Source organism: Xiphophorus maculatus, chromosome 12, assembly GCF_002775205.1.
Source record: "Xiphophorus maculatus strain JP 163 A chromosome 12, X_maculatus-5.0-male, whole genome shotgun sequence".
Taxonomy (NCBI): Eukaryota; Metazoa; Chordata; class Actinopteri; order Cyprinodontiformes; family Poeciliidae; genus Xiphophorus; species Xiphophorus maculatus.
The window spans coordinates 2,424,514-2,697,633 of NC_036454.1; the positions used below are offsets into that span (position 1 = coordinate 2,424,514).

Consider the following 273,120-nt stretch of genomic DNA (forward strand, 5'->3'; position numbering starts at 1 on the left):
TTTTCTCTCTGTTTCTTCTCTGTTTTCCGTCTCCCCGGCGACCGCATGGAGAGAAATTATGATTTGAACTAAAAATGATGATGAAGACGGAGAAAAAAAAGGTAATCCAACAGAAAACAGATTACCATGTTTATATCTGAAGAGCAAGCTTTAACATTTTTTTTAAAAATCACTTTACACTTTAATAAAACACTTAAATAAAACCAGAAAAGTATTTATAACATTTACAGCCAGATGTGTTTCTGTTCACAATGAAATTAAACAGTGTGGTTATTAAAAGATGAATACTTTCCATTGTGTCAAACATTTGAACTTGATTGAAATAATTTTGCCCAAATTAAAAACTGAACGTCTCCATCAACTATGTGTGCTGGGAGGCCACATAAAATCAGGCCAGCGGCCACATTCGGCCCCTGAGCCACATGTTGGACACCCCTGGGGTGGAGGGAAATTCAGTTTCAGTCAGTCAGACTTCAGAGAAACTTTTATCGGTCAAATTAAACCAAACGTCAGACAGCTGAATGATGGCGCCTCTAGACTCAGCAAACATGGAGTTAAAATTATTCACCAAAGTTTCTCATTCAGAAAACTCCAATCTCAGAAAAGTTTGGGAAGTTCATCATTTTCCATCACAGAACGGTTCCTGAGAATTTAAGTTCATCTGGGATTCATGAAAATGATTCTGTTTGAATGTTGATCCATTAGAGGCTCAAATTTTACTGCTTCATGTTTTATGATATAAACCGAGACAAATTAACTACAACCTGGTTTCAAAGTGGAAGGAAAACTATTTCCCATCTGAATAGTGTGGCATGCTTTTCTATTCCACCCTCCTAAACTCTGCTACCCCCAAAGAAAGATGCGAAATTTAAAACTGGAGAATATGAGATGTGTAATGAGACACTCAAGAAATAAGTTTTTACCAGACTTGGGAATCTTTCCTTCTGTTTTTTAATTCGTCCCAGGTTCAGGAAAGATGGTTTTTAGTTGTTCTGGTCCAGCTGGGATCGTTTAGCAGCAAATATCATTTCATTCTCTTTGCTCAGCACTTGAATGACAGTGAGATCTGGGTCTGTCCATTACTGTAGGCCAAGTTTTTATTATTTTTAGTTATTACTATTTTTGTTTTCTCATTAGTAATTTCTGTACGTTTGTAACATAAACATTTCAATAAATATATTAAACACTAAAGAAATATGAATCCCTGTTTTTTATGACTATTTTTTAAGCATTGCATTAGAAAAGGTTGGAAATGGCAAAATTGAAAATAACTTTCCTAAAATAAATTATTGATTCATTTAAATACTAGGACACGGTGGGGATTATGCCGTCAGCTGGTGGTTTTATTCATGTCGATTGAGTTATTTTGTGTCAAACTTCTTTAAGTGAGACGACACAAATGTGACTGAAGCTATTTTAGCACTAAGCTAATGAGGAATGCATTTCTTTTTCAGATTATGAGTCCATATGGGTGTTTTGTGACTTTTCTCTGGATCATTCAGAGATGATGTTTGGAGCTGAGAGTCTGAGAGGTGAAATGAAATAAAAACAGTTGATGAGGAGCAGCCAGAAGTGGGATTTGAACTTCCAACCCGTCGCAGCGGCGCATTCCTCTGAGCTGAAAAAGTGTCTTTAAACCGACAGGAGTTCATTTTCAGACGCTGATGTTTGTGTTTTTGTTCTTTATCAATCCTGCAGAGGACTCTGGGATGACGAATGGGGCCTGTCAGGCCAATGCCAGTCATAACAATACACACACACACGCACACACACACACACACACACAGCTGATGTTATTATCCATAGAAACTTACAATAGCTGATGGACACACATACACACATGTATCCAACCGTTGGGAGTGTGTGTGTAGGACGACGGGTGGGAAAATTCAGGCTGTTGGATAACAAGTCAGACCCTAAACACAATGAGCTGGGCTGTAATCCGTCTTATCTACACACACACACACACACACGCACACACACACACAGGCCAAGTGAAAGTGCCTGGATCTCGGTGAGGTGAGACCACAACAGGACGGCCACCAACCACAGGAGGCGATAGCGAATGTTGTAACAGCGATAATCTCCATTTTAACAGAGAGCAGATCCTGCAGAGAGCAGCAGGAGAAAAACCAGCAGAGGAGCAAAAACCAGAAACCTTAGAAAGAATCGGGCAGGAGAGGAGTTCCTCAGCTGAACTGGTTCACAGTGAACTGGTTCAGAATCAACTGGTTCACAATGAACTGAATCCTGTCTGATCACAGTGGGAAGTCTAGCTGATGAACAAGTTCTTCCTCCACTGGATGGATGGAGGAGTTACTCCACCCACCCACCCACCCATCCATCCATCCACCCACCCACCCACCCATCCATCCATCCATCCATCCATCCATCCATCCATCCATCCATCCATCCATCCATCCATCCATCCATCCATCCATCCATCCACCCTCTCCACCCTGATAGTCTCCAAAGGTCAGAACTCCTCAGTTGTTCTTTAGGATGTTATTTTCTTTGTCTTCAATCTGCCCATAAATCTCCTCATTCAGTCAGAATCTACAGTTTTACTGAAGATTCATCAGTGAATTCATGTTTGTCTCAGTTTGACTTTGACACTTTGGAAAAATTGCAATGGTGAGTTTCTTCTTGATCAAACTTGAGATGGAGGCAGTGACGTCATTGAGTCATCCCCTGTTGGTCGCTAGTGGTACTGCATAATGAGTCTCGTTATTTCTCATTTTAATTCCTGAAGACTGAACATGAACAGCAAAGAAAAACAATCAGTTTTCCTGGTTTTGGTAAATATTGTGTGAAAAGTGGCCAATAGCGCCACCTACTGGTGGTGCAGTCCGAGGTTAATGCGCGTTTTCTGTTTAGAAGTTTCAGATATTTTTTTCTACATAATGAAAATTTCAGGATCAGTTCGGAACATCTGGAATCCAGAGAACAAAACTGGACAAAACTTTTGAGACAAACTTTGATGTTTGGATGAAAAAGGTGAAAAACATTTAAGATGACATATTACATATCTATTACTGCTGATGCAGAGAGAGTTGGAGTCCAGCCGGTTCCGACCCAATTATCTGTTTACGTCGAAGACTCTTTGAATGAACTGACATGAAGAAAAGCAAAAAAAAAAAAGGGGGGGGGGGAGATGAGGAAGTCAAGCTGTGGGAGTTTTTGGGAAAATGTGGATGGAGAAAAAGAGGACTGAGAAAAATGTGAGAATTATGATTTTTTTTTTTGTTTTTTTTAAAGGAGGCTTAGAGAAACAACATGTGTGTTTTATCGTGAGAGCGAGAGGAAGAGAGAGAGGGAGAGAGAGGAGGAGAGAGAGAGAGGAAGATAGAGAGAGAGAGAGAGAGAGAGAGGAGGAGCGGGTCGAGCAGTTTTGGCTGCGGAGACGCGCTGGACGCAGCGGACTGTCCCGGCTGGTTCTCTGCAGCCTGGAGGTGGAGAGAAGCTCCCCGCTGACTGGACATCAGCACCCGGTCGGTTCGGAACCGATCCGAGCTTTTTAAACAACTTCCGCTTTAAAAACAAAACCGGAATAAACCAGGAAGATCAGCGGAGACTCCCCGCGTCTTCACCCCGCCGACAGCTGCCTCTGCCGGGACGCGCTCGGAGCGGCGCACCGCTGGTCTCCGCTGGACCCAAACGGATCTTCAGTTCATTTGTTCAGATGAAACGTTCTCCAGCAGGCTGCTGAACCACTTCAGACAGAGCAGGTGAGTCTTTACTGGTTTTGGTTTTGTGCGTTTTTGCGCGTAAAATAAAACAACAAAATTGCAGCGGAAACCAAGATTTACTGTTTAAGAGTTAAATTAATTAAACTTCAACAGGCTAAAGATTTTATTCAAAGAATCACCAAATTATATCTAGAAAAGAAAATTATTGGGTCAAAACTGCAAGTCTTTAGAAACGTTTAAAAGCTGCGCAACAGGACAGTTTTCATTATTATTTCTTCTGTTTTAAATAATTTGATTATTTTAATTTGCTAATAAGCAGAGCAGAGATTGAATGGATTTCCTGACACTTTTCACCAATAGGAAATCAATCTTTAAAGCTAATGTCCTTTGAATTGCTCTGTTTCCTTTAAATAAAAGCGCACAGTGCGCAAGAGGTAATGATCCAATTTACAGTTGAAGCAAATCAAAAACAACAAAAGAAAACTTGAACCAAAACTAAACAGAATCTCCAGAAAACCTGGTAATTATATGGATAAATGGTTTTAAGTTTCTAAGCATAAAGGAAGTGATTGTTGGTGGAAATTATTATGTTTTATTTAGAAAAACTTAAATGTTTTTCTACATTCATCCTATAAACTAAATCACTGATTCATCTACATTTATATAAATGTATACAGCTGTCATAACGTTATTTTTTATAATAATCACTGATCAGACATCAGTAGAGAAAATAAATCTCAGTTCAAAGTGAACTCTTTTCTGACTGAAGTCGGAGTGACTGTAGAGAACCGGTTCTTTTTGTTTTTCCTGGACTCTGGATGAATCGGGTTGGTTTTGTGACCTCTCTGTGTTTAATGTCGCCCTCTGACCCCCGCAGTGCCGCCATGCTGAAGCCGGGTGACCCCAGCGGTTCGGCCTTCCTCAAGGTGGACCCGTCCTACCTGCAGCACTGGCAGCAGCTCTTCCCGCAGGCCCAGCTCAAGGCTCCGCTGGCCCCGCCACCGCCTCCACCTGCGCCTCCACCAGACCGCCTCTCCATCGCCGTGGATGCCCTGCGCCCGTCCCGCCTTCACGCGCACCTCCTGGCCTGCACATCCTCTTCCTCATCTTCCTCCACCTCCTCCTCCTCCGCAGCTCCTTCCTCCTCCTCCTCCATCTCCGCCCCCGCAGGCCTCGCTCAGCTGCCCGTCCCGCAGCAGATCGCGCTCTTCGGGCAGGCGCTGGCCCCGGCGCCGGGGGCCGCGGCGGACCTGGTGGTGGTGGTCCCCCCGGACAACCAGCAGGGCCACAACCCGGCGGCGGAGCTCCTCCAGCAGGCCAAGGAGCAGCGGTGCGCGGCGGTCGGGGTGGTGTCGTCCAGCGTGAAGAGCGGCGGCGGCGGCGTGGAGGAGAGCGGGAAGGCTGCGGGGGGGCGATGCAAGCTGACCTCCGAGGAGCTGGACTACTACCTGTACGGCCAGCAGAGGATGGAGATCATCCCGCTGAGCAACCACACCGGGGAGCTCAACAACCGTACGTCACACACACTCACACACACACACACACACACACTCACACACACACTCACACACACACAGAGATGTTTCCGCGCTCTGCAGACATCCACCCATCAGTCTGTGACCTTTAACCTCTCCGGGTTTAGATCTTCTTTGATCTGTTATCTCGACATGAAAACATCCAGCATAAAAAGCTCCTAACAGTTTTTCTACATTGAAATCATTTTGCATATTTATATTGAGTTGATTTAATCATTTAAAAATATGAAACATAATGTTTCAACCAGCAGCGTGGCAGTTCAAAGTGCTTTACATCATTTTATAGTTTTTCATTTAAAGCTTTATTCTATTTTTTCTGTCATATTTCTAAACAAAATCTGAAATTTCACATTTTCTTTGACTAAAACCAGAATCAGGTGAAAAATAAACGGAAACCTTGAATTTGAAATGATTTCTCAGGCAGAGGCTGTTGGACAGTAGCTGCAGGAGGAGGAAGAGGAGGAGGAGGAGGAAGGTTGTTGGGGTGTGGAGGGTCAGAGGTCAAAGGCCAGCAGCCCAGCAGGCTCTGAACATGCAGATTGTCTTTTAAATTACATTTTTTCTCCTGCCGGTTTTCCATTTCTGATTATAATTTGTCGAAATCAAATAAATAAGTTAAATTATTTTTGCTCATCTGAAGAGAAAAAAAACACCAACCAATATCTATTGTTCTAATTTTCCCATCTTATCATAATTTATTAAAAAATAATCCTTGAGTTTTATCTTTTCTTCAAGCTTCAATCTTTACCTCCTGTGGATGCGCGCGCTCGTGCGCGTGCACCGACATTGACAGCTTCCCTTCATGCGTAAAAACCACTCACACTTCCACGCGCACGCGGCCTGAGTCTCTCAGCTCTCGCCGCGGCGTGGGGCGTTCAGCTCGCGCGCTCTTCCGTCACAACGCGCGCCAAGCGGCCCTTTGAAGCGACGCACGTGCGGGATCAATTTAAAGGCGCGTGTCACAGCCCCCCCGTGGGATCAGTTCATTTCTCGTGAATTGTTCTGTTTCCACAAAACTTCATAATTTATATTTTATGATTTTCCTGAAATGAAAAACGGAAGTTCCTGTTAGAGCGCGCAGATAAATAAAGAAGAAGAAGAAGAAGAAAGGTCACTGAGGATGTAGATAATAAATAATAAAAGTTTAAAATATTATACATATAAGTTCCAATATTGCAAATAACTGTGTAAATGTAGATACTTGCTATTTTTCTGCATAAACGTAAGTTTCTGTTAGAATAAATACATTTTAATATTCAGTTAAATGTTTGTTTTTTACGTTTTCAATTATTTTGCAAATATTTCAAATTAATTTGTGTCTCAGTCCCGGTTTAATTAGATTTAATCAGTTCATTTATGCAATATTCAGCGATATGCTGATTCATATTTCTGTGGATGTAATAACTTATCAAGGCCTGTGGCAGGACAATATATATGATCAAATATTTTTAATTAAATATTATTATTAAGGAAGTAATAATTAATCGAAGCGTCATCGATTCTCGTTAACTGCTCCTTGCTGATGGGGTCTCTAAGCAGTAAAATAATTAATAAACATTTTAATAACGAGTTTAATCTGTTAAACTTTTAACCAGTTGGTTTTAGTTTCCGACTCGGCGCTCGGTTAAAGGGCGACTTCAATGTTTTTATCTGTACGGATTTTACTGAATAATAATAATAATAATAATAATAATAATAATAATAATAATAATAATAATAATAATAATAATAAATGATCTACTGAGATCGGAGAAATTTCTCTTTTATGGTTTTCATAAATGTTTTTCAAACTCATCATTTAGTGAATAAAAAAGTCTCACTTAAAGCCTTTAACGGACTTTATTAGTCGTTTCTTTGACCAGTTTAACTTTAGTTTTCGGTGTGAAAAGTGAAGCATTTTCTGCTCCTTTTTGCCACATTAGCGGCTTTATGAGCCTGGAAGGTTTATTCTGATCCGGAGAGAAAACCTTCCGGAAGGACCGGAAGCCGGAAGCGCTGATCTCCTGGATCAAAAACCTCCAACATCTTCAGATCATCTCCGCGCCGCTGCCGCATCACCCTCCTCCTCCTCCTCCTCCTCCTCCTCCTCCTCCTCCTCCTCCTCCTCCTCCTCCTCCTCCTCCTCCTCCTCCTCCTCCTCCTCCTCCTCCTCCTCCTCCTCCTCCTCCTCCCGGCTGTCTGCGGGCCTAAAAGCCCCGCCGCCCCTCGCTGTTCATCCCGCGGTGATAAAACGGACCATCAGCAGTAATCTGAGTCAATACGCTCCGGCAGCCCGATGAGGGATGGAGGGACAAGCAGGAATTAATTGCTGTATATAGTTTTGTGTTTGTGGAGGAGAGAGGGGGAGGAAGAGGAGGAGGAAGAGGAGGAGAGGGGGAGGAAGATCGATCCACCGGCCTGCCGGCCCGCTATTTATCATCCCAACACGGCCGTATGCGGGTCTCTGGGGTGAGTGTGTGTGTGTGTGTGCGTGTGTGTGTGTGTGTGTGTGTGTGTGTGTGTGTGTGTGTGTGTGTGTGTGTGTGTGTGTGTGTGTGTGTGTGTGTGTGGACGGGGGGAGGTATAGATAAAGTCACACACTCATGTCACTGTCTGACCTCCAATAATAATAATAATAATAATAATTCCGGTCACTTTTAGTCTTTAAATGAATCATTTCTGTTTACGTTTGCAGTGATTAGTATCAATATTCATGTATTTGAATTAATAAAACAATCAGATTAAAAGATTTAAAGTGTTTCAGTTTTGTTTCACTGAGAATAAATATGAAATAATTATAAAGATAATTCCTGAAGCATGCAGCAGGATATCAGTTTAAAATAGTTTAAAAATTCAGTTACATTTTCATCTTAAAATTTTTTAGACATTTTGGAATTTTTCTTTATTTTTTCTTGAATATTCATAATTTTCACAGGATTTATTGAAAAGCTAAGAAATTAATACATTTCAGCAGAAGAACTTTGTTCTAAAATAAAGTGAGTTCAGTTTTTCCTCTGAATCCTTTAAAGTTGCTCATTAGTTCAGTAAATCTCTGAGTTTTAATGAAGAGAAAAATGCTTCAGGGGAAAAAATACTTTTTAAGTTTAATGAAAACATTAAAGGGTTGATCACAAATTTTACTGCAGCATGGCTTCATATGAGGACAAACTGAACTCCAACGGCGACATTTACATTTAAATTTATACTTAAAACGGAACATTTTCCAGTGGCTTGGAAACTTTTAATAAAATCAGATTTATTACAAACACACAAGGCCTAAAGAGCCAACTGAAGTAAATGCAACACAAAGACGCCAAACTGTAAATTTCAACAGAAACACATAAATGCTACACCTTAGTGTTTGGGAAGGTATATAAAATAATAATGATAATGAAAAGAAAAGAGTACAATAAAGTTAGAAAGTAAATTAATTTGGAACTTTTTATCCTTTTCCTATTTTCTAACTCAGAATCCGTAAATGTAAGAGTTTCCTGTAAAAGGTCAGAAAGAAAAGGAGTAAAAGCAGAAAAACAGGCAGAATTTGGACTTTTTGTTTGGTAGATTAAACCTGAAACATCTTCAGTGATTTTCTAAGTGAGGTCAGTTTGGTCAGATCCAGTCAGACCAGGGATGAGGAGAAACAGGACGATGAAGAGCAGGAAGCACCTTCAGCTCTTCACACCTCGTTAGCGGCTGAAGCGTTTCGGAGGAAACGCAGCGGGTCTGTCTGCTGCAGGAACCTCATGGGTTCTGTCGGTTCTGTCGGTTCTACAGACGGTCTGTTTGGGTTCATCTTCTTTTGTTCAGTTTCTTCATCTTTCTTTTTCTCACATTCAGAGTTTCAAACCTAAAAAAGCAAAATTAATATTTAATATTAATATTCATAGTTCATTAATGATGAAAGTTGTTTGAAGACAACCTCCAGTATTTTAATTGTTCTTATTACTTATTGCAATAAACTAGTTAAATTCATGGTAGTTTTACTTTAAGCAAAAATTAATTAACTGAGCAAAAGTTCAGCTTCCAAAAGGAAATAATTTCTGATTTGTTGGCAGCGTTTTGTCTTTTCCAGGGACTTAATGTCATTTTATAGCACAATGAAGTAACTATGTCACCTTCAGTTTCTATAAAATGCTGTATATAAAATATGATTTAAAACAAAATTTACTTCCTGATTTAATGTTTTGAAATTGGGCCGCCGTCTCTTTAAAAACTCCTGCTCTTTCTGAAGCTCCGCCTTCAGGACGTCGTCTCAACATGGCTCCTCTATCAGCCCTTTAACAATGTTTCTATCAGCCTTTCACTGAGAAGCAGCTCCTATATTGAGCTCAGTATATGTGCAGATCCACCAGGTGTTTGCTAATTCCTGCTGGCTAGTCTGAAGGAGCTGAGTGGGGGGGTCACGGTGGAGGGCTGCTTTGTGAGGTGGAAACTCGTTAGCTTGGAAACTGCAGGTCAGAGGAGGAGCTGCACCTCCAAGGCAGGGCTAGGTCCACCCAGGTGTTTTGCAGCTTAATGGTTGCCATGGAGATTAAATGAGTTCTAATACATGCATGAAAGGCAACACACCAGGTGTGTTTCTGATGAGGGAACAACATCATAACATGATGTAAAGCTAAAAAAAAATCAATGTAATATAATACTGCAACTTTGACTTTACCAATGATTGGAAAGTGTGCAGTGGCGCCCTCCAGAGGTGGCCACGGGGGGCCATGGGCCCCCTGGTAAAAGGCTGGAATGCTTCAAACGGCCACTAGAGGGGGCTTCATCAGGTCCTGGCAGAAGCCGCTGACAGTCAGGCAGCATTTGGTGAAGTTTTATGGAGGTCAGACAGAGGTTAACAGCTGGAAATTTGCTGCTGATGTCACATCCTGCATCCTGCACCTTCTAGTGAAGTGGTTACTCCTCGAGAACACTGCACTTCAGAATGGGGGAATAATGACACCTGAAATACAAACAAGAAGCAGAAAACCTAGAATTTAAAGAATATGCTCTTAAGTTTTGCTTTAACTTTATTTTGAAAAATCAAATAGGAAATTATTATTTACATAATGCAGCGTCTGTAGCAGCACAGCGAAGCAGGACAAACCTTCCTGCTTTTCATTCTTGAGCATTTCACTGAAATGTTGCTGAAACTTTACTGAAAATGACTGAAGGATTATTCCCACCTGTTTAATTTGCTTTAATCCAACTGTGTAGAAAGTCCAGTTCTCTTGGGGAAGTGTGAATGTGTAATCAAACTCTGATTCAGACCAAGTGAACTCTGGTCCACCTACAAACCTCAGTACCGGTTCTGTTGAAGTGAACTCTGGTTCGGTTTGAATGCATATGTAAACGCTAAGCGGACCAACTGAACGGTCCACCGGGCTACCAGGTGTGAAAACACCATAAATCTGATGTGAAAATTGTCCAATCAGTGACTGGAATGTCATGAGGACCTCTGTGATCCTGCACATCAGATTTTTACTCAAATCTTAAGTTTAGTTTCTGCTGCTTTACCGGTTCTGACAGGTTCTGTACTCGGTATTAACTGTGTTATTGCATAGATGCGTAATTTATTTCTCTAAAGAGTCAATTTTAACTGAGTTGGGGATTTTTAGCTGTTTTTCAAGCATTTTTCTCTGTGGGCTTAAACTGCTTCTGTCTCACCTTTAACCAATAAAGACTTTTATTTGTTCAACCTGACTCCTGCTGCCTTTAGCGAGGAGCCCAGAAAGTGTCATCCAGGAGAGTCCGGATCAGATAAATATGTTTGGGCTTAGTGTGTGGCCGCTCTTCATCTAAACTGCAAACAAACACAGATATCATCCATAATCATCATCAGATGATTGGACTGAGGGAGAGTCCAGGGGTTTGTTACTGAACCTCTGGTTTTAATGCTTTAGCTGGCAGCAGGTCAGGAAATGATGCAAAATCTTAACATGGGAGCCACAGAGCGTGTTGTGAAACCGGCTAATTCTCATTACCACGGTGTAAAATGTTTCAATTAGAGCAACCATTAAAAATCTCTCCTGTAAATTAGAAAGTTCCCTCAGATTCCTCTGAGAGTTCTGGGAACAGAGCGACTCAGTCCGTCTGCTGGAGGCGGACCGGAGAACCGAGCCTGAATCACAGATGAACGACCCGTTTCAGCTCTAACCGGGCTCAGCAGAACACCGCACCGTTCAGGACATAAGCTGTGGATGTAATCCTGAGACGGCGTCCGGGACGCAGTGAGGAGGTTTATCTTTAGAAAGAACAGAATAAAATAGCAGCTGAACGTCTTCGTAGCTGCTAGCATGTCTTCCAGGTCGGGTTGGACGTTTATCATATGGTTTATCATTTATCCTGAAAAATGTCTTATCATGGTGGGGTTGTGATGTGATGCATTTCACTCACTCAGACTGCTTTCATAAGTTCGTAATTATAATTTTCAGCCATTGTTTACATCCTGATTTATCACTTCTGGCTTCTTCTGGTGCAGAATTAGGATTCATGTCTCACAACAATGACGTAAAAGTCAGACTACATGCGAAACGACTGTTCAGGCTGCAGACGCTTCGAAAACAATCACATACGTATTTGATTTAGTTCCTCATTTGGAAGTGGCACATATTGGATATCAGTACTGGGTCACTGCTGTGAAAAAGTCTGATTTGGGTCCCAGTCAAATCTGTGACTCTGTGTTTTGTTGTTTTTATGAGTCATTTCTTGTCCTGAATTATTTTTTTAGTTTTTTTTGTTTCAAATCTAACTGGTCACTGTGGTCCTGATTTTCTTCTGCAGTCCATCCTTTTACTTCCTGGAGAATCTGAAACCCGTTCTTGAGGGTTCTGTGTATCTTGAACTTTCTGATGATCCATAAATCTATTTTTTCAGCTGAAACACTTTTAGCAGCAGCTTTCTGTCATTTTGATGTCATGATGGTTGCATGATTCTTTGCTAGCATAAGAGGAAAATGGTTTAGAACAGGTTTTGGAGCAACCAGGCTGATAATTGTACCAGTGGATGGATTTCATCTGCACTCCTTTATAGATTTTTACAGTTTTTTCATAGCACTATGAAACCTTTTTGTAATGAACTTACTAAAACAGAAAGTATTTAAAACACAACTACCATATCCCTGCAAAGCTTCTGGCCATTAAATGATTTTGTTAGTTTTCTTCCACTCATATGGAAACATTTCGAGTACTCACGCAAATGTCTCCACTTTAGGTGAATCCCAGATTTCTGTCCTTAAAATCAAAACAATAACAAACAAAAAAACCGTCATTAAAAGAAACACATGGAGAATTTTTCCCATTTACTCAGCCATGAACCAGAGCTGCACTTTGCGGTTAATAAATGACTTTAATATGATTTAATTAACTTCCATTCATCATGGTGTAAAAGCAGCTGCCAGTCTATCAAATGGAAAATGTTTTCATTTTGGGAAAGTCAGAAAAAACAACATTCACATCCTGTTTCTCTCAGCCTTTGTGGGAGTTTTCTGTCCAGATAATCATCTCTCATTATGTTGCTACAGTCAATTAGCATCCATTACTGTCAGACTGCATCTGTAAGTAAATGTTGACACTCACTAACTCCAGGCAATAAGCTGCGCGCTACATTAGCGTAGAAAAACACCACAGAGGACTTTTTCCCCTCATTTGGACTTTATTGTGGAAACAGGATCCTTTTTTCATCAGTTTCAGTTTTTCACACAGTCAGGAACAAAATAATTCCCGTGGAGCGTTTTAAAAAAAGGTTTTAAAGTAGACTGGGCCAAGCTGTAGACTTGCCTGTAGATTATTATAAGGCCTGGAGACTGAAAACTGAAGAAAATCAGGTTTTTAAAGAAGGTGAGTGAAAAACACACAAGGAAAATCTAATACTGAACAAAATATCAAACAATGCTAACTTAAAAAAAGAAAAGAAAAAAAAAACTACCAAACACATTATTAAATGAAAAGCCAGGCTAATACATAACTGAAATATGTTAACAAGCAAAAAAAAAAGCCAAAGCAAATAATCTTTTTTCTTTTGAGTTCTCTCGCAATAATGTACTGATCAGTTCATGTGGCATACATGAATACTGAAAGTCATTCTTACAGTGGCCACAGTACTTTCTGCTATAATATAAGGCTTTGTAAGGTTTATCCATGTTTGTGAGATATCTGAAGTTTTATTTCTTCTTTTGGATAGAAATGCAAAACAGGCCAAACATGGGCTTTCCATTTCTTTCCATCTCTCCTAAGATGTAAACAAACTTTCTGTAAGAAGAAAAGAAAGAAAATGTATATCCAAACTATCTGAACTATTTCTGCGTTATTTTCACGGGGTACTAAAGTCATTTCTGACCGTTTTGAATGTTTTCTTTGTGTTGACAGTCTGAATGGTTAATAAAGGACCGTTTGTGCAGTTCCATCTCAACCTCACACGAACAAACATAAACATGCAGTAAATAAATTGATTTTCAATCAGATTTTGCACCAAAGAGTTAAGAATTTGTAAGTTTTGCGAGGGAACGCAAAATATTTTTTCCCCATGTCCCATAGAGGCCTCCGTACTCACCTTCTGTTTCAGTTGGTTTCTGACAAAAGCAGACGCTGGTAAGTTATTTAGAGATGTTGTAAATTGTTTATGTTGTTTTATTTATTTATTTTTGCTTTAGTGTTTCTGACCGTGCGAGGTTTTTGAGGGATAAGAATAAACTTTGAAGGATTTGCTTCCATGTATAGTTGAGCTTGCTAGCGTTAGCAGCTCTAAGCTAACGGTTTCTTCCAGAAATTTCTGGAGTTATCTTCAGGCGTAGCATAACACAACATTTCACAAAACCTTTATAAGGAACAAATACATCTAAATAAAACTGGAAATAGTTTGAAATAGTAATAATCTGTCGACTCTGAAAATGATCAGCATTCTGGAGCTGAGCTTTAAAATTTTGAGCACTAAATTAGCAACAAGTGTCTGGCTGTATCTGGTGAACAGGAAGTTAGCAGGTGTCAGTTTTTAACTGAACAGGACATTTTAAAGCAATTTTTAAATAGTTGATGAACAAGTTTATATCTGACTTAGATGCTGGAGAAGATCAGATCTGCTGTAAATACTGCATAATTGAGTAATGTGTTGGTGACTAATCACAGTTGTGTAATTCAAACTAAATAAATCAAGTGTCACTCGGAAACGAGAGCGCACAGTTCAACTTGGTAAAATCCTCCCGTTTCTCTGCAGGTTGCGACATGTGTGCAGACAACAGGAACGGTGAGTGTCCGATGCACGGCCCTCTTCACTCGCTGCGCCGTCTGGTGGGCACCAGCAGCACTGCAGCGCCTGTTCCTCTGCCGGACGTCCCTGATTGGCTGAGGGATCTGCCCAGAGAGGTGACGTCTACATACCTGTCTGTCGTCTGAAATGTGAATGTGAAATATTTATGTTTGTTTGGATGAAGTCTTGAGGCTCAAACATAAAGACAAATTTAATATTTTCAGGTTACAAATTTAGTGTCTTGCTAAGCCTGTAATCTACTGATCAAATTAAATTTTTACTGTTCTTTATGAGTTCTTTAACATACACAAATGTAAATAATCAGATAACATCTGAATTGGACCTGTCACAATAAATCATATATTAATGATAAATTAAAATGAGCTCAATAAATTTCCATAATTAATTGTAATTCTCTTCCTACCAAAAACCGGATAACAAAGTCTTCAATCTGCTCTGTTTTGAAGGACAATTTTATTTACAGAGACTTTATAATTAATTTTATTTGTTGCTTTGTTCATTTATCTTGGATATTTAAAATGTCTTCCAGTTCCAGTGTTAAATGTTTGTCAGAATTTAAAGTTTATTGATCTGTGAGAATGTGTTCTGGCATTATTAGGTGATTACCATTATGTTATTGAAAATGGTCTCTAAACAATAATATTATCGTTTATCGCAGTAAATTCTGGGAGGATTTATCATCCAGAAAAAAATTGTTATTGTGACAAACCTAATCTGAGAACAAAATAAAACCAAAATAACAAGAAGATGAATAAAGTTAAGAATAAAAATAAAGCATGATTATATGATGAAACATAAACATTTCTCAGTGAAACTCAGTTTATCTCCATCATCCTTTCTGCTGCATTATTTTTAAGCTGTGGATCAAAGAACCAGACTGCAGAGTTTTAATTAGCTGCTCCTCGTTAACTGCAGGTGTGTCTCTGCACCAGTACGGTTCCCGGTCTGGGTTATGGGATCTGTGCCGCCCAGAGGATCCCTCAGGGAACCTGGATCGGGCCGTTCCAGGGCGTCCCCCTCCTGGTGGACAGACTGCACTCCGGGGCCGTCAGGAACACCAGACACCTGTGGGAGGTGAGTTCATCCCAACGCCTCAGAGTGACGACAGAAACTCTGGATCAGGTCAAACTGAGATGATGCTGAAGAAAATCTGCACTGTTCTAAAGATCGATGCCAGAGGTGGACAGAGAACCCAAAAACTGCAGTCATGTTAGAGTGGCACAACCTAGACTTGATTTTACTCAGGGAAAAGTAAAAAGTATCTGTCTAGAAAATAACCCAAGTAAGAGTAGAATATATTTTGATAAAAAGTCTACTGAAGTACTGAATAACTGATCAAATTATCAATCATTTCATTTTTAAAAATGACATCATCAGATGGACTAAAGTATAAAGTTCGGTGGAAATTTTTGGTATTTTAAGGTTGAAAATTGCAATAATTCATACAAGTAACAAAAAATAACAAAATCAGGCAAAATAAATTTTTTCCAAAGCAGTTTCTTTCAATTTCAGTTTCTTTCATAATTAAATTAATAAAAATACTCTAATAAGTATATTTTTTCAAAAAAGTCACTCAAGTAAATGTAATGGAGTAAATGTAACTAGTTACTACCCAGTTCTGTTGGCTGTAATACATATTTACATGTATTCTGAGCAAAGCTTACTTGACCTCAAACATCCATCATTAAACTTTTTGATCTCAACTATTTTGCCTCATCATAGAGCTGATAAATGTAATCATTTAATAGATTTTTAAAGTTCAGACTGGATGTGAGGGGTGCATGTCTGTGTTAGCAGTGAGGTGTCATGGCCGCCGTCATGTCACCTCTCAGAGCATTGATCAGAGCAGATTGTATTTACATACAGTGGCAGGAGAAAGTCAATGTGGCCGTTAGAAACAGCTGCATTAGCAAGAGACAGCAGGGCGGCACTGAGGCATGCTGGGAGACGGACACAGAGACAGATGAGTCCCCGGTGACTGAGCCGCTAAAGGTCAGCCAGGCGCTGCCGACCGGACATCAGTCTCTCTGCTGCTGAACGGTGGAGGGGATCCTGCAGGAGGTCAGAGGTCAGCGGAACCAAGGGGACACAATGGCCGAGTCTAGCAGCAGAAAACAGAACCTAAACATCGAGGAGTAAAAGGTTTATTAATGATATTTTTAATCTAATGAGGAGCTGTCGGTCGCAAACAGGATTTATTTCCATTTCTTTAGTTGAAATTATGAAAAATCTGAAAGATAAAGAGCAGATTTTAGCTCAAAGAACTGTTGGCTGAAAACTGGCATCAGAAACCAGCTGAGTAATCTGATCCTTCCTGATGTTCTTCCTTTTCTTAAAGACTCGACTTTCAGATCCGTTCATCTTCTGAAGATCGATTTTTAGGCCTGAAGTCGTCTAGGCAGAAAATGGATTTTGTCTGGAAAAGTATGGAAGTTTGGAAATGTGCAGTGACCGTTTCCCTGGACTGAAATGTTGAGTGACTGAAGTCCTGTATGGAAACATTTTAAAGAACAAAATGATGCCACTTATTATCTAATAAATTCTGTCAGTAATTTTTTTTTGCCACAGTTTATTTGGACCCAGAGCGTTTATTTTGGATCCTGTTTGGCCCTCAAACCAGCCTTTGGATCTCGTCGGCCCTGGAGAAACGCTGATCCGATAATCTGCCTCTAACCGTTGCCACGGTATCGGCTGCCAGGCTGCAACCGGTCATTAGGTCTATCGATGAAGAAACGGTGCACACAGATCTCATTAAAACCAGCGGCTGCTAAACGCTCTTATTGACGCCCCCCAAAACAGGAAGTGATGTCTGTCCTATAGCCAATCAGGGAGCTCGTGTCATGTTGTCTATGGCATTCAGGAAGGGCCAGCTTTAATTGAGATACTTGCCGTTACGTTTGGATGCAGGAGTACAGGATTTTCTGGTGCTGCAGTATTTTACGACGAGATAAATTGATCTCCTTCCAGGAAGAGTTACGGAGGAATAATCCTGCGTCGCTCTGACCCGAGGCGCTGTGACCAGCGCTCCGTTTTACTCCGGCGATTACACTTCAACTCTGAGTAAGCAGACAAATGAGATTCTGATTCTGATTCACAATGTATCAGTGGGATTCACTGAAACAAACTGCAGAGACTGTCGGGTCACTGCTGGAAGTCCACATTTCCATGAGGGAAAGTAAATGACTGAGTTACAGTTAAATTATTATTTTTTATTTCTGCAGCCTTGTCTGAGTTCCTGTCAGATAAAAGTCCAAACATCTAAAAACTCACACAGATAAGAAAACTTTTCTGAAAAAATGAGACGTTTGTTCTCTGCTACAGTTGATGTGATAAAGGATCGGGTGTGTATCAGAGAGAGTGAAGCTTTCAGACGGACGGTTTGTGCTGATTGGCCGGGCCGGGCCGGGCCGGGCCAGGCCTCACGGCGGGATCGTTCAGGCCGGTTCTGATTGAAAAGAATGTGCAGTAAAAACAGGAGAAACGCTTGGATGCTCGCGGCTCTGACCTCCCCGCTGGCTTTTACACACTTTTTCTTTTGGAGACATCAGAGGCCCAACTGTTGGAGCAGAGTTAGAAAAAACAAGAGACCAACATCTAAACTTCAGAACAGCTTCAGGCAAAATTTTTGGCCAGTGTGGGACGCTGGTGGGACACTGGAGGACGGAGAAAAATCCAAAACGCCGGTTGGCAGGTTGGCTTTATTCTTCATGGTAAAGTATTTCCTTTGTGTGTGTGTGTTTGTCAGTCCGTCCATCATGGTGTTGCTGCAGATTTCCCCCTGACTCCGTTTGCAGCGGTTTGTGGTTCCAGCGTTCGCCTCGGCGCTGCTATGCTTTCTGACTGATGTCATCATTTTATGTTTGTTCTCTGGGTTTTATTAAAGGCTCCCATCGCCTTTGACATCATCGCTCTGTTTACAGAATCATAAATGGTTTCTGTCAAACATTAGATGGTTTTCTACATGCTTAGATTTCAGTGAGGCAAACGTGTTTTTATCACAATGATGATATGAGGAATCTGCAGCTATTAATGTTCCTCTGCTTATTGTTCTTTGATGGGAACTTGTGTTTCCTGCAGAAGTTCAGACGTTTTCTGGTGAAGTTTCCAGAAACTCAACCACTATTTTCCTCCTTTTCTATTCTTCCTGTGAAAAGCTGCATCTGTTTGTGCTGCATCATGCTTTCACACTTACGCTGATAGTATTGAGTTTAAATAATGGAGCCCAGATATTAAAGTACATGACAGAGAGAGGATGGAGTGTTTTTCATGGCTGATTATGTCATTGCATTCTTGAACTGTAATTTCACAGCCGTGTTTTTCTAACACCGTCTGTTTCTGCTTGTGTATGATTTTTTTTAACTGATGTTTCTCAATCTGTGGTTCTAGTAACATCCAGTGGATGTCTTGGTGCTCTACCTCTGGACCTCTGTTGTAGTTATCAGTAGTTACACTAGAATAAGGATTTTCCTTAAAAATCATCTTTAAATCTCAGTCAGACTCGGAGCAGCTGGGCTGCCGTGTCCAATCAAACGGTTTTTGTTTGATTTACAGCTGGTGCTTTACTGTTCACTCAAAAACATTTGAGCCGCATTTAGTTGTTTATTTTCTTCGACTCTTTCAGTCTCAGAAATCTTACATTTTTTTAACATTTTGAACTTAAATGTGTGAATTTTTGTGTTATAAACTTATAGCAATAAGCTGCATTTACTTTTTATTAATTTTGTCTCCAAGAGTTGAATAATGAGGGTTTTTAAGTTGGCACCCAAAAAACTTCAAGAAGGAAAAGGAGTGGGAATTATTTCCCAGGATGCTTAGCGGCAGGTTTTTGTGTCCTGTGTTGCTTTGACTTTCCTCCTGCGTGTTATGGTCAGTTTCTCATGGTTGAGGACAACGTCTGCTCACGCTGCTGAAGCTCTGTTCAGAATAAGTATCTGAGCAAAAATTCATTGTAATTATTATTATTATCAGGTTTTTTGTTTATGATGTTCAATTTGGATAAAGAATTCAAATTTGGGAAAATCAAGATAAATAAATTAACTCGATAAGTTTAAAATGTGAGCTTGTTCAACTAGATGAAAGCAGTTTTTTGCATAATGTGAAATAATAATTTGGTTTAAAATACAGCATTAAGTTATAACATAAGCTATATGAGCTATATATAGTTATAAACAATGTTTAACTCATTGTTTTGTTGTTAAATCAACTTAATGTTTTTCATTTCTGAGTTTAAACCAAGACAATTTTCTAGTTGACTTTAATTTTTTTCAAGTTAAACTATCTTCAAATGTTTTACAGTGCAGGTGTCTACTTGTATCAAATCTTTTCCTGCTTATTTTGGTTTTGTCATTTTGTCAGCCAATACATAATTCTCTCTATCATAGTGAGTTTATGGTCATTTTTCCTTTTTTCCATTTCAGAGACTGAAAGACACAGAAAATAAAAACAGTGAATATAATTAAAATAAAAATATTATAAATGAAAAAACTGACATTCCCTTTGAAAATTGTGCATATAATAGTTTTTAGCTTTTAAGGTGTCTAGTAACAAATTATGGATCATAAAATAATAATTGTATGATGTTTTATTGTATGTTAAGTGAAGCCTGGTGTGACCCAGCACTAATTTAACAGCGTGTGGCTGTTTGTTGGTCCTTCGGTGTCTGAAAGAAGAGTTTGTAATTTGAGCTGCTGAGAACTGTAAAAAATGTCTGAATAACCAGAAGCTGAGAAAAAGTGAACTTGTGAAAACATTGTGATAGATGGCCCCCAGCTTGAACAACTCCTCCACTTCTCTCTCTTCAGGGAAAAAGTGTCTTGATATCCTCTGAATTTCTGTTGAAAGCTTCAGTTTGTGGTTGAGATGAGTCACATGATAATTTCCCTTTTTGAACTGTGTACAAAACATTGGCAAGAAACGTGGAATCACTGCTGTGGGAGATGTTCAGAAGTTCAATGTTAAAAAAAAAAAAAAAGTTATTACTAATATGACACCAAACTGTTTGGTGCTGTTTCCTATTTCTGAAATTTGTTTTTCTTTTCCTTTGTTGTACATTTTTTTGTTTTCTAGATAATTGCTTTTAGTTTTCCATCTTGATGTTTTGTTTGGTGTAACAGTTTCTCTTTATGTTTGACGCTGTAAGCTTTAGACACGTCTGACTGAGAACAGCTGACATGTTTGTCTGCGCTGGTTTACCTCCTGTAATCCTCTCCATTGTTTCTGCTCTCTGCTTGCAGCCGTGTTTCCTGTTAGAGCTGAAACCAATGTGCTCTGAGCCGACTGGACATGTAATGTAATGAGCAAAGCAGTCGGATTCCTGTAGACGAGATGTTCAAATCGTAGATTTAAAACAAAAAAGGTTTGCCAGATAAAGCAAAACAACAAACTATACCTTAAATTTTCCATCTTCTGATTTATTTATTTTGTCTTTTTAGTAACAAGAACAGAACATGGATCAGTCCAGCTTCATTTTGACCAGTTTATTAACCTAAAATTCCCAGGTTGCATTTTAGTTAAATCACTGGATGTTTTTTTAGTGTTAATAGAAATTAAAGTCAAAGCAGAAACCTGGATGAATACTTTGTGTTGCACCATCAGTGAAAACTTCACCCCAACATGGTTTTTAAATCTCCATCAACCGCCTGGCCTGTGATCAAGGGCCGCTCAGAGTTGTTTCAAAGTCCACAAATGGGCCCCGGACCGCACTTTGGACAGCCCTCCTCTGCTGTTTAGTTTTAGGTTTTAACTTTAGCTCTCTGGTTTAATTTTTTTGCACCGTCCATCTCGTTTTGTATTTTTCTATCATAAAACGGCGAGGCGGTCCCAGGAGAGGCGGTGACCTTTGGGTCGCCTGCGGCTGCAGTGAAACCGCCGTTCGGCTCGGCGCTGTTTGGTTAAACCCTCCCTGTGAGTCGGATCGAAGCCGCTCTCATTCCTCGCTCTGTGTGACTTCGCTCTGTAGGCCCGATAACCGCAGGGCGCTGCAGAACAAAGCCCGGGGTTTTCCACCAGGACCGGTGTGTCAGAGTAACATGTATGTGTTCATGTGTGCCGTCTCTTCATTAGCCGCTGAATGTTTGATCTGCATGTTTTCCTCAAACTTTCTGCTGTTTCTGCAGCAGCTTCACCTGCTGTGATGAGCGTCAGTAACAACTGTTTTCTTTAAGTCTGAAAATTTGAAAGTTTTATGATGTTTAGTCTGTAAATAAGAGACAAGGTGTAAAAAATTCATTTTTTAAAAAGTTGGTGACATTCTGGGAGGTTTTTAAAATACATTTTGGAAACAGGAAAGCAAACCATCCCACATGTCTGAAGCAGATTTGTAGCTCACATGTGTTGCTTTGTTTGGCTCTGAAGGATCTCGTCTCTGCATAAAACTGCTTCAATGGTTCGCAGACAAAAACGATGTAAAATCTCTTGTTAAAGCAGTTTTCAGCGGTCAGTGCAACACGTCGTCTGCAGCTTCATGATGAGAGATGTTCAGTCAGACAGCTGGTGAAGGGAGCGATGAGGCCAAACGTTATTTATCCAGAACTTCTCCAAACAGCAGATCTGTGAAAGGAGAAGAAAGGAAACCGTAGGAAAGCAAACATCAGAGAGGAGGGAATGGTGCTGAACACCAGGAGGAAAAACTGGAGCTGGAGTCACTGCAGAGCCATGAATGTTCACAACCTCAGCACAGATTTTACAGCTGAGACTAACTGTGATACCTGGATCAGCACAGAAATGCTGCTGTGTGTGTTTTACAACAACTATTGAGAAAGCTACAGAGAAGTTTTACAAAAACATTATGAAAAAATGTTTTTCTTTTCTTTTTCCAAAAGTGATATATTGACATTATTTTATCTTTTAGGAGATGCTAAAAGATAAATTTATCAGAAACAATCTTCTTCTTGGTGGAAAGAATTTTTAATTTAATAATATTAAATCTGAAAGGAGTATGAACACTGTCAGGCGTTAACTGTACAAGGATGTTCAGAGGATAATGCAACACCAGTGCAATACCATTAGGTCACAAAGGGATGTTTGTCAGTTTCTGTTTGAATATCACTGAGAACCGTCTGGACTGCAGGTTAATTGTTTAAAAACCAGCAGTCCAGGTTCTGTGTCTGAAATTTATCTAGTGACACTTGTTTCATGTGAAGCTTACAGAGACAGCAGCTGATTAGTTAATGGTTTGAGCCGTTTGGACAGATGGATACAACACTGTGGGTGGTGTTAGTGGGTGGTGGTACCCTGTTCTGTGGGTGGTGTTAGTGGGTGGTGGTACCCTGTTCTGTGGGTGGTGTTAGTGGGTGGTGGTACCCTGTTCTGGGTGGTGTTAGTGGGTGGTGGTACCCTGTTCTGTGGGTGGTGTTAGTGGGTGGTGGTACCCTGTTCTGGGTGGTGTTAGTGGGTGGTGGTACCCTGTTCTGGGTGGTGTTGTTGCTTCACTCTCTGCTGTCTCCAGATGGAAACCGCTTGGTGTTGACGCTGAGCTGCATCAGAGTCGGTTATCCAAATATTATCGACGATTATTGCCGTCCTGATTTATGACCGGCCCGGCGGGCCGCTGGAAGCCCGGTCAGACGCTGAAGTGGCTCTGGCTTCACGCGGAGCCCCGACTGTTGCTCTTGGGCACGGCGGCAGTGGCGGTGATGGCAGCAGAGTTTATAAGGCTTGCAGCTGAATAATGAACACCTCAGTGACACGCTGCGTTTGAAGGAGGGAGCAGCAGGAAGAATGAGCAGCTTTGTGGCTTTGTTTTGGTTTGGCCAACATTGATTTTATTGCAGCAGAGTTAGCATGGGAACAGACTGCTCTGATACCTCACACGGAGTTGAGGACTTTGTAAAGAAGAAGATTAAAAAATATTAAAATAAGGTTTTAGATCTCACAGGAAGAACCTGGAAGGTTTTTTATTTAATGGAAAGACAGGAGTTGTTGAGAGGTGGATGGGAAATGTGATGGAAAAGCAGAAATCTGTTCAAAGAAGCAGCTTTAAGCTCTTAGTTATAGAGAAAATGCAGATTGCAGAGCTTAGAGGTAATGATTTGAAGATGGAGAGACTGAATAAAATAAATGACCACAGGGACATGAAAAATCCCAAGTTCAAAAAAAAATCTTTCTGTGACTCAAACATCAAGCATTTGGACTTTCTTGTGTTTAGTTTAAGTCATTGCCAATTTAATCATATGTTCAAGAATTTAAACTTTTCACTGTTTTATGGAAACATCAGTGAAAAATGTTTCTGCTGTTTGCAACAGAAAAGTGATGGATGTTAGACCCACTAAACAACAAACAAAAACTAATAAAAACTTTTCCTCTTCATAGGTTTTACCAAACTCAAATCAATCTGTTTAGTTTCTTTTCTGCTTTTATGCCGTCCAGAAAAACGTTTGCCATGTTTATTTTCTCTTGATAGGCGGAAAATGAAAATGTGATTTTTTATTTTGCTCCTTTTCCATATTTTGTTCTCTGGCTTTGATACAAAGATTCTCTTTTTCTTTCCGTTCTGATTCTGGTTCCACATCAACAGATATTTAGCTAAACAGAAAGTTTCTCTGTGCATTTCTTTTTCACATTAAAAGGTTTTTTTTTTATTGAGGATAAATATATAATTTTAAAAAGTTGTGTTTACTGGATATCTAGAGATAAGTAAAGACAATTACAGAGATCTGATGAACACTTTCTATTAAACTCAGCAATCCATCTGGTTTCTTTGTGTTTTCGTTCTTTCTGATTGACGGATTAAATCCAGATATGAGCTGAGGAGGTTGGGAACTTGTGTCTGTTTGGATAAACGGCTACAAACATGGATGGATTTGTTTGTGCTGTTATTGTCACAAGTACGTTAGATAAAAGCTGAATAAATCAGAGTGGAAGTTTGATCATTGTCTCCTGTCATGAGGTGACGGGAGCAGCAGAAGGTGGAGGAGGGATGGTGGGATAAGCAGGAGGAAGATGAAGAGAACAGATAACAGTAGAATTAGTGAGAGTTCATTGATTAGCTGTAGAACAGAAGCCCGTGATCATTGATTGGCTCTCAGGGGCAGTTTTACACAATCTGGAGTAAAAAAAAGAAAAATGGAAAAGAAAGAGACACCGATGTGTTCAGCACACCGCTGCTTCCTCTGAGATTTATCTCCTGAATACTTACTAAGACCCTGATGAGCTGAGGGCAGAGGATTACCTGGCTTTGGTTTGTTGTGAAGGTTATCCTGCAATAGTCAGCCCCGCCCACTCCTCACTACTACCCAGGGCTGCCTACTGACCAGTTCTCTGTCTAACAGGTCCGGAAAATCTCTGAGACATGGGTATTACCCTAAAAGTACTCTATAAGAGATAATCTATTTAAACTGGTGGCGAAAGTGATTCGTCTAGCTCTAACTACCTCCAATCCAGAAGTTATGACCCTTTACAGTTAAGAAACAATCAGCTGAGTAGCCCTCACAGCTGCATAATTCCAATAACCACTTCTGTTAACGGTAGCCCACTTTCTAAATCATAACTTGCACTTGGAACCGGCTAGATTATGTTTAGTGACTTAGATGTAAGTCCCAGGGTCATTATTTATTCTCACCAAAGGAAATTATGAAGCCTCCTATTTACTGGAATCATGTACATTAGTTTTACCTTAATTAAAAGAACTGAACGAAGATTAAATGACTCTATTAATTCCAATGTCCACCAACCTCTTTAGAATTTTATAGTATAAATTTATTAAGCAAGCTTAAGCAGGGATATGCGACATACAAATCAATAATCAATCGTAAATAATTCAAAAACAGTGTAATAAAATTTACATGTACAATCATACTACCCTGTCCTCTTTTCCCTGACTAAAGTCGCAAGTTCTGAGATGGAATTTCAATGAGCAGATTCAACTCATACCCAGACGATGGTGGATCTTTGGCAACAGGAATTTCTAGCATCCTTGGTTGAGGTCTTTGCCTTGTGTGGAAAAAACCCTCTTTAGAAAAGAAACAAAGCAGAACGGGTCCGAATCCTTTTGCAAAACCCAGTTCCTCATCCCTGAGGGAGCTTTGTCCTTCCTCCAAGTCTTGTTGCAGAGTTTGTAATTGCTGGGCTGAGACGAGACCGACGATCGAATGAAGAACCAGGGATGGGGCGATGGAACCCAGTCCTTTCTTGGCGGTGTGAAGTCCGAGCTCCCCCGTGGTTCTGAAGTGCGGTCCGTGGCTCAATCTGCTTCAGCAAGTTGTCTCTCCTTCTGCGCCGTCGGACTGGGAACGGCTGGTTCCTCTTTTCAGCCCCTTTTTATGCATCTCTCCACCATGTGTGTGTATGGGGAGGTTTGGCCTACGTGACTTTCTCCACATCTGCTGTATCTCATGAAAAAGTCCTCACATTGCCCAATCTATTTCTGCTGACCATAGTGGAAAGTCCCGTACTTCCCCTTTCTCCGTTGCTTCAGCCAAACTCAACACTCCAACCATCCTGTGCGCTCTGACCATCTGTTCAGAACTGCTTGCGACATTTCCTGTTTCAGGACTGTGCTGTATTCCTCTCTTTTTCTATAACCCACTATTATGTATTATAGCTCATTAAACACATTAAATCTGTTGTTAAACCTGTTTGAATTAATTTCAAATGATTACAACTTCACATCATCACAAGTTTGATCCTTAGTTAACACTCAATCTCATCTCTTACTTATTATAATTCATCAACCATAATCTTTCCACAGTTAATTCATTACAGAAATCATTACAGATAATACATTTCAGAAGGTTATTATGTGATTACTTGTATTCATTTTACTATTCCTTCATATTCAATTTAATTAGCTTTTAATCAAACTACAAGATTACTTATTTTCTCTCAGGCCTCTATGCACCTTTTCTGCATGCACCCGGAAAGATCTCACACCCTATGCCAGTTTTCTTGACACCCCCTCCATGAGATCGGACGGTGCTTCGCAGAAAACACAGAGTCCAAAGTCAAAAGAGATCAAGTCCATCATCACAAGTGATAGTGAGGATGTCCCGCTCATAGCAGGTAACCGGAGACAATGAAGGTGTCCAGGAATCCACAACCGCATACTCCGACAGATTGGATGGCGGAGAAAGCCAGCGTTCTGCGCCCAAATCGTTGTCAAGTGTAGAGTCACCTGAGACGGAAAGGGTGGAACGTTCCAGCGGAGGCGGCAGAGGCGAAGGCAAGTCCATGCCGAAGTCTGGCAGCGTTGATGGATTGTTGCAGTAGCCGTCCAACTCTGCCAGCAGATCCTGGAAATCCATATCACTTGGTGATGGAGATGAAGGGGAAAGGATGTCCTCAGTCTGGCATGCTTGGGGAGATGAACTGAGGTTCTCAGTTTGGGTACCTCTCTCGTTAGTCGCACTGCTGGCTTGGCATCCGACGTCGATAAACAAATCCGGAGACACGGGACGTGTAGGCGGAAGATAGTCGCCCACCGCCACAACTCGGCCATCCAACAGATGTAAAGTTGGGAGGCATTGCCGAGTAAGTTGGTGTTCCCACAACTTATGAATTACGGGCAGCCGTAGCCCCGTATACAATGGAGATGCTGGGAAGTCGTCGTCGGCTAGGCCAAATGCAGAGGTCCACACGATTTTGTGCACCCGTTCCAGGGATCTAGATGTGGAATCCGCTATGTAGGGCAAATCCTCCAGCCCTGTGGCGCAGAGAATTGCCGTTACATCATTAAAATGGCTGCTCACGCATTTGTGACACCAGCGGGCGGACGATGCCACCCAAATGAATCCATAGGATTCTGCGGTGATCCCACATCCCACACAGCAGGTTGATGCCTGAGGAGAAACAGTAACCCAGGTAACTTCATGATTAGTGGTTATTGATTAACTACATGTACTTACAATGACGAAAATGCTAAAGCGAAAGCTGAGAGAGTAGGCTGGTTTTAAGCCCGTGTGCCAGCTTGTTTTGCGAGCCAAGGTGAATTAATCACAGGAGCCGAAATGTCATGATCTGGTGCTGGTTCACCTCGATCATAGACATGAGCTGAATCATGGAATATTGCCGCGTAGGTCATCAGCCAGACAACAATGGCGAGGTCCGAGGTCTCATGAAGCCAGTAGAGGACCACCAGGATCCCCCAAACCGTTGCCCAAAGAGCCAGAAATACCCACTTTTGCATCCAAATTCGCCGTCCTCGACCCTTGATAGCCAAGGCCTGGCGCGCTAAGTAGATGAGGATAGATACTGCGAAAAGCCCTTCTAGAATGGCTGTGAGAATCTTAAATGGGGCGGTTCGTGTAGCTTGTGCGCCCCCCAGGACCAATTCCAGTATCAGGGCTGCGGTATCGGTGATGAGCCACAGGCAGACCACAACGCCCCTGCGCCAATTGATGCGAGTACGGCCCATCAGGTAACAGGCGAAGAGGGACGAAGCCAACCCCCATCTGTGGAGAATGATTGGACGGAGGATAAGCTTGGCATATCCTTGTAGCGCGACGAAGATCCTCATAGGATGTCCCTTGGGCCAAGGACCGGTGTGGCAGAAGACTACCCAGGCCAGGGTAATCCCTAAGTGCTCAATGGTACTCACTTGAATCGGTGCAAAAAGTGAGTTGGGATTTGATGAGTTGGTCGAAGAGTTGTTTTCCATGATGTGAGATGATGGTCGCTCCGGATCAGGTCCTGTCGGCAGCTGCGATGAAGGTTGAATGGCTCGCAGGCACACGGCAGCTCTCTCTTATGCAGAAGTAGGCTCCTCCTTAGGGGGGAGGGGCTGGTAGTTCCTCTTTTTGCAACGACAAAGTGCTTTCAGCCACGCCTCCAAGACGATTTTGCCGATGAGTATTGCTACGGCGACGCCCAGGAGTCCTAAGAGATATGGCCATAGCACGCTCAAAGCGTCTAGCAGCCACTGTTCAACAATGTTGAGGCCTTCTTCCACCACATGAGCAATTTCTTCCACAACCTCGGTGGCGACGGCCACCAAAGTTGCTCCCATAGTCTCATACCAGAAACAATCATGTTTATTAGAGCCTTCTCCACATTGCTGCCAATGCTCCATAGTGGTGGAGCAGGTGAGATTGGAATACAACAGGTTGGGTCCTACCCAGTCAAACCCTGGGTCGATGTTCCCTTCACACAGACTTTTCCGAAAAGCATGTCCTTCGGCGATGGCTATAAGGGGATTTGGAATGAACGGAACGGGTAGTCCAAGAATGCTCTTGCGCTTCTGGAGATGATATCCTAGGATTGCATCGGTGCATGTCCGTCCACTCACTATGGCCCTCCGCCATGTGCCATTGATTTTCCGCCAAGTAACCTCAGAAGAGTGAGTGTCATACTCATCTGCATAATGTTCCTTGCAGTAGCTTTCCCAACCTCGGACGGTTTGGCAGGGTCTTCTAGCCAAACTGATTGTGCATTCGAGGACCCGTCTTGTTGTGTTTCTACAGGTCATGCGCCAAGGTCTCGGGTTGACATAACTGTCAGGTCTCCAAAAAACTCCAGGCCAAATCATGCGGTCTTTTGAATAAGTCGTGGCGATGTACTGGTACTTGACCCAGTAGTTTGTTGATTCCGTGAGGCATGGTGTTACCCAAGCTTCAAACTCATCTTGTTGGAGTCCCCACCACTCGTAGTCCCAATTTCGAGTGTAATCCTCGTACCAGGCTCGCAAAGCCCATTTGGCAGTAGGTGCTTTTTCAGGATCAGGGCAGTTGTACCTCCAGGTGGAGTGAATAGCGTTCCCAGTTTGCCAGAGGTCACAACGTGGCGATGAGTGGGTTTTCCTCCAGCAGGTGTCATTAAGGCTCTCAAAAATTCTTTTGGCGACACATTTGTCAATTTTTGCAAAGTCCGTTTTAGGAGCGCTCAGAAGGTCATCAGGAGTTGGAAGGGGTTGTGTACGCAAATTGGCAATGTGTAGCTCCTCCAACCCAGTATGAGAGCGAACCGTTCCCTCCGGGAAGTCTCCCATAAAGAACGTCTGGTCTTTGGCTATGTATGTCCATGGGAATGAGTTGTTCAGCCAGGTTTCAACCTCTGTACGGATTGTGCGTGTAGAGTGCCACAAATCAGTCCAGTATTCTTCTATGGCTGTAACTATATAATTCCGTCCTGCACATTGCACAAACTTATTCCAGAGGCAAGGATTCAACCAACTAAAGTGGTGTCTATAACAGTGCTTTTGCTCCTCATCATACATAAACCGTCTAGGTCCTTGTCTGATCAGGAAAGCCGTCATGTTGGTCAAATTGGCTGATGTAGGCAGCATCGTTGTATTGACTGGAAGATTACCTCGGGAGGCATTTCGATAGGTCCAGTTGCCCGTTGGTGCTGTTGGGATGATGTCATCCTTTCTGCAGTTCAGGTGGATGTCTCCCCAAAACTCCCCTCGTGGAAGCCAGGCCCGACAGCCTGAGGACCTGTGTGGGGCTGGGTATACTACTTCGGTATCCCAGTACCCTTGACTTGGCATCAATAGCAGCGATCGACAAGCCATGTTGCAATGCCATTCTGGCATACCTCGGTCCGGGTGAATCCAGTTGCATCTGACGGTCCGTCGTTCTTTGTTTTGCAGAACCCGTATCCAGCAGAGCACTCCAGTTTCGAGGAAGTCATAGTTGTAGATCTCCCAGGTGCGATTCAGAAGGTCGTCCAGAGTGGAGTCGTTCAATCCGAAGGCTCGGCGCTCCACGTACTTTTTCCTGTTGTCTTTGGCGAACAGCCCGGTTCGGTTCTGGACAGATGTTTCGTTGTTCCATGGTACAAAAATAGCCGTGGTGCTTGTATTCCAACAATTGAAGTTAGCGTACTTAGAATGTCCGTAGGTGACTCTTGTATGCGTAAGATACCACGGTCCAACTCCGATGAAGTAGAAGATAGTAGCAAGAACAGCAGCAGCAAACAGCAGGGCAAGAAGCGTTAGCAGCCCTTTCAGGCATAGGGTTTTTCTGGTTATCGTAGTCGTTTTCCGTAGCAAGGGTTCGTTAGAGATTTCCGAGTCGTCGTCGGTGTCAGTAGAGCTGTCTGATTCCGATGTAACATCCAGCAACTCCGGGTCTGTAGGTCGGCGCCTCATGCCGATAGCATCCATCCTGGCCAGATTAGTGCTTCTCTGGGATCCGCTGTATCAGGCGCTGTACAGATTTTTCTCAAAGAGTTGAGGTGGCCTTGGTTGGCAGGGTTCTTTCCAACCCGTCTGGTGGCCCTTCTCTGCTGCAGGGCTGTATATATGGGAGAGGGGTAGGGTAAATCAGGCTCCAACCCCCTCCACACCCACTTCCAGTGGAACACCCTCCAGTAGTCCGGCCTAGGGAATGGGCCTGGGGCGGTTCCATTTTTCAGCGCCTGGTCTTGCCAGGATTCGTGTTTGTACCCTATTGGGGCAGGTACTGAGATATAGGTGTACAATGATTGTCCATGCAGAGTTAGTCTAGTGCGGTACCCCCAGGTTGACGGAGTAAAAATCCTCTGGTGTGGTGGATTGGGGTAGACCCTGTCTATTTCCAATTTCAATGGAAGCCTGGTGTTATTAAATATATAACATTCTGGATTTATTTCCCTCTTTACTATAGTTCTCGCCATACTTCGTGAAGTGGTCCAAATGACCATGTCATTGAGTGAAATTTCACAATACAGTCCTTGCAGTGGTTCAAGATAATGGGGACCCCACCTAATCCGTAGCTCGATCCCCTGTAACCTGAAATACACTGTATTAAAAGTCCATGGTAGAGATCTTGGGCACATAGGGGAGATTGATGCAACATTAACCGTGTTGTCGGATCCTCTTCCTTTCCAAGCGGGCGGTGCGGTAGGGATAAATAAATGTGGCTTCATGGCAGGGGGCGTCGTGTATTCCTCACTTTCCCCCACCTCTTTTACGTTTTGGAAATTGGTGGGTCGGAGATATATGAGAAACTTGAGAAAATAGGCCTCGGTGAGCGGATTGGAAACAGTGAAATCTTCTCTTGGCATATCTAGTAGAATGGAGGTGGTAGGGAGTTTTAAAAACGGGCCTCTGTCTGACAGTCCCGATGAGGCTCCAACCCCCACTTTGAACAATCTAGTCACAAAACACTGTCTCCCCTTTCGCTTTTTGGTTTTTTGCTGACCTGCAGACTCGACGACTCGTTTTCCTCCTTCCGGTGCGTCCATCAGTCTTGGTTTGTCTTTCTCCATGGAAATGCTGAGGCGAGCTTCTGCCAGGCGTGAGTTTTGGGTTTCTTCTTGGGAGGCTCCGGCTCCGTACTGGACACGGTGGCGTGAGTCTGCTCGTCTGGTACCACTTTGATGGCTGCTCCGACTGAGTAGATCCCTTTATAGGGAACGGTGATCATGCGCACTGACAGCTGGACCCGACAGGAGGTGCTAGGATCAGAGGGCGTACTCGCCCTGTGAGCCACTCCTCCTGGGTGTTGCAAAACTCCATCCCGAAACTGGGATTCCGCTGTCACCCAGTACAGGCAAGACTTCTCCTTTGGTCTCACCGCATTGCTGCCCCATCCTTCCACCTCTGTGGTGTAGTAATACATATCCGAGCTGCGCACCCCATCTTCTCTTGGTACATCCGGCAGATCCACTATGGGTATCGTGCAGTCATTGATGACCTCCAAAATTAGATGTGCCCAGGTGGTTAGTTCCCAGGGGCCTGTCCACCCACCGTTAACGGCTTGCTCTCGGGCGTCATCTGGGAGTGCACTTAGCTCCTCAGCTGATGGTTGGTATGCGTGAGGCCGATGTACCCGGAAGACCACCGGAGAGTGGTTGGCATTCAATGGTGGACATGACAGGGATGCTCTAGCAGCGTCATATGGCCAGGCGGCTTGAACAGAATCCCACAGGACATCATGGGGCCCTTCTTCCCTCTTCCACACCCATGGGTCCAATTCCTCTGGAGTGTTCGGAGGGGCGGAAGGTCCTGGTAATATTATCGGTATGGAGCTCCCATAGTTCGGCTGCACTTGCCCATAGGTTCTGTAATATCGCAGCGAGCTGTAAAACCTTGTCACTTGCCACCCTTCAGCTTCGCCTGTCAGTGTTACCTCTCCACTCTTCAGCTGTTCCTCGCACACAGGGCAGTGGTGTAGCTCATCTCCGTCCCACGTGCAATAACAAGTTCTTGGTTTTTCCTGGAGCCACCCCCATTGGGTTTCCAACTTAAGCCGGGGCAGGTAACCCACTCGGCAGTTCCCACAGACTGTGTTGTTCAATACCGTGACTGGGGAGACGCGAAGGTGTTGTAGCATCTCTGCGGTAGCCTCCTGGTGTCTTGGCTTCTCACGGCCCGGTCCTTCCCAGATAATGGGAAGATGGTGGTCGGCTAAACAAACCGGGCAGCCGCTTTTAGCTTTCCTCCAAACCAGCATCTCTCTGTCCTCCGACAGGACTCCGTTTTTGGCCCAATCCAATTTCTTCAGGGCTCGTCCTGCCCAAATCCCTGAAGGGGTTCTTCTAATTACAACCACCCCTTTCACGGTGGCCAGTCCGAGATAGGGTGGAATGGTACATGATTCACTGGCCATTTCACCGGCTTCTGTTTCGCTTTAGTCAGGAACCGGCTTGAGCTGCTCGACTCCTTGGATCCCTTTTCTTTCCAGCAATACTGTGTTCCTATCCAGTACTCTCTTGACGATGTCAGTTGTCTCAAACTTGGGTTTTACTGCTGCATGTACAGGTTGTTCTCTTGCTTTGACCCACACGCGCTGTCCCTCTCGGAATGGCACTCTGGGCGTCAGCTTCTCCTTTTTGTCGCTGGAGCCCCGCCCCACTTCCTTCGTGGTGAACGGCCGTTGGTTGAGTTCCATCGCAGGGGCGGGTCTTTCGGCTCTGCTTCTGTCGTTCAGGGCCTGCCCTATTTCCACCGCTTGGGTGCTCCAACTGTTGGTGTTAGCATTTTTAGCTATCCAGCTCTTCACTAACCCTATGGCTCGTTCCACCACTCCGTTAGCTTGTGGGGTGTAGGGTGGCGAGTAAACTCGCATTACTCCATACTTCTGACACCACTGGTCAACCTGTGAATTACGGAAATGAGTCCCATTGTCCGTGCGCAGCTCTTTCGGGATTCCCAGGGCACTGCATACTTGTTCCAGCATGCCGACAACGCTATTGCCGTTTGCTTTCCTGGCTGCTTTTGTAGTTACAAACCCCGACATAGAATCCACCAGCACTAAGAGGTACTTCTCACCTCTCCTTCCTGTTATCCCCATGGGTCCTGCAACATCCATGCAGACTGAGCCCCAGGGGACCGTGCTTTTGATGGACAACCCATCCATCCGCTGCCCTCGGCGACCTGCGTTGTATTGACCACACACTTCACAGTCCCTTAGCACGCGTTGGACTTGTTTCACTGGGATCCAAAGGTCTTGCTCCTCCAGTTCCTTACGGGTAGGTCGCACGCCTGCATGTCCAAGGGCCTCATGCACGCTCCGCACGACCTCGACCACGTATTCTTCTGGGACCTCCCGTCCTTTGGGAGTTCTGTCCCACTTCTCGGTACCGACAAAGACGATCTTCCTTTGTTGGACATAACAGTCCACTTCATCATTCCCACGCCAATGAGCTCCCTCATGCGTGTGTGCTCTTTGGTGCTGCACTTCTATTTCCAACTGCAGCTTCAGCTCAGCAATCTTTTTCCACAAATCTTTGTGTGCCACTGGCTTGCCCTTTGCTGTCTCGAAACCATTTTCTTCCCAAATGGCCAAGTCCTCTCTGAGAGCCTGAGCGCAGTAGTAACTGTCGGTTACTAACCTGGCACTTTTGATTTTCCTTTTCACCAGCTCCAGCAATCCTTCCAGTACTGCCGTCACTTCTCCGGCTTGAGCACTACCCGGGGCCTTTCCTTTCTGGCGGCATTTCTCTTTGCCGTCCTGCTTCAGAATAAATCCCCAGTATGCCGACTGGTCGGACCCCTTTCTGGATCCATCGGTGTAGATTGTCCATTCCGGTTGTCCTGGCTTCTCAAGTGTTTCTTGTGGTTTTTTCTTACTGGTAGGTTGTGCTGGCCCAATTTCAAGCTCCGGGTCCAGCAAGATGTCCTCCCATCTTCCCCACCGAGTATTGGTTGCTTTAGTACTTTCCACAGTTCCTTTTCTTAGGTACTTGTGAACTTGGCTTTGTGTGATGACTTTGACTGGTTGTCCTTGTGCTAAATCTTTCAGCACACCCCAATAGCGGGCTAACACCGCTAGCTCTTTCTCTTCCTGCGGGTATTTCTTTTCAACAGAAGTTAGGGTGTAACTCCACAGGGTAACTAAGCCTCCATTTTCGTTACTCACTTTGATCATGGCATCGTCATTCTCGCAGCTGATCTCTGCCACCAGCCTTTCTGACAAACTCCTTGGCTCCAATCTCACAGCTGCTTGAATGGCCCTTCTCAGTTCCTCTAGGTTCTGTTGATTGGCTGCTGTCCAAACCCAGGGTCTTTTTCCGTCTTTCTCGTCGTCCTCACTTTTCCTCAGGCAGTGGTACAAAGGTTTGGCATATTTCTGGTAGTTGGGTACATGGTCTCTGACATAGTTGCACAGTCCCAATATTTTCTGCAAGTCATTTTCTGACTGTGGTGGTTGAATGCTCGTCAGCTTTTCTCTGTACCCATCCGAGAGTCCCAAGTCCGACGTGACTTGGAAACCCAGATAGTTCACTTGGAACTGTCCAAATTGACATTTCTTGAGGTTTAGCTTCAAACCTGCCTTGGTGAGATTTTCAACCACTTTTCGTAGCCTCTCTAGGTGTTCTTCTTCTGTGTCATCAGCAATAAAAACATCATCAATGTACACAGTTGCACCCACGTCCCCCAATACTTCCATCACTGCTGACTGGAACACGTTTGGGGAGTTCTTGTATCCCTGGGGTAACCTTTGCCACACATAGCTCTTGCCTTTGTGGGTGAATGCAGTTTTACCTTGCGACTGTCTGGCGAGGCGTAGAGAGAAAAATCCATTGGCTAGATCGATGCATGACTTGAACTTCTTGACTCGAAGAGTTTTCAACGCTCCTTGTGGATTAATTAAACTGGCTCGGTTTGCTATTGTTCTCCGATTCAGGGCCTTGAAGTTGATAACTGGCCTCCAACCCCCTCCAGCCGATTCAGGTTTCTTCACCGCCTGGATGGGGCTGTTGGTGATCGGGTTGAGCTCCTCTCTGATGATCTCTAGGGCGCCCAGCTCCTTCACGATCTTGTCCATCTCCTCGACTGCTCCTGGGTTCAACGGGTACTGCCGAACAGGTGGATGAACCCCACCTTCGATGTGATGAACAAACTTTGGGCCCAAATCTCCACAATCATTTTTGAACCGTGCTACCTGTGCTGTAGCGATGATTTCACGTAGCTTCTCTTTCCCAGCCGGGGAGAAGTCACTCTCTTCAAGTTTCTGTTCTGTCACCGTTGGTATGTCGACCGGTTTGTACCAGTCTTGCTTCTCTGATCCTGTTTGTGTTGGGCCGACTTTCACCAATCTTGCTTTCAAGCTCGTCAGCCTTCGCTCCAGTCGGCGATGTGTGCCTTTCTTTTTACTGAGTTCGTCTAAGTCTTTTACTGTGAGGAGATTGTAGGGACCTTTCACCCACACTACTCCTTTCCAGGTCCCATATGGCATTTCTTCTATTTTTCCATTGGCAAACTGAACCTTCAGGTGTCCTGCTGTTTTTAGGTCTTTGCGGGTCATCGACACCTCCGCTCCAGTGTCCACTAGGTAGGGCACTCCTTCCACTTTAGCATAGATTTCGTCCCCTTCCCAGTAGGCATTTTCTAAAACGACCCGCGACCTGGACGCCATTACTTTGGTGACCCTCCGGCCCCGGCTTTACGGGACTCACGGAGGGCCGTCCTCTCTTCTGGGCTCAATTTCCTATACTCCTCATCCGTCAGGAACTGACCTTTTCCTGGCTGGTTTGATGTAGCCGGAGGGCTGGTCGGTTTCCCTTGTGGTCCTGGTGGTTTCTGCTGGAACGGCCGGTTCCGGAAGTTGGATGGCGGTGCTCCTTGTTGAAACGGTCTGCTCTGGAAGTTGGATGGCGGTGCTCCTGGCTGGAACGGTCTACCCTGGAAGTTGGATGGTTGTCTGATGTTAACCCTTCCAGGTGGCTTTGCCGGTTGGCTAGCCTCCTTCTTCCTTTTGTCCTCGTAGTACTGTTGTTCCAGGTCGAATCCCTGCACTGCTACATCCATCTGAGCGACCGTCGTACTTCTCACTGGCAACTTCACGAACACGATCTCTCCCCTGCGTCCTTTTGTCACCTCACGCAGTACTTTCACATATCTCGCAGGGGAAACGGTCTGCTTAAGTGTGTGCCACAGCGGTTCCAACCGGCTTCCCTTGTCCAGCCGTCCTCTAGCTCTCTTCACCTGGGACTCTTCGTCATCCATGTCTTCCAACACCAGCCTTTCATAGTTGCTCTGTGCTGAATCTGTTCCAACCATCGGGTCCGAGGTCACGCTGGTCAGCCACAACTTTTTGGCTCCCTCGTGGTTGGTGGTAGACAACACAGTTGGCCAAACATCTTTTAGATACTCCTCATTGTTTTCGTCTGCGTTTTTACTCCTAATCACCAGCCTTAGATTCTTCAGCTCGGCGTAAGCGTCCTGTCCCGTATTAGCGGCAGGTAGCTGAGCCAACGCCCCTGGTGGTCTCACCGGGATCTGTGGTCCTGGCTCCGAAGACGTCGCCTGAGGTTCCTCTTCATCAGCCGACACTTCGTCCAGCTTCTGTCGAGCCTCCCTGGAGTATTTGAAGGCAGCTTTCTTCAGTCGTCGCAGCATCACATCATACATAATTCCAATGTATGCATTCCTGAAGTTGGTAGTCAGGGAATAGTGTGCTGTCAGAGTGGAGCAGGATGGCGTCATCAGGATGTTAGCCCATTCTCCGATTGTCGCTTCCACCTCGAGCTGCACCCGGTCTCCCAATCTGCTGGCCCATCCTGCCGGGATCTGGTACTCGGTCTGGCCGACCTCTGGTACATACGTACGCCGTCCGTCCTTAGCCTGCACGGGACCCCAGGTCACATCTCTTGCCAGTCTCTCAGAAGATCCTTCGATGTCAAAGGTTTCTATTTCTTTCTTCTTACCCCGGTGCTGTCCTGTTCGGAGTGTCCTGTGCTCGGCCGGTAGTTGCTTTGGGTCGGAGAAGACGCTGCCGTGATCGCTCTCCTCTTCTTCTTCTCCAGGATGTTCGATCTCCGGTTGCTCCTCTTCGTCCTCCGAGTCACTGATGTCCTCATACTGCTGTTGTCGAAGAGGTTCTCTCCTGGGGGAGTTCAGCGGTCGAATCTTGGCTGGTTTCATCGGTCCTTCTTCTTCCGGGACCGTCGGCTGCTCATTCTTGACTCTTCCCGCTTTGGGTTTTTTCAGTTCACTGCGGCTCTCTTCAAACGAGAACTCCTTAACGTACTTTGCTGCAGAGAACCCTGGTTCAACAGGTGCCTCCTTTATCTTTATCCTGGGTGGCTGCACGGCCTTGGCTTTTCCTATCTGGGTGGCGTTTAAAACCTCACTTTGGGGAATTTTTAAGGGATATTTCTTGATTTCTTGCGATGGATGGCTAGTGCGGCATTGCTCCTCCATCTCAGCTGCCAATTTCACCCCTTGCTCAGTGCGGAGTCGATGCAGACGGGGGTCAACCACCACCACCACTTCTTTGAACACAAAGAAATGACTGTTGGTCTTGGCTATATTCACCACTCCGTTCTCCGCTATTGATCTGGCGGTGTCCCTTGGCAGATCTGGCGATCTCAGTCCCTGTACACTCACTATCACTCTTCTCATGCATTCGTTGCTGGCCGCCGCTAAGCCCCGCTCGAGTCCATGCCACATCTTCTTCCGATATTCCTCCAAACTCTCTCCTTTTCGGTAGACGTCAATCGGGACTAGGATTACAGCACCATAAGGGAGACTATAGCCGTTCATCAAGACTACTTCTCCCCTTGTCTTTGGGCTACAGGTGGCTTCTAGCAATTTTGAATCCGCTTGGTAATATTGCCCTGCTTGGTCCTCAAGGCTGCGTCTGAACTTTCGATTGTGGATCTTGTATCTGTCATTGGTGAACACAATCAGTCCGTCACCCTCAAGATCCCATATTCTTCCAATAACCTGATAAATCCGGAGGCCGGTCTGCAGTCTAAAGTTGCTGGCCCCCGGTGGTATTTCGGCTAATTCTCGGGCCATCCTCCAGGTGTCCGATTTCTGAGTCTTCTTCTTAGGGCGACCGGGGTCCCGCTGCTCCTCGTCCGATTCCTCCCTGTCCTCGTCGGAACTGCTGGCCGCTGGGGTCTCCGTAGGTGGTAGTGGATGCCTCCTCTCCGTGCTGTGGGCTCGGGGATGAAACCCGGGCTCCAGACCTCGTCGCAGGGACCAGTCCCTGGCCGCTTGCTCCAACTGCTCCTCAGTGAGGCCGCCGACGAGCGCTTCCTCGGGGTCTTCCTTATTGGCTGGTGCAGGTGGGATGTCCTCGTTCCGCGATGGACCTGGTGGAGCTGAGGGACCTCCATCGCTGTCGTCGCTGCTGTCACCGCCGGCGTTGTCGTCGCTGCCGCCCGTCAGGTCTATCAGATACCTCGGAGGTTGCTTCGTCTGGCGAGTCGGTGTCGTGGTTCTGCTGGGCAGTCGGGACGGAGGCTCAGCCACCTCCGACCCTGCCTCTTCGAGGGCTCGCTCCTTTTCCTTGCCCTCTTTGTAGGTTGAAAGTCTCTGCATGGCCTCAGCGTAGTCTTTGTACTGGCTCACCCCCTTGGCGTTTGGGTCCACCAGGATTCCATCGATGCCCGCCGCCAAGGTAGCTGTTTTTACTACGCGGTCATACTTTTCGGAGGGGCTGTGGACAATTCGTAGCTCACCATCCGCCCATCCTTCAAGGAGGTCAGCGAACCATTCCAGCCATCCTCTAACCTCCGGCTTCTTAGCCACTTTCACTGGGCATCTGACGACCCCCAGTCGGTGGCCGTGTCTAAGCTGGGTGCAGTAGTATATCCGTTTTTGCACTATGATTTCCATTGGGCTCCGAGCCACGTCCTTGCTCATGGTGAAGTGAGAATCAAAGAACATCTTTTTATTTATCTCAGTCCAGGATTCCAATCCATCACCAAGTAATATCAACATTACAGGAAATTGCGATAATGTAGATTTGGAAAGATGGGATTGATGATTCTTCCCATCCCGGCTGATGTTGCTTGCCTCTTGTTCCATTGCTGGCTTTTGTAGGGGCTCCAGTTCCCCTCTTTCTTCTTCTTCACTCATAGTTAGGCCCGAGCAGCAAAGCGCTGCGAAGGCCTATTGTATCTGTACTGTTTATTATTATTAGGCCCGAGCAGCAAAGCGCTGCGAAGGCCTATTGTATCTGTACTGTTTATTATTATTATTAGGCCCGAGCAGCAAAGCGCTGCGAAGGCCTATTGTTTCTGTACTGTTTCTTATTATTATTATTATTATTACGATTCTGCCCCCCCAAAGAGGCGCCTTTTTGGGGGCTTTATCATATTCAAAAACTCACCAAACTTGGCGGTCGCGACTAGAAAATTTAAAAATTTTGAATTTTAAGGTTGTCGCAAAAATCGCAAAAAAAATTGCTGAACGGCGGCAACTAGCAATTTTCTGTTGACACAATGGTATGAACGTACTTCATCGTAGAGACATGAAATTTGGTACACTTGTAGAGCTCACCAAAAGACTCAGAACTTACATTTAATGTTATAAGCCAACTATCACAGAAAGTCGGCCATTTTGTATTGAACGTCCATTTTTTTCCTCGATTTTGCTGTTTACAGCCTTCGTATTTGATCGAACTCCTCCTAGGGATTTCGATTGATCGGCTTCAAACTCGGTCAGTCTGATCATAAGGCATGTTTGATTTAAAGTTATCAAATTGGTGAGTTTTGGAGCATGTTGAAGGGGGGTTAGCAGGGGTCAAAGTTCACCTACTCGCCATGAAACACGAAACTCTTATATTTCCTATAAAAAAACACATAGAGGGACCAAACTTTCAGTGATTGATCGTCATCGGGTGTCCTAAAATACCCTGTGGTGAAATGATGACATCACTTAGGCCACGCCCCCTGAGAACAGGAAGTGTCATGTTTTACTGTGAACGGTCGCTATCTTAGCCCTTTGACCTAATCAACATGAAACTGTGTCCAGACACAGAAGACATGTTGGTGTGTTGAGGATTCCAACCCTGACCGGCTTTGAGATAGCAGCTGGGCGTGGCGGCGTGGCGAAGTGACCTGTAACGCCGATGCCATACGTTTGCTTCTAGATTCCACATGTTTCGACCGAGCTGCACCAAACTTGGCTTGAGTGATGCTGGTGTGATACCTGAAAATTCTATGTCATCAGATTATGACGTCATCTAAGCCCCGCCCCCTCAGAACAGGAAGTGCTATTTTTTTCCTTGGAAACTTTCATCTATGGCTCTCTTGACCTAATCAAGGTGATTCTGTGTTGGATGACAGATAGGAAGTTGGTCTCGCTTGCTTTAAAGTGCCAAGAGTTTTCAATGGCGGCAACGCCGTTCGTATACGTTTGCCTCTACATTCCACATATTTTGACCGAGCTGCATCAAACTTGGCCTGAGTGATCCTGGAGGCTTGCCCGTCAATCCTACGTCATCACATTATGACGTCATCTAAGCCCCGCCCCCTCGGAACCGGAAGTGCCGTTTTTTTCCTTGGAAAGCTCTGTTTATGGCTCTCTTGACCTAATCAAGTTGATTCTGTGTTGGATGACAGATAGGAAGTTGATCTCACTTGCTTTAAAGTGCCAAGAGTGTTCAATGGCGGCAACGCCGTTCGTATACGTTTGCCTCTACATTCCACATATTTTGACCGAGCTGCATCAAACTTGGCCTGAGTGATCCTGGAGGCTTGCCCGTCAATCCTACGTCATCACATTATGACGTCATCTAAGCCCCGCCCCCTCGGAACCGGAAGTGCCGTTTTTTTCCTTGGAAAGCTCTGTTTATGGCTCTTTTGACCTAATCAAGATGATTCGGATGATAAACTCTGTCAATGCTTGCTGCTGGCTGAACCGTGTAGGCGTGGCCAAATGGCGAATATCAGTCCCTCGCCATATGCATACGTTTGGCTCTTATTCACGCATAGATCATCCGATTGGCGCCAAACTGGATATGTATGACCTTTGTTCACCTCTAAAGAGCCCAACGAGGTTGAAATGTAATTTGGCTCCACTGCGCCCCCTAAGTTAATACATCGGCCGTATCTCCTCGACGCATCGACCGATCTGCACCAGATTTTTCGACAGTCGTCGGGGAGCGCCGCCGAACGCATTCATGCCTGTCGCCCGGTGGACGGGCGTGGAAAATGCGCGACAGCTTCTGCGGCGGCTGGCGGGCGGCGGTGCTGGAAACTGCGGCGGAGCTTCCGCGGTGGGGAGCGGGCTGCGGCTCTGGAAACCGCGCGAGAGCTTCTGCGGTGGCTGGAACCCCCGCGGTGGCCAATAGGCCGGAGCGGCGCTTGCTGCGAGGGCCGCCCGAGGCTGCTTGCAGCTTTAATTAGGCCCGAGCAGCAAAGCGCTGCGAAGGCCTATTGTATCTGTACTGTTTCTTATTCTTCTTACGATTCTGCCCCCCTCTTCGTGCGCCTTTTTGGGGGCTTTATCATATTCAAAAACTCACCAAACTTGGCGGAAGCGACTAGGCGGTTTAAAAATTTTGAATTTTAAGGTCGCCGCAAAAATCGCAAAAAAAATTGCTCAACGGCAGCAACTAGCAATTTTCAACAGACCCATTGCTATTCACTTACTTCATCGTAGAGACTTGAAATTCGGTACAGTTGTAGAGCTCACTAAGACGCTCAGAATTTACAAGTAATGTCATAGTGCAACTATCACAGTAAGTCGGCCATTTTGTATTGAAGGTCCATTTTTTACCTCGATTTTGCCGTTTACAGCCTTCGTATTTGATCGAACTCCTCCTAGGGATTTCGATTGATCGGCTTCAAACTCGGTCAGTCTGATCATAAGGCATGTCTGATTTAAAGTTATCAAATTGGTGAGTTTTGGAGCATGTTGAAGGGAGGTTACCAGGGGTCAAAGTTCACCTACACGCCATGAAACAAAAACCTCTTATATTTCCTATACAAAAACACATAGAGGGACCAAACTTTCAGTGATTGATCGGCATCGGGTGTCCTATAATACCCTGCAGTGAAATTTTTTTTTTACGTAGGCCACGCCCCCTGAGAGCAGGAAGTGTAATGTTTTACTCTGAACGGTCGCTATCTTAGCCCTTTGACCTAATCAACATGAAACTGTGTCCAGAGACAGAAGACATGTTGGTGTGTTCTGGATTCCAACCCCGACCGGCTGCGATGAAGCAGGTGGGCGTGGCGGCGTTGCGAACGCCATCGAATTTCGTTTGGCTCTGAATTCCACAGTTTCGGGGTGAGCTGCTCCAAACTCACTAGGATGGATTCTTATCCATCCCCAAACAGGAATCCATAGCGAAATTTGGTGGGCGTGGCCTAATTTTTCTATAGCGACCCCTAGAGTATTTTAAATGAACAGCCCCAAGCCATGCTTAAACCTAGAATTACGAAACTTGGTACACATGTGTATCTTGTCGGGACGTACAAAAAAGTCTCTTAGAGCCATGCTCTAAACCCAACAGGAAGTCGGCCATTTTAGATTGAAGTTCATTTGACCTCGATTTTGACGTTTACAGCCTTTGCATTTGATCGAACTCCTCCTAGGGTTTTCGATTGATCGGCTTCAAACTCGGTCAGTCTGATCATAAGGCATGTCTGATTTAAAGTTATCAAATTGGTGACTGTGTGAGCTTGCTGAAGGGGGGTTACCAGGGGTCAAATTTCACCTACTCGCCATGAAACACGAAACTCTTATATATCCTGCACAGAAACTCACAGAGATACCAAACTTTAAATTATTGATCATCATTAGGTGTCCAAAAATAACCTGTGGTCAAATGATGACATCACTTAGGCCACGCCCCCTGAGAACAGGAAGTGTCATGTTTTACTGTGAACGGTCGCTATCTTAGCCCTTTGACATAATCAATATTAAACTGTGTCCAGAGACAGAAGACATGTTGGTGTGTTGTGGATTCAAGCCCTGACCGGCTGCGATGAAGCAGCTGGCTGTGGCGGCGTGGCGAAGTGACCTGTAACGCCGATGCCATACGTTTGCTTCTAGATTCCACATGTTTCGACCGAGCTGCACCAAACTTGGCCTGACTCATCCTGGTGTGATGACTGACAATGCTATGTCATCATATTATGACGTCATCTAAGCCCCGCCCCCTCAGAATGAATTAGAGAGATCTTCTGTGTAATTACATAATAAACAGTCCATGTTCTTTGTTTGTAGGGCAATGCTGCCCTCTGCTGCCCACTGAAATAGTTTCATTATTTCAGTAATTCGACACCAGAGGGCAGCATTGCCCTATGGAATGACAGTTCAATGTTGAATTAAAGAGGAAAAAATTAAATAATTTGTAATTCTAACTCAAAAACTGACAGAGACACCAAACCTGCAGTTATTGATCATTATCTTGTGTCCAATAATATCCAATGGTTAAATGATGACATCACTTAGGCCCCGCCCCCTCGGAACAGGAAGTGCTATTTTTTTACTTGGAAAGCTCTGTTTATGGCTCTCTTGACCTAATCAAGATGATTCGGATGATAAACTCTGTCAATGCTCGCTGCTGGCTGAACCGTGTGGGCGTGGCCAAATGGCGAATATCAGTCCCTCGCCATATACATACGTTTGGCTCTTATTCAGGCATAGATCATCCGATTGGCGCCAAACTGGATATGTATGACCTTTGTTCACCTCTAAAGAGCCCAACGGGTTTGAGATGTAATTTGGCTCCACTGCGCCCCCTAAGTTAATACATGGGCTGTATCTCCTCGACGCATAGACCGATCTGCGCCAGATTTTTCGACAGTCGTCGGGGAGCGCCGCCGAACGCATTCACGCCTGTCGCCCGGTGGACGGGTGGGGAAAATGCGCGACAGATTCTGCGGCGGCTAGCGGGCGGCGATGCTGGAAACTGCGGCAGAGCTTCCGCGGTGGGGAGCGGGCTGCGACTCTGGAAAACGCGCGAGAGCTTCTGCGGTGGCCGGAACCCCCGCGGTGGCCAATAGGCCGGAGCGGCGCTTGCTGCGAGGGCCGCCCGAGGCTGCTTGCAGCTTTAATTATTAGGCCCGAGCAGCAAAGCGCTGCGAAGGCCTATTGTATCTGTACTGTTTCTTATTTTTCTTCCCTACAAATGAATTGCCCTTTTGGGGGCTTTATCATATTCAAAAACTCACCAAACTTGGCAGATGCATACAGTGAGTTTCAAATTTACGTATTTTACGGTCGACGCAAAAATCGCAAAAGAAATGGCTCAACGGCGCCACCTAGCAATTTTCAAAAGACCCATTGCTATTCACTTACTTCATCGTAGACACTTGAAATTCGGTACAGTTGTAGAGCTCACTAAGACGCTCAGAATTTACAAGTAATGTCATAGTGCAAGTATCGCAGGAAGTCGGCCATGTTGGATTGAAGGTCCATTTTTGACCCTATTTTGGCCGTTTACAGCCTTCGTATTTGATCGAACTCCTCCTAGGGATTTCGATTGATCGGCTTCAAACTCGGTCAGTTTGATCATAAGGCATGGCCATTTAAAAGTTATCAAAATGGTGAGTTTTTGAGCATGTTGAAGGGGGGTTACCAGGGGTCAAAGTTCACCTACTCGCCATGAAACAAAAACCTCTTATATTTCCTATATAAAAACACATAGAGGGACCAAACTTTCAGTGATTGATCGTCATCGGGTGTCCTAAAATACCCTGTGGTGAAATTTTTTTTTACCTAGGCCACGCCCCCTGATAGCAGGAAGTGTAATGTTTTACTGTGAACGGTCGCTATCTTAGCCCTTTGACCTAATCAACATGAAACTGTGTCCAGAGACAGAAGACATGTTGGCGTGTTGTGGATTCCAACCCCGACCAGCTGCGATGTAGCAGGTGGGCGTGGCGGCGTTGCAAACGCCATCGAAATTTGTTTGGCTCTGAATTCCACAGTTTCGGGGTGAGTTGCTCCAAACTCACTAGGATGCATCCTTATGCATCCCCGAACAGGAATCCATAGCGAAATTTCGAGGGCGTGGCCTCATTTCTCTACAGCGCCCCCTAGAATATTTTAAAAAATCAGCCCCAAGCCATGCTTTAACTTAGAATTACGAAACTTGGTACACATGTGTATCTTGTCAGGACGTACAAAAAAGTCTCTTGGAGCCATGCTCTAAACCCAACAAGAAGTCGGCCATTTTGGATTGAAGTTCTAATTTTGACCCTGATTTTGATGTTTACAGCCTTTGCATTTGATCGAACTCCTCCTAGGGATTTCGATTGATCGGCTTCAAACTCGGTCAGTCTGATCATAAGGCATGTCCGATTCAAAGTTATCAAAATGGTGAGTTTTGACCATGTTGAAGGGGGGTTAGCAGGGCTCAAAGTTCCCCTGTGATCGACTGTGTAATATGTAATTACAAAGGGGATCCCTGTCATGTGTAGGGCAATGCTGCCCTCTGGTGTCGAATTACTGAAATAATGAAACGTTTTCAGTAATTCGACACCAGAGGGCAGCATTGCCCTACAAATGAAATAGTTCGATTTTGTAATGAAGAGGAAAAAATTAAAAATTTGTATTTCTAACACAAAAACTCACAGAGACACCAAACTTTCAGTTATTGATCATCATCAGGTGTCCAATAATATCCAATGGTCAAATGATGACAACACATAGGCCACGCCCCCTGACAACAGGAAGTCTCATATTTTACTGTGAACGGTCGATAGCTTCTGCACCAAACTTTGCATGAGTGATCCTGGTGGGATGCCTGACGATCCTATGTCATCATAGTATCGCGTCATCTAAGCCCCGCCCCACCAGAACAGGAAGTGCTATTTTTTTCCTTATAAAGTTCCATCTATGGCTCTCTTGACCTAATCAAGGTGATTCTGTGTTGGATGACAGATATGAAGTTGGTCTCACTTGCTTTAAAGTGCCAAAACTTTTCAATGGCGGCAACGCCGTTGGTATACGTTTGCCTCTAGATTCCACATATTTTGACCAAGCTGTATCAAACTTGGCATGAGTGATCCTGGTGGGATGCCCGATGATCCTATGTCATCATATTATGACGTTATCTATGCCCCGCCCCCTCACAACAGGAAGTGCCGTTTTTTCCATGGAAAGCTCCGTATTCTCTTGACCTAATCAAGATGATTCGGATGATGAGCTCTGTTAATGCTCGCTGCTGGCTGAACCGTGTGGGTGTGGCCAAATGGCGAAAATCAGTCCCTCGCCATATGCATACGTTTGGCTCTAATTCACAAATAGATCATCCGATTGGCGCCAAACTGGATATGTATGACCTTTGTTCACCTCTAAAGAGCCCAACGGGTTTGAAATGTAATTTGACTCCACTGCGCCCCCTAAGTTAATACATTGGCTGTATCTCCTCGATGCATCGACCGATCTGCACCAGATTTTTTGACAGTCGTCGGGGAGCGCTGCCGAACGCATTCACGCGTATCGCCCGGTGGACGGGTGGGGAAAATGCGTGACAGCTTCTGCGGTGGCTAGCGGGCGGCGGTGTTGGAAACTGCGGCAGAGCTTCTGCGGTGGGGAGCGGGCTGCGGCTCTGGAAACCATGCAAGAGCTTCTGCGGTGGCTGGAACCCCCGCGGTGGCCAATAGGCCGGAGCGGCGCTTGCTGCGAGGGCCGCCCGAGGCTGCTTGCAGCTTTAATTATTCTTATTTTTCTGCCCCCCCAAAGAGGCGCCTTTTTGGAGGCTTTAGCATATTCAAAAACTCACCAAACTTGGCGGATGCATACGGGCAGTTTAAAAATTTCGTATTTTAAGGTCGCCGCAAAAATCGCAAACAAATTGGCTCAACGGCGCCACCTAGCAATTTTCAAAAGACCCATTGCTATTCACTTACTTCATCGTAGAGACTTGAAATTCGGTACAGTTGTAGAGCGTACTAAGACGCTCAGAATTTACAAGTAATGTCATAGTGCAACTATCACAGGAAGTCGGCCATTTTGTATTGAAGGTCCATTTTTTACCTCGAGTTTGACGTTTACAGCCTTCGTATTTGATCGAACTCCTCCTAGGGATTTCGATTGATCGGCTTCAAACTCGGTCAGTCTGATCATAAGGCATGTCTGATTTAAAGTTATCAAATTGGTGAGTTTTGGAGCATGTTGAAGGGGGGTTAGCAGGGGTCAAAGTTCACCTACACGCCATGAAACAAAAACCTCTTATATTTCCTATACAAAAACACATAGAGGGACCAAACTTTCAGTGATTGATCGACATCAGGTGTCCTAAAACACCCTGCAGTGAAATTTTTTTTTTATGTAGGCCACGCCCCCTGAGAGCAGGAAGTGTAATGTTTTACTGTGAACGGTCGCTATCTTAGCCCTTTGACCTAATCAACATGAAACTGTGTCCAGAGACAGAAGACATGTTGGTGTGTTGTGGATTCCAACCCCGACCGGCTGCGATGAAGCAGGTGGGCGTGGCGGCGTTGCGAACGCCATCGAATTTCGTTTGGCTCTGAATTCCACAGTTTCGGGGTGAGCTGCTCCAAACTCACTAGGATGGATCCTTATCCATCCCTGAACAGGAATCCATAGCGATATTTGGTGGGCGTGGCCTAATTTTTCTATAGCGACCCCCAGAGTATTTTAAATGAACAGCCCCAAGCCATGCTTAAACCTAGAATTACGAAACTTGGTACACATGTGTATCTTGTCGAGACGTACAAAAAAGTCTCTTAGAGCCATGCTCTAAACCCAACAGGAAGTCGGCCATTTTAGATTGAAGTTCATTTGACCTCGATTTTGACTTTTACAGCCTTCGTATTTGATCGAACTCCTCCTAGGGATTTCGATTGATCGGCTTCAAACTCGGTCAGTCTGATCATAAGGCATGTCCGATTCAAAGTTATCAATATGGTGACATTTGAACAGGTGGAAGGGGAGTTAGCAAGGCTCAAAGTTCCCCTGTGATCGACTGTGTAATACAAAGGGCTTTGTCATGTGTAGGGCAATGCTGCCCTCTGGTGTCGAATTACTGAAATAATGAAACTATTTCAGTAATTTCAGTAATTCGACACCAGAGGGCAGCATTGCCCTACGGAATGACAGTTCAATGTTGAATTAAATAGGAAAAAATTAAATAATTTGTAATTCTAACACAAAAACTGACAGAGACACCAAACCTTCAGTTATTGATCATTATCTTGTGTCCAATAATATCCAATGGTTAAATGATGACATCACGTAGGCCACGCCCCCTGACAACAGGAAGTGTCTTTTTTTTCCTTGGAAAGCTCCGTTTATGGCTCTCTTGACCTAATCAAGGTAATTCGGATGATGAGCTCTGTCAATGCTCGCTTCTGGCTGAACCGTGTGGGCGTGGCCAAATGGCGAATATCAGTCCCTCGCCATATTCATACGTTTGGCTCTAATTCACACATAGATCATCCGATTGGCGCCAAACTGGATATGTATGACCTTTGTTCACCTCTAAAGAGCCCGACGAGGTTGAAATGTAATTTGACTCCACTGCGCCCCCTAAGTTAATACATCGGCCGTATCTCCTCGACGCATCGACCGATCTGCACCAGATTTTTTGACAGTCGTCGGGGAGCGCCGCCGAACGCATTCACGCGTGTCGCCCGGTGGACGGGCGGGGAAAATGCACGACAGCTTCTGCGGCGGCTAGCGGACGGCGGTGCTGGAAACTGCGGCAGAGCTTCTGCGGTGGGGAGCGGGCTGCGGCTCTGGAAAACGTGCGAGAGCTTCTGCGGTGGCCGGAACCCCCGCGGTGGCCAATAGGCCGGAGCGGCGCTTGCTGCGAGGGCCGCTCGAGGCTGCTTGCAGCTTTAATTAGGCCCGAGCAGCAAAGCGCTGCGAAGGCCTATTGTTTCTGTACTGTTTCTTATTATTAGGCCCGAGCAGCAAAGCGCTGCGAAGGCCTATTGTATCTGTACTGTTTTATTATTATTCTTCCACCCATTTCGTGGGCCCATTTGGGGGCTTTATCATATTCAAAAACTCACCAAACTTGGCGGAAGCGACTAGGCGGTTTAAAAATTTTGAATTTTAAGGTCGCCGCAAAAATCGCAAAAAAAATTGCTCAACGGCGGCAACTAGCAATTTTCAAAAGACCCATTGCTATTCACTTACTTCATCGTAGAGACTTGAAATTCGGTACAGTTGTAGAGCTCACTAAGACGCTCAGAATTTACAAGTAATGTCATAGTGCAAGTATCGCAGGAAGTCGGCCATTTTGTATTGAAGGTCCATTTTGGACCTCGATTTTGACGTTTACAGCCTTCGTATTTGATCGAACTCCTCCTAGGGATTTCGATTGATCGGCTTCAAACTCGGTCAGTCTGATCATAAGGCATGTCTGATTTAAAGTTATCAAATTGGTGAGTTTTGGAGCATGTTGAAGGGGGGTTAGCAGGGGTCAAAGTTCACCTACACGCCATGAAACAAAAACCTCTTATATTTCCTATACAAAAACACATAGAGGGACCAAACTTTCAGTGATTGATCGACATCAGGTGTCCTAAAATACCCTGCAGTGAAATTTTTTTTTTATGTAGGCCACGCCCCCTGAGAGCAGGAAGTGTAATGTTTTACTGTGAACGGTCGCTATCTTAGCCCTTTGACCTAATCAACATGAAACTGTGTCCAGAGACAGAAGACATGTTGGTGTGTTGTGGATTCCAACCCCGACCGGCTGCGATGAAGCAGGTGGGCGTGGCGGCGTTGCGAACGCCATCGAATTTCGTTTGGCTCTGAATTCCACAGTTTCGGGGTGAGCTGCTCCAAACTCACTAGGATGGATCCTTATCCATCCCCGAACAGGAATCCATAGCGATATTTGGTGGGCGTGGCCTAATTTTTCTATAGCGACCCCTAGAGTATTTTAAATGAACAGCCCCAAGCCATGCTTAAACCTAGAATTACGAAACTTGGTACACATGTGTATCTTGTCGGGACGTACAAAAAAGTCTCTTGGAGCCATGCTCTAAACCCAACAGGAAGTCGGCCATTTTAGATTGAAGTTCATTTGACCTCGATTTTGACGTTTACAGCCTTTGCATTTGATCGAACTCCTCCTAGGGTTTTCGATTGATCGGCTTCAAACTCGGTCAGTCTGATCATAAGGCATGTCTGATTTAAAGTTATCAAATTGGTGACTGTATGAGCTTGCTGAAGGGGGGTTACCAGGGGTCAAAGTTCACCTACTCGCCATGAAACACGAAACTCTTATATTTCCTATATAAAAACACATAGAGGGACCAAACTTTCTGTTATTGATCATCAATAGGTGTCCTAAAATACCCTGTGGTGAAATTATGACATCGCTTAGGCCACGCCCCCTGAGAACAGGAAGTGTCATGTTTTACTGTGAACGGTCGCTATCTTAGCCCTTTGACCTAATCAACATGAAACTGTGTCCAGAGACAGAAGACATGTTGGTGTGTTGTGGATCCAAGCCCTGACCGGCTGCGATGAAGCAGCTGGGTGTGGCGGCGTGGCGAAGTGACCTGTAACGCCGATGCCATACGTTTGCTTCTAGATTCCACATGTTTCGACCGAGCTGCACCAAACTTGGCCTGACTCATCCTGGTGTGATGCCTGACAATGCTTTGTCATCATATTATGACGTCATCTAAGCCCCGCCCCTCAGAATGAATTAGAGAGATCTTCTGTGTAATTACATAATAAACAGTCCATGTTCGTTGTTTGTAGGGCAATGCTGCCCTCTGCTGCCCACTGAAATAGTTTCATTATTTCAGTAATTCGACACCAGAGGGCAGCATTGCCCTACGGAATGACAGTTCAATGTTGAATTAAAGAGGAAAAAATTAAATAATTTGTAATTCTAACACAAAAACTGACAGAGACACCAAACCTTCAGTTATTGATCATTATCTTGTGTCCAATAATATCCAATGGTTAAATGATGACATCACGTAGGCCACGCCCCCTGACAACAGGAAGTCTTGTATTTTACTGTGAACGGTCGATAGCTTCTGCACCAAACTTTGCACGAGTGACCCTGGTGGGATCCCTGACGACCCTGTGTCATCATATTATGACGTCATCTAAGCCCCGCCCCCTCAGAACAGGAAGTGTCTTTTTTTTCCTTGGAAAGCTCCGTTTATGGCTCTCTTGACCTAATCAAGGTAATTCAGATGATGAGCTCTGTCAATGCTCGCTTCTGGCTGAACCGTGTGGGCGTGGCCAAAGGGCGAATATCAGTCCCTCGCCATATGCATACGTTTGGCTCTTATTCACGCATGGATCATCCGATTGGCGCCAAACTGGATATGTATGACCTTTGTTCACCTCTAAAGAGCCCGACGGATTTGAGATGTAATTTGACTCCACTGCGCCCCCTAAGTTGATACATCGGCCGTATCTCCTCGACGCATCGACCGATCTGCGCCAGATTTTTCGACAGTCGTCGGGGAGCGCCGCCGAACGCATTCACGCGTGTCGCCCGGTGGACGGGCGGGGAAAACGCGCGACAGCTCCTGCGGCGGCTGGCGTGCGGCGGTGCTGGAAACTGCGGCGGAGCTTCCGCGGTGGGGAGCGGGCTGCGGCTCTGGAAACCGAGCGAGAGCTTCTGCGGTGGCCGGAACCCCCGCGGTGGCCAATAGGCCGGAGCGGCGCTTGCTGCGAGGGCCGCCCGAGGCTGCTTGCAGCTTTAATTAGGCCCGAGCAGCAAAGCGCTGCGAAGGCCTATTGTATCTGTACTGTTTATTAGGCCCGAGCAGCAAAGCGCTGCGAAGGCCTATTGTATCTGTACTGTTTATTATTATTATTCTGCCCCCCTCTTCGTGCGCCTTTTTGGGGGCTTTATCATATTCAAAAACTCACCAAACTTGGCGGAAGCGACTAGGCGGTTTAAAAATTTTGAATTTTAAGGTCGCCGCAAAAATCGCAAAAAAAATTGCTCAACGGCGGCAACTAGCAATTTTCAACAGACCCATTGCTATTCACTTACTTCATCGTAGAGACTTGAAATTCGGTACAGTTGTAGAGCTCACTAAGACGCTCAGAATTTACAAGTAATGTCATAGTGCAAGTATCACAGGAAGTCGGCCATTTTGTATTGAAGGTCCATTTTTTACCTCGAGTTTGACGTTTACAGCCTTCGCATTTGATCGAACTCCTCCTAGGGATTTCGATTGATCGGCTTCAAACTCGGTCAGTCTGATCATAAGGCATGTCTGATTTAAAGTTATCAAATTGGTGAGTTTTGGAGCATGTTGAAGGGGGGTTACCAGGGGTCAAAGTTCACCTACACGCCATGAAACAAAAACCTCTTATATTTCATATACAAAAACACATAGAGGGACCAAACTTTCAGTGATTGATCGGCATCGGGTGTCCTAAAATACCCTGCAGTGAAATTTTTTTTTTACGTAGGCCACGCCCCCTGAGAGCCGGAAGTGTAATGTTTTACTGTGAACGGTCGCTATCTTAGCCCTTTGACCTAATCAACATGAAACTGTGTCCAGAGACAGAAGACATGTTGGTGTGTTGTGGATTCCAACCCCGACCGGCTGCGATGAAGCAGGTGGGCGTGGCGGCGTTGCGAACGCCATCGAATTTCGTTTGGCTCTGAATTCCACAGTTTCGGGGAGAGCTGCTCCAAACTCACTAGGATGGATCCTTATACACCCGCCAACAGGAATCCATAGCGAAATTTGGTGGGCGTGGCCTAATTTCTCTACATCTCCCCCTAGAATATTTTAAAAAATCAGCCCCAAGCCATGCTTTATCCTAGAATTACGAAACTTGGTACACATGTGTATCTTGTCAGGACGTACAAAAAAGTCTCTTGGAGCCATGCTCTAAACCCAACAGGAAGTCGGCCATTTTGGATTGAAGGTCCATTTTGGACCTCGAGTTTGACGTTTACAGCCTTTGCATTTGATCGAACTCCTCCTAGGGATTTCGATTGATCGGCTTCAAACTCGGTCAGTCTGATCATAAGGCATGTCTGATTTAAAGTTATCAAATTGGTGACTGTATGAGCTTGCTGAAGGGGGGTTACCAGGGGTCAAAGTTCAGCTACTCGCCATGAAACACGAAACTCTTATATTTCCTATATAAAAACACATAGAGGGACCAAACGTTCAGTCATTGATCGTCATCGGGTGTCCTAAAATACCCTGTGGTGAAATTATATTTTTAAGTAGGCCACGCCCCCTGAGAACAGGAAGTGTCATGTTTTACTGTGAACGGTCGCTATCTTAGCCCTTTGACCTAATCAACATGAAACTGTGTCCAGAGACAGAAGACATGTTGGTGTGTTGTGGATTCCAACCCCGACTGGCTGAGATGTAGCAGGTGGGCGTGGCGGCGTTGCGAACGCCATCGAATTTCGTTTGGCTCTGAATTCCACAGTTTCGGGGAGAGCTGCTCCAAACTCACTAGGATGGATCCTTATCCAGCCCCCGACAGGAATTCATAACAAAATTTGGTTGGGCGTGGCCTAATATTTCTACATTGCCCCATAGAATATTTTAAAAAATCAGCCCCAAGACATGCTTTGACTTAGAATTACGAAACTTGGTACACATGTGTATCTTGTCAGGACGTACAAAAAAGTCTCTTAGAGCCATGCTCTAAACCCAACAGGAAGTCGGCCATTTTAGATTGAAGTTCATTTGACCTCGATTTTGACGTTTACAGCCTTCGTATTTGATCGAACTCCTCCTAGGGATTTCGATTGATCGGCTTCAAACTCGGTCAGTCTGATCATAAGGCAGGTCCAATTCAAAGTTATCAATATGGTGACATTTGAACAGGTGGAAGGGGGGTTAGCAAGGCTCAAAGTTCCCCTGTGATCGACTGTGTAATACAAAGGGCTTTGTCATGTGTAGGGCAATGCTGCCCTCTGGTGTCGAATTACTGAAATAATGAAACTATTTCAGTAATTTCAGTAATTCGACACCAGAGGGCAGCATTGCCCTACGGAATGACAGTTCAATGTTGAATTAAATAGGAAAAAATTAAATAATTTGTAATTCTATAACAAAAACTCACAGAGACACCAAAGTTTGAGATATTGATCATCCTGGGGTGTAGAATAATATCCAATGGTCAAATGATGACATCACGTAGGCCACGCCCCCTGACAACAGGAAGTCTTGTATTTTACTGTGAACGGTCGATAGCTTCTGCACCAAACTTTGCACGAGTGACCCTGGTGGGATCCTTGACGACCCTATGTCATCATATTATGACGTCATCTAAGCCCCGCCCCCTCAGAACAGGAAGTGCCGTTTTTTTACTTGGAAAGCTCCGTTTATGGCTCTCTTGACCTAATCAAGATGATTCGGATGATAAACTCTGTCAATGCTCGCTGCTGGCTGAACCGTGTGGGCGTGGCCAAACGGCGAATATCAGTCCCTCGCCATATGCATACGTTTGGCTCTTATTTAGGCATAGATCATCCGATTGGCGCCAAACTGGATATGTATGACCTTTGTTCACCTCTAAAGAGCCCAACGGGTTTGAAATGTAATTTGGCTCCACTGCGCCCCCTAAGTTAATACATGGGTTGTATCTCCTCGACGCATCGACCGATCTGCGCCAGATTTTTCGACAGTCGTCGGGCAGCGCCGCCGAACGCATTCAGGCGTATCGCCCGGTGGACGGGCGGGGAAAATGCGCGACAGCTTCTGCGGCGGCTGGCGGGCGGCGGTGCTGGAAACTGCGGCGGAGCTTCCGCGGTGGGGAGCGGGCTGCGGCTCTGGAAAACGCGCGAGAGCTTCTGCGGTGGCCGGAACCCCCGCGGTGGCCAATAGGCCGGAGCGGCGCTTGCTGCGAGGGCCGCCCGAGGCTGCTTGCAGCTTTAATTATTATTATTATTATTCTGCCCCCCCAAAGAGGAGCCTTTTTGGGGGCTTTATCATATTCAAAAACTCACCAAACTTGGCGGAAGCGACTAGGCGGTTTAAAAATTTTGAATTTTAAGGTCGCCGCAAAAATCGCAAAAAAAATTGCTCAACGGCAGCAACTAGCAATTTTCAACAGACCCATTGCTATTCACTTACTTCATCGTAGAGACTTGAAATTCGGTACAGTTGTAGAGCTCACTAAGACGCTCAGAATTTACAAGTAATGTCATAGTGCAACTATCACAGAAAGTCGGCCATTTTGTATTGAACGTCCATTTTTTTCCTCGATTTTGACGTTTACAGCCTTCGTATTTGATCGAACTCCTCCTAGGGATTTCGATTGATCGGCTTCAAACTCGGTCAGTCTGATCATAAGGCATGTCTGATTTAAAGTTATCAAATTGGTGAGTTTTGGAGCATGTTGAAGGGGGGTTACCAGGGGTCAAAGTTCACCTACACGCCATGAAACAAAAACCTCTTATATTTCCTATACAAAAACACATAGAGGGACCAAACTTTCAGTGATTGATCGTCATCGGGTGTCCTAAAATACCCTGCAGTGAAATTTTTTTTTTACGTAGGCCACGCCCCCTGAGAGCAGGAAGTGTAATGTTTTACTGTGAACGGTCGCTATCTTAGCCCTTTGACCTAATCAACATGAAACTGTGTCCAGAGACAGAAGACATGTTGGTGTGTTGTGGATTCCAACCCCGACCGGCTGCGATGAAGCAGGTGGGCGTGGCGGCGTTGCGAACGCCATCGAATTTCGTTTGGCTCTGAATTCAACAGTTTCGGGGTGAGCTGCTCCAAACTCACTAGGATGGATCCTTATCCATCCCCGAACAGGAATCCATAGCGATATTTGGTGGGCGTGGCCTAATTTTTCTATAGCGACCCCTAGAGTATTTTAAATGAACAGCCCCAAGCCATGCTTAAACCTAGAATTACGAAACTTGGTACACATGTGTATCTTGTCGGGACGTACAAAAAAGTCTCTTAGAGCCATGCTCTAAACCCAACAGGAAGTCGGCCATTTTGTATTGAAGGTCCATTCTGGACCTCGAGTTTGACGTTTACAGCCTTTGCATTTGATCGAACTCCTCCTAGGGATTTCGATTGATCGGCTTCAAACTCGGTCAGTCTGATCATAAGGCATGTCTGATTTAAAGTTATCAAATTGGTGACTGTATGAGCTTGCTGAAGGGGGGTTACCAGGGGTCAAAGTTCACCTACTCGCCATGAAACACGAAACTCTTATATTTCCTATTAAAAAACACATAGAGGGACCAAACTTTCTGGGATTGATCGTTATGGGGTTACCTAAAATACCCTGTGGTGAAATTATTTTTTTACGTAGGCCACGCCCCCTGAGAACAGGAAGTGTCATGTTTTACTGTGAACGGTCGTTATCTTAGCCCTTTGACCTAATCAACATGAAACTGTGTCCAGAGACAGAAGACATGTTGGTGTGTTGTGGATTCCAACCCCGACCGGCTGCGATGAAGCAGGTGGGCGTGGCGGCGTTGCGAACGCCATCGAATTTCGTTTGGCTCTGAATTCCACAGTTTCGGGGTGAGCTGCTCCAAACTCACTAGGATGGATCCTTATCCATCCCCGAACAGGAATCCATAGCGAAATTTGGTGGGCGTGGCCTAATTTCTCTACATCTCCCCCTGGAATATTTTAAAAAATCAGCCCCAAGCCATGCTTTATCCTAGAATTACGAAACTTGGTACACATGTGTATCTTGTCAGGACGTACAAAAAAGTCTCTTGGAGCCATGCTCTAAACCCAACAGGAAGTCGGCCATTTTAGATTGAAGTTCATTTGACCTCGATTTTGACATTTAGAGCCTTCGTATTTGATCGAATTCCTGCTAGGGATTTCGATTGATCGGCTTCAAACTCGGTCAGTCTGATCATAAGGCATGTCTGATTTAAAGTTATCAATATGGTGAGTTTTGGAGCATGTTGAAGCGGGGTTAGCAGGGCTCAAAGTTCCCCTGTGATCGACTGTGTAATATGTAATTACAAAGGGGATCCTTTATCATTCCGTAGTGCAATGCTGCCCTCTGGTGTCGAATTACTGAAATTACTGAAATAGTTTCATTATTTCAGTAATTCGACACCAGAGGGCAGCATTGCCCTACGGAAAGACAGAGTTCAATTTTGTAATGTAGGAAAAAATTAAAAATTTGTAATTCTACTGTGAACGGTCGATAGCTTCTGCACCAAACTTTGCACGAGTGACCCTGGCGGGACCCTGACGACCCTATGTCATCATATTATGACGTCATCTAAGCCCCGCCCCCTCAGAACCGGAAGTGCCGTTTTTTTCCTTGGAAAGCTCCGTTTATGGCTCTCTTGACCTAATCAAGGTGATTCGGATGATAAACTCTGTCAATGCTCGCTGCTGGCTGAACCGTGTGGGCGTGGCCAAATGGCGAATATCAGTCCCTCGCCATATGCATACGTTTGGCTCTAATTCACGCATGGATCATCCGATTGGCACCAAACTGGATATGTATGATCTTTGTTCACCTCTAAAGAGCCCGACGGGTTTGAGATGTAATTTGACTCCACTGCGCCCCCTAAGGTAATACATCGGCCGTATCTCCTCGACGCATGGACCGATCTGCACCAGATTTTTTGACAGTCGTCGGGGAGCGCCGCCGAACGCATTCACGCGTGTCGCCCGGTGGACGGGCGGAGAAAATGCGCGACAGCTACTGCGGCGGCTAGCGGGCGGCGGTGCTAGAAACTGCGGCGGAGCTTCTGCGGTGGGGAGCGGGCTGCGGCTCTGGAAACCGAGCGAGAGCTTCTGCGGTGGCCGGAACCCCCGCGGTGGCCAATAGGCCGGAGCGGCGCTTGCTGCGAGGGCCGCCCGAGGCTGCTTGCAGCTTTAATTATTATTACGATTCTGCCCCCCCAAAGAGGCGCCTTTTTGGGGGCTTTATCATATTCAAAAACTCACCAAACTTGGCGGTGGCGACTAGAAAATTTAAAAATTTTGAATTTTAAGGTTGTCGCAAAAATCGCAAAAAAAATTGCTCAACGGCGGCAACTAGCAATTTTCTGTTGACACAATGGTATGAACGTACTTCATCGTAGAGACATGAAATTTGGTACACTTATAGAGCTCACCAAAAGACTCAGAACTTACATTTAATGTTATAAGCCAACTATCACAGGAAGTCGGCCATTTTGTATTGAACGTCCATTTTTTACCTCGATTTTGACGTTTACAGCCTTCGTATTTGATCGAACTCCTGCTAGGGATTTCGATTGATCGGCTTCAAACTCGGTCAGTCTGATCATAAGGCATGTTTGATTTAAAGTTATCAAATTGGTGAGTTTTGGAGGATGTTGAAGGGGGGTTAGCAGGGGTCAAAGTTCACCTACTCGCCATGAAACACGAAACTCTTATATTTCCTATACAAAAACACATAGAGGGACCAAACTTTCAGTGATTGATCGTCATCGGGTGGCCTACAATACCATATGGTCAAATGATGACATCACTTAGGCCACGCCCCCTGAGAACAGGAAGTGTCATGTTTTACTGTGAACGGTCGCTCTCTTAGCCCTTTGACCTAATCAACATGAAACTGTGTCCAGACACAGAAGACATGTTGGTGTGTTGAGGATTCAAGCCCTGACCGGCTTTGAGCTAGCAGCTGGGCGTGGCGGCGTGGCGAAGTGACCTGTAATGCCGATGCCATACGTTTGCTTCTAGATTCCACATGTTTCGACCGAGCTGCACCAAACTTGGCTTGAGTGATGCTGGTGTGATGCATGAAAATTCTATGTCATCAGATTATGACGTCATCTAAGCCCCGCCCCCTCAGAACAGGAAGTGCTATTTTTTTCCTTGGAAACTTTCATCTATGGCTCTCTTGACCTAATCAAGGTGATTCTGTGTTGGATGACAGATAGGAAGTTGATCTCGCTTGCTTTAAAGTGCCAATGGCGGCAACGCCGTTCGTATACGTTTGCCTCTACATTCCACATATTTTGACCGAGCTGCATCAAACTTGGCCTGAGTGATCCTGGAGGCTTGCCCGTCAATCCTACGTCATCACATTATGACGTCATCTAAGCCCCGCCCCTCGGAACCGGAAGTGCCGTTTTTTTCCTTGGAAAGCTCTGTTTATGGCTCTCTTGACCTAATCAAGTTGATTCTGTGTTGGATGACAGATAGGAAGTTGATCTCGCTTGCTTTAAAGTGCCAAGAGTTTTCAATGGCGGCAACGCCGTTCGTATACGTTTGCCTCTACATTCCACATATTTTGACCGAGCTGCATCAAACTTGGCCTGAGTGATCCTGGTGGGATTGCCGTCGATCCTACGTCATCATATTATGACGTCATCTAAGCCCCGCCCCCTCGGAACAGGAAGTGCCGTTTTTTTTCCTTGGATAGCTCTGTTTATGGCTCTCTTGACCTAATCAAGGTGATTCTGTGTTGGATGACAGATAGGAAGTTGGTCTCGCTTGCTTTAAAGTGCCAAGAGTTTTCAATGGCGGCCACGCCGTTCGTATACGTTTGCCTCTACATTCCACATATTTTGACCGAGCTGCATCAAACTTTGCCTGAGTAATCCTGGTGGTATGCCCGTCGATCCTACATCATCATATTATGACGTCATCTAAGCCCCGCCCCCTCACAACAGGAAGTGCAATTTTTTTCCTTGGAAAGCTCTGTTTATGGCTCTCTTGACCTAATCAAGATGATTCGGATGATAAACTCTGTCAATGCTCGCTGCTGGCTGAACCGTGTGGGCGTGGCCAAACGGCGAATATCAGTCCCTCACCATATACATACGTTTGGCTCTAATTCACACATGGATCATCCGATTGGCGCCAAACTGGATATGTATGACCTTTGTTCACCTCTAAAGAGCCCAACGGGTTTGAGATGTAATTTGACTCCACTGCGCCCCCTAAGTTAATACATCGGCCGTATCTCCTCGACGCATCGACCGATCTGCGCCAGATTTTTTGACAGTCGTCGGGCAGCGCCGCCGAACGCATTCACGCCTGTCGCCCGGTGGACGGGCGGGGAAAACGCGCGACAGCTTCTGCGGCGGCTGGCGGGCGGCGGTGCTGGAAACTGCGGCGGAGCTTCCGCGGTGGGGAGCGGGCTGCGGCTCTGGAAAACGCGCGAGAGCTTCTGCGGTGGCCGGAACCCCCGCGGTGGCCAATAGGCCGGAGCGGCGCTTGCTGCGAGGGCCGCCCGAGGCTGCTTGCAGCTTTAATTATTATTACGATTCTTCCCACCTCTTCGTGTGCCTTTTTGGGGGCTTTATCATATTCAAAAACTCACCAAACTTGGCGGTCGCGACTAGAAAATTTAAAAATTTTGAATTTTAAGGTTGTCGCAAAAATCGCAAAAAAAATTGCTGAACGGCGGCAACTAGCAATTTTCTGTTGACACAATGGTATGAACGTACTTCATCGTAGAGACATGAAATTTGGTACACTTGTAGAGCTCACCAAATGACTCAGAACTTACATTTAATGTTATAAGCCAACTATCACAGAAAGTCGGCCATTTTGTATTGAACGTCCATTTTTTTCCTCGATTTTGCTGTTTACAGCCTTCGTATTTGATCGAACTCCTCCTAGGGATTTCGATTGATCGGCTTCAAACTCGGTCAGTCTGATCATAAGGCATGTTTGATTTAAAGTTATCAAATTGGTGAGTTTTGGAGCATGTTGAAGGGGGGTTAGCAGGGGTCAAAGTTCACCTACTCGCCATGAAACACGAAACTCTTATATTTCCTATAAAAAAACACATAGAGGGACCAAACTTTCAGTGATTGATCGTCATCGGGTGTCCTAAAATACCCTGTGGTGAAATGATGACATCACTTAGGCCACGCCCCCTGAGAACAGGAAGTGTCATGTTTTACTGTGAACGGTCGCTATCTTAGCCCTTTGACCTAATCAACATGAAACTGTGTCCAGACACAGAAGACATGTTGGTGTGTTGAGGATTCCAACCCTGACCGGCTTTGAGATAGCAGCTGGGCGTGGCGGCGTGGCGAAGTGACCTGTAACGCCGATGCCATACGTTTGCTTCTAGATTCCACATGTTTCGACCGAGCTGCACCAAACTTGGCTTGAGTGATGCTGGTGTGATACCTGAAAATTCTATGTCATCAGATTATGACGTCATCTAAGCCCCGCCCCCTCAGAACAGGAAGTGCTATTTTTTTCCTTGGAAACTTTCATCTATGGCTCTCTTGACCTAATCAAGGTGATTCTGTGTTGGATGACAGATAGGAAGTTGGTCTCGCTTGCTTTAAAGTGCCAAGAGTTTTCAATGGCGGCAACGCCGTTCGTATACGTTTGCCTCTACATTCCACATATTTTGACCGAGCTGCATCAAACTTGGCCTGAGTGATCCTGGAGGCTTGCCCGTCAATCCTACGTCATCACATTATGACGTCATCTAAGCCCCGCCCCCTCGGAACCGGAAGTGCCGTTTTTTTCCTTGGAAAGCTCTGTTTATGGCTCTCTTGACCTAATCAAGTTGATTCTGTGTTGGATGACAGATAGGAAGTTGATCTCACTTGCTTTAAAGTGCCAAGAGTGTTCAATGGCGGCAACGCCGTTCGTATACGTTTGCCTCTACATTCCACATATTTTGACCGAGCTGCATCAAACTTGGCCTGAGTGATCCTGGAGGCTTGCCCGTCAATCCTACGTCATCACATTATGACGTCATCTAAGCCCCGCCCCCTCGGAACCGGAAGTGCCGTTTTTTTCCTTGGAAAGCTCTGTTTATGGCTCTTTTGACCTAATCAAGATGATTCGGATGATAAACTCTGTCAATGCTTGCTGCTGGCTGAACCGTGTAGGCGTGGCCAAATGGCGAATATCAGTCCCTCGCCATATGCATACGTTTGGCTCTTATTCACGCATAGATCATCCGATTGGCGCCAAACTGGATATGTATGACCTTTGTTCACCTCTAAAGAGCCCAACGAGGTTGAAATGTAATTTGGCTCCACTGCGCCCCCTAAGTTAATACATCGGCCGTATCTCCTCGACGCATCGACCGATCTGCACCAGATTTTTCGACAGTCGTCGGGGAGCGCCGCCGAACGCATTCATGCCTGTCGCCCGGTGGACGGGCGTGGAAAATGCGCGACAGCTTCTGCGGCGGCTGGCGGGCGGCGGTGCTGGAAACTGCGGCGGAGCTTCCGCGGTGGGGAGCGGGCTGCGGCTCTGGAAACCGCGCGAGAGCTTCTGCGGTGGCTGGAACCCCCGCGGTGGCCAATAGGCCGGAGCGGCGCTTGCTGCGAGGGCCGCCCGAGGCTGCTTGCAGCTTTAATTAGGCCCGAGCAGCAAAGCGCTGCGAAGGCCTATTGTATCTGTACTGTTTCTTATTATTATTACGATTCTGCCCCCCTAAAGAGGTGCCTTTTTGGGGGCTTTATCATATTCAAAAACTCACCAAACTTGGCGGTCGCAACTAGAAAATTTAAAAATTTTGAATTTTAAGGTTGTCGCAAAAATCGCAAAAAAAATTGCTGAACGGCGGCAACTAGCAATTTTATGTTGACACAATGGTATGAACGTACTTCATCGTAGAGACATGAAATTTGGTACACATGTAGAGCTCACCAAAAGACTCAGAACTTACATTTAATGTTATAAGCCAACTATCACAGAAAGTCGGCCATTTTGTATTGAACGTCCATTTTTTACCTCGAGTTTGACGTTTACAGCCTTCGTATTTGATCGAACTCCTCCTAGGGATTTCGATTGATCGACTTCAAACTTGGTCAGTCTGATCATAAGGCATGTTTGATTTAAAGTTATCAAATTGGTGAGTTTTGGAGCATGTTGAAGGGGGGTTAGCAGGGGTCAAAGTTCACCTACTCGCCATGAAACACGAAACTCTTATATTTTCTATACAAAAACACATAGAGGGACCAAACTTTCAGTGATTGATCGTCATCGGGTGCCCTACACTACCCTATGGTCAAATGATGACATCACTTAGGCCACGCCCCCTGAGAACAGGAAGTGTCATGTTTTACTGTGAACGGTCGCTATCTTAGCCCTTTGACCTAATCAACATGAAACTGTGTCCAGAGACAGAAGACATGTTGGTGTGTTGAGGATTCCAACCCTGACCGGTTTTGACATAGCAGGTGGGCGTGGCGGCGTGGCGAAGTGAACTGTAACGCCGTTGCCATACGTTTGGCTCTGAATTCCACAATTTCGGGCCCAGCTGCTCCAAACTCACTAGGATGGATCCTTATCCACCCACCGACAGGAATTCATAACAAAATTTGGTGGGCGTGGCCTAATTTATCTATAGCGCCCCCTAGAGTATTTTAAATGAACAGCCCCAAGCCATGCTTTAACCTAGAATTACGAAACTTGGTACATATGTGTATCTTGTCAGGACGTACAAAAAAGTCTATTAGAGCCATGGTCGAAACCCAACAGGAAGTCGGCCATTTTCTATTGAAGGTCCATTTTGGACCTCGAGTTTGACGTTTACAGCCTTCGTATTTGATCGAACTCCTCCTAGGGATTTCGATTGATCGGCTTCAAACTCGGTCAGTCTGATCATAAGGCATGTCTGATTTAAAGTTATCAAATTGGTGACTGTATGAGCTTGCTGAAGGGGGGTTACCAGGGGTCAAAGTTCACCTACTCGCCATGAAACACCAAACTCTTATATATCCTGCACAGAAACTCACAGAGACACCAAACTTTCAGTGATTGGCCGTCATCGGGTGTCCTAAAATACCCTGTGGTGAAATGATGACATCACTTAGGCCACGCCCCCTGAGAACAGGAAGTGTCATGTTTTACTGTGAACGGTCGCTATCTTAGCCCTTTGACCTAATCAACATGAAACTGTGTCCAGAGACAGAAGACATGTTGGTGTATTGTGGATCCAAGACCTGACCGGCTGCGATGAAGCAGCTGGGTGTGGCGGCGTGGCGAAGTGACCTGTAACGCCGATGCCATACGTTTGCTTCTAGATTCCACATGTTTCGACCGAGCTGCACCAAACTTGGCCTGACTCATCCTGGTGTGATACCTGACAATGCTATGTCATCATATTATGACGTCATCTAAGCCCCGCCCCCTCAGAATGAATTAGAGAGATCTTCTGTGTAATTACATAATAAACAGTCCATGTTCGTTGTTTGTAGGGCAATGCTGCCCTCTGCTGCCCACTGAAATAGTTTCATTATTTCAGTAATTCGACACCAGAGGGCAGCATTGCCCTACGGAATGACAGTTCACTGTTGTAATGGAGGAAAAAATTAAATAATTTGTAATTCTAACACAAAAACTCACAGAGACACCAAACGTTCAGTGATTGATCATAATCGAGTGTCCAATAATATCCAATGGTCAAATGATGACATCACTTAGGCCACGCCCCCTGAGAACAGGAAGTGTCATGTTTTACTGTGAACGGTCGCTATCTTAGCCCTTTGACATAATCAATATTAAACTGTGTCCAGAGACAGAAGACATGTTGGTGTGTTGAGGATTCAAGCCCTGACTGGCTGCGATGAAGGAGCTGGCTGTGGCGGCGTGGCGAAGTGACCTGTAAGGCCGATGCCATACGTTTGCTTCTAGATTCCACATATTTCGACCGAGCTGCACCAAACTTGGCCTGACTCATCCTGGTGTGATGCCTGACAATGCTATGTCATCATATTATGACGTCATATAAGCCCCGCCCCCTCAGAATGAATTAGAGAGATCTTCTGTGTAATTACATAATAAACAGTCCATGTTCGTTGTTTGTAGGGCAATGCTGCCCTCTGCTGCCCACTGAAATAGTTTCATTATTTCAGTAATTCGACACCAGAGGGCAGCATTGCCCTACGGAATGAAAGTTCAATGTTGTAATGGAGGAAAAAATTAAATAATTAGTAATTCTAACACAAAAACTCACAGAGACACCAAACGTTCAGTGATTGATCATAATCGAGTGTCCAATAATATCCAATGGTCAAATGATGACATCACTTAGGCCCCGCCCCCTCGGAACAGGAAGTGCTATTTTTTTACTTGGAAAGCTCTGTTTATGGCTCTCTTGACCTAATCAAGATGATTCGGATGATAAACTCTGTCAATGCTCGCTGCTGGCTGAACCGTGTGGGCGTGGCCAAATGGCGAATATCAGTCCCTCGCCATATACATACGTTTGGCTCTTATTCAGGCATAGATCATCCGATTGGCGCCAAACTGGATATGTATGACCTTTGTTCACCTCTAAAGAGCCCGACGGGTTTGAAATGTAATTTGGCTCCACTGCGCCCCCTAAGTTAATACATGGGCTGTATCTCCTCGACGCATCGACCGATCTGCGCCAGATTTTTTGACAGTCGTCGGGGAGCGCTGCCGAACGCATTCACGCGTGTCGCCTGGTGGATGGGTGTGGAAAATGCGCGACAGCTTCTGCGGTGGCTGGCGGGCGGCGGTGCTGGAAACTGCGGCGGAGCTTCTGCGGTGGGGAGTTGGCTGCGGCTCTGGAAATCGTGCGAGAGCTTCTGCGGTGGCTGGAACCCCCGCGGTGGCCAATAGGCCGGAGCGGCGCTTGCTGCGAGGGCCGCCCGAGGCTGCTTGCAGCTTTAATTATTATTAGGCCCGAGCAGCAAAGCGCTGCGAAGGCCTATTGTATCTGTACTGTTTCTTATTCTTCTTACGATTCTGCCCCCCTCTTCGTGCGCCTTTTTGGGGGCTTTATCATATTCAAAAACTCACCAAACTTGGCGGAAGCGACTAGGCGGTTTAAAAATTTTGAATTTTAAGGTCGTCGCAAAAATCGCAAAAAAAATTGCTCAACGGCAGCAACTAGCAATTTTCAAAAGACCCATTGCTATTCACTTACTTCATCGTAGAGACTTGAAATTCGGTACAGTTGTAGAGCTCACTAAGACGCTCAGAATTTACAAGTAATGTCATAGTGCAACTATCACAGAAAGTCGGCCATTTTGTATTGAACGTCCATTTTTTTCCTCGATTTTGACGTTTACAGCCTTCGTATTTGATCGAACTCCTCCTAGGGATTTCGATTGATCGGCTTCAAACTCGGTCAGTCTGATCATAAGGCATGTCTGATTTAAAGTTATCAAATTGGTGAGTTTTGGAGCATGTTGAAGGGGGGTTACCAGGGGTCAAAGTTCACCTACACGCCATGAAACAAAAACCTCTTATATTTCATATACAAAAGCACATAGAGGGACCAAACTTTCAGTGATTGATCGGCATCGGGTGTCCTATAATACCCTGCAGTGAAATTTTTTTTTTACGTAGGCCACGCCCCCTGAGAGCCGGAAGTGTAATGTTTTACTGTGAACGGTCGCTATCTTAGCCCTTTGACCTAATCAACATGAAACTGTGTCCAGAGACAGAAGACATGTTGGTGTGTTGTGGATTCCAACCCCGACCGGCTGCGATGAAGCAGGTGGGCGTGGCGGCGTTGCGAACGCCATCGAATTTCGTTTGGCTCTGAATTCCACAGTTTCGGGGTGAGCTGCTCCAAACTCACTAGGATGGATCCTTATCCATCCCCGAACAGGAATCCATAGCGATATTTGGTGGGCGTGGCCTAATTTTTCTATAGCGACCCCTAGAGTATTTTAAATGAACAGCCCCAAGCCATGCTTAAACCTAGAATTACGAAACTTGGTACACATGTGTATCTTGTCGGGACGTACAAAAAAGTCTCTTAGAGCCATGCTCTAAACCCAACAGGAAGTCGGCCATTTTAGATTGAAGTTCATTTGACCTCGATTTTGACGTTTACATCCTTTGCATTTGATCGAACTCCTCCTAGGGTTTTCGATTGATCGGCTTCAAACTCGGTCAGTCTGATCATAAGGCATGTCTAATTCAAAGTTATCAAAACGGTGACATTTGAACAGGTGGAAGGGGAGTTAGCAAGGCTCAAAGTTCCCCTGTGATCGACTGTGTAATACAAAGGGTATCCTTTGTCATGTGTAGGGCAATGCTGCCCTCTGGTGTCGAATTACTGAAATAATGAAACTATTTCAGTAATTTCAGTAATTCGACACCAGAGGGCAGCATTGCCCTACGGAATGAGAGTTCAATGTTGAATTGAACAGGAAAAAATTAAATAATTTGTAATTCTAACACAAAAACTCACAGAGACACCAAAGTTTGAGTTATTGATCATTATCTTGTGTCCAATAATATCCAATGGTCAAATGATGACATCACGTAGGCCACGCCCCCTGACAACAGGAAGTCTTGTATTTTACTGTGAACGGTCGATAGCTTCTGCACCAAATTTTGCACGAGTGACCCTGGTGGGATCCTTGACGACCCTATGTCATCATATTATGACGTCATCTAAGCCCCGCCCCCTCAGAACAGGAAGTGCCGTTTTTTTACTTGGAAAGCTCCGTTTATGGCTCTCTTGACCTAATCAAGATGATTCGGATGATAAACTCTGTCAATGCTCGCTGCTGGCTGAACCGTGTGGGCGTGGCCAAATGGCGAATATCAGTCCCTCGCCATATGCATACGTTTGGCTCTTATTCACGCATAGATCATCCGATTGGCGCCAAACTGGATATGTATGACCTTTGTTCACCTCTAAAGAGCCCAACGGGTTTGAAATGTAATTTGACTCCACTGCGCCCCCTAAGTTAATACATGGGCTGTATCTCCTCGACGCATCGACCGATCTGCGCCAGATTTTTCGACAGTCGTCGGGGAGCGCCGCCGAACGCATTCATGCGTGTCGCCCGGTGGACGGGCGGGGAAAATGCGCGACAGCTTCTGTGGCGGCTGGCGGGCGGCGGTGCTGGAAACTGCGGCGGAGCTTCCGCGGTGGGGAGCGGGCTGCGGCTCTGGAAAACGCGCGAGAGCTTCTGCGGTGGCCGGAACCCCCGCGGTGGCCAATAGGCCGGAGCGGCGCTTGCTGCGAGGGCCGCCCGAGGCTGCTTGCAGCTTTAATTATTCTTATTATTCTTCCACCCAAATGAATTGCCTTTTTGGGGGCTTTATCATATTCAAAAACTCACCAAACTTGGCGGTCGCATAAAACGAGTTTTAAATTTAAGTACTGTAAGGTCGTCGCAAAAATCGCAAAAAAAATTGCTCAACGGCAGCAACTAGCAATTTTCAAAAGACCCATTGCTATTCACTTACTTCATCGTAGAGACTTGAAATTCGGTACAGTTGTAGGGCTCACTAAGACGCTCAGAATTTACAAGTAATGTCATAGTGCAACTATCACAGAAAGTCGGCCATGTTGGATTGAAGGTCCATTTCGGACCCTATTTTGGCCGTTTACAGCCTTCGTATTTGATCGAACTCCTCCTAGGGATTTCGATTGATCGGCTTCAAACTCGGTCAGTCTGATCATAAGGCATGTCTGATTTAAAGTTATCAAATTGGTGAGTTTTGGAGCATGTTGAAGGGGGGTTAGCAGGGGTCAAAGTTCACCTACACGCCAGGAAACAAAAACCTCTTATATTTCCTATACAAAAACACATAGAGGGACCAAACTTTCAGTGATTGATCGTCATCGGGTGTCCTATAATACCCTGCAGTGAAATTTTTTTTTTACGTAGGCCACGCCCCCTGAGAGCAGGAAGTGTAATGTTTTACTGTGAACGGTCGCTATCTTAGCCCTTTGACCTAATCAACATGAAACTGTGTCCAGAGACAGAAGACATGTTGGTGTGTTGTGGATTCCAACCCCGACCGGCTGCGATGAAGCAGGTGGGCGTGGCGGCGTTGCGAACGCCATCGAATTTCGTTTGGCTCTGAATTCCACAGTTTCGGGGTGAGCTGCTCCAAACTCACTAGGATGGATCCTTATACACCCGCCAACAGGAATCCATAGCGAAATTTGGTGGGCGTGGCCTAATTTCTCTACATCTCCCCCTAGAATATTTAGAAAAATCAGCCCCAAGCCATGCTTAATCCTAGAATTACGAAACTTGGTACACATGTGTATCTTGTCAGGACGTACAAAAAAGTCTCTTGGAGCCATGCTCTAAACCCAACAGGAAGTCGGCCATTTTGGATTGAAGGTCCATTTTGGACCTCGAGTTTGACGTTTACAGCCTTTGCATTTGATCGAACTCCTCCTAGGGATTTCGATTGATCGGCTTCAAACTCGGTCAGTCTGATCATAAGGCATGTCTGATTTAAAGTTATCAAATTGGTGACTGTATGAGCTTGCTGAAGGGGGGTTACCAGGGGTCAAAGTTCAGCTACTCGCCATGAAACACGAAACTCTTATATTTCCTATACAAAAACACAGAGAGGGACCAAACTTTCATTGATTGATCGTCATCGGGTGTCCTAAAATACCCTGTGGTGAAATTATTTTTTTAAGTAGGCCACGCCCCCTGAGAACAGGAAGTGTCATGTTTTACTGTGAACGGTCGCTATCTTAGCCCTTTGACCTAATCAACATGAAACTGTGTCCAGAGACAGAAGACATGTTGGTGTGTTGTGGATCCAAGCCTTGACCAGCTGCGATGAAGCAGCTGGGTGTGGCGGCGTGGCGAAGTGACCTGTAACGCCGATGCCATACGTTTGCTTCTAGATTCCACATGTTTCGACCGAGCTGCACCAAACTTGGCCTGACTCATCCTGGTTTGATGCCTGACAATGCTATGTCATCATATTATGACGTCATCTAAGCCCCGCCCCCTCAGAACAGGAAGTGTCTTTTTTTTCCTTGGAAAGCTCCGTTTATGGCTCTCTTGACCTAATCAAGGTAATTCGGATGATGAGCTCTGTCAATGCTCGCTTCTGGCTGAACCGTGTGGGCGTGGCCAAATGGCGAATATCAGTCCCTCGCCATATTCATACGTTTGGCTCTAATTCACACATGGATCATCCGATTGGCGCCAAACTGGATATGTATGACCTTTGTTCACCTCTAAAGAGCCCGACGGGTTTGAAATGTAATTTGGCTCCACTGCGCCCCCTAAGTTAATACGTGGGTTGTATCTCCTCGACGCATCGACCGATCTGCGCCGGATTTTTCGACAGTCGTCGGGCACCGCCGCCGAACGCATTCACGCATGTCGCCCGGTGGACGGGCGGGGAAAATGCGCGACAGCTTCTGCGGCGGCTGGCGGGCGGCGGTGCTGGAAACTGCGGCGGATCTGCCGCGGTGGGGAGCGGGCTGCGGCTCTGGAAACCGAGCGAGAGCTTCTGCGGTGGCCGGAACCCCCGCGGTGGCCAATAGGCCGGAGCGGCGCTTGCTGCGAGGGCCGCCCGAGGCTGCTTGCAGCTTTAATTATTATTATTCTTCCCACCTCTTCGTGTGCCTTTTTGGGGGCTTTATCATATTCAAAAACTCACCAAACTTGGCGGAAGCGACTAGGCGGTTTAAAAATTTTGAATTTTAAGGTCGCCGCAAAAATCGCAAAAAAAATTGCTCAACGGCGGCAACTAGCAATTTTCAACAGACCCATTGCTATTCACTTACTTCATCGTAGAGACTTGAAATTCGGTACAGTTGTAGAGCTCACTAAGACGCTCAGAATTTACAAGTAATGTCATAGTGCAAGTATCACAGGAAGTCGGCCATTTTGTATTGAAGGTCCATTTTTTACCTCGAGTTTGACGTTTACAGCCTTCGCATTTGATCGAACTCCTCCTAGGGATTTCGATTGATCGGCTTCAAACTCGGTCAGTCTGATCATAAGGCATGTCTGATTTAAAGTTATCAAATTGGTGAGTTTTGGAGCATGTTGAAGGGGGGTTACCAGGGGTCAAAGTTCACCTACACGCCATGAAACAAAAACCTCTTATATTTCATATACAAAAACACATAGAGGGACCAAACTTTCAGTGATTGATCGACATCGAGTGTCCTAAAATACCCTGCAGTGAAATTTTTTTTTTATGTAGGCCACGCCCCCTGAGAGCAGGAAGTGTAATGTTTTACTGTGAACGGTCGCTATCTTAGCCCTTTGACCTAATCAACATGAAACTGTGTCCAGAGACAGAAGACATGTTGGTGTGTTGTGGATTCCAACCCCGACCGGCTGCGATGAAGCAGGTGGGCGTGGCGGCGTTGCGAACGCCATCGAATTTCGTTTGGCTCTGAATTCCACAGTTTCGGGGTGAGCTGCTCCAAACTCACTAGGATGGATCCTTGTCCATCCCCGAACAGGAATCCATAGCGATATTTGGTGGGCGTGGCCTAATTTCTCTACATCTCCCCCTGGAATATTTTAAAAAATCAGCCCCAAGCCATGCTTAAACCTAGAATTACGAAACTTGGTACACATGTGTATCTTGTCGGGACGTACAAAAAAGTCTCTTGGAGCCATGCTCTAAACCCAACAGGAAGTCGGCCATTTTGTATTGAAGGTCCATTCTGGACCTCGAGTTTGACGTTTACAGCCTTTGCATTTGATCGAACTCCTCCTAGGGATTTCGATTGATCGGCTTCAAACTCGGTCAGTCTGATCATAAGGCATGTCTGATTTAAAGTTATCAAATTGGTGACTGTATGAGCTTGCTGAAGGGGGGTTACCAGGGGTCAAAGTTCACCTACTCGCCATGAAACACGAAACTCTTATATTTCCTATACAAAAACACATAGAGGGACCAAACTTTCTGGGATTGATCGTTATGGGGTTACCTAAAATACCCTGTGGTGAAATTATTTTTTTACGTAGGCCACGCCCCCTGAGAACAGGAAGTGTCATGTTTTACTGTGAACGGTCGTTATCTTAGCCCTTTGACCTAATCAACATGAAACTGTGTCCAGAGACAGAAGACATGTTGGTGTGTTGTGGATTCCAACCCCGACCGGCTGCGATGAAGCAGGTGGGCGTGGCGGCGTTGCGAACGCCATCGAATTTTGTTTGGCTCTGAATTCCACAGTTTCGGGGTGAGCTGCTCCAAACTCACTAGGATGGATCCTTATCCATCCCCGAACAGGAATCCATAGCGAAATTTGGTGGGCGTGGCCTAATTTCTCTACATCTCCCCCTGGAATATTTTAAAAAATCAGCCCCAAGCCATGCTTTATCCTAGAATTACGAAACTTGGTACACATGTGTATCTTGTCAGGACGTACAAAAAAGTCTCTTGGAGCCATGGTCGAAACCCAACAGGAAGTCGGCCATTTTAGATTGAAGTTCATTTGACCTCAATTTTGACATTTAGAGCCTTCGTATTTGATCGAACTCCTCCTAGGGATTTCGATTGATCGGCTTCAAACTCGGTCAGTCTGATCATAAGGCATGTCTGATTTAAAGTTATCAATATGGTGAGTTTTGGAGCATGTTGAAGCGGGGTTAGCAGGGCTCAAAGTTCCCCTGTGATCGACTGTGTAATATGTAATTACAAAGGGGATCCTTTATCATTCCGTAGTGCAATGCTGCCCTCTGGTGTCGAATTACTGAAATTACTGAAATAGTTTCATTATTTCAGTAATTCGACACCAGAGGGCAGCATTGCCCTACGGAAAGACAGAGTTCAATTTTGTAATGTAGGAAAAAATTAAAAATTTGTAATTGTACTGTGAACGGTCGATAGCTTCTGCACCAAACTTTGCACGAGTGACCGTGGCGGGACCCTGACGACCCTATGTCATCATATTATGACGTCATCTAAGCCCCGCCCCCTCGGAACCGGAAGTGCCGTTTTTTTCCTTGGAAAGCTCTGTTTATGGCTCTCTTGACCTAATCAAGGTGATTCGGATGATAAACTCTGTCAATGCTCGCTGCTGGCTGAACCGTGTGGGCGTGGCCAAACGGCGAATATCAGTCCCTCGCCATATGCATACGTTTGGCTCTAATTCACGCATGGATCATCCGATTGGCACCAAACTGGATATGTATGACCTTTGTTCACCTCTAAAGAGCCCAACGGGTTTGAAATGTAATTTGACTCCACTGCGCCCCCTAAGGTAATACATCGGCCGTATCTCCTCGACGCATGGACCGATCTGCACCAGATTTTTCGACAGTCGTCGGGGAGCGCCGCCGAACGCATTCACGCGTGTCGCCCGGTGGACGGGCGGAGAAAATGCGCGACAGCTACTACGGCGTCTAGCGGGCGGCGGTGCTAGAAACTGCGGCGGAGCTTCCGCGGTGGGGAGCGGGCTGCGGCTCCGGAAAACGCGCGAGAGCTTCTGCGGTGGCCGGAACCCCCGCGGTGGCCAATAGGCCGGAGCGGCGCTTGCTGCGAGGGCCGCCCGAGGCTGCTTGCAGCTTTAATTATTCTTATTATTCTTCCACCCAAATGAATTGCCTTTTTGGGGGCTTTATCATATTCAAAAACTCACCAAACTTGGCGGTCGCATAAAACGAGTTTTAAATTTAAGTACTGTAAGGTCGTCGCAAAAATCGCAAAAAAAATTGCTCAACGGCAGCAACTAGCAATTTTCAAAAGACCCATTGCTATTCACTTACTTCATCGTAGAGACTTGAAATTCGGTACAGTTGTAGAGCTCACTAAGACGCTCAGAATTTACAAGTAATGTCATAGTGCAACTATCACAGGAAGTCGGCCATGTTGGATTGAAGGTCCATTTCGGACCCTGATTTGGCCGTTTACAGCCTTCGTATTTGATCGAACTCCTCCTAGGGATTTCGATTGATCGGCTTCAAACTCGGTCAGTCTGATCATAAGGCATGTCTGATTTAAAGTTATCAAATTGGTGAGTTTTGGAGCATGTTGAAGGGGGGTTACCAGGGGTCAAAGTTCACCTACACGCCATGAAACAGAAAACTCTTATATTTCCTATACAAAAACACATAGAGGGACCAAACTTTCAGTGATTGATCGTCATCGGGTGTCCTATAATACCCTGCAGTGAAATTTTTTTTTTACGTAGGCCACGCCCCCTGAGAGCAGGAAGTGTAATGTTTTACTGTGAACGGTCGCTATCTTAGCCCTTTGACCTAATCAACATGAAACTGTGTCCAGAGACAGAAGACATGTTGGTGTGTTGTGGATTCCAACCCCGACCGGCTGCGATGAAGCAGGTGGGCGTGGCGGCGTTGCGAACGCCATCGAATTTCGTTTGGCTCTGAATTCCACAGTTTCGGGGTGAGCTGCTCCAAACTCACTAGGATGGATCCTTATCGACCCGCCAACAGGAATCCATAGCGATATTTGGTGGGCGTGGCCTAATTTTTCTATAGCGACCCCTAGAGTATTTTAAATGAACAGCCCCAAGCCATGCTTAAACCTAGAATTACGAAACTTGGTACACATGTGTATCTTGTCAGGACGTACAAAAAAGTCTCTTAGAGCCATGCTCTAAACCCAACAGGAAGTCGGCCATTTTAGATTGAAGTTCATTTGACCTCGATTTTGACGTTTACAGCCTTTGCATTTGATCGAACTCCTCCTAGGGATTTCGATTGATCGGCTTCAAACTCGGTCAGTCTGATCATAAGGCATGTCTGATTTAAAGTTATCAAATTGGTGACTGTATGAGATTGCTGAAGGGGGGTTACCAGGGGTCAAAGTTCACCTACTCGCCATGAAACACGAAACTCTTATATATCCTGCACAGAAACTCACAGAGACACCAAACTTTTAGTTATTGATCATCAATAGGTGTCCTAAAATACCCTGTGGTGAAATTATGACATCGCTTAGGCCACGCCCCCTGAGAACAGGAAGTGTCATGTTTTACTGTGAACGGTCGCTATCTTAGCCCTTTGACCTAATCAACATGAAACTGTGTCCAGAGACAGAAGACATGTTGGTGTGTTGTGGATCCAAGCCCTGACCGGCTGCGATGAAGCAGCTGGGTGTGGCGGCGTGGCGAAGTGACCTGTAACGCCGATGCCATACGTTTGCTTCTAGATTCCACATGTTTCGACCGAGCTGCACCAAACTTGGCCTGACTCATCCTGGTCTGATGCCTGACAATGCTATGTCATCATATTATGACGTCATCTAAGCCCCGCCCCCTCAGAATGAATTAGAGAGATCTTCTGTGTAATTACATAATAAACAGTCCATGTTCGTTGTTTGTAGGGCAATGCTGCCCTCTGCTGCCCACTGAAATAGTTTCATTATTTCAGTAATTCGACACCAGAGGGCAGCATTGCCCTACGGAATGACAGTTCAATGTTGTAATGGAGGAAAAAATTAAATAATTAGTAATTCTAACACAAAAACTCACAGAGACACCAAACGTTCAGTGATTGATCATAATCGAGTGTCCAATAATATCCAATGGTCAAATGATGACATCACTTAGGCCCCGCCCCCTCGGAACAGGAAGTGCTATTTTTTTACTTGGAAAGCTCTGTTTATGGCTCTCTTGACCTAATCAAGATGATTCGGATGATAAACTCTGTCAATGCTCGCTGCTGGCTGAACCGTGTGGGCGTGGCTAAATGGCGAATATCAGTCCCTCGCCATATACATACGTTTGGCTCTTATTCAGGCATAGATCATCCGATTGGCGCCAAACTGGATATGTATGACCTTTGTTCACCTCTAAAGAGCCCGACGGGTTTGAAATGTAATTTGGCTCCACTGCGCCCCCTAAGTTAATACATGGGCTGTATCTCCTCGACGCATCGACCGATCTGCGCCAGATTTTTTGACAGTCGTCGGGGAGCGCTGCCGAACGCATTCACGCGTGTCGCCTGGTGGACGGGCGGGGAAAATGCGCGACAGCTTCTGCGGTGGCTGGCGGGCGGCGGTGCTGAAAACTGCGGCGGAGCTTCTGCGGTGGGGAGTTGGCTGCGGCTCTGGAAATTGTGCGAGACCTTCTGCGGTGGCTGGAACCCCCGCGGTGGCCAATAGGCCGGAGCGGCGCTTGCTGCGAGGGCCGCCCGAGGCTGCTTGCAGCTTTAATTGTCTTTGTCTTTCGAGTCGCCTATCCCCCAAAGCCTCTCTTTGCGCTTTCGAGTAGGGATGGGTCCAGGCTGTGTTGGCTACTGGCTTCACTGTCTGGATCTGGTCATTCTATCCTCAGTAGAAGCTTTCCCTCACCTGTATGCTATACAGTTACTGCGAGGGTTGTGACTGATGGCCTTGTCAGTCACCACTAACTCTCTTCCCTAAGAGTTAGAAACCCAAGTGAGCTATTCAGAGTCTCGCATCTGTTTTCACTGACTTGGTGTCTTTGGGGCCCGCCTACTCAGTTGTGCGCCGCCCCACGTTGGGCGCCATGAAGGTTATCCTGCAATAGTCAGCCCCGCCCACTCCTCACTACTACCCAGGGCTGCCTACTGACCAGTTCTCTGTCTAACAGGTCCGGAAAATCTCTGAGACATGGGTATTACCCTAAAAGTACTCTATAAGAGATAATCTATTTAAACTGGTGGCGAAAGTGATTCGTCTAGCTCTAACTACCTCCAATCCAGAAGTTATGACCCTTTACAGTTAAGAAACAATCAGCTGAGTAGCCCTCACAGCTGCATAATTCCAATAACCACTTCTGTTAACGGTAGCCCACTTTCTAAATCATAACTTGCACTTGGAACCGGCTAGATTATGTTTAGTGACTTAGATGTAAGTCCCAGGGTCATTATTTATTCTCACCAAAGGAAATTATGAAGCCTCCTATTTACTGGAATCATGTACATTAGTTTTACCTTAATTAAAAGAACTGAACGAAGATTAAATGACTCTATTAATTCCAATGTCCACCAACCTCTTTAGAATTTTATAGTATAAATTTATTAAGCAAGCTTAAGCAGGGATATGCGACATACAAATCAATAATCAATCGTAAATAATTCAAAAACAGTGTAATAAAATTTACATGTACAATCATACTACCCTGTCCTCTTTTCCCTGACTAAAGTCGCAAGTTCTGAGATGGAATTTCAATGAGCAGATTCAACTCATACCCAGACGATGGTGGATCTTTGGCAACAGGAATTTCTAGCATCCTTGGTTGAGGTCTTTGCCTTGTGTGGAAAAAACCCTCTTTAGAAAAGAAACAAAGCAGAACGGGTCCGAATCCTTTTGCAAAACCCAGTTCCTCATCCCTGAGGGAGCTTTGTCCTTCCTCCAAGTCTTGTTGCAGAGTTTGTAATTGCTGGGCTGAGACGAGACCGACGATCGAATGAAGAACCAGGGATGGGGCGATGGAACCCAGTCCTTTCTTGGCGGTGTGAAGTCCGAGCTCCCCCGTGGTTCTGAAGTGCGGTCCGTGGCTCAATCTGCTTCAGCAAGTTGTCTCTCCTTCTGCGCCGTCGGACTGGGAACGGCTGGTTCCTCTTTTCAGCCCCTTTTTATGCATCTCTCCACCATGTGTGTGTATGGGGAGGTTTGGCCTACGTGACTTTCTCCACATCTGCTGTATCTCATGAAAAAGTCCTCACATTGCCCAATCTATTTCTGCTGACCATAGTGGAAAGTCCCGTACTTCCCCTTTCTCCGTTGCTTCAGCCAAACTCAACACTCCAACCATCCTGTGCGCTCTGACCATCTGTTCAGAACTGCTTGCGACATTTCCTGTTTCAGGACTGTGCTGTATTCCTCTCTTTTTCTATAACCCACTATTATGTATTATAGCTCATTAAACACATTAAATCTGTTGTTAAACCTGTTTGAATTAATTTCAAATGATTACAACTTCACATCATCACAAGTTTGATCCTTAGTTAACACTCAATCTCATCTCTTACTTATTATAATTCATCAACCATAATCTTTCCACAGTTAATTCATTACAGAAATCATTACAGATAATACATTTCAGAAGGTTATTATGTGATTACTTGTATTCATTTTACTATTCCTTCATATTCAATTTAATTAGCTTTTAATCAAACTACAAGATTACTTATTTTCTCTCAGGCCTCTATGCACCTTTTCTGCATGCACCCGGAAAGATCTCACACCCTATGCCAGTTTTCTTGACAGTTGGGTATTTAAAACTATCGTCCAGACTGTTTCATCCTGTTGGTACTGTTTAGATAAAAAATCAGGATGAATAAACTGAGAATTTTACCTGTTTGGCAGAACTTCTCACTCTGCACTGAATTAAAGCAACTTCTTCAGTCTGGTAGCTGCACCAACAGCTGACCAAACTCTTCATCCTGTTGTATTTGACCAAGACTTTTCACAAGAGAAACATGGCTTCAGATGAGAGATGACTCCAAGTTATGGTGCAAAAATATTTCAGTTTAATTCAATTCAAAAATATTTTCAGAGTTGTAAATGCTGATGGCTGTAGGAAGGAAGGATCTCCTGTAACAGTCAGTAATACAACAGGTAGAAGAAGCCTCTGACTGAAGACATTGTTGTTTGCCAGTTTGATGAAGACCTGAGGTTTGTCTTCTTTATTTTATGAAGAATCCTTATGTGCACCATCTTTTACAGTGCCCAGCACTATATTGTTTTAAATTATGAAGTTGCTCTGGGATTTTCGGTTTTCTGTTATAAAGCTTGCAGCTGAAAAATGAACACATAGTAACTATTGATTAACAAATGACAAATCATTGATGATGTCACGTTTGAGGGATCTGGACGTTTCAAAATAAATGAATAAAATGAGGGCGAGAACAAAACATTTTATGCACAAGTTTGGGTTTTTCTGTCGCACAATTACAACTATTTTGAAATAATTTTCATCTGAAAACTTCCTAAAACTCCATCAAATGTTGTGAAAAGCAGCCTAAATTTTGACACTTTGCCCAAACCCATTTTTTCCAGCCCACCATGTTTAAAAGATGCCCAACTGGGCGCATACCTGTCCAACCTGGCAACACTGCTGTTCAGTGTTTTTGCTGTTCTCTGGCAGTGTTACAGCGCCACCGATTGGCCCGGCAGACCTACTGCACCATTTTCTGTGGTACCGCATCCTGTTTTGCGGACCCACCTTTTTTCTGAGTCATTTACAAAAATACATTTGGAGGTATCTGTGAGTTGCTGTATCTTTATGATGAAGAGACAATGGAGTTTCGTGATCATAAGACATCTTGAGTGAAACGAGTTCAGTGAAAACACACGACCTTAATGCGTCATGTGTTTTCAGACCCAGTCAGGGTTTCAGGATCGTTTAGCTTGTTCTGGAGCCTGATGGCGACCTCTGTGGCGAATCAGTAAAACTGCAGTTTAGTTTAATAACAATAAAGCGCTAGTCTCACCATGAGAGATCTATGTTGTTCTGATTCAAGTGTCTTTTCAAGCAATAGATTTGTAGGTTTTATGAACCATACTTTACTCCTGAGTGTAAACAGTTTTTACATTTCAAGTTGTTTTTTTTTACTTTGATTTACATTCCTAAAGAAATCCAAGATATTGTTTTAAGTAGAGAAATACATCTTAGAGCAACATTTTTCATAGCTTACTTTCTCAGCTTTTTAGTTTGAAACTGTTTACCAAACTTGATCTCATGGCCTCATCTGCTCAAATGTCATAAATCTTTGAGGCCTGGACACAAACAGCCAGAGGGACTGAGCTGAGCTGATGAAGAATTAGGTGTTAAAACCGCTTCAGATACATTGTCTTAACTTATGTGTGTGTGATCTGTGTGTGTTAGAGAGCTGGAACACCTTCAGACATGATAACTCACAGCTGCATTAGTGACTTAATGACATCCACTCTGTGATAAAAGCTCAGCCACTCGTCACACACACATCGTCCTCTGACGGCCAAGCAGCCATTTACATGCCAGCGGTGGAGCAGAGCTGCACTCAAGGGTTTTAACTGATAACTGAAGAACATTCCTCACACACACACGCACACGCACACACACACACACACACACACACACCTACACACACACACACACACACGCACACACACACACACACACACACACACACACACACCTACACACACACACACACACACACACACACACACACACACGCATACTATTCAGATGGGACAAACTGAAGATTTACTCTGTAATAATGTCAACAGGTCAAAACACTTCAGTAAACACCTGCTGTCAGTTGAAATTGTGCAGATCTCTCTCTGATAGTTTTCACTCAGGATGCATCAGCGCCTGAGTTTCTAATGGAAAACGTTTTTGGAATAAAACTGTGTTCATGCCATGCGTCATCTCTGTTTTATTTTGGAGTTTCCTGGCGGTGTGGCAGGTCTGGTTGCCTTATGGTGAGCAACATGAGGGAACCTGGACATTTTTCCGGTTGCCCAGTTGTTGCCCAGTTGTATTTATTAAATTAATGGAATGACAGGCAACATCTGAGATTTTCATTTTATGGAGAATCCAATATTTGTTTCCTGTTTTCTTTTATGTTTAAATCTAGTTTAGATTTGTGTTCTCTTATACTTATACTAATATTTTTTAGCATACTATAATTGAGAAAATTTAGAAGAAATATTTATTTAAGATATTTAAAAATATGGATGCAAATAATTGACTTATGATTAATTAAATTAATGGTTTATTAGAATAAATAATTGATTAACTGATAACATCCGCTTGGACCTCCCTTCAGTGTTGTAGTCTGGTGTCATCCAGAGGAGGGCGCTGCTGCTCATCCTTAAGCAGAACCAGTTGATAGTTCTAAGGGAAATAATCATGGCAGAGGCATCCCAGAACAGGGAAGTTAAATGGCCCAAATGCAGTCCGCTTCCTGTTTGGTTATATTTTATAAACATGTCAAAGTTAACAATGTGAGAAAACCACAATTTTCTGTTTATTCAGTGAGTATCTAATAAAACTGACACAATAAATGTTAAAATATAGTAGATGTACTTCTTTTTTAAATTCAGGAAATTATGAAAAAATATACATTCATGTTAGAGGAAGGCCGATAATCTTGATGCAAATCAAAACTCAGGATTTTTTAAAAAATGGCTGCTTTCTATTGATCGTTAGTCAATCCATAATAATGTCACTTTAATGTTAGTCTAAAGTTGACTGATCAACTTTAGACTAACATTATTCTCTGTTGTGTTTTTCAAGTATATTCCTGATACATATTGAGAATTATTTCCTAAAATTAAGTAGAATGCAGCTATGATCAATAAATCCATATTCTAATATTTAAGAAAATATTCAGACTGATCCTCTTTCTTTGTCCTGAACTGTTAAATAATGGGACATCAGACTGTTTGGAAAGAGAAATGTTAAAAATGTACCCGAGTATTTCCTTTACCTGTCTGATAATTGATCAGACAAGAGAGAAGATATTGAGATAATCAGCTGAACTGTGAAGATTGTGAGAAAAGGATCGACTCACCAGCAGCTGACGTGTGATCTCAGTGTGTGAAAATAAAGATTTGTGCTGCATCTGTTCAACACAAGATAAAGCTGAACTAGAATAATTTACGGAGTTTTAACAACAACAAAACAACAAAATCAACTTTTTGTGCTCGGACAGAAAAGTGACAGCTGGAGCTTTGAGCCTGGCAGCGTTTGCAACATTTTGCAGCCGTTGAACTAAACAATATGAAATCTTTGGTCGTTTATCTTTCAGATGGAATTTCTCAGCGATGGATTCGATAAACACAGGCGGCCAAAAAACCTGACAGAACAGCATGAAGCTAGAAACCAGCTGTTAGCTTCAGCAGCATTACTGTACAGGCAGCAGAAAGTTTCTCAGGCGATAAAAAGCGTCACAATACAGACCTTCTGAACGCTCTCACTGACTTGAAAAATACAGGATTAAAACACAAACTGACCTAAATACTAAAGAGTCATCAGAGTTTTGAAATGTCTGCAATATATGTGAACATGCATCAAGTCTATTTAAAATGTTCCCACATACTCTGGTGTTGTGGCGGTGAGGCATGGACTGACTGAAGTGGTCAGGACGGGATCAGGCATTAGAGAGTTTTATTACCGGCAGGAGATTCTTGTTCTTAATCTTCCTCCTCCTTTTTTCTTAATTTGAGTTTTATTCACAACATCCCCATTTAAATCACTAGTAACACAGTTAAGCACCAGCAGGGACTCCTGCATGAGGGGAATTTTCCTTTGGTTGCCAGAATATTTATAAGGCCAAACAGGAACATCATTCCAGAGTTCATCTTCATTTTAATTAGGCTGTTTACCCACCTTATGGGTATTTGGTTAGATTGGGGACCAAAATTGCTACATTTTCAGCTGCTGCGGTTTGCTTTCACACTGCACTGCCAAACCAACCAAACCAATTGAAAAACCTGTTCCCCTTCTCACTTGTGGAGGCGCTGCAACAAGAACCATTATGACACAAAAACCTCTGAAGACACTGAGCGCAGCTTCCTTCGCCAAATGTAAACACAAATCGGATTTTAGCGGTTGGAGGATTTATCTTTTTTGTCTTTGGTAAAAGACCTCATGTCATTTCTCCTGCTAGCGCTGAACTAACACGTTTGTTTTGGTTGTATTTACCCAGAATGCCCTGCGCTATAGTCCACTTCCTGCTTTTGGACCAACCTACTGTCTGCTTGGCGTTCACATGCATTTTGAAAGGCACAACAGTTAACTTCAACCAAACAGAGTTGAAGTGGACCAGAGTAGGAGTAGAATTAGCTTTTTTGGTCCACATCAGAGTTCGATTACACATTCACACTTCCCCAAACGAACCGGACCTTCTAGACAAATGGACTGAAGTTGGATTAAAGCGGAGCAAACATGTCTGGTGGGAATGCAGCCTTAAAGCGATGAATCTTCACCAAATCGACATCAGACCACAGACAGTCAGACAAACAGGACGAGCCGCCCCTCCCTCTGCCTCTACCAGAGCTCATTTATGTGAGCAAAACATTTAGGAATGGATGCACACCGTAAACTTTACAGCCAGTTAAAACGTGGACACAATAAACCTTCAGCCACCATCAAGGTTGATAAAAAAATAACTTTAGCTCATGATTAAGACCGACTTGTTACAGGGATGTTATCTGTGGATGACAGGCTTGGCCAGGTAACAGGTGTAATGAATTACATCACCGGACTGATAGATGCGACAGTTTGACTGGGTAGCTCAGTTCACCAGAACTGATTTCCCCCCTAAAGGTGGTTTACTTTATGTTTCTGAGGTTCACTCCTCATGTTCAGTGATGAATCTGTTGGGTTTTTACCAGATCAGATAACCACTGAGCTAAAACCTGAGAGTCTGCAGACAGACTGACAGTGACAGACGTTACAGTGCGACATACTGAGAATAATGAATGAGGCTGTTTCCTTTGATTCTCTCAGCCATTTACTGCATTGATTGTTTGCAGGCTGTATGGACAGAACAGAGGCTGGCTATTGGCTCAGGTCATCACCTTATAAACACACTCGACGCCTCCTCAATACAGTCACACTGCATCACCACGGATGGATGGAGGGATGGATTAATAATGAACACACACACACTAACACACACACACACACACACACACAGAGGCTGGGTGAGATCGAAACGCTTTAACTGCTTATGATCACTGTTAGCTGTGAAGTCCTCGGCTTCCTGTTGATGTACGAGTTTCATCATCATGTTGTTTTCCACCTAAAGTCGACATCAATGAGTCGTTTCTGTGCCGCTCAGAGCATCCAGGTCTGCAGATTAAATTATATTCTGAGCTTAAAGAATCCGTCCTGACAAAGCCAAATAAAAACAACAGACATTCAGAAAAATACTGGCCAACAGAACAAATAGAAATACATTTATTCATGTATTCATTCATAAACATGACTCTTAGGCTGGAAAATGTCAAATGCTCATGTTTTAGTGTTTTAGAGGAATTTTAGAGTTTTTCTTGTTTTTCTTTTGGTATAACTGTTGAATGTTTTTGTATCACTTCTTGGTGACTCTCTGTAATACCAGACCTGCTAACCTGGCTAAAGTAGGAACTGGTCCCATATAGGTACCAGTCTGGTACTTGTGGGGCCCACTTTGGACCAACAGTGGGTGATGGTGGAAACTCATTCTTGAAAAATAAGACACTGTATAATTTAAACTAGTAAAACTGTTTTTTACTAAATACAAACTAATTTAAATGCCAGTAACGTACACCATTGTTTCTGTGTCTGTGTGTTCTAGATCTATGATTCAGAGGGAACATTGCAGCACTTTATAGATGGAAACGATCCCAGTAAATCCAGTTGGATGAGGTACATCCGCTGTGCGAGGCACTGTGGGGAGCAGAACATGATGGTGGTCCAGTACAGGTAAGAACTTCTGATGTTCTCTGATGCAAAGTTGGTGTTTTTCCTAAACGTAGCTTTGGTTGTTTTGTTAAGTTGTCAAATATACTGTTTATTAGTGGTTAGTAGCAAAATGGGTATAAAGCAGAAAGCTTTGAATTTTACCTCCATGCCAGTAGCAAAGTTCTAACAAAATAGTTTATGGAGTTACCAGGGTTACGAAGATATGGGTCAGTTTCAGTCAGTTTCTGTTTTTGGATTGTCAAAATGTGTTGATGTTGAATTACAGTCAAGTATTCTGGTTGTTTTTTCTGTCATATCTTGTCTACTGAATTCCCAAATACAATGAGGAAAATAAGTATTTGAACATCCTGTGACTTTGCAAGTTCTCCTACTTAGGAATTATGGGGGCCGTTAAAATTTTCATCTTAGGTGCATGTCCACTGTGAGAGACATAATCTAAAAAGTTCAAAAATCACAACGTATGGTTTTTAAAAAATAATTTATTTGTACGTTACTGCTGCAAATAAGTATTTGAACATCTGCCAATCAGTCAAAAAGCTGGTCAATAACCTGAAGACAGCTGGCACCACTGTTTCTGTGGGTAATATAATAAGACGTCATGGTTTCCTTATTTTGTTTTGACATTTTCTCTTTATTCACACAGCAAAACACCCAGAAAACATGCAAGTTATTCAAGCACCAACATAATTTCATAGTTTTGTACATGAGGTGGAACGACCTCATCCATTACACTTCCTTCCTTTGTGTTGAGAATCAGCCCCATTAATAAATCCACCAGAATATGCTGTAAAATGTTTGTTACACAAACGTTGCATGTCGTAATCGGATCTGCCGGCTTTACCAGGAAATCCTTCTGACAAACCAGTCAAACTGGATGCTCAGTGTTTCAAGTCAAAGATTCTGAGAAAATCTACCTGTGTTGTTTCGAAGGAGTGAGAGCAAAAACACATTCAGTAACATGTTCTAACAAAGTCATAAACTTTCTTTACCTCTTTCAGCATGAACATTTATACAAAAGTCTTCTGTGATTGTTTGCAACCAATTTAACAAACAGTTAAAATTTCACCAATTGTACCGTTAGTCACATAATCTTCTGCATAACACACATTATTTTTTTATTCTTAGATCATCTCATATTGATACGTTGCAAACATGATTATACATGATATAAAATATCACTCATATTCAAATCTTCACAATATCCGTTAAAATCTACATTGAATATGTGTGATTAAGATCCCATAATCCTAACATTTTAATTTAAAGCTGTTATACATTTTGCATGTCAAGTGAAATGAAAGCATTTATGTATAAATGAGTAAAAAGCAACATTTTCCATGTCTTGAGGACGCAGTATTCTGGTTTTGCTCTCAGGGAGAAATAATCTCATGAAATGCTACAAATTCTTTTCTCTGCAGCCTTTTTCACTTGTTCCTGCATCCACTCGTTGATTTCCTCCTGATGGGTCTCCTTCAGCTCAGTTATTCTGTTTTGGATATATGTCTCACTGTGGAAACAAAGCGTTGATTTCAACTGGTTTATTTCTTCATCGTGTTTTCTCAACAGCTTGTCGAAACTTTTCTGGTGAGCTTTCTTTGTAGTCAGCTGCTTCATAATTTGTTCATTTTGTTTCTGTTCCTTCTGCTTCAAGTCTTTTATTTCTTTCTCAATTTTTTCCATCTCAGCCGAGACATCGCAGGCATACTTGTTCCTGAAATCATTGCATTGTTCTGCTTGTTTTCTAGCATCCTCATAACTTCTCCTCTCTAATTCCTCCATTTGCTTGCGAAACATTTCTCTTGCTTCTCTCCATTCGCTTTCCTCTTGTTCCCTCCGGATTTGTTCTTCTTCTGTCCTTTTTATTTCATAAATACGCTTTTCCTCTTCATATTCTTCTCTTAGCTTTTGGAGTCGTTTCTGCTCATCTTCTTGTCTCTGTATGTCCTCACGATGTCTGTTCTCCCACCATTCCCTCTTTTCTTGTTCCCAAGCTTCTCTTTCTTTTGTCATGTCTTCTCTGCTTTGTGCTAATATAGCCCTCTCTCCAAATACTTTGCTCAGTCGCTGTTTCTTCTGCAGGTTTTCATATTTTTGTTCAAACTCATGTTCTTGCATCTCATCTTCCTTTTTCTTCACCTCTTCTTCCTCTTCTCTTTTTCTTCTGTCCATCTTCATCTTCTTTTCCTCCCTCATAAAATTCTCCTCTGTCTCCTTGACTCTTTGGGCGCTCTCTTCTGATCCTTGTTCAGACTTCGCCAGTTGTTTTGCTTTTGTGACTCCCTTCTTTCTTTTCTTTTGAATGTTGTCTTCAATTTCTTTTTTTAAGTCTTCCTTCTTTTGCTGTAGCTCTGTGTCTTTTTCTGTCAGTATCTTCTTGGTTTCTTTTTGTATGGCTTCCTCTGCCTCTTTGAAAAGATGTGAACTGTAGTAGCTACCACCATTTTCCCTTAGCATTGCCTCCACTTTGTCTAGGAGCTCTGTGGCTTGAAGTTGATTCTCTTGGTCATTGTTGTTAAAGACTTGATATCTATCCCCACAATCAGTGATCAGCCTTTTGACAAATTCCTTGCTTTCGTTTAAGTAACTGTCAAATGTCTGATCTCTAAGTTCGTCTCCTCTGGTGAACACAACAATGATGAAGTTCACTGACTTCTCTCCGAAGAAATCCTTGAGCAGTTCCACAGTTTCTTTTTCTTCCTGCGTAAAGCGTCCGATCTGCAGGACGAGTAAGAAGACATGAGGTCCGGGGGCCGACAAGCTGATGCATTTTATCAGCTCTTGTTTAACTTGGTCATTAGACAGAGACGTGTCAAACAGTCCTGGTGTGTCCACCACTGCAATAGGACGACCATTGACCTCTCCTGTCTCTTTCTGACAATGTTTTGTCACTGATTTTTGAGAAACCTTTGATGAAAAGCATTTCCTGCCCAGGATGGTGTTTCCAGTGGCACTTTTACCACAACCGGTCTTCCCAATCATCACCATACGGAGAGGCTCTTTACTCTGCAGCGTGGATAGATTTTGGTTTATGGTTAGGTTCTGTATCATCCCTGATCCAGAGTCTTTTGGTAGAACCTGGACCCTGAATGGATGCTGCGTCCTCTGCACCTTCTGTGGATTCGGTCTGTGCTTGTTGAAATTGGTCCCAGAGTTGAATGTTGTTCTCCTTTGCACTACAGCAGGCTTGGGAAACATCTTTTTAGTAAAACTTCTTGTTCCTAATCTTGTCATTGTTTGGACACATAGCAGCACTTCAGAGATCTGATTCTTGGTGTAGAAGACTATATATCGTTCCCTACATTTCTGACAGAGATCTTGAATATCTTTATTTTCCCTCAGAAACCTCAGCGCTGCAGAATGTGTGTCAGTTGCCTCCATGGTAAAAAGAATCATGGTGAAATCATTGATTCCTAAACTGAAGATTTCCTGGATGGTTTCCAGCTCCTTCTTATCTTCCTCAGTCGAACAGTGCAATGGGAGGACCAAAATGAAGGCGTGGACGCCGTCAGGGTCACAAAGAGAAACACACTGGAAGCATTCTTTCTTCGCTGCTTCCTTTGGTCTTCCATACAGAGCAGGCAGCTCCATTATGGACACCGGATACCCACAGGCAGTTCCCTGATTTCTAATCATCTCTGAACCACCAGAATAATTTTCTCCCAGGATGGTGCGAGCTACTGAAGCTTTCTTGACTGCATGTCTTCCACATAAGACCAGATTCAGTTGGGGTTTTACAGATTGAGGACGATCCATAGGATCCATGTCTTCAGCAAAGGTTAAATGTCGCCTTTTGTTCTCTTTCACCAAATTCTCCATTTCGTTCATCAGTTCTTCAAGATTATCGGCAGAAAAATCAGTTTCATCCAAATTTAGATTATGAATCCTGTTTTCACATTCTCTCTGAAGTTGGTTCACAGAAAACCTCCATCGCTGATCATTTTCGGTTGTGATGACTATTGCATAATTAAAGACTTCTTTCCCAAAAAAGAACTGAAAACAAAAAAAAGTTGAATTAGATTTTTCTTTATCCTGATTCACTAACTAATATTTTTACTGTGACATGTTTAGTTTTATTATGCAAAAGTACAATTACTTTAAGTAACATGCTGTATTGCATCATTGCAAATATTGAGATAGCAAAATGTACAAACCAAATGTTATTTATATCCAAAGCTAATATGACATTTTTTGTTAGCAGTAGAGCTGGGCGATAAATCATTTTTTATCAATTGTTCCAATTTGCTGTCTTGGAAGATTTCATTTTTGAAAATCTGGATTTCTTTTTATTTATATATATATTTTTAAATGATTTATTGCTGGAGTTTCAGTCGTTTAAATGGGGCCTTTCATTTTGTATTTAGTTGGACTTTGAATTCAATTCCCAGAAGGGTTGATTAAAATAAAAGCAAGTTTTTGAAAATACTTTCTGTCATTTGTAATTTATTTTTAAGAAAGTAAGAAAAAAAATTAAAGTAAGAAATTGGATTTGGATCTTTTATTTGTAGTCATATTCCTAATTTATTCATCTCAATTTCCATAAAGTGAAATCTTTTGCTTGCTACTCGTTAAAACAAACCAGCCTCCAAGTTCCTCAGAAGGATAAAAATGTTTTTGTATTTTTGATTTAAATCTTACCTCCAGAAGAGCAAAAACTAAATTCTGTGCTGTCATTATTAACAACAAAGCTAAAATGAAAAACCTTTTTAAAGGACTCAGTATAACTCAGTTGATTCCACAGGATTTCAGAGAGAAAGAACAAACCAGAGGCTGTCGATAAAACTAACCTATGATCATATTAAAACACCAGGTTTTGCTCTTTACTGTTGTTTGCAGGTGAGCAGTCAGTGTAGAGTTTACTGAAGCTTTCTCTCCAAAGATGAAGCAAGTAAAACAGGAGTGTCTGATTTTCATGTTATGTAATTATTAATAGTTAAATAAAACTAACCTTGTGATTGTTACTAACAGTGTTGATCTAGTTAATCCACAGCTGTTTGTGGCAGGATTAATGATTTGCATTCATTGTTTTTAGTGCAATAACCTTTAGTGCTGCAGATGCATTCAGTTCCAAACTCACCTGGTGATGTTGCCATTTTTACCTGAGGGAAATTTCCACTCTGATACTGCTGGAAGGTAAAAGCTGCACCTGAAACCAGACAATGTTGATGTTAAGTAAGGAGTGTGGCTAAACCAGTTTAACCAATGGAAGCTACAGAGGTTGAATTATAATCATGATCAGGTGGAAAACATTTATGTTTTTTTAATGATTTAAAATCGTCAAACCTTATTAAAATCAAAGCAACACTATAATACTGACTGCTAAATGTTCATCCCACAATGAACACAATAAATAACATCAAATATGTAACATGTTGTACAACCTTTAATGGAATAAATTAACCAACAGATACAACAAAGCGGCTTAATTACTACTTAATAAATAACAGTGATAAGTAAATTTCCCTTTTGTATTCATACTTAGAAAAGTATTAATTTAAATTGCCTTTAACAAGGTCAATCAATCTAAAATGATCTTTGCTACTAAAACTTGGACTAGTTTTTAGTAACATTTTTGTCAAAGGTTCTGAACCTACCTGAGGTTTTTCTGTTTAGTTGTAATATCTAATCTGGTTGATATCTGAACTGATTTTAGCTGCTCTCCAGAGATCTGAATCTTTCCTATGTCATGAGCATAACAAAATATAAACATATTATTTATTAGGCTTACCATTTTTTCTCAGTCTGTCTTTGTTTCCAGATCTTCAGTTGCTGCTCCAATGCACAGATGTGATCTGATCTCTCCTGTTTATCTGACGCTTGTTCTCAGAGACAGAATGGATGCGTCACACTGAGGAGTTCCTGGTTGGCATTGACCCAAATATGCTGACAAGTATGACAGGAATGAAAACTTTTATGTGCTTTCAGCACATATCTAGATACCATAACTATTATTAGCATGGCAGTGCGGCTGTACCAACCCAAAGGTAATAAGTCTGAGTGTGGATTTTACCGTGAAGATGTACATTTAATCAACTTTACTTTGGGATTTTAACTTTTACCACCTCATAAAGCTATAGTTCATAAGATTTAATTAAGGACTAAAATATACGTAGAAGCAGCAGTTTTGATGCTTCTCTAATCTGGAGCAAGTTTCCATAAAACACCAAACAGTGTTAAAGTTACAGCTGAAACACAGAGATCCTTTAAAACTAAAAACCTTCCAGTTTAGAGCTGCCTCTGATTAATAACATCATTAAATATACTTTATTTTGCCACTGTGATGTTATGGTTTTTGTTTGTTTTATGTTTTCGTCTTTTATGGGACTGGACTAACTAAACACATTACCAGTATTAGTAATAAAGTTTACACCTCTTCACCACAGATGCCAGTAAATTTAACTGGTGCTGTTTAATCCCACTCAGTAAAAAATGTTGAACTGGCTTTGGTTTCCCTGCTGTGGTGAAGTGATGTAAACTCTGTGGCAGTGAGAGAGAATACCAGAATCTGTTGTGTTTTCTTGAATGAGTTTTAGTTCCTTATTTAGTAAAACTGGTTGAAGAGCAAAAATCCCTCCAGCGGCCGTCAATCCTCACCCTCCACCCCCCACAGAAAGTCAGCGTTAGGAGAAGATGATGTCAGACTGAACTAAATCAGGTTTTACTGCCTTTTGTTTCACTCACCACAGTTTCATACTAAAATGCTTCATGTGTGTCAGCATTTAGTTTAACCTGATTCATTTACATAATCACCAGCTGATATCTCTGAATCTTTATTTTATGTAATTCAGTAGGAAATTATCCTCATGCATTGAACTCATTTGAGTTTGTCTGGTCTCATTCCTCAGGTTTTATAAACTTCTTTAAACCTTTAGTTGGATAAGCAGGTAATGAAGTTTAGCTCAGTTTAGCCAGGTAACAGGTGAACCTGAAGAGTTTTATGCAACAGTGTAGTTTTAGATTTATTTGACTTCCTTTAGTTTTTATTTGTCTTAAAAGTTTTAATGCTCCTCCAATCTGGGACAAAACTTTCAGAAAACTTCAAAACAGTGAAGTCTTAAACCCGCCTGTTTAAAGTTGCCTTTGATTAATAATTACTGGGACATTGATCAATATATTTGATGATTTTGATGATGGTATTTGACAAAATGTATTGTTTGTTGCTGTTTATTATATTATGTTTTTATGGTGTAAAGGACTTTGAAAGTCCTTGTTGCTGAAATGTGCCACACAAATAAACTGGACGTAAAAAATGAATTAGTTTTCTGGCTTCAAGACACAATAAGGGAGCCGTTGTGGGACTTGAACCTGTGACCTCTCAGCTATAATCTGCTCTGGCTGCCACTCTGCCAGCAGGGAGAGAGGAAAACATGTGGGAAATGTTTTAAAATAGTTAGCGCTGGAAATAAAAGTGTGGTTTTGAATGTGGCTTTGCTCATGTTGTTAGAATGATGTTTTTGGGCGGAGGAAGTGTTATTCTAGTGGCGGTGTGACCCAGGAACCATCAGCTCTCTGGATACGTCAGCGAACAACATGCTGAAACGTAGCTGCTCTGTGAAAAGTGAGAGACACCAGATATTTCCCATAAATCATCTCGAGTTTGGTCTGATGTGAACTGAAGCTGTTATCAGATGGGAGTTTTTATCCGTCTCCCATCTTCTCCTGTTCAGAATAGTGGAGTCATTTGTTTTTGGTGGACCTGGGGTCTGGTCCGCCGCCTGCCTCATGATTTTACTCAGACTCACAAGTAAAGACACAAGTTATAAAATAAAAAGTCAGCTTTTCTGTGTTTGTCTTGCAGGTCGTGCATCTTCTACAGAGCCTGCATGGACATCCCCAGAGGAACGGAGCTGCTGGTTTGGTACAACGACTCCTACACGTCCTTCTTCGGCATCCCGCTGCAGTGCATCGCTCAGGACGAAAACCGTGAGGAGACATTTCCAACTTTACCTGTGTTTGTTGGTTGAAGACTCAGGAATTGACTCTTCTGGTCTCAGCCTTTAAATTTGCTGCTTCAGACACACAACTCACTGCAGTTCTTAGTTCAGATAGTAGCAAAATCAACAACTGGAAGAAATTAGAAGCACATTTTCCATGAACTCTAATTAGACAGGTTGACTATCTGTGGAATTATTAAGTCTATGTAACATTTTACAATACATATTTATACTTGGATCAACTCTAAACCACAGAAGAAGAAGAAATTAGGATGCAGAGAGAATAACAGAGGGCAGGAAGAACGACCAAATTTATTAGCAGAGCACCTCAAAAAACAAGCCCACAAAACCGACCAAAGTGCTTCGGATTAAGCATAATAAATAGTCAGCGTCTCACACGAATGTTAATATAACATGGACTGAATCCTTCACTTCCTCTGCTGCTGCTAAAACTACAAGCAGACTAAAATGCTAAAACAGAGCAGAAAATAAGCATCATTGTTCACGACTTCTCTTTCTGTTCGCTCATTGGCCCAGTCAAAAATCTATCAGAGGGAATCCAAGTTAATGGGAGAAATCCCAGATGGAGCAGTGAAGGGAAATGAGAATCTAGTCCAGTGGAATTGAGTAAAAAGGCAAAGGTTGGCTAACTAAAAACAGCTGCTGTCCAGATCTGAGGGAATGAGCAGATCAGACAGATAAAATGGAGCAGAATTAGTTTTATTACATTATTGTTTCTATCAAAAGTAGAAAGACGTTTTGCACCAGCTGTAGGCGAACAGTGTAACAAGAAGAAAAGCTATAATAGCGGTGGGAGGTAATAAAAGCATGAAATTCTGTCTCCAGTTTGATTTTGGAAAGCAAAAGCTTAATTTTTTATTTCTCCTGAACTGGAAAAGCTGGATTTTCTGCAGATTGTTGCTGCTTTTTAAGTTTTCTAAAGGAAAAGAGCAAATATATAAAACATTGAAGTCACATAAACACTAAGAACATCTGTAAGCTCCTCTGCTTCTTTCTCATCTTTTATAATAACTTCCTTTAGGTTTGTCTATAGAACAAGAAACATCACAAATTTTAGCTAAAACCTCCTCAGTCACATATTTCTGACTATCTTATATTAAATATATTTTTTCCCATTTGGTCACCTGTTTCTTCTTTTCTTCCATCCTGTTCTTTTTCCATTTCTCCTCCATCCGTCCTCTTCACCCTTCCTTCTCTTTTCTCTGTTTTTTGTTTACCTATCCCCCAGTTTTCTGCTCTGTCAGCTTGTTTATATTCACGTTTTCTTGTACATCTTGCAGAATAACTCCCTGCAGGCGGAAAACAAACATTGCCTTTTTTTCTACATAATTATTTAGAAAGAAAAACTCGAAGGGAAAAAGGAGCAGAAGAAGGTTTTAATCTGCGGAATCTAAACTGAAATAAATTGAATTAGGGACTCTCCTTTAACAGAGCCGTGTTGAAACGAGATCGTGCTGATTGCAAATTAGAGACGTTTGGCCACAAGCTGGTTTGCATTACAGACAAAACGAGTCTTTTACATGACATTGTTCATCATGACAGCGCTGTGGCGTCCTCTGTAAACATAATCACAGGCACACAAACAAACATCCGACATTCCACTGTGTTCTTTCTGCATTAGGACAAGAAGAAGAGCTGCTGCCATGAGTGAAACGCTCTGAAGGAGCGAATACTTCCTGTCTTTATTGTTTGTATCTCTTTAAAGCCACACATGGCTGCTCTTTTCATTAATGGCTTCCAGTAGTTTGGGTTATCTTGGTTCATTTCTATTTAATTTAAAAAATGACTAATGCCTTTTTAAATGTGTCTGAAATGGCCACTTTCTGCACAGCTCTCTGACCCGATTCAGGTTGAAGTCTGAACTTTGACTAGGCCATTACAACACCTCAATTGTTGTCATTTTCAGCCATTCTGCTGTAGATCTGCTGCTGTTGATGGGATCTGTGTGATGGTGACGACCCAGAAACTTTAGTTCAGTCTGTAATCAGTGACTGCAGGTTGAGGACACAACCCCAATCATCACTCCTCCACCTCCATGCCTGATACTGGTGGGAGGTGTACATTGTGCTGTTTTTATCTGGAAGAGTTTTTTTTTTTTACCTTCAGCCATTTAAAATGAGCCAATCAGGAAACAGTTGCATCTTTCTCTGCACATTGCTGATGCCTCTCCATCTTGGTGTTGTGTTAAAACTAGAAGTGGGACTCAATTAAAATGTGTAATTAAGTTAATTTTAATTGGTGTAATTAATTAATCGTAATTAATCAAAAACCACCGACAAAATAAATAACCTTTTCGTTTCAAAAAACATTTCTACTGCTAAATCACTGAATAAATGGACATATGAGGTCAAAAAATATATTTTTTAATTTGATATTCATGTTCTTTAAGCATGTTTAATCAAAAACTCCTCATTATTCATGGAGCTTCTTTGGAAATGTGGACACTAGCGTTAGCATCTGTGCTGCTGCTACATGTTTAGCATTGAGATGCTACTTTAGGCCTGAATAGCTTCAGGCTAACTCCTTTTAGCACAGCTTGAACACAACAGAGATCTTTTTCAGCGTCCCATCGGATCAGTTTAGAAGCAGAAATTAACCCATATTTACTAACTTAGCTTTTGTTCATTATTTTAATTATTATGTAATTTTATGAGTGCAGCTTTACCAACTCACCAGATGAAATCACTTTACTATTATGGGAGGATTTTGTTTCTTTTACTGCTTTCTACTGAGTTACTCAGTTGCTTTGATGCCTCTCGTTTGTTCTGTTTGTGTTAAAAATGGTCCATTTCCTGTCCTGTATAAAGAAATCAGCTTGTTTTCTTCTGGGTTTGAATCCAGAGTCATCTGCCTTTTGACACTGATGTCTGCTGTCAGAGTTTGAGACGTGGAAGACGTCAGCAAGTTAAAACAACTCAGAAACGCTGTCAACGATTCAGGCTGTAGGCTGATTTTAAATCATCTCTGTCCATCTGAAGACATTTAGTCCCTGAAAGTACAAAGTAAATCCTACACAAAGAGATGTTCAACACATTGATTCAGCCTGCAGTGAACAAAGGTTTGTTCACATCCCAATTAGCTTAAATCAGATTATATGTTTTGTACCAAATAGAAACCAGAACTCTGGTCTTAATTAAAGACACTTTGCTACTAACTGCATTTAGGCTGTGCATTGTTCTCGGGTTGGCATTGTTATCTGCTGATTGTGGCGTCCATGTTTAAATGTGACGCTGAAGGACAGCAGGGTTGTGTCCTCGGGTTAGGAGATGTTGAACTATTTGACCCGTATCGGTGCAGAGCGAGCCGACTGAACGCACTGAGACTGGCAGCTCCCATCCCTCATCAACCAGATAAATCCAAAACCTGCTGCATCAAGATCTAATTCACAACTGAAACCCGAATAAATTTGCTTCAGAAGTACTTTATTAACCCCAAAGTAGAGTTAATGACAGACTGTTGGTAACAAAAAGCTTAAAGATCCAATTAATTAGAGACTTTTCACCTCTTAGATACTAATTACACTTCATTCTTTGAGATCAGAAAATCTGTGAAGCACTTTAATGATGTTTTCACACTTTGGGATCCAAAAGTTGCAACACTGGTTTCTTTTCCAGCTGCTGTGGTTCTCTTTCTCACTGCAAAGTCAAACCAACTAAACCAGGGGAACCCAAAGTCGATCCTGGAGGGCCGGCATCCTGCATGTTTTAGTTCTCTCCCTGGTTTAACACACCTGGATCAAATTATGGCTCGTTAGAGGCCTAAGAAGAACATTGACCTGCTGAACAGGTTGTTGGTACCACCAGGGAGAGAACCAAAACGAGCAGGATGCCGGGCCTCAAGGACCGACTTTGGACTCCCCTGAACCTTTTGTAGAAACTTTTTCCCTCCTGGCCTGTGGGGGCGCTGCATCAAGAACCACTGAAAGAAACGACATGAAACCCTCTGAAGACACTGAGCGCAACTTCCCTCTTCACAAAATCTAAACATTTCTCCTTCTAGCGCCAGACTCGTGCCTTTGTTTTGGTTGTATTTACCCAGAATGCCTTGCGATGTAGTCCGCTTCCTTTCTTTTTTTGAGTGGTTCCCGGTCCCGAATAAAAATCTAATGTTCAATAGAAACGTGAAAATCCTGAAATTCATGTTGTGAAAACAATAAACTAGTAAACATGTTAGTATAGATTTAATTTTAACATCTTCCATCAACTGATCAAAACTCAACTTCACCTAAAAACACGACATGAATAAAATCCACCTTTATGTTTCCACCAGTCCACACTGTAACCCGGGAAAGAGAAACACGAAGAAAACACACACACACACACCCCAACACACACACACACCCTGTGGTTGTTTACTGAAAAACGTTCCCTCCAATCAGAGTTTGTCGGCCTGACACTCCACAGCCCAGCGGACCGCTAACAACAACAACATGTCCGCAGACACACACTTCATTTCCTCCTCTTCTCCTCTCCACTCATACTTTTCCACCTCGTCTTCCTCAGTGTTTATTATCGCTGTGAGGAAGGTTCTGATAGGAACGGTGGAGAAAAATCTGGAGAATGAGAAGAAATGTTGGTTAGACAAAGAGGCGTTACATTTATATTGACTTGCTTAAAGTAACCTCACATCTCTTCTTTATTAAAAATGAAATATTGTTATTACTGTTAGAATGGTCTGTATTGATTAGATGAGCATTTAAATGTTTAATGATCAATGGTAGGCCATTGATCATCAGGAAAGCTTCAGCAATAATCTGAACAGCAAATAAAAAACGGTTCAGATCCGTTTTCAGATCAATCAGTTGGTTTTAATCTCCTTTGGTCAGAAGTTTTAGTTACAGACGTCCAAACAGCTTCACTGGTAGAAACTCGATAAAAACGGTTTTTGATTTGAAAATGTGCTTATTTTGTTGATGTTTTTGAACTAGAACAACCCAGAATGCACCGTCCAGGTGGAGCGGGTCGGTCTGTGGTCCAGGTGGAGCGGGTCAGTCTGTGGCCCAGGTGGAGCTGGTCAGTCTCCGGCCCAGGTGGAGCGGGTCAGTCTGTGGCCCAGGTGGAGCTGGTCAGTCTCCGGCCCAGGTGGAGCGGGTCGGTCTGTGGTCCAGGTGGAGCGGGTCGGTCTGTGGCCCAGGTGGAGCGGGTCAGTCTGTGGCCCAGGTGGAGCTGGTCAGTCTCCGGCCCAGGTGGAGCGGGTCGGTCTGTGGCCCAGGTGGAGCGGGTCGGTCTGTGGCCCAGGTGGAGCTGGTCAGTCTGTGGCCCAGATGGAGCGGGTCGGTCTGTGGCCCAGATGGAGCGGGTCGGTCTCTGGCCCAGGTGGAGCGGGTCAGTCTGTGGCCCAGGTGGAGCTGGTCGGTCTCCGGCCCAGGTGGAGCGGGTCGGTCTGTGGCCCAGGTGGAGCGGGTCAGTCTGTGGCCCAGGTGGAGCTGGTCGGTCTCCGGCCCAGGTGGAGCGGGTCGGTCTGTGGCCCAGGTGGAGCGGGTCAGTCTGTGGCCCAGGTGGAGCTGGTCAGTCTCCGGCCCAGGTGGAGCGGGTCGGTCTGTGGCCCAGGTGGAGCGGGTCGGTCTGTGGCCCAGGTGGAGCGGGTCGGTCTGTGGCCCAGGTGGAGCGGGTCGGTCTGTGGCCCAGGTGGAGCGGGTCGGTCTGTGGCCCAGGTGGAGCGGGTCGGTCTGTGGCCCAGGTGGAGCGGGTCGGTCTGTGGCCCAGGTGGAGCGGTTCAGGTGTCTCGGTGTTTAGTTCCTGGTGACAGCAGGATGGAGGAAAGAGACTCGCTGTAACTTGTTTTACAGTAACAGGTCTGGTATGACGCTGTGCAGTAAAGAACATTTCCGTAAGGTGGTGAATTTACTGGCACGTCTTCATTCCATCCTGAACTTCTGGGAACGTTCAGTCGAAAGCAAAAATTTACATCCGCCATATAAAAAGACACACACACCTTTTTTCAGTTATTTTCTGTCAGTTAGAAACAGTTTCTGTGAAGTGAAACTGAAAGCTTTGGTCATTGTTAGAGAAAAAGTCTTTTTCTTGGCCCAGATAAATCTTAGAAAGGCCAAACAGGCTCTTAGTGTCTGAAGCTCCTTCAGGTCTGAATCCATGGAGATCAGCCGTACGCAGCGTTAGCCTTTAGCTGATGTCACCAACATGGCCGCCACTCCGTCACATTTCTCAGGGTCAGACTTGTCAGCAAGTTTCCCAACCTCTGTGAGATCCAGCATGAAGAAGGTCTTGCCTTTTTGAAAAGGAGTTAGAACTGATTAAATCCTCTAAAACTTGGAGACGTTTAGTCGTGTCCTTGTAGCTCTTTGCTGAGACGTGAGCAGGCAGAACGTTCAGCTGCAGGTTTCTCTGAACTCGACTCGTCACAACCTGCAGAAATCTGCAGTTTTCACTGTTCGGGTAGAACAGCTCAATTAAAAACAGCTGTTACCAGCTGCTCAGGGTAATTAGGATTCTTCATGGCAGGAAACCTGCAAGTTTCCCACAGATTTCACAAATTACCATATGAATAATATCAGACATTTTTTAACTTAAAATAAATCAAAGCAATTGTTTGTTTTTTGATTAAATCTCTGGCACATTGTAGAGTCATATTTTTTATAAGCATCTATATGATTTTCAGTTAAAATAAACATGATAAAGTTCAGAAGTTAAGGTTTGAAAAAATTTGGTTTTAGCTGTAAAGAAGCTGTTAAAGGTAAGAAACTATCTAATCATAAGTATTTGACATGTTTGTCTCTGAAAATGAATGTTTTAATTCTGTTATTCATAAAAACATTTGTTTTATAGAGTAATTATGTCCCCAAACTTTTATTGCTACAAATTGTTTCTTTGATGATTTAATTTAAAATATACCCCAGAGACCTGAGGTTAAAACTTTTTCTTGGAAGAGCGATAATCTGCTGTTGATGGATGTTTGAACCTAAGAGTGTAAAGGAAAGTCATGTTGACATAAAACAGGAGGATCTTCACATGATTTCATAACAAAGAGAGACGAAGGGTGTTGGTATGTGGCTGAATCTGATATGGGAGCAGAGGGTGGTGCTCCACCCATCTTCTGCTCTCCATCAGCTTGAAAAAGTTGCTTTTAAAACTTTTCTCTGATCCTGAAGAAAGGAGTCCGTTGGTATTCACGTCACACCCATCTGGAGGAGAACACACACACACACACACACACACACACACACACACACACACACACACACACCCACACACACACACACACACACACACACACACACACCCAGAAAGGAAGAAATCACAGACTCTGCAATGTTGCAAACTCCATCTGCATAATTCTCCCATTCTGATGATGCATTTCATTCACAGCCCAAAACATATCGACTCACATTTTTTGTAAATACGACGTTTGTAGGAAAATGAATTAAGAGAGGGCGAGCGGCGCGAAACGCGGCCGTCGATAGTGCCGTCGGCCGACTTACAAATGGTGTAATTATCTCCTCATAAGGTTATTAGAGGATCAATGAGGCCTGGTGGCCTGATGGCAGAGGTGAGCTGATGAAGGATGGAAAATGGTTATGATGCTCTGACTGAAGAGATACAACACTGAGAGGATGTTTATCTGCAAGCTTTTTTTGCTTTCCAGTTTTTATTTGTCCACTTTTTTCTCTTTTCTCTACAGAAAATGTAACTTATAGTTGAGGTGATTTATAGAATATATGATTAACTTTGAGCTACGGTAGACTGTAGATCTTTCCTTGGAAAGTAATTCTAAGATATTTATGGAAAATTCACCTATTCACAGATTTTCTATAGAGCATATCTAAGGCATTCCAAAGTAAATTCAGTGTGGAAAGCTGAAATTCCTCAGAGAAGTGCTACTTTGTAAATACTCTAATCCAGGATTGTTAGTCATTTTATTTACTACTGATTGGCTGAACACCAAAGAGCCGAGATAAAGATGACTATGGATAGTAGCTTCTGTGTATATGGCTTTCTTTGTGCAAATTAATGCATATTAAGGTAAATTTGAACTAATAAAATGGTAAATTTTAAGCGTTTTTAGAGGGGTATTTGTCAGGTATTCATGTCAACTCCTGTCCCTAACTTCTGCTATCACCAGGGATCCGCTGTAGTTTTTGTAAGATTATATTTATAAATTTATTTAAGAGTCAGTGAAGTGAATCGCATCCCAACCCTGCCGTTCTTGGTCCGACTCCACATCCAGACAGACTCTCTACAGAAGCTGCAGTCAACGCTCCACCCAGGCCGTTGCTTTCTTTGATTAACTTCCTTCGTCTTGTTCTGATTTGGTGACGATGCACCAAATGATGATGAAGACTTTAAAATCCATCTACAGACGGCGGCGGCCATTATTATCGCCGTAAACAGCGCTCTGCTGGGTGACGGCTACGTTCTACTTCTGCGCATGCGGGTCGCTTTGGGGTCGTAAACCGTTCACACAGATCGCATTTAATTAGTAGCATCACTGTGAACTTCAGCTTACCACTGTTTATGTCACCTTCCTTGGTTTGTCTTCACAACTGATACCAGGTTCACAAAATAAACAGCTTGTCCAGAGATTCCATAATAATCCACAACATTCAGTTTGAGCCTTCATAACCAATATCTGTTTAAGTTTAGAGAAGTAAAAGAAAACGTTGGTCAAGGTTTGGGATCATTGTCATCAAACTAATGATGAAGGGAAACAAAGTCTGTTTCTGGTGTCGGAGAACAGAGCCAGGCCACATGCCACGTTTTCACAAACAAGCCAGTTTTACAGAACCAAAACCATCCGCAGCGACTTAAAGCAAAAACAGACATCCTAATGTCAATTCAAACATGATGAAGGGTTATGGAGTCCAGATCTGTCAGTTGGTCAGACCTCACAACACAAAGCAGCTGACTTTTGGGTCGAGTGAGGACAGCTGGTTTACCCCAAATCTAATTTACACGCTTTCATATAATGTCTTCTTTCCTGTTTTATCATTTTACTCAACTGTTTGATTCACCAGCAACACTTTATTTTTAATCGGAGCTTCTTATCTGCCAAATTTATTTATCGTGCCGCATTTATGTTCAGATTTCTTTCTGTAAAGAAAAACAGAACCGGAAAAATAGAATTAGGTGGAGTGGATAAAACTTTAGAGCACAAAGGATGATTACACCAAACAGTGGAAATAAAGGTCAGGCTGAGTTCAGTGTAGTAACTCACACTGATTGCACTTGAATGTTTTGGTGCTGGATTTATTTGCAGCTACATTTCTCAGAGAGTAAAACGCCAACATGTAAATAAATCAAACATGTGCATTTTGTAAAGATTTGTTTAGTATTTTAAATTTGTAAGAGTATCCAGAAGCCCTTCAGTTTGAATCAGTTAAAAACTTGAGGGCCAGAATTTGAGCCTTTCATTGGTTATTGATTTAGCTGCTAGTTTTCTCCAGAACAAAGTCTAGAAGCTCACAAACTCTGACATGTGAAAAACTAAATATTTTTCTGGTGAGTGATGAAACGTCTACAAGAAACGGAAAGAAGGAAGTGCAGCCTCAGTTAAACGCTTCGGATTCCATTTCATTGTACTGTTTTAATTTAATGCTACAGTGGATCCCCGGTAAATGTCAAATTCACAAATACTCAGGCCTCCTCTAAAAACACTCCAAATGTATCCTAATAGTTCACACCAACCTTGTTTAGTCCACTTTAATCCAACTTGAATGTAGGGCATTCTGGGTAAATACAACCAAAACAAACGCAAGAGTCTAATGCTAGAGGTAGAAATGAAAAGACTGAAAGATTAAATCAGACACTACACTGTTATTGTTTGCCTTTCATGAAGAAGAAAGCTGAGCTAATTTACTTAGTTATTCTGCTTAATTCTTTGGTTGGAATATAAATGTACTTCTTTTTATTTTAGAATTCCCACTATGACTTAAAACTAATCAGCTAGAACATCGGCAGTCTGTGCAGGGTCCTAGCAACGTCTTCTACTAAGACTGAACTACAACCGCATCATATCCTCTGCTTACAGCGCGGTTTGGCTCGTTGCCAGGGCGATGGAGGAAGAAGTTGAAGACCCTCCCATGTTACTGATGACCTGATGAAATTACAGCTAGTCTGAAACTGACTGTGCTGGTGCAGAAACCTGCCATATATGGAATAGATGAGTTTGGGGGCGGGGCTAGGATGAGTTTGGGGGCGGGGCCAGGGCGAGTTGTTGTGGGAATACCCAGAGAGAGTTTCAGGGATGTGGAAAGAAACAAAAATAAAACCTGAAAGTGCAGCAGCTTTATGATTCCCTCCACTCTCAGCAAAGTTTTTACATTTTCTGCTTTAGCGTGAAGCAGTGACAGCCCCATTATTTAATGTTTGTCAGCCCACACTTACATCATATTGTTGTTTACACCATATTGCATCATGGGACGTTATTCTGACCTGGTGATGCGGCCTCAGCTGACCTCAGCTGACCTCCCTGCCTATCCTGTGTGTTTTTACAGTAAACGTTCCAGCTACAGTGGTGGAGGCCATGAGCAGACAGGAATCCCTCCAGTCCTTCAGCAAAAACAGCAAGCCATCCTCGTCTTCATCGTCCTCCTCCTCCCCTCCGGCCGCGCTGCTGCGCTCCATGGTCTTCCCCCACGCCCCCTGTTCCCGGAGCTTCTCGCTGCTGGACAAGGTTGGGGTCGGAGTTCAGTCGGACTCTGGCTTCGGCCAGCTGGGCTCGAAGAACCAGCGGGTTCTGGCGAGCCCGACCTCCACCAGCCAGCTGAGCAGCGAGTTCAGCGACTGGCATCTGTGGAAGTGCGGCCAGTGCTTCAAGACCTTCACCCAGAGGATCCTGCTGCAGATGCACGTCTGTCCGCAGAACCCCGACAGGTCAGAGTTCATCTGATCCCACTAACCCACTGTGATGAGGCTTAGTAACACTAATCTGAGATGTAGATTGATTCTTTTAGACGGGGAGTTCAAGATAGATAACATTAACTAGTTATAATGTAAAACATTCCATGTCTGAAACATTCATTTGTCATTTTTATGATTATTCTGAGATGGACAGTTTGTCTGTGTGTATCTTTGACTACGTTCACATTTTCGTGTTAAATTCAGATTTTATTTTCTGCGTTTGTTCATGCTGCTAATTAAACGCGACAGCAGTCAGACTTCTGCGTGAACGGTTTACGATCCCAAAGCGTCACAAAGCAGCGCTCCGTTTACGGCTGCAATAATGGCTGCCGACAACGACGGATGGATTTTAAACTCGTCACCAGATCGTCACCAGACGAATGAAGCTGATAAAAAGAAAGTCCCGCTAACAGAACGGCTGTTAGTGGAGCCTTGGCTCCAGAAGTCGGACTGGATGTGGAGTCGGACCTAGAGAGGTGGGGTCGGGATGTGATGCGTTCACTGACACAGACTGCTTTCATAATTTCATCATTGTTATTGTCTGCCATTGTTTACATCCAGATTCACCTTCTGGCTTCTTCTGCTGCAGAATTAGACGCTCGTCTCACAGCAGTGACATGAAGGTCGGATGAAATGTTCTGACTGCAGACTCTCTGAAAACTATCCAATTCAAATCCAATTTGGTTCCACATAGTGGAAGTGGAACCAGTCTGATTTTTGTTTTTGGAACTGGGTTGTTCAGGCTCTGCTGTGAGAAAAAGGCCTGAAGTCCAGAGGAGGAGCTCAAGCTGCAGTTTATAAAAACCCAAAATGATTGTTAGCCATAAAAGATTCAAAGTGACATGCTGATTATGGGCTTTGAGGGTTTATTACTACTTGATTGGTTATTTAATTACTGAGGCTGTTTGGTTAAATTGTCCTGTAGGCAACAGAAAGTTGTGGCACTGCAGTGGTAAACATCCTGGCTGAATCAATTTCTGATTTGAGTTTTCTGGGAACAACAGCAGCTTTTAGCTTCTGATTCAGGAAACATTTTTATCCGGATGTGTCTGATCTGTTTCTGGAGGATTTTCTGTTGTACGTAAATCGTGGTAATGTTGGGATCTGGTCTGTCTGCGGGACGAACAGTTGACTGGTCAAACTGAACAAGAAAGACAGAAGATCCCACATGGAAGGAGATTGTTTCTGCAGATTGACCAATGGCCAGAGTCTGTAGCTGCTTCAAGTCGGATCTGCAGCTCCAAAGCTCCAGCGGTGCCGGTTCTCTCCATGCTGGGCTGCTTTTACTGGGAGCACTGGGACGCAGATATTCTTCAGGGGTTCTGAAGAGGAGACAGGTCCGCCTGCCTTCGTCTTCTCTGATGTAAGAAACCATGATTGAGGTTTTGTTTGTTGCTTTCAGTGACTCATCAATTTTCCTTCCTTCACGTCAGAAACTCCCTGGACGATTCCACTGAAACCAGAAAACAGTCAAAGTGCAGAATATAAATAATGTTAGTTTCCAACTCCCAGCTGTTTGTCTGCTGGCCAGTGAACACGTGGTTCTGATTAGGACTTTGTCCTGCAATCATTTCTGTTTTTAATAAATGGTTCCTGCTGTGAGATTTGCTGAACAAAACCTTTTGTTTTTCATTCAAAAATACTAAAAAATTCAACATTTTAACTTCAGGAAGGAATCAGAACTCTATTTCTCAACTTGTTTCTCTTTTTGTAAACTTTGTTGACTCTTTTACATTTATTTCCTGACTATGAGAATTGAAGGCACCGTTTCTGGTTAATCATCTTGTTTTTATGCACGATTGTGGCTCAGAGAGAGAATAATAATAATTAAAGCTGCAAGCAGCCTCGGGCGGCCCTCGCAGCAAGCGCCGCTCCGGCCTATTGGCCACCGCGGGGGTTCCAGCCACCGCAGAAACTCTCGCACGTTTTCCAGAGCCGCAGCCCGCTCCCCACCGCAGAAGCTCCGCCGCAGTTTCCAGCACCGCCGCCCGCCAGCCGCCGCAGAAGCTGTCGCGCATTTTCCCCGCCCGTCCACCGGGCGACAGGTGTTAGTGCGTTCGGCGGCGCTCCCCGACGGCTGTCGAAAAATCTGGCGCAGATCGGTCGATGCGTCGAGGAGATACGGCCGATGTATTAACTTAGGGGGCGCAGTGGAGTCAAATTACATCTCAAACCCGTTGGGCTCTTTAGAGGTGAACAAAGGTCATACATATCCAGTTTGGCGCCAATCGGATGATCCATGCGTGAATTAGAGCCAAACGTATGCATATGGCGAGGGACTGATATTCGCCGTTTGGCCACGCCCACACGGTTCAGCCAGCAGCGAGCATTGACAGAGTTTATCATCCGAATCATCGTGATTAGGTCAAGAGAGCCATAAACAGAGCTTTCCAAGGAAAAAAATGGCACTTCCTGTTGTGAGGGGGCGGGGCTTAGATGACGTCATAATGTGATGACGTAGGATCGACGGGCATACCACCAGGATCACTCAGGCCAAGTTTGATGCAGCTCGGTCAAAATATGTGGAATGTAGAGGCAAACGTATACGAACGGCGTTGCCGCCATTGAAAACACTTGGCACTTTAAAGCAAGCGAGACCAACTTCCTATCTGTCATCCAACACAGAATCACCTTGATTAGGTCAAGAGAGCCATAAACAGAGCTTTCCAAGGAAAAAAACGGCACTTCCGGTTCCGAGGGGGCGGGGCTTAGATGACGTCATAATGTGATGACTTAGGATTGACGGGCAAGCCTCCAGGATCACTCAGGCCAAGTTTGATGCAGCTCGGTCAAAATATGTGGAATGTAGAGGCAAACGTATACGAACGGCGTTGCCGCCATTGAAAACTCTTGGCACTTTAAAGCAAGTGAGATCAACTTCCTATCTGTCATCCAACACAGAATCAACTTGATTAGGTCAAGAGAGCCATAAACAGAGCTTTCCAAGGAAAAAAACGGCACTTCCGGTTCCCAGGGGGCGGGGCTTAGATGACGTCATAATGTGATGACTTAGGATTGACGGGCAAGCCTCCAGGATCACTCAGGCCAAGTTTGATGCAGCTCGGTCGAAACATGTGGAATCTAGAAGCAAACGTATGGCATCGGCGTTACAGGTCACTTCGCCACGCCGCCACGCCCAGCTGCTATCTCAAAGCCGGTCGGGGTTGGAATCCTCAACACACCAACATGTCTTCTGTGTCTGGACACAGTTTCATGTTGATTAGGTCAAAGGGCTAAGAGAGCGACCGTTCACAGTAAAACATGACACTTCCTGTTCTCAGGGGGCGTGGCCTAAGTGATGTCATCATTTGACCATATGGTATTGTAGGGCACCCGATGCCGATCAATCACTGAAAGTTTGGTCCCTCTATGTGCTTTTGTATAGGAAATATAAGAGTTTCGTGTTTCATGGCGAGTAGGTGAACTTTGACCCCTGCTAACCCCCCTTCAACATGCTCCAAAACTCACCAATTTGATAACTTTAAATCAAACATGCCTTATGATCAGACTGACCAAGTTTGAAGTCGATCAATCGAAATCCCTAGGAGGAGTTCGATCAAATACGAAGGCTGTAAACGTCAAAATCGAGGTAAAAAATGGACGTTCAATACAAAATGGCCGACTTTCTGTGATAGTTGGCTTATAACATTAAATGTAAGTTCTGAGTCTTTTGGTGAGCTCTACAAGTGTACCAAATTTCATGTCTCTACGATGAAGTACGTTCATACCATTGTGTCAACAGAAAATTGCTAATTGCTGCCGTTCAGCAATTTTTTTTGCGATTTTTGCGACAACCTTAAAATTCAAAATTTTTAAATTTTCTAGTTGCGACCGCCAAGTTTGGTGAGTTTTTGAATATGATAAAGCCCCCAAAAAGGCACACGAAGAGGTGGGAAGAATCGTAATAATAATAATTAAAGCTGCAAGCAGCCTCGGGCGGCCCTCGCAGCAAGCGCCGCTCCGGCCTATTGGCCACCGCGGGGGTTCCAGCCACCGCAGAAGGTCTCGCACGATTTCCAGAGCCGCAGCCAACTCCCGACCGCAGAAGCTCCGCCGCAGTTTTCAGCACCGCCGCCCGCTAGCCACCGCAGAAGCTGTCGCGCATTTTCCCCGCCCGTCCACCAGGCGACACGCGTGAATGCGTTCGGCAGCGCTCCCCGACGACTGTCAAAAAATGTGGCGCAGATCGGTCGATGCGTCGAGGAGATACAACCCATGTATTAACTTAGGGGGCGCAGTGGAGCCAAATTACATTTCAAACCCGTTGGGCTCTTTAGAGGTGAACAAAGGTCATACATATCCAGTTTGGAGCCAATCGGATGATCCATGCTTGAATTAGAGCCAAACGTATGAATATGGCGAGGGACTGATATTCGCCGTTTGGCCACGCCCACACGGTTCAGCCAGCAGCGAGCAATGACAGAGCTCATCATCCGAATCATCTTGATTAGGTCAAGAGAGCCATAAACGGAGCTTTCCAAGGAAAAAAACGGCACTTCCGGTTCCGAGGGGGCGGGGCTTAGATGACGTCACAATGTGATGACGTAGGATCGACGGGCAAGCCTCCAGGATCACTCAGGCCAAGTTTGATGCAGCTCGGTCAAAATATGTGGAATGTAGAGGCAAACGTATACGAACGGCGTTGCCGCCATTGAAAACTCTTGGCACTTTAAAGCAAGCGAGACCAACTTCCTATCTGTCATCCAACACAGAATCACCTTGATTAGGTCAAGAGAGCCATAAACAGAGCTTTCCAAGGAAAAAAACGGCACTTCCGGTTCCGAGGGGGCGGGGCTTAGATGACGTCATAATGTGATGACGTAGGATTGACGGGCAAGCCTCCAGGATCACTCAGGCCAAGTTTGATGCAGCTCGGTCAAAATATGTGGAATGTAGAGGCAAACGTATACGAACGGCGTTGCCGCCATTGAAAACTCTTGGCACTTTAAAGCAAGCGAGACCAACTTCCTATCTGTCATCCAACACAGAATCACCTTGATTAGGTCAAGAGAGCCATAGATGAAAGTTTCCAAGGAAAAAAATAGCACTTCCTGTTCTGAGGGGGCGGGGCTTAGATGACGTCATAATCTGATGACATAGAATTTTCAGGTATCACACCAGCATCACTCAAGCCAAGTTTGGTGCAGCTCGGTCGAAACATGTGGAATCTAGAAGCAAACGTATGGCATCGGCGTTACAGGTCACTTCGCCACGCCGCCACGCCCAGCTGCTATCTCAAAGCCGGTCAGGGTTGGAATCCTCAACACACCAACATGTCTTCTGTGTGTGGACACAGTTTCATGTTGATTAGGTCAAAGGGCTAAGAGAGCGACCGCTCACAGTAAAACAAGACACTTCCTGTTCTCAGGGGGCGTGGCTTAAGTGATGTCATCATTTCACCACAGGGTATTTTAGGACATCCGATGCCGATCAATCACTGAAAGTTTGGTCCCTCTATGTGTTTTTTTATAGGAAATATAAGAGTTTCGTGTTTCATGGCGAGTAGGTGAACTTTGACCCCTGCTAACCCCCCTTCAACATACTCCAAAACTCACCAATTTGATAACTTTAAATCAAACATGCCTTATGATCAGACTGACCGAGTTTGAAGTCGATCAATCGAAATCCCTAGGAGGAGTTCGATCAAATACGAAGGCTGTAAACGTCAAAATCGAGGAAAAAAATGGACGTTCAAGACAAAATGGCCGACTTCCTGTGATAGTTGGCTAATAACATTAAATGTAAGTTCTGAGTCTTTTGGTGAGCTCTACAAGTGTACCAAATTTCATGTCTCTACGATGAAATACGTTCATACCATTGTGTCAACAGAAAATTGCTAGTTGCCGCCGTTGAGCAATTTTTTTTGCGATTTTTGCGACAACCTTAAAATTCAAAATTTTTAAATTTTCTAGTCGCGACCGCCAAGTTTGGTGAGTTTTTGAATATGATAAAGCCCCCAAAAAGGCGCCTCTTTGGGGGGGCAGAATCGTAATAATAATAATAATAATAAGAAACAGTACAGAAACAATAGGCCTTCGCAGCGCTTTGCTGCTCGGGCCTAATAATAATAAACAGTACAGATACAATAGGCCTTCGCAGCGCTTTGCTGCTCGGGCCTAATAATGAGTCAGCAAGCTGTAAGTGAAACCTGCTGGTTGTATTTGGACCTGAATTGTTGCCGTAGCTGTTCAGAGAAAGTCGGACTCTTCTGCTGTGACTTGCCATCTTTGTTGTCTCATCATCTCAACATTTATGTGTGGAAGTCTGTGGATTCGAGTGGAGAAAGCGTAAAGTGTTTGAGTTTGTATAACATCTGCCAAGTTAATTATGTGCAGCATGGATGGAGGAAGATGAGATCTATATGTGTGTGTTGGGGTCGGAGGATGTATTGGAAATTTTTTGCTTAGCTTTATTTTTTGTGGGGAGAGTCAGAGCGGCGTATAAATCACGGCGGCGCGTCAGTGAGAAATACCTCGCCTTACGGTGACGGGGCCAGGAAAACAGATGCCACTTATTCAATAAACTAATACTCATAGGGAAGAAAAATGTGGGCTGGATATGGAGGGGGGCGGAGGGGTCGATCGGGGGCTGCCTGTCAATAGGAAGGTTTTATGGGACAGAGGAGCAGATAAAATTCAGCTGAACAAGCCAAACAGAACAGAGTCCTGCAGCTCCAAGGCTGCATTATCCCTCATATTCATGCAGCCGCCAGGCACAGCAGCACCGCCGTCCCTGTTAGTCTGCAGAAAAGTTTGGCCTCCATGTTCACCTGTTCACTGAACAGGGTTTACGGTGCTAACACACTCCCAACCTGGTCATCTGGACGATTCGGATATCTGGAGTTTAGTTTAATCATCAAACTAAACCAAAGGAGCCAGAGATTACCGAGAAACGATCTGCTGACCCAAATCTGCTCCTGTCACCTTGATCAGCCCTCGCTGGTTCTGGATAGGGTCAAACTAAGAGATGTACTAGAATAAACTCATAATATTAGCAGAATAAAGACACAATATTACCAGAAGAAATTCGTAAAATTACTATAAAACGTTTTAATGAGTTAAAGCTCATCTAGTCCGTGATTGTTTCTTTTAAATTCACCTTCAGTCATTTCAAACTCCAGATAATAATGTGATGCTGATAATAATGTGTTCAGCCAGATGTGTGAAAAGATGAAATATTTCCTTATTGGTAAAACTGATACCACAGTAAACTTCACAAGATGCTCAACGTTCCTCGTTTCTCCTCAGAGCTTTAAATTAATTGAGCTGAAAAAAAGTGAGGACAAGGAAAATGTCTTCTCTTTCAATTCAAATTCAGAAATACTTCAGTGATCTCAAAGGGAAATTAAAAAGCAAATGACGTCGTTTTGTGGGTGAATAAGTGAAACTTGTTCTATGAAGTAAATTCTGTATTTTCTGGACTATAAATTCTATAAGTTATTTTTTCTTCTTCATGGCACATTTTTGAATTATGCAACTTATTTGCCTGAAAATACAATACATGTACAGAAACACACACAGTGTGACGTCGCCTCTGCGCCCTACATAGCTCTCAGCTTTGATTGGTGTTTGCTTATCTACTGATATTACAGTTTTTATCTGTTTTTATTCGCCTCTAAAGACGCAGCAGGAGCATTTTGTGTTTTTGGTGTAAAATAATCAGCATATTTAAATGAATTATTTCTATATTCCACCTTCAGGGCTGCTGCTGTTTTATCTGTCGATCTCTCATCCACCTCTGGATTTCTCCCTCTCTCCTCTGTTTCTTCATACATACTTATCGATGTTTGCTTGATGGGAACATCAGCAGCTGAAGACTGATGGCTCTTTACGTCAGTAAAAAAACAGCCCAGCTCCATCTCTTTCAGCTCTGTTTTTTCTGCTGACTGTTTCTTTTTCCCAACTTTTTCTTCTTTGTCATTTCCCTGCGTGTCATTTGACCAGAATCCATCAGGAGAGGAGCCGTTTGTTTCTGTCAGCGCTGCTTTTAAACCGCTGTCGGGATGCCGGACGCTGTTTAGCTTCTGCGATGATGATGAGTGATGAATCAGGGAGAAAAATGAGAAGACGAATGAACTGTGACTCCACTCTCCGTCTCTACATGTTGCAGAAACGGTGCAGCATCAAACCGCCGCGGCGAGCTGCGTTAATAACCGCGGCTGCTGTGATGGATGTGTTTACTGCGCTGCTGTTTAAAACAGTCATTAGAGCTTTTTAGGGAAAACGGGTTATTATTACCAAACGCTTTGATCGGCAGCCTGCACCTCTCATGCTGCTGGCGCTTGGTGTTTATGGATCAGGCTGCTATTTGCACATGAATATAATCAGAGGACAGAGAGTTTACAGCCGACTGGGAGAGGGCATCACCACAGCCGGCTGTTTACTGGGATTAACTGGTGCTTCTGTCATCGTTTTGGGCCGGACAACCGTGTTTCTGTGGTTTCTCGTCTGCAACCTTCAGCTTTTTTACCAATGCCCATAAAAAATGTGATTTCATTCTATTTTTATGAGCTGTTATTCTAACAATGCCCTCAGGGATTTTGCCCAGGCTGCCAGACTCTGGAAAACAGAAAAGAGTTCCTAAACTTTATTCCATGTCTATCTAAAAGATAAAAACCTAGTTTCAAAACGCCACGTCTCAACCTAATCTTTTTGTGAAAACAAATATCGATTGGTTTGGTTTACTGGGTCTCATAAAGTTAAATTTAGGTTTCTCCTCTACATCGTTATTTGCTTTAGGATCTAATGTTTGTTTAAAAGACTTAAAAAAGAATTTAGGCACAAATAGAAAACAATATAAACTAAAGTGAATTTTATAGGGCCACAATTTTAGAGTTACTGCGTGAGAGAAACCACAGGTAAACATCAGCGAGCCGAGTGGAGGTTTAAAACCGGCCTGCCTCCGAGTCCAACTGAAAACTTCTGCAAACAGGAACCAAAATTAGCTTTTCAGAGTCTGGAGTTCCTGTCATGTTGCTTCTTCTCTGCCGGATCAGAAGAAAAGGCGTCTTATGATTTATACAACATGAAGTTAAAACCAACTCAGTCAAATCTGTTTGACTTAAATTATTTAAATAAACTGTTTTAATCTTAGTTTGGGAAAGTTCTGAATTCAGAAATGAAACTCGTGATGAACCATGTGACCCGAACGTTTTCATCATGGCTGATGGCGCCGAAATTCAGTCAGATGTTACTATGAGGAATTTAGATTTACATTAATTAGCTTGATTAAGGACGCACCGATACACTGCTTTCATTTCCGATACGATATCTGAGGTTTAGTATCTGCCGATACAATTCGATGCAGAAAAACAGCTGAATGACTTAAAACTTTGTTTTTTTAGCATAAATGTACTGGATTACAAATTTATTTGATAATTCTGCACCAGTACAGCTCATTGAAATCCACCAACAGCTTCAGAAGCTGATCAAACATGAAAAACAACTTTAATCTGTTCAGTCACTAAAGTTAGCTCTTATGTACGTAGTTCTTATATAAGAAACTAAAAACTGACAGAAACAATGAGTAAAATTAAAAACGGAAACAATGAGTAAAATTAAAAACGGAAACAATGAGTAAAATTAAAAACGGAAACAATGAGTAAAATTAAAAACAATGAGTAAAATTAAAAACAGAAACAATGAGTAAAATTAAAAACAGAAACAATGAGTAAAATTAAAAACGGAAACAATGAGTAAAATTAAAAACAATGAGTAAAATTAAAAACAGAAACAATGAGTAAAATTAAAAACAGAAACAATGAGTAAAATTAAAAACAATGAGTAAAATTAAAAACAATGAGTAAAATTAAAAACAGAAACAATGAGTAAAATTAAAAACAGAAACAATGAGTAAAATTAAAAACGGAAACAATGAGTAAAATTAAAAACAATGAGTAAAATTAAAAACAGAAACAATGAGTAAAATTAAAAACGGAAACAATGAGTAAAATTAAAAACAATGAGTAAAATTAAAAACAGAAACAATGAGTAAAATTAAAAACAGAAACAATGAGTAAAATTAAAAACAATGAGTAAAATTAAAAACACAGAAACAGACTTTCTTTCAAATGGTTCAGAAAATGCAATTAGGAATTATAAATATGTAAAATAAATAATAGACCATGACGTCGCTCAGAATACAGAGCGTAGAATTAGACTGAATAGATCGGACAGATTTATTCAATTCTAGATCTGATACCAGATCTAGAATTGGGGCCGATACAGATATTAATACCAGATCGATTCATCTCTAATAATACTGTAAGAAGCAGGAAAACGTCATTTTATTTGTGAAAACAAAGAAAACATTTTTTTAATTCAGACCAACTTGAATTGATGAAACATGAAAATATCTAAATAATTTCTGAAAACAGTTCCTGATATGTGAAACCTTTACTCTGTTAAGTCACAAAATGTGATTAAATGTTTATTTTGAGGCGCTGGGACGACCAAACACCTGGTCCTGTTGAAAACTGCAGAGGTGAAACCTGGACTGAATTATTCTACACTGTAAAATTCAATCTGTTAGTTTGTGGGAGAAAAAGTTGTGATTTAGTTTCTTTCCCAGATACTCAGAATGTCTCATTCCCTCCTGACTGACCAAACTTTCTGTTGCATCCAGAAACTGACAGATGTGATTCAACAAGCAGATAAATTATATTTTACTTTCTCAAAATGAGCCTTTTAAAAGGTCCTGCTGGGCTCAGATGAGCCCATTTCATAAATGTGTTACTTTTACTGCATCTGTGGGATATTATGGGTAAGCAGCCACCGTAAATATTTAGTAAAAATGAAGGGGAAAATGATTGATTGACCGTAATCTTTAACATGCGACTCTTTCTTGTTTTCTTGTCGAGCTGAGAAAAGTCTCAGAGCAGAAATAACTCAAAGTGTTTGCATGTCCGACTGTTTCTCTGTGTTATTAAACTGTTGATGTTAAGCAGATTTATCACCTTACAGTGAGGATATATTTGTATTTAACACAAACACAGATGTGTGCCGCCATGCTGGATGCAGATGTTTACTACTTTAAAAAAATCATTTCTGTTCCATCTTCATGTTGCTGAATTTAAACGTTTCATGTTGCTGCTGCTGTTCACAAGGTTTGACTTGGTAGTTCAAAAGCAGAAATAAAACAAAAATATGTAAAAAAAGTAATGAAATACGTATTTAAATTGCTGTGTCCTTTCACACTACATTACCCATGATGCTCAGCCATATTTTGGCTTTTTGAAGAACATCTGAACTTTGTGCGTTAAAACACAAACAGACAGAAGGAGGTTTGATGAAACAAAAAGAGAAGCTTTTCCTGTTTCTCAGAAGTGATTTTGATCTTTTTGTGGATTTCAGCGAGTCGGTTTCTGTTCCTACAGAATATTCGTCTCATTGATTATGTATCGATGAGGTCAGAGCGGTGATTTATGGCCGCTGGTCTCCAGGGAGAAACGTCTTCATACGAGTCGGACACAGAAGACGTCCTCCGATAGAACTCCATATGGATTAGACAGCATCCATACGGATCCATGGACGCACATCACTCTGCATGACTGCACTGCAAACACACACCCCCACACCCACACACACACCCACACACACCCCTACACACAGACACACACACCCCTACACACACACCCACACCCACACACACCCCTACACACACACAGAGGCAATTAGTCCAGAATTAACACTGAAGCAGAGGAAATCAAGTCGTCACCTGCTGAAATGTTTTGAACACGTTTAAAGTTCAACCTGCAGAGGATTTAGAAAACATGAAACTGTTTTTATCTCAGAACATTAAAACTTCAACTGTTGATCAACACAAACAAAACAAACAACCGGGGGTGTCCAAAGTGTGGCACCGGGCCCATTTGTGGCCCTCAGAACAATTCAGAGCGGCCCTTGATTACAGTCCAGGCAGCGGATTTAAAAACAATGTTGAGGTGAAATTTTCACTGATGGTGCAACACAAAGTATTCATCCAGGTTTGTGTTTTGAATCGAATTTGTTTTTATAGTAAAAGGAGACAAATTAAAAATAAACATCTGGTGGCTTTTATTAAAAATCAACCTGGGAGTTTCAGGTTAATTAACTTGTCAAAATGAAGCGAGACTTGTTCTGTTCTTGTTGCAAGAAAAAGACAAAATGCCACAAAAATGAGAGCAAGAACTTCCTTATTAATGTCTTCAGAGTCAGAAGTTTACATACACGTCCTCAGCGTTTGGTCAAACGTTTGGGTTTCATTCATTAAGCTGGTGTATGTAAACTTTTGGTTTCAGCTGAAAGTGCAGAGCCAGGAGCTTCTGTAGAGGATGAACTGAGGAGGCTGATTATTTATCAATGTTTTCAGGGTTTTTAAATCTGAAAACTTTTAAAGTCTTTAAACTATTGAAAGCGTTTCATTATGGTTGACTAATGGACACATTCTCACTAAGCCTCTGCTGTCCCTGTCCTCTCCGTTGACCTCTGACCCTCTGTGCTGCGGCTGCGGCCATCTTGTTCCCACGCCGCCGCGCCGGCTCGGAGCTGGCAGCGGCGTTCGGCCTCACAGGCCTTCTGCCTCTTTCATCAGCTCATGTGTTGGAGGTGTGGGCCCAGTGAGACGTCGACACCGATCCTGTTGTTGTTACCACACGTTGTGTTGAAAGGCGTCGCAGAGTTTATTGTCCTGAGCCGCTTTTCACCCACGTTTTCCAGGTGATTAATTTGACGAATCTCCGTCACGTCAACGCGGAGTAAACTCTGCGGCGGGCGGTTCTCCTCTGATCGGCGCTCCACATGAAGAGCTGTTAGTTTGTGTAAGAGACACACAGAAGTGGCCGTCTGTGTTTGTGTTAGTGAGCAGCCGTGTTGACTCTGAGCGTATCAGGCTGTTTGTGCTGTCAGCGGCTCGTGACGCGGCCGCACTGATTAACTGCTGGATGTTAACGACCGCCGAGCGGTTCAGAGGAGCGCTGCAGACCGAGGTCAAAACAAACACAACAAGCCCGTCTGTCCGTCATTTCTCTTCATATATCTGCTGAGTGCAGCTCAGGGCTGAGAGGAAACGACTGGACTGAAGATCATCCATCGGTTTAAAACCTTTCTAAAAAATATTTCATGTTCCTTCGCAGTTAAACTCAATTCTCATCTCCCTCAGAGCTCTGTCTGGGATTCCTCCCATTGAGCTGGATTTCTCTGGTTGAATTTCAACAAATCCTTTTATGCATTTTCATCTAAACACACGAAAGAAAATGCAAAATAACACATTTTAGAGACATGATCATAATACTCCGATACAGTGATATTTTTATCTTAGGTTATTATTCCAGCCCATATCTGGTCAGGAGAAAATTACAGATCATCCTCTGCTGCTCTGAAAACCAAACGAGCTTCAGGTTTTAACAAAGCTTTGTTTTCATTAAATCACAGTAACAACTAAATAGCGAAAAGCAAACGGCTTCATGGCAGAATATTAACCTGAGTTACACACAGTTAACTCAGTTTGATTTTTACTGCATTCAAGGTTCATATCCTTGAAAATGCTGGAATTTCATTGAGCTGTTTTTAAGGTTTGGGAAGTTTTTTATTTCTGTGCTTGATATTCAAACTGTAAGTTTTGTAATAAAATGTAAGATTTGATTAAAAACCTGAATTTGGAAAATAAAACCAGATGTTTTCATACACTAGTAAAAAGACACAAACATTTTTCTGTCTAAAGTTAAATCAGATTAAACTTTTCTTGTTTTAGGTTGTTTCTGTTGGCTAATGCTATTTGTTTATATAATTGTGAATTGAAGCTTCTCTTTTTTAGTTAATTTGTGTTGTTTCTGCGGTGCTGGAACAGTTTGAAAACTTTCCCTGTAAACTTTTAAAAAGTTAAAATTTTTCATTTTGCTGAGGGAAAAGTGATCAGACTCTGACTTTGTTTGTTCTCGGCTGGAAGTCGACTGAATCTGTCCAGAATCATCTGATTCTCAGTTGTTTGCAGGTTTTCCTATTAACATGAACTAAGAACTTACCGTAGGAACTGTTTAAGTTTTTGAGTTGAGTTTTCTCAGATTAATCTGGATTAGGAAATCTGGGTTTCAGACTCAGAGAACGGCGGTTCTTTCTGCTCTGAAGCTTTTATTCGTTTTTGGTTTATTTCCACAGTTTATCTGTTAAATATCCGTTCTAAAGCTGTTCCAGGATTCATATGTGGTAATTCATGCATTCCAGAACATATTTGCATGTTCTTATGTGTGCAGATATTAACGTGAAGTGTGTGTGTGTGTGTGTGTGTGTGCGTGTGTGTGTGTGTGTGTGCTTCACCTCCTCCTCTTCCCACCGTAATAAACAATAACTGGGCATTAATCTCCCGGCCTGCCGCCTTAATAAATAATATCCACACATTCATCAACTTAAACTATTCACAATCAATGCGGCTCTTCATAGAAAACCCACCTAATAAATAGTGGAGCGGCCCGCTGAGGCGTGAACTTATAGACCGGCCGGCTGATAAATGAACCCTCCCCCACACAGAGACGCCTTTTATGTGGAAAACTGCAAGTGAGAATTTTTCGATTTTATATTACACTATTTTACTCTTATTACTGTTAGTGTGTGTGTTTGTCCTGCTGTAGGAGTTTGTGATTTATTAAGGCGGTGAAGATGTTGGTCTATTTGTTTTGTTCTAGTTCTGGGCTGTTTTCCTGCTGCTGAGCTTCTGATGGCGCTTCGCTCCGATTGGTCCCAGAGAATGAATCACTTTATTCTGAAGCGGAGGCGTCTCAACGCTTCGCTTCAGCAGAAGAAACTGTTTTCATAGGAAAAATGAAACGGATGGATGATCATCTATGGAACAAAAATGTTGCTCTGCATAATTATTCATCACAGATGTTCAACATTCACAAAATCTCCTCTGATCGCTTTATAAATGCACACAAATTATACACTTATTAAGAATTAAACACCTAACTCGATTAGAAGGATTTTAAAATCTAATTTCATCAACATATTTAACACTTAAAATTAAAAACATGAAAATCTGATCAACAGTTTCAAACTCGACTCGTTTTCCCAGATGGTTGATGGGAAAGTCGAGGCTGTTCAAAACAAAGGATTCAGTTTATGACTATCGACTGAATGACTTTATTTCTGTTACAAATGATATGAACTGTTTAAACTCTGAGTCAATTAGCTGGTGGGAAAATGTTCTTATGCCTCAATGAAACTAAAGTTTCAAGTAGAAGAAAGTCTGTCGGTGTTTGTTCTCATTGTGACCAGATGAGCTGCTTCTGGTTGAATATATTATTCTGTTTATTAGTGTGGTTATGATAATAATTGCTGTGATACAAGAACAATTAGGCCAGTTATTGATCAGACTGAGGATGATGGATTGAACCTCATTTCATTTCAGTTTCATCTGATTTACATAAACCATCCAGTCAGAGGGAGCTGATGGTTTCTGGGTAAAGAAGTGATTTTATCCTTCAGCGTCTCTGATATGAAAGTAAAGTGATGAGTTTCCTCATCAGCTGCTTAATGTGAGCGACTGCAGCTAATCGCCTCTCATCCAGGGATGGACTTCTGTCTGCTGACAGTCTTTACTGATCTTCATCTGTTTCTAAACTGGCTGAGGAAAACATCCTGCAGCTGCTGGAAAACTGGATTTTCTCCGTTTCCCGTCTCTGCAGGCTTCAGCTGTTTATCAGTCAAAAGATTTTCTCCTCTGACTCAGTTCCCATCTCCTGGTTTTCCCTCCAAAGGCTCAGACTCTGTGGTCCTAAGCTAAGCTAGGCTAGGCTAGGCTAGGCTAACATGTTCCTCAAGTGAAGGTTAAATAAGCTGAAGTTTGATGGTATCAGGATTTCATCCAAGGTTCTCCCAACAGGACGTCTTCACGTCCAGATTTCATTAAATACTGATCATCTACATCATGACTTACTGTAATACTTTGAGTTAGGGCTGAAACAATCATTTATTCAAATAATCGTTAAATAATTTAGTTAAATAATTATTTAAATAATTTGCTAAAAGAACAAAACGCCCCGGCAGCAAAGACACCAAAACTGTGCAAAATATAAACAATTTGCTTATCAGATGAAAAATCTTTTAGATATTTTCCACTCAGGACTGCTGAGGCGGCAGTTTCAGCTCCACCTGGTTCAAGTTCTGTAAAAAATGAATCTACTTATCATGTTTTTCATCCAATCATGTTGGTTAATTAAAAAATGAACCTGCAGATCAGCCCTACATCGTATTAATATTCAGTTTTCACATGTTGATGTTAGAAATATTTATTTAGCTGCAGATTCATCCTTTATACAAAACATTCACTAAAGAAATGCTGCTATTGCGTTTTAGGCAATATAATGTTTACTTTTAAGTAAATATGTTTATTTGCATATTTTAATGTATTTATAATATCATGTATAATAAACTGAAGCGGTTTAATGAAAGATCTGCAGAATATGGATTTTTTTTATCCAATTACTTCCTCAATCATCAGAATAATGGATTAAAATAATTATTATCCTGCTTGCCCCTCAGTTTAACCCTGTTTTAAGGCTCTAACTGTTTTATAAAGCTCACAGTTTCATTCTGTTCTGCACCTTCGTCCAACATTTTCTCATATTTTCTCTTTGTTTTTCTCAACGTGATGATTTGATTTTACTGTTTAATCTCGACTTTAACTGATCCAGATTATTAAACAGGTCCAGATTATTAAACTGGTCCAGATTATTAAACTGGTCCAGATTATTAAACTGGTCCAGAGTATTAAACTGGTCCAGATTATTAAACTGGTCCAGATTATTAAACTGGTCCAGAGTATTAAACTGGTCCAGAGTATTAAACTGGTCCAGATTATTAAACAGGTCCAGAGTATTAAACTGATCCAGATTATTAAACTGGTCCAGATTATTAAACTGGTCCATATTATTAAACTGATCCAGATTATTAAACTGGTCCAGATTATTAAACAGGTCCAGATTATTAAACTGATCTAGATTATTAAACTGGTCCAGATTATTAAACTGATCCAGATTATTAAACTGATCCAGATTATTAAACTGGTCCAGATTATTAAACAGGTCCAGATTATTAAACTGGTCCAGATTATTAAACAGGTCCAGAGTATTAAACTGGTCCAGATTATTAAACTGGTCCAGATTATTAAACTGATCTAGATTATTAAACTGGTCCAGATTATTAAACTGATCCAGATTATTAAACTGATCCAGATTATGAAACTATGAGAAAGAATCAGATTCATCTGTTTACAGGTTTAACAGCAGGACTCTATTAGGACTCATGTAGCCACTGTTTGGTGCTTTGGTTCAATCTGATTTAGTCCCATTTGGGCTGCACACACACACACACACACACACACACGCCTACGCGCACACACACAGACACACACACACACCCACACACACACAGTCATTTCTAAAGCTATCTCTTGTTCTGCTGTGGTTCCGTCTCTATCTGTGGCTCCTCTCTCTGTGATAAATGGTCTGGTCAGGATCCGGGCCTGCCAGGTGGATGAGGGTCACGCTGCCATGGCAACCGGAGCGGAGTCCGACTCCCCCTGCCCCATGTGTGTGGAGGCCATCTTTGTTTCTCAGTGTTGTTACGTCTTTGCTCTTTTGTCCTTTCTGTCTTCGTTATGTAGTTTTTACATCATTTCCTGGTTTTTTTGTTCTTCTTCTTCTGTTTGTTTTTTGCAGCGTATTCTATTGATCTGACTATTTTAATCAATACGTTGAAATGAAAATGAATGTTACAGGATCTGCACAAATGATTCATTCATAAAATACAACTAAAAATGATCAATAAGGAAACAGTGAACCATTAAAAATATGAAGCATGAAAATGAATTTATTTAAAGTTCACTATTTTTACTTTAAAAACAGATCAAAGTTTTCCTTGTTTTTATTTTAGGAAAACATTGAATTACTTGCTTTCAGAAACAAGTATTAGATGAGAAATTAGAGAAAAAAACCTGATTAATTTAAGCAAAACATTGAAAAACCTCAGAGACCAAAGAAGCCCAGATTGATTCCAGGAAGGTTCAGGTTCTTAAAGTTCTGCATTTGGTTCTGTTTAGCTTGTAAAAACCTTCATGATTGGTGATTGTTTTAAAATGATTAAAGTGTCTCCTCGCCCCTCCAGGCCGTACCAGTGTGGCCACTGCTCCCAGTCCTTCTCGCAGCCGTCGGAGCTGAGGAACCACGTGGTGACGCACTCCAGCGACCGGCCCTTCAAGTGCGGATACTGCGGCCGCGCCTTCGCCGGTGCCACCACCCTCAACAACCACATCCGGACGCACACCGGAGAGAAGCCGTTCAAGTAAGTAACAGTGAGTACCCTCCGCCCAAACCTCAGCTCCACGCCTCGCTCTCGGTTAAAGCCGTTTCCTACACTGTGCTCGGTGCGGCGCCCCCACAGGCCAGGAGGGGAACAGGTTGCTCAAAGGGTTTGGTTGGTTTGATTCAGAGCAGAGAGAAAGAACCACAGCAGCTGGAGGTGGAGCAGATGGTGAAGTTTTGGTTCCAGTAGAACCGAGCCTACCGGACCATCAGGAGGAAAAACATCCTGAATGTTTTATATCTGGAAATCACTGAGATCCAAACTGGAATGATGCTAAGAAAAGTGTTTCCATTGCGAAATACTCAAGTTTTGATACGGCTGAAAAACCACCTCACTCTAACTCATCACTGAAAAATGTGGGTTTTTAAAAGCTTGTCGTATTTCCTTTACACAAATTTATTTCTGAAATTCATATTGTGGAAACAGTAAATGCAGTGGCAGCTGTTGAAACGCATCGTATCTCCAGAGGCTGCAGTCGATGCTCCACTGAGGGCCGATACTTTTAGTTGTGTTTCCTTTTCTCAGCTTCCTCCGTCTGGTTCTGATCTGGTGGCGATGCTGTCGGCTCCGAACAACGTGAAAACCCATCCACAGGCGGCTGCGTCCATTGTTACTGCCGTACACAGAGCACATATTTATTTCATCACATTAAACCATATATGTTAAAAACAGAACATCTGATGTTTGTCTTTGGTTGGATCTTTATTAAAAGACAGAAAAAATTTAATTCAGGATTATCTCTCACAAAAACACTGAATGTCTGCAACTCTGAACATAAAAAGCATGAAAATGCATATTAAAGAAAACTAATTCTCCACAAGTACATTGGTATACATCGACACAGCAGCTGAGATTCACAGATTTGTTTTTGTTTTAGCCGTTGTTTCACCAGGGAATTAAAAACTCTAAGATCTGTTCCGTTTATTGCTGTGTGACGTCGCTTTGAGGTCGTTCATGCAGAAGTCTGATTGAGTCGCATTTAACTAGTAGGATGAACGTCCATGCAAAAAAAAAAAAAAAAATCAGATTTTAGAAAACAAAAGTCCGAACTGAGCAGGAAGACCTGCTGTGAACGCAGCTCAACCTCAGCAGTTAGCCACGTCGTAATAAATCTTTCCTTTCCTAATCTGCCTCATTTCCATATTTTCCTCTCACTAAAGATGGAAACGATTAGAAGGAGAAGCTCTCTGCTGTCGGCTGTCATCCAATCAGCCGAGGAAGACGACCAGGATTCCCCCGGTGGACAAAGAGGTCGACATGTAGGGAGAGCGAGAGCAAGAAGAGTTAAAGAGAACAGGATTAAAGACTGGAGCAGAGGGGAGATCTGTGGAAAACAATTAACATTCTTAAAAAGCAATTAGTGATGCCGTTCTGTCATTGACGTGAAGAGCATGAGGGCGACGGATGAAATGAATGTCGGAGGAAGTTCGAGGAGGAACAAAAGATCAGGGAGTGAAAAGTGGAGCGACTGAAAGCAAATCAGCGTTCCTAATGAGCCGAACCTGTTCATCAGCACTTCAGAGTCTCTGAAGGCGCGGCCGGGACAAAGACAATCACCGACGGTCGTCACAAATCCTTACTGGATCGATGGCCTGCGAGAGTTATCGCCTTTCAGACGGAGCAGCGGACAAATTAAAGCTGCCACTGTCACTTTGTCAGGAGGAAAACGCTCGACTTTATCTTCCTACGGAGGCAGACGGTCCGAGAAGACGCTTTCACATCCTGACTGCTGGTTTCTGACTTTCTGCTCCAGATTCACACTTTAAAATGATCTGCAGAACCTCAGACATCACTGAAGGAGACAAGGTTTCAACATAATGTTTCATTTCTTACAAACATTTCTTCCTCAGCCATCTTTTCCAGGATAAAATGGTTTCAGTAATGGCATCTGGGTTCCCAACCACATAATTTCACTTTCTGCAAAACACAACAACCAGAGACTTGGGATGTTTTCCTGTCTGATGGTCCAGTAGGATCAGTTCAGTTGGGACAAAGCCTTCCCAGCTGCTGTGGTTCTTTTTCACAAATAATACAAACCCTTTCAGCAACCTGTTCCCCTCCTGGCCTGTGGGGGCGCTGCACCAAGAACCACTGAAGGAAACAACACAAAAACCTCTGAAGACTCTGAGAGCAACTTCCTTCTTCACTAAATGTAAATAAGATTTTATTGTTGTAGGATTTCTCTTTAGTCTTTGGTAAAAAAAATACAACCTCCTGTTAGCGCTAAGCTAGCTCATTTGATTTGGTTGTATTTACCCAGAATGCACTGCCTGTAGTCCGGTTCCTGCGTTTGGAGTGGTCTCCAGTCTGTTTGGTGTTCACATATGAACCAGAGTTCATTTCAACAGAACCCAGACTGAGGTTTGGAGGCGGACCTGAGTCCGATTAACGTTCACACATCAACAAAAGAACTTATTGGACTAAAGCGAACTGAACAGGGCCGCAGCAGAACCTGGAGATATAAAAACGGGCAAAATGAGACGCTGGTTTCCATCTTTATCCCAGCATATGGTACAGGCTCTGTTTAAACTGAGACGCCACCAAAGCAACACATTGTTCAAAGACAGTGAAACAGTTTTATGTTCCAAAACATCTGTTTCATTTCCTCACATTTAAAGTTACATTAAACACATTTAATCAAACCAGCAGCTTACCTGGCAGGTTAGGAAACAGAACTGACTTCATCTGATTTACCACCAAAAGGAATAACTTGCTTTTCATTCATATTGTTAGTTAAATGGACCAGTTGGGTTTTGGTGGAGATCCAGGGAGTTTTATGGATAAAACCTGAATTCCTCCCTCTGTGCTGCTGAGGCTTCATTCTCTCCTGTCAGGCGGTCAGTTTCCATCAGGCTGTAAATGAACACAATCAGAAGCGGTTTGTCTCATTTTCTACCTGCTGCACAGCGCAGATGAAGATAAGAGGAGATCTTAAACTCCACTGATCCTTAAGGGAAACTGATTAAAGCCTCTGTCAGGCTGTCAGGACAAACGTCTCAACATTATTTTTCCTGCTGCTCAGCAGCAGCCGGTCGATAGGCTGCAGACGGAGCCGCCTGCTTTCGGACCCGCTTTGTTCTGCAGAACCGTCTTCATGTTCGTCCTGCTGGATCAAAGCAGCAGCGACAGACGGTGATAAAATCAGACAAATAACCGCAGCAACAAACACCGTAAGGCGAGTTCAGGTAGAGACCATTTTTCACTTTAGGTAAAAATGGTTAGAGTTCAGAACCAGGTGGCGTTTAAACCCTCAGTTCTACTTTATTTAATGTTCATTAACCAGTTCAGCTGTTTATAACCATCAACACAATATTCTCTGTAGTCGATACGTCCTGCACACTGCGCCAGAAACCACAGAACCTCGGTCCAAAAGAACCTCGGTCCAAAAGTTTAACCTGTCAGGCAGAGGAAGTGATAAACAGATGAACTGATTATTTTATGAAATATGTCTGAAAACAGTGGAAGTGAAAACCTGGATCCTTGACTCTTGTTCACACCAGAGTCTGGACCTTTTCTCCACTCCAGACCCATTTCTGAGCTGGTCTCGGTCCGGTTCTGGTGTGAACACAGACGAGCCTCAATCTGAAGCAACTACATGAAACCAGCGTCTGTTTGGACTTCACAGGCCACCGTAGCTGAGCAGCATGGTGGGGTGAGCCTTCAGTGTGCAAGCAGGACCTCCATGTTTGTTTCCTCCATCTTTGTTTCCTCCATGGTTCTGCGTTTGGACCCGCCCACATCAAAGCTTTTCTCCCACCTGACTTTGTTACAGTCCAATTGGGAAAAAATCCCATGTGAAGGAAAACAGCAACAAACAGAAGATAAAGTCCAGTTTTGTTCTGCGGACAGAAGGACAGACGGACAGAAGGACAGAAGGACAGACGGACAGAAGGACAGAAGGACAGACGGACAGAAGGACAGAAGGACAGACGGACAGAAGGACAGAAGGACAGACGGACAGAAGGACAGAAGGACAGACGGACAGAAGGACAGATGGACAGAAGGACAGAAGGACAGACGGACAGACGGACAGAAGGACAGAAGGACAGACGGACAGAAGGACAGACGGACAGAAGGACAGATGGACAGAAGGACAGACGGACAGAAGGACAGAAGGACAGACGGACAGAAGGACAGACGGACAGAAGGACAGACGGACAGAAGGACAGATGGACAGAAGGACAGACGGACAGAAGGACAGAAGGACAGACGGACAGAAGGACAGACGGACAGACGGACAGACGGACAGAAGGACAGACGGACAGAAGGACAGACGGACAGAAGGACAGATGGACAGAAGGACAGACGGACAGACGGACAGAAGGACAGAAGGACAGAAGGACAGAAGGACAGACGGACAGAAGGACAGATGGACAGAAGGACAGAAGGACAGACGGACAGACGGACAGATGGACAGAAGGACAGAAGGACAGACGGACAGAAGGACAGATGGACTTGCTGGTGTGAAAACACTCCAAGTCTCCTTCTGATGGATGATGTTTCTAGGAAGTAACTGAGACTGAAAACATGAATCAAACATTTGAGGATTTTTGGAGGATTTTCCCTGAAGCTGAGCTCTGCTCTTCATCTCCTCGTCTTCCTCCTGTCCATCTAACAGTATGTTAGTCCTGTTTCTGCCCTGTTAGGTCCAATATTTCTGCTCAGCGTTCTCTTTGAACCCCTCCACACACACACACACACACACACACACACACACACACACACACACACACACACACACACCTGGATATCCATTTAAATGCTCCCCCTCCAGCTCAGACTAAAAGCTCCTTCTGTTCTCTGCTGCTATTGAAAGTGACAGTGATGCTGCCTTATCAGGCCGGGATTTATCTGCAAGTGTGTGTGGGTGTGTGTGTGTGTGTGTGTCGGGGTGCGTTAAAGTGTGTGAGACGGGAATGCCCTCCACGGCCCACTAGATAGATTATTGACAGGTGGAGTGTGAGTGTAATTTGTCGGTCAGGTTGCGAAGATCAGGGCAACAATTACAGTTGCTGCTCCGCTGGCCCTCACACACACTTTGTTCTGTCGCTGGACATTACAGTTAACCTGGAGGGGTGTGTGTGTGTGTGTGTGTGTGTGTGTGTGTGTGTGTGTGTGTGTGTGTGTGTGTGTGTGTGTGTGTGTGTGTGTGTGTGTGTGTGTGTGTGTGTGTGTGTGTGTGTGTTGGGGTGTGTTTGCATGTGTTAGCAAAACTAAAGGTTGTATCTCTGCAGTTTAGCAGATCCTCCTAAAAAACAAACTTTTTAATGTTTCAGCCTTTTATTCAAACAAAGTTTCACATTTTCAGCTTTTTGCAGGTTTTAGTTTCCTAGAAAATCCTGTGATGACATCAGGTGTGACATCTGCCTGTCTGTTCTTCCATCACTCTGTGACCTTTAACCTTTTGGGTAATGTCATTAGTGTCTGCTGTTAGCATCTGCTGCTCTGAGAAAAATACAACTTTCTAACGTGGATGAAGCTAGCAGCAGTTAGCTCTGTCACACATCAGATGTTTGGATCTGATACAGCAGCTCTGTTGGTTCTGATTGGATCTTTTTGTTGACTTTAGTTCATGACCTTTTGATCTTTTGAGTTGAATCATCTCTGGTTCTGGATGCGGAGGAAGTTCAACCCGTTGCTTCATCCATGGGATCCCCTACTCCAGCATCTCTAACTGAACGGTCAGAGGAGACCAGCAGAACTTGGTGTCACGTTACTGTCGTCTCCACTGCCTGGATATCAAACTGTTAGCATGCTAACAGCCTTCAGTCAGAGGCCTCTTACTATTCGTTGTGATACAGACTGCTACAGGAGATTCTTCCATCCATAGCAACTCTTTGATCATGTTTGGATGATAGGAGTTACTTTTAAATTTTCTTTAGGATAAATAAAGTATTTTTAAATTGAGTTGAATATATTTGGTGTTTATCTCTGTTTACATGACAACCAATAATCCGGTTCTTATTTAGTATTTTGTAACCGACATTATTGTTGTTTTTTGATTCGATCTTTTTCCGTCGTTTTCAGACTTTCTGGACGTATTTTTAACATTTTCCTTCAGATTTTGTCAGATTTATTTTTAAATAGTTTTCTGACCAGATTTTTATTCTGACCTGTGAAGCAGGTCACTCTGATTGGCCTACAGTGAGTCTGGATCAGCAGACTGATTAATTCTGATGAATTAATTATAAACATTTAAAGCTTCTAATTGAGTTTCATGTTTATCTCGACTTTTTTTCTCCTGATATTAAAGCTGAATGTTTTTAACTGTAAGTTTTATTTCTGCTCTTCTAAATGATTTTATTCACTTGTTTAGTTTTATATCAGTGATTATTATTATTGCTGCTGTTTCCAATTTAAAATCTTCTTTAATAAGAAGTTTGAAAGTTAAAGTTTCGCTCTAGTTCCTGTCCTCTTTGTGTCTGTTGGTCCATCAGGTGTGAGCGTTGCGACCGCAGCTTCACGCAGGCGACGCAGCTCAGCCGCCACCAGCGACTCCCCAACGAGTGCAAACCGGTCAACGACAGCACCGAGTCCATCGAGGTGGATTAACCTCTGACCTCTGGCTGCCCGCCGCCTCACCGTCCATCCATCTGTCCACAGTAAGCCGACATGTCCACACCTCAGAGTCTGACACATCCAGATGTCTGCCCTCCTCGCTGCGGCGTTCCCGCTGCGGCGTTCCCGCTGCGGCGTTCCCGGACTCCACCGACGTTCATCCCGTTTACAGAAATCTAAAATCACGGCAGAAATCATCCGATCCTCTGGTCTGTTTCTGCTGTCGGACTCGTGCAGAAACAGATCCGGGTTCAGAGAAACGGAGTGAAAACCTCGACTCCACCAAACCAAAGATCCGACCGGTCGCAGCGTTCTGGACACGGATATTTACTGGAGACTTCTGGGAATACCAACATGCTTTGTTCCAAAGAAAACCTTCTGAAAAGCCAAATAAAGCGTCTGATTGTCTTCCTGCAGCTTTACCTCCAGGTGACGGACAGAGAGGCTCACCGACCCGTTTACGGTCCAAACCCACAGCAGCGACTGTAGAACCAGAAAAGAGAAAAACATAAATATTCTATTTATCTTCCTGCTCATATTGTGCTGCAAGCACTTTTTATTTTGAAACGTTAATATTTGCAGCTCTAATGTTGATACATGTACAGAGGGATTTCTTATAGAAATGATCCCAGAGTTAATATGAAGCATGACTTCAATCATCTTCACATTTCAGATGTTTCTACTTCCTGTTTCCTGTTTTCTAAATCTCCTCTGAAGGAAACTCGACTCTGAATGTTTTAAAAACTCACCTTCCTTCTTCTCTCAAAGAGTTTATTGATGCACCAAAAGCCTCAGACGTGTAAATAATGATGAAGATCCGTTTTGTGTTGAAGCTCTGAAGGTTAAAGGTCGTTGTGCCTGAGAGTTAAAAAGCTTTAAATCGGCTCCTATCCAAAGAAACACCGAAAATCAGCACAAAGGGATGTTTCACTGAGGACAGGAAACTGACTAACACGTTTAAATTTAATAATAAAAGGTTTGGACAACGTGACCACTAATCATCGATGTCACGGACAGATTCTGGACATTTCAGAATAAATGACTAGAATGAGGGAAAGACGCAGCATTTTATTAAAATGTTGGTTCTACCGGATCTCCCTCTTCAGAACCCGGCTGATTTAAATCGGTTTGTGTCACCGGGCCGGACTCTGAGCCCTGAGGAACTCCTCCCTCCTGAGTGAAGCATCTCTGTTTTCACGGCGCAGACTGAGCCGATGCTGGATGTGTACAGGTTTTATATGACTCCTCAGATCCACTTCCTGTTTGGATCCAGAGGATCTGAAGTCAGTTTGAAAAATCAAACAAATCTGTGATTTCTAAAACTTTCCATGTTTAATATGAACCAAAGATCCAGGTTGAGTTTAGGTTCTGCTTCCCGTTGATCTGATCTCTGCATGAGTTTCATCTTTTGGTTTGTTTTTTTAACAAACATCATAAATCAAAATAACTTTGATCTGTTGGAAATAAAACTGAGATCTGCTTTTGATTCTGATCTGCAACGTTCTCTGACTTTTTCCTTCAGTTTTATTTTATTTACAATATTTTCTCTATACAGAGTTTCTGATCCTGAATGACCAGAACCACAGAAAAAAGCAAAACTAAAACAAAAGGTTCCTGTTGGCATTTTAAATGTTCCCTTTTTAAAAACAGAAGTTAAAAACTAAATCCACCAAAATGTTTTATTCTAATTTCCATTTCAAATCTTTTCACTCGTCTCTTTTCTAGAGTAATGTTTGTTTGTTACATTTAATGCCAAATTTATTAACGTTTATTTATTTGAAGAAAACACAGAAAACAGCGAGGGATTTATTTAGTTTAATATTTACATTTATTTTATTTTGGACACAAAAATGTTTTAAAGTTTACAATAGAATTATTATTAAAATGAAGATGGAAATTCAGTGATTTTCATGACATGAAAACAGATTCATTTTTAAGCTGTATTTGAAATTAATGGTACAAAAAATGCAGAAAGGATTTTCAATTTTTAAATTTTTTTTATAAAAGTCTAAAAAAATCTAAACTTTCAAAAAAATTCTCAGCCAGGAATTCACATCAACGCAGCAAAAATTAGTTAAAAAATAAATAATAAAAAATGTAATATGCATAAAAAAAAGGAGATCTGAATTTTTAGACTTTTAAAACAAACGTTAACCATTATTGATTGTATTTCTGCGGTTTAAAGCTCATTTAATCCCGACCCTTCTGGGCCGAGCGGCGCCTCCCTCCATCCCTCCGTCTGCTTTTCTCCTCTTTTCCGTCTCAATCTGCAGATTATTCCTGCGAGGATTCCAGAAAAATCCCAGAACAAACACGGCCGGCGCGTCGGGACATCCATCATGGCCGCTTTTTCACTGTGAGAACCGGATCTGGAGCCGCAGCCCAAACAAACCGTCACACACCGACCCGTTTCAGGACGTTTTGCTCCAGGTTCTGACGAGCCAGATCGGGTTTCATGTAATGAGATTACAGCAGTGATCGTTTTAATTAGCAGCAGCTAGAAGGAAAACAAACCGAGGAGCTGCTGACGGACGAGGAAGACGGCAGAACTTCATTTGTTTGAACACAGGAAGAAAAAACAAAGGAAGAAAAAAGATGGAGTCACATGAAGGGGAGGATTTTTCTGCTGGATGCTGCAGGAGCCGCAGGTCTGCTCCAACTGCTCCATCTGCTCCAACTGCTCCATCTGCTCCATCTGCTCCATCTGCTCCATCTGCTCCATCTGCTCCAACTGCTCCATCTGCTCCATCTGCTCCATCTGCTCCAACTGCTCCAACTGCTCCAACTGCTCCATCTGCTCCATCTGCTCCATCTGCTCCATCTGCTCCATCTGCTCCATCTGCTCCAACTGCTCCATCTGCTCCATCTGCTCCATCTGCTCCAACTGCTCCAACTGCTCCAACTGCTCCATCTGCTCCAACTGCTCCATCTGCTCCATCTGCTCCAACTGCTCCATCTGCTCCATCTGCTCCATCTGCTCCAACTGCTCCAACTGCTCCATCTGCTCCAACTGCTCCATCTGCTCCATCTGCTCCAACTGCTCCATCTGCTCCAACTGCTCCAACTGCTCCAACTGCTCCATCTGCTCCAACTGCTCCATCTGCTCCATCTGCTCCAACTGCTCCATCTGCTCCAACTGCTCCAACTGCTCCAACTGCTCCATCTGCTCCAACTGCTCCATCTGCTCCATCTGCTCCAACTGCTCCATCTGCTCCATCTGCTCCATCTGCTCCAACTGCTCCATCTGCTCCATCTGCTCCAACTGCTCCATCTCTCATTAAAGGCTTTAAAATAACATCAATACTCAGATTTTACAATATTTAACATCAATCTGGGGGGAAAAACGACAAATTTAAACTACAAAAGTCATTAAAACTACAAACATTTACAAACATACACAAATTTACATTTCAAGAATAAAGTCAGAATATGAGAATAAAGTCAGAATATGAGAATAAAGTCAGAATATGAGAATAAAGTCAGAATATGAGAATAAAGTCAGAATATGAGAATAAAGTCAGCAAGTCTTTTATATTTCAACTTTATCCTGTTGATTTTATTTTTAACATTTTTTCTTAGTATGGACCTAAAAGTTAGTTTACTGTGATTGAATTTTTTAAATTTATTTTAGCTTTACCTGCTCATCAATAACATTTTTATAAAATCTTTAAATCATTAAATATCCACAATATAAAAAGCTGCAGGACGGGAATCGGCGGCCATGTTTGAGTTCACTGTAATTAAGTAATCACATTTTAATTTAAATTTTCAATTCAAAGGCCATTTTTGCTGCCAAGTTTTTAAACAAAAAACATTTTAGCTCAACAACAAAAATATTTACTGTTAATTTGTTATTTCGATTCTTCAACCTTCAGACTGGAGTAAAGTTCAGCTTCCCAGAGTTTCAGGAGCTTCTTTAAAAATGTGGCTGTAGACGCTGACATTAGCGTAGCGTCTGTGCTGCCGCTACATGGTTAGCATCAAGATGCTAGCTTCTCTGATAAGCTAACTGCTTTTAGCACAACTTGAACATACTGGTCCTTTCCAGCGTCTCCAGCAGAACGAACCCAAGAGAAGCAGCTTTTCATCGCTGATGATAGATTTATGAACGCATCAGAAATGTGTGGCTGTAAAACAAAAACCAATTCATTGCATTAAAATCTGTCATTAATTAAAATAAATTAAAGTTAATGCTCCACATAACTTGATTTTAAAAATATGAACTTGCTTTGATAGGATGAAAAAAATGTGCGTTGGACATGAAACCAAGAAGAGATTTGATTCGAAAATAAAAGTTTTAATTTCAGGCTGTAGATATTCAGTTAATTGTTGCGTTTTAAAATTGGCTTTTAATTAAATTTTATTCTCATAGGATATTTGTCATGTTTAAGGTGAAAAATTTGGAAACAATTTATCTGTTTACATCATGCCACACTTTTCAGATTTTTTAAAATCTAATTTTACTCAAGAAACGTTTGTTCAATGTGACAAAGCAAAAGTCCAGAATAATATTTGTCTGTTTTGCTCTATAAGCAGCAACAGTGAGAACAAACCCAGAAGAAACTGGAAACCAGGAGGTCGGCTGTTTAATGGTTTTAATGGTTTGCTGTAGGTGGAGCTTCCTGCTGGATGTTTAGCAGGCTGCTCACACGTTCAGATCCAATTAGTCATGAACTTAAGGAGAGTTTTTCTTCTCAGGTCTAATTGGAAACACATTGAAGGAAAAGCAAAGTGGGAAAGTTGAACTGTGAGAAAATCTGTCAAACCACAAATGAGTTTATTCTTTAGATTTACTGGTGTTGAATATGTATTTAAGAACGTTTACTGTATCTTCTGATCCATAAACGGCTCAGTCAGAACATCAAAACAACAAAACTTCACTTTATTGTAAGCTGGATGTTTGTATGAAACCTAGTGGTGGAAATGTGAACTACATGTGGAATGATTTGAAATTTAAAATCCGTTAATAATGAACCTTCAGCGAGGATTGTGCAAAAAATTTGATTCAGGCAGAAAAATGTCTTCTACACCTGATGTGTCAGGACAACCAGAGTTATTAAAATTATTTATAATTCTGGGTTTGATGCTTTTTAGCGACATTCAGCACCTAAGGAAAGAGAATGAGTAATACTCATGTTAGAGGCAACATTTATCATTAAGGTATAATTGTAGAAAAAGTAAATTACCTGCATGTATTTTGATTATGCAACTCTGAGGATTCAAAAACATATTTATGATCAGTTTCAAAGTCATACTTGATCAATACCAGTATTGATAAAATATTCAGACTAAGATTGAAAAGTTTTGTTCACCTGAATTTATTGGATCAATATCTGTTTTAGTTTAACGCAGGACGTTTCCATAGAAACTGAAGTTATTCTGCAGCTGCAACAAAAATGTTTTTTTTTCTGGAGTTTTAATTTAGCTCAGGCTAAAAAATGAAACCATTAACATTAAATACAAAATACATCAATTTAACCTTGTTGGTGGAATAAACCTGTGAAACTAATTATGAGAGACTCTGTGAAAAACATCATGCTGACATCTTTAATGCAAAAATAATTTATTCCAAACAAAAAGACAAAACAATAAATTAAATCATGAGGCTGCAGCGCCCCCTGCTGTCAGGCACCAACTCTTCCATCAGGGACAGAAAACTTCAACATTTCCTGACGACATCAATTATTTCAGTAAAAACGCTTCGAATGTCGAGTCTGATGTTTCTCCTTATCACAGTAACGTCACATGATCACTTTCATTTCTGAGAAATGTTACATTTTAAATTCGACCCAACGATCAAATTCAAGCTGCAGAAACATCTGAAGTTATAAAATAATGAAAGATTTTAATAGAAATGTTTGTGTAACAGAAGCAGCTGGTTAATTCACAACTTCAAACTTAAAACTAGTGAAAAAAACTGATTTTCTGACTCGTTTTGTTTTGATCCGTTAATAAAAACAGTTTGACTTTTTCTAGTGAACTGAAAGTTTCAGCATCTTAGAAATGATTTTTAGGCTTGAATGAAATCAGGAGGTTTTACTAAAATGCTGAAAATCGTTTTTCTGCATCTCAGCTCCTGAAAACATCAATAATCGGTTCAGCCGTATGAATACATATGAGCTGCTGCAGATCAGAGCTGAAAACGTTTTAATCAAGTTTTATTAACGTTTCTGTTTTCCTGATGAAGTTTTAACGTTTCTGCGCTCAGTTAGCTGATTCTACGGAAGCCCAGAAAGCCAAAATGAACAGTTTTTGTTGTTTGTTTTAGGAATCCATTTTCTAAGTCTGACCAAATGTTTTTCTTCTCTCCACTGTATAACATAAAGTAATAAAAAAAATTTTAAACGTATTTTCATTGCAGCTGAAACACAAAAACAAACGAGATGATAAATCTGTTACTCATCAGGATTTAAACTTACAACTTTATTACAATTAAGAAAAAAAGTCATTACAAGAATAAAATAATAGATAAAGGCAGAATAATGCGCCAATAGTCATAATAATAGTTGAACCATGTGACTTTATTCTCATAATTTGTTTCTTAGCGTTGCTCTAACACTGAATGTAAAAAAAGTTTTATTTTGCTGTGTTGGATAAGAAAATAAAAGATTTATAAAAATCTGAAAATATTTCACTTGTCTTTGGTTCTAAACAAAATTATCAAACTTATTTTCCACTTTGATGTTTCATTGAAAAGAGATTTTTTTCTTTAGTCAGAAAGGCTTTATAAAAATAATAAAAAATGATCAAATAAGTTTCACAGGGGAAAAATAATTTTTTAATAATTAAAACTATTTTAAATGATTAATTTAAAGTGGAGGCAGAACAAACACAGTCAGACTTAGAAAATGGGAATTAAGTTGAAGTTTTTTCCCCAAACCTTCCACCCTCACCTGCTGTTTGTTGACGAGAAACCAAACCTTCAGCATGAGAGCTCTGGTTCTGATCAGCTGAATATTGATCCCAGCTGATTAGTTATCGGCCAATCAGAAAGAGCAGAGCAGCTTCGGACGCTGTAAAAACTACAAATGTAAGTTTTATTTCTGTGTAACGTAAACTCAACGGAGCTGAATCAGGCTCAGTTCCTCTCCATGGGCCTCAAGTTAAACGTCCTCCTCTGATTGGCCGGTGTGGCGGCCGTCTCCCTCTGATTGGCCGTCAGAGCTTCCTGTCCCTCATGGCTTCCTGTATCTGCCTGCTGAGCTCAGCGATGATGCGGTCGTCGTGCGTGTAAACGCCGGTCCTCAGCAGCGTGTCTCTCTCCTCCAGCAGGCGGCTCAGGTGTTCCTCCGCGCTCTCGTTCAGGTTCAGGCTGGGGGCGGAGTCTGGCTCTGCGGGGGCGGGGCCTAACTTCTCCTCTTCCTGCTTCTTCAGCCTGTAGGGCAGGAGGTGGAAACATTCAGAGTAAAACGCGTCCTAAAACAAAACAGTTCACATCAGGTTGTTTTACTTTCAGCTCCGCTAAATAAAAAGTTTTTTTTTGGCTAACGCTAAAGCGCTAATCCTGCTAATGTTAAAGTGCTAATTATGCTAATGCTAAGGCGCTAATCCTGCTAACGCTAAAGCGCTGAAGCAACATAGTATTTATTTTATCTCCAGTGTTCCTGCAGGTGTAGGTCCTGACCTCCTGACCTTTGACCCTCCAGACTGAAACGTCTTCCTCACCTGTTGAGCTCGTTCCTGATGTCGTCCAGCTCCTGACGGTCCTGCCGCACCACCTCCTTCTCCTCTGTTGCTAGGTAACGGAGCCTCATGGCCTCCAGCTCCGCCTGCTGCTTCTTCAGCCGGGCCATGGCGTTCTCCTGCTCCCTCTGTGTGCACAAACACATTAGCATCGCCGTTAGCATCTGAACTCTTCAGATCTCGACTAAAATCATTAGCAAACAGACTTCTGACCTCTGACCTCAGCGCTGAGTTCAGCTGCCAGCTCTGTGTTTGTCCTTAATTAGAGTGCAGAGCGGCGCGATGATAAATTTGTCTGCTTGTACATTTTCATAAAGTCTCCCTGAGGAGCCGATCCACAGAGACCAACCGCATCGCCGTGAGAGAAACGCCATAAAAACGTCCCGAGTCGTATTTCTCTCCGCCGCCGGGACAGATTTACCAGAACAGCTGATCTGAGGTCAGGACGACCCATAAATCAGAGCAGCGCCAACACGTTTCAGAGCGGCTCGGCTCCTCCAGCGTCTAATTAGAAAAATAAAGGTTGAGATCCGATCCAATCAGGAAGGAAACAAACTGTTTGGGCTGAACGGGTCAGAACTGCAGCTGCAACATGCAGAAACGACATAAATCCGTTTCACTCCGATAAAAGGAAAACTTTCACCGCTCAGAAAGTCAAGTTTGAAATATGAGCTTTTATTTTGCGTTTTATACGTTTGCAGGTCCGACTCCAGACGGGTCAGAACCTTAAAGCTCAGAAACGTCCAGGAAGTCCTGAAACATTTTAATTTATTAAATTAAATTACAGTTTATTCAGCTTCAGGTCATTTCTCCTGCTGTCTTTGGTTAAAAGACGATTCCTTTCACACACAGTGTGACGTCGCCTCCACTCGCCACAGAAACACTCATAAAAAAAACACTTCCTGCCAAATATCAACTTCAAGCTGGTATTCACTCTAAGTGAGTTATACAGAAAATGATGAATATGTGATTCTTCAATGTTTTGAGTCAAAGTGAATAAAAAAGTTAAAGATCTACAACCATTAATAAATGCATCAGTCCCACAATCCAAGACGTGTTGTTGTTGTTTTAATTGTAATGAAAGAGTTGTGCTGATTCTGAGAATTTACTATTAGGAAGCAAAAAATAAATAAAAAGATAAAAAAGTTATGCTGATAATTTTAGTTCCAACAAGAAATCAAACCAGAAGGTCGGAAACGGAAGAAAAACTTTTATAAATCTATTTGTGAAGAACTAAGCAGCTCCAAAACTAAATAAAAAATGTTAAAACAACTTTGAGAAATGTAGTCATTTTTCCCTGACTGGAGGTAAGATACTGACTGCTTATTGATTCCTCACAGAACCCCATAAATGCCATTAAACTGTTTTCTTCTGAATTTAAAATAAGAGATAAAATGTCTGAATATTTGCCTCATCGTTCCTCGTTAAACCGCCAGCAGGAAGAAACGGCTTCCATTCTAGAAGTTTCCTTTTTTGGTTTCTCTGAGGCCCAATCCTCTATTGTTTTTACAATAAAAATATCTTTGTTTATGTTTCTGTTCATAAAAGCAGCTTTTAAAACGACCAGACCTCCCGCTCAGCCTTAAAAACACCAACTTTAGCTGCGAGCCTCACATCTTTCATCTGCCTGTCCCAATATTTTCCCTCAGAAAAGAACAACTCCGGGTCCGTCCCAATATTTTGACCCAACACCTCGGCGCTGTTTGGGCTTCGACTCGCGGCGCGGAAAGAACATCATTCCTCAGGAATTTTTATGATCCGCCGAGCGAAACGGGAGGCGAGAACAAATCGACGAGGAGAAAACCCAAACAGACGAGTTTAGAAGCGGTAAACCGTGTAAACAGAGACGCTGCGTCAGACTGATCTGCAGGAGGCGACGAAACCCTTAAAGACGCATAAATCACGGCGTGTTTTCTCTGCAACCACGACGAGAACGAAGGGAGGCGGAGGTAAAGGATGTGAGAAAATGGAGGCAGAGATGATGAAGAGGAGGAGGAAGATCTGGGTCGGGTTCTCCAGCTGCTTCCTGTCAGGAACAGTTATTGGTTCATCTGACGAGTTCAGAGCAGAACTGGACTCAAATCAGTCCAACTCTGCAAAATTTAAAAATTTAAAACATTTAATTATCGATGACAGAAAATATTTTCAAAAGTTTGTTTTTATCATTATGAGAAAATATTTCCTCATCTGTAAAACTGATACCAAAGTATCACTATCAACTTTTATAATTTAATAAAATTACCATTTCACCTTACTGATATTATGACTTTATTCCTGCAACAATAAAACTTTCTTGTTTAATTTAGATTTTTCTGTACGACTGAATTCTTCTAATGTTATAACTTTATTCTAGTCATAATAATAAATAAATCTTAATCTGATATTCCTCAGATGATCTCAAAGTCTGCTGCTTGTCAAACAAGATGGCCGCCCTGCGCGTGATGACATCACTGAACTACAGACACCCAAACCCTTTCCAATTCAGGTTAACCTTTGAGCAGAACCAGGCAGAACCTCCGACCCGGCCGGAGCGGTACCTGTTTGAACCGAGCCAGCTCCTTCAGCGCGCGGCCCCACTGCTGCTTGTAGTGCAGCTTGGACTTGGTGGTCGACTCCAACTTCCTCTCCAGTTCCACCTTCACAGAAACAAACCGTCAGAGCAGAACCGCAACAGAACCGCGGCAACAGAACCGCTGCTGCAGCAGCAGAACCACGGCAACAGAACCGCTGCTGCAGCAGCAGAACCACGGCAACAGAACCGCTGCTGCAGCAGCAGAACCGCAGCAACAGAACCGCTGCTGCAGCAGCAGAACCACGGCAACAGAACCGCTGCTGCAGCAGCAGAACCACGGCAACAGAACCGCTGCTGCAGCAGCAGAACCGCAGGTTCAAACATTTTCTCCAGTAAAATGAAAATCACTTTTTAAGGATTTCCAAGGTTCGTTTTCAAACTTTGGGAGATTAAAAACAATATAATTAAACTAAAAATACAGTTTATATTCACTATTATATATAATTTATTACTCTTATTATTAATGTATTATTCTACATTCTGCTTCAGGAACAAAGAAACTAAAACATAATAATGTTGATGAACGTCTCGCTCTAACACCCTGTGAGTCACAGACCTGAGAACTAAACGACCTGACAAAGAAACAATAATTTCACATAAAACAATCCCACATTTTCAACAACTTTCTGCAATGCATTAAAACAAACGATACATAAATCACCGAGGGACCAGGAATAATAATAATCATCACATTGAAACAATCCAGACAGATTGTGTTGAAGTAAATTCCTGCTCATATTAAAACTGAAACAATAAAGTAACAAAAAATGTTTTCTGTCATTTAGAAAATAATTTAGGTGATTCTGACCGACTTAAAATAGGAAAAGTTTTTAGTCTGATTTAACTTCAGACAGCGAGGAAAACAATATGTCTGTTTTTTATATGTCTGTATATAACCAGATGAAAACATCTGGTTATATTCATACACTAAATAATGTTTCATAAATTTAGTCTTTTAATCAAAAGTTAGTTTGATTTTCAATCTGCAGTTTTCCTGGGACTTTAAACAGAAATCAAGGACTTTCCAAACCTGGAAAAACACCTGAATGATTTTCCAGGATTTGCAGTCCTGGTATGAACCCAGAGGTCAGCGGGTCGGGTCGGGTCGGGTCGGGTCGGGTCGGGTCTCGGCTCACCTTCTCCAGCGCCAGCAGGTTGACTTCTGCCTGCAGTCTGAACTCGGGCCGCAGGTTCTGCTGCTCCCGGAAGAGCTGGAACTCCTTCTGCAGCTGCTGGTACCGGGCCTCTGCGTCCGCCATCTGGACCCAGAACCAGAACGTTAACGAGTTTAACCAGGCCGTTATGGACCCGGCAGAACCACCTCCTCTCTACCTGCTGCAGCAGCCGGCCGCGCTCCTCCTCCATCAGCCGGACCTTCTCCTTCTCTAGCGCCACCAGGTGGTCGCTCTCCCTCTGCAGCCGCCTGCTGGCCTCCTGCAGCTCCTTCTGGGTCAGGTCGTGTTCGGCTCTCAGCTCCCGCTGCAGACGCTGAGTCTGGAGAAAAACAGAACCAGGTCAGAGATTTAAAAAAATACTTCAACATGTTTTTACTCAAGTTACAGTCCAAGAAATTACTGAAGAGTTTTAGATTCTGACTGAATAAATCTGAATCTGGTTCTGATGAGACTCAGAACCTCTAAGCAGGTTTTCATCAGTTTCATTAAACCCTTTTTTTTTAAAATCTGATTTTAAATGTGTTTTTATTGGCTGGAAGCAGAAAATTAACAGAAATAAAGGCTGGAAAACATTAATACAAAACTGAACTTTTCAATAATATTCATTTTTCTGCACCAACATGAAGCTACGGCATCCCCTTTAATTATAAAATATTATAAAAAGTCTGAAATTATTGGTTTATTTTACCATTACTTCCAGATTTTTCACATGTTCATATAATATTAAGATTTATTTCTAATCACGGCTGAAAAATTGTAATATTTGATCAAATGTAAAAAGAAAAACCATTTCTGTGGTTTCCTCTGTATTGGCCTGTTTAGGCTCATTCTGTCCACTAGGTGGAGCTGCAGGCCTGAAGCGGCTCAGGAGAAACTGATCAGGTTATTGACAGGAAGTGGCATCAGAACATTTTAGTAAAGATCACTGAAGATGATCTAAAAATGATCGATCGTTTGTATTGATCAGGTTTGATCAGTCTGACCTGCAGCTCCGCCTCAGCCAGCTGCTTCTCCCTCTTCTCCAGGTCACACAGCGTCTTCTGCAGCTTCTCCTCCAGCAGGTTGAACTCCAGCTCCTGCAGAACCACCAGAACCGGTTCAGAATCGGTTCAGAGCCGGATCAGAACCGAATCAGATAAACTCTTCACCTTCTTCTTGACCAGCGCCTCCCTCTCTCCGTCTCTCTTCCTCCACTCATCCGCCAGCGCCTGCATGTGCCGCAGCTCCTTCTGCTTCAGCTGCAAACAGAACCGCCGCCATCTTTAAACCAGAACTCCTCACCGGGTCAGAACCACAGTCATTCCTGCTCCTGTTTACTGAGCTGCTTCTGCTCCATCCTCACACTGCAATTCTGACTTTATGTAAAAATAACAACTATAAACAGAAAAACTTAGAAAATGTGGAAAGTTCTGACAGTTTTACAGGAAACAGATAAACTTTATTCTTCTGTTGACAGATTTTAAGATATTTTTTATTCGGGTCGGAAATTTAACATTAATTTCAACTAAAGCTGCAGCTTGTAACTTTTTTAATAAAATGTTTTTTACTAATTTGTTAAAACTGTCACCATGTTGTTAATGTTTGTTATGAGACAAATAATCTGAAAAGATTGATCTCCTTCTGCTGTCTGACGAAATGAACAAAACAACCAAAGGCAGCCAGGAGGAGGAGGAGCTTAGCGCTGTCAATCAATATCATGTACGCGCTGCTAACTGCGCTAATGTCTGAGAAACATCGATTTGTACATTTGGCCTTGGAGGCTCGGGGATGAGCAGAGTGATTGACAACACTAAGACCCGCCTCCTGGCTCTGATTGGTTGTTTCTAGTTGGCACTAAAAGACAGAAGATTGGACAGACAGCTAGCTGGTGGCTAACAGAGCTAACGCTTCTGTTTGTACCTGATCGTCGAACAGATCCTCCTGCTCCTCCTTCCACATCTCCAGCTCCAGGGCCGCGCGGTACTCCAGGGTGTCCCTGGTAGCCTGGGGAGCTGGCGGGGCCCCGGGCCCCTGGGGGGCCGGCGGCAGCAGGGACGGTTTGGGCGCCGCTGGGTGAGAAGACTGAGGCACGGCGGGACATCCGTCCTAGAGACACGATGAGGAGAAATAAAGGAAAACGTACCGACTCAGAGGAACGGAAACTATAAAAAATAAAAAAACAGCTTTTTATTTTACATTCATATCATGTTTAATAAATTCAGTGGAATTTTGTTCCTCATTGATTAAAGATGTTTGTATTTATAATCTTCAGCTGATCAGGGATGAAAACATTAACCACGATTAATCAATCATTTAAATAAAAGTCAACTAATTTAGCAATCGATCAATTATTGATCGATTGCGATCTCAAAAGAAAGACATTTTTTTTAAATGGCCTCTTTTAGAAAATGGCATATTCTGAGCATATCCAGAATTTTCTGCAGTAATTAAAGCAGAACTGTACAATAAAACATTTTGCATTTATAATAAATGACATTTTGTCTGTAAAGAAGTGCAGAAGTCCTCTAGTGGCAGTTTTAGCTTCAGGTTCACCAGAGGAATGATGTCACTGCATTTTAGGCAATAAAATGTTTATTTCTTATGAATTTCTTTATTTTTTATAAAAGTTACATACTGCAGCTTTTCTAATGTTGTAAAAAGCTTAAATCTGTATGAGATTAACAATCACTAAAATAATCGTCAGCTGCAGTCTTAATGCTGACCCACTAAACCAGGTTCAGAACCATCTGGACCCACCTGGATCGAATCCGACACCAGAACCTCTTTAGCTTTAATGAAGCCCAGGTCCTCCAGCGTCGCCACGTAGCTCAGCTCCGCCACGCGCTCCGAGGGCCTGGAGGACCGACACACCGCCGTTAGCAACCGCCAGGCGACCCGCCTGTCTGTCGGAGGCGTCCCTACCGCTGCGGGTGGACCACGGGGATCCGGTCCTGGTGGGTCTGCCTCCAGCCCGGGTCCCCCGTCGGGCCCAGCTGGGTCTTCTCTGAGCTCAGCAGCTGGTGAAGCTGGATGGAGGCCGAGCCCAGCAGCTGGTCTCTGCTGGAGGAGCCGCGGTCCCACAGCTCCACGACCAGAGGAACCCTGGAAAAGTAACGCCAGGTATGTCTCCACGTTACCATGGCAACACGCAGCAACGCCAGGTAATGAGATTCTTTTACATGCAACCTGTAGTCGCGCTGCCGCGGTAGAACTATCCCGCTAACGAGATGAAACCTGGAGACGTTGGAATCAATAATCCGGTGTTGTGAGTCACAGCAAAGGGAAAATAACAGAAAAACTGTTGAACTCAAAACTATTATTTTTTCTCGTTTTCTGTGTCAGCTCCACATTTCCCACACAAAAACTGAACATTCAGTCCGTTACAGTTTTATGTTTTCAGGCTTGATGTTTATTTTGGTCACGGTAGTAGATTAGCTATTGCTGCTATTAGCTAAGCTAACAAGGCAGTGGTTGCTAATGTAAACATCTGCTCTGCTGATCCATCATCAGAGAACTGCAGGGTTTTTCTTCTAATGTCAGGCGTACATGTAAGGTTTAGTGCGTTATGTTGGCAGCTAAAACCAATGCTAGACATCATTAGCAGCTTTCTGCCTCCAGAAGGAAGAAGAGTTCAGGATCTTACCTGCATGACGTCACGATGCAACGTGTCAATGTGATTAAATAGTACTTTAAGAATTGTGATTGATGTATTTAAGGCCAAATTACTGGTTTAATTAATACAAGACATTTTAAGGACGGGCAGAAAGTCTGAACCTGCCGTGTGTCTCAGACAAGAAACTGGATGTGGACAGGTGTCCTACCTGAGGACAGGTGTCCTACCTGAGGAAGGTGTCCTACCTGAGGACAGGTGTCCTACCTGTGGACAGGTGTCCTACCTGTGGACAGGTGTCCTACCTGTGGACAGGTGTCCTACCTGAGGAAGGTGTCCTGCAGCTGCTGTGGCAACGCGGCGAAGTCGAAGGCGCAGTAGGACTGCGGCAGCGACGCCTCCATGTTTCTCTGCAGCTCCACTGGCGGACTGGTCATGATGGGAGCAGAGCTGCCAAAGAACTGGTACGAATACCTGCAGAGCGACCCAAACTGGTCAGACTGGGAGCAGGATCGACGGCGGTACTGGTCAGACTGGGAGCCCACCTGAGCATGGCGGCGATGGGGTATGGCGTGGCGAGCTTGGCCAGGCTGCGCAGGTCCAGAGAGAAGCAGTAGTGATGCGCGGAGGAGGGGATGGACACTTTGGGAGCGGAGACGCTGACGGAGGACGCTCCGCCTTCAGGGTGACGAAGAGGAGCATCACCTTCATCACCTGCCGCCAGCTTCCTGTCGAGCTCCAGCTCCTCCAGCAGACTCTCTGCCTCGCTCTCCGTACGGAACGAAGGAGGCGAAGCAGCAGGTTTCTGGGTCGGAGCGACAGCAGGAGGAAGAGGCGGAGCTCTGCTGGGATCCTTTCCCCCTGAAACCTGAAAAACACAAAATATTTAAAATATCCAGATAAAAACAAAACTCAACCTTTGAACTCTCACCTATTTCACCATAAATACTTTCAGCATCTTTATGAAGCTCAAACAACAGAGATAACAGTTTAAAACTGTTTCTCTGCCAAATTCAGCTTAACATTGACTCTGCTGCCCTCTGGTGGCCGTCAAGAGGAAGACAGGACTATAATAAACCAGAAACGATTCCAGGATTAAATTAAAAAACACTAATTAATCTGACAGGCTGCTAACGAGGTACACAGATAAATAAGGAGCTCCATAGAAAGTTTTCACCCCCTTGGATGTTTTTTTACTGTTTTATAAATAAATCATGAAAAAAATAGACATTTTTGACAAATAATTTTGAAAAAAAATTGAAAACTGGTTTCTAAAAAATGACAAAATTATTTAACCTTAAAATAAGTTATTGTATAAATATTCACACCTTTATAGTCCCAACAGGGAATCTGACTGGATCCATCATTTTTTCTTCATTTTCGCTGCTAAACTCTTCCAGCTTTATGTTAAATATTTTTATTAAACGATTATTTTGTAAAATAAGTTTTCACTTTGAAACGAAAGTTATTTTTTGAATTTTTTTTCCAATAAAAATAAAAGTTTTGTTGCTAATGTCTGATTTGTAAAAGCAATAAAAAGGGTAAAACATCCAGAGGGATTTTTAAATATAAAGTAAAACTATAGAGTAACGCAGCGGAACGTCCGGACCGGCCGCCGCCATGACGCTTCGGCGCCGGCTCACCTGTAGGCTGGACTGCAGTTTAAACTGACGTTTAAACTTCTAAATAATCAAAACTCTGAATTAATGTTTTATTTGTGTCTTGCTTTTTATAGCTGCTATTTTGCAGCACTATAAATCCTTTCTTGTACTTTCGTGTAAATGAATATCAGCTGTTGATATCGGTCCAGTTTTATTTATCGGGCCGGTACCGGTACATGGCATGCCTAATCACTGCAATTCAAACTCAAAAATCCTGTATTGATCCACAGGGAAATGAAATGTTGTTGTAACTCATTAATTCGGAGTTTCCAGAAGCGCTGTGGCGTTTTCCTACCCGAGGCGCTGGCTCCTCCCTCCTCAGGGTGACGGCCACGCCCACCGTCGGCTGCAGCTCCGCAGGAAGAGCCGGCAGCTTGCTGCGCGGCGGCGGCCGCAGGACGAATGCTCCCTCCACCGTGGCGCCCTTGGCCTCCAGATCGACGGCGGCAGCAGCGAGGGCGGAGAGCGAAACATCGCTGCTGCCCAAAGAGCGGTTCCCGCAGCAGAGGTGGACCTGCGGACGCAGCGGGACGTCAGGACCGGCCGCCGCCATGACGCTTCGGTCTGAGGCGCCGGCTCACCTGTAGGCCGGACTGCTGCATCAGGAAGGCCTGCAGCGCCTGCGTGTTGCTGCGGATGCGCACGGAGGCGCGCTCCGGCTCGAAGTCTGGACTCAGCAGGTTGTGGAACGGCTCGCTGGTGATGTCGTTCCCCAGCAGGGAGTAGTAGAAGAAGAAACTGGAGTCCTCCGCTGGCAGCTTCTTAGTGCTGGGAATCAGCTGCAGCAACGACAGAAAAAACAACCTGGGGTCAGTTTTAAGAAAAGATGGTAAGAAAAATAAAATCAAACTAATTTTATTAAGACATATGATCCAGCCCTGCTACAGCTTAAATTAAGATAAATTAAAAACTTTAAGACTTTTTTTAAAACCACTTGGAATCAAATTTAAGATCAGATTCAAATCAAAACAAAAACTTGTCAGTTAGCAACAATTTGAACATAAAACATGAGTTTTAGGTCGAGTGTAAAAGATTCAAGATTTGAAAAACATGTTTGTGTTTTTTCTTCTAGTGAAGCATCATAAAATAATGTGTGTGAAAACTAAAAGTACCTGCAGTTTGTTGGCAGACTGATCTTGAGGTTTTGTGTGTTTCATGTTTCACATGCAACAATCAACATTTTTAAAACTTCTGAAAGATTTTAACAACAATAAAGGTTTTATTTTTAGATTGATGAATTTAACACCTATTAAGACTTTTTAAGGTCCGTTCACCGAGACAGAAAAACACCAGACATGTTAATCCGCCAGGTTTCTAAATGCCCCGATACCTAAAACCCCAGAATTCATTTTCCCGATGACATCATATGAAATGTAACCAGTGAGCGGCTGGTCGGCGTGGAAGCTGACAGGTTTCTTCACCTGTTCCAGTTTGGTAGCGAAGGCGACGGTAACGGAGAGGATGAACATGTCGCCACAGCGATCCGCCGGACCGACCTGATGGTAGCCCTGATCCGGGACAAGCTCCGCCTCCAGCCTGGCGGGCAGCGCGTCGCTCACCGGACCAGAACCTGCAGAGACAATAAACGTCATGTTTTTATTCAGACAGGACCAGAAGTTTAACTTATGATCCAGAGGAATTTACTCCATCTTAGAAAATACTCAACAGAACCTGAATGATAAAAAGATGACAAAGTTTAGAAACGGCTCAACGTCTCTGGTTTCCTAATCAGTCATAAAAAAACAAAGGCTGAAAACCTCGAATTATTATCTAAATAACTAGAATTTTTAAAAACTGAATGTTAAAACACTAACATTTAATGTAAGAGCAGAAAATACTGTTTTGTTTTTTTTTACCCAAAATAAATCATTTCTGTTCATCCTGAGCCTGTAGAAAAGGTTTCATAAAATGTTTGTTTTAACTAGATTAGTCATGATTAATCAGAATAAATAATCATCAGTTTACTAATCAACTAATGTAGTATACAGACTCAGGCTATTTCCTGAAAGAACAACAAATTTTTGCATTTAAGATTAAAAAAAAAAAAAAAAAAACACCTTTGTAAAAATGTTCAGCCCAAAATTTCAGGCAATAAAATATTTTTCTTTGTTTAATTATTTTTAATTAATTCAAATTTTTTATTTATGTGCATCTTTTAATGTTTTTCTAATATTGTATATAAAAAAGCGTAAGTAGTTAGATAAAAATTCTGCAGAATGTGGGTCTATTTCTCCCCCGATCAATCGATTAATTGTCAGGATAATGGATTAGTAAAATAATCATGAGCTGCTCTCTGGTTCCAGAGCATCAGCAGGTAAATAAACAGCAAACCATCTGCAGGGTCCTAAACGCCCCATATCTAGCAGAGCGGGTCCAGACCAGCCGACCTTGTCGAGGCGCGGCCTTCTTGGCTCGGATCTTGTCAGGAGAAGCTGCTGCTGCCTTGGAGTCGTTCTCCAGCAGCGTGCCGACGAGCAGCGCCGCCTTCTGCTTGGTGTATTTACTGCTGAGCAGCGGGTACCAGCGGGGATCCTGGAACACAGCGCAGCCTCGTCACCACGGGGCAGAAACACGCTCACCTGGGCCTGCAGCGGCCGCTTTACCTGCCTGGCCTCCTGGACGGACCGCAGGTCCAGGACGATGTAGCCCACGCTCTCCTTCTTCTTACTGACGGAGTCCAGGGTGAAGCACTGCAGCTTGATGGGCGTCCGCTGCAGCCTGGAGGGACAGAGGGTCAACACTGAGGGACAGAGGGTCAACACTGAGGGACAGAGGGTCAACACTGAGGGACAGAGCGTCAACACTGAGGGACAGAGGGTCAACACTGAGGGACAGAGGGTCAACACTGAGGGACAGAGGGTCAACACTGAGGATCAGAGGGTCAACACTGAGGATCAGAGGGTCAACACTGAGGGACAGAGCGTCAACACTGAGGGACAGAGCGTCAACACTGAGGGACAGAGGGTCAACACTGAGGGACAGAGGGTCAACACTGAGGGACAGAGGGTCAACACTGAGGGACAGAGGGTCAACACTGAGGATCAGAGGGTCAACACTGAGGGACAGAGGGTCAACACTGAGGGACAGAGGGTCAACACTGAGGGACAGAGCGTCAACACTGAGGGACAGAGCGTCAACACTGAGGGACAGAGCGTCAACACTGAGGGACAGAGGGTCAACACTGAGGGACAGAGGGTCAACACTGAGGGACAGAGGGTCAACACTGAGGGACAGAGGGCAACACTGAGGGACAGAGGGTCAACACTGAGGGACAGACAGTCAACACTGAGGGACAGAGGGTCAACACTGAGGGACAGACAGTCAACACTGAGGGACAGAGGGTCAACACTGAGGGACAGAGGGTCAACACTGAGGGACAGAGCGTCAACACTGAGGGACAGAGCGTCAACACTGAGGGACAGAGGGTCAACACTGAGGGACAGAGCGTCAACACTGAGGGACAGAGCGTCAACACTGAGGGACAGAGCGTCAACACTGAGGGACAGAGGATCAACACTGAGGGACAGAGGGTCAACACTGAGGGACAGAGCGTCAACACTGAGGGACAGAGGGTCAACACTGAGGGACAGAGGGTCAACACTGAGGGACAGACAGTCAACACTGAGGGACAGAGGGTCAACACTGAGGGACAGACAGTCAACACTGAGGGACAGAGGGTCAACACTGAGGGACAGAGGGTCAACACTGAGGGACAGAGCGTCAACACTGAGGGACAGAGGGTCAACACTGAGGGACAGAGGGTCAACACTGAGGGACAGACAGTCAACACTGAGGGACAGAGGGTCAACACTGAGGGACAGAGGGTCAACACTGAGGGACAGAGGGTCAACACTGAGGGACAGAGCGTCAACACTGAGGGACAGAGGGTCAACACTGAGGGACAGAGGGTCAACACTGAGGGACAGACAGTCAACACTGAGGGACAGAGCGTCAACACTGAGGGACAGAGCGTCAACACTGAGGGACAGAGCGTCAACACTGAGGGACAGAGGGTCAACACTGAGGGACAGAGGGTCAACACTGAGGGACAGAGGGTCAACACTGAGGGACAGAGGGCAACACTGAGGGACAGAGGGTCAACACTGAGGGACAGACAGTCAACACTGAGGGACAGAGGGTCAACACTGAGGGACAGACAGTCAACACTGAGGGACAGAGGGTCAACACTGAGGGACAGAGCGTCAACACTGAGGGACAGAGGATCAACACTGAGGGACAGAGGGTCAACACTGAGGGACAGAGCGTCAACACTGAGGGACAGAGGGTCAACACTGAGGGACAGAGGGTCAACACTGAGGGACAGACAGTCAACACTGAGGGACAGAGGGTCAACACTGAGGGACAGACAGTCAACACTGAGGGACAGAGGGTCAACACTGAGGGACAGAGGGTCAACACTGAGGGACAGAGCGTCAACACTGAGGGACAGAGGGTCAACACTGAGGGACAGAGGGTCAACACTGAGGGACAGACAGTCAACACTGAGGGACAGAGGGTCAACACTGAGGGACAGAGGGTCAACACTGAGGGACAGAGGGTCAACACTGAGGGACAGAGCGTCAACACTGAGGGACAGAGGGTCAACACTGAGGGACAGAGGGTCAACACTGAGGGACAGACAGTCAACACTGAGGGACAGAGGGTCAACACTGAGGGACAGACAGTCAACACTGAGGGACAGAGGGTCAACACTGAGGGACAGAGGGTCAACACTGAGGGACAGAGGGTCAACCTGTGCTGATGCAGCGTCTTGCGGTCCAGTTCCCAGGCCAGCTCGGTGCTGAACTGCGGCTGCTCTCGATGCTCCACTGGATCCGTTTCCAGATGTTCGCCGTCGAAGCTCGCCTGGACCACCAGACTGAGGCGAGGGCTCTTCGGAAAATGCCGACCTGAATGACGACAGTTTGTTAAATTTAATTTAAGTATAAATCCATTTCTTCTTGATTCCCAGACTTCCCAGCATTCTGATGGACATTTCTTCAAGCTCCTGCTCCTTTTTCACTCATTTTCAGTTCAAAGTTCCAGTAATAAATCTGAATATCAAAGACGAACCAGTAATGACCAACAACGTCCAGCAGCAATTTTTTATTTGGATCTTTGTCACCAGCTGGCATAAACACAACTCAGTCACTTTTATTTCAGTCTTTCAACACCAAAGATTCAATTAAATTAAAAACCCTTCATTTGTCCCAAAAGGAAATTAAATGTTGTCATAACTAAATCATCCAGCTGTCTCCATAGACCCATTGTTAATGGTGAATTCCTGTAGCAGTCAGTCCTCCAACAAATCTGAATCTGCTGACCTGCTAGCAGCTCCGATATTTCCATTAACATGTCCTGGATGAACCCAAGCTCTGCTGATCCACCTCTTTGCTTTTGCTGCACCTCTTTATGTCTCTGTCTGGCCGTTTGGTTAAGATGGAGGAAAACAGCTTTTAGTTATTTATTTTGAATGAGTTTGCTGTACTAAAAATTATCTACCCAAATTAGTCGAGTTGCATTAACATTTTAGAATTTTTATTAACATAAACAACATTCAAATATTTGAAAAATTATTAAGTAACAGTTGATTTCTTTGAAAACCACATGGTGTTATTGGCTATGGACATATTATATCATGCCTATTAATGTACTGTAATTTGCATTATTAAAATAATTTTTCCTTTGTAGGTAGGGCCCCAAACCTGCTCCAGGGCCCCCATCTTTGTAAATCCGCCCCTGCTGCTGCATAAATATTTATGCAATCACCAGTTTTATGTAAAATATTTTTGTCATTTTGTAAAACTTGATTCTAATATAGACATAAAAATGTTTTAATTATTATTCGTTTGTCAAAAAGCAAAATTTTGTTTATCATGACTAATTTGTAAAAACAATCAGAGTAAAACATCCAATGGGCTGAAAACTTTCAGAGCCACTGCGTGTCTTTCCCAACGTCTCATCTTTCTGTGTCCATCTGTGATCTGCTGAAATATTGTGACTTTCCCAAATAAAAGCTTTATTCCAAGCTAAGTGAAACGTTTTAATTATGCCAGCCTGCAGCCATGAATGCTGGCTAACAGGAATGTTTATAAATTCCTGCCTAACAGAAACAGGAAAACTAGGCTGTTCATTTAGAACTGAAAAGGCTAAAAAGAAGCAACCGGTGAACTGTTCATCCCACCTTAACGAACTGTTCATCCCACCTTAACGAACTGTTCATCCCACCTTAACTGTTTATCCGAACCCAACAGTCAGAGTTAAGCTGCTACCGCAACACTTTATCTCCCAGAAAGATTTAAAATCACCGAAATAAACTCAAGACACCTGCAGTTTGAACTCTAACTGTCCCCGTTTATCCCATTAAACCCAGCTCACCTTCCAGCACGGACACAACGATGAGAAGTTGGTCAGACTTCGCAGCCATGTTGACATCAGCTCCGCTTCAAAGAAGGAAAAAAACCACGTCGAAGTGACAAACTCCGACTTCACGTCGTCGGTTTCATTTAGGGTTGAATTGTTGAGCTGTAACTGTTAACAGTTGGTGTTAAATTAAAAAGCAGAGCGTCACCGACCGTTACGACATCAAACAGCCGCTTTGTTGTCAAGCTTTGGCGCCACCCATCCTGTTTTAAAAGCGGAGAAAATGCAGGAGGCGCTCCACCGCGCCTCTGCCGGTTGGAGGCGGAACTGCAAACACTGAATCAGTAAAAATGTAACATGTAAAAAGGTTACTCAAATACAGTCACCGATTATAACTCCTGATTTAATATTTTACATCGAAAATACAATATCATATAAAGTTATTCTCAAAAGACTAAAATAAAAAAGAACAATTATAAAACAACAAATTCAGACAAAAGAAAAAAAAATCAAATATATATTTTTTCAAAATAAAACTTATTAAATTCATATTTACAGTAGGTGTTGCATATATTTATTTAACAGTTTAAAATACGTATTTACTATATCCTTTTCACCTCTAAATGGCACCAAAGGGTCAGCAAATAAAAAATAACATTAGTATAACAGAGCTTGTCTACAAACAAGAAGTCTCACTCTGACATAAATTCTAGGTTTGTGTCTGATGCATTTTTTGGTCACAATATGTTTGAAATGCAGAAATTTTACATAAGCAGGAGTGGAAAAATTCATAATAATATTACTCAAATAAAAGTAAAAATACGGTTCCCCAAAAATACTGCATATGTGTACTGCATATCTGTGGCATTACTGTATATTTTGTTGCATTGTGTTTTGTATTGTTTTTTTCTTATTAAATGTATAAAATATGTGTATTTAATACAACACTTAAGAAAAAACAAGTGAAATCATCTTCCTCTGAGATGAGTGTGTAACTCGTTCTGTAAATACTTAAATGTGAAGAAAATAAATACAAACCAGTTTATATATATAAACATCCTTTAATCATGATTGCCAACCATATGAATTAAGGCATATACAGTATAAAAAAGCAACAGCAGGACTTATGTTTATACAGTTTCTGAGCGTTATTTACTGGTTAAACCAGGCGGATGAACTGAACAGAACAAGCAGCCACTATGAGACAACAGTAGTGTCTCCACAAAGTAGATTGAAGTTTGTAAACAGAGTCCATCGCGCTAAGTTCAAGTAATAAAATGAGCACTGAAACTTTGAAGGTAAGGTGGAAGAGCCGCTGATAGAAATGCTTGTTCTCAGCCTTGTTCTGCTGTTTTTACGTTGTTTCTGTTTGTAAATGCATGAACTTAATTTTTTTAATATTAGTTTAAAACAACATTCGGTATGTCCCTCGAGTTTGGAGATCCGCAAGGATCAAAGTGCTGCAAAAACAGTGAGCTGTCAGCGAGCTAACGTTGTGTTTACAGTCGTCCAGCAGGAGTTTTAAACCAGCTACTGGCCAAATATTTAATAAAGAGTTTGATCCAGATGTTTTAAATGACAAGATTTATGATCATCCATGTTATTTAGGCTTCTTTTTTTAGCAAAATAATTGTGGACCAACTTGGTCAGATAAAATTATCTTGAAGGTTTGGCAGTGTTACAACACCAGAGGTAAAAGCTGATTGTGTTTTTCAGAGGCTCTGCTGGGAGCAGAAAATGGGCAAAACATCCACCACACTCATTAACAACACAAATGTGTACCATAGTTACTTTGTGCATCCATTTACCATCATCAGATATTAAGTTAGTTATTATGTTCTATAACATGCTAATTATCACTTAATAAGTAAAGAAAATCAAACATCTCCAGACCTGCTCAGGTTTAACTGCAACCAAGAAAAAAAATCAAAACAAGATGTTTTTAAAAACTCTTCTTCATGAGCTGGAAAAATACAGTCCTGCTGCATGTAAATGTTCTAACAAACAATTTACACATTTATAGGAACAAGATATCCAAGCATTAAACTCTGTCTTGTAACAAACAACAAAGTGACATTTTTGGTTTTTGGTCAAAATAATTCCTAGTTTACCTAAAGGAAAATGCCCTGATCTGTTTGTAAACATATCAGTTTAACACTGACTTTTATTTTATTTTTATAAACTTTATATTGAGGTTAAAACTTAATGTTTGGGCTACATTTTGTCCACATCAGTGATACTAAAAACACAGCATGCAATGTCAGGAAGAAATGATAACAACAAAAACTTACTTAGATCAAAAAGTTGCAAATTAAGACAAACTGGGATTTTATAGTTTACAAATTATAATGTTTTAATTGATAAAGGGAAATGTTCCTGTTGCCTGTCTTGTGAAGGACAATCTTGATCTATGTAATCTAATTTTATTATTATCATCATTTAACATTACTGATGTTGAAGAAAGTTTAATAATTAATAAAAAATGACAATCTGACTTTTTGGAACAGAATTGTTTGGAAACAAACATGAACAAAAGTGCAACTGAGATAAAAGTGATTAGATTTGAATTGGGCCTGTTGGTTTTTATATAAAGCACCATAAGACAATATTTATTGTGATTTGGCACTGTGTAAACTGAATCCAACTTAATTAATTACATTTAATCCTTTTTGTAATATTTATCACAAAACATTATATTTCTTAAAACACTGACCGCAAAATGGGAATGTTATTTTTTATTTAGTTGAAATAATGTTGTTTTGTTTAAATCAAAGAGAAATAATGTGTAACCGTAATTAGCACCTGATAATCTGTATTGTTATGGCTAATACACTGCATGTAGCATAACTAGCTTTAATTAACTGTTGATATTTTTCTTTCATGATTAGTTTTAGCTGCAGAAAATACCTAAATATCAAACTGTCAACCTCCTATAAAATTTAAATGTTCCTCTGAAAATATACGAGTAAAATAATCGTGTTAGCTAACACCTTTGGCTTGCAAGCTAATAGCTAGCCAAATCTAGTTACTCCCTTTGTTTTGTTCAGTGTTACTAACATAGAAACAAACATTTAAATAAATATGATAAATAAAATGTATAGTTTCTATTATTATTTTAACATATTTTAATGTTGTAGCCAAAAATCGTACAGCTATCATGCTACCAGCTATGCTAACAGGTGAGCTAATACAGGTCTGTCAGTGGGACCTGTAGATTTTCAAACAACCCACTAAAACTTCTCCTAAAAATATTGCTGATGTCATTTTAATTTAGATTACAACAAATATGTTGTTCCTCTAGCTTCCTGTTGAACTAACGTATTTATTTCAGCAAACATCATCACAGCCTGTCATATTAGCAAGAACAGCTAGCACTCAGGCTACAAGTCGAAACATTTTATGATGTTAGCTGAAATTTGGACTACTATGCATCAAAGCACAATTTAAAAAAAAACAACTTAAATTTGTTATCTGATGTTTTAATAATTCAGTACAAAATTTATTTTTCTTTTAGATTAAATGCTTTTTCATCTGAACTTAATTGTGAGTAAGTGTGTATAAACATGAGGTTTTGCTTGAAACAAAAGTTTTTGATAAAATATGTAACAGAAACTGAGCGGATGAGGGAAATAAACAGGCTAGTGGTTCTACTTCCTGTTGGGTGCGCCTGCTTTGCCCCCTGCATGGTGATCAACAGAGTGAGCATCTTAGTGCTCTGCTATAAATCTGTACAGAATATATTTACACCACTGGGGTTGGTAAATGGCACTGGGCAAGTCGAAGTGAAGGTTTTACTCCCACATAAAGACAATACAATCAACATGGTTACACTCAAGTACAGGTTAGTTATACAAATGTAGCGTCAGCACTATGAAGGAGGGAGGACCACTTCAATAATCAGAATGAGAACAATAATTATACACTTTAGCTTCCTAATGCTGTTTTTGTCCCAATGGGGCTTTAAAAAAAAGAACAGTGAGTTTGAGTTATTATCTTTACATTCAGTCATATCGTCATCATATTACACTACAATAAATGTGCATTTTATAAAGTTAAACACAACAGCAGAGGTAAAGCTGAGTGCACAGGGCTCTAATGTCATCTTATACACAGCATTTCAATTCGATGGCATCTCGCTTTTTACAAGAAGTCCCGCTTTTTAAAAAACGAAAAAAAAAGAAAGTCTCATTCCTGCGATCTGTCCCCCGCAGCTTCATCTGCTCCTCTGTTCTAAAACCAGTGGATGTCATCAGTACGAAATGAAAGAGGTTTCTCTGTTTGTTTGTTCCCTGCCTCTCAGCGAGGCGAAGCTTATTCCACACCAAGGAATTGATGTCTGATAAATCTGCCGTCCCTCATGTGAGACGCGGTCACATGGTTCTACTTCTTCCCTTCGCTGTCTGTGGAGGGAAAGAAAGAGACAAAATAAAGATGTTCAGGTGTTTGGAACATTCAGTTCTGCTTGACTTCAGAGAGAAACCAGTCAGAGTTACGTTCAGCGGGAAAAACCTTCTGGGAGTGAAGAAACGCGCTCAATGAAGCTGTGAGGATTTCTGCTCTTATTCATCCTGACTTTAGAGAGTCTCTTGATCTGACATGATGACACACCAAACAATTCTTTAAAAGAAAATACATATAACCCTTGAATCAAAGTGCAAAAACTAGTGGCGGGCAAATATCCAAAATAATTGATAGAAAGCATTTGAGTATTTGACTTTACATCCCAGGTCTGCAGGTCAGACGTCACTTTATTTATTTATTATTTTAACAGTGGATTTCCAGAAACTACACTTATTATAACTGGGTGAAAAAACAAAGATGGTTCCTAAAACACTTAAATAATGTATAATAAAAACAAATTCTGGTGAAGGACAAAACCATCCAAATTATTGTACATTTCTTCCTCATTTTCTCTGAAACTGCAGCAGCTGCTGTGGTAATTACTCTTCTGATTGCGTCTCCCAAGTGTTAGATTTATTTTAATACCAAGATTATTGAAATAGAGTTTGTAATGAAAGAGAGAAATAACATTATATTTGGCTGTTATTTTAAACACATACTTCAGAAAAGCTAGCTGAGCTTTTATTAATGGAGATAATTGTAGGGTCTGCAATTAATCGCGTTTTAATCTAAAATATTGACAAAATATACAACGCATATAGTGAAAATATTTTGTTTACAAGATTTTTTTATGTGATGATGCAACTTTGCAGCAAATGCATCCAACCTGGTGAGTTAGGATGTGGAGAAAACGAAGCTAATCTCTTCTATCTCCACCATTTCCAGGTAACTGCAGTCTTTGCTGGATTACATAATCGTCACATTGTGCTCTGAAAACGCCTGGCAGGTTCTCACTGCATTATTTTACACTTTCAAACAAAGCAGCAGAAAACACTGCAGACAGAAGATCATTTACTCAGAAGGTGATTTTCTCCAGAGAGGAAAGTTTAACAGTTAGATTGATTAAGACAGATCTCAACATCATTTACTCTCTGTTTGCATTTAAATAATGAAACTTCTGCTAATTTATTCTGGAAAAGCAGAGCAGTTTCATCCAGCAGAACATCTTAAAATAATCCATTCACATGTTTTATCTTATGGTTTAAACATGAAAATATAAAAATGTGTATTTTGCTTTCTTTAGTTTTGACACTGCAATGTTTTCTTTCTTTTTTTTTTTGTTTTTTTTGACACAGTGGTGAGTAGTTATGTGTGCTGTGTCATCAGTTTTACAGCCTTGTAAACATGGCATGTATTGAACGGAGACGTTTTTCTGGTTCAGTTTCCGTCTGACCTGCTGAGGAATGACCCGACACCTGCTGGCTGGACACCAGCGACCTGGAGCTCAGACCTGCAAAACAGAAAACAGAAAAAAACAAGAAAATCAGAGTTTGAACATCTACCACAAAATGCTTCAACATGAAACATCCTGAAATAAAACTTAGCAGTCCTGTCACAATAAACCATAATCAGTTCATCACATGATAAATTAAAATGAGCTCAGTCATTTCTACTTTCATGATTGTTTTTCTCTTTCTACCAAAAACTGGACGATGAAATCTTCAGTCCGATGCTTTGGTCTCAACTAGCCCTTTATTGAAAGGAAAATTTTGTTTACAAAAACTTTATTATTCATCTTATTTATTATTTATATTGTTTTGTTTATTTATTTGGGATTTTAAAACATCTTCTTGTTCTAGTGTTAAACTATAATTTACAGTTTATTGATCTTTGAGAATGATATCATTATAGTCTCAATACAGCAGTTTTATCGTTCATTGTAATAACTTCTGGGATAATTTATCACCCAGTAAAATTTGTTATTGTGACAAGAATAATTGTTTCCATGTTACTCTCACCATTGAGATTTATAATCTAATGGGAAACAGCTAAAATATAAATAACAGCCACAAAAACGACCTAAAAACGTTTTAACACATACATTCCACTTAATTGGTATGTGATTTTTTTTCATTTCTGTTGTAAGTTTTATAACTAAAACAGATCATGATATATATCGTTATCGCCACAGATCTCAATAGATATCAGGATATTAATTTGATTCCAAATCGCACATCTGATAGAGACTAGATGTTTTCACTGCAGAACATTTACAGGTTCTGAGTCTTAATTTCTGTAATGAAACAAAACTGAATTCAATAACAATATTACACAGCAACTTTTAAATGAAAAGACAAGCTTAGCTAAAGCTTCTTCATTGAACAGGGTTTGTTCACATTTACATTTTTATGCTTTTTTATTTTAGGAATTAGTAAAAAAAAAGAAAAAAAGAAGCAGAACTGTGTTTATTTCACTTGTGGATTAATAAAAGATCTTTTTGAATTAGAATTTAAGCTACGGCCTTTAAAACATGGGACCAGGTCTGAAGAAGCGGCAGCTCTGTACCTTGGTAGATATCAAATTGCCCGGACATCAGGTTGTAGCTCATACCCAGGTGTGTGTGATGGTGTGTGTGGAGGTGTCGAGCAAACGACAAGTGGTTCCTCTCCCGCTCGATGTCTCTGTCTTCCTCAGGCGAACCCTTCTCACCAGGCTGGGCAGAAAACAGACAAACACTCGACTCGTTCTGGGTTTTCTGACTCACATTGGGTCAAACGTTAAAGATTCTGAGCTCACAAACAACAATCAGAACCGGAACCGGTTCTAAACCTACAACGATTCGTTGAGTCATGCTGGTAAAGAATCATCATGTTAGGTTATAAATATACAATATTTAAAGCTGCAATATGTAACATTTAAAAATAAATGTTTTTGACATATTTGTTAAAGCTATCACCATTTTGTGACAGTTTGAAAGGAGGAAGATAATCTGTGAAAAAACGGAGCTGCTTTGATCCCAGCTCTGTCAGAAACAACCAATCAGAGCCAGGAGCAGGTCTGCACAGAGGAGAAGATGAAGAGAGGAAACGGCATTTCTGCGTAAACAGACACTTCAAAATAAGAGCATTAATACTAATGTTTGACTATTTGAAGAATTTCTAACAGTCGGTAACAAACGTTACAAACACATATGTAGAAATTAATTCAACTGAAAGTTTACAAAACAACCAAGTAATTTAGAATCTGCCCAGAAAAATTCATTTAGGGAAGCTAGCAAAGTTAGCAATAATGACAAAACAAACAGTTAGCTTTGCTATTAGCGCATTAGCCAAAGTGACCACCACTGTTAGCTTACAATCACTGCTTCTGTATTCCTGGTGATTTTCACTTTATGTAACATGTCAGATTGTCAATCCAGGGGTATATTTATATAATTTCTGATAAAAACCACAGAATTTTTAAAAAGTGAAATTAATCCAGAAATCTTAATATTAAGCGTGTTCAGAGAACTTTCTCCTGGACTTCAGCTGCCCTGGATATTTACAGAGGTACTTCATGGAAGAAGTGTTTATGTTTGAAACTAAAGATGCTTAGTGCCAGGCACATGTTTAATCATGCCTGGTGTTTATGCAGTAAATGTCAGCCTAATTGCTTGAAGTTAGAATTAACTTTTTCAAGAACAGATAAAACATCTGCTTCCTGTCGTGTTTGTCTTTCTTTTTATCCTTCGCTGTGGGGGGTTTCTGTCAGAGTAACCATCAGATCCAACATGTGAAGGAAAAACAAACATCAGAGGAGCGGCGCAGTGTGAGTGTGGCCGTGAAGGAAGCAAGCGTTTTCTCACAGCAGGGGATTTTCCATGGAAATGGTGGCTGGGCTGCTGCAGCAGCTCCACGGAGGAAGAGGAGGAGGAGGACGAAGAGTCACCGATCAGCTTGTTGCTGGCCGGTTCTCCTCTGCCGGGCGGAGTCACCTCCACCTCCTCCCTGCCTGCCGTCTTTCCATACAGAGGATAGTGGAAACCTGGAGAACGTAACACAAAGCAGGAGCAAATATTCCTGTCACAATAACAAATAACTGGACGATGAAAACTGTCCCAGAAGTTATTGCAATAAATGATAATATTGTTGTTTTGAAACCATAATGGTAATGGCATAATGATGCAACAATACAAGTAAACTTTAAATTCTAATGAACATTTAACACTGAACTGGATTAAATAAATAATAATAATAATTAAAGCTGCAAGCAGCCTCGGGCGGCCCTCGCAGCAAGCGCCGCTCCGGCCTATTGGCCACCGCGGGGGTTCCAGCCACCGCAGAAGCTCTCGCACGATTTCCAGAGCCGCAGCCAACTCCCCACCGCAGAAGCTCTGCCGCAGTTTCCAGCACCGCCGCCCGCTAGCCACCGCAGAAGCTGTCGCGCATTTTCCACACCCATCCACCAGGCGACACGCGTGAATGCGTTCGGCAGCGCTCCCCGACGACTGTCAAAAAATCTGGTGCAGATCGGTCGATGCGTCGAGGAGATACAGCCCATGTATTAACTTAGGGGGCGCAGTGGAGCCAAATTACATTTCAAACCCGTCGGGCTCTTTAGAGGTGAACAAAGGTCATACATATCCAGTTTGGCGCCAATCGGATGATCTATGCCTGAATAAGAGCCAAACGTATGTATATGGCGAGGGACTGATATTCGCCATTTGGCCACGCCCACACGGTTCAGCCAGCAGCGAGCATTGACAGAGTTTATCATCCGAATCATCTTGATTAGGTCAAGAGAGCCATAAACAGAGCTTTCCAAGTAAAAAAATAGCACTTCCTGTTCCGAGGGGGCGGGGCCTAAGTGATGTCATCATTTAACCATTGGATATTATTGGACACTCGATTATGATCAATCACTGAACGTTTGGTGTCTCTGTGAGTTTTTGTGTTAGAATTACTAATTATTTAATTTTTTCCTCCATTACAACATTGAACTTTCATTCCGTAGGGCAATGCTGCCCTCTGGTGTGGAATTACTGAAATAATGAAACTATTTCAGTGGGCAGCAGAGGGCAGCATTGCCCTACAAACAACGAACATGGACTGTTTATTATGTAATTACACAGAAGATCTCTCTAATTCATTCTGAGGGGGCGGGGCTTAGATGACGTCATAATATGATGACATAGCATTGTCAGGTATCACACCAGGATGAGTCAGGCAAAGTTTGGTGCAGCTCGGTCGAAATATATGGAATCTAGAAGCAAACGTATGGCATCGGCGTTACAGGTCACTTCGCCACGCCGCCACAGCCAGCTGCTTCATCGCAGCCGGTCAGGGCTTGAATCCACAACACACCAACATGTCTTCTGTCTCTGGACACAGTTTCATGTTGATTAGGTCAAAGGGGTAAGATAGCAACCGTTCATAGGAAAACATGACACTTCCTGTTCTCAGGGGGCGTGGCCTAAGCGATGTCATCATTTCACCACAGGGTATTTTAGGACACCTAATCATGATCAATTACTGAAAGTTTGGTCCCTCTATGTGTTTTTGTATAGGAAATATAAGAGTTTCGTGTTTCATGGCGAGTAGGTGAACTTTGACCCCTGGTAACCCCCCTTCAGCAAGCTCATACAGTCACCAATTTGATAACTTTAAATCAGACATGCCTTATGATCAGACTGACCGAGTTTGAAGCCGATCAATCGAAAACCCTAGGAGGAGTTCGATCAAATGCAAAGGCTGTAAACGTCAAAATCGAGGTCAAATGAACTTCAATCTAAAATGGCCGACTTCCTGTTGGGTTTAGAGCATGGCTCTAAGAGACTTTTTTGTACGTCCCGACAAGATACACATGTGTACCAAGTTTCGTAATTCTAGGTTTAAGCATGGCTTGGGGCTGTTCATTTAAAATACTCTAGGGGTCGCTATAGAAAAATTAGGCCACGCCCACCAAATTTCGCTATGGATTCCTGTTTGGGGATGGATAAGAATCCATCCTAGTGAGTTTGGAGCAGCTCACCCCGAAACTGTGGAATTCAGAGCCAAACGAAATTCGATGGCGTTCGCAACGCCGCCACGCCCACCTGCTTCATCGCAGCCGGTCGGGGTTGGAATCCAGAACACACCAACATGTCTTCTGTCTCTGGACACAGTTTCATGTTGATTAGGTCAAAGGGCTAAGATAGCGACCGTTCACAGTAAAACATTACACTTCCTGCTCTCAGGGGGCGTGGCCTACATAAAAAAAAATTTCACTGTAGGGTATTTTAGGACACCCGATGACGATCAATCACTGAAAGTTTGGTCCCTCTATGTGTTTTTGTATAGGAAATATAAGAGGTTTTTGTTTCATGGCGTGTAGGTGAACTTTGACCCCTGCTAACCCCCCTTCAACATGCTCCAAAACTCACCAATTTGATAACTTTAAATCAGACATGCCTTATGATCAGACTGACCGAGTTTGAAGCCGATCAATCGAAATCCCTAGGAGGAGTTCGATCAAATACGAAGGCTGTAAACGTCAAACTCGAGGTAAAAAATGGACCTTCAATACAAAATGGCCGACTTCCTGTGATACTTGCACTATGACATTACTTGTAAATTCTGAGCGTCTTAGTGAGCTCTACAACTGTACCGAATTTCAAGTCTCTACGATGAAGTAAGTGAATAGCAATGGGTCTGTTGAAAATTGCTAGTTGCCGCCGTTGAGCAATTTTTTTTGCGATTTTTGCGGCGACCTTAAAATTCAAAATTTTTAAACCGCCTAGTCGCTTCCGCCAAGTTTGGTGAGTTTTTGAATATGATAAAGCCCCCAAAAAGGCGCACGAAGAGGGGGGCAGAATCGTAAGAAGAATTAAAGCTGCAAGCAGCCTCGGGCGGCCCTCGCAGCAAGCGCCGCTCCGGCCTATTGGCCACCGCGGGGGTTCCGACCACCGCAAAAGCTCTCGCACGATTTCCAGAGCCGCAGCCAACTCCCCACCGCAGAAACTCCGCCGCAGTTTCCAGCACCGCCGCCCGCTAGCCACCGCAGAAGCTGTCGCGCATTTTCCACGCCCGTCCACCAGGCGACACGCGTGAATGCGTTCGGCAGCGCTCCCCGACGACTGTCAAAAAATCTGGTGCAGATCGGTCGATGCGTCGAGGAGATACAGCCCATGTATTAACTTAGGGGGCGCAGTGGAGTCAAATTACATCTCAAACCCGTTGGGCTCTTTAGAGCAGAACAAAGGTCATACATATCCAGTTTGGTGCCAATCGGATGATCCATGTGTGAATTAGAGCCAAACGTATGTATATGGCGAGGGACTGATATTCGCCATTTGGCCACGCCCACACGGTTCAGCCAGCAGCGAGCATTGACAGAGTTTATCATCCGAATCATCTTGATTAGGTCAAGAGAGCCATAAACAGAGCTTTCCAAGGAAAAAAACGGCACTTCCGGTTCTGAGGGGGCGGGGCTTAGATGACGTCATAATATGATGACATAGGGTCGTCAGGGATCCCGCCAGGGTCACTCGTGCAAAGTTTGGTGCAGAAGCTATCGACCGTTCACAGTAGAATTACAAATTTTTAATTTTTTCCTACATAACAAAATTGAACTCTTTCATTCCGTAGGGCAATGCTGCCCTCTGGTGTCGAATTACTGAAATAATGAAACTATTTCAGTAATGTCAGTAATTCGACACCAGAGGGCAGCATTGCCCTACACATGACAAAGCCCTTTGTATTACACAGTCGATCACAGGGGAACTTTGAGCCTTGCTAACCCCCCTTCAACATGCTCCAAAACTCACCAATTTGATAACTTTAAATCAGACATGCCTTATGATCAGACTGACCGAGTTTGAAGCCGATCAATCGAAATCCCTAGGAGGAGTTCGATCAAATACGAAGGCTGTAAACGTCAAAATCGAGGTCAAATGAACTTCAATCTAAAATGGCCGACTTCCTGTTGGGTTTAGAGCATGGCTCCAAGAGACTTTTTTGTACGTCCTGACAAGATACACATGTGTACCAAGTTTCGTAATTCTAAGTTAAAGCATCGCTTGGGGCTGATTTTTTAAAATATTCTAGGGGACCGTATAGAGAAATTAGGCCACGCCCACCAAATTTCGCTATGGATTCCTGTTGGCGGGTGGATAAGGATCCATCCTAGTGAGTTTGGAGCAGCTCACCCCGAAACTGTGGAATTCAGAGCCAAACGAAATTCGATGGCGTTCGCAACGCCGCCACGCCCACCTGCTTCATCGCAGCCGGTCGGGGTTGGAATCCACAACACACCAACATGTCTTCTGTCTCTGGACACAGTTTCATGTTGATTAGGTCAAAGGGCTAAGATAGCGACCGTTCACAGTAAAACATTACACTTCCTGCTCTCAGGGGGCGTGGCCTACATAAAAAAAAAATTTCACTGCAGGGTATTTTAGGACACCCGATGACGATCAATCACTGAAAGTTTGGTCCCTCTATGTGTTTTTGTATAGGAAATATAAGAGGTTTTTGTTTCATGGCGTGTAGGTGAACTTTGACCCCTGCTAACCCCCCTTCAACATGCTCCAAAACTCACCAATTTGATAACTTTAAATCAGACATGCCTTATGATCAGACTGACCGAGTTTGAAGCCGATCAATCGAAATCCCTAGGAGGAGTTCGATCAAATACGAAGGCTGTAAACGGCCAAATCAGGGTCCGAAATGGACCTTCAATCCAACATGGCCGACTTCCTGCGATATTTGCACTATGACATTACTTGTAAATTCTGAGCGTCTTAGTGAGCTCTACAACTGTACCGAATTTCAAGTCTCTACGATGAAGTAAGTGAATAGCAATGGGTCTTTTGAAAATTGCTAGTTGCCGCCGTTGAGCAATTTTTTTTGCAATTTTTGCGGCGACCTTAAAATTCAAAATTTTTAAACCGCCTAGTCGCTTCCGCCAAGTTTGGTGAGTTTTTGAATATGATAAAGCCCCCAAAAAGGCGCACGAAGAGGGGGTAAGAATAATAATAATAATAATAATAAACAGTACAGATACAATAGGCCTTCGCAGCGCTTTGCTGCTCGGGCCTAATAAGAAACAGTACAGATACAATAGGCCTTCGCAGCGCTTTGCTGCTCGGGCCTAATAATAATAACAATAATAATAATAATAAATAAACAAAACAAAAGTAACAACAAATAAAATAAATTGTGAAGTTCTTCACAAAAATGACTAGTTGAGACCAAAACACCAGACTGAAGACTTTTTGGTAGACAGAGAGAAAAACAATAAATCATGCAAATGGAAATTATTTATATTGTTTTAATTTATTATGTGAATAATTGATTTACTGATTTATTGCTTATTGCAACAGGCCTAGACACACAGAACTGTGGAAAAAGATCAGATCAGTGCTGCATTTTCTATTTGCTGTAGTGTTGAAAGCATCCAAACAAAACCTACAGAAAAATATGCAAAACCCTTTGATTTTGGTTGGTACAAAGATTATTTAAATTAATTTAAAAGATTAAAGTCAACAATACTAATGTTAAATAAATCTCGCTACATTAGTGACGTGTAACAGTTTGAATTGTGATTAAAATCAATTCTAATTTAGCCAAAATCTTTACTATTATTATTAAAACTGTTTTTTCCCCCCATTATTTTTAATAGAGGAGCCATGTTGTGCAGAGCTTCAGAAAGAGCAGGAGATTTTAAAGAGACAGAGCCCCAGTTTCGAGGTGGTAATTAAGGAAGTCAGTTTTACAGACTATAAAATGGCACAATATGCCTGGAAACACATAATACTGCCCCTTTAAGCTGTGCATTATTTTTCATCGTTGGCCATTACATAAAATGCAAGTATTTTTCCTTTGGCTTCATGTCGTAGGGAAGAGATGTTACTTTACGTTTCTGCGGTTATGAATATATATTTAGTCTAAATATGCAGGCAGCTGATGTCTGTCTGTTACCTGGGTAGTTGTGGACCAGCGTTGGGGACACTCCCCTGTAGGAGCCCCCGCTGCCCTCACACATCGCCAGGTAGGGAGAGTAGGAGGTGTGCTGGTACTGGATGTAGGGCTGCTGGGGGTTCATGGGAGGAGACACTGCCGCCCTGGTACTGTGAGACTCCTCTGACAGCCCTCCAGTGGGTTCCTGGTCCTGGTCCTCCAGGCCCTCCTGTCGGTCTGAATCCTCCGTGTCAGTGACGGGCGGGAAGTCCTGGAGCCCGTGAGCTCTGGGTTTTTTAGCATCTACACCACCTGAGGTCATCTTGGCCCCAGCAGGCTCCACGGTAGCGCCCCACTCCTTCCCACTGCCCGCTTCCCCCTCCTCGACATTCTCCCCGTGCTGACTCTGAAGCTCTGAATATTTGCTGAGCGCGAGGCGGTGCGCCCAGGCGGGGCCGTCTGGGGACTAGATTGATGGGGACAAGTGTTGGTGCTGGTTCAGTGTTTCCCCTATAATTCTTTGTTAACAGTGGTGGGTGGCAGCCATTTTTCGGGTCAGCTCGACTTCGGTCCACGTCTCGGTCCTGCTTACATTGCCAGGTGCGAGGGCTAAACTTAGATACCGTTCTATTTAAGCATCAGCAAATTGTCTCTTTAGTGCTTTTTAAGTACAAGCGAAGGGTAATTTATGACTTTCATCTGTTCATTTGACAATTTCTCTCAACGGTGGCCCACCGCTGCTGAATGACTATAGAGGAAACACTGTAGTTGAGTGAACAGAGCCATAGACAGACCATCTATCATTGGCTCTGGATGAGATGTTGATGAAGGATGACGACGTTTCAACAGCAGGCGGCCATTCAGCAGTGAGATGTGAGGCAGAGAGTGGCGTCTCACACATGATTAAGTGAAGAGTTTAGAGCAATTTGGAGGAAAAACGAGCAACCTCTTCAACACGGCTCGGTTAAAGGGATGACACTGGTACCAAAACTGCACAAGCTTTTTGTTCCTTTACAGCTAAAGTTGGAAAAAACACATTTCCTCCAATAAATCTCACTCTAAACGTTAAAAGACATTTGCATTGGAAACAACTGAAGTAGTATATCAGAGTAGAGCTATAGCAGCACAGAAGTCACATGGTCCTTGATATTAGCACCTATTGTACACAATGTGAGGTTAATCTCTTTGTGACACTCAACAGCAGTCAGTAAAGCACACCAACAACACCATCAGCGGCGGCGGCGGGTTATAAACAGAGGGAGAAACTTACACTGGAAAACGAAACATTTGAGTCCAGATCAGTCTGACTGTTTGGATTGTGGAGGGATGAAGAAGAGGAGGAAGAGGAGGGTGACTTGATGTCATCACAGTCTTTCATTGAGACCTGGTGCTGGTCCACTATGCCACTGTGCACCACCTTTACGCCCAGACTCTGCCCCCTTTCTCCCCTTTCACTCATCTCCACATAGGAAAGAACCGGTTTGGCACAGCAACCTTTAGCACCATCCGGGCCTTTACCTAGCAAGACCCCACTGGCTGAAACCCCAACCATATGTTTAACATCCTCAGTGTCCCTCAACCCTTGTCCCCTTTGCTTGGCAGTTAGGGTCTGGTCGCAGCATTTGGAAGCCAGTAAAAGTTTCTGGTCCATGTACAGACCTCTGGAGTACTGGCCATAGTACAGGGACTGGGCCAGAGCCGTCTGGGTCTGACTCATCGCCAGCTGGAGCTGAGACTGAGGAGGCCCGTCACCTTTCTTAGGATCTGAGAATTCGTGGGACGAATTTTTGTCATCGTCTTTAATGTCCTCTTTCCTGTCTTTCCCTTTGCTGTCGTGAGGAGAGTTTTTATGGAAAGCAACAGCCCCGCTGCTCTGCCTGTCGGGCTGCATGTACCCTTGCAGGTAGTAGGGATCGTAGCCATGGTAGTATGGGGACTGGGGCTCCTTCAAAGCTGTGGGAGGGGTTTTACTAGAGTTAGCATAGTTGCTATTGGAGCTCACCTCGGAGGAAGACGAGGAGCTGGACTTGGACCTGAGTCCATCTGAGCGACACTCAGAAGACCCTCCATCATCTCCGGCATCTGAGATATCGGAGTAGGCAGGGCTGTCGTTCTTACTGCCTCCGTCTGCTGCTAGACTTGAGTCGAGTCTCGACGAACCACCGATAGAAGGACTGGGGGCATTGTCTGTGAAAGTGTAGACCTTATCAGCCTCTGCACGGATGCTGGCCATCCTGCTCTCCTGGCTCTCTGAGAGTCCGTTCATTACATCCTGTTTGCTAAGGTGCTCCTTCAGAAGACTTCCGGATATTTCCTTAATGCCACCTTTAAGTCCAATTCCAACGTCTTCCACTTTGATCACAGTACTATCACCATTGGGAGTTCTGTTTGCTGGTTCTTTATTATGTTTGTCCTTTATCTTCCGTTTTTCCTTTTTCCTGGTCTCTTTGCACGTGACCATTGTGGCTTTGACAAGGTTTGGCTCCACTACGATGCTAAGCTTTGGTTTAATGGGTTTTAAGGAAAGGTTTTTACTAGTGAGGCCAATGGCAGCCACCGGGGACGACTGTTGTGGGGGGGCAACATCAGCTGTGCTGGTCGGATATGTTGTGTTGGGTATGGCAATCAGCTTCGGTGGAGCTGGAGCTGGAGCGATTGGACGGTTAGTCCTGGACTTGGACAGTTTTTCCACCTTCCCATTGGCTTTCTTACCTTTATCAGATGCTCCTCCCTTTTTATCAATCAGTCCTTCTGCTTCCAGTTTCGGCATCTCTACAGACGTGCTTCTGTCTGGGATCATGCAGTTCTCTAAAACCACAGTCATGTTGGAAATGATAGGCAGATTGCTGAGGTCATCAATCAGACCGTCTTTCAGGAGTGAGGTTCTTCTGGTTTTGGAGTTGGCGGAAGGACTGTGGTCCGTGCTGAGGAGTAACCGTCTGTTCTTAGGTGACCCCACCGTAGTCACCTTGTAGAGAGGAGTGGATTTCTTGGAGGAGCTGTGAGTGTTTGTGCTGTTCTCTGGGGGCTCATACGTCAAGTTGCCGATGTTGTCCTCACAGTCTGATAGTCGATCCTCACCGTCTCCGTCCTTTGAGTGTCCCAGCTCAGGCTTCCTCTGCTCCTCCGCCTCCAGGTGTGCGTGTGTCTGGTGGTAGCGCAGGCCGTTGATGTGCTTGTAGCGTTTAGTGCAGTTTGGATGTGGGCAGTCGATGAGAATGGGCGGGGGAGGAGAGGAAGCGCAGCCTCCTCCTGGATCCATGAAAGATGGGTCCGATTTGCCCAAAGGCGTCGAAGGGGCGCTCCGGGATTTCGCTCGGATCCTCTTCCCATTCCCGTTTTTAATGTCGTCCGAGGAAACAAGACTTAGGTCCAAGTCGGCTGGTGGTTTGTTCTTTCGCTTCCCGGCAGGAATAGAGGAGGTTACGTTGGTGGCTTTAACATCATCGACCGTGAAGAAGGAAGGAGGTGCTCTGCCGTTGCTGTTGATGAGGTTCAGGCTGCCCCTCCGTCCTTTGCTGTGGATGGATCCCGCTACGCCGCCTCCTCGGCTCCGGTGGTGTGGAAGACCTCTGACTTTAGTGGCATGGGACGGCTCTATGCAGGGCCGCTCAGACATGGCCATTCTCATTCTTTTCCCTCGTCCGCGGCTCCCGGGGAATTCTGGATCACTGCAAGGAGACTCACAAAACCTGGAGAGACAGAAAGAAAGCAGATAGGTTGATTAGATTAGACCCAACACAACAGCCATCCCCAGTGGCTACCGCAGGCCTCACTAGTAGAAACCTTTAAAGCACATTGAACCACAGCTTAGCATCATAGTTGAGCTGAACTTTGTCACACATATATGAACCTTGTTATATACAAGGTTCATATATGTGTGTGCAGCATTTCCCCTATGATTGTGTAGGGGGTAGCCGCCTCCTCCACCAACAAGAACCCCCAAATAACTAGAATCTCTCAAACGGAACATCATCAATGTCCAGTCATTGGTTAATCAAGTGTCACTATGTAGTGGTGTTGTAAAACAGAAATCCCAGAACAATATTGTGATTTAAATAATGCCACAAAAAACACAAGTCTTGTTATGTTCAAAGAGTCAAGTTTTTTGCAGTGGGATCTGCTTCTGGTCAGAATATTAGGAACGACAGCAAAAACACAGTGAAAAGTCTTAAAAAGCAGTCGATGGACATCATTTAATTTACACAATTATTGGAGTTGGGAGGGTTTTATATTGTGTTTGAACTGGAAACCCAAACACAACGTTGGCTGAACATTTTAAAATGATGAGCAATTGGGGTGGAAATGGAGGGCACTTCATATTTTAACCAAGAATGAGCTGAAATCAGATTCCAACTCAAAGTGAACCACTTCACCCTGACGTTAAGCACAAACATAGTTTTTTTCCTGCACAAAGCCTGTTTTTATTTGATAAACATGAAAGAATCAGTAAAATTCACCATTATCTCTGTCTTTGAGTCGTTTCGTATTCACACTGCGTTCCCCTTTTACCTTGAAGTCTTTTGATGCTGTTCGCTGCTGCGCTTCGCATCTTAACGCTGCTTTTCCACACTCCAATACGTGCTGTTATTTATATCAGGAATCTGTCTGCTGATGCTGCGGCTCTGCATCCATAATGACCCTTTAATGCAGTCTTCGCTGCACTTTTTCCCAGAACCGGATGGTGTTAAATAATCCAGAGCACATTCAGTTTAGATTTTTTAAGAAGAAGACATCTCAGGTTTCCTGTGATGTTTGTAAATGCTTTATTTGCACAGTTGCTGCTGAAATATGTGCCAAAACCTCCAGCTATTTATTTGACATTTTAACCATATTTCCTGCTTTCGTGCCTTTATTTAACAGAGTGACGGTGATTCAGAAGCACATTTTCTACAGAAGTTTGTCTGATTTTAGTTAATCTTTTTCACTTAATTCAGAAAATGAATCAACAAGAAAAAAAGGAGCTTTATTCCATTGAACTACGTTATGAAACTGCATTCGGTCTCCGCCGAGAGACGAGTCGAAATGAAAAAAGCAATTTAGTCCCCACTTTTGGAGATTAAGCTGTAATTGCCATGACAACTATCACTTACATACAGCAGCAATAATTGAAAGGTTTCAGGAGAGCGAGGGAGGCACCGTCACGTTTCCCACTCAGCAGCACTCAGTTTATAAAACGCTTTGGATGCAGAGCTGAGAGTGTTTTTATTAAAGCTCATCACCGAACAGCGGCTGAAACCCTCTGAGACAACTTACACCTTTAATCATCTTTGCAGCAATAAAGAAAAAACAAGTTTCTGTCCTGCGAACCGGAGCAGTGGTCTTCGGTTTAACACCCGGGATCAGGCTGAACTGACACAGTTTAAACTCTTTCGTTGTGTTTATCTCCACCAGGAGGATTTCATACGTGTAGAAACAGAGACAACAGGTTTCCGTCTGTCATTTCAGGACAGCATTCCTGCTTACATCTGCATCTGATGCAGCCAGGTGCTGCTAATCAAACGCATTCATTAACTGATTGTAATCAGCAGCCATGTTTCCATCCAATTGTTGTGTGAACTTTTAAAATGTCACAAAAAAGAACAAAAAGAGGAAATGCAAATCAGTCGTTTCCATAGTAGAAGACGAGGTGAATGTTTACCTCGGAGGAGCCCAGTCGTGTTTGGTGCAGTCCAGCAGAGTTCCCACGTAGGTTCTCTTCCTCCAGGTAACGTTCACCACCAGCACACCTGAATCGGACCACACAGAACCAGAACCTTCAGGTTAGAAATACTGCAATGTTAAAATTAATTTTAAAAAGGCTGATCCTGGACCAGATACTTTAACCTCTGGTTCCAAAACCAGATTACTAATCCCAAATTAGCTGCCTTACAGTCCATGACTGTTCTATTGAAGATCTCTCTGCAGAGGGAGAAACCAAACATCAGTGTGAATGCAAAATGAAATATTCCTCATTTATTTATAGGAACTGAAGAACAAACATTTGTCTCTCCTTTCTTATAAAATAATGTTCAGACGGCGTCCATTACATATTATTCTATTAAACTCACTAAAGTTCATTTGCTGTCTGACTCTTCCAGTTTCCTTCTGTAACTAAGGCAACCCTTCATGTATCATAGCACATTATTCCAGATGCAACTTTGATGTTTTTCCAGCGCTAAAGGAGGGACAGCAAACCAACAATCCTGACAGGAACAGACACCACATCAGATTAATACAGCTCTAAGTACCAGGAAGTACAGAAAAATAAAAAATACGCTGCGGTGCTTCACAGGATCCAGTGATGGATGTTATTCAGTCAGGCAGGTGTTCGGACAGATTATTCCACCGAATATCGAGAGGCAAGATCCTCGTTCTATGGCCTGCAGGATTTCTGTTCTTAGCTCTCGCTTGTTTCTGATGAAGAATGATGATGATGAGAGGAAGAAGGCCGGAAACAGAAACAACAAACCAACGGAGCTGAGAGGCGAGGAAGAGGAGATGAAATGGAGATGAAGAGAAGATGAAGAGGAAGCTGAGAGGATTTAAACCGGATGATGGTGAAGAGTAGAGCAGATTTCTGGTTCCTGGAAGGTTTCAACATGGAGATGGACGGACGGACGTCTGTCCGTCCGACCATCTGCCCGCTGTGTTCTCTGTGTGTTTACAAAGACATAATTGTGTTTATCTTCATGTTTATGACTTCTCTCTCACTCTCTGTTCTTCTTTCTCTCTCGGTTCTGATTCATAAATCTCAGTCGATGTCGAATTGGAGTGTGAGCCTCATCATTTGGTCTCTCGGTCAACAGCAACCAGAACTGCCCTGAAGATCCGATTTCCTGCTCATTAGCTCTTCCAGCAGTGAGACGGTGAAGTGGCAGTTTAACCGTCTGTCACACTGAAGACGCTCCTCAGTTAGAAATGTGGCTTCCCCAGAACAAAACACCTGGTGACTCTATGAAAAGTGTCTTCTACAGCTAAAAAGAAAATAAAAATAAATTGTGTGTTAGCATCTTTCAAGCCAGAGAAGGTTTCCCTCGTCGCTCTGACAAGCTGAAGCTTCATCAGGTCTGAAAGTGACACAGTTTCTATTTTTACTCTTTTACTGGGAAGAAACCAAAACACTGGATGTCAACATCAGGGCGTCCAAAGAGCAGATCCACAACTCTAAACACTTCATGGTCTGTTTCCTGTTTTTATTTCTTTACAGCCTTTATTATTTTGGAAGTAAAGATTCTAGAACCCCTTCAGTTATGAACGATGTGCAGCAGTAGTTCATTTATAACAAAACAATATTTAGGACATTTCTGAGCTCCGAAAGTCAAAAAGAGAAAAGAACATTTGAGATTAATCTCTTAAATTTTCAAGAAAAAACTTTAACATTTTTCAACAGTTTTAAACTAAATATTTCATAAGAAATCTAATGAAATATTCAAATATGTAGCTAGCTCTGCGCTATCTATATATGCAGCTAGCTGTGCGCTATCTATATATGCAGCTAGCTGTGCGCTATCTATATATGTAGCTAGCTGTGCGCTATCTATATATGCAGCTAGCTGTGCACTATCTATATATGTAGCTAGCTGTGCGCTATCTATATATGTAGCTAGCTGTGCGCTATCTATATATGTAGCTAGCCCAGAGCTAACTAAATATTTAGGTCAGAGCTAAAAGTTTTGTTTGTAAATTAAGTTTTGCCTCGAATTAAAAGCTTTGCTTCAATCTAAATATTTAGCATGTTAACTACACAGTTAGCTACCTAACCATATATTTTATTAGCAAGCTAAATACTTAATATTTAGCTAGCTCTGAGCTAACTAGCTTTGTAGCCAACCCAGAGTTAACTAAATATTTATCTGACTCAGAACTAATTGTTTAGTTTATAAACTAAGTTGTTAAAATTGTTACTTCAAGCCAAATATTTACCTTGCTAATGATTTTTCCGTTTATTTCTCGGAGGTCAAATCAGATTCTAGCTGACTGAGTCTCCAGCATCCAGACAGACAGTCTGAGGTTGAAGCCAATTCCTGTTTGATTAAAGATCCTCAGTCTGAACTCCTGCAGAGAGGAGGAAGAAGAGCAGCTCTTCATCTCCTTTCTGTCTGTCCAATTAGTATTCAGTTTAATTAACATGCAACCTGCATCCCCCCTCCCAGTCGTATCTATCCCTCCACCACCAAACAATTATCCTGGAGCTGCAGGCAGAGAATCTGTCCCTCCATCCAACAGCATGAATGAAAAAAAAAACTTTTCCTTCAGTTTTTTTATTTTAAATGATCCAACTTTCCTGCCATCTTTTATAAACACAATATATAAATACAAATATAAATACAATATATTGTATTTATTTGTTCAAACTGGTAGTGAGACTTGATTACATTTTTTTTGATCAACTTAACTGTGATTAATCATCACATTTTAAAATTATAATCATGTGTCCACCACATACAGTAAGCAACAGTTCAAAAATCATTTTTGCTGCTAAATTGTTGAATAAATAAACATGTTAGCTCAACAGTAAATATATTTATTGTTTATAATCTGATATTCAAACATTAGATTGGAGGGAAATGTTAGAAATTCAGCTTTCCGGTGTTTTAGAAACTTCTTTAGACATGTGGACACTAACATTAGCATTAGCATCTGTGCTGCTGCTACATGTTAGCACTGAGATGCTATTTTAGGTTTGAGTAACTTCACTGATTGGCTAACTTGGTTTAGCACAACTTGAACACTACAATAGTGTTTTCCAGCGTCCAATCAGATCCATTCAGAAGCAGAGATTCACCCCCTGCAGACCCTAAAGAAGCAGCTTGCTGTCTTACTGTCATCAGAGGCTATGCTAACTAGCCTTAGCATTTACAACAGGCTCTGCTAACTGTAGCATGGCATAGACGGAGCGTAAATAACAACATTAAGCCCCGCCCCCTGGCTCTGATTGGTTGTTTCAAGTTAAGGCAGAGTCATCAACTTTTTCACAGATATTGTGTCTCATATTCTGTCATGACATGGTGACAGTTTTCAACAAATACCTAGAACATATATTTTATAAAATACTGCAGCTCTAATATAATCTAAAACATTTTCCCTAAAAAACAGTTTATAATGAATAAAGTTAAATAAATGACTTGGATGATTAAAGAGTTTTTATTTCTCACCCAATGATTGCTTCTCACCATTTCTATTTGTCTGATTGATCCACATTTAGGAACTTCAGTTGTCATTTTTCTGTTTAAGAAATATTAGCTTCATTATTGATGCTTAATCTGAGTTAACTACCTAAATTTTGAGCCTTTTTTCACTCCATAAAACTTAATCTAAGAGCCTTTTTGACCCCGGTTGAAGACAGGAGACATATTTTCCCTTTTTATTTCTGTTTCTGTTTTGCCTCTTCCGCGTTAATTAACGCTGGGCTGGGATTCAAACGCTTCTCCCCACTAAAACCAGCAGCCAGCATCAGAGGCTCGGCGGCTGGCAGAGCGAGACGAGGCGGAGATTTATTCATTACGCCTCCGTGGAGAGGCGCGGCGTCCTCGTTAACGGGAAATCAAAGCGCCCGGCGCCCGGATCAGCCGGTGAATCATCTGCCCATCTGATCCGCAGCCCAGCAGTCCCACGGTACCGTTTTGCACTGTTGGACTGGATCTGGTTCTGCTTTTCTTCTCCATTTGAACCGAAAGGCCTCTCTGGAGGATTCCCGCTCCACACTGAGACAGATTTGGGTTATTTTTCCAGGTTTTTTTTAAAGTGCAAATAAACTGAAAAACCTGGAACAGAAACAGGCCTCATGTTTTCTTCTTGGAGCATTTTAAACCCCCACAAACACACTCTTCAATTCATTAATTCATTAATTAAGCGAGTCTCTGAAAGAGCAAAAATAATGTTTAAATATTCAGTTTTTAAAATGGTAAAGAAAAATCTGTCACTGATTATATTTTTTATTTTTTGATTGAGGAATCAAAATATTTTCTGATTTCCTGAGAAAATCACCAAAAATATAGAAAAATCAAAGAATCCAGATCAGAAAGGTTAAAAAAAGGAAAATGCTGAGTCAGCGGTTACCATGGAGATTCCCTCCATTATGGCAGTGTTGCCAGATTGGGCGGGTTTCTGCTTAGTAAAGTTTAGTAAAGTTTCCCAGACATCTCTGTTGCAAAATTAAATTAAAATCACAAATATTGACTTTTACTAAAGTCTGAATTGTTTGATTGACTTTGGTGCCGGATTCTGCAGGTTCTGCTTTCTGCTTTTGAAGACGTAGGACTGAATGAAAAGGTTTGGGCTGGTTGTTAAAATATTAATATACTTTGAAATATAGAATCTGTTGAACATGACATTATTTATGATTATTAATCGGTTAATCGCGTGTCCGTGTTGCTTCCAGCCATAGATGTAAAGTTTCCAGAACATTCCTGACCTTCTTCCGTCTCGTGCCAGACGATTCCCTCCAGGTTGACGCTGGTTCCGGGCTGACAGGGCCCCAAGGAGGCCGGGTCCCCGTCCGCCGGGCCCGGAGCGCCTCCGTCCTGCGTGTTGGTGCCGACGGACCGCGTCCGGACCGTTAGAGGCTTGGGGTTGGAAGTGGGCAAGGCCGGAGAAGAGAACGAGGGGACAGAGGGCAGGGAGGATCCGGGGGCCCCGGGGTGGCCTGGAGCCGGGGGGGCTGGGACTGTGAACATGGGGTCCATCTGAAATAAAAAAACGCTTTCATTAGATTCATAACGAAGGTTTCTGATCATTTAAATGGGATTTTTCTTCGGTTGTACAGTACGGAAGAGCATTAGGGCCACTGAAAAAAAAAAGAATTCTGACTTTTTTCTCAAAATTCTCAATTTAATTTCAGAATTTGACTTGTAACCTGAAATTACTGACTTTTTTCTTGAACTTCTGACTTTTTCCCAAAATTGTTGATTTAATTTCCAAATTCAGATTTTTTTTAAATTCTGACTTTAATTTCAAAATTTTCATTTTAATTTCAGAATTTGACATTTTTCTCAAACTTATGACTTTTTCCACACAATTCTGACTTTAATTTCATAATTCAGGCCTTTTTGCTTCTTTTTTTTTTTAAATTTTGACTTTAATCTTCTGAGAACAAAGTCAGATCTCTTTTAAAGTGTCCCTAATCCTTTTCCGTAGAACAGAACATATTTTAAAAGACACATTTTCATTAAATGTGGCATTAATTAAATCTTCCACATTTCTTCAGTTATTAACTTCATATTCCTGATCTTTTTCTCCTTTCTCTGTCAGTCATGAGTGGAGGAATCCTGACAAGGCAAACTTTTCTCTGGTCTCATGCAAACAGGAGGATTAAATTTATCTGAACATTTTAAAAGAAGTGACTTGAGTCACTGAGCAAAAATAATGAAGGTGAGAATAAAGTTCATCAGCTTTATTATAAAGAAAAAAGGAATAAGTTGCTGTTAACTCAAGGACACTGTTCTATAAACTGCAAAGTATTAAATGAATGAAAGATTTTTTATATCCTTTAATAAGAAAAATTATATATATAAATATATATATATATATATATATATATATATATATATATATATATACAAATTAGAAAGCCACTCTATTAATACAATTATTAAAGTTTGTTGTAACAGAAAGTTCCTCTCGAGTTTAAATCATAATATTTGGTGTTTTATTTTGAGATATTTCTATTTTTACAGACTGTCTAGTCGCGACTGAAGCTTAATAAAACCCCGAACAACGTTTTCAGCCTTTCAAACAGTCATAACTATCATTATCACCATGGCAACATGTAATGAAATCCTCGTCACCGGCGGCTTCCAGCGCTCAGGTCTTATCACCAGCACTTATTATGAGAACAATTACAACCGCTGCAGGGAATAAGTCTGCTGAGAGAGCAGCGGCGGCGTCTTCTCACCATCATCACGACTTAATAAAGATTACAAGCCTGACAGAAATCTCGCTGCATTTGTTCTTGAGTGATTTAAAGACCCATGAAGGAAGCCTTCGTCACAAATCAGGTCCGGCGCTCAGAGCTGCTCCGAGGTTTCCCAGAAAAAGAAGTCGAGTCTCTGTTGTCATTATGAGGATCAATCAGTGGCTCACATGTCTCCTTACATCTGACAAGAGGAAATCTCTCATTTCCTCAGCAGGAAAAACAAAAGACTTCAGATTACTTTTTGTTTCAACAGCAACAAAGATTTTCTTCATAATGATTTAACCATTAAAGTCCGTCATAATGATGCAACATTACATGGTTCTGTAACATATATTCATCTGAAAGGAAAAACTTTTCACCCAAAACTCTTCTGGATTCTCTGATAAACAGATTAAACATACATCTGTCTACTTTAATCGGATTAATCGATGATTAAAATAATCAACTCATTTAGTAATCAACTAATTACTAACTGGAGACGCAACACATTGAGAGCAATAAATAAACCAAAACTACACAATAAATATCACATTTTGATGTTAGAAGTTTATTTTACTACAAATGATCAACTAGAGGAATGTTATATTCTTCTTTTTAGACAATAAGGTGCTTATTTTCTGATTTAAAAAAGAATTTAATTATTTGTTTATTTGCGTCTTTTAATGTCTAATTTTGTACGAAAAGTCTTAAGCGACTACAACTGAGTACATTTTCAATATGTTTGAAGAAAAAACATATTTTTTACATTTTATTTTGCAGCCATAAAAATCATTTTCGCAATTTGCCAAAAAAAACAACATTAAATCTACATATACTTGAGTGTTTTTTTAATTTAAAATGTAAAACCAGAGGCAAAGCTGTGAAAACATCTCTGGTTTCCTGCAGCTTTATCAGCTAGTTTAATACAAGAAACAACTGATTTGGACTTTATCATTTTTCCTCAGTATCAGTGATGTTTACTTTTGGCTTAACTTTGAAAAATAATTGTTTTAGCTGCACGAATCAATGCTTCGAAAGCCATCATTAAGAGCTTTTAATCCAGGGATATTGAGAAGCTGCGTGCTGCTCTAAATTTATGTAAAATCCTTCCCAGGCTCTGCAAATTTACAATTCTAAACAGCAATAAAACAAAAGGTATTAATTCCTCTGTGATTCTTGAAACAACCTGTTCACTCCCACACAGCTGCTGACAAACACCTCCAAAGACGTCTTCCACAAATTCACAGAGCAAATTAACAACAAAAACAAAAAACTCTGGATCCCCGGCGGTTTTTGAAGCTTTGCTTTCTGCAAACATGCTGAACAAAACGGCAGGAGTGATCGGCTGAAACAGCCACACAGAAAACTGACGATAGAAACACGAAGCTGCTCCTGGGAGAGAAAAACAAAACGCCAAATTCAACAAGTTTCTCATTTTAAAGAGCAGAAATACTATAAAATAGGTGGTAATGTGCAACAAAGTGTGTTTCTTCATAATCACTACAAAATCAGTTATTATCCTTTTTCTCTACTAACGAATGTATGGAGCGCTGAAACTGCCAAAATTAAAGACTCTAAATGTACAAATGAATAATAAACAAAGGTAACCAGAGTAATTATTTTTTTTCACATTATGATTTTATTTGTTAAGGAAAAATAAGCTATTCAAACCAACCTGACCCTCTGGCCCTTGTTGGGCCCCGCTATGGTTTGATTGATTTTACTTAAATTGGACATTAACAAACGTACAATGTTGTCACAAATAAACCAGATTTAGCACAATTCTAATTTACATCCATAGTTCCATAAACAGACAAGACACAAACAGTCATAAATTTTACTAAATAAATATATACACCATTAATATATACAGTATACATACATTTATATATATATATATATATATATATATATATATATATATATATATATATATATATATATATATATAGTCAACAAAAACCTTTGTAAGAGGTTCATAACAAAACACTAATGCTTTTTACATGTTTACAAAACTATGTCTGCCATAAAAATAATAACTAACATATGAAATTCCTCAAAGGTTCAATGATCACAAGCCAAACATTAAGCTTCTCCTTAAAGTAGAGCTCCCTCTACTGGTAACAGGCAGAACTGAACTCCAGTCCGTTTGCCTACAAAGTCCAGTTCACTTGGGGAAGTGTGAATGTGAAATTGAACTGTGGTCCGTCTACAAACCTCAGTCTCGGTTTGGTTGAAGTGAACTGTGGCGCGGACAGCAGACCGCTCCGAAAGGCATTCTGGGTAAATACAACCAAAACTAACATGCTAGCCTAGCGCTAGCAAGAGAAATGGCTGATGGTCTTTTAGTCAAAGACAAAAGAGAAATCCTACAACCATTAAAATCCAGTTTTGTTTAGATTTGGTGAAGAAGGAAGTTGCGCTCAGTGTCGTTTCCTGTAGTGGTTCTTGGTGCAGCGCCCCCACAGGGGAGGAGGAGAACAGGTTGCTCAACTAGTTTGGAAACCAAGTCTACCAGACTAGGATGTTTTCACACCTGATAGTCTGGTGGACTTGGTTGGATTGGGGACCAAAATTGCAACATGTTTCACATTTTCAGCTGGTGCAGTTCACTTTCACGCCACACTGTGTCTAACAATCCAAATCCTTTGAAAAACCTGTTCCAATCCTCGCCTGTGGGGGCGCTGCACCAAGAACCACTGAAGGACACAACATGAAAACCTCAGAAGAGTCCACTTGGCATTCACATGTGAATTTGAACTGAACCAGAGTCAGCCGAACCATACTGAGGTTTGTAGGCTGACCTGGAAATTATAGCAACAGTTCTCTTCCTATCAACCTCGGCTGATATCTTTGTTTGTTTTTATGACAGCAGCGAAGGAGGCGGCAGCGTGATCTAAACTTCTGACTTCAAAGAAAAAAATATTGCTGTCATAATTCTGGATTTTAGCAAATGATAAGTGGATAATCTTCTTCTGATGAATCCATTAAATTCTACTCATGTTGACACCATCAGGTTGTTTGTGTTCTTCTCCAGGATTGTGCTGAAAGTGTGTGAAGGTTTATATCCCTGCTGATGCTTTCAGCTTTGCAGACATTGATTTATTTTTTCCCCTTTCATGACTTTCTAACATCTTGTGTTGTAAACTCGTTGGCATTTCTGCACAACAAAAAGACAAAGAGAAACCCAACTCCCAACTAAACCACGCAGGAGCGCCAGGTACACAAAGACCCAAACAAATATAAAAGATGCATGGACCCTGAAGCTGTGCACAAGCACACAGCCGTCTTCTTCATTTTGCCTGAAATCAATATCGACCCTCCTCTTCCTCACCGAATCCATTCAGACAGTAAAATGTGTTAATCTATAATGTTATAAGTGCTATTCTCCTCCAAAGCTCCCCTAAAGCTGAATTTGCTTTCATTTGTTTGATGAAAGCAAACAAATGGACAACATTTATTTTAAACCAGGGAAGTCAAAGTGTAGCCTGCTAGTGACATGTTCCCACACCGACCACAGGGTGGCGGTAATGTTCCACGTTTAACAGAGAACCTGCAAAACAATCCAAAAACAAACATTTTAACAAACCGCCTGTCTCAAACTGCCATCATAATTTCATTATTAAAGAATTTATTTTTATGGCCTTCCTGTAATAATAACAATATCACATTCATATGTTTATCAAAAGTGCCTGTGTGTGCCTCAGGGTTATTCCACCAGGCTTCTGCTAAACTTACTAACATGCTGAAAAGGTCATTCAAAGCTCTGATTTGTAGCATCGCTGCGATTTAATCGGCATTCAAATGCGACTCCAGAATTTGGTCACGACTCCCTCGCTTCCAGTAATGGTGAGAATCACCATGGCAACCACAGACTCAGCATTTTCTTTTTCTTGTGCCCTTACATGAGTTTTCTGTCTGTATTTTAAGGGATGATTCCCACCTGTTCAGTCCAGTTTGTTTGAGGAGGAATGCTAATCGTACCAACAAAGCTAACTCTGGTCCTCCTACCAGCCTCAGTCTCGGTTCGGTTCTGTTGAAGTGTTCTTCAAAGCTCTCCAAGAGAAGCTGTTTGAATGCACATGTGAACGCCAAACGGACCAGAGTCCGCTCCAAATACAGGAAGTGGACTACAGCGCAGGGCATTCTGGGTAAATACAACCAAAACAAAGGCGTTAGCGGGAGAAATGACTCCTTTAGCTGCTCTAATCTGAAAACAACAGGAAGTGGTCGTAGTTTCTGTGATTTATTTCCTTCACGGCTTGATCTATAAGTACAGTTTAAAGGGCATCAATTTTATAAAAAGGTGAATTCATCATCCTTTCATAAACTCATCTTCACCGTTTAAAGTGTGATTCTCCAGTTGAAGGCGGAGGTGGGAAAAATCTGCTGCAGTTGGAGCGAAGCGGCTCCTCTGGCGCTCCGTGTCGAGGTTGAATAACAAAGAGCCGTCCTAACGGGCGAGCGGAGCCGGTTCTACCCAAATTAATCAGGAGAGGGAGGCTGAGCGGCGGGCGTCAGGGGAGCCAGCTGAGTTTTCCATTAATTCTGCCTCTAAAATCTATAATTAAACAAAGACACACTGTTTCCACTCTGTTTTTCTGCCTTTTTATTTCGTCTTCAATCACATTTTTATGCACTAAAGATGACAGACGATTGTATTTGTGCTCAGAAATGCAGGCAGAGATTTATTCAGTCCAATGATGTAATTATTCATAAATCGTTCATTTTTCCCCTCACTACATTCATCATCTTAATCCAGCTGCACTAATGTTTTCTTTCCTTTGTTCTGCAGTCATTTTCTATGTTGACTGGATTTGTTGTACTCCGTTGTTTTTGTTCTTCCTTTTCATCATTTTTCAAACCTTCTTTTCCATTATTCTGATTCTTTGTTGTTTTACTTTGCTTCCATTAAACTTGTCTTCTTATCTTTTCCCATCATTTACTTTCATCATTTATTTCTAATTTTCAACTAAATTCAGACTCTCGTCATGTTTGAGTCCCTTTAGCCAAATCTGTCCCCTCATTTCCTTCTACTGTCCCTCCAGAAGGTATTCACACCCCTCCACTTCTTGTCACAATAATCGTTTATTCTAAGACAGATTTAAGTGCAGTAAATGTTGCAGTTTTGGTCCCAAATCCAAGTCCACACCAGACTATCAGGTGTCCGGTGGACCTTGTCAAGAAAATCCGAGCTCATCCCACTTCCCCATGCTGGAGATTTTAGTTTAACAGTAATAATAAATAAAGTTATCTTTAAAATGAATCACTCAAGTGACATCAAGGCCCAACAGTAGACTTAAGTGTCAATAAAGTTAGTTTAACAGTAATAATAAATAAAGTTATCTTTAAAATGAATCACTCAAGTGACATCTAGGCCCAACAGTAGACTTAAGTGTCAATAAAATAAATCTGGTTGTGTGTGTTGTTTTTGTCTCATGCAAACTTTGCTTTAATTCTACTTTTTTCTATCTAATCATAAGAAATCATAGTCAGTCAGAAAGAGTCATTAAACAAGAAAAGCAGGTTTCCTGGAAAAAGAGGAAGTAAGTTCCAGCCTGCAGATTTATAAAAAATAGCTGAGACTATTTCTTATTTTAAATCATGAAAGTTTTAAAGAATGAAATCTAAACATTTTGGTAATTTGATAAGGTTCAAAGTAAAATACTTATATTAATATTGGTTTACTTGTAATAATATTTACACGAACATTTGTGGGAACACTTACAAGAAAAACAAGTAACTGTAACTTTAGTATTAAATAATTAGAATCATGGATTATTCTTGGTTTCTTTTCAGAAAAACATCTGTAATAACTCACATTAAGATTATAATAAGTATAATTAATAAGTTATGGTTATAAAATCATAAATGAATGATAAATCAGAGAAGCTGAAGAAAATAAATGTGATATAAGTTATGGTTATAAAATTATAAATGAATGCTAAATCAGAGAAGCTAAAGAAAATAAATGTGATATAAATGTGATTTTGACATTGAACTTGAAATGGTGTAAAAGGTGTAACTGCAATTAAACATCACTGATATGTTGGAGGTAGAGAGTAGGTGAAAGGTGAAAGGCAAGGAACTAACAGGAGAGCAGAGATGATCAACGCCTTATTTAGAGAGTAGGTGAAAGGTTGTGCAGGCAATGGACAGGAGGTTGAGCAACTCTGAGACATTAGCACAGACATCAGGACATAATGTCTGTAAGACAGTGATGGATATGAGATCAGCAGTCAGCCAATGAAACAAGCCCAGCAACAGTGCTAGCCAAAGAAACCCTATAAAAGGTGAGTGCAAAAGAGGAACCGTTCGTTGGATCCTCCGGGCAGCTTCGAGCCAAGAGATGGACAAAGAACTCTGCAGCTGAAGAAGAGCCGGGGCCACGGAGCCGAAGACTGTCCGGCCATGGGGACCAACCCGTCAGCCCTACAACCTGTGGCTTCAAATCGCACTTCTCTCATCGGCTGGGTTCAGACCCCAAAGACAAAGATGAAGACAAAGGCAAAGACAAAGAAGAAGAACTGGTGCCTTCCTTCCTGCCAGCACCAAGTCCTGTGTGACCTCACCATCCATGCGGAGAAGAAGCTCATCAGACCTACAGAGATCCTGGCCTTCATCGATCAACATCTTCCTCCTGCTGCAACACCTTCTTCATCATCAGACCTGCGGAGATCCTGGCCTTCATCGATCGGCGTCTTCCTCCTGCTGCAGCACCTTCTTCGTCGTCGTGCCAGGTCTGGGGTTCGAGGCGCCAGGCTCCGTCCGTCTCTCTCAAAGGTTCCTTTTTTAGTTTTCAGTGTCAGCAGTAGGGAAAGATAGACTAGATGATTGATTTTACTTATTTGATTATTTCTGCTACTGAATTAAGCTATACTGACCCTTGCAAAAATGCCTTACTAATAAAATATTTAGCATAAAGAAAATCTAAAAGATGTTGTGGACATTCAGTTAATGAGTCACCTTAAAGTTCTTTGATGGTTGTAAAATAGCTGTGATGTTTGATTCTGGAGAGGAAGAAGTGGAAAATGTTTTATAGGTTGCTGGTAGCCCATATTTAAAACAACATCCTTGGGACTCGCCCGAGTCACTAAAACCTACCTGGTTCAATAACAAATGCAAGTTGTAAAATAGAGAACGAGCGACCGTTAACAGGTGTGCTCTGTGAAACTAGTTGGCTGTAGGCTGCTCAGTCTGGCTAATTCACAGGGGGAAGCAGGGTGGGACACCTGGATGTAGGCCGTTAAAAATCAGGCGAATCGTTTCTCGAAACCAGCTTAAACAGAGTTTACTTCAGTTCTGGACAGGGTAAATCCCGGCAGATTTAGGAAACTCAATTAACCCGTTAGATGGAGAGCTGGTAGCACATCTCCCCTCTCAGAAGAGGAAGCAGAGAGTGAGACAGTAGAGACAGAAAGGAGGGGGGGGGTGTTGCGCAACAACAAGTGGCGCCCAACGTGGGGCCCAGACTAACAGAGTAGGAGGGCCCTATGCCAAGTCAGTAAAAACAGATGTGAGGATCTGAATAGCTCACTTGGTTTGTTAACTCTTAGGGAATAGAGTTAATGGTGACTGATAAGGCCGTCAGTCACAACCCTTGCAGTAACTGTATGGCATACAGGTGAGGGAAAGCTTCTACTGAGGATAAATGACCGGATCCAGACAGTGAAGCTAGTAGCCAACATAGTCTAGACCCATCCCTGCTTGAAGGCTAAAGAGAGGCTTTGGGGGATAGACAACTCGAACCGACAGAGAGACGGAGTGATGGATGATCACTTCGAGGAGGAAAATCTGGGGAAGAAACCGGAGGAAGCCGGCCGCCCAGATCGTTTGGAAAATGAGGAGAACTCAACAGAACTGCATCAACTTTCTGCACAGCTACCCAGGGCACCCAGGACAGCGGATGGAAGGTTTGTTCATCAAGAGCACAGTCCCATGGGGTTCAGTCTGCATGGATGTAGCAGAGCCAATGGGGACAACAGGAAAGAGAGGTGAGAAGTACCTCTTGGTGCTGATGAACACAGTGACAACTGCTAGAAGAGCAGGTCTTCCCCTGCAGAGGAACTCCGTTCACGTCACAGAAAGCAGGGAGGCGAAGACACTTCTCCTTTTTGCTCAGAGAAGAAAAAGGGAAGTTGCAGCTCGAAGTGTCACTGAAAGCAGGGCAGAGAGTTTGGATTAAAGCTCAAGATCGGCCTGCAACTACGGTGATCAAGCTGAGATTCAACGCCCAAGATTTTGTAAAGCAAGTACTGAACTTCAACACAGTACTACTGATGAAGAAAGGGGTCCACGAGGAAGCAGTGCTTAAGCCAGTTCTTAGCTACAGCGAACCAGAACATTACGAGAAGATGGCCAGAGAATCAAGCACCATGCCATCCTACAGTAGACTGGCCACTATTACAGGAAGGTTGCCGTTCAAAGAACAACTTCAAGGCTTTGGACTGGGAGGGCCGTGAAGAAATTGGACTATGCTAAAGAAGAACTCCTGTCACAACCTGATGGATTAAAATGGAAAAGGATCATGATTACGTATAAAGCATCATGATGCTTATGCTTTTTGCTTTGCTCTGCTGAACAGCCAGAATTTTTTTTTTTGTTTGAGGCCTTCTGTCTCAGCCCATCTTCCCTAAAGAATCATCCCACATCCTGAAGAACTGACAGTTCATCCAGCGAAGGTTCCTGTAGAAGAATCAAAGCGATCCAAGTTTTCTTCGACATTCATCACCTCATGGGGGAAATCAAAACTCCAAGGAGGGGGTGTCAAGAGAAGTGGAGTTTTGATGACTACACTGAGCCCTCTGTGACAACTGAGGATGAAGAATCTGCATCTTCACATCCCAGACGAACATCTTCTCTTTCCAGGGGATGAGGACGGCGAACTGCAGGAGGGTGATGGACTCCCAGCATGTGAAAGGTCTGACCTCGTGGAGGGGGTGTCAAGAAAATCCGAGCTCATCCCACTTCCCCATGCTGGAGATTTTAGTTTAACAGTAATAATAAATAAAGTTATCTTTAAAATGAATCACTCAAGTGACATCAAGGCCCAACAGTAGACTTAAGTGTCAATAAAGTTAGTTTAACAGTAATAATAAATAAAGTTATCTTTAAAATGAATCACTCAAGTGATATCTAGGCCCAACAGTAGACTTAAGTGTCAATAAAATAAATCTGGTTGTGTGTGTTGTTTTTGTCTCATGCAAACTTTGCTTTAATTCTACTTTTTTCTATCTAATCATAAGAAATCATAGTCAGTCAGAAAGAGTCATTAAACAAGAAAAGCAGGTTTCCTGGAAAAAGAGGAAGTAAGTTCCAGCCTGCAGATTTATAAAAAATAGCTGAGACTATTCTTTATTTTAAATCATGAAAGTTTAAAGAATGAAATCTAAACATTTTGGTAATTTGATAAGATTCAAAGTAAAATACTTATATTAATATTGGTTTACTTGTAATAATATTTACACGAACATTTGTGGGAACACTTACAAGAAAAACAAGTAACTGTAACTTTAGTATTAAATAATTAGAATCATGGATTATTCTTGGTTTCTTTTCAGAAAAACATCTGTAATAACTCACATTAAGATTATAATAAGTATAATTAATAAGTTATGGTTATAAAATCATAAATGAATGATAAATCAGAGAAGCTGAAGAAAATAAATGTGATATAAGTTATGGTTATAAAATTATAAATGAATGCTAGATCAGAGAAGCTAAAGAAAATAAATGTGATATAAATGTGATTTTGACATTGAACTTGAAATGGTGTAAAAGGTGTAACTGCAATTAAACATCACTGATATGTTGGAGGTAGAGAGTAGGTGAAAGGTGAAAGGCAAGGAACTAACAGGAGAGCAGAGATGATCAACGCCTTATTTAGAGAGTAGGTGAAAGGTTGTGCAGGCAATGGACAGGAGGTTGAGCAACTCTGAGACATTAGCACAGACATCAGGACATAATGTCTGTAAGACAGTGATGGATATGAGATCAGCAGTCAGCCAATGAAACAAGCCCAGCAACAGTGCTAGCCAAAGAAACCCTATAAAAGGTGAGTGCAAAAGAGGAACCGTTCGTTGGATCCTCCGGGCAGCTTCGAGCCAAGAGATGGACAAAGAACTCTGCAGCTGAAGAAGAGCCGGGGCCACGGAGCCGAAGACTGTCCGGCCATGGGGACCAACCCGTCAGCCCTACAACCTGTGGCTTCAAATCGCACTTCTCTCATCGGCTGGGTTCAGACCCCAAAGACAAAGATGAAGACAAAGGCAAAGACAAAGAAGAAGAACTGGTGCCTTCCTTCCTGCCAGCACCAAGTCCTGTGTGACCTCACCATCCATGCGGAGAAGAAGCTCATCAGACCTACAGAGATCCTGGCCTTCATCGATCAACATCTTCCTCCTGCTGCAACACCTTCTTCATCATCAGACCTGCGGAGATCCTGGCCTTCATCGATCGGCGTCTTCCTCCTGCTGCAGCACCTTCTTCGTCGTCGTGCCAGGTCTGGGGTTCGAGGCGCCAGGCTCCGTCCGTCTCTCTCAAAGGTTCCTTTTTTAGTTTTCAGTGTCAGCAGTAGGGAAAGATAGACTAGATGACTGATTTTACTTATTTGATTATTTCTGCTACTGAATTAAGCTGTACTGACCCTTGCAAAAATGCCTTACTAATAAAATATTTAGCATAAAGAAAATCTAAAAGATGTTGTGGACATTCAGTTAATGAGTCACCTTAAAGTTCTTTGATGGTTGTAAAATAGCTGTGATGTTTGATTCTGGAGAGGAAAAAGTTTAAAATGTTTTTAGGTTGCTGGTAGCCCAAATTTAAAACAACATCCTTGGGACTCGCCCGAGTCACTAAAACCTACCTGGTTCAATAACAAATGCAAGTTGTAAAATAGAGAACGAGCGACCGTTAACAGGTGTGCTCTGTGAAACTAGTTGGCTGTAGGCTGCTCAGTCTGGCTAATTCACAGAGGGAAGAAGGGTGAGACACCTGGATGTAGGCCGTTAAAAATCAGGTGAATCGTTTCTCGAAACCAGCTTAAACAGAGTTTACTTCAGTTCTGGACAGGGTAAATCCCGGCAGATTTAGGAAACTCAATTAACCCGTTAGATGGAGAGCTGGTAGCACATCTCCCCTCTCAGAAGAGGAAGTACGAGAGTGAGAGAGTAGAGACAGAAAGGAGGGGGGGGGGTGTTGCGCAACAACAACCTGGTTGAACTCGGGGCAGAATTTGAAGCATTTGTTCCTTTTCCAGCTGCTGCGGTTTGATTCCCACTGCACTGTTTCAAACCATCCAAACTAGCTGAGAAGCCGTTTCCCCTCCTCGTCTGTGGGGGCGCTGCACCAGGAACCACTGAAGGAAACGAAACTTCCTTCTTCACGAAATGCAAACAAAATTGGAGAGGCGTCAGATTTTAATGGTTGGAGGATTTCTCTTTTGTTTAGATAAAAAAAAAAAACACGAGTCATTTCTACTGCTAGTGCTAGGCTAGCACGTTTGATTTGGTTGCATTTTCCCAGAATGCCCTGGACGTTAGGCGCATTCACTCCAGCTTTGTTTAGTCCACCTCAAATCAACTCCAGTCTGTTGGTCTAGAAAGTTGGGTTGGTTTGTGGAGGAGCGAATCAGACCAAAAAACAAACTCCGGTCCGTCTACAAACCTCGATCTCGGTTCGGTTGAAGTGAACTCTGTTGCAGTTTGAGAGCAAATGTGAATGCCAAGTGGACTGGAGATCGCTCCAAACGCAGGAAGTGGACTACAGCATGGGGCATTCTGGGTAAATGCCCAGAATGCATTTACCCAGAATATGCAACTAAAACAAACGCACTAGCCTAGCGCTAGCGAGAGAAATGGCTTGTGGTCTTTCACCGAGCGCTAAAGAGAAATCCTCCAACCGCTACAATCTCACGCCACTCGTTTGTTTACATCTGGTGAAGAAGGAAGTTGTGCTCAGTGTCTCTCAGAGGTTTATGTGTCATTTTTCAGGTGTTCTTGGTGCAGCGCCCCCACAGGCGAGGAGGGGAACAGGTTGCTCAAAGGGTTTGGTTGGTTTGACTCAGAGCAGAGAAAGAAGCACAGCAGCTGGAGGTGGAACAGATGTTGCAGTTTTGTCCCTAATTGAATTGAATCTTCTGGGCTGTCATGTGTGAAAACAGAAGTGGTCTTCGGTCTGCTGCCGTTCACCAGATTTCACTTCAACAGAAACGAAGCATAAGTTTGTAGGCAGACCAGAGTTCGCCGTTTGGGTTCAGTTAATCATTCTCACCTCCAAAACGAACCGAACTTTCTGAACAAACGGACTGGAGATTAAACCAGATTAACGGTGTGAATGCTTCCTAAATGTCTGTTTTTGTCTTGTCATTATACGTTCCGGTCTGTTTCTCTTTACTTCATCATTACCGTTTTCTTTTTCTTGCCCTTCATGTATCATTTCCTCTTCGTCCCTCTTTCCCCTCTTTGTGCCCATCCTCTTCCTCTTCCTCCTCCCCTCCCATTAAACCCCTGAGTGAGCAGCCACACTCCTGTTCTTTTTACCAGACAGAAATCATCCCTGTCTGTCTTGTCGGGCTTCAGAAAGAGGAAGTGTGTGTGTGCGTGTGCGTGTTTTGAATGAATAGATGACTTTTTTCTCCTCCAGGGTTTTTCCGGCAGCCTCCTTCATCTCTGATCTCATGTTTTTAGTTTCCCAGCATCACGCAGACGCGCGCGCGCATATACACACACACACACATACACACACACACACCTTTGAATTGAAATTGAATGACAGGCTCTAATGGCATTTACACCAAACCGAAGGAAAAAACATCGGACGTTCCTCGTCGCCCTGATCATGATGTCTGCAGGCTGCCGCTCCACAATCAGCCCTTAGAAACAATTAAAGCGGCTGTGTGTGCGGTAAAGCGGCTGTGTGTGCGGTAAAGCGGCTGTATGTGCGGTAAAGCGGCGGTGTGTGCGGTAAAGCGGCTGTATGTGCGGTAAAGCGGCGGTGTGTGCGGTAAAGCGGCTGTATGTGCGGTAAAGCGGCTGTATGTGCGGTAAAGCGGCGGTGTGTGCGGTAAAGCGGTTGTATGTGCGGTAAAGCGGCTGTATGTGCGGTAAAGCGGCGGTGTGTGCGGTAAAGCGCCGCGTTTCCATGAAGACCAAACATCCGAGCCGACAGGCGTCACAAGCTGTCGGTGCTTTAATCAGGTTTACTGGGAGGAAATCTCAACCGGACAGGCTGAGGAGCCGCTGCTTCCAGAATAGCAACAATAAATGTTCTTCACACATCGGCGAACGACTGGGAGCAATTATCCCATAAAAGCCGAGCCGGCCCAAGGCATATGCGAGTTAAGCGGCTGCTAAGGGCCTCCAGTGCACCACCAAGGTTCCCCAAAAATCTAGCATGATATCTTTACTGTATATATGTTAATTAACACTCAATATTACTAATAGTTAGTAACTATAAGCTATAACACATGGAGCATTTAGTTTACAAGCTAAAAATTTAACTTTCAAATTAAATATTTAGTTTTGAACTCGACATTTATAAATGGAGAAATGACATAGTGAAAATATGACATATTTTCCTCTATGATAGGCTAAATAAACCACATTATTCCTGTTAATTTTTTACTGTGTAACTTTACAAAGGAAATCCTTCCTGCCACATGCCATCTCACTGTACAATAAAAGCTAAATCATTGTTCTGCACTAATCAGTCCAATTTTGCACAACTGCACTGTGGCACACTTGCTGTACATATATTTACATATACATACTGTTTCTGCATTTATGAATCTTTGCTAGGTCTGCTCTAAGCTGCTTTTTATATTAACAGCATGTCATATTTTATTCTTATTTTATTTTGTCTACAATTGCTACCCAGTGGTGGTTGTTGTGTGTCTTGTCTCTATGCTGCTGTAACTGCGAAATAATTTCCCTGCTGGGATGAATAAAGTAATTCTATTCTATTCTTCCAAATAAAAGGTTTATAGTCCATATAAATTCAGATTAGTACTGTAGATTATTAAAAATATATTATTTGGAAATAATCTCCATTTCGTGTGAAGGATTCCTTCTCTGGAAGCCAGAAATTGCTGAAAAGATGCTAAGAACGGATGAAGAAGCTCTGGAAGCAGCTGATGCAGCAGCTTCAGGTCGTAACTGAGGCTTTATTTTAAACTCTGCAGGTTGGTTAACCAACATGGCGGTTGGTCACATTTAGAGGAACTGGATGTGTGAGGAGATTGTGTGTTTTCAGGTGGGAGTGGATGCGTAGCAGCGGAGGGTCTGGTGAATGAGTGTGTGGGCGTACGGAGCCTTTTCACGCTAACAGCTAATGGACTCTCAGCTGCTGCTCTGAAAACACTCTGAAGCCACGTCGCCATTTGCTCCTCTGCTTGTTTTCCATCCCGTCTTTCATGAACGCTGCTGAGGAACGAGGTCAAACGGAAAATCATGAAAGAGTCAAGCTGATTAGTCAATCTGGCTGCGGTGGAGTTTGTCTGAAACGATTTAATCTGATGCGATAATGGAGAAAACCTGCGGAGCATTTTATATCTGACTGGAGAATTACAGACAAGCTGGAACATTTTAGCATTTATGCTCAAAGCAATTATCGGTTTGTTTTTTAAATATTTTTCACACTCAAAGATAATACTTACAGGCAATTTGCTAATTTTTTCTGATATTTCCAGGTAAATGTGGCCTTTTTATAGTGTAACTAATCCAAAAATCAACTTCTATTTTCTGATAAACTCACTGCAAAAACAAAAAAAGTCTTACCAAGTATTTCTGGTCTAGTTTATTGTAAAAGTATTTTACACTTAAAATGAGACAAAACTAAGTCATAAGAAACGTTCAGCAAAATATCAAAGCTTATTTTAAGCAAATATTTCATTAATATTGATGAAAATACTAGTTCCATTGGTATATCTTTTCACTTATGAGACAAATGTCTTGTTATAAGTGAAATAATCTGTCAATGAATCAAGTACTAATTCATCAATATTAAGGAAATATTGACCAAAAATAAGCTTTCATATCTTATTTTAAGTTATAAAAATATCATGCAGTAATTACGTTTTTTCGTTGACCAACATCAAAATCACCATTTCACATGAAACACGTTGGTCAATGATAAATTCATGATGTTTCAAAAGCAACTTTAAACGTTGTAGGTAAAGGATCTCAGTGTTTCGGCTGTTTTGAAGTTTTCTGGAAGTTTGTTCCAGATTTGTGGTGCTTAGAAACTGAATGCTGGCTCAGTGCTGCCCTCTTTGGGTTGAACAGTGGTATTACAGTCGAATTTTCCTATTGGTTACAACGTTGCAATAGGAAAGCTGTACGCCCCCTAGTGGCGAGACAGGAGTTGGAATAATCCCAGATATTCGAGTGTGGCCAGCGTTGCTCGGCAACAAGAAACCTTTTCGTTATAACGAGATATGAAAAGTTTCTGCTGTGAACAAACGTTTTGTAGCTGTTTTGCTAAAGTTCAAGGATAACAGAGAAACCATCAAAAAGGGCAAAATCTGCAGCAGAGATATGGGAAACATTCACACCCTTACTGATAATCATGTCGTGTGTGTGTGTGTGTGTGTGCGTGGGTGTGTGTGTGTGTGTGTGTATGTGTGTGTGTTGCTTGTTCACCACACAGTCTAAATTTGTCTAAATTAGACCAAAATTTAGATCAAGAACATCACAGCTTTTTTGTGTTTCTGTCTTTGAGTTTGTCAACATGGATGTTGAAATGTCCCACAATTATTAAACAGCCATAATCAATGTGTAATAGATAACAGCTCATTAAAGTCAATATGGAAAAGAAATTTTCCATATATTGTGGGGTTTTGTTTTGTAGAGGCCCCTTGCTGTTTACATCCAGAAACTTCCTGAATTGGCACAACGATGGAGGGAAAAACACGATTCTCAGTAGAACCGTTAAATAAATGAAACCTGGAGATGAAGCTTTTATTCTTTCAGTCTAGTTCACCACAGCAAAGGGAATAATAATCCAGAAATAGTGCACTATTTTCACTCTCTGTGTCAGTTATGCTACACACAGACTTGTTGCCATAACAACCGTCGACAGCGCTACTTCATGTTTCAAGATTCAACACTAAAAAACAAACATTCAGTCTGTTACAGTTTTATGTTTTTAGGCTTAATGTTTAGTTTGTGATTATTGATAAGTGATTGCTGTGGTGGATTAGCTACCACGGCTACTTGCTAAGCTAGCACTGCAGCGGTTGATTAGATACTGCTGCTATTAGCAGAGGTCGTGGCTTATTAGCTAATTTAAGCATCTGCTCTGCTGATGATCTGTCAGAGTTGTGTCACTTTTTTGTTTTTGTAACTGAACCAAAATGCATCGAATTCTGCAGCACATCTACAAGTTAAGGTCGTCAAAGTCAAGCTAGCATAGCTGCACTAGTCGCTATTTGTTTTCTTAATTAAATCCTGTCAAATCGATCAAGTTTTCAAAAGTTTCTGACAAGACAAAGCCCAAAGGAACTGTTCATTAGTCCTGGAGGATTTTACCGCAAAAAACTAAAAATAAACATTTATCAAAGATGAGATTGTGGTGCAACATTTTATCTAGTAATATATTATGACAAACATCAGATTAATAAAGTCAAAATATATTCGCTCATAAAAATATTCCACCACAGAACTACTTGCCAAAAAAAATCAAAAAGTATGAAGTGCTGTTTCTGCTAAAGGAACGTAATAATTATAGAATAGTGAATAAAAGTAAGATTTTTTTTAAAGTCAACATTTCTTTATGTATTTTGTATTATCGTCTGAGGGTTTCTGAAGGAGATCACCAGTCAGAAGCTGTTTGGAGGTCATGGTATGGAAACGTTACGGTTAGATAAAGTCAAATCTGACAGGAAGAGTTTCTGTTTTACTGTTACAACATTTCTTACTTACAATTTTTAGTTTTAATTAGATATAAATCTCATTAGAACAAGCTTTTCATCTTCTTATAAAGATAAAGTTTTCTTATTTCCAAGCTCTGGCAGTTAAATGTTTCTGTAAAATTAAAATTTTTACTTTAAAAAATGAGCCGAATCTCTTTCTGTGTAGTAAGTGGTAAAAATATTCCACTCTATAGAAACAGCCATAACCTTTTGACCTGTTAGAGGATTGCCAGTTAGCCTGAGTTTATTGTAAGCTCTGGAAAAGCTCGGCCGTTCATCAAAGTCTCGTCCAGCTCGACGGATCTTGTTAAATTCCTGTTTTTCAGGCGTTTCCTCCCATTAGAAGAGAAACAATCTACATCAGAAAACAGCGGAGAGATCGATGTCTTCAGCAAAGTACAAGTGATTGTTTTTAAAAATAAAACCTCAATTCCTGAGCTTCCCCTGTTAAATCTGCTAGTGTTAAACCTGAAGAGCTAAATTATATTCACAGGAGAGGTGAAAAGAGTTATTCAAAGGAAAGGAGAAAATACATTCTTTCAAGGTCATTCGCTCATTTTGAAAAACATCTGAAGCTTCGGCTTTTCTCTGAAATCCACCAGGGAGCCTCCTGCTGCTCTCTGCCGGCCTGATTTCCATTTTTTGAAACCAATAACTTCCCGTCAATCACAGCCACAGAAAAACGCCTCGCAGTCGGACAGAAAGAACAATTAACGCCGAGGAATCAGGAAGTATAAATATTAACCAGGATCAGGAACTCTCAGGAATAAACAGCCTTCAGCGCAGCCGGCCCTTTCTGCTGCTCTCAGATTATTTTTATACAACAAACATCGTTTTTTTTATACTCACACAAACAAACAACTGAAAATGAATAATTATCTCGATTATGTGCAGAAATGAAAGAGTTTGAACACTTCTAGACGAATTTAAAGTACTTTTTGGAAAGCTTTAAAACACAAAACTTCGCTCAAAGGTTAGTTACTATCACAACTAAACTCAAAAAAGGTGAAATAAACACAGAGTTATTTCAAAATCTACACTAGAAAGATTATTGTAAAATGTCAGGAACATTCGCTAATTACAAGCTGGAGTTTATTATTGTTTTTTAAGAAACAATAAAACTTATAGTTTACTCAAAAAATATCTTCCACAGTTTACAGCATACGTTGCAAAAAGTTTCCCAGTGAGTTCAAGCACAACAATTTGTAATTTGAGAGGAAATGAAAGGGAAAGAAATCAGGAATTTATCCAGAAAACTCAAGAAAAGGATCTGAATTTGTTGTGCAGAGATTTTAAGATAAAACCATGAAGAACTGTAAAGAAGCTACATTTTTATTAGCAGTCTTGGTGTTTCTTGCAACATATCTTCCAAAATTTACACCTTCCAAAAAGTTACGCTGTAATTTCAGGAAAAGTAACGTATAAGAAATGATGTGTAAGTTGAGGGAAAGTGAGCTGTTATTCTGGAATTTACTACGAACATTTAAGAGACAAATTTTGAATTAGTTCTGGAAATCAACCAGTAAACTGGTGGAAAAGAACCTGTAACTTTGGGGAAAGTACCAGTTAAGCTTCTGCATGCTCTGTAAAGTATTTGGTAAAGAAAGCGAACTGTAAGTTCCAGGAAAGTTGTTTAGAAGAACGTTGTTTTGTTTCGTTCGCACGGCTCATCCTGTTTCCACCCACCCAGCCAAATGCTAACTCTGCTCACATTCATGGGTTTTGATTCAGCAGCTGAATCTCTCTAATGTTAGAAAATCAACAGAATGTGAGAATCCAAAGTGATGAAACTGTTTGTGATTTGCTACCAGATTGTGAATCGCTCCACCGTTTGAGGAAAACAAGAATAAATGTTTGTGCCACTATATGTGCTGTAATTCCTGTAGATAAAAGAAATGTTGGATTTTGCAGAGATCTTAAATAAAACAATCAAAAACTGTAAAGCAGCTAATTTGGGATTAGCAATCTGGTCGTCTCTGCAACACGTTTTCCAAAATGTGCACCTTACTTTACAAAACATCAGCCTGTTCATTCAGGAGAAATAAGAAAACTGAGACTCAGTCAACAGGAATGAAGGAAGAAGGAAAAGGAACTAAAAAATAATTTAAAAAATAAACAATAAAATAATCTGGATGCAAGAAAGCACTAAATACATAACATGAAACTTTAGAAAATCCCATAAATAGGAACTAAAGATACTCCTCCTCCAGTTGTTTTATTTTCACATTTCTCTCTTTTCCTATCAGCTTTTATCATCCTGCTAAATTCAACATGCTGACATTTCTCCTGTTTTTCTTAGTGGCGCCAATTTATTCCTGATTCCTCCTCCATCTGAGCTGACAGGAGGTTCATATTCCACCACCAGATGTGGTTATTTTTACAGAAATTTGGACGATATCTCTGCTTTTCATCTTTTCTGGTGCTGAAATATAACAAAAGAAGCGTCGAGTCAGATTTATCTGCTTTGACGCGGTGACATCAGGCTTTGTCCCCGTTTTAAATCAACTCTCCCAGCTTGTGAAATCTCTCCGAGCGAGAGGGATGAGTCAGATCTCCGACGGTCTGGAATCTACATCCAGGCGTTTCGCAGCTGCAGAAAATCAGACGCGCGTTTGGAAAAGACATCTGGCTTCCTGTTAGATAACAGTCTGAGGATGAAAATGAAAGTTGCAGATTATGAGCCTCAGGTGAAGCCCAGGCGACGTCTGACAAATGAAAACATCAACCAGGCAAACAAGAAGCGAAAATAACGGCGGGTTTACTCTAGAAGCTGGAGGAATTTACACATTTTATTCCTGTTTTAGGTTTATTATCACCTAAAGGTCTTTAACTTCCATCTCATGCTTTTGTTTTCATATAATAATCAGGCTTTCTAAAACATGAATGATAATCAGGGTGTTACTAAGCAGAATGCATCATTCAAATGTTTTCTGGTGTTTTTCTAGACGGTTTATAATGTTTAAGACGTCAACATTTACAAAACAATCCAGAAGGTATGAAGCTACTGTTGAGAAATGTAAATATTGTCAGAACAAAAACAGAATAAAGACCAGATACGTTTACTTTCCTCTCATTTGAAGGATTTTCACTCATTTCCCTGAGTGAAAATCCATCCATGATGTTAAATGTTAGATAAAATCAAAGCTGTGTTGCTAAGGAGTGAAAAGTACAAGGACTTATATAAGCATGATGACACATTTTACTGGCTCATAAATTCAAACCAGAAGTTATTGGGATAAACGATAATATTGTGTATTGGTAATGGTATAATAATGCAAGAACAATAAACTTTAAATTCTAGTGAACATTTGAACTGGAAAACATCCAAAATAAATAAAACAAGAAAAACAAGAGACAAATGAAATGAATTATGATGTTTCTTCCAAAAAATGATTATTGAGACCAAAACACCAAACTGAAAACTTTTACCAACCAATTTTTGGTAGAAAGAGAAAAACAATAAATAAACCAAGTGGAAATTATTCAGCTCATTTTAATTTATTGTCACAGGCCTACTTACAAGTAAAAAAATATCTATGTGAAAAAGTTTGTATTTTTAATGGTTTTTCAAACGTTTACCAGGGGTGTCAAACTCCAGTCCTCGAGGGCCGCTGTCCTGCAGTTTTTAGATGTGCCACAGGTACGAAATGCTGGAAGGAAATGTCTTAATTACCTCCTCCTTGTGTAGATCAGTTCTCCACAGCCTTGCTAATGACCTAATTATTCTATTCAGGTGTGGTGCAGCAGAGGCACATCTAAAAGTTGCAGGACAGCGGCCCTTGAGGACTGGAGTTTGACACATGTGGTTTAGACTTTCTGTATTTACTGTAGCTTTGAGTTCAGCATGTAGGCAGGTTTGGTTTTTAAATTTTATTTACTTTAAATAAAATAATGTTTTGGTTTTTGTTTCCTCAGCAGGATAGTTGGTAAGAACTACTTTGTTGGGTTTGAAGTCCTCCATCTTCAATCTTAACGAGATGCTAACATGCTAACAGGTTAGCAAGGAGAAGAAAAGCAGGAGAGAAAAGAGCGATTCTGAATGGAAATGAAGAAATGTGAATAATTCATGTAGAGGACTCACTCAGCTGACTGGTTCTGTTTATATCGCGTTGAAGACACTCAGCAGTCAAATGTTTGCTACCTGTAGATTAGCTTGGAAATCACTTTCAAATCACAGCAACGCCACCAAACAGATCCAAACTCGGATCGTCTCAGCCGAGTTTCACAGAATGAAAAACCAAATCATTTTAGCAGCGTCGAGGAGCAGCTGAGCAGATTTTATTAAAGTCCGCTGCGACCGGCTCTCCTTCCCGCTGCAGCCTGCAGGACCGGCCTGACAGACGGACTGACAGGGAGGCAAAGCAGCCGCTCACAGCTAACTCCAGCTAACTCCAGCTAACTCCAGCTAACTCCAGCTAACTCCAGCATCTTGTTGTCACGCAGATGAAAGCCGGAGCCTCAGCAGCAGCTGGATTATTTTATTTTTTTTTATTTTTATCTTTTTAAATTGTAAGTTTGAAGAAGTTACTTTGAATTTAGAACCGTTACTAAGGCGATACTTTAAAATGAGTGTTTGAGTTAAAATGTCGCAAAAACAAACAAGAAAACAAGCACAGTAGCTGAGTTTCCATCTTCTAGTTTGGAGCGACTCCACCAGGCTACACAAAGCTACAGGCTACATCAGATGCTAACGCTACACATGGAGGCAATAAACAGGAAGTAAAGGTTGCTAACTAGCATGTTCCCCCTCTGAGCTGCAGGTTTGGACAGGGTCAGCATCAGTGCAGGTCATCATATCATTTCAGATGCTAACATGGTTGCTAACAGTTGCTATTAATCAGCTGCGGCTAACAGGAGACCCAAACAATCCACCACATCAACGTAACAAAGATGGAGACGTTGCTGCGATTTATTAACCAGAGAAAACGTTTCATTATCCAGAGCAACTACAACAGGCCTTATGTTTAGAGTCAAAATGATAAATACCTCATTTAACTCAATGTTGACTTGACTTTTTGAACCATAATAAATTAAACATATTTGATGTTGATTGATTTTGATAGCCGCACTCATCAAAATGTCATGTTCGTTCATGGTTTTCTCAATTACTGACTGCATGGTGTCTTTTATTACACCATGTTTACTCAAACCTGAAGGATCAGTTGTTCACCTGGAGGTTTTATGACAAAAAATATCTTTTAGCTCAGACTTAAATGTCCTTTAAAAAACTGAAAATACCAAAAGTTTGTCATTTCCTACCCAGTAGAGGCTCAGTTATTTTCACAGTAATTGTTTCAGGGTCACACAAGCAGAGAAATAAATTCTAATAAATAAGATTAAAACGAACATCAGCAGAGACCAATACTAGTGTTTTCCTCTGGTTCGCCTCACTGATCAGTGGTTCTCACACAGCACAACCCACTGACTTCACTTCACATTGTGTGGAAATTATTTAATATTTCAGATTTTTCTCAACCACATTCCTTCCCTGAAGACGATTGTTCTTCACTTTCCTGCGGTTTTTAAGAAGTTGGCCATATCTGAACCTAATTCAGTCGTTTCCTCAGATGTTTCCTGTCCTTAATGACCGTTCCTAAACACATTAACATCTTTTCCACAAAAACAAATCAAGTTTATTAGCATAGCACATTCCAGCAACAAGGCACTTCAAAAACACAATATATATTACCCTGCAGTAGCAAAATAAAGTCAAATAATAAAACGTTGTAATCCAGACCAGAATTAATTAATGTTCCAGTTTTTGATACAACAGCAGCAGATCTTTAATGTATAGTGATTTATAAACTAACAACAGTATTTCAAAGTCTCTTCTCTCAGTGCAGGGACTTTAGAACTGGCTGTTTTGTTCTATCTTCCTGGTTTTAGTCAGAACGCCAGCAGCAGCGTTCTGGCTCAGCTGCAGCTGGAGGATTGATTTGTTAGTCAGACCTGTGAAGACGCTGCTGCAGGAATCGATACGACTAAGATAAACACATGGATGACTTTCTCTAGATCCTGCTGAGACATTCGTCCTCTGATCCTGGAAACGTTCTTCAGCTGATAGAAGGCCGACTTTGTGACTGTCTTTATGTTGTTCTGAAGGTTCAGTCAAAGTTCATCCTGATCTCCAGTTTACAGCTGCAATGACTGAAGCTACATGCCGACTCTAGATTGGTCCAGAGATACCAATCAATCAATCAATCAATCAATCAATCAATCAATCAATCATGTTTATTTGTACATCACATTTCAGCAACATGACTGAAAACATAAAAACATCAGTTAGTCAACAAATGTGAAAACCAGTAATTTTGTCAAGTGCCATCGCTACAATCATCGATTGATATATTGATCAATGCTCTATAGTATCACAATCACCTCTAACCAGGTGTGTGTTAGTCTAGAGTTACAGACATTTGTCCCAGATTTGTGGAGCTTAGAAAGTGAATGCTGCTTGGACCAGAACCAGAACCAGAACACCTGAGAGGTCTGGAAGGTTGATCCAACAACAGCAGCAGGTAACAACTTTAGCTGATATGTGACAATGTAATGAAGAGCAGTGTATCATCTGCATAGCTATAGCAGCAAATCTTATTATTTGTTATAATCTGAGCTGAAAGCCATAAGAATGAGAAGCTGCTCATTAGCAGTGAGGATCCAACAGGATCCCGGTCGGGTTGGCTCGGTTAAACCCAGAGTTTTCAGTGTTTGATGACGTAAAGCTGCTGCAGTCCAGCCATGAACTGAACCGACACCAAACAGCTGAGTGGAGCTCAGAGTCTCCATGGCAGGAAATGATTTTTAGAAAAGCCTTCAGATCAACACGTAAACAAAGCAGCGTCTCTCCTGCAGACACAAACTCCTCCTGGACATCCTCCCTCTTTGTCTGCCAGACTCTTCCAGCCTGCGTCCTCTGCTGTCAAATCAAATTCCTCGCTCTCCATCATACATCTCTCTTTTCCTCACCTCACCCCTCCACCCTTCCCTTCATCTTCCTCCATCTTCTCCCTCTGGATGACTTATTTAAAGCTCCCAAAAATAATTTCAGAAGCACAACCTGTCAGCCTTTTTATAAAAAATGTTTTAAAAGAAAGATACAAAAGGGGGCTGATGACATAAAATGTGAATAAATTTGACATCATGAGGATTTTTCCCACATGGGAAAAAGCAAACAAAGCATTCAGAGAAAACGATTTGTTAAAACATGCATCCATCCTTTTCTAAATGTCCCCAAAAGAAGAAGAAAGAGAAAATCAGACATATGTGCTGATCAGCCCGGGAACAATGACAGCAGCTGGGCAGCAACAAAAGGACATCAAGATGCTCCGTTTGTGTCTTTGTGGCCTTCACACCAGCATCCCTCACTATATTTATTTATTGCATCGCTAAAATAAATCCTGTTTTGTGCCTCGGGGTGATAAAACGCCTACCTTCTCGGCTCCTCGGTGTTTCTTGGCCGCCGGAGGCTCGTCGTGCAGCCGCCGGACAACAATAGCTCCTCCGCCGCTCTTTACTCCACAGTCCGCCGCTGTTTTCCCGGAGCCTCCGGTGATGGTGCTGCTGTCTCCCGCGGGGATCCGGGAGTCGGTTCCGGGTCCCAGGTGATGCTCCGGCAGGAAGGCGGCAGGCGGAGGAGACGCGCCATCGTCGCCGGACTTCTCCTTCCTGATCCGGGCGGGAGGAGCGGCGGCGTCCCGGTCCCTCTTCCAGCCCCGGATCAGGTTCTTCCCCTTCCGCTCCTCCTTGACTTTGCCCGCAGGAGGCTCAGAGATGCTGCTGCTGTTATTGTTCCCGTCCGCATCCCTTCCGGCCGCTGAAATCATCTCCACACCTTCCGCTCCTCCGACGCCGCGTCCTTGAGGCTGCAGCCGCCGCTGAACGACGAACCCCGGAGCCGCTGGATGATCCGCCGCCGCCGCCTCCTCCGGGTCCGCTCGTCCTTCCTGGCCGCCTCGGCTGCGTTTCAGCGCGGATCTCCTCGGCTCCGACCCGCCGCCTGGTCCCCGGGTCTGGAGCGAGGACAGGGCCGCGTGTCTGTGGGCTGAGGAGGAGGAGGAGGAGGAAGAGGAGGCGGTGAGGTTGTGTGACAGCTCCCTGCAGTCTGTCAGCGGCTCTCCATTCTCCTCAGCGCTCAGGAAGCGTTTCATCTCCTCTCTCCTTGTCTCCTTTGTTGATCTCCACGATCATCAGCATTCAAGTCATTGTCAGCGCGCCAGCAGCCGCAGTGAGGCTCGGAGGCGGTGGGCGCCTTCAGCAGCGGGCCTGTCACGATAACAAATGCTGCTGCACGATAAACTGTCCCAGAAGTTATCGTGAGAAACGATAATATTGTTCAGAGCGGTTTAAGCGGCTGAACCATCAAGAGGCCCCAAAACACCAAGCTGGCATCATAATAAATATACTTAAACTAACTACAAATAATACAAACTAGAGGCTGTTTAGTTTTCCAAACTAAATGGAAAAACTATTTATTATTTTTGTTACACCAATGAAAGGTAACTCTTGGGGAAATTTAAAAATATCCAACTTGTTAACTTATTCAGTGTGAATTAAGTATTTTTCAATTCATATAGTATTAATATTTAAATTTTTTTAAAGAGCAATACTTTTACCTAGGCTAGAGATGAAAAGTTATTTATGTGTATTATATACATATACAAATAATTTGTATTTTATTTTTAATTTAATTTTTGTGTTAGCTTAAATGTTTGTTCTTTTTATATATGCAAAAAAATGTTTTTCAATTGATGGCACTTTCAAATAATAAAAATAACATGGCACACTTAATATCATATATATATATATATATATATATATATATATATATATATATATATATATATATATATATATATATATATATATATATATATATATATAGATATATATATATATATTGTCAAGAAAATCCGAGCTCATCCCACTTCCCCATGCTGGAGATTTTAGTTTAACAGTAATAATAAATAAAGTTATCTTTAAAATGAATCACTCAAGTGACATCAGGGCCCAACCGTAGACTTAAGTGTCAATAAAGTTAGTTTAACAGTAATAATAAATAAAGTTATCTTTAAAATGAATCACTCAAGTGATATCTAGGCCCAACAGTAGACTTAAGTGTCAATAAAATAAATCTGGTTGTGTGTGTTGTTTTTGTCTCATGCAAACTTTGCTTTAATTTTACTTTTTTCTATCTAATCATAAGAAATCATAGTCAGACAGAGAGAGTCATGAAACAGGAAAAGCAGGTTTCCTGGAAAAAGAGGAAGTTTCCAGCCTGCAGATTCATAAAAATAGATGAGACTATTTCTTATTTTAAAGCATGAAAGTTTAAAGAATTAAATCTAAACATTTTGATAATTTGATAAGATTCAAAGTAAAATACTTATATTAATATTGGTTTACTTGTAATAATACTTACACTTATATTTGTGGGAACACTTACAAGGAAAACAAGTAACTGTAACTTTAGTAGTAAATAATTAGAATCATGTATTATTCTTTTGGTTTCTTTTTAGAAAAACATCTGTAATAACTCACATTAGGATTATAATAAGGATAATTAATAAGTTATGGTTATAAAATCATAAAGGAATGATAGATCAGAGAAGCTGAAGAAAATAAATGTGATATAAGTTATGGTTATAAAATTATAAATGAATGCTAAATCAGAGAAGCTAAAGAAAATAAATGTGATATAAATGTGATTTTGACATTGAACTTGAAATGGTGTAAAAGGTGTAACTGCAATTAAACATCACTGATATGTTGGAGGTAGAGAGTAGGTGAAAGGTGAAAGGCAAGGAACTAACAGGAGAGCAGAGATGATCAACGCCTTATTTAGAGAGTAGGTGAAAGGTTGTGCAGGCAATGGACATAGGAGGTTGAGCAACCCTGAGACATTAGCACAGACATCAGGAAATGTCTGTAAGACAGTGATGGATATGAGATCATCTGTCTAAGCAGTCAGAAACCCTATAAAAGGTGAGTGCAAAAGAGGAACCGTTCGTTGGATCCTCCGGGCAGCTTCGAGCCAAGATCGAGATGGACAAAGAACTCTGCAGCTGAAGAAGAGCCGGGGCCACGGAGCCGAAGACTGTCCGGCCATGGGGACCAACCCGTCAGCCCCACAACCTGTGGCTTCAAATCGCACTTCTCTCATCGGCTGGGTTCAGACCCCAAAGACAAAGATGAAGACAAAGGCAAAGACAAAGAAGAAGAACTGGTGCCTTCCTTCCTGCCAGCACCAAGTCCTGTGTGACCTCACCATCCATGCGGAGAGGAGGCTCATCAGACCTACAGAGATTCCTGCCTTCGCTGATCAACATCTTCCTCCTGCTGCAACACCTTCTTCATCATCAGACCTGCGGAGATCCTGGCCTTCATCGATCGGCGTCTTCCTCCTGCTGCAACACCTTCTTCATCATCAGACCTGCGGAGATCCTGGCCTTCATCGATCGGCGTCTTCCTCCTGCTGCAGCACCTTCTTCGTCGTCGTGCCAGGTCTGGGGTTCGAGGCGCCAGGCTCCGTCCGTCTCTCTCAAAGGTTCCTTTTTTAGTTCTCAGTGTCAGCAGTAGGGAAAGATAGACTAGATGACTGATTTTACTTATTTGATTATTTCTGCTACTGAATTAAGCTGTACTGACCCTTGCAAAAATGCCTTACTAATAAAATATTTAGCATAAAGAAAATCTAAAAGATGTTGTGGACATTCAGTTAATGAGTCACCTTAAAGTTCTTTGATGGTTGTAAAATAGCTGTGATGTTTGATTCTGGAGAGGAAAAAGTTTAAAATGTTTTTAAGTTGCTGGTAGCCCAAATTTAAAACGTCATCCTTGGGACTCGCCCGAGTCACTAAAACCTACCTGGTTCAATAACAAATGCAAGTTGTAAAATAAGAGAACGAGCGACCGTTAACAGGTGTGCTCTGTGAAACTAGTTGGCTGTAGGCTGCTCAGTCTGGCTAATTCACAGAGGGAAGAAGGGTGAGACACCTGGATGTAGGCCGTTAAAAATCAGGTGAATCGTTTCTCGAAACCAGCTTAAACAGAGTTTACTTCAGTTCTGGACAGGGTAAATCCCGGCAGATTTAGGAAACTCAATTAACCCGTTAGATGGAGAGCTGGTAGCACATCTCCCCTCTCAGAAGAGGAAGTACGAGAGTGAGAGAGTAGAGACAGAAAGGAGGGGGGGGGTGTTGCGCAACAACAATATATATATATATAGATATATATATATATATAGATAGATAGATAGATAGATAGATAGATAGATAGATAGATAGATAGATAGATAGATAGATAGATAGATAGATAGATAGATAGATAGATAGATAGATAGATAGATAGATAGATAGATAGATAGATAGATAGATAGATAGATAGATAGATAGATAGATAGATAGATAGATAGATAGATAGATAGATAGATAGATAGATAGATAGAACTTTTAAGGGTATTTTTACTATGCTGTACTTTTACTTTGACTTAAGTAATTTTAGTATGAAGTATTTTTACTCTTACTGGAGTAAAATTTCTGAATTTTCTACCCACTGAATGAAAAACAAATATTCAACAGAGACACACCAGCAGATTTTAATAAAATAAATAAAAATAAATAAAAGTAGCATTGATTGAAAAAAGTGATTTGAAAACTTTTTTGTATTTTGCCCAATTCTGTTATTTTTTGTTACTTATATGAATTATTGTCATTTTGGTCTTTAAAATCCCCAAATTTCCTCTTAACTTTATATTTTGGTCCATCTGATGATGTAAGTTTTAAATATTAAATGATGTTTTGATCAGTACTTGAGTAGCTAATTATAAATACTCTTTTACTCTTGCTGCAAGAAACATTCCCTAAGGAGAAAATAATAAATTAATATGTGATATTCATGTTTTGTGATCGATACGTTTCTCTGGCAGGAATCAGGTTCATAATTTCTGATCTCAACTCTTCAACAGAGAATCAGAGCCAGACTGAGAGTTTTGGTTTTTTGAATAAAGTTATAAAATTACAAGAATACTGTCATCATGTTTATAAGAAAGACTCAATATTACTGGATATTGGATCAGAACCACTGAGTAACTGGAAGCTGATTCTAACAGAGATGAAAAGTTTCTGGATGCCAAAGTAAATCTTCTTCTGGTGTTTACTTTATAAATGTTATAAAATAATAAAATTCGCACCAGATATGATCAGATGCTCAACTTTATTGATCAGTGATCAGATTCAGAGAAAATGTTTGAGAGAAAACTCTTTCCACAGATTCCAGATAGAAGATGTGATCAGTATTGGCTCTCACTGAGCATGCTCAGAAATGATCAAACTTTACTTAAAACACAGAAACATTTTGTGACCTGAATTCTTCAGGTTGAGATCCGTATCGATGACATTGAAGCCGGCTTTGACATACTCTTCCTTTGCCATCATGTTTACCACAGTGATGAACGTGATGGGAGGTTTGTTGGTTTCATCTTTCTTGTACCACAGGTACAGCGGGGTTCCTCTGGTTCCATCATTCAGGTTTGTTTTCACTTTCTGATATCCGGCTTTCACCAAACGACTCTCCTTCGTATCAGTGGAGATCTTCAGATCTGTGATGGCCTTCTTCTCATCAGTGGTTTGCTGGTAGAAGATGAAGATGTCAGGCCCACCCGAATCTCTGTTGATGTCTTCATCTATGCGGGTGTAACCTTGACGGAGCAATTCGTGGTTGGATATGTCGCCATCACTGGCCTGGATGTCGCAGATGTAGGTTTGATGCTGTCGCTTCATCCACAGGTGGATCCAATCTCCTCCAGCTCCCCGGTTCAGATCGCAGGCTGACCTCTCCCACTGAGGCTGGACCTTTTTGGTATCATCTGCTTCGTTAGTGGACAGGTCCAGCTCCACGATCGGGACGTCACACTCAGTATAACCTTTGAAGAACCACAGGGAGACGTTGCTGCCCCCGGCTCCGTTGTGGAGATCTTTATTGACCAGGTGGTACCCTTCATTCATCAGACCTTTCTTCATCCAGTCATTGAAGGAAAACTGGATCCTGGTGATGGCTCTGTAGTCACCGGTTTTGTACCAGAGAAAGACGTCGTTTCCTCCTGCCTCTTTGTTCAGATCAAGAGGAAGTTTGGTGTAGCCATTATTACTAAACCAAAGCTCCTCATCACCGTTCAGAGAAATATCGATGTGGGTGATGAACTTCGGCATCTTAGGCTCCTGCATCAACGTTAAACCAAACACGAGAAACACATTGATGGAGACTACATGTAATAAAACATACGTCTGGTTACAGAGGAGAATTTACAGAAAGAAATTATTTTATTTACAAAAGTCAATAAAGGAAACAAACTGGAGTTTTTATATCTGATAAATATGAAACATCCCTATTTCTCACAGATTCAGCTGCAACAAACAAAAATAAAATATAATTTATATGCATTGATAAAACTGTAAAGAAGAATCTAGCATGAAATTCATAGAAAACAGAACTATTTCCAGATTTTAAAAGGATTTGATGGAAAAACTGGTCAAATATGAATCCGGCTGGTTCTGTCCAGGTAAGTTTGTCAAAATGAGGGTTTCCATGTCAAACTGCTGAGTGACAGTTTTACTGTTAAACAGATAGAGAGAGATGAACGGATGAGGCTGAACACTCACCTGTCTGAAGCTGCTGGCCATGAGTTGATCACCTGGTTTTTATAAACCTGCTGGGAGCCGAGAGATGCTGGGAAACCTCTCAGTTTCTCTAAAAACAAATGATCTACACAAAGAAACACAACCTGATGATTAGCACGCTCTTCCATCTGCTGCGATAAGCAATAAAAAAACAACAACAACTACTTCCTGTTGGGTCAGAACTTCTCGTCAAACTGGAACATGAAGCATTTTTCTGTTCCTTCAGCTGCAAAAATGCTGTGAAACCACCATCCACCTGGTTTCACTGGAAACCAACCGGTTTAAAAGACTGTATCAACAATACAAAGACAGGAAACAGTCAACAGCTGAAGCATTGCATTTAGCCGAGTTCCATTGTTAAATATTTATTAATGTATCATTGATTTCATTTCAAAGCAGCAAAAACCAGCTGGATTTTCAGCCAAGATTTAAAGGAGCTCAGTGTTTCAGCTGTTTTACAGTTTTCTGGAAGTTTGTTCCAGATTTGTGGTGCATAGAAGCTGAATGCTGCTTCTCCATTTTTAGTTCTGGGGATGCAGACCAGAACCAGAACCAGAACCAGAACCAGAACCAGAACCAGAAGAACCTGAGAGATCTGAAGGTTGATATAACAACAGCAGATATTCAGTGATTTATAAACTACCAGCAGCATTTAAAGTCTCTTTGCTCAGTGAAGGACTGTAGAACTGGGTGGTGTAGAACTGGGTGGTGTAGAACTGGGTGGTGTAGAACTGAGTGATGTAGAAGTGGGTGGTGTAGAACTGGGTGGTGTAGAACTGGGCGGTGTAGAACTGGGTGGTGTAGAACTGAGTGATGTAGAAGTGGGTGGTGTAGAACTGGGTGGTGTAGAACTGAGTGATGTAGAAGTGGGTGGTGTAGAACTGGGTGATGTAGAACTGGGTGATGTAGAACTGGGTGGTGTAGAACTGGGCGGTGTAGAACTGGGTGGTGTAGAACTGAGTGATGTAGAAGTGGGTGGTGTAGAACTGGGTGGTGTAGAACTGAGTGATGTAGAAGTGGGTGGTGTAGAACTGGGTGGTGTAGAACTGGGTGATGTAGAACTGGGTGGTGTAGAACTGGGTGGTGTAGAACTGGGTGATGTAGAAGTGGGTGGTGTAGAACTGGGTGGTGTAGAACTGGGTGATGTAGAACTGGGTGGTGTAGAACTGGGTGGTGTAGAACTGGGTGATGTAGAACTGGGTGGTGTAGAACTGGGTGGTGTCTCTATCTTCCTGGTTTGTTAGTCAGACCTGCTGCAGGAATCAATGAGTTTCTCCAGATTTGGCTCAGACTTCAGTTCTCTGGTCCTGGAAATGATCTTCAGGCGACAGAAGCCGACTCTGTAACTGTCTTTATGAGGCTCTGAGGGTTCAGGTCAGAAAAAAAAAAAAACTAAGCGTTGCTTAGTAACGTGGTTTAGTCACTTTCAAAATATTATGAAAATGTTCAAGGAGAATCATTCTGCAGAAACACACGTGATTCCAGTCAGAAACAACCAATCACAGCCCGGAGGCGGGTCTTAGCGCTGTCAATCACTCCCATAGAAAGGCGGAGAGCTTTCCCACTGTTTCTCATCTCGTCCTCATTGCTGCTCCTTTAAAGCTGCAGATTGTTGTGAAACAATCAGTTTCTATTTTGTGAGGAAACTGATTGGTTTAGAGAACCGGTCGGTTCACCTGATCCTGTTCAGTCAGTTCCATGTACATTTATCTGCAACTCAGGAGTCATTTTGAATCAGACTGAAAGAGAAATCAATCAATCAAATCGACAGAAAGACGTAAATCTCAACAAAGTAGATTTTATAATAATACAGCCCTCTTAAAGTGACAGTACTGTGTTCTCAAGGCACATAATCCTATTTTATAGTATAATCAGTAGCTATGATAGCTTCAGTTGTTACAGAAATGTTTTATCAATTATAACTTAAATGAAATTTGACTGCAGACAGAGCAAAGAGGGCAAAAGGTTTTACTTCTTATAGTTAGTTATAATTCAGTTTTATATATTTATAAATTGGTGTTTTGTCTGTTTTTGATATTGTTTGTGTTTTTTGTTGTACTTTGTGTTAAAAATGCAAAACGTTTCCCTCTGGGATTACAATAAAGGAACTGAACTGAGACACAAGAAAGAAAGAAAAGAACTGATCACAGTTTCACAGCCAAACAGATCAGCAGAAAAACCAGCAAATGATGCAAAACGGAGAGTAGCAGGAGAAGAACGTGGTGAGTTTGTGCAGCAGCTTCAGCCTATTGCAGCGTAAAAACCCTGATAACCTGATAATTAGGGCAGCAGTAAATGGAGCAGCTATCAAAGCAAACAAACAGAGCAGCAGACAGTCTGAGGGGTCGGGGCAGAGGGTCATCCACCCACATGCCCCGCCATGTTTACCTGAGACAAACGCTCAGGCTGAGCCAGAACGCCGCGTTCTGGAACACAGAGTTTCTGATGCGTTATGGTGCAACACGAGCTGATCCACAAAAATGTACTGTCCTGATCAAAACCTTCAGCTGCAACACAAATGTTGCTGTTTATCAAACTTTTTCTGCAGGAAGTTTTTTGTTTCCCAAAAGTTTTCTGAGCCTGAAAAGTTTAATTCAGGCCAGAACAGCAGCAGCGTTTCTATTGGCCAGATAATTACACAATTTAACATTTTGAAAATAAATCTGCTGAAAGGAAACACGGCAGTTTAAACAAAGAGCTGCACTAAGATTGAAATTAGTTTACTTTGCAAATCTGAACTGAAAACACTTTTTTCACGTCACACGAGTCACATGGTCAACAACTGGATGTTACTACTGGCAGAAATGAAGAAGAAGACAGGAAGTGGTGGGAGGATGTTGGGGCAGCATGTGAAGGTCAGTCTGTGGAGGAGAACAGCAAAAATCTATCAGTCTAATCAGCAGAAAAGAGGAGCAGATGTGCAGAAATCATCGCCTCCTGTTGGCAGCAGGAAAAATCTGAGGAGATTTTATGTTTCAGGCTCCATTCAAAATATTATGGAGTAAAGATTTGGCTTCAGGTTCGTCTCTGTTCGCGTTTCAAAGTGCATCAGGTTGGATCTGTGAGGGGCTGAAGTTGGTTCATCAGTCCGTAAATAAACAGAAACTAAAAAAAATCCACCAGTCAACAGGTTTTATTTCTGCTCTTCAGTTCTGGTGTGAAAATTTCAAAAGTTGAAAAAGTTGGAAAATTTCTACTCAGCACAGAAATTAAGATTTCTGAGATTAATCTAAATATTTTAAAGTTTGTTTTTTCAGGCAATTTTTTGACTTTTGGAGCTAAAAAGAAAATTTCTGAGGTTTCTAGGATTAATCTATGTTCAGATTTTTTTTCTAGAAAGTTTTTGTCTTTTTTTGAAACTAAGAAAAATTCTAAAGTTTTTGTACAAAATTTCTAAGATTAATTTAAACATTTCAGAGATTTTGTAGCAAAGTTTTCACTTTTGGAGCTCAGAAACTTTCTTGTTTTTTCTAGAAAACATTAAAAAAGTTTTTGCCAGTTACTTTTTTCCACCTATGACTGTAAAATGTGGCCTAGATTTCAGCCAGTTTGTGTCTGAAATGTTTTGTTGTTGCTGTAATTTGAGGAAGAGGAAGGAGCTTCGCTGTTTCCCCTCTACACCTCCAGGCTGCCCACTTTTTAAAAAGATGAAGGTTTAGTTTCCAAACACTGCAGGGTGAAATGTCACCGATCAAAGGTTCAAACACACACACACACACACCACCCCTTCCTGCAGTCTGATTGGCCGGGACATGTGAGACGGAGGGGGTGCAGGTACAGCCGCGGCTCACCTTACGTCTCGGCGGCAGGAAGCGGGACGTCCAGGCTGAGATGACGGAGGAATGCGTGGAGCAGCAGACGTCTCAGGAGGATGTCCGGACGAGCAGCAGAGGAGCCGCCGAGCAAGGCCGAGATTATCAGTGAGTTCAGGGAACAGCTGATGTACTGTTATTATCTCTGCTTCACGGCGTTAAAAATGACTTCAAGTGTCTGATGAGTCCATTTGGAAAGTAAAGTTGGAGTTCTGTAGAAGCTGCATGATGGAAAGTGAACCAAGACTTTCACTTTGGAAGCTGTTGCAGGAAAGATCCTGATTTTGATCTGAATTTACACTTTGTAAATTTGATGTCTTTGATAAAGCTGCAGACATTAACAGAGCTGCAACAAACAACTTCTGATTATAATGATAATTCAGCAGCTTAAAAACCTCTTTTCACAAATTGAAAAAACATGCAAGTTGCAAACTTTGCCGGTTGAGTTTGGTGAAGAGTTCTCATAGTTTCACATTTTGGTGCCGTTTTCAGATGTTGTTTTATTGCATCAATTCAGTTTATTTATTCTGAGTTAGAGCAAAAATAATCCAATCATAAATTCGTAAGCAGAGACATTTTACCTGCATTCCAGTTTAAATTCCAGTTATCACTGAAACTGGAAAAAAAACACAAAACAAACAAAACCTGAGAAAACCAGTCGATGCATCGAGCTGCTGACTGTGCAACAACTCCTCCCCCTGAGCAACATGGAGCAACAGTGTTGATTAGATTAATTCTGCAGCAATCTCTCATTCTGAACAAAGCATGTGGAGATTGTAGAAAGGAAATCTCCCTGTCAACAGAAAACACTGGAATACAAACATTTTACTATTGTTGCATGAACTGATGATCACCTCCACTGACAAGCAGCAGCAGCATCAGAGCAGGAAACGTCTGCAGCATCAGGGAGTTCAGGCTGAGAGCGGCAACAAAGAGCGATCCAGTTGGTCCAACAGAGTCCGGCTGCCGGCAGGGCAGAACTTCCAGAGGTTCCACCTGGAGGACCAAACTGTCCTCCAGGTGGAACCTGTTCCAGGACCAAACCGTCCTCCGGGTGGAACCTCTTCCAGGACCAAACCGTCCTCCAGGTGGAACCTGTTCCAGGACCATCTGTGGCTTTTCCAGCAGAGCAAAGATCAGAAGGAAATCTGATCTATGAAAGTTCAACACTCCAAACTTTTACGTTTCATCAAAACTGTAGATAAAAATAAAAGATTTTGAAAGTCATGACATTTTAAAATATAGAAAATCCACAGAAAACAACATTAATGTCACTAAAATCACCTCAAATAAAAACTAAATGAGCCTAAAAAGCTGCTGAGGAACAAAACTTGTTTGCTTTGAGCATCTTAAACATGATTCAGGAGGATCCACTGAGGATTCATGTTGCAGCCGTTAGTCGCTGCCAGGAGAGTCAATTATTCATTCAGCTGATCAGCTGCAGGTAGACTTTAGGCCACGCCTCCAAATGAGCTACCTGTACAAAGAACGAATCTTAAAATGAACTCAGGCTGATTGGTGAGTTAAAATGGACAGCAGCATAAGAGCTGCATGAAGAACGGATGTTTGCAGGTTAATATTTTCTGCTTTTATTGTTTTGTTTATGTCCAGTTCTGATGATGAGGATGTGATGGAGGAGAGTCAGAAAATCAACAGGATGTTTTCAGATTCTCTGCAGGCTGCAGATCAGGAGCAACTAGAGCTGTCAGGCAGGAGGAAACCGCCGCTGGTCAGGTATCCACCATGGGTTATTAAATTCAATTTCATTTAATTTAACATTCTGGGGGACAAAGCAAGGATTCCCAATATTACAAAATTATATTTATATATAAATTCTTCTAGTTTTTTATTCAGTTTTTCTCTTTTTTCTGTCCACTTTCTGCAGCCACAGCTTAAACTTCCCATCTGTGGGAATAAGAAAGTATTTTCTTATCTTATAGAAATATAAAATATTCATAAATTCATTTACATAAAACATGCTTTCAGTACTAACAGCACACAACTTGTTTATGTCATGTTTTTATTTTAAACAGAATTTTGAATATCAAGGTGAAGCCAAAAAATCCGTCTGGAACTGGAATAAAAAAACCTGTAATTTTGCTTAAAATGCAGAAGAAATGAACAGATTTTTGCTCACTGAATGTGTGAATTTCATTATTTTATGCCTCCTTTGTTGGCGGCGGTGGACTCCATGCTAACCTGAAAGAAACATATTTTTGGGGAAAGGTGGGCACCAGTGGTCTTTATTCAATAATAATTAAATCAGGAGGAACAAGAGAAAAACTGGGAACTGAACCCAGGGCAACCATTAGCATCCACAGTGTTAGCCTCATAGCATATTGGATAAGTTATATCTTAGCATTTTTGCAATAAAATATGGAAAAGATGCAGATTTTGGACTGAAACAAATGTTCTGAAAGGCTGAGGTCACGAGTAGTTAGCTAGATTATGTAGCATTGAAGCAGATCAATACACAGATATAAATATGACTTTGGCAATAATGTTAATAGCATGCTAGCATGTGGGCGCTACACCAACTGAGCCCAAATCTAAAGCAGTAATCATAAACATTTATCTGCTAACACTGAAGCGCAACAACAACACAGTTATTAGCATAAGCTAATGCTTATGCTAACAACACAGTTATTAGCATAAGAATTAGCTTATGCTAATAAGCTTTAGTTATTAGCATAAGCTAATGCTTATGCTAATAACTAAATATTTCAAAGTTATCACAAACACTAAAGGTAGTGTTGGGTTCACAGTTAGCTCATTAGCAGAGGTGTGCCCAACACTCCATGTTGGATTTATGTTAATGTGTATAAAGACATTTTATTTAAACCTATAAACCACATTAGCAGTAAATTAGCATTGTTGGAAGAGAAGAGTCACGTATGGAGGACTAAAACTGTATGTTTTTATTGGGTAATAATTCTCTCTGTTGATCTCTGCAGGTCAAAAACTTTAGACAACTGCATGCTGACTCAGGTCCAGATCGACCCGGAGTCCAAGATAGACAGGAAGAAGTTCCACTACAGCCAGGTGAGTCTGATCGGTAATTAATTGGTTCTGTCCAGGCCTACGATCAGTAGCTGCATTTCCACTGAGTAGGTAACTGTGTAACTCGACAGTTTGAAAATAAATTTGCTTAATGGGAGCAAGAAAATGTAGAAAAATATCTCGTTTTTTTGATAAAAAGTTTTGATGGGTTTCTTTTTTTTCAAAATTGGTTTATTTCACAAAACTACAACGGAAACAAATTTTTTGCATCACATGATCAACAACAGACATTTCTTCCTGCGTTAATCTCGTCTCTCCAGAACATTTTCATGACCCATTTATTCAAAGGTTTTCTCTTTTCTTTGTGAAGAAAAGGTTCTCTACCCAAATAAATTATATTTTTATAAATGTACGGATGCTCATTTTTTCCTAGGGACAATCTAAGTGTCCAGTGTCTAAACACGTCGAGTCGCTGGCATGTGATAGAAAGTGTGTGTGAATGTGTGTGTGTTGTTTCAGGTGTGTGACTACATAAACAGACCTACTGATAGTGGAAGTCATTGAAGACACAGCAGTTCTCCGTTTTCTGCTCCAAGAAGATGAATAAAAACAAAGTTAAAGTGGAATTCCACAAAACGTACAAAATGTTAACATGTCAAAATGTCGTCACACAAACCAACTGGAATGCAAAACTAAAATATTTAACCAGTTCATCAGTAAATCTTTTCAATTTCTGTTATTTTTATAATCTTTTTCCTTCCAGTTTTCCTTCTCAGTGATATTTATTTTTTTTTTAATTTTATTTTTTTCTCAGGGATGTGTATTTTTTATTTTATTTTATAAGATAAGATAAGATTTATTGTCATTGTCATCAACAGATTACAGATTGAGATTTGCTCGACTCGAGTTAAGATGCAGGTTATGTGTATATACATAATATACAAAGATAAAGAAATAAATAGTACAAAATGAGAAATAAATAGACATCAGAAGATGGTTGCAGCGCCTGGAGGTGTCGCAACAGAATTGACATTTTTAACAAAGTGGTGTCAAGAGCAGAAGTTCTTATGCCTTTGAATTTAGTGCCATGATTGCCATCGGGTAAAAACTGTGTTTTAGGCGATTTGTCCTGGTTTTTATTGCTCTGTATCTCTTGCCTGATGGCAGCAGCTGGAAGAGACCATGGCCAGGGTGTGAAGAGTCATTTAAAATGTCCAAAACTTTCTTGTGGAGCCTGGAAGTGTAAATCTGTTCCATAGTGGGGAGGGGGCAGCCTATGGTTCTCTCTGCTGCCCTAACAACCCTCTGGAGCGCCTTCTTGTCCGCGGATGTGCTGCTGCCGTACCAGACACACAGACCGTACGTGAGCACGCTCTCTATGGAGCAGTGATAGAAGGCCTGCAGCAGGTCTGAGGGGAGACGGTTCTTCTTGAGTATTCTCAGGGATATTTTTTCTCTCACTGATGTTTATTTTTTATTTTATATTTCTCTCACTGATGTTTATTTTTTATTTTATATTTCTCTCACTGATGTTTATTTTTTATTTTATTTTTCTCTCACTGATGTTTATTTTTTATTTTATTTTTCTCTCACTGATGTTTATTTTTTATTTTATATTTCTCTCACTGATGTTTATTTTTTATTTAATTTTTCTCTCACTGATGTTTATTCTTTATTTTTCTCAGTGACGTTCAGACAGGAAGCTGCTCGGCTCGGTCAGCTCTCAGCGCTGCTCTCCGTTGTTCTTTGTGTTGCAGATTTCCAAGAGCAACTGTCAGTACCATAAAATATTTAAGGAGATCAGCAAAGAGGAGCAGCTCCGACAGAGTGAGTCTAAATGGTCACAACTCTCTGTTCCACCTTAAATTAACCTTAAATCAGAGCTGAACGTCTGATTCCACTTTATTGAGCCAGGATGACGTGAAACAGCTGAAATATTCCCTGTTTTAAATATTATATTATATAAAAGGTTTACTCACCTGCCTGCCAGGTTACACCTGCGCCCTGCAGAAAGACATCCTGTACCAGGGCCGGATGTTCGTCTCCGATCACTGGATCTGCTTCCACTCCAAGGTTTTTGGCAAAGACACCAAGGTACCACACACACACACACACACACACACACACACACACACAGAGAGAGAGAGAGCCTGTTGTTACTGTAGAGTTCTGGTTGGAACTAAAAGTTTCTGGTTCACCTTAAATATTGTTATAAACTAAAAACCGAATCCATTCCCAGAAACCAAATTAAAGTAAGTTTGAGCTGAAAAACAGCCAAACAGTCAAATATCCAAGGATAGTAATGACGGATTCTGCTGTTAGTGGAGCAGATTATGAAACTTTAATGAAAAACTCATAAAATCAGAACTTAGGAACCGGGTTGTGAGAACAAGAACAAACAAAATGCACCAAGAGGGAAAAAACTAGCAGAAGCTGAGCTTACATTGTGCAGCTAATTGCAATTAGCTTAATGGAAATAGCAATTTCTAGAAAAACAACTTTTTCCAATAAAACGTTTTGGCTGGGATGAGGGTTTTTGTGGCTGTATTGAAATCAGTTTATTTTGCAGAAGTGCAATGGAAACAGTTTCCCCACCACAGGAATCACAAGATCAACAACCGGACGTTAGTACTAGTAGAAAAGATGAAGAAGAAGAAAACAGGAAGTAGTAGGACGACGGCACGGCATGTTTTTAACAATTTATCACTTAAACTTATTATTGTGTAACTTTAATCGCGTTCCTTATGTAATAGAAACACCTCAATAGCAAATTGTTTTTGTTTTGTTGTTATTAGCAGAATATCAACAACGTTTTGTGCATATTTGTAATAGAAATGTTACAATGTGAGATAAAGAGAGCTGGTTACATACTGGGATGACTGGGACAGCAGACTGGGACTAATTAGAAAACTAATTAACAACCAAAGATCAGGACAATATCTACACTGCCTATAAAAAGTATTCAGCTCCTTGGATCAATCAAGATTATTTGTATTGCACATTTCAGCAACAAGGCAGTTCAGAAACGTTTCATAAAAAGACAAAGTAAAAAGTCATAGAAATATCACCAATTGACAAACCAATATCAAAACATAACTTTTTATCGAGTGCCATTTTTGTAAAAAAAAATTAAAATAAAAAAATTAAAATACCTCCAAAAAATTCTTCAGTGCCAAAATTAAAGCTCATTTCTACAAAATAATTTAAAAATCAAAAACATTTAACATAAAATAAGTGAATAAATGTCCCCCCCTTTAAAGCATGTCCAGCTAAAACTACACAGAGAGGGTTCTGGAGTGGCCTAGTCAAAGCCCTGGCCTGTTCACAGCTGATTCCTACCAACAGTTTAGCAGGAAGAAAAACTGTCTGACTGATCCACACAGACTCCCTGCTGGGAGGCACAGATACTAAACACTGACTGGAGCGGCGTGAATATTTATGAAAACACCTAAATATTATAGCTTAAGTGTCTTTATCTTTATCTTACGTCAATTTGACTTTATAGGTTGTTTTTTTACATTTCTGTCAAAAAAACAGAATTTTGTTGATTATGATAGATTTATAAATGCAATTAAAAAAGTAAAACATCCCAGGGGGTAAATAGTTCTCACAACAAGCTTCAGTAATATGAAAGCAGTGCAAAACATACATGACAAAATTAAATCATATATATTCTGTATTATATGTTGATTAGAGTAAATCTGAAATAAATTTAAACGTTTTAAAATCCCTGAAGTAGTTTTATTGTATAATTCAACCAACTCCAGATGTGGATTAGCTGAAAATATTTTTTATTTCAGATTGCCATCCCAGTGATGTCCATCACCAACATCAAAAAGACCAAAACCGCCATCCTGCTGCCAAACGCGCTGGTGATCGCCACCACCAACGACAGAGTGAGAAATCAAACGCACCCAACAGCTCACTTCCTGTTCAATAACCGATAATCAGCTGATACTGACTGGTGGATGAGCAGAGTTTCTTTTCCTGTTGCCACAGTACTTGTTCGTCTCCTTCCTGTCCAGAGACAACACCTACAAGTTTCTGACGTCAGTCTGTCTCCACCTAGAGGTGAGATGGAGTAAAGCATGTCAGTAAGCAGGGAGAGCAGATTAGCAGCTTAGCTTCATTCTGGTTTCAGTAGCTGATCATTTATATGTTGATTAGAGTAAATCTGAAATATTTTATTGTTGTTTCCACTGAAATCCAGCAAAAGAATAATACGTTATAAATTTGTTTTTAGTGAAACATTCTTTCATGGAATATTAATAAAACAGCAACTGAAACACTTTGAAACAAGAGCCAGAAATTAAAAACTAGATTCTAATCAGGATAGATCATTTAAAGTTGCAGCATGAAATTCTTATTTTAAAAAGTATGTTGTTGTTTTTTTACATATTTGTTAAAATTGATGTGACGGTTTGTTATTTGACTGATCTGTGGAAAGATCGATCTCCCCCTGAGCTACTATAACCGTCTGAAGAAATGCAGCCAATCACAGCCAGGAGGAGGGGCTTAGTGCTGTCAATCAATCTCGTTTACTTGTTGCTAAATGTGCTGATGACAGAGAAACAATATAACGTTACAGGAAAACCATTTTTCCACTGTCATCCACAGCTATGCTAACTAGCGTTAGCATTCAAGGCTGGCTATGCTATCTGCAGCATAAAAGAGAGTGAGGAGGGTGATTGACAGCGCTAAGGCCCGCCTCCTGGCTCTGATTGGTTGTTCATAGTTAGCTCTGGGAGAAGGTGGAGGAGATCAATATTTCACAGATTATCTGTCTCATAAACATACTAACAGTTTCAACAAATGAGTAAAACATTTTGTTAAAGTTACATCCTGCAGCTTTAAGAGTAAATTTTCTTTTCTTTAAAATATTCTGGCTTTTAAGATGAATTCAACAAATGATTTCCTGCATAACAGAGATCCTGATGTGTAACATGAAAACTCATAATTTATCAATAAATAACCAATAATTTGATGTAAGCTGTCAGATTTCTCCCAGTTCGCTGCTTTATTTGAACGTTTTGATGTTAAATTAACTCATTTAAACGTCAAATCTGAGTCGTAATATTTGAACCTGCAGCTTTTGGTTGTGTTGACGTTCACAGGGGAGGAGTCCGTGCAACAGCCCGGTTCCTTCCTCAGCTAAACACAGCTTCAGAGGTCAGAGGTCGCCGCTGTTGACCCCCTTTCCTATGGTGAGTTCACGGTCACAAAATGACTCAACATTTTACAGCCTGACCTGTGAAAGGCCACAGAGGGAATCACTGGCAGGCCTGTTTGGTGTCCGACTCGCCACTTAGTATCAAACTGGTCTATTGTAGTCCGATAGATTATCAGTTATCACCAGTTCAAACCAGTTATCCACCAGTTATCCACCAGTTATCCACCAGTTATCCACCAGTTATCCACCAGTTATCACTGCCTGCGCGCCTCATCAGACTGCAGCATTTAAAGCAGCAGGATTGAAGCGGTTACTGATTAGCTAGCAGCGCTAATCCATCCTGAACTTGTTAGGAAACCCAAACAGTCGAGTTCAAGTCATAAATGTTTTCATTTATTCAGATTTTCCTAGTTTATTTACAGATTGGCCTTAATTTCTTATTAACTTGGCAGGAAAAAGGCCAGAGAGTTTCAGGTCCAGACTTCTCTGCAAAATCACTAAATCTGACCAGTAAGTTTGGTTTAGTTTCTCCTGCAAATATCTTATTACACTTCTTACGCTGACAGGTAACTTTTCAGCTTTCAGACACAGGAGCTTGTTTGAAATCAATAATTTCTTAATATTAATTTTAAAAGTCCTGGTTCCATTGGCAGATTATTTCAATAATAACAGGACATTTTTCCATGTTACAAACAAAATGATCTGCAAATGAAACATTTTCATCAATATTAATGAATTACTGACTTTAAAAAAGCTCTTGCTGAATAGTTAGATATGTAAGTTAGTGTTTTCTTAAGATGAACACTAACGAGTGAAAACTAGACCAACATTACTCGGTAAGATTTTGAGTTTTTGCAGTGCAAGTTAATTATTATTATTTTTTTAAATCAAGAGAAAAAAGTCAAACTATTACCAGAATAAAGATGCAAAATTACCAGACAAAAGTCATGAAAGTAATTTTATAATTTTTATTGCAATCTTATTCTCATATGACTTTTATTATTACAACTTTATTCATATATTATCTGACTTTGTCATCATATTACAACTTAATTTTTGTATTTTTACAGTTTTATTCTCATATTATTAGGACTTTTTTCTTGTGTTATCATTTACTGCTTTATTCTGATAATATCGTGATTTTATTGTTTTAATATTATGACTTTATTCTGGTAATTCAAAACACTAAATTCTCTTATACTGGCTTTAATAAAAACCGGGGACCTTCCTGCCAAGGACTGTTTTATGTATATTTGTGCAGCCAGTTGTAACAACACGCCTGAGGATGAGGATGAGGATGAGGATGATGTTTTCAGCTGTGTGTAATTTTCCTGCAGAGTAATTTTGTGGACCTGGACGTGAGGCAGAGACGACAGGAGTTGGAGGAAAACAGCAGCTCCGACTCTCCGGCTCCAGACTACGATAAGATAGCCGGTGTGTGTTTACATTACCCAGCATTCATAGCACACATGCAGAGTGTGATGCTCTGAAACTAAAACATGGACAACAAACAGCAGATATCGGCGGTGAGATGGGAGGGAGTCGCTGGGCGAAGCTTTGAACATCTGATGAATTAGATACACTAAACATTTTGGAAAAGTTGAAAATATTAAATGAATAATAGAAGCGTAGCACAGAAGCACCGTATTGTTTAGGAACAGCAGTGGGCCCAGGATGCAGCCCTGAGGCACACCACAAGTGATTAAAGCGCTTGAATAAAAATATGAAACAAACAGAAATGTTCTCAAATTATTATCATTTAAAAGTAGAATTTAAATGAAAACTTTTAGGATTATTTCTGACTGAGAAGAAACAATAACAGTATTTTTAAAAAGTAATGTGGATCCCTTAATATTCGCAGGAGTTTTAGACAAATACATAAAATGAGAATATTTGAGTTTCCATCTAAACACAATTATTACTGAATATTTTAATGTTCAAACACCAAATGTACCTTAAAACGCATTAATATGCGGAGTGGAAACCATCTTAGCACTAATGCAGCTAACATTCACAGTCTTCCTTATTCAACCAATCAGTGGCCAGGAAAATAAATGCTGCTCTGGGATTGGCTGCTTTAAACCAAATCCTGTCCAATAGTGTGTGAAGCAGCATTGTGTCTAAATCTGCTAATTTTTCATCAATAATTCGGAGGAACGTCTGTCATCAGAGCCTTAAAAGTCGAATCTGCTGATTAAAATAACAAAAAGAACAAAAACGCTGAAAATCGACTTTGGATTTGAGTTTTTAACCAAATCGTTTTCCAACAGACCTGCCCATTCCTCACTTCCTGGACGCACTGAAACAAAAAGGGAACTCGTCTTCTCCGGAGCAGAAGCACAAAGTGAAGAAGCAGCATCAGAACCAGCAGAGCGGCACCAAGAAGCCGCAGAACTCGCTCCGGTCCAGTGAGTTCTGCTCACATGTTCACAGAAAACAACCCGGATGAATCTTCAGCTGATTCATCCTCTGAAAGGAATGAATTAACAAACATTAATAAAACCGTCGGCCATTTTAACTTTAACCAGGATGCTCTGATAAAGACGCTGCACTTTATAACAAATCAACAAGAACAAAACATTTCCACAATAAGTTTTTTATGTTTTAGATTAAAAAAACATGAACCTAAAATGTTTTAAGTTAAGCCAAATTTCATATTCCTAAATATTCATTTAGATTGAAGTACATGATTGATTTAACTAGATTCTGAAGAGTTTTCCATGTTTTTTGTGGCTAACAGTCATAATTAGTAAAATAATTTTAAAAACTAAACGTATTTCTGGTTGTTTCCAGGTTCAGAGGTCGTGTTCGACAGCAGAGTCATGAAAACCGTTTCTCTCAACACTCTGCTGATTATCTACATGTTTCTGTAAGATTCAGTCGTTCTTTTATTCAAATTAATATTTCACTGATTTGTTTACTAAACATTCACACAGAGAGAGAGAATAATACTGGGTCCCGTTGGTAAAGGTACAGAATTAACATCTACAAGTTTACATTTAGTTTACAAAACTAAATATTTAGTTTACAAAACTAAATATTTAGCTCTGAGCTAGCAAAATATTTAGCTAATATAAAATATATGTTCCCCTCTCTGTTCCCTGTTCCTCTCCGTTCCCTCTCCGTTCCCTCCGTTCCCCTCAGGGTCTGTGTTCTGGTCCTGTCTTCCTGCTATCTGGCCTTCAGGATCGTTTCACTGGAGCAGAAACTGACAACGCTCGGCTCCATCAGCGACTTCACGCATCACGAGTGAGTTTCAGTCTCAATCCTTTCAACTAATTATTTTAAAAAAAAATCTAATCTAGTTTGAGAAACTTAAATGTGTAGAAAAGAGGTTGGATGATTTGGAAAACTTTCTAGCTTTTAGCTGAGATCCGTGTTTAAAATGAGGAAACAGAATTTTACCAACATATTTCTCTATAATTTACACGCTACAAAAACACACATTGTGTCACATGACCAAACAAACCAGACGACCAGCATCCAACTGAAACACAAACAGCAATAAGGAGGAAATAAACGTTGGTTTGCTAACATCGTCCTAGTTCTACTTATCGGACCGGTACCCATGCTGGTATCGGTCCAATACCAGCACCGGTGTTGGTATCGGTCACCGGTGCTGGTATCGGTCCAATACCAGCACCGGTGTTGGTATCGGTCCAATACCAGCACCGGTGTTGGTATCGGTCCAATACCAGTACAGGTGTTGGTATCGGTCCAATACCAGTACAGGTGTTGGTATCGGTCCAATACCAGCACCGGTGTTGGTATCGGTCCAATACCAGCACCGGTGTTGGTATCGGTCCAATACCAGCACCGGTGTTGGTATCGGTCCAATACCAGTACAGGTGTTGGTATCGGTCCAACACCAGCACCGGTGTTGGTATCGGTCCAATACCAGTACAGGTGTTGGTATCGGTCCAACACCAGCACCGGTGTTGGTATCGGTCCAATACCAGCACCGGTGTTGGTATCGGTCCAATACCAGTACAGGTGTTGGTATCGGTCCAATACCAGCACCGGTGTTGGTATCGGTCCAATACCAGCACCGGTGTTGGTATCGGTCCAATACCAGCACCGGTGTTGGTATCGGTCCAATACCAGCACCGGTGTTGGTATTGGACCGATAAATCTTTCCTACATTTGGTTTGCATTAATTTTGACTCTGGACGACTTTTGGTGTAAAGAAAAGTCCAGAAATCTTTAACTGGAGATATTTGCTGATGTATGCAGAATTTTTCGGAGGATTCCCATGTTCCTCTGTGTGTGTGTGTGTGTGTGTGTGTGTGTGTGTGTGTGTGTGTGTGTGTGTGTGTGTGTGTGTGTGTGTGTGTGTGTGTGTGTGTGTGTGTGTGTTTTCCTAGAAGCAGTTTTCTTTCTGGGAGTCCTGATGTGAACACAGAGCTCTTCTCTGAACTGCTGACCATCAACCTGCTGAAACTGGAGAAGGTTTGTCTTCCTAATCCCATTAAAACTCGTCGTCTCTTGATGATTAACAGGTTCTGAACATCTGCAGGGTCAAATTAAGAAGGTTTTCCAGAAATCAGCGGATCGTGCCGTCACTGGAAACAGCAGATCTTCTGGTTCTCTTGTATATTTTGCTTTTCTTTCTTTAAAACAATCCACAAAAAAATTCTCCTTTAGTCTCTGGAAATAGTTTTATTCGTCCAACTCACAGACATAACTGCATGTAGAGAAAAAAGCAGGGAGGTTTTTCAGATAAAACTCTCTGATTGGCAATAATCAAACATTTATAGTCAGTGATCTGATCAGAGAACCGTGGATCTGATCAGACGATCTCCTCAGTCTGAACTTTGTGTTTCTGAGAAACATCAACATTTCAGGCTGACGTACGTCTACAGGGCATCGCTTCTAAAGTTACACTGTGACAAAATAACAGCAGTAATTTGGATTATTTAATCCGTCATTAGGGGAAAAGATGTTGAAACTGTGTAAATATCACAGTTTAAAGCTTAATATTTAGCTTCAAACTACATATTTTGTTAGGTAGAAACTAAATATTTAGCTAGCAAGCTAAGTATTTATTTGAAGCTAAATGCTAACCAACTAAATATTTAGTTCCATATGGAATATTGAGCTAGCAAGCTAAGTATTTAGCTCTAACTAAATGTATAGTGAGCATATCTTCCTTCAAACCTTACAGATTAACTTTGTTCATAAAATACTTAATTGTATAATTTACATCATAACTTTTTGTGCTCATACTGATTGTATGAATAATCAAATCTAACCTACATTAATCTAGTCATTTATTATGTTTATATGTTCAGAATCGTCCTGACAGACTGTCTGTGTTTTCAGGTCCAGAAGAATCTGCAGAGGCTGCTGGAAGAAGCTGCATGACTGAACTGGGAACCAGTATGAAAGCTGCTGACAGCTTTGAACATAAACTGTGAATATTTAATTTATTCTATGCAGGCAGTAAAACGGGAACCCGCCGAGAAATTAACCAAACTGTAAACTGATTGATTTTCTGTTAAATTCATGCTGGCAGTGAAACTGACGCCTACTTTTAGAAACAACAAACAGTGACGTCGCCCTCTACCTGCAGGAAAAGTATCTGCATCTCATAACTGCAAAGAAACAATCAGAACCAAACTGGATCAATGTAAACAATTAACTGGCTTTGACTAGGCCAAAACACATCTTCACAGGTGGAGCTGCTGGTGGGAATCAGTAGCTGCGTTTCCGTTACAAATGTACGCAAAACTGTGTTGATATAAACTGTGTTGATATAAACTGTGTTGATATAAACTGTGTTGATATCACGCTAATGTCGAAAAACAGAGTTTTGTAATTTCAGTGTTTCCATTAATTCAATTAAAATCAAACATAAATAAGTTTGATCATGTAATAAGTCATTAAAAAAATCACGCAGCGCTGCCATCGTCCAACCACTTCCTGTCTTCTTCATGGTTTCCAGCAGTAGTAACATCCGGTTGTTGATCATTTGACTCGTGTGACATCAAACTAATTTTGATAGAAACACAAAACCTTTTTTATCAAAAAACGTGAGTTTATTTTTTTTCTCGTTTATTGTCAGGGATGAAAATGAGAAATGAATGAACTATAGAGGCAAACACCTGCATTCTTTTTCTAAAAGGAAATGGCAAAATAAACCGACGTTGTAAAGAAAATAAGTGACTGTAAGTGTAAACAAAACTCAACAGTTAGCAGCCATTTGGACTTAGTTGCTAAATAACTAATAAACAAAGTTTTTACATCTTTTTTTTATAAAGCATTAAACCCAGAAAACTTTTAAAACTTCATCTGGAAATCGTTGTATCTAATTTATCCGTGTTGAGCTGCTCTTCTCCTGATTTTATTCAAGTTTTTGGACATTTTAAGTAGCTGAAGGTGAATCACTTCAGATTCATGTTGTTCATGTTTAGTTTGTGTTTTTTTAATTCAGTGTTTTACTCAAACATGTTTTAACCTCAGTTTATTTCAGATTATTTGGAAACTTGAAGGATGCATGAATATGCATTTCAAATTATTTAACATTTAAGACTGAATGTGAATATGTGTGCAGACAAAAACTGGGTTAATTTTTTCATGCATTAAACTCTTGTGATTTATTAAATCTATTGAGAAATAAATGCTATTTTGGGGAAATGAATTCATTTTGGGAAGTAATTATCTGTTTTCTAAATAAAAGTTTATTTTTGGTGTAATTTTGTCATTTTTCTCTCATTTTGAAACGTTTTTATTTCAGTTTTCAAACTGTTTGATTTTTTTACTGAAGCTTCAATTAAAAGTTTTTCACCCTGTTGGACGTTTTGCTGTTTTTATTGTTTTTACAAATCAATCATAATCAACAAAATTTGGCTTTTTGTCAACAGAAATTTTCCTAAAACAAAAAAACCTTTTCATGTCAAAATTCTAACTAGTTTCTACAAAATGAGGATTAAAATATTAAACGTGACTTCAGTATTTAGTAGATCTAAATGTTTTACAAAAATAAAAGATAAAACATCCAGCGGTGTGAAATTTTTTCAAAGCAGTTAAATATACTTATCTTTATTCATGAATTGGATTTTTTTTAGTTGTAATTTGTCCATTTTTAAGTTTATGTTGTTTCATCATTTGCTGTTTTTGAACTGATGAGTGTTAAAAACTGGTGACAAAATGTTCATTAAAGGAAAGAAGCTGCTGATGTTTCTTGAAGAAATTTATTAGATTAATAATTTAATTTAATCTGATTGCAAACAAAAAGGATAAAAAGTGGGTTATTAGAATCTGCTCAGGGCCAAAGTCTGACGAACTCGGCTAAATGATTAGCAGGTCCAGTTATCGGTTTCGGCCGTTAATCCTCGGCTGTTTGAGGAGGATTTTCCTGGAGATTGTGATTCTTTCCAGAGTCAATCCTGATTCCTGCTGACCACAGAGACCAGCTGATGATCCGTTTCTGCTCAGCTGGAGAATATTTAACCTGAGTTGATCCATAAAAACTTTACTAAAACAAAAAATAAAAACCTGGCTTCATTTATTCTCCTTATTTTAATTCGACAATCTGGTCAATTACCAACAAATCTGCTGCATAAAAATTTGAAGAAAACTTTCTACATATAATTAATAATTTCTCCAAATGAAATGTACAACTACCTTTCAGATTCAAATGTAAAAAAAAACTGGAGCTAAGTTAAAGAATTTGCAGATTTCAAGGTTTTATATCAGTGAGGATGTTAAAGTTTGGTAATAAAATGAAAATAGGTTTAACTTGTTTCCATATTTTCTGAAGGATTTTGATCTTCCAGACATTTTTCTGCAGGAATATCAAAACTGTTTGACCTGCCTGCAATCTGAAGTATTTAAATCATTATCTGGAAAACTGTAAATATCCATAATTTCTTAAAAACTAAAACATGTCTTCAAGAGGGAGATGATAGAACAAAATGGAATATAAAATGTTCTTCATCCTATTTGTTATTCTGGTTTTAACAGAAATTTCAGCAGATAATTTCAGACTCTTAACAGCTGGATCTTTCCTGCAGTTCCACTTTGAACCACCAGATGTCGCAGTTTGACACGTGACTCTTGTCGCTGGATTTAATCCACAGGTGCTTCCCTCTGAACCCAAACAGAAACACCTTCAAAATCACAAACTGAGGAGAATTAAAACTCTGCAGCAGAAACTGTTTCAGGATAATATTCATAATAAAATGTGTTACATTCGTTCCGCTCAGTGATAAAATGGCTGTAAATGAAGTGATTTAGCCGTAGAATCAGAAGCTGTGCGCAGGTTTGTGCCTGCTGGGTTTGTTGTTCAGTGTTTGGCGCAGAAAGCGGCTGTTGTTCTCTGTATGCTAATCCCGCCGCGGATCTGTGTGAATGACTCAGTGTGTCACCGATAACAAATGGCTTTGTTAAAAACAGAGCTGCGCACCAAACCTAAAGAATATGTGAAATATTCTCATTTTCTGCCGGTTTCAAAGACTAAAAGTATAAATATGTTTTAATAAAAGTTAAACTGTTGTTTTTTTCTGCAGTTATGCAAGTTTGTTTTGTTTTGTTTTGATTGTTCTGGTGTGTAACGGCCTCCATCCCCTCCTCTTCAGGTCTCCTGCAGCGCAGAGGGAGGAGGAGACGCTCATCTCAATAAAGCGCTTGATTCATCATGTGAGGGAGAAAAACGCAGAGTTGCGGCAGAGTCCGGTGTCCTTTACGCACGGACTGCGCATCTCCGCTGTGCGTCCTGGCGCATCCACCCGGAGCTCAGCAGGAGAGAAAATATTGTTTCTAGATTCGTTTCATATCGGATTTGTGTTTCCACTCAGCTTGAAGTTCGATATGTCTGTGAAGTGACGGGTCCAGTTCGGAGCAGTAAAACTTTTCCTGTTATCGTTTGAATCATGTCGGAAAGGAAACCGTCGCTGAGGGCCGGCGGCTCCGCGCAGAGCCGCTTCCAGGTGGATGTGGTGACGGAGGGTTCCTCCGCCGCGGCCCCGGCTCCAGAGGAGTCCAAGGGCCGCTTCAAGGTGGTGGGCTTCATGGACCCGGGCCTGGGCCCCGCCGCGGACATCGGGCTCCCGCCGGATGTCTTCCACGAGCCGGACACGGCAAAGAGCGACTCCGTGAGCCTCCACTCCACGGGCACCGGGCAGACCCACATCTCCGACTCCCACTCCAACACCTACTACATGCGGACCTTCGGACACAACACCATCGACGCGGTACCGAACATCGAGTTCTACCGGCAGACCGCGGCTCCGTTCGGGGAGAAACTCACCAGACCGTCGCTGTCGGAGCTGCACGACGAACTCGATAAAGTAACAATAATCAGTTTACGTTCAAAGTCGTTTTAGTTAGGAGGAGCAGGTTGGTACGGAAATCAGACAAAATGCTGATTTTCAAAGTTTTAATCTTTTTGACTTTTTTCTCAGAATTCTGAGGAAAAAAGTAAATTTTTGTTCAGTGTCCCTCATCCTTTTCCGTACATTTAGCTTTATTTGCACAGAAAGTCTGATGAACTGTAAAACCTGTAAAACTGTAAAATATTAGTTTTGATCTGATAAATTATTGATGAAAAAATAACAGAGAATAAAAACTGACTGGCATTTCCCTGCTGGTTTTACAGCTGAATGAACCGATGATTCTTTTTAAAGATCTCTGGCAGAAGCTAACAGATGTTTTTTTAATTATTTGATCATTCCACCGACTAATGAGGGCCTTTAGAAGAACAACTGGCCCACAGCATCACGGGTCCTCCACCATCCTTCCTTTGTTTCAGACTCAGTGGCTAAAAAACGTCCCGTCAGCAAACTTCATGTTTCTGTTTGACAGAGAGGAACTCTTTTCTTCTTTTTCTCTTTGCTGCAGTTTTCTATCAGTGAGTTTTGGAGATTTGAAGGCCTGACATTCATGGAGCCTCATTTAGCCGAACAGCCATCAGGCTCATCACCATGCTAACATTTCAATATACTGTTGATGCTGGGGGGAAATAAAGGCGCAGGGTTTGTTCTAGTCAAGTCTTTAACAAAAAGGCTCATTTCTACTGGGATAGATATGTTTAGATAGACAAAAATCAGCATTTACAGTCAATCTGTTTAGTTTTAACACTAGGACTACCAGGATTTTGAAAAATTCCTATCTCTACCAAGACAGGCCAAATTGGGTATCTTCCTAGAGCTACCGAGAGAGGGCCAAACTGGGTTATTAGCATCCAAATGTGGCCAAACTGACGACTCTGAATGGTCTAATTAGCATCCCTGTAGATGTGACCATAGCCTGAGGGACCAGCAGGGGGGAGGAGAGCCAAACTGATTTACATAACAAAGGTGCCTCTTCACACCCTCTCTTGGAGGGCCAAACTGGCCCCTCTCTGGTACCTAGACGAAGATTCCCATTTTGGGAATCTGTGGTAGTTCTAGTGTTAAAAGCATTAAAGCATAAAAACATGACTGACTGTCAAAAGCAACTAAAACTCTTTTCTTTGTGATTTTTCAGCTGTAGTTTTAGTTGACTTGCTCTGTCAATTTAGACTCCAATCTTTATTAGAACAAACTCGACGCCTTTATTCGTTCTACAGGGACACTGGCCCCTGACGGCCCCCATCTAGAACCGTCCATGCTGTAAACGTCGAGGCCCCACAGGGCCAACAGAGCCAAACAACCAGGAAACTCTGGTCTAGATTCTGTTCTATAAACTTTAATAATCTTTTCACTTTTCAAAACATCTCAGACATCAATAAATGGTTCCTCAGAAATTTCCCTTTTGTTTTTTTAGAAATTTTCTGATTAATCTCACAATTTCTGACTAGTTTCTAGCAAATTTTCTTCTTTTCAAACTCAGAAATTTCCACTTTTTTTCTAGAAAATTTCTGAGATTATTCTCAAAACTCCCATTTTCTAACAAATTGAAACTCAGAAAATTTACAAAAGTTCAACATGTTTGACCTTTCAAAATGTCTAAAGTTTTTTTTCCAACTTCCTGTTTTGTCTAGAACATTTCTGAGGTTAATCTCACAAATTCAACTTTTCAAACTCAAAAATTTCCTTATTTTTTTCTAGAAAAATTCTAAGATTATTAGAACAACTTATGAGTTTTTTCTAGAAAACTTTAAAATTTTCAGGTTCATAAATTTCGAAGTTTTTCTAGTACATTTTTGAGACTAATCTCAAAATTTCTGAGTTTTTTGGTTGAAATTTATTCCTTTTTCTATCAACAATGGCCCTGATACGTCATCCTACCAAAGAACCGCTGAAGAATTTAGAAAACAAATGTTGAAACTCTGACCCACTTTCTTGATTTACCTGGATATTTTTCCTGACATTTCTTCTTTTTGAAATTCCTTCTCCCTTCAGGAGCCGTTCGAGGACGGCCTGGTCAACGGCGAGGAGCCGTCAGCAGCCGAGGAGGCGGCGGCGTTGATGGCGAAGGAGGCGAAGGGAGGAGCGGTGAAGTTCGGCTGGGTGAAGGGCGTCCTGGTTGGTGACAACAGATGGAGTCTCTGATACACTGAGTGTTTACGGCAGTCAGGTGTTGTTAACCTGTAGAAACGTGTTCCAGGTGCGCTGCATGCTGAACATCTGGGGAGTGATGCTCTTCATCAGAATGTCCTGGATCGTTGGTCAGGCTGGAATCGGTGGGTGAAAATCTCCCATCCAGACGAACATTGGAGTTAAAGTTTGGTTTTTGTTCTCAGATGTTGGGCGTGAAGTGAAGGAGCTTTTCTTGTTCAGGGTTTTAACAGTTTAGGTGTTTTTGTGAAACAGGACTCACCATCGCCATCATCCTCATGGCCACTCTGGTCACCACCATCACCGGCCTGTCGACCTCCGCCATAGCAACCAACGGCTTCGTACGCGGAGGTGAGGAACCGACCAGCAGGAGGAAAACTTCAGACGGATTCAGCAGAGCAGATAGAGGGAAAGATTCAGTTTTAACCACATCTAAGATTTTTCTCTGATTTTAGGACTAAAATAAATAAGATCTGCATGACTGAGTATCAGAGCCAGACAGAATAACAGAATAAAGTCATAATATTAGCAGAAGATTCAATATTATCAGATAAAATATTGTAAAAATTGTTACTATAATCATTAATAAACACAATAAGATTTAATTTAAGAGCTGTTATGCAACAGTATTTGTCATCTGTACGTATCAATGATTACTTGAGGTGGAGCGTACTACCTGATCTCCAGAAGTCTGGGTCCAGAGTTCGGAGGCTCCATCGGTCTCATCTTCGCCTTCGCCAACGCTGTGGCGGTGGCCATGTACGTCGTGGGTTTTGCTGAGACGGTGGTTGAGATGCTCAGTGTAAGAACTTTATAAAACATTTTAAAACCTGTCAGATGATGAAGATTAGGCCTAAAATGAAACATTTTCCTGCTGCAGGACGTCGACGCTCTGATGACCGATGAGCTGAACGACATTCGCATCGTCGGGACGCTGACCGTCATCCTGCTGCTGGGAATCTCCGTAGCTGGGATGGAGTGGGAAGCCAAGGTAAGAAAACGCTGAAAAAACAGGAAATTATACATTTGGTTCATTAAAAATGATGAACCAAAGTTGTTAGTTCTTACAGATTCACCAAAGGTACATTTTATTTTTTCTTTTGACAGTAATGTGTTCAGTAGTCAGTTCATGGAGCATCTTGAATACTGACAGTCGTTCTCCTACAGTATAAGGATTTTATAACGTTTTTTCCTTTAAGAATCTATGATAATATTTTGTTTGTGAGTTAAATTAAGTTTTATATTTTCTTTTTTTGGGTAAACGCATCACTAACTCATTAAGTCTTAGGTCTAGTTTCTAGTGCAAATAACTTATTACACTTCAAATGAGACAAAACAAACTTACGAGTAATTTTTCAGCAACATATGAGTTTATTTTGAGTCATTAATTCCTTCATTTTGATGAAAAGGTTCTAGTTCCACTAGCACATAACTTCATTTCTAACATGGGAAAAATGTTTGGTTATAAATTAAATAATCTGCCAGTGGGACTAGAACTTTTTAATCAAAATTAATGAATTTTGAGTTAAAAAAAAAAATCATATATGTTGCTGAAAATTTATTTTTGTCTTGTTTTAAGTGTAGGAAGATATTTGCACTAGAAACAGGATAAAAATACTTTGTAAGATTGTGAGTTTGCTGTGCTTTCTGTTCATGCTGTTAAGTAATTGAATCCTTTGGTTCTCTGGATCCATCAGGCTCAGATCGTCCTCTTGGTGATCCTGCTAGCGGCTATCGCTAACTACTTCCTCGGCTCTTTCATCCCGGTGGACAACAAAGAGCCCAAAGGATTCTTTGGTTACCACAGTAAGTTTACATCCTACATGCTAACCATCCTCTTAAATTGTTACTCCAGATTTTCTTTGACTCTTTTTTAACTGTCCTGTTTCTCAGCTGCCATCCTTTTTGAGAACTTCGGTCCAGATTTTAGAGAAGAAGAAACGTTTTTCTCTGTGTTTGCGATTTTCTTCCCTGCTGCCACTGGGATCCTAGCAGGAGCCAACATCTCTGGTGACCTCGCTGTGCGTTTTTATCGCATAAAATAAATATATAATCAATTTAAATAGAAATTTTAGGTCTCTCTGCCAGATACCCATTTTAAAGTATCTGGTGTTCCTCAGGGCTTTGTGTAGGGACCTTAGAATAGATGAATCTTCTTGTTTTAATTTTTTCTGGTTTTGTTTTCATAAAATAATCTAATTAAAAGTGAATATTTTCATTTCTTTGCCGTTAGGACCCTCAGTCTGCGATCCCTAAAGGAACCCTGCTGGCCATCCTCATCACAGGCTTCACCTACGTGGCTGTTGCCTTTTCTGCAGGTTCATTTAAATATACATTATTTTATTTTAGCTATAACCGAGCTAATGTTTAGCCAGACGTAAAATTATTATATTTAAACACGTCGCAATAAGCAATTAGTCAATTAATTGAATGCTAAATTAAAATGAGCTCCAATTTGATTAATATCTTGTGAAATGTAATTTTTCTTATAAAACATATAATCCATATTATTTATGGTTTAGATTGTGTGAAGTTATTATTTCCATTTTATTTATTGTATCTGATTATTTTATTTTGGATTTTAAAATGTCTTCCAGTTGCATTGTGGGATGTCCTTATCACAGTGTTAGAGGGTATTCTTGCATTATTATTGCCACCATCAATATATTACATGAAAATGGTCTCAAAACAACAATATTATCATTTATTGCAACAACTTCTGGGACAATTAATTTGTATATTTTGTATTACATTTTTAAGACTCTTTTGGTTTAAAAATCAAAGTTAAATTCAGATTAAATGTACCTTAAAGGCCTGGTTGTTGTTGTTTTTGCTCCTTCGGTGAAGTTCCTGTTGTTTCTCAGGTTCCTGTATTGTGAGAGATGCGACTGGTGACCACAACGACACGGTGAGCGACACGGTGAACTGCACAGACGCCGCCTGTACGCTGGGCTACGATTTCTCCATCTGTAAGGAGGGAGGCTGCCAGTACGGCCTGATGAACGACTTCCAGGTAGAAACACCTCGGGCCAGACCATCCCTCCATTTTAATCAAGTTAATTGGTGTAATTGCCTCATCGCAGTGTGGACGTTAGCATTGATGCTACTTTAGGCTTGAATAGCTTTGCTAGTAGGCTAATTCCGTTTAGCACAACTTTAACGCAACAACAGCCAGTTCAGCATCCCGTCAGATCAGATCAGGTTTAGAAGCAGAAATTAAGCCGCAGAGGAAGCAGCTTCATTTTACATCGTTGTTTGTGGATGTAGCTTGTGCGTCAGATTTAAGGTCGCACCAGAAACACATGAATGCGAAGGTTCCGCCTGGGGATAAAAAGCGATCAATTGCGTTAACTTTTTTTTTTTTTTAAATAAACTACGTGACTGATTAATCAAAATTAAAGACATGGACACAACCAACATACAATCTTACTATAAATTCTGTAATGAAATCTGGGCACCACATCTATCTTGTCAGAGATTCAGACAGAAACTATTGTTATAAAGTCTCTCAATCTGTAATAAATAAGAATGAAAAGTCACAATTAATGAAATTGTTGCTGTTGAATTTTTTTCCTCGTTTTAATATCTTGTTTTCTGTGTGTTTCAAGCTGTTACAAAAATTAACAGCAATATTTTGGGTTATTTAGCCTATAATGACAATAAAAATTAATTAATTTTCAAAGCCAAATTTTCATCATGTTAATTCAAATAAAAAATTAGCAAGCTTACAAAGTGCTGGGAACTAAATATTTAGCTTAGTTACTGAGAAGTTGATGATCTGAGCAGATATGGGTCACTAATCTTGTGGTAATTTCATGTTTTATGAGGACCATCACCTAACATGTTCTTGTGTCTTTCCTGTTTTGAAGAGAGGCTAAGATATTTGATATTTGAGGAAAGATGCAGAGAAGCTTGGGAATGTGTGTTACGTAAAGGCCAGGGAGCGGACAGAGAGCGACGTGCATCAACACACCCACCGGCATTGTTTTCCCTGGAGGCCCATCGCTCTCTGGCCGCTGGCGATGCCGTGTCAGGACACAACGCTGTCCCACTTCCCAGAGTCCAAAACACGTCACAGCCGTCCACACGCCGCCGCCGCACCAACACCAGGCCGCCATCATCATTTCTGCTGCTGCAGAAAACTCTGTCACAACTTAATCTGGTTAGAAGGTGTTGGAGTGATGCTGAGGGAGTATAGATGCCCTCAGACTGTGTGTGTGTGTGTGTGTGTGTGTGTGTGTGTGTCTGTTAGAAACAGAACGGTTCTCAGCATCATGCAGAGAGCCGTACAGAGATAATGGCGTCCGTTGTTCTGGGTCACAAGATTGGTGCTGGTCGGACCTGAATGAGCGCATTATGGCCGCCGCCTGCGCTCACTTCCAACCCGCTGACACTGATCTCACTGAGCGCGCTCCAACACACACCACGCTGCTGCTAATGTGACCACAGGACGGCTCTGGACTAAAACACACTCTGAGTATCTGTTACAGCCCAGCCAGGGCCGGCCAAAGCCTTTTTGGGGCCCAAAGTAGATTGTCATTCCGGGCCCCCATTCGCCTTTACCAACATGCTTCATCATTTCTACACTACTCTGTATGTTTAACATCCCTACCACAATTAGCATCCTTTGTAATTAGCTTACATCATGCCAGTGTTATAGCTTTTAACATGACTATTAAATTTAACTTTATGAGAGCAGCAAACAAAAAAAAAAGATTTTGAGATGCAGAATATTAAGTGTGTGGTTTTATTTTAGTTATTTATAAGTAACATCAGCTGATAAACATTAAATTTACAGTCAGTTAACAAGTTTGACATGTTATACGGGATTAATTTGTCATATGTGTACTAACTATAAAAACATTTTAGACATTTTTGTTTTAATAGCATTTAGTTTGTACTATCCAATGTTATTTTCAATATATATATTTTATTATGCTAGCTGGTGCTCTTTGGAGCCCCCTGGTGGTCCAGATATTTAACTTGCATATATCTTGGGCCGGCTCTGATCCCAGCTATCAGGAATCTGTCAGCCTCTGTTACTGAATTTTTCTGTTTATGAAGCAGCTCAATCAAATCGGATCAATGAAAAAGAGAAATTCTGGATAAATGTTTTCATGTGTGAGGATGGAACAGCCAGTCGATCAGATGTCCAGAGTGTATTTAAAGTAAAAGGTGTGTGTGTGTGTGTGTGTGTCCAGGTGATGAGTCTGGTGTCGTACTTTGGGCCGTTGATCACTGCAGGGATTTTTTCAGCTACTTTGTCTTCAGCTTTAGCTTCACTGGTCAGCGCACCCAAAGTCTTCCAGGTCAGATGAAAAATTTTTATTTGATCCACAATTTAAGTTTTTTGTATTTTTTCTTTTACCTTTTTTAATATGTATATTTTATCTGATTTTATTGTTTTATTAGAAATTAATTCAGGTTTTCATGGTGTTTAATATTTTATTTGCATTTTGTGTTGTTTTATGTTTGTTATAATTTTGCTCCATCTAATTTTGTTTTGTCCCGTTTTACTTTCTTTAATTTTTTGTTTAAACTATTCAACGGAAAATATTTCACATTTACATTTTGTATATATTTTTTGTATTTCACTTATTTTCCATTTATGCCTGCTTTATATTATTAATATTTCGTATTATTAATGTTATCAAATTATTAATATGATAATATTAATATTAATAATATTAATATTAATTGTTAATGCCGCCATTTCCCTGTAGCTTTGTGGGGCAGTTTGACCTTTTAGAATTAGTCTTTTATTTGATTATTTAATGACAATTAAAGCATAAAAATGGAGCAAATCAGGTGCAAAAGAGCCATTCTGTCATCCTGATTTCCATTTTTTCTTTTCATATTTTGTTTCTTTCTTAAATAAATGAATAATGTGAATAAAACTCGAAGGCCCAGATGTATTTTCTAACAGCAGCTGTTGGCTCTCCAGGCTCTCTGTAAGGACAACATCTATCCTGGTCTGGGGATTTTTGCGAAGGGTTACGGTAAAAACAACGAGCCTCTGCGCGGATACGTCCTGACCTTCTGCATCGGCCTCGCCTTCATCCTCATCGGTGGGCAGCTGAGCTTCATCCTCTCAGATAAAAACAGAATAAATATCTAAACACAAAGCTAACGAATCTGTTTGTGTCCGACCAGCCGAACTGAACATCATCGCTCCCATCATCTCCAACTTCTTCTTGGCCTCTTATGCGCTCATCAACTTCTCTGTCTTCCATGCCTCCCTGGCCAACTCTCCAGGTTAAATCCATAAAATCAAACTTTATTCCTGCAGAAATCGCTCTGGTGTTCTGACTCCCTGTTTCTCCACAGGGTGGCGCCCTAGCTTCAAGTACTACAACATGTGGGTTTCTCTGGCTGGGGCCGTCCTGTGCTGCGTTGTGATGTTTGTCATCAACTGGTGGGCCGCCCTCGTCACGCTGCTCATCATCCTCGCCCTCTACATCTACGTCGGATACAAGAAACCAGGTGAGAAGGAGGCAAAACCACAGAAGAAGAACTTAAATATTCACCATCAGTGGGAACGTCTCTGAAAAAATACACCAAAACCTCTAAAATCTTCTAAAAATGTCTTAATAACCCCAAAAATAATATAAAATCTCAACATATCAGGCATTTTAGAGGTTGGTTGAATGAAACACGGCATGGATTTGTTTTTAAAAGATGTAAAATTTAATATATTTCAATTTAGTTTAACTCACATTTATCCATCCATCCCAGAAGCCAGAGGTTTGAATGTGTATGGAGGGCCAAAAGGGACAAATTTAAATAAACAAATACATTATTAAATTATTAAATGAATGTAACATGAAATGGCTACATTAAATATAATACAATATGTAATCAAATCATTAAAATGCAATCTTATAATAGCAGATGTAGATAACTAATTAAAAGTTAATTTAATTATTAAATGCTTTCTGTTCCTGCAGTGTCACCATGACGCTACTAAACCTTAACTGCAGATAAATTGTCTAAATTGATTCTTAAGGGTTCTGTGTTTGTTCAAATTGTGACATTTTTGTGTAAATGTGTTTAATTCTGCAATATTAAACCTAGAAGTGTCTCAGTGCTGCCCTCTTAGGGTTAAACAGTGGCTACTGCAGTTGATTTTTCCTGCTGGTTAAAGTCTAAATCCAGGCTGAAATCAGTTCTTTTAGCTCTGCATCTACTTTTTAAAAATTTAATTCATCACTGATATTTTACCTTGTATTCCATTTGTTTTCTGATTTATGTGTTTTTACCCTGTAGATGTGAACTGGGGTTCGTCCACTCAGGCTCTGATCTATAACCAGGCTCTGACCCACTGCCTCAACCTGTCCAGTGTCGAGGACCACGTCAAAAACTTCAGGTCTTCCTCAGAAACTTTACAGATTCTCACCAGAAGCGTGGCTGTTTTCTCCTTGATGCGTTCTCTTTCTTTCCTTTTTCAGGCCGCAGTGTTTGGTTCTGGCCGGTTACCCAAACTCCCGCCCGGCGCTGCTGCAGTTGGTTCATTCGTTCACCAAGAACGTCAGCCTCATGGTCTGCGGTCACGTCAGGACGGTGCGAACTGCACTCAGCGTCCTGCGGGAATGTTTCATGCAACAGTTTCTCCAACCGTGTCTCCGTTTCCTCCTCCAGGTTTCCCGGCGGCCAAACTTCAAGGATCTTTCCCAGGACTACGTTCGGTGTCGACGCTGGCTGATTAAAAAACGGATCAAGGCTTTTTATTCTCCGGTTTTTGCAGACAACCTGAGGCACGGGGCGCAGTTACTCCTCCAGGTACAAAGACTGCTCTCAGATCTGATATGTGAATTAAAACCCGTTAAATTAAATTAAAAGATTCTCCATGGTGACTTCTTTGCTCCAGGCGGTTGGTTTGGGTCGTCTGAAGCCCAACACGCTGGTCATGGGTTTCAAAACCAACTGGAGCGACGGAAACATGAGAGACCTGGAGAATTACATCAACACAATACAGTGAGGGCTGAAATTTAACAATTTATATGTTGTAGTTTTAAGAACGTCAGAAATATCCGTCCATTCATTCATTGCCCTGATCCTAATCGAGGTCCAAACAGGAAACACGGTTCCTCCAGAAAGTTCTGGGTCTCACCAATTTCCCTGAAAACCTCCAAAGAAAACATCCCAATCATTTATCTGAGTCAATTTACTCCCTTTGTATGGAGCGATTTTAGTGCCAAGATTAAGACTACTGGGCACCAGTGGTGGAAACTTCCTTGTCACAGGAAGCTACAGCTACGCCAAAGATAGATATTGATCTGATTAATGATCGACCAGCACCGCCAAATGGAATGGAGAATACTGGCTAGCATTAGCTTTGGAGAGGCTAACTAGCTTTCCTAGGCTGGTCATCTCCTGCATTATCTACCTATGCTGTCCATTAGCATGATAAGCTAGTGTTAGCCTTGGATAGCCTGCTTCCTAGACAAATTTCTCCTACAGGAAACTAATAAAGTATCTTATCTTTATGTGTAAACATTAGCCTTGCATATGCTAACATCAGCCTTGGACAGGCTAGCATCTAGCAGGCTAATCTGGTCACCTGCATCTTGTACATCGAAGAAAAATGGTAGCTATCTATAAGCGTCATACGTTAGCGCGACGTTTCTGAACTCTGTGCCCTGAATATTTTAGTCTCCAGATCTGCTGATTTCATCGTCTTCTCTCCATTCCATGAATCTTTTGTGACACAAAGTTTTGTTGTAAAACGTTGCAGTGATGCGTTTGACCTGCAGTTTGGCGTGGTGATCCTCAGGCTGATGGATGGTTTGGACATCTCTCACATTCCAGGACAAGGTATCTCCGTGTTTTTACTGTAAATATGTCAGTTTTCAACGTCGTTTTCTCCAAATTCATATCCTCAGTTCTTCTTTCTTGCTTTTCCAAGCAAATGAAACATAAAAAGAACCAGAAACGTCTTCCTGAACTTCATTCTAATGCAGTTCTAAGTTTTAGGAAATGTCAGAAACAAAGGTGTTTTAATCTGTAGATGAGCTGCTGTCGCCCAGTGAGAAACCGCCAAAGGAAAGCAAAGATGTTCTGATTTCCGTCGGTCCGGCTAAAGACTCGGACTCGGATTCCTGTCCATCCAAAACCCACAGCAACCAGAGCAGCCCGCTCATCATCAGAGGTAGAGGAAAACCTGAACTGCTGCTTTTAATCACCGATTATCACATTTAGATGTTAAATATTTTACTCTGCAGCTACAGAGACCAAAAGTCCTCTGAGTCTGACTGACCAGCGCCTGCTGGAGAGCAGCCAGATGTTCAAGAAGAAACAGGGGAAGGGAACCATCGACGTCTGGTGGCTGTTTGACGACGGAGGTCAGAATTTAAAATTTATTCCACCAAACTTATGAACCCACATTCAGACAGAACCAGTTCTGTTTAGCATTTCACTGCGTGTTACTGAACCGTTCAGATGTTTCTTTAATCCTTTTAATACCAGGAATCAGAGAAGAACAGAGGAAATCCTGTTAAAGTGAAAACAAACCTGTTTTCTTGTGTTTTCCTGCAGGTCTGACTCTGCTGATCCCCTACCTGCTGACCAACAGGAGCAAATGGGCTGACTGCAGGATCCGGGTCTTCATCGGTGGAAAGATCAACCGGATTGACCACGACCGCCGAGCGTGAGTCTCCGTCTGCTGTTTTCTGTCCAGCCGAGTCCAGACAGCAGGATTTCTGTCCCGATTGCTCCAATCTGCCGCTTCGTCTCTGCAGGATGGCCACGCTGCTCAGCAGGTTCAGAATCGACTTCTCTGACATCAACGTTCTCGGAGACATCAACGTGAAACCCAAAAAACACAAGTAAGACTAAAGCCTTCTGCCTCTCCTCCGGTTGACAGACAGCTAAACCTGCTGGGGTTCAGTCTCTGATTCAATGGAAACTCAACTGGTAAACTGGTATGAAACCAAGAGCTCAGTAATAGAAAATATTAAATCTAAATCAAAACACCTGGTGAGGGAAACTATGCAGTCTCAGCCTGTTCCATATCAATTAAAAACTAATAAATCTCAGCAAAACGTTTCCATTTTGACACCAAATGTAGCTCAATTTTTGCAGCTAACTGTGTTGTAAAGACATAATTTAGAGATATTTCCAACAGTGTTTTTGCTGTGACAGTAAGCTGAGCTTTAAGGAGCTGATCGAGCCGTACCGGCTGAAGGAGGACGACATGGAGCAGGAGGCTGCAGAGAGGCTGAAGGCCCAGGAGCCCTGGAGGATCACCGACAACGAGCTGGAGCTCTACAAAGCCAAGGTTCTCTCTTCTCACTCACACCGACCCTGATAAAACCTGAACTCATTACTGAAACAAAGATGAATTTATGACTTCTCCTCCAGACCAACCGTCAGATCCGACTGAACGAGCTGCTGAAGGAACACTCCAGCAGCGCCAAGCTAATCGTGGTGTAAGGACTCCTTCAGCTTCCTATGAGAGAAACCAACCCATTTATTCCACTTGTTACAATAAACCTCATATTACCTAACACAGCGCAAAGCTAACGCACCAATCATAAACATTAGTTCTGCTAATGCTAAGGTGCTACATCAACAATATATTTAGCGGGCGCTAATGCTAAAGTGCTAACTTTAATTCATGTTATATCTAAACGTGAGCTACAACCTTTGAGCACCAATTTAATTTTTACATTTTCAAACTTGCTAAAATGCTAAAAAATAAATTCGATCAGCTATTAGCACATTAGTGGAATTTTATTAAAGCTTACAAAACAGCCAAGTAAATTAGTGCTTTACGGTTTCTCTTCAAAAGCTAATTTAGTAGAAACTAAAGCGCTAAATGTAAAATTTGCTGCACTATTAACGAAACTTTTAAAAAGTATAACTAATCGAATGTTTTTTAAAATTAGCAAAAATGCTGAAGCGTTAAATGAAAGATTAGCTCAAATTCACTTTAACCTTCAACCAAAAGCTTATAATGCAGTCAAGTAAATTAGCGCCTTGGAATTTCTCAGGAAAAACTAATTTAGTCTATTAGCTCATTAGCTAAAGTTTGCAAAACAGCAAAGTATTTTATCTGTAAAAATGTATTTAGGGGAAGCTAAGTGCGCTGTATGTTTTCAAAGTTATATTTTTGGGATATTTTAATCTTAAATTTCTCTAATATAAATGATTATTTGTGTGTGTGTGTGTGTGTGTGTGTGTGTGTGTGTGTGTGTGTGTGTGTGTGTGTGTGTGTGTGTGTGTGTGTGTGAGCAGAAGCATGCCGTTGGCCAGGAAGGGCACAGTGTCTAGCGCCCTCTACATGTGCTGGTTGGAAACGCTGTCCAAAGACCTTCCTCCGCTGCTGCTGGTCCGAGGAAACCACCAGAGTGTCCTCACCTTCTACTCTTAACACACACACCAACCCCGGCATGGTGTGTGTCACCGTTTATTTATTTCACATTTACATCTGCACAGAAACAGAAACATGATCAGACTCCAGGTTGTTGAAGGTTTCCTCCCGTCGCGTCATTTGTTCTCATTAACTTCTCTAATATGAAGCTGTTTATATATTTATTGGTTTCAACTGATTGAAGACATTTTAATTAATTATGGTCAACATTTAATTTAATGTGTTCAAATCCAGGTGTTCAGTTAAGTTTTATTCCTCTGGGTTTTCATGTTGCCAAACATTGTTTTTCTTTTGTAATAATTTTGTAGGTAATTTTAATAAAATATTAACTAAACAGAAGTTTGGTAGTTTTTTTTTATATCCAGTTCTGAGGTTTCATACAGACAGAAAAACATCAATTGTTCACATCTTGCTGCAATATAATAATACAACTAGAAAATTTCGGAAGAAATTTAGCCGGGGCCTGCCAAGGCGCGCCCGTCGGGCATGGGCCCGGCGTCGTCGCGCCACAAATCGGCGTCGACGCCAAAGGACGCCGCGACGTGATCAGTGGCACGCGGAGAACCGCAAGAACGTTAAGCGAGGCGGACGTGCACCGTTCGGTACGATTTAAAATGTTGTCAAGGCTTTTATTTTGGAAGTTTTGTTAACCTTCATTTCAAAGGGCCAAACTAATCCCATGCGTAATAGTCCTTGGGTTAAAATAGTTATATAATGCTCAAAACACAAGTAGCTGATGTAAAAATATTCAAGGCTTTTATTTTGAAATTTTCAGTATGCTTCATTTCAAAGGGCCAAACTAATACCACGTGTAACAGTGCTTTGGATGAAAAAGTCAAATAAAGCCAAAAAGAGCAATTACGTCATGTAAAATTATTCAAGGCTTTTATTTTGAAATTTTCAGAATGCTTCATTTCAAAGGGCCAAACTAATACCACGTGTAACAGTGCTTTGGATGAAAAAGTCAAATAAAGCCAAAAAGAGCAATTACCTGATGTAAAAATATTCAAGGCTTTTATTTTGAAATTATTATTATGCTCCATTTTAAAGTTCCAAACTAATCCCATGTGTAACAGTGCTTTGGATGAAAAAGTCATATAAAGCCAAAAACAGCAATTACCTGATGTAAAAATATTCAAGGCTTTTATTTTGAAATTTTCAGTATGCTTCATTTCAAAGTTCCAAAGTAATCCCATGTGTAACAGTGCTTTGGATGAAAACGTCAAATAAAGCCAAAAACAGCAATTACCTGATGTAAAAATATTCAAGGCTTTTATTTTGAAATTATTATTATGCTCCATTTTAAAGTTCCGAACTAATCCCATGTGTAACATTGCTTTGGATGAAAAAGTCATATACGGCCAAAAAGAGCAATTACTTCATGTAAAATATTCAAGGCTTTTATTTTGAAATTTTCAGTATGCTTCATTTTAAAGTTCTGAACTAATACCACGTGTAAGAGTGCTTTGGATGAAAAAGTCAAATAAAGCCAAAAAGAGCAATTACGTCATGTAAAAATATTCAAGGCTTTTATTTTGAAACTTTTGTTAAGCTTCATTTCAAAGGGCCAAACTAATACCACGTGTAACAGTGCTTTGGATGAAAAAGTCAAATAAAGCCAAAAAGAGCAATTACATGATGTAAAAATATTCAAGGCTTTAATTTTGAAATTTTTGTTAATATTCATTTCAAAGGGCCAAACTAATACCATGTGTAACAGTGCTTTGGATGAAAAAGTCAAATAAAGCCAAAAAGAGCAATTACGTCATGTAAAAATATTCAAGGCTTTTATTTTGAAATTTGCAGGATGCTTCATTTCAAAGGGCCAAACTAATCCCATGCGTAATAGTCCTTCGGTTAAAATAGTTATATAATGCTCAAAACACAAGTAGCTGATGTAAAAATATTCAAGGCTTTTATTTTGAAATTTTTGTTAAGCTTCATTTTAAAGGGCCAAACTAATACCATGTGTAACAGTGCTTTGGATGAAAAAGTCAAATAAAGCCAAAAAAGAGCAATTACGTCATGTAAAAATATTCAGGGCTTTTATTGTGAAATTTTCAATATGCTTAATTTTAAAGTGTAAAACTAATCCCATGTGTAACAGTTACTGAGTTAAATCAGTTATATACAGCCCAAAGCAGCAAGTAGTTGTAAAGGCCAGTTCTCAGTCCTGATCTGTTTCAACTGAGGATAGATAGAACTACAACGATGCGTATTCGTAGTCCTAACCAGCAGCCAATAGCCTCTTGAGTTCCGTTGCTATGGCAAATAATGGTCTCAGCAGGTGTGAGCTCTGAGCTGTGAGCTCTCAAACACACAAGTGTGTTTGAGCAAACACACTTTACTGAAAAAAAGCATTGGAAACAAATCCTTCTTGTTCGGGAACCGTAATACATATTCGAAAAGCGTTTTAAGCGTATGACAGTTCAATGTGTCTTCTGCGATAGTCCCGAGATTCATATCTGTACCTCACTCAGAGCATTTACAGTGATGAGAGAAAGAAATGTTGTGCCCAGATATGAACCGAGGTCGGCTGTCACTCTAATATGAGCAAAAATGAGAAACTTTGGGTCGCTTAGAGGCAAATTGTGGACAAACCATAACTGGTATCGACGAGCCGTCTTCACTTTCGAAGAGATCACAGACGTATCTACAAAATGAAATTTGAATGGCATTTCTAGGTGAATTTGTGACGACACAGCAAATCCTCAAAAATAGGGTATTTCTAGGATTTTTCCCATTGAGTTATAATGGGGTTTTTTTCGTAGTTTTTTGCGAATTATGTCGCCATGTTAATCCCGAATCCCACCAAAAGTAATAGCTGGAATGGCGTGAATTTTCTGCACGTTTTGATACCTCTTTTGTAGGTGTGCACGCAGCGGTATGAGCCGCATTAACGGTTACGGATGAAAAATAAAGAATAATAATAATAAAGAAACTTTTCTTGGGAGAATAGCAATAGGTTCCTGCCATTGCTTTGCATGGCAGGCCCCAATAAAGAGACGCTTGTTGGGTGTAGAGTAATAGGTTCCTGCCATTGCTTTGCATGGCAGGCCCCAACTAGAAAATTTCGGAAGAAATTTAGCCGGGGCCTGCCAAGGCGCGCCCGTCGGGCATGGGCCCGGCGTCGTCGCGCCACAAATCGGCGTCGACGCCAAAGGACGCCGCGACGTGATCAGTGGCACGCGGAGAACCGCAAGAACGTTAAGCGAGGCGGACGTGCACCGTTCGGTACGATTTAAAATGTTGTCGAGGCTTTTATTTTGGAAGTTTTGTTAACCTTCATTTCAAAGGGCCAAACTAATCCCATGCGTAATAGTCCTTGGGTTAAAATAGTTATATAATGCTCAAAACACAAGTAGCTGATGTAAAAATATTCAAGGCTTTTATTTTGAAATTTTCAGTATGCTTCATTTCAAAGGGCCAAACTAATACCACGTGTAACAGTGCTTTGGATGAAAAAGTCAAATAAAGCCAAAAAGAGCAATTACGTCATGTAAAATTATTCAAGGCTTTTATTTTGAAATTTTCAGAATGCTTCATTTCAAAGGGCCAAACTAATACCACGTGTAACAGTGCTTTGGATGAAAAAGTCAAATAAAGCCAAAAAGAGCAATTACCTGATGTAAAAATATTCAAGGCTTTTATTTTGAAATTATTATTATGCTCCATTTTAAAGTTCCAAACTAATCCCATGTGTAACAGTGCTTTGGATGAAAAGTCATATAAAGCCAAAAACAGCAATTACCTGATGTAAAAATATTCAAGGCTTTTATTTTGAAATTATTATTATTCTCCATTTTAAAGTTCCAAAGTAATCCCATGTGTAACAGTGCTTTGGATGAAAACGTCAAATAAAGCCAAAAACAGCAATTACCTGATGTAAAAATATTCAAGGCTTTTATTTTGAAATTATTATTATGCTCCATTTTAAAGTTCCGAACTAATCCCATGTGTAACATTGCTTTGGATGAAAAAGTCATATACGGCCAAAAAGAGCAATTACTTCATGTAAAATATTCAAGGCTTTTATTTTGAAATTTTCAGTATGCTTCATTTTAAAGTTCTGAACTAATACCACGTGTAAGAGTGCTTTGGATGAAAAAGTCAAATAAAGCCAAAAAGAGCAATTACGTCATGTAAAAATATTCAAGGCTTTTATTTTGAAACTTTTGTTAAGCTTCATTTCAAAGGGCCAAACTAATACCACGTGTAACAGTGCTTTGGATGAAAAAGTCAAATAAAGCCAAAAAGAGCAATTACATGATGTAAAAATATTCAAGGCTTTAATTTTGAAATTTTTGTTAATATTCATTTCAAAGGGCCAAACTAATACCATGTGTAACAGTGCTTTGGATGAAAAAGTCAAATAAAGCCAAAAAGAGCAATTACGTCATGTAAAAATATTCAAGGCTTTTATTTTGAAATTTGCAGGATGCTTCATTTCAAAGGGCCAAACTAATCCCATGCGTAATAGTCCTTCGGTTAAAATAGTTATATAATGCTCAAAACACAAGTAGCTGATGTAAAAATATTCAAGGCTTTTATTTTGAAATTTTTGTTAAGCTTCATTTTAAAGGGCCAAACTAATACCATGTGTAACAGTGCTTTGGATGAAAAAGTCAAATAAAGCCAAAAAAGAGCAATTACGTCATGTAAAAATATTCAGGGCTTTTATTGTGAAATTTTCAATATGCTTAATTTTAAAGTGTAAAACTAATCCCATGTGTAACAGTTACTGAGTTAAATCAGTTATATACAGCCCAAAGCAGCAAGTAGTTGTAAAGGCCAGTTCTCAGTCCTGATCTGTTTCAACTGAGGATAGATAGAACTACAACGATGCGTATTCGTAGTCCTAACCAGCAGCCAATAGCCTCTTGAGTTCCGTTGCTATGGCAAATAATGGTCTCAGCAGGTGTGAGCTCTGAGCTGTGAGCTCTCAAACACACAAGTGTGTTTGAGCAAACACACTTTACTGAAAAAAAGCATTGGAAACAAATCCTTCTTGTTCGGGAACCGTAATACATATTCGAAAAGCGTTTTAAGCGTATGACAGTTCAATGTGTCTTCTGCGATAGTCCCGAGATTCATATCTGTACCTCACTCAGAGCATTTACAGCGATGAGAGAAAGAAATGTTGTGCCCAGATATGAACCGAGATGGGCTGTCACTCTAATTTGAAGAAAAATGAGAAACTTTGGGTCGCTTAGAGGCAAATTGTGGACAAACCATAACTGGTATCGACGAGCCGTCTTCACTTTCGAAGAGATCACAGACGTATCTACAAAATGAAATTTGAATGGCATTTCTAGGTGAATTTGTGACGACACAGCAAATCCTCAAAAATAGGGTATTTCTAGGATTTTTCCCATTGAGTTATAATGGGGTTTTTTTCGTAGTTTTTTGCGAATTATGTCGCCATGTTAATCCCGAATCCCACCAAAAGTAATAGCTGGAATGGCGTGAATTTTCTGCACGTTTTGATACCTCTTTTGTAGGTGTGCACGCAGCGGTATGAGCCGCATTAACGGTTACGGATGAAAAATAAAGAATAACTAGAAAATTTCGGAAGAAATTTAGCCGGGGCCTGCCAAGGCGCGCCCGTGGGGTTCGGGCCCGGCGTCGTCACGCCACAAATCGGCGTCGACGCCAAAGAACGCCGCAACGTAATCAGTGGCACGCGGAGAACCGCAAGAACGTTAAGCGAGGCGGACGTGCACCGTTCGGTACGATTTAAAATGTTGTCAAGGCTTTTATTTTGGAAGTTTTGTTAAACTTCATTTCAAAGGGCCAAACTAATCCCATGCGTAATAGTCCTTGGGTTAAAATAGTTATATAATGCTCAAAACACAAGTAGCTGCTGTAAAAATATTCAAGGCTTTTATTTTGAAATTTTCAGTATGCTTCATTTCAAAGGGCCAAACTAATACCACGTGTAACAGTGCTTTGGATGAAAAAGTCAAATAAAGCCAAAAAGAGCAATTACGTCATGTAAAATTATTCAAGGCTTTTATTTTGAAATTTTCAGAATGCTTCATTTCAAAGGGCCAAACTAATACCACGTGTAACAGTGCTTTGGATGAAAAAGTCAAATAAAGCCAAAAAGAGCAATTACCTGATGTAAAAATATTCAAGGCTTTTATTTTGAAATTATTATTATGCTCCATTTTAAAGTTCCAAACTAATCCCATGTGTAACAGTGCTTTGGATGAAAAAGTCATATAAAGCCAAAAACAGCAATTACCTGATGTAAAAATATTCAAGGCTTTTATTTTGAAATTATTATTATTCTCCATTTTAAAGTTCCAAAGTAATCCCATGTGTAACAGTGCTTTGGATGAAAACGTCAAATAAAGCCAAAAACAGCAATTACCTGATGTAAAAATATTCAAGGCTTTTATTTTGAAATTATTATTATGCTCCATTTTAAAGTTCCAAACTAATCCCATGTGTAACAGTGCTTTGGATGAAAACGTCAAATAAAGCCAAAAAAGAGCAATTACGTCATGTAAAAATATTCAAGGCTTTTATTTTGAAATTTTCAGAATGCTTCATTTCAAAGGGCCAAACTAATACCACGTGTAACAGTGCTTTGGATGAAAAAGTCAAATAAAGCCAAAAAGAGCAATTACCTGATGTAAAAATATTCAAGGCTTTTATTTTGAAATTATTATTATGCTCCATTTCAAAGTTCCGAACTAATCCCATGTGTAACAGTGCTTTGGATGAAAAAGTCATATACGGCCAAAAAGAGCAATTACATGATGTAAAAATATTCAAGGCTTTTATTTTGAAATTTTCAGTATGCTTCATTTCAGAGGGCCAAACTATTCCATTGTGTAACAGTGCTTTGGATAAAAAAGTCACATAAAGCCAAAAACCGCAATTACATGATGTAAAAATATTCAAGGCTTTTATTTTGAAACTTTTGTTAAGCTTCATTTCAAAGGGCCAAACTAATACCACGTGTAACAGTGCTTTGGATGAAAAAGTCAAATAAAGCCAAAAAGAGCAATTACATGATGTAAAAATATTCAAGGCTTTTATTTAGAAATTTTTGTTAATATTCATTTCAAAGGGCCAAACTAATACCATGTGTAACAGTGCTTTGGATGAAAAACTCAAATAAAGCCAAAAAGAGCAATTACGTCATGTAAAAATATTCAAGGCTTTTATTTTGAAATTTGCAGGATGCTTCATTTCAAAGGGCCAAACTAATCCCAAGCATAATAGTCCTTCGGTTAAAATAGTTATATAATGCTCAAAACACAAGTAGCTGATGTAAAAATATTCAAGGCTTTTATTTTGAAATTTTTGTTAAGCTTCATTTTAAAGGGCCAAAGTAATCCCATGTGTAACAGTGCCTTGGATGAAAACGTCAAATAAAGCCAAAAACAGCAATTACCTGATGTAAAACTATTCAAGGCTTTTATTTTGAAATTATTATTATGCTCCATTTTAAAGTTCCAAACTAATCCCATGTGTAACAGTTACTGAGTTAAATCAGTTATATACAGCCCATAGCAGCAGTAGTTCTAAAGGCCAGTTCTCAGTCCTCATCTGTTTCAACTGAGGATAGATAGAACTACAGTGATGCGTATTCGTAGTCCAAATCAGCAGCCAATAGCCTCTTGAGTTCCGTTGCTATGGCAAATAATGGTCTCAGCAGGTGTGAGCTCTGAGCTGTGAGCTCTCAAACACACAAGTGTGTTTGAGCAAACACACTTTACTGAAAAAAAGCATTGGAAACAAATCCTTCTTGTTCGGGAACCGTAATACATATTCGAAAAGCGTTTCGAGCGTATGACAGTTCAATGTGTCTTCTGCGATAGTCCCGAGATTCATATCTGTACCTCACTCAGAGCATTTACAGTGATGAGAGAAAGAAATGTTGTGCCCATATCTGATCCGAGGTCGGCTGTCACTGTAATTTCAGCAAAAATGAGAAACTTTGGGTCGCTTAGAGGCAAATTGTGGACAAACCGTAACTGGTATCGACGAGCCGTCTTCACTTTCGAAGAGATCACAGACGTATCTACAAAATGAAATTTGAATGGCATTTCTAGGTGAATTTGTGACGACACAGCAAATCCTCCAAAATAGGGTATTTCTAGGATTTTTCCCATTGAGTTATAATGGGTTTTTTTTCGTAGTTTTTTGCGAATTATGTCGCCACGTTAACCCCAAATCCCACCAAAAATAATAGCTCCAATGGCGTGAATTTTCTGCACGTTTTGATACCTCATTTGTAGGTGTGCACCCAGCGGTATGAGCCGCATTAACGGTGACGGAAGAAAAATAAAGAATTATAATAAAGAGACGCTTGTTGGGTGTAGAGTAATAGGTTCCTGCCATTGCTTTGCATGGCAGGCCCCAACTAGAAAATTTCGGAAGAAATTTAGCCGGGGCCTGCCAAGGCGCGCCCGTGGGGTTTGGGCCCGGCGTCGTCACGCCACAAATCGGCGTCGACGCCAAAGAACGCCGCAACGTAATCAGTGGCATGCGGAGAACCGCAAGAACGTTAAGTGAGGCGGACGTGCACCATTCAGTACGATTTAAAATTTTCTCAAGGCTTTTATTTTGGAAGTTTTGTTAAACTTCATTTCAAAGGGCCAAACTAATCCCATGTGTAATAGTCCTTGGGTTAAAATAGTTATATAATGCTCAAAACACAAGTGGCTGATGTAAAAATATTCAAGGCTTTTATTTTGAAATTTTCAGTATGCTTCATTTCATAGGGCCAAACTAATACCACGTGTAACAGTGCTTTGGATGAAAAAGTCAAATAAAGGCAAAAAGAGCAATTACGTCATGTAAAAATATTCAAGGCTTTTATTTTGAAATTTTCAGTATGCTTCATTTCAAAGGGCCAAACTAATACCATGTGTAACAGTGCTTTGGATGAAAAAGTCAAATAAAGGCAAAAAGAGCAATTACGTCATGTAAAAATATTCAAGGCTTTTATTTTGAAATTTTCAGTATGTTTCATTTCAAAGGGCCAAACTAATACCATGTGTAACAGTGCTTTGGATGAAAAAGTCAAATAAAGCCAAAAAGAGCAATTACATGATGTAAAAATATTCAAGGCTTTTATTTTGAAATTATTATTATGCTCCATTTTAAAGTTCCGAACTAATCCCATGTGTAACAGTGCTTTGGATGAAAAAGTCATACAAAGCCAAAAACAGCAATTGCATGATGTAAAAATATTCAAGGCTTTTATTTTGAAATTATTATTATGCTTCATTTTAAAGTTCTGAACTAATACCACGTGTAAGAGTGCTTTGGATGAAAAAGTCAAATAAAGCCAAAAAGAGCAATTACGTCATGTAAAAATATCCAAGGCTTTTATTTTGAAATTTTTGTTAAGCTTCATTTTAAAGGGCCAAACTAATACCATGTGTAACAGTGCTTTGGATGAAAAAGTCAAATAAAGCCAAAAAAGAGCAATTACCTCATGTAAAAATATTCAGGGCTTTTATTGTGAAATTTTCAATATGCTTAATTTTAAAGTTCCAAACTAATCCCATGTGTAACAGTTACTGAGTTAAATCAGTTATATACAGCCCATAGCAGCAATTAGTTCTAAAGGCCAGTTCAGTCCTGATCTGTTTCAACTGAGGATAGATAGAACTACAGTGATGCGTATTTGTAGTCCAAACCAGCAGCCAATAGCCTCTTGAGATCCGTTGCTATGGCAAATAATGGTCTCAGCAGGTGTGAGCTCTGAGCTGTCAAACACACAATTGTGTGTTTGAGCAAACACGTTTTACTGAAAAGAAGCATTGGAAACAAATCCTTCCTGTTCGGGAACCGTAATACATATTCGAAAAGCGTTTCGAGCATATGAGAGGCCTATGTGTCTTCTGCGATAGTCCCGAGATTCATATCTGTACCTCACTCAGAGCATTTACAGTGATGAGAGAAAGAAATGTTGTGCCCAGATCTGAACCGAGATCGGCTGTCACTCTAATTTGAAGAAAAATGAGAAACTTTGGGTCGCTTAGAGGCAAATTGTGGACAAACCGTAACTGGTATCGACGAGCCGTCTTCACTTTCGAAGAGATCCAAGACGTATCTACAAAATGAAATTTGAATGGCATTTCTAGGTGAATTTGTGACGACACAGAAAATCCTCAAAAATAGGGTATTTCCAGGATTTTTCCCATTGACTTATAATGGGGTTTTTTTCGTAGTTTTTTGCGAATTATGTCGCCACGTTAAGCCCAAATCCCACCAAAAATAATAGCTCCAATGGCGTGAATTTTCTGCACATTTTGATACCTCATTTGTAGGTGTGCACCCAGCGGTACGAGCCGCATTAACGGTTACGGAAGAAAAATAAAGATTAAAGAGACGCTTCTCTCCGACAATAGTAATAGGTTCCTGCCATTGCTTTGCATGGCAGGCCCCAATAATAACTAGAAAATTTCGGAAGAAATTTAGCCGGGGCCTGCCAAGGCGCGGCCGTGGGGTTCGGGCCCGGCGTCGTCGCGCCACAAATCGGCGTCGACGCCAAAGAACGCCGCGACGTAAGCAGTGGCACGCGGAGAACCGCAAGAACGTTAAGCGAGGCGGACGTGCACCGTTCAGTATTATAAAGTAAGTATATCAGCTAAAATCAGCAGAAACGCTAATGTTAGCGTCATTGCTTTCATCAGTATGTGGGAAATCACTAGGATATTTTCTGTAATTGATTTACTCCATTCAGTATACTAAACATTGCTAAAAAGTAAAATAAATAGCTAATAGCTTATTGAAGCTAAAATGCTAACGCTAATGAACCTTGCATTGAACTGTTTAGTAACAGTTCAATGCTCATAAACTGCAGGAAGGCAGTTCATTAGCATTTACCTAATGATTGTCACAAATATAAATTTTCAATAACGCACACACACACAACATATTACAGTTTAAAAATATATATTGACCTTATGTTAAAGATTTCTACAAACGTTTTACAGGTAAAGTTTACAATGAACCAAAATTACAACATTTAAAGAATACCATAAATTTAAGAATCTAATGTCTCTGCAATAAAAAGAAATTGCTATCTTTTTTATTTTTAAACAACACCTCATATTGTTAAATAACTGATTTTATGTATTCAAGTTTTAAATATTACATTTGAGTTTGCATGGATGTAAAATTACTGCTCAGTTTAAAAATTACAGTATTTTTAAACTGAGCAGTTTAAAAATATGCTCAGTATTTTTAAACTGCTCAGCTAAACTTTGCTGTTTAGCTCGTTAGCTTGTCGATGTTTCAGTTTTATTCGCTGGGAAAATTATTCTTTGTCTGCTTTGAAGATAAGCAGACAAATAATAAAAAACAAGTTTTGATATTAACTCTCAACTTCATTCACAAAACTTTTTCGTTATTTATTACGCAACGAACATGCATTTCACATAAGAACAAAACAATGAGGTGACGTTGCCTGTCCTTGAACACAACGCTGATCCCTCTTCACCCTGTCAATAACTCACACACATCCTCATTGTGTTGTGTTCTGTAAATAAACAAAACACAAGCAAAATCAATAAACTATATGCATATTCCAGTATACTGAGTTTTGGTTTTACATTCATTCTATTTAAATGTAGTTTGTTTGTGCTTACCAATGTTTTCTGGCCGGATGTCAGGCACCGTTTTCCCCTGGTCAGTTTGTCGATGTCTGGTTTTAGTTCTATTCTGTGGCAATCCGCAAAACGGCGTGTAGGTTTTCGTCAGTAATGCGCGATCTGTGCTTGGTCTTGTTTAAAGTCATTATTGAAAACATCTGTTCGCACAGATAGGTGCTTCCAAACGTGGACAAAATACGAGCTGCATGGAGTCGAAGCTGTGGCATCAAATCAGGGGGCAGTAGACGGTAAAAGTAAAAGTCCTCGATTGAAACATCACGGAACTTCGCTCTTTAGCTTCTTAGCTTGTCGATGTTTCAGTTTTATTCGCTGGGAAAATTAATAATCAGCTTGAGGTGACTCTGCTGCACTCTAGTGGCGAGAAGCCGTAATGTTGGTTGGTAAGAATCGGAAGGCATTATGGGATATGTAGTTTGTAGTCAATTCGTGCTCAAAACCTATTTTAAGTCAATCAATGGGGCTGTAAAACGGTGGTAGGGGGGAGAGGGCCACATAAAATGACGTAGCGGGCCACATGTGGCCCGCGGGCCTTGAGTTTGACACATGTGCAATAGAGGATCTATCTGCTGCTCATGCAAAACAGTCTATTTTAATCCCATGTGTAATAGTCATTGGGTTAAATCAGTTATATAATGCTGAAAATGCAAGTAGTTGATGTAAAAATATTCAAGGCTTTTATTTTGAAATTTTCAGTATGCTTCATTTCAAAGGGCCAAACTAATACCATGTGTAACAGTGCTTTGGATGAAAAAGTCAAATAAAGCCAAAAAGAGCAATTACATGATGTAAAAATATTCAAGGCTTTTATTTTGAAATTTTTGTTAAGCTTCATTTCAAAGGGCCAAACTAATACCATGTGTAACAGTGCTTTGGATGAAAAAGTCAAATAAAGCCAAAAACAGCAATTACCTGATGTAAAAATATTCAAGGCTTTTATTTTGAAATTTTCATCAAGCTTAATTTTAAATTGCCACACTAATCCCATGTGTAACAATTGCTGGGTTAAATCAGTTATATACAGCTCAAAAGAGCAATTTTCTGATGTAAAAATATTCAAGGCTTTTATTGTGAAATTTTTGTTAAGCTTCATTTTAAAGTTCAAAACTAATCCCATGTGTAACAGTTACTGAGTTAAATCAGTTATATACAGCCCATAGCAGCAATTAGTTATAAAGGCCAGTTCAGTCCTGATCTGTTTCAACTGAGGATAGATAGAACTACAATGATGCGTATTCGTAGTCCAAATCAGCAGCCAATAGCCTCTTGAGTTCCGTTGCTATGGCAAATAATGGTCTCAGCAGGTGTGAGCTCTGAGCTGTGAGCTCTCAAACACACAAGTGTGTTTGAGCAAACACACTTTACTGAAAAAAAGCATTGGAAACAAATCCTTCTTGTTCGGGAACCGTAATACATATTCGAAAAGCGTTTCGAGCGTATGACAGTTCAATGTGTCTTCTGCGATAGTCCCGAGATTCATATCTGTACCTCACTCAGAGCATTTACAGCGATGAGAGAAAGAAATGTTGTGCCCAGATATGAACCGAGATGGGCTGTCACTCTAATGTGAAGAAAAATGAGAAACTTTGGGTCGCTTAGAGGCAAATTGTGGACAAACCGTAACTGGTATCGACGAGCCGTCTTCACTTTCGAAGAGATCACAGACGTATCTACAAAATGAAATTTGAATGGCATTTCTAGGTGAATTTGTGACGACACAGCAAATCCTCCAAAATAGGGTATTTCTAGGATTTTTCCCATTGAGTTATAATGGGGTTTTTTTCGCAGTTTTTTGCGAATTATGTCGCCACGTTAAGCCCAAATCCCACCAAAAATAATAGCTCCAATGGCGTGAATTTTCTGCACGTTTTGATACCTCATTTGTAGGTGTGCACCCAGCGGTATGAGCCGCATTAACGGTTACGGAAGAAAAATAAAGAATAACTAGAAAATTTCGGAAGAAATTTAGCCGGGGCCTGCCAAGGCGCGGCCGTGGGGTTCGGGCCCGGCGTCGTCGCGCCACAAATCGGCGTCGACGCCAAAGAACGCCGCGACGTAAGCAGTGGCACGCGGAGAACCGCAAGAACGTTAAGCGAGGCGGACGTGCACCGTTCGGTACGATTTAAAATGTTGTCGAGGCTTTTATTTTGGAAGTTTTGTTAAACTTCATTTCAAAGGGCCAAACTAATCCCATGCGTAATAGTCCTTGGGTTAAAATAGTTATATAATGCTCAAAACACAAGTAGCTGATGTAAAAATATTCAAGGCTTTTATTTTGAAATTTTCAGTATGCTTCATTTCAAAGGGCCAAACTAATCCCATGTGTAACAGTGCTTTGGATGAAAAAGTCATATAAAGCCAAAAACAGCAATTACCTGATGTAAAAATATTCAAGGCTTTTATTTTGAAATTATTATTATTCTCCATTTTAAAGTTCCAAAGTAATCCCATGTGTAACAGTGCTTTGGATGAAAACGTCAAATAAAGCCAAAAACAGCAATTACCTGATGTAAAAATATTCAAGGCTTTTATTTTGAAATTATTATTCTCCATTTTAAAGTTCCAAACTAATCCCATGTGTAACATTGCTTTGGATGAAAAAGTCATATACGGCCAAAAAAAGCAATTACCTGATGTAAAAATATTCAAGGCTTTTATTTTGAAATTATTATTATTCTCCATTTTAAAGTTCCAAAGTAATCCCATGTGTAACAGTGATTTGGATGAAAACGTCAAATAAAGCCAAAAACAGCAATTACCTGATGTAAAAATATTCAAGGCTTTTATTTTGAAATTATTATTCTCCATTTTAAAGTTCCAAACTAATCCCATGTGTAACATTGCTTTGGATGAAAAAGTCATTTACGGCCAAAAAAAGCAATTACCTGATGTGAAAATATTCAAGGCTTTTATTTTGAAATTATTATTCTCCATTTTAAAGTTCCGAACTAATCCCATGTGTAACAGTGCTTTGGATGAAAAAGTCATACAAAGCCAAAAACAGCAATTGCATGATGTAAAAATATTCAAGGCTTTTATTTTGAAATTTTCAGTATGCTCCATTTTAAAGTTCTGAACGAATCCCATGTGTAACAGTGCTTTGGATAAAAAAGTCACATAAAGCCAAAAAGCGCAATTACCTGATGTAAAAATATGCAAGGCTTTTATTTTGAAATTATTATTATGCTCCATTTTAAAGTTCCGAACTAATCCCATGTGTAACAGTGCTTTGGATGAAAAAGTCACATAAAGCCAAAAAGCGCAATTACCTGATGTAAAAATATTCAAGGCTTTTATTTTGAAATTATTATTATGCTCCATTTTAAAGTTCCGAACAAATCCCATGTGTAACAGTGCTTTGGATGAAAAAGTCATATACGGCCAAAAAGAGCAATTACATGACGTAAAAATATTCAAGGCTTTTATTTTGAAATTTTCAGTATGCTTCATTTCAGAGGGCCAAACTATTCCATTGTGTAACAGTGCTTTGGATAAAAAAGTCACATAAAGCCAAAAAGCGCAATTACCTGATGTAAAAATATTCAAGGCTTTTATTTTGAAATTATTATTATGCTCCATTTTAAAGTTCCGAACTAATCCCATGTGTAACATTGCTTTGGATGAAAAAGTCATATACGGCCAATAAGAGCAATTACGTCATGTAAAATATTCAAGGCTTTTATTTTGAAATTATTATTATGCTCCATTTTAAAGTTCCAAACTAATCCCATGTGTAACATTGCTTTGGATGAAAAAGTCATATACGGCCAAAAAGAGCAATTACGTCATGTAAAATATTCAAGGCTTTTATTTTGAAATTTTCAGTATGCTTAATTTTAAAGTTCCAAACTAATCCCATGTGTAACAGTTACTGAGTTCAATCAGTTATATACAGCCCATAGCAGCAGGTAGTTCTAAAGGCCAGTTCTCAGTCCTGATCTGTTTCAACTGAGGATAGATAGAACTACAGCGATGCGTATCTGTAGTCCAAATCAGCAGCCAATAGCCTCTTGAGGTCCGTTGCTATGGTAAATAATGGTCTCAGCAGGTGTGAGCTCTGAGCGCTGAGCTCTCAAACACACAATTGTGTGTTTGAGCAAACACATTTTACTGACAAAAAAGCATTGGAAACAAATCCTTCTTGTTCGGGAACCGTAATACATATTCGAAAAGCGTTTGCAGCGTATGACAGTTCAATGTGTCTTCTGCGATAGTCCCGAGATTCATATCTGTACCTCACTCAGAACATTTACAGCGATGAGAGAAAGAAATGTTGTGCCCAGATCTGAAATTCTATTCAAATACATGGGAGAGAGCCTCAGACAGCCTCAGAAAATCCTGTCGCATGACTTTGCTCTGAAGCACCGTGACAGAAAACCGTACGGTCTAGATAAATTTCGAAAACATTTTACCGGAGCAGACAGGCGTATCAATGTCAGGACCGATTGTGATACTAATCGTGCGATATTTGTGGGCGTGATGGCGATTTCAAAAATGATTTGGGTTGAAAAAGTTGTCTTCATCTCTCACTCTAAGCAGCCAGAAACGCACTCTAACTTGAGCAAAAATGAGAAACTTTGGGTCGCTTAGAGGCAAATTGTGGACAAACCGTAACTGGTATCGACGAGCCGTCTTCACTTTCGAAGAGATCACAGACGTATCTACAAAATGAAATTTGAATGGCATTTCTAGGTGAATTTGTGACGACACAGCAAATCCTCAAAAATAGGGTATTTCTAGGATTTTTCCCATTGAGTTATAATGGGGTTTTTTTCGCAGTTTTTTGCGAATTATGTCGCCACGTTAAGCCCAAATCCCACCAAAAATAATAGCTCCAATGGCGTGAATTTTCTGCACGTTTTGATACCTCATTTGTAGGTGTGCACCCAGCGGTACGAGCCGCATTAACGGTTACGGAAGAAAAATAAAGAATTATAATAATATTAAAGAGACGCTTGTTGGGTGTAGAGTAATAGGTTCCTGCCATTGCTTTGCATGGCAGGCCCCAACTAGAAAAACAAAATTTCTGAAGAAATTTAGCCGGGGCCTGCCAAGGCGCGCCCGTCGGGCTTGGGCCCGGCGTCGTCACGCCACAAATTGGCGTCGACGCTAAAGAACGCCGCGACGTAATCAGTGGCACGCGGAGAACCGCAAGAACGTTAAGCGAGGCGGACGTGCACCATTCAGTACGATTTAAAATGTTGTCAAGGCTTTTATTTTGGAAGTTTTGTTAAACTTCATTTCAAAGGGCCAAACTAATCCCATGCGTAATAGTCCTTGGGTTAAAATAGTTATATAATGCTCAAAACACAAGTAGCTGATGTAAAAATATTCAAGGCTTTTATTTTGAAATTTTCAGTATGCTCCATTTTAAAGTTCCGAACTAATCCCATGTGTAACAGTGCTTTGGATGAAAAAGTCATATACGGCCAAAAAAAGCAATTACGTCATGTAAAATATTCAAGGCTTTTATTTTGAAATTTTCAGTATGCTTAATTTTAAAGTTCCAAACTAATCCCATGTGTAACAGTGCTTTGGATGAAAAAGTCACATAAAGCCACAAACAGCAATTACGTCATGTAAAAATATTCAAGGCTTTTATTTTAAAATTTTCAGTATGCTTCATTTCAAAGGGCCAAACTAATCCCATGTGTAACAGTGCTTTGGATGAAAAAGTCAAATAAAGCCAAAAAGAGCAATTACATGATGTAAAAATATTCAAGGCTTTTATTTTGAAATTTTCAGTATGCTTCATTTCAAAGGGCCAAACTAATCCCATGTGTAACAGTGCTTTGGATGAAAAAGTCAAATAAAGCCAAAAACAGCAATTACATGATGTAAAAATATTCAAGGCTTTTATTTTGAAATTATTATTATGCTCCATTTTAAAGTTCCAAACTAAAACCATGTGTAACAGTGCTTTGGATGAAAAAGTCAAATAAAGCCAAAAAGAGCAATTACATGATGTAAAAATATTCAAGGCTTTTATTTTGAAATTTTCAGTATGCTTCATTTTAAAGTTCCAAACTAATCCCATGTGTAACAGTGCTTTGGATGAAAAAGTCATATAAAGCCAAAAAGAGCAATTACATGATGTAAAAATATTCAAGGCTTTTATTTTGAAATTTTCAGTATGCTTCATTTTAAAGTTCTGAACTAATACCATGTGTAACAGTGCTTTGGATGAAAAAGTCAAATAAAGCCAAAAAGAGCAATTATGTCATGTAAAAATATTCAAGGCTTTTATTTTGAAATTTTTGTTAAGCCTCATTTTAAAGGGCCAAACTAATACCATGTGTAACAGTGCTTTGGATGAAAAAGTCAAATAAAGCCAAAAAAGAGCAATTACGTCATGTAAAAATATTCAGGGCTTTTATTGTGAAATTTTCAATATGCTTAATTTTAAAGTGTAAAACTAATCCCATGTGTAACAGTTACTGAGTTAAATCAGTTATATACAGCCCAAAGCAGCAATTAGTTGTAAAGGCCAGTTCAGTCCTGATCTGTTTCAACTGAGTATTCCACTATAGATAGAACTACAGTGATGCGTATTCGTAGTCCTAACCAGCAGCCAATAGCCTCTTGAGTTCCGTTGCTATGGTAAATAATGGTCTCAGCAGGTGTGAGCTCTGAGCTCTGAGGTCTCAAACACACAAGTGTGTTTGAGCAAACACACTTTACTGAAAAAAAGCATTGGAAACAAATCCTTCTTGTTCGGGAACCGTAATACATATTCGAAAAGCGTTTTAAGCGTATGACAGTTCAATGTGTCTTCTGCGATAGTCCCGAGATTCATATCTGTACCTCACTCAGAGCATTTACAGTGATGAGAGAAAGAAATGTTGTGCCCAGATATGAACCGAGATGGGCTGTCACTCTAATTTGAAGAAAAATGAGAAACTTTGGGTCGCTTAGAGGCACATTGTGGACAAACCGTAACTGGTATCGACGAGCCGTCTTCACTTTCGAAGAGATCACAGACGTATCTACAAAATGAAATTTGAATGGCATTTCTAGGTGAATTTGTGACGACACAGAAAATCCTCAAAAATAGGGTATTTCTAGGATTTTTCCCATTGACTTATAATGGGGTTTTTTTCGTAGTTTTTTGCGAATTATGTCGCCACGTTAAGCCCAAATCCCACCAAAAGTAATAGCTGGAATGGCGTGAATTTTCTGCACGTTTTGATACCTCATTTGTAGGTGTGCACCCAGCAGTATGAGCCGCATTAACGGTTACGGAAGAAAAATAAAGAAGAACTAGAAAATTTCGGAAGAAATTTAGCCGGGGCCTGCCGAGGCGCGCCCGTGGGGTTTTGGGCCCGGCGTCGTCGCGCCACAAATCGGCGTCGACGCCAAAGGACGCCGCGACGTGATCAGTGGCACGCGGAGAACCGCAAGAACGTTAAGTGAGGCGGACGTGCACCGTTCGGTACGATTTAAAATTTTCTCGAGGCTTTTATTTTGGAAGTTTTGTTAAACTTCATTTCAAAGGGCCAAACTAATCCCATGCGTAATAGTCCTTGGGTTAAAATAGTTATATAATGCTGAAAACAGCAATTACATGATGTAAAAATATTCAAGGCTTTTATTTTGAAATTATTATTATGCTCCATTTCAAAGTTCCAAACTAATCCCATGTGTAACAGTGCTTTGGATGAAAAAGTCATATACGGCCAAAAAGAGCAATTACATGATGTAAAAATATTCAAGGCTTTTATTTTGAAATTTTCAGTATGCTTCATTTCAGAGGGCCAAACTATTCCATTGTGTAACAGTGCTTTGGATAAAAATGTCACATAAAGCCAAAAACCGCAATTACATGATGTAAAAATATTCAAGGCTTTTATTTTGAAATTATTATTATGCTCCATTTTAAAGTTCCGAACGAATCCCATGTGTAACAGTGCTTTGGATGAAAAAGTCATACAAAGCCAAAAAGAGCAATGACCTGATGTAAAAATATTCAAGGTTTTTATTTTGAAATTATTATTATGCTTAATTTTAAAGTTCCGAACTAATCACATGTGTAACAGTGCTTTGGATGAAAAAGTCATACAAAGACAGAAACAGCAATTGCATGATGTAAAAATATTCAAGGCTTTTATTTTGAAATTATTATTATGCTCCATTTTAAAGTTCCGAACTAATACCACGTGTAACATTGCTTTGGATGAAAAAGTCACATAAAGCCAAAAACAGCAATTACCTGATGTAACAACATTCAAGGCTTTTATTTTGAAATTATTATTATGCTCCATTTTAAAGTTCCGAACTAATCCCATGTGTAACATTGCTTTGGATGAAAAAGTCATATACGGCCAAAAAGAGCAATTACTTCATGTAAAATATTCAAGGCTTTTATTTTGAAATTTTCAGTATGCTTCATTTTAAAGTTCTGAACTAATACCACGTGTAAGAGTGCTTTGGATGAAAAAGTCAAATAAAGCCAAAAAGAGCAATTACGTCATGTAAAAATATTCAAGGCTTTTATTTTGAAATTTTTGTTAAGCTTCATTTTAAAGGGCCAAACTAATACCACGTGTAACAGTGCTTTGGATGAAAAAGTCACATAAAGCCAAAAACAGCAATTACCTGATGTAAAAATATTCAAGGCTTTCATTTTGAAATTATTATTATGCTCCATTTTAAAGTTCCGAACTAATCCCATGTGTAACATTGCTTCGGATGAAAAAGTCATATACGGCCAAAAAGAGCAATTACGTCATGTAAAATATTCAAGGCTTTTATTTTGAAATTATTATTCTCCATTTTAAAGTTCCAAAGTAATCCCATGTGTAACATTGCTTTGGATGAAAAAGTCATATACGGCCAAAAAAAGCAATTACCTGATGTAAAAATATTCAAGGCTTTTATTTTGAAATTATTATTATTCTCCATTTTAAAGTTCCAAAGTAATCCCATGTGTAACAGTGCTTTGGATGAAAACGTCAAATAAAGCCAAAAACAGCAATTACCTGATGTAAAACTATTCAAGGCTTTTATTTTGAAATTATTATTATGCTCCATTTTAAAGTTCCAAACTAATCCCATGTGTAACAGTTACTGAGTTAAATCAGTTATATACAGCCCATAGCAGCAGTAGTTCTAAAGGCCAGTTCTCAGTCCTGATCTGTTTCAACTGAGGATAGATAGAACTACAGTGATGCGTATTCGTAGTCCTAACCAGCAGCCAATAGCCTCTTGAGTTCCGTTGCTATGGCAAATAATGGTCTCAGCAGGTGTGAGCTCTGAGCTGTGAGCTCTCAAACACACAAGTGTGTTTGAGCAAACACACTTTACTGAAAAAAAGCATTGGAAACAAATCCTTCTTGTTCGGGAACCGTAATACATATTCGAAAAGCGTTTCGAGCGTATGACAGTTCAATGTGTCTTCTGCGATAGTCCCGAGATTCATATCTGTACCTCACTCAGAGCATTTACAGTGATGAGAGAAAGAAATGTTGTGCCCAGATATGAACCGAGATGGGCTGTCACTCTAATGTGAAGAAAAATGAGAAACTTTGGGTCGCTTAGAGGCAAATTGTGGACAAACCGTAACTGGTATCGACGAGCCGTCTTCACTTTCGAAGAGATCACAGACGTATCTACAAAATGAAATTTGAATGGCATTTCTAGGTGAATTTGTGACGACACAGCAAATCCTCAAAAATAGGGTATTTCTAGGATTTTTCCCATTGAGTTATAATGGGGTTTTTTTCGTAGTTTTTTGCGAATTATGTCGCCACGTTAAGCCCAAATCCCACCAAAAATAATAGCTCCAATGGCGTGAATTTTCTGCACGTTTTGATACCTCATTTGTAGGTGTGCACCCAGCGGTATGAGCCGCATTAACGGTTACGGAAGAAAAATAAAGTTCTATAACTAGAAAATTTCGGAAGAAATTTAGCCGGGGCCTGCCGAGGCGCGGCCGTGGGGTTCGGGCCCGGCGTCGTCGCGCCACAAATCGGCGTCGACGCCAAAGAACGCCGCGACGTAAGCAGTGGCACGCGGAGAACCGCAAGAACGTTAAGCGAGGCGGACGTGCACCGTTCGGTACGATTTAAAATGTTGTCGAGGCTTTTATTTTGGAAGTTTTGTTAAACTTCATTTCAAAGGGCCAAACTAATCCCATGCGTAATAGTCCTTGGGTTAAAATAGTTATATAATGCTCAAAACACAAGTAGCTGATGTAAAAGTATTCAAGGCTTTTATTTTGAAATTTTCAGTATGCTTCATTTTAAAGTTCTGAACTAATACCACGTGTAAGAGTGCTTTGGATGAAAAAGTCAAATAAAGCCAAAAAGAGCAATTACGTCATGTAAAAATATTCAAGGCTTTTATTTTGAAATTTTCAGTATGCTTCATTTCAAAGGGCCAAACTAATACCATGTGTAACAGTGCTTTGGATGAAAAAGTCAAATAAAGCCAAAAAGAGCAATTACATGATGTCAAAAATATTCAAGGCTTTTATTTTGAAATTTTTGTTAATCTTCATTTCAAAGGGCCAAACTAATACCATGTGTAACAGTGCTTTGGATGAAAAAGTCATACAAAGCCAAAAACAGCAATTGCATGATGTAAAAATATTCAAGGCTTTTATTTTGAAATTATTATTCTCCATTTTAAAGTTCCAAACTAATCCCATGTGTAACATTGCTTTGGATGAAAAAGTCATATACGGCCAAAAAAAGCAATTACCTGATGTAAAAATATTCAAGGCTTTTATTTTGAAATTATTATTATTCTCCATTTAAAAGTTCCAAAGTAATCCCATGTGTAACAGTGATTTGGATGAAAACGTCAAATAAAGCCAAAAACAGCAATTACCTGATGTAAAAATATTCAAGGCTTTTATTTTGAAATTATTATTCTCCATTTTAAAGTTCCAAACTAATCCCATGTGTAACATTGCTTTGGATGAAAAAGTCATTTACGGCCAAAAAAAGCAATTACCTGATGTGAAAATATTCAAGGCTTTTATTTTGAAATTATTATTCTCCATTTTAAAGTTCCGAACTAATCCCATGTGTAACAGTGCTTTGGATGAAAAAGTCATACAAAGCCAAAAACAGCAATTGCATGATGTAAAAATATTCAAGGCTTTTATTTTGAAATTTTCAGTATGCTCCATTTTAAAGTTCTGAACGAATCCCATGTGTAACAGTGCTTTGGATAAAAAAGTCACATAAAGCCAAAAAGAGCAATTACCTGATGTAAAAATATGCAAGGCTTTTATTTTGAAATTATTATTATGCTCCATTTTAAAGTTCCGAACTAATCCCATGTGTAACAGTGCTTTGGATGAAAAAGTCACATAAAGCCAAAAAGCGCAATTACCTGATGTAAAAATATTCAAGGCTTTTATTTTGAAATTATTATTATGCTCCATTTTAAAGTTCCGAACAAATCCCATGTGTAACAGTGCTTTGGATGAAAAAGTCATATACGGCCAAAAAGAGCAATTACATGACGTAAAAATATTCAAGGCTTTTATTTTGAAATTTTCAGTATGCTTCATTTCAGAGGGCCAAACTATTCCATTGTGTAACAGTGCTTTGGATAAAAAAGTCACATAAAGCCAAAAAGCGCAATTACCTGATGTAAAAATATTCAAGGCTTTTATTTTGAAATTATTATTATGCTCCATTTTAAAGTTCCGAACTAATCCCATGTGTAACATTGCTTTGGATGAAAAAGTCATATACGGCCAATAAGAGCAATTACGTCATGTAAAATATTCAAGGCTTTTATTTTGAAATTATTATTATGCTCCATTTTAAAGTTCCAAACTAATCCCATGTGTAACATTGCTTTGGATGAAAAAGTCATATACGGCCAAAAAGAGCAATTACGTCATGTAAAATATTCAAGGCTTTTATTTTGAAATTTTCAGTATGCTTAATTTTAAAGTTCCAAACTAATCCCATGTGTAACAGTTACTGAGTTCAATCAGTTATATACAGCCCATAGCAGCAGGTAGTTCTAAAGGCCAGTTCTCAGTCCTGATCTGTTTCAACTGAGGATAGATAGAACTACAGCGATGCGTATCTGTAGTCCAAATCAGCAGCCAATAGCCTCTTGAGGTCCGTTGCTATGGTAAATAATGGTCTCAGCAGGTGTGAGCTCTGAGCGCTGAGCTCTCAAACACACAATTGTGTGTTTGAGCAAACACATTTTACTGACAAAAAAGCATTGGAAACAAATCCTTCTTGTTCGGGAACCGTAATACATATTCGAAAAGCGTTTGCAGCGTATGACAGTTCAATGTGTCTTCTGCGATAGTCCCGAGATTCATATCTGTACCTCACTCAGAACATTTACAGCGATGAGAGAAAGAAATGTTGTGCCCAGATCTGAAATTCTATTCAAATACATGGGAGAGAGCCTCAGACAGCCTCAGAAAATCCTGTCGCATGACTTTGCTCTGAAGCACCGTGACAGAAAACCGTACGGTCTAGATAAATTTCGAAAACATTTTACCGGAGCAGACAGGCGTATCAATGTCAGGACCGATTGTGATACTAATCGTGCGATATTTGTGGGCGTGATGGCGATTTCAAAAATGATTTGGGTTGAAAAAGTTGTCTTCATCTCTCACTCTAAGCAGCCAGAAACGCACTCTAACTTGAGCAAAAATGAGAAACTTTGGGTCGCTTAGAGGCAAATTGTGGACAAACCGTAACTGGTATCGACGAGCCGTCTTCACTTTCGAAGAGATCACAGACGTATCTACAAAATGAAATTTGAATGGCATTTCTAGGTGAATTTGTGACGACACAGCAAATCCTCAAAAATAGGGTATTTCTAGGATTTTTCCCATTGAGTTATAATGGGGTTTTTTTCGCAGTTTTTTGCGAATTATGTCGCCACGTTAAGCCCAAATCCCACCAAAAATAATAGCTCCAATGGCGTGAATTTTCTGCACGTTTTGATACCTCATTTGTAGGTGTGCACCCAGCGGTACGAGCCGCATTAACGGTTACGGAAGAAAAATAAAGAATTATAATAATATTAAAGAGACGCTTGTTGGGTGTAGAGTAATAGGTTCCTGCCATTGCTTTGCATGGCAGGCCCCAATAAAGAGACGCTTCTCTCCGACAATAGTAATAGGTTCCTGCCATTGCTTTGCATGGCAGGCCCCAACAATTATAAAGAGACACTTTGTTGGGTGTAGAGTAATAGGTTCATTAAAATAGTTATATAATGCTCAAAACACAAGTAGCTGATGTAAAAATATTCAAGGCTTTTATTTTGAAATTTTCAGAATGCTTCATTTCAAAGGGCCAAACTAATACCACGTGTAACAGTGCTTTGGATGAAAAAGTCAAATAAAGCCAAAAACAGCAATTACCTGATGAAAAAATATTCAAGGCTTTTATTTTGAAATTATTATTATTCTCCATTTTAAAGTTCCAAAGTAATCCCATGTGTAACAGTGCTTTGGATGAAAACGTCAAATAAAGCCAAAAACAGCAATTACCTGATGTAAAAATATTCAAGGCTTTTATTTTGAAATTATTATTATGCTCCATTTTAAAGTTCCAAACTAATCCCATGTGTAACAGTGCTTTGGATGAAAAAGTCAAATAAAGCCAAAAACAGCAATTACCTGATGTAAAAATATTCAAGGCTTTTATTTTGAAATTATTATTATGCTCCATTTTAAAGTTCCAAACTAATCCCATGTGTAACAGTGCTTTGGATGAAAAAGTCAAATAAAGCCAAAGACAGCAATTACCTGATGTAAAATTATTCAAGGCTTTTATTTTGAAATTATTATTATTCTCCATTTTAAAGTTCCAAAGTAATCCCATGTGTAACAGTGCTTTGGATGAAAACGTCAAATAAAGCCAAAAACAGCAATTACCTGATGTAAAAATATTCAAGGCTTTTATTTTGAAATTATTATTATGCTCCATTTTAAAGTTCCAAACTAATCCCATGTGTAACAGTTACTGAGTTAAATCAGTTATATACAGCCCATAGCAGCAGTAGTTCTAAAGGCCAGTTCTCAGTCCTGATCTGTTTCAACTGAGGATAGATAGAACTACAGTGATGCGTATTCGTAGTCCTAACCAGCAGCCAATAGCCTCTTGAGTTCCGTTGCTATGGCAAATAATGGTCTCAGCAGGTGTGAGCTCTGAGCTGTGAGCTCTCAAACACACAAGTGTGTTTGAGCAAACACACTTTACTGAAAAAAAGCATTGGAAACAAATCCTTCTTGTTCGGGAACCGTAATACATATTCGAAAAGCGTTTCGAGCGTATGACAGTTCAATGTGTCTTCTGCGATAGTCCCGAGATTCATATCTGTACCTCACTCAGAGCATTTACAGTGATGAGAGAAAGAAATGTTGTGCCCAGATATGAACCGAGATGGGCTGTCACTCTAATGTGAAGAAAAATGAGAAACTTTGGGTCGCTTAGAGGCAAATTGTGGACAAACCGTAACTGGTATCGACGAGCCGTCTTCACTTTCGAAGAGATCACAGACGTATCTACAAAATGAAATTTGAATGGCATTTCTAGGTGAATTTGTGACGACACAGCAAATCCTCAAAAATAGGGTATTTCTAGGATTTTTCCCATTGAGTTATAATGGGGTTTTTTTCGTAGTTTTTTGCGAATTATGTCGCCACGTTAAGCCCAAATCCCACCAAAAATAATAGCTCCAATGGCGTGAATTTTCTGCACGTTTTGATACCTCATTTGTAGGTGTGCACCCAGCGGTATGAGCCGCATTAACGGTTACGGAAGAAAAATAAAGTTCTATAAAAAATTTCGGAAGAAATTTAGCCGGGGCCTGCCGAGGCGCGCCCGTTGGGCTTGGGCCCGGCGTCGTCGCGCCACAAATTGGCGTCGACGCTAAAGAACGCCGCGACGTAATCAGTGGCACGCGGAGAACCGCAAGAACGTTAAGCGAGGCGGACGTGCACCGTTCGGTACGATTTAAAATGTTGTCGAGGCTTTTATTTTGGAAGTTTTGTTAAACTTCATTTCAAAGGGCCAAACTAATCCCATGCGTAATAGTCCTTGGGTTAAAATAGTTATATAATGCTCAAAACACAAGTAGCTGATGTAAAAATATTCAAGGCTTTTATTTTGAAATTTTCAGTATGCTTCATTTCAAAGGGCCAAACTAATACCACGTGTAACAGTGCTTTGGATGAAAAAGTCAAATAAAGCCAAAAAGAGCAATTACGTCATGTAAAATTATTCAAGGCTTTTATTTTGAAATTTTCAGAATGCTTCATTTCAAAGGGCCAAACTAATACCACGTGTAACAGTGCTTTGGATGAAAAAGTCAAATAAAGCCAAAAAGAGCAATTACCTGATGTAAAAATATTCAAGGCTTTTATTTTGAAATTATTATTATGCTCCATTTTAAAGTTCCAAACTAATCCCATGTGTAACAGTGCTTTGGATGAAAAAGTCATATAAAGCCAAAAACAGCAATTACATGATGTAAAAATATTCAAGGCTTTTATTTTGAAATTTTCAGTATGCTTCATTTCAAAGGGCCAAACTAATACCATGTGTAACAGTGCTTTGGATGAAAAAGTCATATAAAGCCAAAAACAGCAATTACATGATGTAAAAATATTCAAGGCTTTTATTTTGAAATTTTTGTTAAGCTTCATTTCAAAGGGCCAAACTAATACCATGTGTAACAGTGCTTTGGATGAAAAAGTGAAATAAAGCCAAAAACAGCAATTACCTGATGTAAAAATATTCAAGGCTTTTATTTTGAAATTTTCATCAAGCTTAATTTTAAATTGCCACACTAATCCCATGTGTAACAATTGCTGGGTTAAATCAGTTATATACAGCTCAAAAGAGCAATTTTCTGATGTAAAAATATTCAAGGCTTTTATTTTGAAATTTTTGTTAAGCTTCATTTCAAAGGGCCAAACTAATCCCATGTGTAACAGTGCTTTGGATGAAAAAGTCAAATAAAGCCAAAAAGAGCAATTACATGATGTAAAAATATTCAAGGCTTTTATTGTGAAATTTTTGTTAAGCTTCATTTTAAAGTTCCAAACTAATCCCATGTGTAACAGTTACTGAGTTAAATCAGTTATATACAGCCCATAGCAGCAATTAGTTATAAAGGCCAGTTCAGTCCTGATCTGTTTCAACTGAGGATAGATAGAACTACAATGATGCGTATTTGTAGTCCAAACCAGCAGCCAATAGCCTCTTGAGCTCCGTTGCTATGTTAAATAAGTTTCACACCAAGGTGTGAAGTGTTAGTGAAAGAGCCTGAGAGCCTCAGAAAATCCTGTCGCATGACTTTGCTCTGAAGCACCGTGACAGAAAACCGTACGGTCTAGATAAATTTCGAAAACATTTTACCGGAGCAGACAGGCGTATCAATGTCAGGACCGATTTTGATACTAATCGTGCGATATTTGTGGCCGTGATGGCGATTTCAAAAATGATTTGGGTGGAAAAAGTTGTCTTGATCTCTCACTCTAATCAGCGAGAGAAGCACTCTAACTTTAGGAAAAATGAGAAACTTTGGGTCGCTTAGAGGCAAATTGTGGACAAACCGTAACTGGTATCGACAAGCCGTCTTCACTTTCGAAGAGATCACAGACGTATCTACAAAATGAAATTTGAATGGCATTTCTAGGTGAATTTGTGACGACACAGAAAATCCTCAAAAATAGGGTATTTCCAGGATTTTTCCCATTGACTTATAATGGGTTTTTTTTCGTAGTTTTTTGCGAATTATGTCGCCACGTTAAGCCCAAATCCCACCACAAATAATAGCTCCAATGGCGTGAATTTTCTGCACGTTTTGATACCTCATTTGTAGGTGTGCACCCAGCGGTATGAGCCGCATTAACGGTGACGGAAGAAAAATAAAGAACTAGAAAATTTCGGAAGAAATTTAGACGGGGCCTGCCGAGGCGCGCCCGTGGGGTTCGGGCCCGGCGTCGTCACGCCACAAATCGGCGTCGACGCCAAAGAACGCCGCGACGTAACCAGTGGCACGCGGAGAACCGCAAGAACGTTAAGCGAGGCGGACGTGCACCGTTCGGTACGATTTAAAATGTTGTCGAGGCTTTTATTTTGGAAGTTTTGTTAAACTTCATTTCAAAGGGCCAAACTAATCCCATGCGTAATAGTCCTTGGGTTAAAATAGTTATATAATGCTCAAAACACAAGTAGCTGATGTAAAAATATTCAAGGCTTTTATTTTGAAATTTTCAGTATGCTTCATTTCAAAGGGCCAAACTAATACCACGTGTAACAGTGCTTTGGATGAAAAAGTCAAATAAAGCCAAAAAGAGCAATTACGTCATGTAAAATTATTCAAGGCTTTTATTTTGAAATTTTCAGTATGCTTCATTTCAAAGGGCCAAACTAATACCACGTGTAACAGTGCTTTGGATGAAAAAGTCAAATAAAGCCAAAAAGAGCAATTACCTGATGTAAAAATATTCAAGGCTTTTATTTTGAAATTATTATTATGCTCCATTTTAAAGTTCCAAACTAATCCCATGTGTAACAGTGCTTTGGATGAAAAAGTCATATAAAGCCAAAAACAGCAATTACCTGATGTAAAAATATTCAAGGCTTTTATTTTGAAATTATTATTATTCTCCATTTTAAAGTTCCAAAGTAATCCCATGTGTAACAGTGCTTTGGATGAAAACGTCAAATAAAGCCAAAAACAGCAATTACCTGATGTAAAAATATTCAAGGCTTTTATTTTGAAATTATTATTCTCCATTTTAAAGTTCCAAACTAATCCCATGTGTAACATTGCTTTGGATGAAAAAGTCATATACGGCCAAAAAAAGCAATTACCTGATGTAAAAATATTCAAGGCTTTTATTTTGAAATTATTATTATTCTCCATTTTAAAGTTCCAAAGTAATCCCATGTGTAACAGTGATTTGGATGAAAACGTCAAATAAAGCCAAAAACAGCAATTACCTGATGTAAAAATATTCAAGGCTTTTATTTTGAAATTATTATTCTCCATTTTAAAGTTCCAAACTAATCCCATGTGTAACAGTGCTTTGGATGAAAACGTCAAATAAAGCCAAAAACAGCAATTACCTGATGTAAAAATATTCAAGGCTTTTATTTTGAAATTATTATTATGCTCCATTTTAAAGTTCCAAACTAATCCCATGTGTAACAGTGCTTTGGATGAAAAAGTCATATAAAGCCAAAAACAGCAATTACCTGATGTAAAAATATTCAAGGCTTTTATTTTGAAATTATTATTATTCTCCATTTTAAAGTTCCAAAGTAATCCCATGTGTAACAGTGCTTTGGATGAAAACGTCAAATAAAGCCAAAAACAGCAATTACCTGATGTAAAAATATTCAAGGCTTTTATTTTGAAATTATTATTATGCTCCATTTTAAAGTTCCGAACTAATCCCATGTGTAACATTGCTTTGGATGAAAAAGTCATATACGGCCAAAAAGAGCAATTACTTCATGTAAAATATTCAAGGCTTTTATTTTGAAATTTTCAGTATGCTTCATTTTAAAGTTCTGAACTAATACCACGTGTAAGAGTGCTTTGGATGAAAAAGTCAAATAAAGCCAAAAAGAGCAATTACGTCATGTAAAAATATTCAAGGCTTTTATTTTGAAATTTTTGTTAATATTCATTTCAAAGGGCCAAACTAATACCATGTGTAACAGTGCTTTGGATGAAAAAGTCAAATAAAGCCAAAAAGAGCAATTACGTCATGTAAAAATATTCAAGGCTTTTATTTTGAAATTTGCAGGATGCTTCATTTCAAA

General features: G+C 41.4%; 7 protein-coding genes and 1 long non-coding RNA gene across 16 annotated transcripts; 3 read left to right on the forward strand and 5 right to left on the reverse strand.

Moving 5' to 3' along the window:
• The first annotated feature begins 3,410 nt into the window (after positions 1 to 3,410).
• prdm6 (PR/SET domain 6) lies at positions 3,411 to 129,580 on the forward strand. Of its 2 annotated transcripts, none has more exons than XM_023343783.1 (9): positions 3,411 to 3,728; positions 4,567 to 5,201; positions 14,396 to 14,544; positions 15,365 to 15,523; positions 84,283 to 84,410; positions 92,206 to 92,330; positions 102,813 to 103,191; positions 121,353 to 121,529; positions 127,988 to 129,580. In XM_023343783.1, the coding sequence occupies exons 2-9, from the start codon at positions 4,574 to 4,576 to the stop codon at positions 128,100 to 128,102; spliced, it is 1,860 nt and encodes a 619-aa protein (XP_023199551.1). In that variant the 5' UTR covers positions 3,411 to 3,728; positions 4,567 to 4,573; the 3' UTR covers positions 128,103 to 129,580. The 2 variants fall into 2 exon arrangements, with proteins under 2 accessions (XP_023199551.1, XP_023199553.1); XM_023343785.1 differs by having other exon boundaries at positions 121,353 to 121,539; positions 127,988 to 128,034.
• On the reverse strand, positions 84,422 to 90,201 carry LOC111610310 (GTPase IMAP family member 8-like). The gene is made up of 3 exons (XM_023343782.1): positions 90,136 to 90,201; positions 89,485 to 89,553; positions 84,422 to 88,400 (listed from the first exon to the last, which is right to left on the reverse strand). Exon 3 carries the CDS (start codon positions 88,233 to 88,235, stop codon positions 85,797 to 85,799), a length of 2,439 nt encoding a protein of 812 aa, XP_023199550.1. The 5' UTR covers positions 88,236 to 88,400; positions 89,485 to 89,553; positions 90,136 to 90,201; the 3' UTR covers positions 84,422 to 85,796.
• A 5,537-nt stretch (positions 129,581 to 135,117) lies between the features above and the next one.
• Positions 135,118 to 151,419, reverse strand: cep120 (centrosomal protein 120). Its single transcript, XM_023343914.1, has 19 exons — positions 151,167 to 151,419; positions 149,542 to 149,698; positions 147,392 to 147,506; positions 147,176 to 147,320; positions 146,210 to 146,358; positions 145,370 to 145,567; positions 145,084 to 145,302; positions 143,673 to 143,995; positions 143,452 to 143,601; positions 142,440 to 142,619; positions 142,275 to 142,371; positions 141,438 to 141,623; positions 140,687 to 140,776; positions 140,522 to 140,614; positions 139,696 to 139,857; positions 139,500 to 139,622; positions 138,329 to 138,427; positions 135,774 to 135,919; positions 135,118 to 135,483 (listed from the first exon to the last, which is right to left on the reverse strand). Exons 1-19 carry the CDS (start codon positions 151,213 to 151,215, stop codon positions 135,267 to 135,269), a joined length of 2,898 nt encoding a protein of 965 aa, XP_023199682.1. The 5' UTR covers positions 151,216 to 151,419; the 3' UTR covers positions 135,118 to 135,266.
• A 779-nt stretch (positions 151,420 to 152,198) lies between these two features.
• znf608 (zinc finger protein 608) lies at positions 152,199 to 202,663 on the reverse strand. Of its 4 annotated transcripts, none has more exons than XM_023343907.1 (9): positions 201,624 to 202,662; positions 175,806 to 176,076; positions 171,051 to 171,138; positions 166,680 to 169,101; positions 165,431 to 165,875; positions 159,337 to 159,515; positions 158,103 to 158,205; positions 156,946 to 157,002; positions 152,199 to 155,551 (listed from the first exon to the last, which is right to left on the reverse strand). In XM_023343907.1, exons 1-9 carry the CDS (start codon positions 202,338 to 202,340, stop codon positions 155,532 to 155,534), a joined length of 4,302 nt encoding a protein of 1,433 aa, XP_023199675.1. In that variant the 5' UTR covers positions 202,341 to 202,662; the 3' UTR covers positions 152,199 to 155,531. The 4 variants fall into 4 exon arrangements, with proteins under 4 accessions (XP_023199675.1, XP_023199674.1, XP_023199676.1 ...); XM_023343906.1 differs by having other exon boundaries at positions 158,058 to 158,205; positions 201,624 to 202,661; XM_023343908.1 differs by lacking the exons at positions 159,337 to 159,515; positions 165,431 to 165,875 and having other exon boundaries at positions 158,058 to 158,205.
• A 3,737-nt stretch (positions 202,664 to 206,400) lies between these two features.
• LOC111610332 lies at positions 206,401 to 212,551 on the reverse strand. Of its 3 annotated transcripts, XM_023344034.1 has the most exons (4): positions 211,658 to 211,744; positions 207,849 to 207,951; positions 207,200 to 207,407; positions 206,401 to 207,112 (listed from the first exon to the last, which is right to left on the reverse strand). In XM_023344034.1, the coding sequence occupies exons 2-4, from the start codon at positions 207,867 to 207,869 to the stop codon at positions 206,523 to 206,525; spliced, it is 819 nt and encodes a 272-aa protein (XP_023199802.1). In that variant the 5' UTR covers positions 207,870 to 207,951; positions 211,658 to 211,744; the 3' UTR covers positions 206,401 to 206,522. The 3 variants fall into 3 exon arrangements, with proteins under 3 accessions (XP_023199802.1, XP_023199801.1, XP_023199800.1); XM_023344033.1 differs by lacking the exon at positions 211,658 to 211,744 and adding an exon at positions 212,533 to 212,551 and having other exon boundaries at positions 206,401 to 207,407; XM_023344032.1 differs by having other exon boundaries at positions 206,401 to 207,407.
• Positions 211,607 to 225,608, forward strand: gramd2b (GRAM domain containing 2B). 3 transcript variants are annotated; one of them, XM_023344030.1, is made up of 14 exons: positions 211,607 to 211,786; positions 213,290 to 213,412; positions 214,633 to 214,720; positions 216,436 to 216,505; positions 216,669 to 216,772; positions 218,479 to 218,574; positions 218,678 to 218,749; positions 219,793 to 219,882; positions 221,186 to 221,282; positions 222,119 to 222,256; positions 222,642 to 222,717; positions 222,993 to 223,097; positions 224,216 to 224,297; positions 225,171 to 225,608. In XM_023344030.1, the coding sequence occupies exons 1-14, from the start codon at positions 211,698 to 211,700 to the stop codon at positions 225,210 to 225,212; spliced, it is 1,272 nt and encodes a 423-aa protein (XP_023199798.1). In that variant the 5' UTR covers positions 211,607 to 211,697; the 3' UTR covers positions 225,213 to 225,608. The 3 variants fall into 3 exon arrangements, with proteins under 3 accessions (XP_023199798.1, XP_023199799.1, XP_023199797.1); XM_023344031.1 differs by having other exon boundaries at positions 224,219 to 224,297; XM_023344029.1 differs by having other exon boundaries at positions 211,608 to 211,786; positions 224,213 to 224,297.
• Positions 225,609 to 228,445: 2,837 nt separating this feature from the next.
• LOC102220392 (solute carrier family 12 member 2-like) lies at positions 228,446 to 243,017 on the forward strand. The gene is made up of 26 exons (XM_023343921.1): positions 228,446 to 229,138; positions 231,173 to 231,295; positions 231,378 to 231,453; positions 231,584 to 231,679; positions 231,991 to 232,130; positions 232,209 to 232,319; positions 233,026 to 233,134; positions 233,222 to 233,349; positions 233,562 to 233,646; positions 234,193 to 234,341; positions 236,530 to 236,637; positions 237,273 to 237,396; positions 237,482 to 237,583; positions 237,656 to 237,811; positions 238,595 to 238,694; positions 238,777 to 238,888; positions 238,967 to 239,107; positions 239,196 to 239,302; positions 240,063 to 240,142; positions 240,336 to 240,476; positions 240,550 to 240,669; positions 240,863 to 240,974; positions 241,066 to 241,152; positions 241,469 to 241,604; positions 241,688 to 241,755; positions 242,564 to 243,017. Exons 1-26 carry the CDS (start codon positions 228,722 to 228,724, stop codon positions 242,697 to 242,699), a joined length of 3,264 nt encoding a protein of 1,087 aa, XP_023199689.1. The 5' UTR covers positions 228,446 to 228,721; the 3' UTR covers positions 242,700 to 243,017.
• Positions 232,248 to 236,531, reverse strand: LOC111610316. The gene is made up of 3 exons (XR_002753598.1): positions 235,306 to 236,531; positions 234,134 to 234,196; positions 232,248 to 232,330 (listed from the first exon to the last, which is right to left on the reverse strand). It is a non-coding gene; the product is annotated as an uncharacterized LOC111610316 (long non-coding RNA).
• Positions 243,018 to 273,120: the final 30,103 nt, after the last annotated feature.

Coding starts and splice junctions, on each gene's coding strand:
- prdm6 (XM_023343783.1), top strand. CDS start 4,574: ATGCTGAAGCCGGGTGACCCCAGCGGTTCGGCCTTCCTCAAGGTGGAC. Junction 84,411..92,205: donor ATGATGGTGGTCCAGTACAG/GTAAGAACTTCT, acceptor TTTGTCTTGCAG/GTCGTGCATCTTCTACAGAG. Junction 121,530..127,987: donor ACCGGAGAGAAGCCGTTCAA/GTAAGTAACAGT, acceptor TTGGTCCATCAG/GTGTGAGCGTTGCGACCGCA.
- LOC111610310 (XM_023343782.1), bottom strand. CDS start 88,235: ATGAACGAAATGGAGAATTTGGTGAAAGAGAACAAAAGGCGACATTTA.
- cep120 (XM_023343914.1), bottom strand. CDS start 151,215: ATGGCTGCGAAGTCTGACCAACTTCTCATCGTTGTGTCCGTGCTGGAA. Junction 140,615..140,686: donor AGGCGCTGGTCAAGAAGAAG/GTGAAGAGTTTA, acceptor GTGGTTCTGCAG/GAGCTGGAGTTCAACCTGCT. Junction 135,484..135,773: donor ATCAGGAACGAGCTCAACAG/GTGAGGAAGACG, acceptor CCTGCCCTACAG/GCTGAAGAAGCAGGAAGAGG.
- znf608 (XM_023343906.1), bottom strand. CDS start 202,340: ATGAAACGCTTCCTGAGCGCTGAGGAGAATGGAGAGCCGCTGACAGAC. Junction 176,077..201,623: donor AACACCGAGGAGCCGAGAAG/GTAGGCGTTTTA, acceptor TTTTTATTTCAG/ATGGACCCCATGTTCACAGT. Junction 158,206..159,336: donor TCCATGGAAAATCCCCTGCT/GTGAGAAAACGC, acceptor TTTTCTGCCCAG/CCTGGTGAGAAGGGTTCGCC.
- LOC111610332 (XM_023344033.1), bottom strand. CDS start 207,869: ATGGCCAGCAGCTTCAGACAG. Junction 207,408..207,848: donor TGGCCAGCAGCTTCAGACAG/GTGAGTGTTCAG, acceptor ACGTTGATGCAG/GAGCCTAAGATGCCGAAGTT.
- gramd2b (XM_023344029.1), top strand. CDS start 211,698: ATGACGGAGGAATGCGTGGAGCAGCAGACGTCTCAGGAGGATGTCCGG. Junction 214,721..216,435: donor AGAAGTTCCACTACAGCCAG/GTGAGTCTGATC, acceptor TTTGTGTTGCAG/ATTTCCAAGAGCAACTGTCA. Junction 219,883..221,185: donor TGTTGACCCCCTTTCCTATG/GTGAGTTCACGG, acceptor ATTTTCCTGCAG/AGTAATTTTGTGGACCTGGA.
- LOC102220392 (XM_023343921.1), top strand. CDS start 228,722: ATGTCGGAAAGGAAACCGTCGCTGAGGGCCGGCGGCTCCGCGCAGAGC. Junction 233,350..233,561: donor ACATCTCTGGTGACCTCGCT/GTGCGTTTTTAT, acceptor CTTTGCCGTTAG/GACCCTCAGTCTGCGATCCC. Junction 239,303..240,062: donor AATTACATCAACACAATACA/GTGAGGGCTGAA, acceptor AAAACGTTGCAG/TGATGCGTTTGACCTGCAGT.